Source organism: Urocitellus parryii, chromosome 8, assembly GCF_045843805.1.
Source record: "Urocitellus parryii isolate mUroPar1 chromosome 8, mUroPar1.hap1, whole genome shotgun sequence".
NCBI classification, from domain to species: domain Eukaryota; kingdom Metazoa; phylum Chordata; class Mammalia; order Rodentia; family Sciuridae; genus Urocitellus; species Urocitellus parryii.
In genome coordinates, this window is record NC_135538.1 from 32,489,551 (window position 1) to 32,759,284 (window position 269,734).

At 37.0% G+C, this 269,734-nt stretch overlaps 1 protein-coding gene and 1 pseudogene across 3 annotated transcripts; one reads left to right on the top strand and one right to left on the bottom strand.

Moving 5' to 3' along the window:
- Positions 1-107,948: 107,948 nt before the first annotated feature.
- Positions 107,949-243,353, bottom strand: Akap7 (A-kinase anchoring protein 7). 3 transcript variants are annotated; one of them, XM_026381154.2, is made up of 8 exons: positions 242,970-243,353; positions 235,772-235,903; positions 225,291-225,427; positions 211,011-211,147; positions 207,938-208,098; positions 183,995-184,107; positions 162,119-162,266; positions 107,949-109,037 (listed from the first exon to the last, which is right to left on the bottom strand). In XM_026381154.2, the coding sequence occupies exons 1-8, from the start codon at positions 243,211-243,213 to the stop codon at positions 108,832-108,834; spliced, it is 1,278 nt and encodes a 425-aa protein (XP_026236939.2). In that variant the 5' UTR covers positions 243,214-243,353; the 3' UTR covers positions 107,949-108,831. The 3 variants fall into 3 exon arrangements, with proteins under 3 accessions (XP_026236939.2, XP_026236948.2, XP_026236958.2); XM_026381163.2 differs by having other exon boundaries at positions 108,946-109,897; XM_026381173.2 differs by lacking the exons at positions 162,119-162,266; positions 183,995-184,107; positions 207,938-208,098; ... (2 more) ...; positions 235,772-235,903; positions 242,970-243,353 and adding an exon at positions 140,415-140,486 and having other exon boundaries at positions 108,946-109,897.
- LOC113176067 (ribosome biogenesis protein NSA2 homolog pseudogene) lies at positions 112,771-115,158 on the top strand (annotated as a pseudogene).
- Positions 243,354-269,734: the final 26,381 nt, after the last annotated feature.

Genomic DNA, 269,734 nt, shown 5'->3' on the forward strand with positions numbered 1-269,734 from the left:
CCCACCTCTACGTACAGAACGTGGAGATTACATGATCATACAGCCTGAGATGACTAATGCCCCTGTGACATCATCACCTGGTTCCCTCTCCCTGGGACATTTCTTACCTGCCTGCAACCTGATTTTATTAACCCTCCTTTATATTTAAGCACAGAATCACTTTTGGGAAGAATTCCCTGAACTTCCAAACTGCTTTGGGTATCCCCTTTCATTTCTACATACCCAGGTAGGGGCCTCTATTCCTGCTTCCTCTTGTTACATTATAATTACCAGTTTACCTGCTGGATTCCCCAGTAGATGAAGAGCTCCATAAAAATAGTAGCTGCATCCATTCCATTTGTGCTTTCCATTATGTGGCACATTGTTGGAAAATGAACAGATGAGAAAATAGAACCATGAGAATCTCTTATTCTATACCAGGCCCATGAGGAAGTTCTCCTAGGGGAAGAAAGACTTTTATTACCCTTCAGATAACACCACAAACCTAATTTCCAGTCTTTCCTACTAAACAGATAATGCAAAATCCAATTACCTTCTATCTTATCTCAATGGCAGAGGGTGGAAATGATAAGTTTCTACCTTGTGATGGACAGCTTCAGCAGGCATGAAAACAGAACCCCTCTCCAGCTTCTGAATTGTTCTGTGCTGTTCTTGTGAAATGCTGTTCTCATTCAGTAGAGAGGCTTCATTTCCAGAACCATCAGTGACAAAGGTCATCCCTAACCCAGTGGTCAGATTCGAGGCATAATTCACAGGAGAATGGCCTACCTCATGTCTACAAACTGGGAGGAGTCAGAGATTAAGTTAACACAGTTTTAATATTCAGGAGTCGAAAATAAATATCAGATAAAGCATTTATGTTTTAAATATTCTTAATAAATGTGCTAAAATATTCTATATTATAATATCTTGAAAAAGAAAAATAGTTCTGGGAAGATTGATTGGCCTTGTCCTATTACATACCTCATTTTTAAAAAATGTGTTCTTTTTAGTTATGCATGACAATAGAACATATTTTGACATATCATGCATATATGGAGTATAACTTCCCATTATTGTGCTTGAACATGATATGGAGTTACACTGGTAATGTATTTATATAATGAACATAGGAAAGTTATGTCCAATTCATTCTACTGTCTTTTCCATTCCCATCCCCCATCCCTTCCTCCTATTCCCCACTATCCAATCTGGTGATCTTCCACTCTTCCCCCCACACCCTCACTCTCCCACACACCCCCATCTATTGAGAGTCAGTATCCACATATCAGAGAGAACATTCAGCTTTTGGTTCTCTGAGCTTGGCTTATTTCACTAAGTATGATAGCCTCCAGTTCCATCCATTTACCAGCAAATACCATAATTTCATTCTTCTTTATGGCTGAGTAATATTTCATTGTGTATCTGTACCACATTTTCTTCACCCATTCATCTACTGAAGGGCATTTAGGTTGGTTCCATAGCTTAGCTATTGTGAACTGAGCTGCTCTGAACATCAATATGGCTGTGTCACTGATTTTAAGTCTTTTAGGTCTATGCCAAGGAGTGAGAAAGCCGGGTCAAATGGTGGTTCCATTCCAAGTTTTCTGAGGAATCTCCATACTGCTTTCCATAGTAGTTTCACCAATTTGCAGTCCCACCAGCAATGTGTAAGTGTGGCCTTTCCCCCACATCCTTGCCCACATTTATTGCTATTTGTATTCTTGATAATTGCCAATCTGACTGGAGTGAGATGGAATCTCCATGTAGTTTTAATTTGCATTCCTCTAATTTCTTGTAATGTTGAGCATTTTTTCATACATTTGTTGACCATTCATATTTCTTTTTCTGTGAAGGGTCTGTTTACTTCCTTTACCAATTTATTGATTTTGTTATTTGTTGTTGTTTTTTGTTTTGTTTTGTTTTGTTTTGATGTTAAGTTTTTTGAGTTCTTTATATATCCTGGAGATTAATGCTCTATCTGAAGTGCATGTGGCAAACATATTCGCCCAATCCTTAGGCTCTCTGTTAATGTCCTTAATTGTTTTCTTTGTGTGAAGAAGATTTTTAGTTTGATACCATACCATTTATTGATTCTTGATTTTACTTCTTGTGCTTCTGGAGTCTTGTTGAGGAATTCAGTTCCTAAGCAGACATGATAGAGATTTGGACCTATTTTTTCTACTGGTAGGTGCAGGGTCTCTGGTCTAATTCCTAGGTCCTTGATCCACTTTGAGTTTTGTGCATGGTGAGAGATAGTGTCTAATTTCATTTTATTACATATGGATTTCCAGTTTTCCCAGCACCATTTATTGAAGAGGCTATCTTCTCTAATGTATGTTTATGGCACCTTTGTCTAGTAGGAAATAACTGTACTTATGTGGTTTGCTTTAGTGTCTTCTATTCTGTTCCATTGGTCTTTGTGTCTGTTTTTATGCCAATACCATGCCATTTTTGTTACTAGGGCTCCGTAGTATAATTTAAGGTCTGGTATTGTGATATCTCCTGCTTCACTTTTTTTGCTGAGGATTGCTTTGACTACTCTGGGCTTCTTATTTTTTCAAATGAATTTCATGATTGCTTTTTCTATTTCTATGAAAACATTATTGGAAACTTAATATGAATTGCATTAAATATGTATAGTGCTTTTGGTAGTATGACCATTTTGCCAATATCAATTCTTCCTATCCAAGAACAGATCTTTCTATCTTCTAAGGTCTTCTTCAACTTCTTTGTTTAGTGTTCTGTAGTTTTCATTGTAGAGGTTTTTCACCTCTTTTGTTAGATTGATTCCCAAATATTTTATTTATTTGAGACTATTGTGAATGGGATAGTTTTCCTAATTTCTCTTTCAGTGGATTTTTCACTAATATATTCCAGGAATACAATTGATTTATGGGTGTTCATTTTATATCCCACTACTTTACTGAATTCTTTAATGAATTCTAAAAGTTTTCTGGTGGAAGTTTTTGAGTCTTCTAAATATAGGATCATGTCATCAGCAAATAGGGATAGTTTGAGTTCTCCTTTTACTATTTGTATCTTTTTGGTTTCTTTCTTCTAATTGCTCTGGCCAGAGTTTCCAGGAAGATATCGAATAGAAGTGGTGAAAGAGGGCTTCTGTGTCTTGTTCCAGTTTTTTGAGGGAATGCTTTCTCTACTTAGCATGATGTCGGCCTTGGGTTTAGCATATATAGTTTACAGTGTTGTACAATGTTGTATCTTATTTCTGATGCTCATAGAAATGGACTTTATTATTCTACATAAGGTGTCCCAAACAATGAACTCTGAATTGTTTTTTGAGGGTCAGCATGGTATGCTGATGTGTTTAAACTTTTTAAAGTTGTGAAATGTAACACAAAAATCATTTAAGTGCATCAAACATGAGCATATAGTTTAATAAACAATTATAAGTTAAACACCTCCAAAACCATTTCCTAGGTCAAGAAATTGGACATTAGCATTTGTTAGGAACTTAACTGTGCCCTCCCAACATTCTTATGTTAAAGGCCTGACCCCTAGGACTTCAGAATGTGACTGTAGCTGGAAATAGGACCTTTAAAGAGGTAGAATTAAATGAAGCCATTAGGGAGATCCTAACCCCATAGGCCTGGTTTTCTTAATGAGAAAAGGAAATTGGACACACAAAGGAACATCAGACCTGTGTGCAGAGGAAAGACCACATGAGGACACAGAGCATGTGAGAAAGCAACCATCTGAAGCCCAGGAGAGAGACCTCAGAAAAACCAAACCCATCGACACCTTGATCTTGGACTTCTAGACTAAGGAACACTGAGAAAATTAATTTATGTTGGTTAAGCCACCCAAAATATAATATTTGGTTATGGCAGCCCAAAAGGGCCCTTGTGCCCCTTCCTAATGAAAAAGCTCTCCTCTTCCTACCTCTGACAGAGTCACTCATTTGACTTATACTGATGAACATGATGTTTCATGTCACCGCAGTTTTTCATATACTTGAGAAAAACATATTCAAAATATAAATTATAATGTGTACAACTGAAATTTTAGAGTGATGAGAGAGATTTCTGCTTTCATAAAACAAAAAATAGATGTCATAAGACAAGAAAAGGTAAGAATGAACAAGAACTAGCTAGAGTTAATAAGCATTAAAAAGTAATTTTGAAATACATAGTAATACCAATATTTTGATGGAGTTGAAGACAAAATAGATATTTTGTTACTGCTTTAAAAATAATCAAATTGTTTTTAATGAAGAATGTTTTCTTTAAATTAAATTTTAAACTGATAGATCAAATCATAAAAGTTGTACATGTTGGAGTACCATGTGATATGCAGTTTTTTTAATTGACAAGTAAAAAAAATGCCTTTCATATCACAGCAGTTTTACCATCTGTGCTTGCATCCAAAAAATTATGGCTTAGTTTTTGCTAGTTTTGCACTTTTTTTTCATTAATTTGAATTTAAATGGCTTTAGGCAAAGCATTCACTCTAATTCACCATAGTCAGTATATCTATTGCCTTCACCTGGCCAGTGCTTAGGTGGGCAGTGTGTTTGCAGCTCCTTGGCCTCTTGCCCAGCATCCTGAAATCTACCTCCTTTAGTGGCCAATTATCAACTCAAGAATGACAGAGCCAATGATTCTAACACTCACACTCCTTCAATTATTCCCACTGGTTACAGGTGCTAAATGTCAAATTTTTGTTTTTGAATTACAGTGAAAACTATTTGGAGAATTTTGTGACACTTATCGAAATGGTGTCATTCAGAACTGTCAAATCACAAGAGAGAACATTGCAAGTTTTTTCAGGGTGAGTTTTATTTGAAGAAGTAGTAACACCCAAAATCCTTTCTTGCCTGTGTCTTGTAAGGTCCCAGTGGAAAGCAGATGGACAGCCAAGTTGAATTCAGAAATACTTTATTGACATCAGAATTCCTTGCAAAAGTAGGAGAATGGTGCTAGTTGCAAAGAGAGATACCAGCATGATGATGGAGAGTGTTCTGGAAGAGGGTCCTTGGGAGCATCCTTTTGGGGAGAGTTTCAGGCAGCCTGAAGCAACTGCAGAAGGGAGCCAAAGGGGAAAAGTCACTTCTCACTTTTCTCACCTATTATCTATCCTAAGTTCCCCATTGACCAAACCTAACCAGAAGCCAGAAAGCAAGAAGACCTGTGGAAGGATACAGGCAGTATCTCTCAGAGGAGGAGGAAATGGGAGAGTCTGGCCCTGTACCTTGGGAATAAAAGCATAAGGGAATGTGGATGGTGGTTTTTCCTGGAAAATCCATGTTTGAAATGTGATAATTCTTCAAAGAGGACAGCATAACAAATATGAAGCTTTGCCAGTAACCCATCTGGAAGTTCTCAAAACCAGGATGATCAGATAATGATAACCAAGAAAATGAAGAGCAGGATTCATGTAAGGCATGCTTTTGAGACATCTTGCTGCCAGTTAAACTGCATGACATTTGAGTTTACTAATTTTAACACTTGAGACACGCCACTGCCAAATGATAAGAACAATTAGGAGTAAAATACAGAACTACCATCTGAAAGGATGAGCATGATTTTTAGGAAAGTGGGTGTGGCCTGTGCTCACATTTAGAAGCAAAATTAGCTAACTTTAAGCCTAAATCTCTTCTGAAAACTTTGTCTTGCATGGAAATAGGAAAATTTTTTCAGATTTCTTTTTTGTCCAAGATAATGGCAGAAGAGTATTTTATCACACATAGCCCCAAAATGTCAGTTGTTTCTAGGTGATTTCCATTATAATAGAACTCACTATAACCCTATTTATAAATTTGGAATCAGGCAAAAAGAAGAGCCATGCTGAAATCCAGCCAAAAGATCTTAGCTATGGAAATACTAGAGTCATTATACAAAGAGTAGTGCACAAGGATAGATACCAAGGACAGTGATTAATCTTTCCCCAGAGATTTTTGTCATTTGCATTTCAATGGAAGAAACAGGAAAAAAAATGTTGCATCAAAAAATGAAACATACCATTCAGAATTGTTGTTACATAGTAAATCAAGTCCTTAGGCAACCTCAGATTAGAACTAGGTCCCAAAGTCTCCATCATCTTGAAATCAGAACTCTTACATGTTGCTGGCGGAACATCAAAGGCTACCATCACTGTGGAAAACAATTTTGACAGTTCCTGAAAAAGATAAACATAGAATTAATACACGATCCACAATTACATTCCCAGGCATATATTCAAAAGAATTGAAAATAGGACTCAGCTACTTATATGCCAATGTCCATAAATCACTATTCACAATAACCAAAAGGTGGAAATAACCCAAGTCCATCAACAGAGGAATGAACAATTAAAATGTAGTATGTACGTAAAAATGAAATATAATCCAGCTACCAAAAAAAAAAAACGTAATTCTGGATACATACTACAACATGAGTGTATTAACTTTCTGTTGCTATACCAAAATACCTGAGAGATAACTAAATTGTAAAGAGAAAACATTTAGTTTGGGCTCAGAGTTTTGGAGATTCTGGTCCAACACTGGGCAGACCAATTGCTGCGGGCCTTGGATGGGCATAGTAATGGCAATGATGGGGAGCTATGTGCATTACGGCAATCTGCTTACCTAATAGCCAGAAACCAAAAGAGAATAAGAAAGTGTCCAGGCTTCCACATTTCCCTTCCAGGGCATGCCTCTGGTCACTGACCTGAAGACCTCCTATAAGACCCCACTCCTAAAGATCCACAGCATTTTCCAATAGCACCAATAGCTTCCGATAGCTGGGGACCAAGCCTTTAACACAGGGACCCTTAGGAGCCATTCAACATCTAAACTATGGTCATGAAAACATGCTAAGTGAAATAAGCCAAGACATAAAAAGACAAATATTGTGTGATTCCTCTGATATGAAATATCTAGAAGGAGCAAATTCATAGAGACAGCAAGTAAGTCAAAAAGTATAGGGGCAAAAGGACGGAAGGGGGAATGAGGAGTTATTGGTTAATGGGTACAGTGTTTAGGGTGATAAAAAAAAGTTTTGGAAAAAGGCACTACTGATGGTTGAAAATCTTTGTGAATGTAATTAATGCCTCTGTATTATACATTTAATGATATTAAACTGAAAAAATCATGTTTTACATGTATGACCACAATGTTTAATAAAATTTCTCAGTCCTTTCCTCCTTTCCTTAAAATGACATTTCATTTTAACTGAGGATATTAAATGAGCCGCAGAAACACAGCATAATGCTATAAAATGAACTTGAATTAAACCAAATGAATAAGTAAGAGGGACACTAAAACCAAAATGTTAATTTCTGGCTTCAGTTCGAAGCCACAAGGGTAACCTGAGGCTTTAGTTATCAACCAGGTGATTTTATTAATTAAATCGTTGAAGAAGGGTTGAAGAATAAATGATATAACAGGACTCTTAAAGGCTTCCAGCCTTTTCTTGCTAAAACCCTAAAATAAACTGTTTTTCCCAAAGACATACACAGAACCATAATGTCCAAGGTTCTGGCTCATTAGAGCTCAAATGGGAAAGACGACAGAGGCCAAGCAGCTTGCCAAAGGTGACGGAAAGTGATACCACCATTTGGTTTGAAAAGCCCCCACTTCCTTCTTCCTCTTCTGGCCAGATTTTGTCCTTTCAGAACTCGTCCTTTCAGATGGCCACGTTTCAGTTTACTTACCAAGAAGCATAGCTTGCATTTTAATAAACAGAAGTGCCATAAGATTTTTAAATAGTAACTATGGGTTTACCTCTAGTTTTCACAATAGTACATTTTTAAACTAGATACTTTAGAAAGGAAAAACAAGCTCAAGAAAGAAAAAGCAAGTCACTTATAATGTTACCACCCCGATATAATTACAGGAAGTATTATGATGTATGTGTGCACTCATTAATTTTAATCAAAATGATAATGTCTAACTTTTTTTCCAGGATTATTTATTTTTATGCCACTCAACCTTGAGAGTAGAACAGTAGTTTTATAATTTAATCCTTGAGATATAAAATGGGCATGTAAAATAAATTAGAAAGTACAACTGAACTGTGACAATTTAGGTTTTCATTGAAAAATATTTGGAAAAATGAAAGATACATAGAAGGACAATTCCATCACACGAAGAGAGTCATCACAACCATTTCTATCAGCCAAAGGCCACTGGGACAAAACGGCAGTCTGAAAAATTCCACTTACTGATTTTTTGCAATGAGGGAGACCACACACCACAGGAACCAGGGGTTGTCCTACCAAAGAAGGGAAGAAATGGACTGTTTCCCGGATTTGAGAGAAGCAGGGCTTTGTTAGGCACTAGCAAAACAGGGATGTGGGTAAAAGAATTGACATGAGGTCTGAGCTGCCAAGTAGACGGGGCAGAGTGGGGGGCTTTTTTCCTTGAAAACCACAAAGTTAAGATAGAAAAAACACCGTGACCAGAAACCCCTTATCTGTGGTGCCACACAAGGGTTGGGGATCAAGGTCACATCTCTGTGACAAAGTGATCAAAATCCTCCCAGCAAGAAAAGTCGTTCTTATTTCTATGACTTCAAAGAGCAAATTTCCTGACAGTTTATGATTTCAGAAAACAAGATTTTTTAGGAAGACAGTAATGGTCTTCGGAAGAAAAGTACCATCTGACACTTTATAGCTGCAGCATGACCTTGGGAGAAATGCTCTTTTCTGCTTATTAGCAGCTGGCTTGTTCGTGATCTGGCCTGTTACCACAGCCTGGTAAATGGCAAGGCAAACCTTTTTCTCTTCTCAGTCCCAGTTCATTTTTATTTTTTTTTTCATTTTTATGTCTAAATTTTTGCTTCTTTTGATCTAAATTATTGCAACATTATATATCTGTGGATCAGTTGTTTAATATTATTTATTATAATTTTTATGTAATTACCTGCCCTTTCATACATATCATCTAAGTGGTTAAATAAAAGAGCATCTTGTAAGTATAAGAAATTGCTTAACAAATCCAAATTGGTTATTATCAATTCTTAATTATCATAAATCCCTAATCTTTTCTACAGTAAGTTCTATTTTGATAAACAGCTTCATGGATGTGGCTTTATGAAAACTAATTACCAGGCTTAAGTTTATGAGTATTTTTGAGTCTCTAATACATTTATCTGCCAAATTGCTATCCCAAAGGTCTTCTCTGGTTCAAATAATCTATGAAAATGGTTGTTTTGTGGCACCCACCCAAGCCCAGGGAATAATTTTCTTTTAACTTTTTAAAATTGTTAATTCTAAGGCCTTTAAAGTAATATCTCCTTGGTGTTTTCATTTGCATTTTAATAAACAGAATTGCCAAAAGATTTTAAAGATTTTTTTTTGCATTTTAAAATTATTAGTGAAGTTTTCCCCATATCATTTTACTAATTCTTGTTCATTTTTATCACTTACCAAAATTTGTTCCTCAATTATGTATTAGGAAGCTTCAGATGTTTCTCATCAAAACATTGTGGCTCTTTATATTATAAAAATATTATGTATTAAAATACTGATTCTCTATCATGTTAGCAGCTTGTAGTCTAGAATGAGTCTTTGTGAGATTGTTCTCTTAATGTTTTGAATTCCTCGATGAACTTCATAACCTGAAGTTGGCAAACAGAAATCTAAATCATTGCATTTCCTACTGATGGAAATAGGTTTGTCATGATTTGTTGTGATGTCTGATACTAATAATGTGTAATTAATTGTAAAATGTCAGCTTTAATTTCTAGAAAATTTAAAGTCATCTTATAATACCGTTATATATCTCCCAGAATTCACTCTTTAAAGCAATGAGCACAGTTACAGCTAGCATGCTGGGGATTCAGTACGTCTGAACTGTCTCACAGTTACCACACTGTAGCATTTTTCCATGTAAGATTCATGTTTTCTATGTATCTTAAACAAATAATGGAAAAATTGCTGAGTTTAATTGTGATGTACACCAAGATTGGATCATAAGGGACTTGAAGAAGGGATGTTTAATGCAAAAACCATTTGTGCAGTTTAGAATTTCCATTCTCATCTTTTTCATCTTCTGGTTTTTTGAATGTCTGGTATAATTTATTTCCCATAATGCTCCTTGAGCCTTGGTTAACTTGGATAGTTACCTTAGTGATTTCTATGAAGGCTAGGAGTCTGGGTCATTGTGTCTGTCACAACAGTTAGCAATTTCAATTTCCTCCCATTTTTCCAATCCCTCATTCCTATCACTGGTAACTGAAAGAAGAAAGTTCAAGAACTTGAACTCTCAAAATAGCTTCCTTTTTAATGCCCTTCCTTGGATACATTTAATCAGTGATGGGGAACAAGACATCCTTGGCTGAAAATTCACTTCAGAAAACCACATGGCCTAAAAAAGGTGATGACTGACTTGTGAAAGGACCATTTTTCTTTAGCACTTGGGCTTAGTATTTCTCATATTTAATGTCAAATTTCAGAGCTACGCTCTTCAAATACTGCTGATATTCTGATTGTACAATGGACGACAACTTTGCAAACTAGGGATTACTGAAAGCATAATAAGAAAATAACCAAGAGGCTTGGGGAGCTGGTGCAGGCAGTTGGGCAGTGGTTTTCTCCATCTGTATCCAGGGATGTGTGGGATGCCCTGGGAAAGCTGGGGTCACTCTCCCAATCCAGTATCTTAACATCAATGGGACCAGCTTAAAATGGACATGAGTGGGGGGTGGCGTTTAACAGAGAAAGGGGGAAGAAGGAAACAAAATAAGCAGTCTTCATTCTGCAAGAGATGCATTGGGGAAGGTCTGTCTTGTCCCTTTTCCCCCCAGCTTTATGATATAGATAAGCAAAACATCATGTATGTTCAAAATGTTCAATGTGATGGGTTGATGTACTTAAACATTACAATCAAATCAATTAACATATCCTTCACCACACAGTGATATGTGTGTGTCTTGTGAATACAGAAAATCCACTCTCTTATAGATAAGAATGAACAACCATAGTCATCATACTGTACAGTAGATCCCCCAAACTTAATTCATCTCATAACTTAAAGTCTGTACTTTGGTAACCCCCCACTTCCCCCACAGCAGACTATCTTTTAGTTGACATAATGGGATACCACCAGAAATGCACCCTTTCCCTACACCTCCCTCTGTATCTGCATCCTGAGAATCTGACCACAGTGCCCATGGAATTGAATATAAGTAGCTCTTACAGAGCAAGGGAATGCACTTGAATTGTTTTTCTTAATTTCATAAATCTGTTTGAAGAGTAATGGTGACAAGTGTGAGTCAAAGATAATGATGTTTAAGTAAATTTCCAAGTTCAAGAGTGCCCTTGTTCTTGAATAGGAAGAATTAATATTGGAAACATTACCAAAAGCACTATACATATTTAATGCAATTCCAATCAAAATGCTAATCACATTCCTCATAGAAATAGAAAAAGCAGTCGTGAAATTCATCTGGAAAAATAAGAGACGCAGAAAAGACAAAACAATCCTTAGCAAGAAGAGTGAAGCAGGTGGCATCACTATTCCAGACTTTAAGTTATACTACAAAGAAATTGTAACAAAAACAGCATGATACTGGCACCAAAACAGACTTGTAGACCAATGGTACAGAACAGAGGACACAGAGACAAACCCACATATATACAGTTATCTCATACTAAACAAAGGTACCAAAAATATATATTGGAGAAAAGATAGCCTCTTCAACAAATGGTGCTGGGAAAACTGAAAATCCATGTGTAGTGAAATAAAATTAAACCCTTGTCTCTCACCATGCACAAAACTCAACTTACAGTGGATCAAGGACCTAGGAATTAGACCAGAGACCCTGCTCCTAACAGAAGAAAAAGTAGTCCCAAATCTTCATCACATCAGATTAGGCCCCAGCTTCCTTAACAAGACTCCTAAATCACAAGAAATAACATCAAGAATCAATAAATGGGATGGTTTTAAACTGAAAAGCTTCAACTCAGCAAAAGAAACAATCAGTGAGGTGAATAGAGAGTTTACAGAATCGGAGCAAATTTTTACCACACACACATCATATAGAGCACTAATCTCCAGAATATATAAAGAACTCAAAAAACTTAATGCTGAAAAAACAAATAACCCAATCAATAAATGAGCTAAGGAACTGAACAGACACTTCTCAGAAGATATCCAATCGATCAACAAATATATGAAAAAATGTTCAACATCTCTACTAATTAGAGAAATGCAAATCAAAACTACTCAAAGGTTTCAACTCAGAATGACAGTTATTAAGAATACAAGCAACAATAAGTGTTGGGGAGGATGTGAGGGGAAAGGCACACTGTCTTACATTGCTGGTGGGAATGAAAATTGGTGCAACCAATCTGGAAAGCAATATGGAGAGTCCTTAGAAAACTTGAAATGGAACCACCATTTGACCCAGGTATCCCACTCCTCCATCTATACCCAAAGGACTAAAACCCAGGATACTACAGTGATACAGCCACAACCATGTTTATAGCAGCACAATTCACAATAGCTAAATTGTGGAACCAACCTAGATGTACTTCAGTAGATGAATGGATAAAGAAACTGTGATATATATATATATATATATATATATATATATATACACACACAATGAAATATTACTCAGCATTAAAGGAGAATAAAATCCTGGCATTTGCAGGCAAATGGATGGAGTTGGAGAATATCAAGCCAATACCAAAAAAAAAAAAAAAATCAAAGGCTGAATGTTTTCTCTGATAAGTGGATGCTGATCCTTAATGGGGTAGGGGGCATGGGAGAAATGTAGAAACTTTGCATAGGGTAAAGGGGAGCAAGGGAAAGGGAGGAGCCATGGGGGTAGGGAAGATAGTGGAATGAGATGGACATTATTATCCTAGATACATGTATGAAGACACAAATGGTGTGTCTCTACTTGTGTACAACCAGAGAAATGAAAAATTGTGCTCCATTTGTATACTATGAACTGAAATGCATTCTGCTGTCATGTATAACAAATTAGAATAAATAAATAATTTTTTAAAAATATAACCAAGTACAGAATTATGAATGGTTAACATTTTCTCACACTTGCTATTCTTTTTGTCAAAAAGATAAAACATTTGCATGGAAATGGAAGGTGATCCTCAGGGTTATACAAAATTACATATAAGAGGAAAGGAGGGGTAAGACAAGATAAAACAAGTGGAAGAAATGATTTACAGTAGAAGGGGTAGAGAGAGAAAAGGGGAGGGGAGGGGAGGGGAAGGGAGGGGAGGGGGGATAGTAGAGAATAGGACAGACAGCAGAATACATCAGACACTAGAAAGGCAATATGTAAATCAATGGAAGGGTAACTGATGTGATACAGCAATCTGTATATGGGGTAAAATTGGGAGTTCATAACCCACTTGAATCAAACTGTGAAATATGATGTATTAAGAACTATGTAATGTTTTGAACGACCAACAATAAAAAATTAAAAAAAAAAAGATAAAACATCACAGCAGTTAAAGTCTCCTTTACTCTCACTTCTAGCCTCATTTCTCCCTCCATAAAAGCAACTATTATTACTTCATTTATTTATACATGAACAGACTATTTCTGGCAAAACATTTAGGTTTTTAAAATGTATCCATAACAAAATGCATTATTTTATTTATATATGTTATCTATATAATACATTTATTCTTGTTTATTCCCTTTAACTGTTGTGCAATATTCAGTTGTATGAATATCACATAAATCTATCCTTTTTTGATAAAAATTTTTAGTTTCAAGTTTTCATTATGAAAAGTGTTCAATTAAGCATCCTATGCAGGTTTCCTTGTGCTCATATGCAAAAGATATTTCTAGAGAACTCAGGAAGAAATGATATCATTAGGTTGTAAATTTTCAAATTTACTATTTTATCAATGACCCTCTGTCAAGCAGTGATCATAGGGTCCTGTTTCTCCCATATTTTGGTCAACATTCAATATTATCATACTTCAAATTTTGCAAATCTGAGCATAATCTGTTGTTTTAATAGGCATTTGTTTAATTATTAGTAATAGCTGGTTATCTTTGCATTTGTTTATTTATCATCAGGTTTGTCTTCTGAAAATTGTCTCTTCACTTCCAATGATCCTCCTAGGAAGAACAGGTTTTCTGTTTGTACTGAGCTGGAAATTGAGGCTCAGAGGGGCCAAATGACTTGCCCAAGACCACAGGACTAATAAGAATCCCAGGTTCCCAGGTGCAGTGTCCCAGTTCAAACCATCCCAACACTTAATCTCCTAGAGTACTGGTTGATACACTTTAACCCTTCTCATCTACTGCCCTGACCTCCTGATCTGGAAAGGGTGCCTCTCAGGAAGAAAAGGAAATGGAGGATTGCTACCAGGTCCAGAAGCCCTGCCCCAAACAGTTGCCCAATTACAACCTCCTGGGAATTTGAAGGCTTTTCTGCTCTGATCAAACCCTCTCAGCAACACTTGAGAGAATGCCCTACTATTAGCTTTGTTTTACCGCAGGGTTAAACAACCCACTTAATATGATCAGACAAGGAAGAGCAAGAAAAGGGCTGAAAGTTCTTCTAAGTCAGAGGAAGATCAATGAGACGCATTAAAAAAAAAAAATGTGGAGCAGATGAAAATGAGTGTTGAAAGAGTATTTCTTCCTTCCCTACTTTCTCCTAGATTCAGCTTTTGTAGAATTACAGGGCAGTGTAGCTAAAAGGGATCATTCTGAACATTTTGACTTTCTTCAGTGAAGTAATTGAGGTTATTATCCAATTTACAAGAGTCAAATAATTTCAAGAATCTACTAGCAGAAACCCTCGCCAGGACTGGCATCTTCAGCAGAATAAGTGCACATTTCAAAGCACGGAAAAGCTTCACCTTATAGTCTTTTTGGTTGAACTTCCTGAAACAAGGAATCTCAGCTAAGGAGCAACACAGCGGTATTTCAAATCTAAGTAAAAGCAGAGAGAGTGGTCTAAAGAGTCTTTGAGTAGTGTGTGTTTGTGTGTGTGTGTGTGTGTGTGTGTGCGTGTATGTGTGTGTGTTTACAGACTTAGGATACTCTTCTGTATACAATTGTATACCTGCTATCTTAGTCTTTTGGTTTCCCATCAAGAAAAATTCACTTCATTCTGATGTATATCTTCCAATCCTGAGACTTCCCTGTATCAAGAGACTTATCACTTCTCCATCCCAACTCATCATCTGTTATGGCTCCAGGGAATGGAAGGTCAAGAATGACCCATTGGAAGGAGAAGCATATGATATAGGAGGATGTTAAGAAAGAAGAAGAGGCCAGGCACGGTGGCACAGCAAGTCAGGAGGCTGAGGCAGGAGGATCACAATTGCAAAGCCAGTCTGAGTAACTTAGCAAGGCCCTGAGCAACTTAGCAAGACCTGTCTCAAAACAAATTTTTTAAAAGGGCTGGGGAAGTGACCCAGTGGTTAAGTGCCCCTGGGTTCAATCCCTGGTACAAAAAAAAAAAAAAAAAAAAAAAGAAGAGGAGAAAACACATTTCATCTATTTCAAGTAACAGGTGAGAAGACAAAGAAAGGAAAAGCAGAGCAAATTCATGGTGAGACACCATCCTGTGCCCTCCTCTCTGTCCAAAGTCATAGACGGAGGAGGTGGGAAAGGGGACACAGGAGCAGAGGCCATTGCCCATTTTGCATTTGGAAGCATAGTCATCTCACAAGTGATCCCCAATACCTATGAGATAGGGAGACAGTGGGCCGGGTTGGCTCTCCCCTTCCATTCTCAGTTTCCTCTTGGAATGGAAGAGTTCCTAGAATCTGCTGAATGAATGCCCTCAAAGGGTATTCTGAAATGAGTGGGTATTTGGCTAGATACCCACTGGAGGGGATCAACATTCTTAGAACAAAGAGACTCTGGAGTTGAGGAATATCTCACTACAATAGGAGACACAGCCAAATTTCAGGAACCCAATGGGATGCATGTGTAAAAGGCTGAGGAAGGGATGAATCCATAGGCTGAACTAATGAGACCTGCTAAACCACAGTTGGTCTCAAGCTGTGCTAGCTACATGTTTCAGCAATGGGTGGTGGAATGACACTGAAAAGATAAAAAGCCCTCTAAATTCCTAGACACCATTTTGGGGAAAAGCAGAAAGAGGGAAGCTAATCTAAAACATTAAATGATCCACAGTGCATGAATCATCTGCACACTCTTCAAATCATTAAATTGTACTGCATTTACTGGGCATGTCCAAAATACAGTTTTCACCTTATCCAAATGAGCTTATAAGGAAAATCAGGTCTATTTTCAAGATAAAAAGTACCTCTTTTCTTTGCTTACCTGTTTGTAATGTAATAATTTTTCATTGCAACAATGTCAGATTAAGTGAACTGAAGTGATACCAATAAACACAGACATAGCGCTTGAAGCTACCAAAAAACCAGGCATCTGATATTCTTTATCTCTCTATCTCCCCCACCCCTTCCTCTCCCTCTCTCTTCTCCCCCACCCCAAACTCTCTCCAGTTCCATGTGCTCATAGCATATGTGTGGCCAGTGGAGAAGAGTGTTTTCAATCTCAGTCTCAATCCTAAATTCAGAAAAGGAATATGGCTGCTGGTGGGGAATGAAGATTACTATTGTGGTTTCTGCTAGCCTTTTTCTTTTTAACTTAACATTTCCTGTATCACTAATGGTTTCATGAAAACCTTTTTATGTATGCATAAGAGTCCATTCTTCTCTTATTGGTTATTTAGTCCCCCCCCCCATGTTTTTATAGTATTACATAAATAGTATCATGTTGAGCATGCTTATACTTAAATTTTGTGCCTGTATTTTATTATTACCTTAAGAAGTTTTAAAGAAGTAGGATTACTGATTCCTAAGGATCTGGAATGTCTGCATCTACTAGTGAAAATTTCTAAATTCATCCTGTTTATAGAATATCACCAATAAATATAATAATCCATGAATCAAAAATAATCAGAATATTCATTCTCTTGTGCACAACATGAAATTACTACCTAGATAGGATCTGTAATTTCGTGCAAATTGATGCAACTTTCTGTTTTAAATTTTATAATATTTTGCATTTGTGGTTGTATTTTGGTCATATAGAGTTCTTCTAATATTGTAAGCACAAAAATATCAAGCTGTTAGCTCATGTATATTTTAAAATCTTGAGGTAATTTATTTTTGTTTCTAGACATTGTTATAAATATCTGCTAATGCAGTAGACACATTTTTCAAGTCTGTGAAGATACTTAGCTATGGGGAACACATTACCTTGCTTAAACATGGAGTAATTTATAGGGCTAGGGGAATACAAAATGATTTACACACTTAAAAACACGGATCTGTCACAGGGCATACACAAGCCCAAAGGAGCACTGTTTTAGTCATCTTTTTCATCACTGTGACCAAAAGGCCCAACAAGAACAATGTAGAGGAGTAAAGTTTATTTTGGAGCTCAAAGTTTCAGAGTTCTCAGCCTATAGATGGCCAGCTCTATTACTTTGGGCCCAAGGTGAGTTAGAACATCATGGTGGAAGGGTGTTGCAGAGGGAAGCAGCTCAGGATATGGCAATCAGAAAGCAGAGAGAGAGCCCTGCTCACCAGGAACAAAATATATACCCCAAAGTCACATCACCAGTGACCTACCTCTTCTAACCACACCTTACTTGCCTACAGGTACCACCCACTTAATTCCTATCAAGGGATTAATACAATGATTAGGTCAACATTCTCATAATCCAATCATTTCACCTCTAAACTTTCTTGCATTGTCTCTCACATGAACTTTTGGGCAACACCTCATATCTAAACCATAACAAGCACAAGACATGTTCAGGGAGGAGAGAGCACTGTTCTCTCAGTAGACTCTATTCCAATGTGTCTGAAAATATTGTAATTGCTTGTTTACGCCTCTTATCCCACTAGACAGGCATCTTGCCTTGTGCATCTTGCTCAACTTTTTAACTGGACTGGGGAATTCAACGACCATTTGTTAAATCAATTGGTAGTGATATAAAGTTCTATAAAAGAATGGCGGTCATTAATGAGGGCCTAGATAATACTTCACTGGGTGGCCACTGAATTGCTTAAGTTCAAACATAGAGGAAAAAAATTCAAAAAAATAGAATTCATTTTTTTTCTAAGTGAGTGAATACCAAATCTGCCAAATATCATGGAATCATCTATGTTATTGGACAGGTAGAAACTAAATCCCTCCACATCTTCTTTATAACTGTCATCTTGCACAGATTCATGATTTGTATTTGTTGTTTTATAGCAATGGAGAGGAGGCCAGGCCCAGGTTTCAGCAGAATAATCTTTTAACTCCAAGACTCCAAAACGTCATCTGTATGATGGGAAAAATAATAGCACTGACTCCTAGTGATCTAAGGATTGGAGGAGAGAATCATGAAGGACCCATCCCAGTTCCAGATCCACAGAGAGCCATTAGCAAGCACCAGTCTGCATCCCAGAAAAAATATGGCTGTACTCCACTTTTTATGTATTCAGACCTTATAAAATAGTTTTGGCTTTTATCAGGTTAAAATCTCATGTTTAATGAAATGATCGAAAATGGAAATGTCATTTGATGAATGTGTTTATTGTCTACAATTCATGAAATACTGAAAGGCATTTTTAAAAATCCAAAACTTATTTCTGAATAGATTCAGAAATTCTACTAACAATAGGATGAAAACCTCAAGAAAAAATAAAATATTCAAGGATATTTCCTGTCTCTAGTTCTTTTCAGAAACAATACCATTCTTCCACTTTGTTTACCCATATAATTTATTACATATATTTGTTTGGAAACATACAATCTCTCCTGTTTTTATAAAGGTAAGCCTCTACTGTTACCATATTAACCAATAACTTATTGAATATTCCATGTAAAGTCTGTATCAGTTTCCTTCTTAATAAATCATAAATTTGGGTTTCTTGGGCTAGCGGTGTTGGCTATTCTCCCGTTAGTAGCACCTGATGGGAAAATTCGCTAAGGGCAAGGTCAGAAATGGAACAAGGTTGTTCACAGCTTTGCTGATCCTCACTCAGCCTTTCATGCTATGGGCTAGTGTGGAGCTAAGCTCTTTGAATTCACAACATGCCCAGCTATTGATTTCAATAGGGAACTAGCTCCTTATCAGTACAAGTGTCAGGTTCTGTGGGAACATTCTGGACATGGGTCTGATAACAGTGTTTACTGGGACTGAAAGGGGTGTACCCTGATCACCGGACACTAAGAATTTCAGATCACTTTCAGATGAACTGAATACATAAGGAATAAAACAATAAGCATTCCTCCATATGCTGGCAACATGATTCATTGTCACACAACAGTAATTATCTTAACAGAGCCTGGTCCTGCTGTCTATTTATAGTCTTAATAGGAATAAAAACTAAAGCTCAATGTTTTCAAAGCAAAAGCTATAATTTTTAGAAAATGACTTTTAACATTTTGAGAATATAACTTTCTGTTAACTAAGGGTATATTTTATAAGTACAAAAAGCATCTGATAAGAAGTTATATTAATTACATTTTAGCATTCAGAGAATACTTTATCAGAAATTTTTTTCTTATGGCAAAAGAGACATTGTTAACACTGATTTTAAGCTTTTTTAAAGATAAAAATCAGTCATTCTCTACACGGTGCTTCTCAATCTGGGATTAATGTATAGACCCCCCTTTTTTAAAACATTTAAATTACATTTAGTATATAAAAACAAATCTAAGTAAAACCTTATAAGTAAAGTATGAAATATGCATATATATACATTTTTAACAAGTCCACCACCTTCAAACTTAAGAAAAAGGACATGGCCATACACTGTGAAACCTACTTGTGTGCTTCCTCTACCCTCAGAACCCTGAAGAATCCACTAGCCAGCGCTGAGCTTAGCTTTCCTTCAGTTTTTCAAACACAATTTTATCGTCTATGAATCCATCCCTAAACAGTATACTATTCATATTTGCTTTATAAGAATTGTTCTATAGGCCATGTTATAAGTCACTTGCTTTATTAATGCAATTTTGTCACTATGACTCATCATTTTTTTTTCCTTAGGGTTACAATTCATTTGTAATATTCCATTGTGTGAATATACCTCAATATATTGAACTGTTCTTCTGTCTATAGATATCTTTTTCCTCCAATTTTTGTTTTTTGTTTCTTTGCTATCACAGTGCTGCTGTGACCATTCTTTAGCAATACAAGATTTTTTTTTCCTGAAATGGTATCATCAATGTTTTGAATGTTAGCCATTCTCAGAGGTGTACAGCAGTTTTGTAATTCCCAATTGACACGTGAGGTTGAGCAAATTTCCATAATACTTTTTCATTCACTTATTTGCCATCTGAATATTTTACTTTGACTCATTTTTAAATTGGATTATTTGTTTCCTTATTGTTGAATATAAGACTTTTTTTTACATTTTGAATACAAGTCCTTTATTAAAGATGTGTTTTGCAAAGATTTTTCTCCCAGTCTGTAGCTTATATTTTCATTCTTTTATCAGTATCTTTTTCAGAACAGAAGTCTTTAACTTTAATAACATCAAAATCATCAAGGTTTTTCTTTCATTGATTGTGGTTTTGGTGGCATAATGAAAAGCTCATTGCCAAACCCCAGACCACTCAGACTATCTCCATGTTACCTCCCAGAGCTTTTGTAGTTTTGCATTTTACATTAGGTCTAATATCCACTTTTTTCTTTCAATTTATTTTTAACATAAATATAAAACATAAAGACTATACATATTTGTGGGGGAGCCATTATAATCCATTAAGAGTTAATTTTTGTGAAAGATATATGTAGCTAGATTCATTTCCCTATATGTGAATATCCAGTTGTTTAGCAACACTTACTGAAAATAAACTATCCACTGTTTAAAATTTGAAAATACCTTTTTTAAAAACAAAGCAAAAAAAGATCATCTCCTTTTCCCATTGAATTACCAATTCTCCTTTAGCTAAGATCTGTTGACTGTACTTGTATGGGACTGTTTGGGGACTATCTATTCTATTCCATTGATCTATTTTTTCATTCATTTGCCAATACCTCACTGTCTTGGTTACTATAATTTTATAAGTCTTGAAATCAGGTATTGCCAGTTTTCTAAGTTTATTCTATTTCCTCAATACTGTGTTTTCTATTCTGAAACTTTTCCTTTTCCACGTAAATGTTAGAATCATTTTTTCAATATACACACATTAAATTGCTGGAATTTTTACTTGAATTTTATTGAGCTTATAAGTCAAATTGGGAAGAACTGACATCTTAATAATATTGAAACTTCCTACCCATGGAAATGGAACAGCTCTCCATTTATTTACTTCATCTTTGATTTCTTTTATCAGTGTTATAATGGTTAACATTTTACTTACAAATTGAGTTTCATTAGTATCTATACAGCTATTCAGTTTATGTATGTCTGGACTGATTTTCAATAGTTTGTCATTCATGGAAATTACTCATTTCATAGAAGTGCTTAAACTGACACAAAGTTGATTATAATATTTCCTTATGATCCTTTTCATATGTAGAATGTGCAGATGATGTTAGAGATTTGTGTTCTCTCTCTTCCTGCATCTCCTGATTAATCTATCTAGAAATATATGTTGATTTTATTAATCCCCTCCATGTATTAAATTCATTTTCTTTATTGTTTATCTGTCTTCTATTTAACTGATCTCTGTTCTGATTGGTATTCATTCTTTTCTTCTTCTTACTTTGTGTTCAACTTGCTGTCATTTCCCCAGTTTCTGAAGGTGAAAGTTGAGATCATGGTTTTGAATCTTCTCTTCTAATATAGACATACAGTGCTATAAAGGTTTCTTCTAACTATTGCTTTAGCAATAATTTATTTAAGCAATCCCTGGACGATTTCATCCATTGCCTTGAATTTAAGTATCAGTCACATGCTAAAAATTCCCAGCCCTTTGTTCTTTCCTAGAACTCACAGATAAGTAAATCTCTGCTGGATAGCTCCATTATGACGCCCCCTAGTCACATTAGATACATTATGCTCAAAATAACCCTCAGCTCTTTCCAGTGTATCTGTTCTTTGACCAGGTTTCCCTCCAGAAAAGGAGAGAACTATCTATCTCAATCCAAATGCCAGAGAATCTGGGAACATCTTTGACTCTTCCCTTTTTCCCAGCCCCTATATCCACCTTAGCCTTTTTTTTTTTTTTTTTTTTTCAGTGTTGGGAATCAGAACCAGGGCCTCATACATACTGTTCTTCTTCTTTTTTTTTCTTGCATCACCAAATAATGATTTATATACTAAAGAAAGTTAAAAGGAGATGAAAACTATGACCCTGATCCTTCTTCTACCCCCAACAAATCCTACACAATGCTAAAATAGTCTTTTTCTGTCTTTTCTTCTTCAGTCTTTTGGAAAGTCTTCAGTGCTATGGGCAGTGCCCAGCTACTGATGTCCCAGAAATTCAAGCAGTTCCCAGCTTCTGTGAGCACACCTAGGAAAGTATGGCTCTTCTTCCTCTGTGGCAGGGCTTCCAGCCTTTGGTTGCCCACCAGGTCCTCCAGTTCCATTGGGCCTGCATACTAGCCAGCACATCTAAGCCTTTGTGGCCTCCTCTGTGAAATGAGGAGTGGCTTCCCTTGGCATTGGAGAGACCTTGGCTAATACGACAGTGCCTCGCACAAGAAAGGGGCCACAAGTGATCTCTACAACCTACTGGGAGGCTGCCCTGCCAGAGCAGAGTCCTGGGTAGCTTTTTCTGAAGTAGTTTCTTTCCAACCAGCCAGGAGCTGTGTACCCACGGGAGGGAATCCAGTCTTCTTCTCACCTCACTGTGAGACCACAACCAAGAACTTATATTTCTTTCCCCATTACAACATTGCACTGAACAGAGGTAGACACCAGAGTTGCTGTAACCAGTCACCTTCCAGAGAGGAGCATTAAGTTGTTTGGAATTTTCCAAGTCAGCAGTGCTGCAATGAACAATTCCTATGTAGCTATTTATCTTTGTTGTATCTTTATTGTGCAGCTATTCCTTAGGCTAGACTCCTACAAGTGGATTTTTTTGCTTAAAGGATGCACACATCTTTAAATCTGATACTAATTAAGAAACTTCGCACAGCAATTCATCTTTCAGTATTCTTGATTTTGTGTTCTATTTAGCTGTGAAATTCATCTCCATCTCCCTACCTCCATAGTCCCTGTCTCAGTCTAAGTGAACAACAGCTCTCAACTGGAGCCTGCAAAAACAACTTAACTGATCTTCAATCTATACTGCCTGGTGTCCAGAGATTCTTTCAAATTCAAACCAGTGTTTCTCCCATTTAAAACCCTTCCCTGACTCTCCATTACAATTAAATAAGTATTGTAAGACCCTCCTTGATCTTGATCTTCCTTACCTCTGGGTCTTCTTCTTCTTCTTTTAATATTTTTTAGTTGTTGATGGACCTTTATTTTATTTATTTGTATGTGGTGCTGAGAATCGAACCCAGTGCATCACACATGCTAGGCAAGTGCACTACCATTGAGCCACCACCCCAGCCCCTGGATCTTCTTCTTGAGCCTCTCTATGTGTCTCTCTGTATCCTCAGCCTTCACCAGGAAAAAATCCTCTCAGACCCTGAGAAACAATCCTTTTAGAACAGGGTTCTGTTCCAGACCAGACTCCTACATAGCCAGCTATGCAGGATTCTGGGACCTCAGCTGCTGCTGTGAAACCAGAGGCAGAGTGGAACTGGGCAACACCAGTTTCATCCCTAAAGGACGTATATAGACCTGTTATTCACCCAGACTCATTACCATCTCATTGTAATATACAGCCCTGATTAAACTCCTGCCTCTCAGCACTTTCTTGGTCTGGTCTGATATTGACCCAGATTGAAACCAGCTCTAAGACACCAAAGAAAGTGGACCTCTCTTCTGGGCCAAACCCAACCTCTACCCCCACAATAAGTCATGAATAATGCCCCTACTCCTTAGCTAAAATTCTACCTCTTTCTCCCCTTACGCTTAAAAGGATCCTTGTCCTTGTTTGGGGAGAAGCAGATCTGAGAATTATTTTTTCCCATCTTCTCTATACTCTGGCTAAAGAGTAAACTTTCCTTCACTGTAAAATTGACTCTCAGCTTTGTTATTGGTTCCACCATTTTGAGAGGGAGAAAGTACCCAGTTTGGGTCAGAAATTGTTAACATCACCACCTTGCTTCAGTTCCTAGAACACGCTGTGCACCTTATGACAGACACTGTAAATTGTCCCACTGTCCATTTTCTTCTTTTTAGTAATACAGCCCACCCTGCTCTCATTTAGATTTAGGAGGGCCCTTGACTTCCAGCTGGGCACTGCTTCTTCAAGCTTCCCAAGATGCTGGGTGTGACTGTGGGTCTGGGTTCTCATAAATGGAATGTGAGAAGGAGAAATCCATGCAACCTTAAGTTCATATCCTTGAAAGGAAATTGATCATCCTTTGTTTTCCTCTTACTCTTTCCCTAGGACTGGAATGTGGCTATTAAACTAGAGAACAATCTCTAATAATGCGAATGGGGAAATGCAGTAGGGGGATGGGAAGTCTATAAAATGGAAGGAACATGGGACCTCGAAGGACCACGTGGCAGATGGTAAACTCGAGTTCTTTGTAATAACCATTTAGACTGTTCATCATTTAGAATACTCTGGGTGAGCCTGTGTTCCCCAAAAGGAATAAGCTCTATTCTGCTCACATATTTGTAGGATATTTTTCTTTGTTTCAAAATTTTATTTCAAAAATCACATAAGACTTTAATTTCTTATTAATGCTTCTTGTAATCATTACCCTTGGGTCTCTAGAATAATTATCTCCTTTACCTAATGACTCCCAAATATTTACATAAACTTCTGAACTTTCCCCAAAGATCCAACACTAGATATCCAGCTGCTCACTGCATTTCAAACTTGACAAGCTAAGAAAAAAAAAATGGAACCTATTACTTCCATTCCCCACTTAAATGCAACTCTTCTACTGAGTTCATAATCAGTTTTTAATCTCTTTATCCCCAGTCCCCAGAATAGTAGCTGGCATTTGAAGGTACACTAGATGTTTATTGAATGAATGGATGAATCAATGAATAAATGCTGTGGAGATGTGACAATGGCTGTCTAACCTGGGCCCTTTCCTCTCTCCTTCCAGTCTACATTGTGTCATCTGCCACAGCCTATTGAGGCTGCCTGTAAACTCTTGCATGTGGCCCTTCCCTTTCATCTGCCATGCTATTTAGGTTCTCATTATCTATTAAGTAGGTTATTGTAACAGTTTTTTTTAGAGTTAGCTCCTCTATCAGTTTGTCTATTCTGTCATTCATTTTATACAGCATCTTCACATTAATTTCTTTGAAACGTCTGACTACTCATTTTGCCACTGTTCCACAATCTATAAGGAGCATCTATCATAGCTGAGCACTGTGCAACATTCTGAAAAAAAAAAAAAAAAACAAAAAAACACCCATAATGTAATTCTCTGTGCTTGGGCAGCTCATAACCCAGTGACACACAGATGTGTCTAGAGATATGCAGCAAAGAAAAGAGTGCCAAGATACAGGGATATAGAACTGGGGTGACATAAGTAACAGATGCTAAGTCAGCCAAGTTTACCCCCACATCTTAACAGTCAATTAGACATTTTCCAGGATCCCCAATAGATGGAAACAGGAACTTTTGAGTCAGGAGAAAGAAGGAAAGACTAAGCACTGACTTGGTTGGTTTAGAAGTGGGGGCTGGATAAGGAAATTGGTGGCGATTAGATCTGAGAACTTTAGTATTCTCTGAGACACAAAGGCAAGTTCATTCCCAAGAAGGATGAGTCACAGTGCTGTGGAGTTTGCTCTAAGACCTGGACAAGCTTTGGCTGGTGGGAATGGCTTCCAGTGGCCTTTATTTACCTACTGGAAACTTCAGCCATGTTCATAACATGCAATTTAGCCCTATTCACTGGTCCTGACACACTGGGGGAAGCGTTTGACTACTTTCCGAAGTTGCTGTTCCTGTTCTTCCTTTGTACCTAGTCTCCATTGAAGCCAGAGTTTGGTTTTCACTACAACACTTAGAAACACACTGGTCTCTGAGGGAGGGATGCTGGAGTCAAATGAATTGCTGTGTGGATTTTGTAAATTCACAGCAACCCAGTTTCTTGGAAGCCACAGCACTTTTTATTTTCATAAGCCAGGCTTTTTTTTTTTTTTTTGAGAGAGACAAAATAGAAGGATTCTTTGTGAGGGGGTATGATTTTTGGAATTCCAAGAGCTTAACTTTGAATAGAAAGCCAACGCCTGGAAAATTGAAAGCAGAGATTTTGCAAATGAACCACAGAAAAGGGAAAGATGGCAAAGTGGTTTCTACCACATGGCTCCATCCTTTGCCACCCCCAACCCCAACCCCACCCTCACCACACACATACGGTAAGCAGGAGTGTAGTCTGACCAGCAGGCAGGGTGATGAAGAGTTTTGTAATTTACTTTAAATGACTCTTGAGCAAGACTTTGGAGAATATTTTTTAAAAAATTCCTTTTCAGAAAAGGATCATATATCTGGTGAGGATGGTGGATAGACACATGAGGAATGCCATTTGTCTTCAAACTTACTGAGGCTTTCCTTTTTCTGGCCTCCAGGGAAGCCTACAGGATCTTCTTCTCACAGGATCTTCTAGAAAGTTCCATAGACCCTTTCCTGATGAATTTCTAGGAAGATCAGATTCATTACTTTATAGAATAAGATGTTGAGGTTTTTCTAAATAAGCTTGTCAAACACCAGCAGAAAGGGTTTGGATTAATAATTCTCCCATCATCTGATAAATATAAAGAAAAGGAAACTGGTGGTCTGTAAAGAGAAACCCAAGTCCTTCATGATTCTCCAAGGCACATGCTAGAAAAGACTTTAAAGCTAATAATAATTATTAGGTATATTAATTGAATTACCTTTACATTAGGAAGCATATTACTCTATACTAAGAACTACAAAGGAATTCTTTGAAAATCGCCTTATAATAGGTCTAAAATATTTTTACAGTAAAGAATATCAGAAAGGCAGAAGGTTTTCTTTTTCATTTTCTTTTTTTGTAGGAAGATTTGTGAGAAAAAAATGAAAGCCATGAAACTAGCTTTTGCTTTTCAAAAGATAACTTCTCTTTTTCTCTGACTTTTATTTTTCAATACAGAACTTTAGCTTTGCTCAAAATGATGTGGACATGTCAGGTGTCCTTTGAAAAAATCCTTTTGACAGAAAGAAAGAATAATAATCTAGATCGACGAAAGGACATGGCAATTCCGTTAATCCTTAATAATTACTGAAACTGAGAAAAGAGTTTAGAGTATTGTTAAAGTTCTCCCAAGGAAATGTCCAGCTCTCACAAGGGAAGGCTTTTTTAAAACCAATACTTAGGACTCCCAGAGAAGGAGGACTCAGGAATTTCATTAAAAAAAATTCAGGTTACTTGAAATTTTGTTAAATAGAGCCAACTCTGACAAAGGAAGTGGGGTGGGCCCAGCCAGTTCCCCTTCCCCAGATGGCCTTCATGTCACTGAAGTTGCTAGAGTGTTGGTCCATGAGGGTTCCCGCCAGCCCGTTTCCCTAGACCAGTGCTCCCATCTGGACTCCTTGTCTGGAAGGTTCTGCCTTGCCTAGGATGTAGTCGGAAAGCCCCCACCCAGGCCAGCTAGTTGGTGACACAAAAGGCTGACCTCACCTCAGGGTGAGACAAACTGGGACATCCAGAGCCCAGAGTCCCCCAGTGGGGCAGCCCCTGGTGGAGCGTGGCTCTGCTTAGCTTCCTTCCTCTGAAAGGTCTGGCTTCACTGATTCCCTTCCTCTCCAGAGCATTCCCTCAGCAAACCTCTTCCACGGGAATTCCTTCTCAGACTCTGCTTCTAACCCAAGTTAGAGTCCAAGGCGCCCTTGGAGCTTCTTCCACTCTCAGGAAGGCGTGGAGGGGGTGGGAAAGCAGGAGCCTGATGTCTCCCCGCTGGCTCTGCATCTATCTCATGGCCTCGTTCTCTCTTAGGAATCTTGCCAGATTAGACCTGCCAGCTCAGCATTTCCAAAAGGGTCCCGTGTTGGAGAACCTTTGGGAAACATCTCTATTTTATACCTGTTTGGGAGGAGTCACAATGCCATTAATACATTAAATCTAAGAAATACCAAAGCATCTTATTAACTTTTTAAACCCAGATTTTTCTAAACTTACCTAGACTCCAGTTTTGAATTCTTATAAAATCTGAGTTTTTGTGGATGATAGTTTAGGAAACACAGATCTGGTCCAACATTCTCATTTTAACACATGAGAAGTTGAGGCCCACAGAGATTAGCTTCCCTGGTTTGCCAACTCCCCGAGTGACAAGCAATGCCAGCTCCACTGTGATTGCAGCATCCTGGTGACAGTCTGTTCACCATCATTGTGTCTCCTGCTTTTGCCCATTGACACTGGCCAGCTACGCACCCCACCCTCTGGGGTGACTTTTCAGAGTTAACTATCCAAAATTTAGGAAGCAAACTTCAGATCTCCTGTCGCATCCGTATAAATAGACAAAATTTTCCCAGACCCAATATGACTAAACAAGGGACTGATTTATTTTTATTGAGAGTGTTTCTGTGGGGCTGGATTCATGCTCTTGGGGGCCCAGCTTGTGGAATTTCACCTGTCTGAGTTCACAGTCATTCTCTGTTCCAGCAGATCTCTATAATGGTAATGATTTCTTGTCTCCTCTTCTGCCAGTGATATTTTTTAAAAGCAATTCATATTTTTGAACACTTAGTCATTCAACATACGTTTCTCTGCCGATTGAGAGGATCCGCAATCACTATTTAATATCAGCTTGGATTTTTGATCAATGAAATCAAATTGAAAGGTGACTTCCAGGAAAAAACAAAAAAACACAAAGTGTTTATATCATCAAAATAACTGAGGCTTGTCTTTCAATCCTGGCATGAAAAAAGGACTCATGTTTCTCTAGAGATGTGTTGTAATGTCTGTATGTTTATAAATAAATTAGAGCTGTGGGGTGTGTGTACGTATTTAGAAATAAACCCTCGGGCTTCATGCTCCCTTTCCAGCTCAGCTGCAGCAAAAAAGCCATTAGGGCTAGAAAGAAAATCAGCCATTTTATCCTCCATTTAGTAAGCAGCCTTTCTTTATCTGAGTCTAAACACGTTTATAAAGAAACCATCAGGACAGCTTGCTTTCTCAAATTGCTCCAGCAGCCTGAGTGGCTATGCAATAGAGACTGCCAACCAGGTCAGTCTGCTGCAGCCCTCTTCCTCTGTCCACTAACAAAAGCCCCCTCCTAACCTCTCAAGTTCAAGGAGGGCAGCCAAGCTTGCAGTTCTGTATCTGTTTCAGTATCAGTAAGCTGCAAATCTGTGTGGGGAATTAGTCCTTCTCTCCCCTTCCAATACGGTATCACACACGAGATTGTCCCCTCGTTTCCTAACCTGCCACCTTCCTCCATCCTTTTCCCTACCTACTGAGTGAGGAAAGGAACAAAACATGGCTAATCTTCCCCCAAAATATGTGTAGAAATAATACTTTCAAGCAAAAAAGGGCTTATCAGTTCATTTTGTGTTGCTATGCTACGTGACACTAGGTCATGTATAAAGAAATGAGATTTATTTAACTCACAGTTCTGGGTGTCCAAGAGCGTGGCATTGGCATCAGGGCTCCAAGGCAGACTGTATCACATAGTGAGAGCTCAAGAGGGTGGGAACACCGGGCAAGAGAGGAAGCAAGAGTGGGGAGGACCAGGCTCACTCCAGTCCCACAAGAGTAAGAACTCACGGTTACAAATAAAAAAATAAAAATAAGTCATTAATCCTTCCTAAAGGTCTTACCTCCTAATACTACTATATTAGTAACCAAATTTCTAGCACATGAGCCTTTGGGGGAAAAAAAACTGTATCCAAATCATTACAGGGTCATAAACATTGTCTCATTTCTATGCTTTGCTTTTCACTCAGGGAAAATCTGCTTTTCCGGAAAGGCAAGCCATGATCATTTCTCTCACTTGTTCCTGGAGTTGGTGCGTTATGTGTCCATTTCCAATCCAGCCTCTCCCTTTGTATAATTCAGTAGTGATTTAACACATGCACAAACTCATGAATAAACTGGGAATAGAATTGTATGACATGGAAGAGTGAATAAAGGACAATTTTGAGTCATGTCCAGACTGTTCTGGAAGCACCAGGCTTCGGTGTTGGAGATGCCACTGGCCACAGCTAAGGCACCACAGGTTTCACAAACTCCTGCAAGAGCAGGGGACAGCACCTCTCCCCCATGTGCTCCTAAATTTTCTTCCTGCTCCAACATACACACACCAACACCCCCCACTTATAGTTACACAACCAGAGGAACAGATGTTGTAGCCCCAAAAGGAAGTATTCATTTTGGTAAAATAAATTTGTGTGTCTGTGTGGCCAGAGCTAATTCTCAGCAGATTTTGGTCTTGGCTCCTCCAGGAAATTGTTTGTTTCCTGTGTTGAATTGCAGCTTGTTGCTGGGGAGACTAAGTTGTTGGCCTCTGTGAGTTTGCTAAGACGGCCAGAGCAAAGTGCCACCAACAGAGTGGCTTAAACAACAGAAAATTTTTTTTTTTTGTCTCACAATTCTGGAGGATAGAAGCCCAAGATCAAGGCATTTGCAGCATTGGTTTCTTCTAAGTCCTTTCTCCTTGGTTTGCATCTTCTCCCTGTGTCTTCACATAGTCTTCTCTCTGTGTGGTCTGTGTTCTAATTTTCCCTTCTTATAAGGATACCAGTGATATTGGACTAGGATACACTCAACTTCATTTTAACATAATGATCTCTTTAAAGACCAAATATAGTCACACATCAATGTACTGGGAGTTAAAGCTTCAAGACATAAAGTGGTGGGTGGGGCAATTTGGCCCATACATTGCCAGATGAGTAGATAAATGGATGAACAGATGGACAGATATGTGGATGGATGGATGAATGGATGCATAGATAGATGATAGACCTCTCTATAAAAATGCAATGGAAAATAATCATCCACCATGTCTCTTTCCTTCCAAAAGGAAATAAGAAAGAGAAGTAAGCTTAAGATTTCTGTATCCTTGAAAGTGATTATTTCATACCCATTAATGAGCAAGCTAACATATTTTTCCTACTTAAAATCACTCCATACCATTCTTAATTACTTTTGTTTCTTCACAATTCTTCATTTTCTAATAGCTGCAATTATTTAAATAATCTTTAAAGAGATCATTATGTTAAACTGGGCATGGTGGCACATGCCTGTAATCCCAGTGGCTCAGAAGGCTGAGACAGGAGGATCATGAGTTCAAAGCCAGCCTCAGCAACAGTGAGGCATTAAAGAATTCAGTAAGACCCTGTCTCTAAATAAAATACAAAAAAGGGGGGGCTGGGGATGTGGCTTAGTGGTCGAGAGCCCCTTGATTCAATCCCTGGTACTCCTCCACCCCCCAAAAAGAGATTATTATGTTAAAATGAGGTTGAGCTAGATCCTTTTTTTGCATTTTGTAAGAGATAAGAATTAGATAATGATAATACATGCAAGAATTGAAGCAAAACTACAAAATAAATTGGACAAGATTCATAGTATTCAATCTTGACAATGAGAAGAATTCAGATTCCCATCCCATAAATAATAATGGTGTTCATGTTCCAAATGTACTATTGTTGGACCATTGTATTCAGTAATAGTTTTTCAGTTGGGGGACATCCAGTAAGGCTGCTTTGCTATGGAAAAAGGAAGGGATTCACCTGAAGGGACTGGACATTCTCATGGTCAGTTATCTGAAAAGGTTATTTCTAGAACAGGAAATGAAAATTCAGAGAAGCAAACCATAAACTAAGAGATCCTTATGAGAAACCAATCTGAAGTCCATGACAGAGACACAGATTTGCCACCTGCCCAGGCTGGGATGAGTTGGGCCCTGACACATGGCTAAAGCCCTGTAGCATTGGTGATGGCAAAGCCACCGGTAGAAGGAGCCTATCAGCAGTTACAATTAACCAGTGGAATTAACAGCCACTACTATTCTAATTTTGGTTCTAGGAATTTGACGAGGGAACTCTTACAATTGGAATCTTACACTATTTATCCTTTTGTGACTGGCTTATTTCACTTAGTATAATCTCCTTAATCTATTTTGTAGCATGTGCCAGAATTTTCTCCCAGGGTAATATTCCATTCTGTGTATATACCACATTTCATTTATCCCTTCACCCATCAATGAGCATTTGGGTTAATCCCACCTCTTGGCCATTGTGAATAGTGCTGCTATAAACAAACTTAGGAAGTATTTCTTTATGACCCTGCTTTTGATTTCTTTGTATATTTTCCCCTGAATGTAATTGCTGGATCATAAGTGGGTGGGAGCAGAGAGAGAGACAGAGAAAGAGATCATGAAGAACTGGTTCATATGCTCATGGAGACACAAGTCCCACCATCATCCGTGATGAATTTTAGTCCTATTTTGAAGGCCTGAGCACTATGTAAGATGATGGTATAAATCATAGTCCATGGGCAAAAGAAGCCTGGTGTCATAGTGCAAGCCAGCAGGCAAGCAGAAAAAAGAAGCAAATACCTCCTTCTCAGACCTACTTTACTGAGTCCATGGATCCAAATACCAGTATCATATGGAAACACCCTCACAGATACACCCAGAAAAAGCATTTAATCTGGGCGCCTCTGCTGCAAATTGACACACACACACAATTAACCATCACAATATTGTAATTCTATTTAAAATTTGGGTGGTGTATTTATTTATTTTTAAACCAGATAATTCATATGATTGATTCAAAATTCAAAATGATATGAAATGCTTTACTCCAAGACTTTTCCATCGGTATCCCTTTCCTCATCTTCAGTGACAACTATGGCCAATGAAGTCTATATTTTCTTTTGTATCATTCATGTACTCCTCCTGCACAGACACACATTTCCTAAGGCCAGAGGCAGCTTTGGCGATCAGGATTTTGTCCCTTATGATCTTCACCCTCTGAATTCATGACTGGGATTATGTTGCATTGTGTTACATGGCAAAATAGACATGGTGGAGGGAATTAAGGTTATGGCTCCTATGAGAAGGAGATCATCCTGGATAACAGGAGTGTAGGCAAGCTAATCACTTAAGCAGCAGAAGAAGCTGGGAGAGATAAGGCAGAAGTTGAAGTTAAAGATTCAAAGCACAGGAAAGCTCAACCTTCCACATATGGCTTTGAAGATGGAGAAAGAGGTGTAGGATCCAGAGAAGTCAGGAGCCTCTAGAAGCTGGAAACAGTACCCACACCCTACTGAGAGCCAACAAGGAAACAGGGACCTCAGTTCTAGAACTGCATGGAACCAAATACAATCAACAACCCAAATGAACCTGGAAGTGGGCTCTCCCCCAGAGCCTCCAGATAAGAGCCTGTTTGTCCAACACTTGGATTAGGACATTGTGAGACCTGTGGCCAGGTGAGTCTACAAGACTTCTGACTTTTAGAACTAACTCTAAGTAGTGCAGCCTAGAAATAATTTTTCCCCAATGTATTTCACGGGCAGACACACACACGAAATTTTTAAAAGTTTCACTATATAGGATTTCCAGATAAAAATATAAGGCCTACAGCTAAATTTGAATTTCATATTAAAAAAATAAATAATTTTCAGTGTTACTATATGCCAAATATTCCATGAGATATCCTTATACAAACCCACCATTCGTTATTTATTAGATATTTGAATTTAATTGTGCATCCTGCATCTTTGTTTGCTAACTCACTCATTATTCTTGTGTGACTCAAATTGTCTACTCTTGGGAGTATGCATTATGATTGAGAATCATGACCAGTATCATTCAATAAAAATGTCTAGACTTCCAACTTCTGTGCTAGCAAGAGAGCATAACAGTCCTGTTGTTGTTAATCTTATAATGTTTGCATTCTGATGGAGAGTTTGGGGACACAGAGACAATCAATAAAGAAGTAAATATACAGTGTGTTACAAAGAAAAACAAAGTAAAGTGTGGAAGTATCAGGTGGTCAAGAAGAGGAGTGTTATTTCACACAGAGTGGCATTTGAGCTTACACCCAAAGGAAGGATAATTGGACATTGGAGGAAGTTACAATTTATCCTCAAGTTATGCTCCAATTCATTCATTAATGATTCATTAAATTCCCACTCTGTACCCAGAACCCCAAGCTAAGTTGCAACAATACAGAAAAGAATGTGACATAAATCGTGATCTTAGGTTTCCTCTGCCTTTATGATTATGTAGGCTAGAAGGGAAAGAGTGACAAACAATTATGTAAAGAGTTCCACGTGCTTTGGGCAGAGGCCCATTAAAGGGAGAGAAGAGAGGATACATATGATCATTGCTCTAAAAAGTCTTCAGGGAAAGTGTCTGGAGTTACAGCAAAGGAAGAATAATCGCTTACCAGAAGCTGAGAAAGGGCATTCAGGGGTCCAGGGAAGCTGGAGGTCACTTAGCATGAATGGGGCAGGAGTTCCAGAGGGAGGGGACTGACTGGTCCCCATGTGAGAAACCCTGTGTGTCAAACTAAGATCACCCCATGCTCTGCAGCCAATGGGTAATTTCCATGAGATTTAAATGGAACAATAACCTAGTAAAACCTTCTCAGGCAACAAGAATGGAGGCTGGATCAGGAAGAGTCAGAAAGCAGATCTCAAGGAGAAATGTACCTTAGCTTGGTTAGCTCCAGATTACTAATATGAACAAAACCAAACTTGAGCAATATTGAGAAATTTCTATGTAGGAAAAATGTATTAAAATGCAGGATCACAACTTCTCTTCTTTTGCTGCACAAATTTGAATAATGCATTGAAATTTACAACTACCTAACATTTCACATCATTGCCAGTTACTATGTTATTACAATTAACAAATCAGAGTTCTTGTGCCTGTAATCCTCAGGTTATACTCAAATTGGGCCTCTTCTATAAGAGAGGAAAGCTAAGCTAAATGGCAGCTGTAGAAAGCCATTTGTCAGTGCTTTTTTTTTTTTCTATTGCAAATGTGTCCTTTTGGGAGCAATTTGCTTTGTGTCTATAAAAAGTATTAACACTAATGCATTTCACACTTAATAATTGGTTTCCTTTGGGCCTGACCTTTAATCTGCTACTTAGCAGAATATCTACACTTTCGATTGAATGGTGATGGTAGGGACACATTCTCTCAGGGATGGCTGTTATGATCCTTTTCACACTACTCAACACAACAAAACTTTATGACAGACTCTTACAGGCAGCTATGATTTGCTTTATTTATCTTATTTTTCCCCCTCAACATGATATCCTTAAAAACAACAACAACAACACACAGCTGACCAAGCAAGCTGAGAAATCTGTAATGTGTAATACATTTGGGTAAGTATTATTGATGCTTCCTACCTCCTCCTGTTTTTCTAAATATTCAGTAGATAGTTGAACATGTTGACCCTAATGAAGCTACTTCCCGGGGGGCCCCTTCCAAGACCCTGTACTTAATTTTGCATGTGTAATTTCCAATCCTTGATAAGGACCTCTCAACTTGTCTAATATCCAGGCTTCATAAAACCTAGATTCACAGTTGATTCTAAGTGAATCAGACCTCACCATCCTGGGAGTAAGGTCAGAGACAAAGAGTATTTTTCTAATTCCAAAGCAACTTATTCTGCAGTCACTTCCATCTCCAAATATTTCCAGAAATTTCCAGAAATATTCCACCTATGATTCCCAAGGCAGTTCCCTTAGTAGTAGTGGTAGTTGCCATTTTCTTCCTGCCTGTTCCACTTCTCAGCAGACATGAATCTTGTTGCTGCTGAAAGGAAAATTGGCAGTTCCTCTGTTGATGCCAGTTCTACAGCTGACAATCACTATTATAGTTTGGATATTGAATGTCCCCTAAAGACTCATGTATTGAAGGATTGGTCTCCAAAGTGGCACTATTGGGAAGTGGAGGAACCTTTAAGAACCAGAGACTAGTGGGAGGCCTTTGGGTCACTGGAGGCACATCCTTGAAAAGGAGAGTGGGGCCTGGCCTCTTCCTCTCTCACACACACTTTTGTTTCCTAGCCATGAGGTGAACAGTTTTGTTTCACCATGCACTTCTGCCATTGTGTGCTACCTTCAATAGGCCCAAAGCCCGGGTGCCAACTGATCATGGTCTGGAATCTCCAGAATTGTGAGCCAAAACAAACACTTTCTTTTTGTAAGTTAATTGTCTCTGGTATTTTGTTATAGTGATGAAAAGCAGACTAATATATCTACCATGCCTAAACTGAAACAACCAGCAAGGAAGACTCCTACTGAAGTGTGTCTTCTCCCTAACCTTCCATTTCTATCCTCTCTGATTGAGAGGGATGCAACTACTTTCCCTTTTTATTTTTATATGGAATAAATTGCAGGCAGCTCACTTTATGTCTCAGGCATGGTGCTTAGGGGCCAATCTGGAAGACAGTCTCAGAGATAGACAACAGTAGTCCTCTAACCAACTCAACTCATTCTTTCCCTACTGTGTGTTTTTTCTCAAGAGAATGTTTGGTCTTGCAGATAAAATACACTCCTAGAGACTCTCCTCCAACAAGATTATATAGGTAGTCCCCAGACATGAACTCACAGGAGCAAAGGAAAACCACCAAACATTTGCTTGGCCTTCCAGAGCAGGCATAGGTGGGGCAGCATGCAGTGGCTAGGAGCACAGGATCTCATGCTGGACTGACTTCTGGCCCTGATACTGCCCCTTCGTAGCTCTACAACCTTCAGTAAGTTATTCAATCTTTCTGTGCCTCCGTTGTTTCTTCTTCTATAAAATGGGTGGGTTGCTATAAGGATTGAATGAGTAAATGCATATAAAATGCTTGGGAAATGCTACTGTGTGGAAACCTTTCATGCATTTGGGTCACCTTGCTGAAGCATGGAATAAATATCTGCATTTAAATTGTATATCTGCTATTTGCTTGGTATTCATTTGCATTTTTGGAGTAATTGCAATGCATATGCACATGTACTAAAAAAATATTTAGAAAAACATACTGAGTAAAGAAAACCTTCTTTTCACCCCAATCTCCAGCCAGTTCTATCCCACCCCCACAACAGCAAACCTGCCAGTTTCTCCTCTATTCTTCCAGGGATGTGCAATGTGATTACAAACATCTATCTAGATTTAACTTGTTAGCTGGCTTACTATAGGTCCACAAAGGTGACTGGGAGGACAGTGACCAGCTCTCCTCCCTCTTGCCCTTAGGGAGTTGACCATCTGGAGGAAGAACCAATTAGTAATAAAACAGGACAGAAAGGACACAAAGCCAGGAAAAAAAAAAATCAAGTGGGAGAAAGCAGAAATAATTCTGACGGAGTGGAGGAGTTTGTGAAGAATGTTCTTGAGCCTAAACAAGTGACTTGACTCCAAAGTGTGTGTCTGTGCTTAGTTTGTCGTCTTATCTCAAAAGTAGACTGGTCACAAGGTGACTACATTGCCAGTGTGATTTTGCTCTACAGCTGTGAGGAATGTTCAAATCACATTGGGTTCAATGTCTAATTTAATTTTTAAAAATAAAAAAATTGTCACTTGCATATATTTTACATTGTAGAGCAGAGTCATACTCATCTTCAGGCTGCCATGGCCCCTTGGGGATGCTCTGTCCATTTACAAGCAGCAGCCTGGTTCCTTCCAGGCTTTGGATTTTGTTCAAATCCACAGTATCAGCAATGAGGGTTCAGGAATAGGCTTCATCATCTGGAGTTCTTTCTGCATTCAAAAACTGAGTCCCCTGATTTGAAAACACACTAAAACCCCAGACCCCCTTCCAGGGCAGAGTTTTGTCTTAAGCCTTGGCTCCTTCCAACCTGCTTTCCCTGTTTCAGCCAGACCTTATTTTTGTATGTTCAATTGCTCTTTAGTAAGATTTATATCACTGGCTTTCAGAAAGACATTTGTGTTGTTGGTAAATATAATGCAATTCATGTTACTTTGTCCTCTGCAGTTTGAACCAAGAGTTGTCCAGAATTTAGATTTAAAATACACAAAATAGGATAGGGTTAATTTTTTTTATATCTGTTACAACTGTGTAGAATCCTCTCTCAGATGCTGTTGAAGCAGGCAAAGAAACATGAGAAATTTACTTTTTCTTTACTTTGAAAAGTAAAACATGTAAAATCTTCACAATTGACACAATTAAGCCATTTTGTAATTTTCAGTGCTAGTTTTTAAATTTCCAATAATTATTGTGCAGTCATGTGAGTGGGAGCCTCTGTGCATCCATGTATTAGTTTCCTACAGCTTGCTCTGCACCTTATGCCAACTCCCCTTCTTTTATAGTTCTACAGGCCAGAAGTCCAAAATCCAGGTGTCAGCAGGGCTCCCCCCAGAGGTGCTAGGAGAAAAATCTTTCCTTGCCTATTTAGCTTCTGGTACCTTCTGGTATTCCTTGGCTTGTGGCAGCACATCTCTAATCTCTGTTTGTCTTCAAATGGACACTTCTGTATTCAAAGCTTCCTCTCCTCGTTTAGAAACACTAGTGTGGATTTAAGGTTACCCTAAATCCAGAATAAATCACCTCAAGATTAACTAATGACACCTACAAAGACCCAATTTCCAAATAAAGTCACATTCTGAGGTTTAAGGTAGACATGAATTTTGGAGGGGCACTCACCAACCCAGGACAACCCATGAGTGAATTTCATTAGCTCTCCGCATCTAAATAATATCATGTATAGATTAGTAAACCTACACTAAGATTCAAGGAATTTCCTGAGTGAGTTGACACATTTGGTTCATTTTATCTACTGAGGACAAGAAGAGTACTCAGCACATTGATTATCAGTAACTTTTATTTTTATTTTTAAAGAGACATTTTATCTTACTTTCTCCAAGTCCAGAACAAGTCAGTAATTACAGTTTTACCAAGTGTATGGGAAGGATACACTTTACCTCTAACCATCTTAGCTCTTATTTGGGATGGAACCCTGTAACAAAAGCCAGAGGACAAGAGGAAAACAAGTTTATTAATGAATGTCACTCACATCACACAGAAGACCCCTCAGTGGAAAGTAATCTAAAATGGTGTCTTAAAACTCCAAGTATACAGCATCTTCAACAAAGAATAACACATTTGTACAGAAATGACAGGACAAAGAAAAATAGTTGTAGGCTTCTGAGGGGGGAGACTGGGAGGGCAAATATGTGGGTGTCAACTAGTAGAATAAGGTTTGGGTGGCAAAGGGTAGTAGAGACAACTGCTTTCCTCTCTGCTTTGCTGCTTCTTAATGGACTTTGGTTCAAAGATAACATTTACTTCAAAGAGGAGTTGGGGGGGGCATATTCTGATTGCTTTCACAGAGACAACTTCTTTCAAACATGCATTGACTCACTTGCTGGAGGGTCACAGAGCCCAGGTTTCAGTTCATTAAGCACAATGACTGAAGGGTGGCAGAAGGCCATTGTGTTAGTCATCTTTTACATCATTGTGACCAAAAAAGACAGACAAGGACAACATGGAGGAGGAAAATCTTATTTTGGCTCATGGTTTCGGAGGTTCAGCTCATGGTCAGCCAACTCCATTAGTCCAGGTCCAAGGTGAGGCAGCACATCATGGTGGAAGGGCACTGTGGAGGAGCCTTGCTCCACTCTTGGTGATCAGGAAGCAAGGAAAGAAAGGGGAAGGGGGCCACAGGGAAAATGTATCCTCCCAGGACACACCCCTAGGGACCTACCTCTCCAGTCACACCTCACCTACCAACAGTTACCACATGGTCCGTTCAAACCTGATTAGGTTACAGCTCTCAAAATCCAGCCATTTTACCTCTGAATATTCCTGCATTTATACAGGAGCTTTTGGAGGAGACTTCATATACAAGCCGTAAGAGCCATCGAGATGCCACATTGGCATGAAGATTATTTTAAGATAAAGATTAAAAAATAAAAAAAGCAAGTCAAAAACAAAAACCAACAAAAATACCCCACAAGTACAAAAAGTCACTCCCCTTTTTCTTCCTGAAAACAGAAGGTAAATCCCCCCCCCCCCAGGGAAGGATTTCTTCCCTGTATTAAAAGGAAAGCAACATTCTTTTCAAGGATGGGAAAATGATGCTAAGGGAATTCTGGAAAGCAGACTGTTTAAATCTTTTTTTTTAACCTCCCATATAGCCTAGTTCTCCACCCCACCAATTGTCTCTGTTCGACCTAGTATTGAAGCACCCAGATTTGCCTCTTCTTTGGATTTTAATTCCCTTGTGAAGGACTTCCTTGTTACATAAATTTTTTATTAAATCAGTGTGTGTGCCTTTCTTCTGTTTACCCATCTTATGCTTACTGGCCCATCCAAATTCCCTAAGAATTTACAATTTTAAATTTTGCCTCTCCTACCTGATCTAAAATAAATCTCTTTCTACTACATCCCTGATAAAAACCTATTGAGAATATGTGCTCACTGTGTGTAGGGCAAAGACCTACATTAAATGTGGGCCCACAGAGTCCAGCCCTGGGTCTAGCCCTGGTCTCATTTTTCATCACATCTTCACTGGCTCTCTGTGCCCCAGCCACACGTACCTCATTTCTCCAATGGAGAGCACTGACTTAGTGTTCCATAGGAGAACACTAATTTTTCTCTGTCCAAAAAAAAAAAAAAAAAAAAAAAAACCGCTACCCTCAATTTCTGTTCCCCTTTCCTACCCTGTAACTGTTAACTCAGTCCTCGCTCCTTGGGAGGTCTGCCTGTGTCTCCTGTCTAGGACAAACCCCTCCCAAAGGCACCCAGTTTCTTACATCCCTCCTTGGCCCTTCTCACAGTTGTGTTTTGATGTCTATTTGAGTGATTATCTGATTAATGTCATTGAGCCTAGGGAGAGTCGACACCCAGTCTATTTTTATTTTCCACAATGTCTCCGGCATCCAACACAGAGTCTGGGGCATAACTGATATTCATTATACACCTTCTTTAACAAATGAAATTATTACTTTGCTTATCTGCACTTTCTCATCTCACTTGGTTTTGCCGTATCCATAGATACAGCCATGGACATACGTAAATTGGATTCAGGGCAAGAATCCTTTAGTAATCCAAGCAGCTTTGTTCTCACTGAGAAAATGATAAACCTGAACAAAAGCTGAGGTTGGAGAAACAGGGACAAACACTGCTTTTGTAGTCAACAGAGATTTTCACAGCATGCTATCACTTTTTCTCCCCTTTGGAAAATTAGCTCTCTGCCATTGCCCAAGTAGGAGTTACGCAATGGAGAGAAACAACCAAGAAGAGGTGCTGGGTAGGGGGTCCTGGGGAGGCACAGGGTATGATGTCAGTTAATAACTTGTGAGCCATGTCCTCAGAGTCCCCCTGCTAGGCTGTGTTTGAATTGGTCACATCTACTCCGAAAGCAGGCGTCCCCCTTCTGTGCACAAGCTGACAGCCCAGAGCTTTGCAAAACTCCTGCCAACTCCCGAGGAAGGCTTTGTTGGCACAAGCACCAGGAAGTCTTGGTTTCTTAAAGGCAAGCAACCCGCTGTTTAAATTTATATTGGCCTTCAACTGCCACAAAGGCAATCTGCTAAAAAGTTTATTTCAAGTTGAAATGAAAAGGAAATATCTTAAATGAATCCAGCTGTTTGTTTCGATTCTCCTTTTTTAACTAGTTGAGCCACATACATTGATTTTCAAAAAATATAATGAAATGAGCTGCAGACCTCTATAGCATGATGCTGGGGGGTGGGGTGGAATTCAGAAAAGTAACTAAAATGCCATTGCTGGTAAGAGTTTCCATCTTTTTGGATTTTAATGGGAAAGTAATGAAGCCTTCCAGCCAAATTGAGAAGGGAATAAGAAGTGATTTTGCTGCTTTTTATGAACCAGAGGTCTATTACAAACTGGATATACAGAAGCCCTGGAGAGGAGCTCTCTGCTCATTACGCTCTTGAATTTTCCAGTTTGGGTCTCTGGACCACACAAAATAAAGAAAATTATAACTCAGTGGTTACACTGAGATTCAGAATCCCAGATCTCCTATCACAAGATTTATATATAAGGTGTCCAGACTGAAAGCCAGGAACCTGAATTTTAAATAAATATGTTTCCCCCTGAGTGCCAAGGAAGTCCTTCTAAATAGCTATCAAAATGCTTCCTAGACTTCTTTATGTCCTGGCACATACTCAAAATGATAGTCTTTGCTGGTGGGATAGGATGGGGGGTTGGGGAATGTTGGTCAAAGGATATAGAATTTCAGTTAGACAGGAGGAATAATTTCAATAATTTCGTGGTGATCATGTTAATAACAATGTAGTGTATACTTCACAGTGGCTAAGAGAATAGGTGTTCTCATCACGTGTACACAAAATACCTACTAAAGATAATGGATATGCTAATTTTTTGGTGTATCCTTTTTACAATGTATACATTTAGATAAATTTAACTTTTCAATTAAAAAAATATAATTATAGTCTTTGCACCACACACTGAAAATAAAAACAGACGGAATAGTTTTTTAAAAGGTAACTGAGTTAAAAACAAAAAGTCCTTGATTATCATGATAATTATACTGGTAATCAACTGAATTCTGCAGAGACTGAAGCACATATGGACTTTGTCAAAGCTAGGACTTTACCCTGGTCCCCACCCATTCCCTCCTAGGCATTTACAACCTTAACTACCCACTAGCCAACCTCCCCTGAGTTAACCGACTGAACCTGGACCAGAGCTAAGGCTGAGTCAAGAGCTGGTGGAACTGAGCAGTCCCCAGTCCTGGAGAGATAACAGCCAATTAAGTTTATATATATAAAGATAGGCTTCAATAACTGTTTTATTACCACGTTAAGTCACATAGTTACAAAGTAGTTAAAATTTTCTTAAAGAGTAATATTGTTTTAAAAATCTTTGTTTTATAACTATTATCTAGCACTTCAGTGTCTGGCCAAAGAGACCATATTTTGTTAAGATGAAATCCAGAAAGAAATGAAATATTTAAATTTAAAATATTTTCTATGAGCCTTTGTTTACATTGTGTTACATTGTATTGCGTATTTAATGCCGCTGTTAACTCTGTAGATCTCTGAATGGTGACTGTAACAGTCTCATTGCAGACCATTCCCACAAGGATTTGAGGACCTTATTAGTTCTTTAGGTACAACACAGAGCCAGGTGAACAAGCAGTAGTATTGCAATTCTCTTTTTTGGAAACAGCAACATTTTGCCTTTTGCAGGAAACAAGCACTAAAGTTGGCTAGAAAGAACCTTTCTTCTTTACACTGCTTTGTAACCTAGTGTGTATCATATGCTAGGTAATGCTTCTGAAGGACATTATGGAGTCATTTGCTTTGAGAGTGAAGTGATAAGGGCAACAAATCTATAAAGGAGATCTCAGCTGCTAAATTCATTAATAAAAACAGAAATTCATTGTCAGAGTGAAGAGCAAAAGCAGTCAGACTTACAACTTTTAAATCTAAATTTCCAATTCTGATCCCTCGTATCCAAGTCCTTGGGTCCACCTGAAACCTTCAGTTACAGAGATACTAGCAAATGACGTGGACTCACCTTGCCCTGGTCAATCAAGAGGATTTGGGGAGGAAAAACTCTCTCTCTCTCTCTCTCTCTCTCTCTCTCTCTCTCTCTCTCTCTCTCTCTCCTTAATTACACTGTGCATCGAGGTTTTTGTGATGTGGCCACTCAGCACAGGACCAGACCAGTCTATAGTGGGCTCAGTGGGATGGGTGGATTTCCTTAGATAGTCTGAACATAAATAGAAGCAGAAAATCTTTTATTTTGGGGCTCTCTTACCCTTGAATCGATGCCTAAGAAAGTGCAAAGAGAAAACTAGAACTTCCCTTATGCCCTTTCCCTCCACTTCCACTTCCTGTTTTTACCCTCCAGGCCAGAACCTGCAGGCTGGGCTTCTCCTACCTTTTTCTGGATTTCTCTACCAGGTCCATGCCACCAGGATGGTTTTGTCCTTCCTCTTTTTCCTTGCTCCATCCTGAAGGCTAAGCTTAATGACACACTGAATGAAAGAGAGGGAACTATAAGACGACCTACACTGAGGCCCTTTGTAATATTATGCTCATTATCTCACATATAATTATCATGCTTTTACCTCTAGGAAGCGAGAATCAAAAAGACTTAAGTAGGGAGCAAGAATGTGGTGGAGGCAGGAATCAAACCCAGTTCTTTCTCACTTCTCAACATGTGCTCTGTGGAAAAACATGAGTGGGAGAATTAGAGCCCGCCTCTCATTGTCTGTGTGACCTCTCTGGGTCTCAGTTTTATCACCTATAAAATGTAGATGACTATTATGCTGCCTGGGGATCATATGAGTCAATATATGGTAATGTGAGAGAATGGTACAAATGTCAGGAGGAATTACTGTGGTGATAAATTCTGTACCTACCACATTGCCAATGACAGAGCTCACTCTCACATACAGGTGGTGCTGGGGTTTTGTAGGGTTTTCTTTTTTCCCTCCTTTGTTTGCAGAAATTATACTGCCAAATTAAAATTCCCATTAACTATGTGTGAATGATTAGCCTCCATAGTCATTATCTAAAGAGATATTGTTATTACAACTTTGCCTTTTAATCTTCAGTCTGTTTGTTCAAAAAAAGGAGTATTTTATTCCAAATAACTACAAGTTACACTGGTCTAGTCACTGCAATTATCACTAAAAGCAAATGTCATAAAAGAAAAATTAGTCTCTGTAAGTAGAGTGTGAGTTTTCTAAAGAGGAGACTTACTTTATAATTAGGCTTTATTTAGTCTATTATTAACAGAATTTTATATTACCCTAGCATGTGTCATCACCCTCCTTCACTGGAAAACTGTGATAGCAGTTCCTTTATTAGGCCTTTCACTCCTTTTGTATTTATTTTCTCAGTTGCATGGTTAATACTTAGGTCATTGGCACTACCTCCCAGAGACAACTTCCCTTCCCCAGCACTCCTTCTGTTAACAAGACACCTCCCCTTAAGAAGAGGAATCCTTAACATTTGGTTAGGAAGGGGCTGAAGCCCAAAGAATCAGATCCCCTTTCCAATGGTACAGAAATGTGACACAGCCTGGGAAATAAGGGTCTTGCCAGAAAAACATATTCAGTGAGCTTCCAGGCCATGAGCCTCTACTTTATGGCAACCACCTTGACAAGTACCCAGAGAACACTTGCCCAATAAATAAAGAGAAGCAGAGTCGAGTGAGAGAGAAAGACTGAGCCAGAGCTCTGACATCAACATCAGAGCTCCTCCAACCTGCCATTCTGGTTGGCCCAACCCCCCCCCCCCCAGTTATGTATTAATAAATTCCTCTCCTACTTTTAATTTGTTCATTTTGTTGTGGTTGGAGTTGGCTATCTGTCATTTGCAATTGAAAGCATTCTAATTCACAGCCCAGGTGAAATTTAGACTTTTGGCTCTGTAAAAGTGATGTAGGTGGGCAAATCCTGTGTCCAACTGGCGTTGGTCAGTGGCATGGCATCCAGGAGAATGGCCCCATGGTGGCAGGGCTCCACAGGCTCACTACTCATCCCTTCTTCCTTGTACTCCTTCATGGAGGCTGATCTTGGTTTCTTTTTGGATTTTGTATATTATCCTCCATTTTTGTAGCTCCCTGGAATCAGGAGTTCCAGATCCTTATTTCTATTTATTTGTGTGATATTAAAAGAAACACTTATTCTCGTTTGACTTCATTTTTATATCTATCAAACAAAAATTATAGACCAGTCTTAGAAAATCACTGTTAAGTTTATGAAACTGCTCTGAGTCTTAGGTCCTAACTGTTCCCTGCATTTGTCTCATCTTCCCACACAAATCTTAAACTCTTCTTGTGCAAAAATGACACTTCAGATTTCTTTTGTGTTCTCAGCACACTTGGCTTTACATTTTTCTGAATATTTTGGTTGGCCAGATTAAATTATTTTTTTAAATAAAATTATGTTTATTAAATTCAAAAAAGCAATTGACACTAGAGTGTTAAGGAGACAAAACAGTTCATCATTTCTCTCAGAAAAAGAGGGTTGAGGATCTCAACCATTATTAGACGAAAATTTCCCAGACTGGCACTAATAGCTGAAGCAGAGACCCCACTGAAAGTAGAAAAGCTTAAACCAAAGAAGGATTATCAGGGATAATAACTTCTTAGCACAAGATTACTTAACACAATTCTTTTTAAAAATCACTCATTTTTTCCTGAGTATGAAATGCATAACATTAATTTTCCAGGTTTGGACATTTTTACAAAGAAAAAAATCTTGTTTAATAATTTTATGCAGAAAAATTAAGTTAAAAGTTGATTTAATTTTTTTCTCTTTTTTAGGGGGGAACTATTTTGATTCCCAAATTGAGAGCAAATGGTATGCCCAATTTTTTTCATTTACTACTATGAGCAGTCTTCCAACTCTTTGAAATCATGATTATTAAGAGTTGCAAAATATTCCATGTGAACAAACCATAATTTAGTTAATAGAACTGCCATCAAGAGACATTTAGGTCATTTCTGATTTTTCCTTACTAAATATAACACTCCAATGAATATATTAGTATATATTAATATATAAATCTTTGTGGGCATCCTCTCTTATTTCCTTAGTTAGAATTAATTATAAGTAATTACTCTTATGGGAAAAAGTCAACATAGTACTTAAAAAGGGTTTCATGGTGAATGCAGAAATCTCTGAAGTGTGGAACATTTGTGTGCAATTTAAGACATTTGTGAGAGGGGCATCAACGATGTATTTATTCTTTGACATGTACTTTGAAAATCTGGTAGAAGTATCTTCACCATTAAATCTCAAACTGCTATGGATGCTCAGAAGTATACTGTTTCCCAGACATTCATTCTCACAAAAGCTTCACCATCTGACTTTATTATCAAACACATTAATAAACATTTCACATATGCATTTTGCTGTATAATTTACTAGCCACTTCCAAATAACTATGTGAAACAAACAAATGTCGTAGCAGGAATATCTTACTCCTAAGTATCAGGATCAGCATTATCTTTCAGAAAAATAAATATGATTATGTCAAAGTTTATCCTCTCTGTTTGAAAGGTTCTGTAATGGAACCCTGCATTATATGTATCTTTACCTTTGTGGTAAAATGCTGCATGATAAGTGCACTCTTCAGCATATATAGCTATACTTGTTCCAGGCTGGCCTCAAGCCCCGTATCCACCCTCTTATCCAACCTCAACTTCTTCCTGTTTCCTGAACCAGCCAGGTTCTGAGCACCTCCCTTCCCCAGAGATCTCTCCTCCCCTTGCCTGACAAATTATTGCCCATCCTGTTCCCCTGTTTCAAAAGATGTATCTGCAAGACACTCATTAAACATATGAAGGACAGTTCTTTCATTTAACATTTAGAGCCCACAGGGAGGGCATGCAGCATCTCTTTGCTGCTGGGTTGAGGTGGAGGTCTAGGCTCTTCCCGGGCTCTTCACTGTCACCACGGAGTGGAGGGTTTTATTATCACACAGTAGGAATGAGAGCCTTGTTTTCTACTCAACGTTCACCAACACCATCTTGGTGGAGGGATTAGTGCTTTATAGCTCCATTAGGGTGAAAGTCAGCGTGATCCCTTCAACCTTTGCTGGCATAGGTGGAGGTGGGGCCACATTTTTTTTTCCGATGTGTTTGGCTGGAGCAGAGTGGTTATTATCTAAACTTCTTCTATCTTGCTAGTGCTACAGTTTGAATTGTGTCTCTCCAAGTTCATGTGTTAGAACCTTAATCTCAAACACAATAGTCTGGAAAGCTAAGAACTTTAAGAGGTGACTAGATCATGAGGTCTTTGCCCTCCTGGATGGATGAATGCCATTATCTCAGAAGTAGGTTGGTTATCATGGAAGTGGACACCTAATGAAAAGATGAGTTCTTCCCCTCTCCATCTCTGGCATGTGAACTCCCTAGACATGCGATGTCTTCTGCCTTCTTCACAGCAAGAAGGCCCTCAGGAGATGCAGCATCTCAGTCTTGAACTTTCCTATCTCTAAAACAAAAGCAAATGGACTTCTACTGCTTATAAATTACCTAGTCAGTAATAGTTTAACATACTAAGTCATTGTATCAGACTAAGACATTGTATACATGCATCAAAATGTCACACTGCATCCCATACATACATACCATTATTCTCTCAATCTATTTTAAAAATCACTTTGGGGAAAGAAAAAAGAAAAGAAGAAAAGAAAAGAAAACAGACCAAGACAGGCTACTTTTTTCTTGGTTTCTTGTCTTATATTTGTTTTATATATAATGTTTGAGGCTTTTAGTTGTCCTCAGCAGGAGGAATAGAGAAAAATATGCATATCTTTATGAAAGCAAAAGATTTGGTCCATTGTTGGACACCAGAAAAGCCAATTTATCAAAACAATGTTGCAAATAACAGTAAGTAGAAGAGTAGTCACTACAGGTATTAAGATGATTTTCCAACCCATACTGGTGGGCATCTGGTCTACTCCCAGTCTGCCAGTGTCTTTTCAGATTTCCCACTTCCTTTCCCTTTTCATTTTACTGGCTTTCCATTACATGCTAAGGAAAAAAAATTATTCTCCCTAGACCGAAATCTTAGTGAAGTTTGTCAAATATCTGCCATTTTGCCTATCTCAGCAGCATATGTCTACCTAAAATTTTCCTTTACCTCTGTACTGAGGAAAAGCTGCTGGGGAGGGGGGAAACCCACTATCCTGCTGTTCATTAAGTGGATTTAACTAGTTTCTAAATTAATAATAATTTGGAAACAGATAATGAGTATTTTAGATTTATTTCACATGATATCCTAAAATATTTCCATTTTAGAAGAAGCCACTGCATATTCTATCAACACAAAATCATCTTTAGAAAAGAAGCAACATAATGAGATAAAATGGCTTCAGATTTGTTCTCAGTGCCTTCTTAAATGATATAATTAAAGCAATGGATTAACTTTGATATCTTCAGAATATATATTGATACTGAAAATAATGACTGTTAGTACCTTTCTAACTCTTTTGAATGTATTTAATATATTTTTCCTTTGAAATAAGTAGAGAATCTAACCATCAAGAAGGAGAAATATGAAGTCTCATTTTGGGGCCTTTATGAGAAGTGTATAATCTAGTAAAGAAATTATGATATTCCAGACAAGCACACAACTGAGAACAGCTGCCTTAAAATGGATACGAGGAACTATTTCATTTTACCAGGTTAGCCCATCCCCCACAGCACAGATACAGCCCCAGTACACAACTTCTCACTTACAGGAGGGAAAAGAGAGTACAGCACATCCATTCCTATCTTTTGAGTGAACTGCCTCAGGGGCCAGTTTCTATTCCACCTCACATAGAGCACTAGTGGAACTGACACTTTGGATGCCTGGGTGCAGTTAAGAATGAAGTAAAAGAGGAGAATGCTTCCCGAGCTCAATATGCCTCTGTGAGATTGAACAGAGGGGCAGAACTCATCTGTCCTTTCTCTATAAGAAACAGAGAGGAAGAGAGCATGCCTCTAACATCCCAGCTCACAGTGCAGAAATCAGATGAAAGAGGAAGAAATTACAGAGTCATAAGGTTAAAAAGAAAGGAAAGAAAAGGAAAGGAAAAGAAAGAAAAGAAAAGAAACCAGTAAGCCCATCTATTTAGAAACCTACAATCATAATTCCAGAGAAGAAACAACCATACAAAAGTTCTACAGTCTTCAAAGAGTCTGTCCAACTAATTGGTGAAAATCTTCCCCTGGTGAAGCGAGTCCACAAAGGTGGGGGAGGTGAATATCACTTTAAATGTGCAGACACTAATAAAAATCTACGAGGTCCACAAATCAGGGAAACATGACATAATCAAGGGATCAAAATAAATATCCCTAAAGAAATACAGATATGCCACTTTTCTGATAAATAATTTAAATAGTAATCTTAAATAACTTCAGTGGAATACAAGAGAACACAGAAAAATGAAATCAAGAACACAGGGAGCAAAATGAAAATATTAACGGCAATAGAGACTATTAAAAAGAATCAAATGGAAGTTTTGGAGCTAAAGAATACAATAAATGAACTGAAAATATAGCAGAGGGCTTTAATAGACTTCATCAAGCAAAAGAATCAGTAATTCAAAACCAGGTCAATATGAATCCTACAGAGGAGCCAAAAAGGAAAACAAACAAACAAACAAACAAACAAACAAAAACTAAGAAGGCTTAAAGGACTTATGGAACACCATGAAGTGAACAAGTATACACCTGATGTAATCTCAGAAGGAGATAAAGAAAAAGGGAGAAAGTTTATTTAAAGAAATAATGACCAAAAACTTCCCAAATCTAGGGAGGGAAATGAACTTCCAGATTCATGAATTCTAAAGAACCCCCAAAAAAGTATACATGGAGGACAGAATAATCAAATTGTCAAAAGTCAAAAACAGAGAGAATTTGTAAAGCAAAAGGATCAATGCAACTTGTTGTGTACAAGGGAGATCACATAAGACTTTTAGTGAATCTCTCAGTAGAAACTTTACAGGCCATAGGAAGTGGAAGAATGCATTCAAAATACTAAAAAGAAAAACTGCCAATCAAAAATACTATAGTGAGCAAAACTTTCCTTTGAAAATGAAGAGAGATAAATACTTTCCCAAACAAAAGTGGAGGGGATAATCACCACCACACTTGTCTTACAAAAAAATGCTAAAAGCAATTCTTTGAATTAAATTTTTTAATTGTTAAACAGTAGCACAAAAGAATAGAAAAGTATGAAACTCACTGGAAATCTAATTACACATAGAGAATACTGTAATAATACAATAGTGGTATATATAAATCACTTTTTTTTTGGTACCAGGAATTAAATTTGGGACACTCAACCACTAAGCCACATCTCCAGCCCTTTTTTTGTGTTTTATTTATAGACAGGGTCTCACGGAGTTGCTTAGTGCCTTGCAGTTGCTGAGACTGGCTTTGAACCTGTGATCCACCTGCCTCAGCCTCCAGAGCTGCTAGGATTGCAGACGCTGTAAATCACTTTTGATTCTAGTATGTAAGTTAAAAAAAAACTAAATATAATATAGCTTCAAAAACTTGTTAATGAGATAAACAATATAAAAGATGCAAATTCTGACTACATAAAATGTTGGGTGAAGGAGAAAAAAAGTATACAATTGGTATATAAAATTAAATTGTTATCAGCCTAAAATAGACTTTCATCATTATAATGTATTTTATATTAATCTCATGATAACTACAAAGAAAATACTCCTAGAAAGGGCGTGTGTGTGTGTGTGTGTGTGTGAGAGAGAGAGAGAGAGAGAGAGAGAGAGAGAGAGAGAGAAAAATCAAAGCATATCACTTTGAAAAAATTGACAAATTACAAAAGAATACAGCAATTGAAGAGAATAGGTAAAAAAGGATTACAAGACAGATAGAAAACAATTAATGAAGGGACAATAATAAGTCCTTATTTATCAATAATGACTTTAAATACAAATGGACTAAATTCCTCAATCAAAAGACATTTGGGGGGCTTAATGGATAATTTCAAAAGACGAAATTATACGATACATACAACAGACTCACTTTAGATTTAAAGGCAAGCATAGGCTGAAAATGAAGTGCTTGAATGCCTGTGTCCCCAAAATCGCATGTTGGAACACGACCTCCTAATATGATGTATTAAGAGGTTGGATCTTTGGGTGCATATTTAGGATTAGCCAAAGTCCTAAGAGGGGAACCCTCCTGAGTGGAATTTTCATCCTTACAAGAGTCCCAAGCATTCTTGTTTCCTCCCTTTCTCCATATGAGAAATAGCAAGAAGTTGGTGGTCTCCAACAAACAAGAGAGCCCACACCAAAACTCTACCATGCTGATCATAGACTCCTAGCCTCCAGAACTGTAAGAAATATATTACTGCTGTTTATAAGCTACCATGTTTGTAGCAATTTGTTTTAATAGCCTGAACTGATTAGGATAGCTGGAAAAGGACATTCCATATAAATAATAACAAAAGATTACAGGGGTGGCTATATTTATATCAGGAAAAATAGAATTTCAGTTAAAAAAAACCTGATACAGTAGATAAAGAAGATCATTGTATAATGATAAAAGAGTCAATTCAACAAGAAGATAAAAAAATTATATATGCACTTATCATCAGAGGACCTAAATATAGATACTTCTTTGACTTATTTATAGTGGTTATGCAATCCAATATACCAATTATAAGTTGACAATATCAAAGTTGAAAATGCAATTAATATACCTAGTCTACCAAACATCATAGTTCAGGCTAGTCTACTTTAAACATGCTCAGATCACTTACATTAGCTTGTAGTTGGCCAAAAATCATCTAACATGAAGCCCATTTGTAATAAGGCATTGAATAGCATTTGATTCGTTGAATACTGTACAGAAACTGGAAAACAGAATAGTTGTATGGTACTTTTGAAAAATCATAAAGTGGAAAAGTCATAAATTGATCCATTGTAAGCTGGGCACCATCTTTATATAAAGCAAATATTGATAAATCTGAAGGGAGAAGTACTCAATAATATAGGAGACTTCAATTCTCTGCTTTCAACAATGGATAGAACATTGAAACAGAAAAGGAAAAGAAAAAAGTGAATTTAAACAATTCTATACAGCAAATAAATCTAACACACATGCAAAACAGCCCATTCAAAAGCAACAGGATACACATTCCTCTTAAGCATGCACAGAACATTCTCTTGGATAGATCACATGTTTTATGTTAGATCATAAAATCCATCTTTTTTAAATTTAAGAAGATTGAAATCATGCCAAATATCTTTTCCAACCACAATTGAATGAAACTAGAAATCTGTAACAAAAAGAAAACTGGAAAATTCACAAGTTAAATGACACACTCTTGAAGGACTAATGAGTCATACAAGAAACCAAAAGGGAAATTAGAAAATATCTCAAGAAAAACAGAAACAAAAACACCAGAAACCAAAACTTGTGGGATGCAGCAAAAGTAGAAATCAGAAGGAAGTTTTTAGAGTAAACACCTATATTTAAAAAGAAATAAGATCTCAAACAGTCTAATTTTGCATCTCAAAGAATTAAACTATGCCCAAAATTACCAGACAGAAAGAAATAATAAATAAATAAAATAAAGATTAAAATGACTGAAAAATCAGTGAAACTAAGAGCCATTTTTAGACAATAAAAAAATTAGCAAACTCATAGCCAAACTAAAAAAAAATTCAATAAATGAAAAGTGAAATGGAAGAGTAGACATTACTAGGGATGCCACAGAAATAAGAATTATTATAAGAGATGACTATGAACAATGATACATCAACAAACCAGACAACCTAGGAGAAATGGATAAATTCCTTAAAAAAATATGACCTATCAAAAAAATTGAATAATGAAGAAACAACTGACTTCAACAGACCCATAACAAATAAGGTAATTGAATCAATAATCAATCTTCCCAATGAATAAATAAAAGTCCAGGATCAGATGGCCTCACTGGTGTATTCTACAGAACATTTAAAGAATTTAGCATTAATCCTTCTTAAACTTGTCAAAAGAAATCTGAGAAGAGAGAACACTTCTGTTTTAGTCAGCTTTTTCTCTGTTATGACTGAAAGACTGGACAAGCACAATTGTAGAGGAGAAAAAGTTTATTTGAGGGCACATAGTTTCTTTCAGAGGTCTTAGTTCATAGAAGGCTGGCTTCATTCCTCTGGGCTTAAGTTGAAGCAAAACATCAGAGCAGAAGAGTGTGGCACAGGGAAGCAACTCACATGATGATCAGAAGGAGAGAGAGAGAGAGAGAGAGACTTCATGCTCCAAATATAAAATATAACCCCATAGCCACGCCCCCAGTGAGCCACTTCCTCCAGCCACACCCCACCTGCCTCCAGTTACCACTCAGTTATTCCCATCAGGGATTACTTCACTGTATTTCTCTTCCAAACCTTCTTGCATTGTCTCACACCTGCGCTTTGTGGGAGACACCTCACATCCAAACCATAACAACTTCCAAAGTCATTTTATGAGACCAAAATTGCCTCGATACCAAAACTACAGACATTACAAAGAAAACTGTAAACCAATATACCTGAAGAGAGATTTTAAAATCCCAAAATATTAGCAAACTAAATTCAACAGCACATTAAAAGGATCATACACAATGACAAGTGGGATTAATTCCTGGGATGAAAGAATGATTCAACATGCACAAATCAGCTAATGTAACACATTAATAGAATAAAGGACCAAAAAATAACAGATGATGATCTCAATAGATATAGAAAAAACATTTGACAAAATTTAACATCCTATCCTAATTTTTTTTAAAAAAACACTAGACATTATGTATAGAAGGAATATATCTCAATATAATAAAGACTATACAATGAGCCCACAGCTAACATCATATGCAACAATGAAAATTGAAAGCTTTCCCTCTAACATTAGAAATAACAGAAATATCCACTCTCACTGCTTCTATTTAAGATAGAACTAAGAGTTCTACCCAGAGAATAGGCAAGAAAAAGAAATAAATGGCATCCAAATCAGAAAAGAAATAAAATCCTTTATATGTACATGACTTGATCATATAGATCTATATATATACATATATATCTATATTATTATAGATATATATGATAAAAAAACTAAAGAATCTAAGGGGGAACTGTTAGAACTAATAAATTCAGTAAAGTTACAGGATACAACATCAACATAAAAAAGTTAGTTGTGTTTCTACAAACTAACAAGAAACTATTCTAAATGGAATTTAGCAATGATTCCAAAGAGATGCAGCAAACAAAAGCAATAGTTAACAAGTGGGAATACATCAAACTAAAAAGCTTCTGCACAGCAAAAGAAACAATAAAAGAGGTAACATATGGAATGAGAAAAAATATTCGCCAACTATTCTTCTGACAGTCAATATCCAGAATACACAAGGAACTCAAAAGACTTACAAAATACAATCCAATTTTATAAATAGGCAAATGATTTAAATAGGCATTTCTCAAAAGAAGACATACAAATGTCCAGCAAATATATGAAAAAACACTCAATAGCATAAACCATCAGGTAAATGCAAATCAAAACTATTCGATACCGTCTCACCCCAGTTAGAAAAACCATTATTAAAAATAATAATAATCAATAAATACTGGCCAGGATGCAAAGAAAAAGGGACATTTTGGGGGGTGTGGCATGGCAGTGCTGGTGTTCAAACCCAGTGCCTCATGCATGCTAAGCAAGCATTTTACCACTGAGCCACATCTCCAGCCCAAAAAAAGAACTCTTATACATGGTTGGTGTGAATGCAAATTAGTAGTGTAAAGGGCCATTTTGGAGAACAATGTGGAGGTTCCTGAAAAAACTAAAAATAGTTCTACCATATGCTCCAGTTATCCCACTTCTGAGTGTATATCCAAAAGAAATGAAATTAGCATACCCAAGAGATACTGCCACGCCCATGTTTATTGTGGCACTATTCATAACAGCGAAGATATCAGATCAACCTAGAAACCCATCAACAAATGAATATGTGAGATATATATACACAAACACACACACACACACACACACACACAATGGAATATTATTTAGTCATAAGGAAAAATGAGATTCTGTTGTTTGCAACAAGTGGATGGAACTAGAGGGTGTTATATTAAGCGAAATAAGCCAGTTACAGTAATACAAGTACTACATGTTCTACTTCATGTTATACTAAGCTAAAATAAGCCTACCTGAATGTAGAATAGTGATTATAGGGGTTAGGAAGGGTGGTGGATAAAGGGAGGTTGGATTTGATCAGTGCATGTTGTATGCAAGAGCAGAAATATCACATCAACCCATGAATGTGTACAACTAATGCATCTAATCAAAAATAAAAATAATAAAAGGCAATTGTAAAAATAACAAAAATAACAACAAAGTTGACTTTAGGAAAGCAATCACACTTACAACAGCATCAAAAAGAATAAAATACTTAGGAATAAATACTTGAACCATTGGTGAAAGAAATTAAAGAAGGTACAAATAAAGTGTCTGTTTTTGTGTGGTGGGAGTCAAACCCAAGTCCTTAAGTATGCTAGACAAGTGCTCTACTATAAGCTATACTCCCAGCCAAGAAGACAAATAAATGGAATGGCATCCTGTTTTCATGAATTGGAAGACTTGAATGTTGTTAAAATGTCCATACTACACAAAGTGATTTACAGATTCAATGCAATCTCATCTGAATTACATGACATCTGTTTTAGTCAGCTTTTTTGCTGCTGTGACTAAAAGACCTGACAAGAATAGTATACTAGAGGATGAAAAGTTTATTTGCAGGCTCGCGGTTTCAGAGGTCTCAGTCCACAGTAGCCGGCTCCATTCTTCAAGGCTCGAGGTGAGGCTGAATATCATAGCAGAAGAGTGTGGTGAAGGTACATGGCTAACGTGATGACCAGGAAGCAGAGACTCCACTCACCAAATTAAAAATATATAACCCAACAGCACACACCCACTGCCCACCTCCTCTAGCCACACCCTACCTGCCTTCAGTTACCACTCAGTTAATCTCCATCAAGGGATTAATTCACTGATTGTATTAAGGCTCTCATAGCCCAGTAATTTTTCCTTTAAACCTTCTTGAATTGTCTCACACATGAGATTTTGGGGAACACCTCACATCCAAGCCATAACAACATTTTTTGCAGAATGGAAAAAATTCCTAAAATTCATATGAAAGCACAAAGGACCCCAAATAGTCAAAGCAATCTTGAGCAAGAACAAAACCAGAGGCATCAAACTTCCTGACTTCAAAACACATTACAAACCTGTAGTAATAAAACCAGTATGAGGGCTGGAGTTGTGGCTCCAGAGGTAGAGTGCTCGCTTAGCATGAGTGAGGCACTGGGTTCGATTCTCAGCACCACATAAAGTAAAATAAAGACATTATGTCCACCTATAACTAAAAAATAAATATTTAAAAACCCCAGTATGGTACTGGCATAAAAACAATCAACAAATATATGAAAAAAATGTTCAACATCTCTAGCAATAAGGAAATGCAAATCAAAACTAAGATTTTCATCTCACTCCAGTCTGAATGGCAATCATAAATGTTGGCAAAGATGTGGGGGAAAAGATACACTCACACATTGCTGATGAGACTGTAAATTGATGCAACCACTGTGGAAAGCAGTATGGTGATTCCTCAGAAAACTTGGAATGGAATCACCATTTGACCCAGCTATCCCACTCCTTGATCTATATCCCAAGAACTTAAAATCAGCATACTGCAATGACGCAGGCACATCAATGTTTATAGCAGTTCAATTCACAACAGCTAAACTATGGAACTAAACTAGGTGTCCTTCAATACATGAATGGATAAAGAAAATGTAATGTTATATATTCAATGGAATATTACTTGGCTTTAAAGAATAAAATTATGGCATTTGGTGGTAAACGGATAGATTTGGAGATTATCATGCTAAGTGAAACAAGCTGATTCCCCCAAAAACCAAAGGCTGAATGTTTCTCTGATATGTGGATGGGAGGGTGGGCACTAGGGAAGAATAGAGTTACCTTAGATTAGGTAGAGGGAAGTGAAGGGAAGGGAGGGGGGGATATGGGGATAGGAAGGATAGTAGAGTGAAATGGCCATTATTACTACCTTATGTATATATATATGACCAATCACCAATGTGATTCTACAATATGTACAATCAGAAAAAAGAACTTATACCCCATGTATGTATAATATATCAAAGTGCATAAATGCAATTCTACTATCATGTATGACTAATCAAAACAAATAAAAACTTAATTAAAAAAAATGGAACAATGGAACAGAAGAGAACCTAGCATTAAACTCATGTATACATAGTCAAGTGATATTACATAGAGTGCCAAGAATACACATGGAGAAAGCACAAACTCTTCAACAAATGGGGTTGGGAGAAGTAGATATGCACATACAAAAGAATAAAATTGAAACCTTATCTTACCATAAAAGTTCAATTCAAAATGGACTAAAGACTTAAATGTAAGACCTGAAACTATAAAACTCCTAGAAGAAAACATATGGGAAAATATTTATGACATTGGCCTAAGCAATGATTTCTTAGCTATAACATCAAAAGCAAAATTAAGAAATGCAAAAAATGGACAAACTACATCAAAATAAAAAACTTATGCACAGCAAAAGAAATAATCACTACAGTGGAAAAGCAACCTATGAAATGGGAGCAAATATGTGTAAGCCACATACTGATAAAGGTTTAATACCATATATATAAAGAGAGAGAGAGAGAGAGAGAGAGAGAGAGAGAGAGAGAGAGGGAGCGCCACAACTCAGTATTCAAAATTTTTTAAAAGCCCCAATTAAAAAAAAAAACAAACATTAGAATATACATTTCTCTAAAGAAATCATACAAACAGTAAAAGTTATTTAAATTCTTAATCCTGAGGGAAATTATGAAGCCAAACCCTTATAAGATATCACCACATACCTGTTAAGAAGGCTGTTATCAAAAATGAACGTGGAGAAATAGAAACTCCTGTACTCTATTGGTGAGAATAGAAAATGGAGCAGCTGCCGTGGAAAACCGTATAGCAATTCCTCAAAACAGTAGAAACAGAACTACCATTTGATTCAGCAACCCCACTACTGAGTATATGTTATAGTTTAGATGCTAGGTGTCACCCAAAAGCTCATGTGTGAGATAATACAAGAAAGTCGACAGGTGAGATGATTGGTTTATAAGAGACTTAACCTAGTCAGTACATGGATCTACTTGAACAGATTAACTAGGTGGTACCTCAAGGCAGGTGGTGTGTGGCTAGAGGAGATAGGTCACTGGGGGCATGCCTCTAGGGTTATATTTTGTCCCTGGAAGGGAGAGCTCTCTCTTTGCTTCCTGGCTGCCATATCCTGAACTACTTTCCTGTCACACTGTTCTGTTTTACTCAGGCGCAGAGTTACAGAGTTGGCCCTCTGTGACTGAGACCTATGGTACTTAGAGCCAAAATAAACTTTCCTCCTCTAATTGCTCTTGCCAGGAATTTTAGTCACAGTGACAAAAAGCTGATGAAAACAGTACATATCCAAAAGAATTGGAGAGGTGAAAATATAAGACATTACAATTAAATTTCCCATAAAGATGTATCAATTTTTAAAGTCAGCGGGAACCCAATCAGAATGGAAATATGCTTACAGAAATTTTGGATGTTATACAATATGTTTAAAATTTTCATTCCAACAAATGCAAACAAATACCCATGGGCCACCTACTCATTAGCAGCAGTCTCACACGCTGGGAAATTCCCGGTAAGAAGTCAGACACATTTCCAGTTTTGCATAGAAATGGGGAAGGAATGTAAACATAGGTAAGACAACTTCTGAGGGGGCTAAACACTACAGAGAAAATAAAGGAGAACAATGTTTTGGAGGAAACTAAGAGCAGTGGAGAAGCTCCTTGCAGGGGTTGGGTGGCCAGGGAAAGTCTCTTAGAGGAGGCAGCTCCCAAAGGAGGACTTAAAAGCTATGACAACATCTCCCAGGCAGAAGCAGGAGCACATGTGAGAACCTCAGGAGGTAACAAATGTAGTAAGTTTGGGAACCTGAAAGACACCAGTGTCCAGCCAAGGAGAAAGGTAGGATGGCAAGTGATGGTTCCAGAGTGATGAGCAGTGAGACCACTGTGACTCTTCAGAGAGGACTTTGGAATCTGCATTGCATACAGTGGAAATCCACTGAGAAGAACATGGAGAGAAACAGGTGGAAGAGGCCCGAGTTGTGGTGTCCCCTGTTGAGTCTGAACTGTTGGTAAGCATTCAGATGGACAGTCTGTCGGCAAGTTGGGCGCATGACTCTGCAGCTCAGGCAAGAGGGCTGTCTGGGGACCTCCATGTATAGTTGCTATTTGTCTCAGTTTGGGTTCTCCCAGATATAGACACTGAGAGAAGGATTTGGAAGCAGATAGATTATTTGAGAAACATGGGAAACATTAGTAGGGAAAGGGGAAAGTGTTTCAAGCAAGGAAGGCATCCTCTTAAAAGGGCATGATTAAGCCATTTACCAAAGTGGGTAATAACCAGGGAATTCAGAGGAAAAGAACAAAACACAATGCCCAGCTTTACCCCACCTGAAGGATGTCTAATGCTAACTTTCTAAGGTCATTGGTCAAGGATATTTTCAGGGCCTGCTGCACATTAAAGCAGAATAGGCTTCCTTGGTAAAAAGCTGAGCGCCAAAGATAACAGGCGATTTGGAGTTGGCCAAGGTTCACGGAAAGCCCAAGGAGTGTAGGAAGGTTGCTGGCAAGTCTGAGCATCCTTGAAGACATGAAAGCTGGACCATGTGCTCTCGAATCAGCTCTCCCATGCACTTCCTAGCTATGTGACCTCCCTGAGCTTCCTCGTCTCTCTCCTCGGGGCTTTGATAGATTGTTACTTAATACTGATAGAGTACTTAAGACAGAACCTAATACTCAAGGCAGAACATAGCACATAGTGCTAGAAAAGTATTTGCTATCATTATTATCATTACTACTATGACTATTATATTTCATTATTTGAGGTTGTCATTATCCCTCATTCAAGAATGTCAACAAAGGAAAGATGAAAGAAAGCTCAGGGCTGAGAGTGCTTCACATTTAGAAGAGAAAAAGTTATCAAAAGAGAATGAGAAGGAGGGATGAATGAGGTCGGAGGAAGACCTGGTAAATACAGTAATAGAAGTCACCAATAAAAGTGTTTCAAGAATGAGAGAATTACCACGTGCTGAATGAGGCTGAGCCACAAGAGGATGAAGGCTTGAACACTGGCAAGCACTTGCACAATTGGAGCAGTGGGGTTTCACCCTGCTTGCCTCTCAAGACCTTTACAAAAAAAAAAAAAAAAAGAACTATGTTAGCTTCTGAGGTCTCTACACAGGCACTTGCTGGCTTTGACACCCAGCACCTCTTCTTTCTTTTGGTAGTGGCATCCTGCTGTTCCCTTGAGATCCACATCAAACAATATATGGGACTAATAAATCTGTCCTTTAATCTACATTTTTCCACCTCAGACATGGTCTAGTTCATCAGAACCCTCCCAGTACTCCTGTGTACTTTGTTGTTAAGCTGGTGGGATAGTAGTCTGGAGTTACAGAGACAACCATTTTCCTGACCAATGGAGAGACCCACTATGGAAGGCAATGACACAGCCTTGAATATACCGTTGGATCTCCTCGCTTTAGCCTTGCCTGAAGAAAGAACTTTCCTTAGGATTTCTAGGATTTTTAAATCAGCATGATCTGAATTTCAGTCATTATCAATCAAAAGATTGACTTTGTCATAAATATTTTCAAAGTGATTATAACTAAAACAATGAGATTACTTTTCGACATATCTAAAATTTATGAAAAGTAACTTCATAGATTTGGGGCTGGATACATCACTCAGTGATAGAATACTTGTCTAGCATGTGTGAGGCCCTGGATTTGATCCCTGGAACCACCAAGTGAATAAATAAATAATTTTGAAAGTAAACATCAAAGGAAGGGAGAAGCTGTAGAATTCAATTGGTGCATGTGAATTATTTACAAGACCAAGTTCTCCACATCCATTAAATGATGAGCTCTGAACTTTGAATTCCTTGATATTCTTCGTCTCTACAGTCATGTCTGCAGCAGCCACTTGATGCATTGGTGTGATGGAGCAGGAAACATGGGGAAATCAGGACATCCATTGTCTGGTGGTAGGTAGGAGGCCTGGCTGAGTATGGGGGTGGGGGTGGAATCTCAAGGCCAAACTGTTACTTCCTGAGAAGCAAGAATGAAAAGGAAGGCTTTTGAGAATAAGGCAAGGGTTATTCTTAGGAGCAATTGGGGAATAATGTCATAGCCTGATGGAAACAAAAAGAAGTCCTGTTAGCAGTCAAATCAGGTTAAGTTCATGTTTACAAGCAATAGAATCTAAGTATTACTAATTTAAGCAGAAAGTGAACTTCAGACTTTCAAAGTAGGCCAGAGAGTCAGGCTTGGGAGACACCCATTCAGGGTCACATGTCAAATCACACCGCAAATCTAGTGACAATGCCAAACGTGGCTTGCCCTTAGACATTACTCACTCCGAATAGCAGGTATAGCTGCCACCCTCACCAACATGTATTGTGCGTGACCTTTGCTTCTTTATGTCATTAGGCTTCCAAAGCAAAGTGTTGTATGAGGCAGGGAACTGGGCAGGCTGGGGGCAGGAGGAGCATGACCAGGGAAAACAAGCTATGTGCCCATATCCAAGCTATAAAGGAGCCCCAAAAAGCGAATGTATGTGGGGAAACTCTCACCTTCCATCATGACCTGTGAATTCAGGGAGGTAATGTGGAATATTCTCAAACCTAAGAAAGACATTCAAATGAAGAGTAGCTAAAAATAAGGGCAAATACAGCAACACTTGAAAGCTCCTGGGGCAGTGGCTCAGAGTGTGGGCTAATACTTCCCTACTCTTTAATTTCTCTATGCCTCTTTTTGCTCATCTAAAAATTGGAGATAAGAGCAGAACCTTTCCCATAACGTGGAGGCAGGGATTAGGGAGGTGATATGCTGTGGAGAGGCAAGTTAGTACCCTGAGGGTGTCCACTTTTCCTTCTCTCTCGAACTGCTAAAGAAAATTCTGGTATCAGCTATTCAATTTAATTTGCTCCCTTGCCCTCCAAAGAAGCCTTCAATATTGCCAAAGCTATTCTTTAGGGCTTAGAAAAACTGGTGACACAAGAAAGTAGATAGGAGAAGAAAGAAGCTTTTAAGAAAATTTCCCTGAAAGAGTGCGTAAAAAAACATCATTTTCATGGTACTGAGAAATGCTAACAATGAATATAGTCATTTAAAATTTTTCTGAATATTTCTTTTAAAAAAATACATTTCTTTTAGATAACACTACCTTAAAGCTGGACCCAGTGGATCATAGAATCATTAAGGAGGAAATAAAAATATAAGTAAAACCCTTAGCACGGTACCTGGCACATAGTAAGTGTTCCATACGTGTTAGTTACTGCTATTTTCTAAGTGGCTCAAAAAGCCAGAGAAACTCTTATAGCAAAAGGGGAATGATGTGAGTAATCACTTGAGCTATTGAACTAGAACTCTGTAAATGTCTCTCAGCATCTGGATTGATGCCAAACCCTGGGGCAAGGCTGAGGCTGAATCAAATATCCCAGTCCTGCTGGCAGTGGTTCCTTTGCCCATCTCTTCCACCTCCTAAGGAGAAAGCAACACCCCCTACTATGGGCTAAATTGTGTCCCCACACCATTAGAACAGGTTAGAGGTTCTAACTCCCCAGTACCTTAGAATGCGACTGTATTGGAAGAAAAGATTTTTAAAGAGGAGATTAACAGAAAATGAGGTGATATGATTCATAAGTGTGTCCTAATCCAATATGACTGGGTCCTTTCAAGAGAAGGAGATTGGGAGACACAAACAGGGAAAACCAAGAAGACCCCGGGGGAGGGGGGAGGGACAAGAAAAGGTTTTCAAAGGAAACCAACTCTGGGAGCCTTTATCTTCAACTTCTCGCCCCTAGACTGTGAGGAAAATACATTTCTGATGTTTAAGCCACCCCATTTGTGGTACTTTATTATGCAGCCTTAGTGTTATGGTTTAGATATGAGGTATCTCCCAAAAGCTCATGTGTACGACAGAGCAAGAAAGTTTAGAGGTGAAATGATTGGATTATGAGAGCCTTGACCTAATCAGTGTGTTAATCCACTGATCAGGATTAACTGAGTGGGAATTATAGGCAAGGAAGGTATGGCTGGAGGAGATGGGTCATGGGGGCTGTGCCCTTGGGGTTTATATTCTATCCCTGGTGAAGAAAGTCTCTCTCTGATTCCTGGTGCCATATCCTGAGTCGATTTCCTCTTCCACACCCTTCCACCGTGACGTTCTGCCTCATCTCAGGCTCAGAGGGATGGAGTTGGCAGTCTATGGACTAAAACCTACCTCTGAGACTATGAGCCTCAAAATAAACTTTCCACCCTCTAACTGTTCTTGTCAGGTCTTTTGGTCACAGTGGGGGGTGGGGGAGGAAACAGCTGACTAAAACACTTAACAAACTAAAATACCTCCAAATAGCATCGTCAAAGTTTACAGCCTCACATGCTGAGACTGTATCTGGCCTCTAAATATATGAGGCAGAGGGGAGGAGTTCAGGAAACCCAGGAGGTATTAGTCATCTATATTGGTGCATGTCAACTCAAAGAAATTTAATCTTTCATAATGGTTAAGTGGTAGAAATGAATTTGGCAATGCTCCCCTCTCTGATAATCATAAATACCAAATAGGACTAAAAAATCCTTAAGCAAAAATTCATAAGCATGCCTGTGGGTATAGCTCAGTAGTAGAGAGCAGACTTAGTCCACATGAGGTCCTGGGTTCAATCCCCAGCACCACCAGAAAAAAAGTAGTAATAATACCAACATCCTTAACATGATAGACACTGTTACTTTGCTGTATTAACTCATTTAGTGTGCATGAAAATCCTACGGATATTATAGGTTTTTGTGACTGTGAGTATGATTAGTATGCCAATTATACATAAAACCTCTTGCACAGATGAACAGGTGAGATGGAGAAAAGCAATTTTCTCAAGGTCACACAGGCAATATCTGTCAGTCAAGTCTGAAAACTGATACCTTCCTCCAGCTTCTGCATTCTTACCACATCTCTATTGACTAATCATACAAAGTGTGTATTCCAAAACTGAAAGAACAAAGAGAATAAAGATTACCAAAAAAGCTTCTGAGAGAGAAAGAGAGAGAGAGAGAGAGAGAGAGAGAGAGAGAGAGAGAGAGAGAGTGTGTGTGTGTGAGAGAGAGAGAGAGAGAGAGAGAGAGAGAGAGAGAGAGAGAGAGAGAGAGATTAATATATTGGATAATAAACCTCCCACACTCTGCCATTCAAATCGTTAACCTATCATAAGTAGGAATTAACAATCTTTTGTCCTAAAAGATATCATTGTAACTTTTTTAACCAACAAGAGACTGATGTGACTTGCTTTTAAGAATGGTCAGTTGCTAGCAAGAAAGTTATTTGCTGCATTTCAGTGGTACTGGGTGTGACCCAGTTCCTTTGTCATCCTTTCCTCTATAATAAAATTCTCATTTTTAATGTGAATATGATTGGCATTCTAATTATGTACTTACATAAGGATTCTGTTTTTGTTTTTGTTTTTGTTTTTCCCCCTCCATTCACAGTTTTCAGTATTTGGCAATCTGGGTACTGGGGGTCAGGGTTTGAAGCTGCTCTGGGCTCCCCACTGGTTTTATTTACAAGCTCATATAGTTCCCACATAGCTACAGATGGGTCCTCGGGCTTTTGTCTATTACACACTTCTTTCTGGAATGTGTGAGAAGTGACCCAGATTTTTAAATGCCTACAATCTCCTTTGAAATGGGAGCTACTTCAAAGGAAGGATCTGTTATGGAGAATACAAACAAAATATTCCAGCTGGAAGCCACCCGGAGATTTTACAATTTGCCATTTAATAGGATTGTTTGCATTGCAGAGAAGGCTTCCTGCCACAGTGAACCATTTCACTGGATCAGAGTCCAGCATCACATGGCCAAGAAAGCGAAAATAATCTTACCATCCGTCTAACTAAGTAGATCTGTCAGAATGCTTTATAAATACAACCCAGGGGACTTAACAGGCTGTGATAGAAAGTGGACCTCTGTCAGCTACCGCAAAAGCTGCTGTTTTTTGTGACCCCTCTGGTCAAATCCTATTGGTCCTAGAACAAAAGCCTCATCTCCCTCATCTCTTTTTCTTCTGGAAATGTGATATATGTATATATATGATCTTGTTGAAAATTCTTTGCCATACTCAGAGTTTCTGGGACACTTTCTTACTTCCAACAGCATCATATCCCCTTAAGACAGATCAAATTTATGAACTATGTCTTTTTAATCTTTATCAGCACAACTATGCTGGGAATAGTACCTCAGATTCATTATGTTTTTTTTCAAATTAAATTTAAATTGACCCATTTCTCATGCATGCTGCACAAAATAATCAACTCCATGATACTTGTTTGTTAAATAGTTGCACCATGCTTACTTGAAGTCACAAAAAACAAGAACTTGTTGTTCTTGACTGGTATTTAAACAAAAAAAAAAAAAAAGACTTTTTAAAGAAAATTTAAAAATTAAAGAGACCAAATGGGAAAAAAAATTTTCCCTCATTTGGATCTCAAGCCTACTGTTCAGATACAAACTATAACAGAATCAAAATTGGACCCATGTTTTAGTACAGGTTCTTTAAATTGAATCTAGTATTTTACCTAAGTTGTAATACTATAATAGTTTCCTTATGGGAGAAAATAATCTGCATTTTACTCTGTGCTTTTTCCAGCTCTCTCCTTGGTTTGGTATCACCCTGTCCTCTCTGCTGGCTTGGTTTAGGCTCAGCCTGGTAGACCCTTCAGCCCTCTTCAGGTGTGATGTTCAGGCAACCACTCCACCCTACCTTGATCTTAGTCCCTATGTCAGTCAGTTCCCTTTTTTTACCTTAAAGCAAGCTGCACACAGGGCTCTGGCATTCACTGTCCTCAGCCATTATCTTCATGCCATGGACCTACCATTGAGAAGCTGATAATACTGAGAACACCAGGAATCCTTGGCATACACATTTTCTCTTGAGCATCAACGGCAGATTGTTATTCACACTCCTCAGTTCATGGCACATAATCATCAACGACCTACACAAGATCTCCTTCTTGTATTGTTTTTAAAAATTTGATTATTACCTAGATGCAATGGCCCATACCTGTAATCCCAGAGGCTCAGGGGGCTGAGGTGGTAGGATCATGAGTTCAAAGCCAGCCTCAGCAACTTAGTGAGGTCCTAAGCAACTTACTGAGACCCTGTCTCTAAATAAAATATAAAAAGGGACTAAGGATGTGACTCAGTGGCTAAGCACCCCTGAATTTCAATCCCCAGTACCAAAAAAGAAAAAAAAACTTTTTAAAAAATAATTTACTGATTTATTATTTTCTTATTCCCATAGCCATTTCACTTTACTCTACTTTTTTATAGAAAACCATTCTGATGTGTTTACATGTATTTTTTTTTTTTTGGTTAAATGTTGTTGCTACAAAATACTCATCAGGGTGTGTGTGTGTGTGTGTGTGTGTGTGTGTGTGTGTGTATGATGGATCTCCTTTTCTTTCTTTCTCAGTCAGAATTATTTTTAAGATTCATTATGAATAACCCAATCCACTACTTTTAACTACTGTGCAGTATTCCTTATCCATATTCCCCATTGATTTTCCCCACCCTCTAGTGATGCTCACTCAGCCCGACTAGAACTTCTGCCATCAAAAATAATGCTACAAAGAACATCCTAATGCATTTCCCATAGGGAACATTGTGACATTTCTTTAGGTTTACACCAGGAATGGAATTCCTAGGCCATCCTGGGTGGCGACTGTGCTGCACCCACCTACCTTTGGCTTCCTCGTGGTGCAGCCTCTCACTGCCAGCTGTCAGCATCTGTACCTTTTGCTTGAGTTGGCTGGTTGCCTTGACCAATGCATGGTGATAATCATGTATAAAAACCCCCAGCTCTTTCACCTCTTGGATGGGAAAACTGTGAGGCTCTTGTTCTACACCAGCTCCTGAAAGTCCCCAGTTAAGTTCCAGTAATACACAGTGGTAACTTGCTTAAAAATGCACCTTTTATTGAGTGCCTTTCTTTCCTACCTGTGTCTCCCAGCATCACTTTCTAAACACTCCATTCCTTGTCTCCAGGTCTATTTCTGGAGAACCCACACTAAGGCAGTGTGTTTACTCCCCTTGACAAAGTGATACCAGTTGTGTACAGATCATACTCTTGACAGCAATAGTGAGGGTATTTAGTACCCAAGGCCCATACCCTCCCAACAGTGGCAATAAACAACTTTCCCGTTGGGTCCATCTAATTGGTTTAAAGTGACGTCCCACTATTGTTTCATTTACATTTCTCAGATTTCAAGTCCCTTTGAGCTTTTCTTTGGTGTCTTCCATCTTGACCTCTCTGTGAAATCTTTCTGCAATAGAAACTGATCCCAACAGCTGCCATCATATCATCCTTGCAATACTCAGGTCATACTCCAAGATATTAACTCAGTAACTCATGAAGGCAATACTGACTACTATTCTTTTCACCATCTACGCTTTGAAGATAAACCAGGGCATAGAGATGTTAAGTGGCTTGCCCAAAGTCACTCAGCTACTTGGCAATAGAGTCTGGGTTTCAGTTCTGACTCAGACCTAAAGTCCGGTCTCCTAACCTCCACTACCTTCCCCTAGTGCACATTTCAAGAGCCTATTCTTCTTCCATTCTGCAATCTCCTCCAAACCTGATTCTACTTCCATGTAAATCAATAATGTAGGGACTGACTCCCGTAATTGGGTGAGCTTCAATATTTGAGGAACTATACACTGAACCTCTGAAACTGTATAATATAAAGTGCTCTTGCTCAGCACAATCACTACAGAAAAATAATCTGCTTAACTAAATACTCTGAGAGTTTATATGACTACCATATTGAAATGTAAAACAATATAATCTGTATTCCATTTCCATTGCTACTATAATAATTACTGCAAATTTAGTCATTTAAAGCACTAAAAATGTATTATCCCACCATTTCTTAGGCAAGAAATTCATATGAGCTTAGCTGATTGCTCTGTTCCAGGTCTCAGAAGATTGAAATTAAGATGTCAGCTGTCCCAGTCTCACCTAAAGGCTCTGAGGGAGAATGTCTACAAGCTGGCTCAGGTTGTTGACAGACTTAGGGTCCTCACAGCCTCAGGCTGCGTTCCCATCTCCTCATGGCCATCAGCCAGGAGCCCCAGCTTCTTAAGACCCCTGCACCTCCCTCCTGCTGCACCTTTGTCTTCAAACCAGCAGTGCATCTAGTCCTTCTCCTGCTTCTACTCTCCCTAACTTTCCTTTCTGCACATTATTTCTGCCTCTGGTCTAAGAGAGTTCTCTGTTTTTCAGGACTGATGTGATTAGAATGGGCCCATCACCAAAATCCAAAATAAACTCCTATTTTATGGTCTGTAAGCTTAATTACATCTACAGAGTGTCTTTATCCTGGAATTTAACCGGTTTCAAGGATTAGGAGATAGACATCGTTAGTGGGCCATCAGCCACCAAGAAGAGGTAACCATTCCAGTTTTCAATAGGGGTAATAAAAACACCTAACTTTTTGAGCTCTAAATGAGTTGATGTTTGTTAGGTACTTAGAACATTGTCTGGAAAATGCTACATAGGTGCTTATTGAATGAATGAACAAAGTTCCGACCATACTTGGTACAGACAATTAAGCTGAATCTTTTTTGTTGTTTATCGACAAGACTGAGAAGTAGGGGTTCTAAAAATTTAATAGCACCATGTAAGGTTTTCATTGCTGTGACAAGAACAACTTAGAGGAGGAAAGGTTTATTTGGGATATTTGCTTCAGAGGGTTAAGTCCATGGTCAACTGGCTCCATTGCTCCAGGCCTGAGGTGGGCAGAGCATCATGGCAGAAAGGCATGGCAGAGAAAAATCTGCTCAGTTCATGACAGTTGAGAAGCAGAAAGAGAGACAAAGGAATGGACCACGAACAAGATAGATGCCCACAGGTATGCCCCCTGAGACCTACTTTCTCTGACCATGCCCTGAATGCCTTTAGTTACCACCTAGTGGAGCATACAAATTATTAATCCATCAAAAGACTAATCCACTTATGAGGTTACAGCCATCCTGATCCAATCATTTCCTATAAGCCCTACCTCTGAACATTGCTGCATTGTCTCTAACACATGAGCTTTTGGGGGACTTTTAAAATCCAGACCATGACAGCACTTTTGTTTAGTTATCATTTATAATAGGAAATGGTACTCGTAACTTAGGACATTCTGGTTATTTGTGATATTACTGAAAAGGTGAATATGTGCATATGGTTGCTCTAAGATCTAACTTACCTTAGGGCCCAGTTAATCAATAAATCTCTGTTCCTCTGTGGGCATTGGGGAGAGGATCCCTGTGTTAGGTTGTGCACTCGGGTGTTGTTTTACAGCCCCTAGTGCCCTTGCCTGGGTACCTAGAAACACAGACATCCTGGGTGTTGAGAAGTAAACGCAGGCTGTTTTCCACACTCGGTCTTAATCCCCGTTTCCATGATGCAGTCCCTTTGCTGTACTCAGGATAGAAGTAATGAACAGAGAGACCATAAACACTTGGGCACTTTACAGTTTCAGAGTGCTTTCATCTCCTGAAGAGGCAGCATAAAATAGTGGATTTGAATCCTACCCCTGCCATTTACTGGCTATTTGGTGTTGGAAAACTTCCACCTCCAAGATGTAAATGGGGGGTTAGTAATAACTGCCTCCATCTGCTGTTAAAGTTTTGACCAAAGTAACTGAAGTACCTAGTGGTGCCTGGCACATGAAATAAACACTCAGAAAGTGGCCAGTAGTATCACACATTATTTCTAAGGATATCAGATAAAATATAGAACATTAGTAAGATTCCAATTTCAGATAAACAACAGATGTTTTAGTATGAGTATATCCCACATAGTGGATAAAATATAATTTATAATAAAACATTATTTTTATTTGCTAAATCTGGAAACCATAATTACTTCATTTGATCCTATGACACCATTGAAGTAGATATTGTTCCCATTTTGCAGGTGAGTATGCTTATAAAAAGTAAGTGATATGAAATCATCACTAGCACGTTAGGTTATATAGAGCCTGATTTTTAAATTTTTTATTTGTTTTAATTAGTTATGCATGACAGTAGAATGCATTTATGCACTTTGATATATCATTTATTCATACATGGGGTATAATTTCTCATTTTTCTGATTTTACATGTTGTGGAATCACATCCTTCCTACAGTCATATATGTACACAAGATAATAATGTCTGTTTCATTCTACTATCCTTCCTATCCCCATATCCCTTCGTCTTCCCTCCCTCACTCCCCTCTACCTAATCTAAGGTAACTCTATTCTTCCCTAGTGCCCCCCTTATTAGGTATTAGCATCCACATATCAGAGAAAACATTTGGCCTTTGGTTTGGGGGTATTGGCTTATTAGAGTTTGTTTTATATTGTTTTATTCTCCCCTGCCCCCCAATAATCTCTATTACTACCTTTCTCTCTTTACCTTCATCTCAGCAACAAAGCACTTACTGAAGCCACCTAAACATAGGTGTTTCATACAGAGACTGTTGGCATGAGTAGAAAAAGGGTTGGCATGGAACTGCTATAGCTATGAGGGACCCTCCTCACTGCAAACAAGAGAGCCAACTTTACACACATGGATTGAGACAAGGTGAATCTAAAAGAAAGATGGATATGCATTCTGTTAGTATGTAATACTCAAAGAGTATGTGTTATTTTTCAGGCAATATTAATGAGCATTTACTGTGCATACCCAGTAAGTTTTCCTGGTGGTGAGTGAAGTGGGAGGACAGGGAAGCACCTTAGGGTAGAGCAATTTAAAACCTGAGGTCAGGAACCAGAACATTCTCTTGTTTTCTAGCTCATTCTTGTTCCACATAGCTCATTAACCCACTCATCATAGAGAGAAGGGAGGAGATAAAATTCAACCCAAGGATTGCCTATTAATACATCACTACCAGTGAGTTTCAGGTTGTCTGCAAGATTTCACTAAGCCAGGTCAACGTTAAAATACCCATTGAAAATGTGACCTTACCAATAAGAAACCAAGAAGGAAGTGGAAAAAGAATTTGAGAATCAGCTTTGAGTTACCTTCTTGTGGGAATAAGTCATCTAAGAAGACCATGCCATGGATCTGGAGTTCAAGAAGGATAAGTGACTACAATTCCTGGAGCAGGCAAACCTCAGGAAAAGCATGATCTCCAAATGTTATCTGGTTGTGGATCCTTTTATAGTCTCTTCAGAAGAAATAGTATTTCTTATTTCTACAAGTATGTCCCTCAATTGTTTTTTCTATTCTAAGAAAAAAAAAATGAACACATTAGTGCTTAGGGTTTATGTAAGGGTAACTAGCATAACTAAAACAAGAACTGTCCCTTAAAGATAAAGGAGTCCTGGGGGTCTTCAGGTTACCCCTTTGCCCAGAAGGTTACCCCTAATGGTTTCCACTTCCTTTCTTCATCATTGTAATGGTGCAATTTTATGCCTATTTTAGATTTTATTTTCATTGATTTTCTTGGTTTGATGAAGCAAATTAATTTGATGGCACTATTATTAATCCTCATGAAAAATTATCCCCTTTGACCCCATCCATATTTATTACAATATGAATTAACATCATCTCCCTGAGGAGGAACTCTCTACAGAGAGTGGAAAATATTTGCAACAGCACAAGGAGGGACAGACCAACTAGACCAAAGAAACTTCTCGCACATAGCACCTGTATCTCAGCACATTTCTATACACATGAACTAGGAAAATCTGCTATGAAATTTCAATTGTTTACTAAGAAATCAGCAAATCGCTCAACTCAGCAGTCCAATTTCCTTAAAGCAGCATTTCACAGTGGGCTACCTACATCAGATTCACTTGGGGTTCTTATAGAACCCTCTGTATCCCAATCCAGACCTATTGCTGTACTACAATTTGTAATTTTAAAAAAATGAGTTTTTAAAACCTTGCCTTGGAGAATGTATCACTTTTTTAAAAAAAATTAACTTTGTATTTTGAGATAATTATAGAGTCACATAATTTAAAGATATCCTATATACCCATAACCACAATTCTCAAATAATAATTTATATCTTATAAATTAACAGTACCATGTCAACAGCAGAATATTAACAATATACTGTCAAGATGCAGCACACCTCCCTCACCACCTCCATCAGCACAGACCTCTCATGTTGCTCTTTTATAGCCACACCCACTTATCTCCTGTTCCCCTGTCTCAAAACCCTGAAAACCACTACCTAATTTGCTCTAAATCACTATAATTTTGTCATTTTAAGAGTAATCTTTTGGAATTGGCTTTTCCACTCAACATAATTCTCTAGAGATTCATCAGGGTCATATGTACCATTTTGATTTTTTTATTGGTAAATAGTATCAGGACAATGTATTTTAAGTGTCATTCTAATTGAAATTTCTAACTCAGTTCCTTAATTGATCAGGTAGTATGGTCTAGGTAACAGTCAAATTTAAAAACATCACTTTGCTATATTCTCTTCCCCATTATATCAACTTTGAAAGAAAAGGGGACAGTAAAACACCATGCCCCTGAAGCATCCCTCTCATTCCCAAGAACCAATTCAAGGGAACAATGAGATGGCCCCAAACGCCAGTTTCAAATAAGTATTATCTTAAAGGCTACTTACTGACTTTCTCTCTTGCCCATTGGAAACAAGGATATGCCAGTGTCCTTTCTCTTACATGTGTGCCAAGGCAACCGTTCCCTTGAAATACTGGCCATGAAATAACGTCACTACTTATGTAGCCTAAGCTATAAACCCCTCTCCCTGCAGTAACTGGCATGGAACAGAGTCTTGTGAAGAAGATAAGTGCTCATGCAGCTGTCCATCACAGGACAAGCATCACAAGGGCCAGAGGTGCTACTTTTTGGCAAAGCATCAAAGCATGCTATATAGATAGACATAGATAGATAGATAGATAGATAGATAGATAGATAGATAGATCTCCAAATATTGGTGTATTGAAACAACAAGTTGAATATCCTGTGGATTTTACTATTAACTTTCAATCTACCCTCAATGGGAATTAGTAAAATCATTGGTCAGATACAGTTGGAGACATTATCTTTTCCTGGACCTGCTCTTGATTTTCTTTTTCCTGCATTGGCATTGTGCCCTGCTCCTCTCTAGTTTAGATTCATCTCTGTGGGAACAGTCATTTTCTCATTCAGTGACACTTAATACTAGCATACCACATTCCCAGGCTCCTCTGATTATTCAAAGTCTAGATCTTACACACTAAGATTGCATCACATGGGTCTCTGTGCTCTATCTCACTACCTAATGACACAGAATTAAAGGAGTTCCCACAGAGTCCCAATCTTTCTGAAAATGTCTGTCCCCAGAGAAAATATATGCAGCACTCAATCAGACCCTTGGCTCCTGTTACTGTCACAAGAGGTCAGCATGCTCATTTTAGTAAGTGAGAAGATGTCAAGGTTGAGACCTTTTCCCTTGGAAAACTTTCCTACCAACAAAAACCCTCGCATTTTACTGTATTTCCAATTATCAAATACTTTTGGTCTGGGAGTATAGCTCAGTAGTAGAGCTTGCCTAGTACGCACAAGGCCCTGGGCTCAATCCCCAGTGTGAAAAAAACAAAAATCCAACCCCCAAAATCTCTGAAATTCACCTAGGGTCTTCTTGATTGTGTCATGTAACAACACTCTGATCTGCATGACCCTTCCAACCTGTCAGCAGGAGAATAAGGTGAATTCTCCCTTCTTGAAGGGGCCTGTCTTTCTGCAGTGCATCCAGATAATGACAGGTTCATGGAAATTTGGAAAAGCCTAGGTTCACAGAAACTTCTTTTTCTAGTGGGTATTCTGTCTTCGCACAGCAGAACAGGAGGTAAGACAGAGGTTTATACATGTGGTTCATGTTAGATGTAGAGATATTCTTATATTAAACACAGAGATGCAGCTGCTTCTATCTGATGCATGAAGGATAATGAACTCAGAATCCAGGGACATTCAGAATAGGAGTTTTGGTGCATGAGGACATCAGTAAACTTGAAGAGGACTCTTCTATCCTTCTCCCTTGGGTACAAGCATAGTTAGTGCCCAGTCAGGTTTAAAGATAATAATGTGGGTGGGGAAGAACTAGTATTTTCATCAAACATTGAGCTATAGTTGAAATCAAATGATGAAAATAACAGAATGAATAGAAATATAGACTCTTTAGTGCTTTGGAGGTATTGATGGATTTATAATGAAGTCCTCTATAATAGGAGTTGAATTTTAAACTGTTCTTGGATTTTGTTCAAATTCAATTTTCAAAAGAATGAGGTGCTACAGGTTTTTTTAATCACTCCAGAAAATTAGTCTTTCTTAAAATTGACTGTTCCTTAAGGAAAACATTCTATAATGAAAGGCAATAAAGATCTATAATTGCATGAAATGAGAATTTTCTAGTCAATTTGGTCAGGGAAGCGAATCAAGTTGGAAAACCTGTACTGCAAATCTTTGGTCCTTCAGCTGAATAAATTCAGTAGAGCTCCCTACATTCAATTTTGTTGGTTTTAACTGGAGTTGTTTTGACAATAAATGCTATGTAGGACTGATTCTCAAAGTAGAAACACAACTTACTAAACAACCTTCCTCAAAGTTATTATCCCTATGGTTTTTTAATAGATTTAACTAAAGAAGCCCAGGTTCCCTGCATACAGGAAACAGAGATGTACATCAGTGTAACAATGGGTCTGAGATAGTCATCTATTCATCCATGTTTGTACCAAAAACTGGGCTAGCCAACACATGTCATGGCCATTTCTTTTCTTTAGTATTTTGAATCAAATACTAATAATACATGTTGCAAAACATTTCCAAAGATAAAAATGTTTATGAAGTAAAATTAAGTTTACCCACCAATCTGACCCCAAGTGGATGCCAATTTCAAATGATTCTGTTTTCTTTTTTTACTTAAATAATCATACACGTTTTTCCTTTCTTTTTATTATATAAGTGCAAAATACAGAATTTACATACATATTATCTTGTAATGTTTTACTTCATTATATACTGACATATGTCTAAGACAACATAGATGCCTCATTATTTTACTTGCTACATAATATTTAACTTAACCATTTTACTTATATAGTCTAAAATCCCAAAATGTTAGAAAAAATCAATCATTAAATTATTGAGAAAATTTCTCATTTTTCATGTTTATAATTTGTCTGCACATTTGCTGGAAACAATCCTTTGTTATGTGTATTACACACATTTTCTCTCAGTCTATTTCATTGTTCATCTTCTGATTTTTTAATGTTTTCTTTTGTCGTGCTAAAGTTTTTAGCCACTGGATTTAAAAATATTTCTATTATTATTTATGGTATTTTTATATCTTACTTAAGAAGTTTAGCTTTCTGCCCCAAAGATGTCTGAATTTCAAAGCCTTTATAACTTTGGAGTCCTATATCTTTTTTGCAGGATGGGGATTATAACTGGGGATTGAACTCAGGAGCCACATCCCCAGCCCTTTTTTGTATTTTTTTTTTTTTTTTTTTTAGAGACAGGGTCTCACAGAGTTGCTTATCACCTCACTTTTGCTGAGGCTGGCTTTGAACTCATGATCCTCCTGCCTCAGCCTCCCAAGCCCCTGGGGTTACAGGCATGCACCAACACACCTGGCTCCTATGATATCTTTTAGAACCAGTCTTCACCTATTTTTTTTTTCCAGAATCTTTCCTGCATACTGTCTTCCTCTGCACCATCCTCTGGTGACCTTATATTTTATAGGGGAGTGCCATTTGTTATTATTCTTTTTACAGACTTGATTTGTTCTGTTCAAGAAGAAAATAATATGGGAATTTTTAGCAGGAAGCACCTTCATTTTTTTAAAGGTGGAAGGAGAAGAAAGTATATAATGCAGGGAAGGCTGACCCATGGCACGAGAGCGCTATCACTCACCACCTCCTGGACTTCCCACGCCCACTTTATACCATGGCCATGGACTTTAAATGCTCTCAATATAAAACCTGTCACAGATTGCACTCCTTAAATATATCCATAGCCATAGCTCCATTTCATATTTACTCTAGAACTTTCCAGTTCCTTCAGTAAGAGTGGAGTCTAATCCGTCGCTGAGCCTAGGCAGATTTGTGGCTCACTTGTGACCAAATGGATGCAGCATTCCACTGGCCTCCCAATGTTAGATTTTAGAACATGAGGCAGCTTTCTCTACCTTATTCACTAAAATACTTACTTATAAAGCTAAAATACACACCATTGGAGACTTTAGCTGCCAGGTAAGCATTTCAATTACTCTAAGGTCATCAAACTGTAAGGAGGCTAAACTATCCCTCCAGAGCTACATATACACACATGTATATGTGTGGCTACAATGTGTATACATGTACTTCTTATATGTGTGTACATGAGTATCCATAAATATACAATTGTATGTGTGTATATATCTATTTGGTAATGTGTCTGTGTGTGTCAAGGCTGAGAGAGCAAGAGTTCCTGTCGGGCCCCAGCTGCTCCAGACCCCACTGCTCTCAACCACTCTCTGTACTATATAAGAGACCTTGCCCAGCTAAGGCCCTCCTAAATTCCTAACTGTAGAAACCAAGAGTGACAATAAAATTTTTATTGTTGCTTTAAATTACTAAGTTTTGGGATGGTTTAGACAGTAAAAATGATTAAAATGGGGGCTGGGGTTGTGGCTCAGTGGCAGAGAGCTTGCCTAGCATGTGTGAGGCACTAGGTTCGATTCTCTGCACCATGTATCAATAAAATAAAGGTCCATTGACAACTAAAAAATATTTTTAAAATGATTATAATGCATATTAGATAGTAACAACCAGTAGAATGTGTTGCCCATGAGTGGAAAGCTATTTACCTTTCCTTGCTCAGTTACAGATGAAATTTTAAGCACCTATAAATAAGATGCTTTTTAAGCATCTTTTATAGATTCCTCAAATCACTCAATGATTTTTTTAAACATTTAGATATAACACTGGCTTTGATACCTTTCCAGAAAATTATTATTTGCATAACTACCACTCTCCTTGCATGTTCTTCCTTCCCCCCAAAAAACATAGGGAAACTGTGAGGAAAGATCTAGAACTGAGTACCAGAACAGTATGGAACAACCATTTTGGTCCATTGGACCTGCCTTTAGATCCATTTCAGCCCTTCACTTGACATGTCCAGCAAGTAGTCATGGACCATCAAGCCCATGGGAATTTTAGGGAGTCCCAAAGGTCATCAGTGCTAAGTGAGCCCCTCAGAATTCTAAAGGGGGAATTCGTGCCTTTACAACTTTTTATAATCTTGGAGACACCTGTAATGGTGATCACAGAGATGCTTCATCTTTTTTTTTTTTTTATTTTGTGATATCCCACTTGCCCTCTCCTGTCTTCCCACAAAATCCATGTGTTAATGTTTTTAATTAAACTTGTTCATCGCACAAGCTGTATTAACTACCATAAGATGGATATTGAGACACAGCCCCCCATGCCTCCTTCTCTTCCTCCCCACTTTTCCTCTGTGCAATCCCCACCTCATCTTCCTCTACAGGGCTTACATCAACTTGGATCATCTGAAGCACCTACATTGCTAGTTATGTTTTTGTGTCTCTATCCCTCATTCCTTCCTTTCATCAGGTTCTTCTTAGCAACTTTTATTATTATCCTTTTGACTTCTCTTCCAGGAATGCAGGCACAGAACATGTGACAGGCTGGATGACTGGGTATGACTCCAGAGAAGGCTGGTTGGCAAAGGCCATTGTCCTTTCTCACTTAGGAAACAGACAGTCCCTCACCGGAAGGGCTCACTGACCTCTCCCTTTACTAATTGCTTTGCTATTGTTTCCACATCAGCTAGGCTACACATTCCAGGAGGCAAGTTAAGGGGGGGGGGGGGGGTGGAAGCACTGTTTTTCAGCTACTATTGTCCTATCATCACCATGGAGACAGATGTTGTATGAAATCAGCAACTTTATTGTGAAAACAATGTAAGTTGAAAACTGGCCTTGAGGAAGTTACAAAGAACAAGAAACTCAGTTCTTACAGACTCCCCTGTGGGTTTTCTTTGCTTTATGAGTTTTTCTTTTAAATAGGTTTCATTGCAAGACCATAATATAAAATAAAATAAAAGTGAACGGGTCAGCTTTTGAAAGTCTTCAGTGATTACTTGATCCCATTGTAGGAGAAAAGGCCTTGGTAGGAGATGTGAAAACGAAATCAAAGTTGTACAAATTCACAGGACATCAAAGCAGCAAAAGAAACAACAATGGTGATTGTGTTGTGCATTGAACACTGGCTGGGGTGACTTTTTTCTTCAGAATATAAATGTGAAGTTCTATTTCTAGGCTAAAATTAGGAATAAAAATATGTACATCCAGAATCGGGTACTTTCTCATTAACTAATTAGAGCCCTAACCCATCATAAATGAAATTATTCAGAATCCAAATGCTTGCTGATAAATTAAATAATTGCACAACTAACTTTTCAATATCAAAAAAGATACATAGAAGGTTAGGATTGTGGCTCAGGGGTAGAGCACTTGCCTAGCATGTGTGAGGCACTGGGTTCGATTCTCAGCACCTCATATAAGTAAATAAAGGTCCATCAACAATGGAAAAAAAAAAGATACATAGACACCCAGGATTGAACAATAAAATGAGACTAAAATAAATGAATATGAACTTCATGTTATTATCAACAGTGTGCCAACAGTAACTCTAGGGGACATGTTACCCAGAGGGTTTGTTTCCTCCAGTGGTTAGGAAGTATCATTCAGGGACTAAATCATCAAGGTCAAGGGTACTTAGACCTAGATTGATTTAAAAGACAAGGATGTTCCTGATTCTTTGTATGAGATTACCTAGGAAGAAGCCTAGTATAACACAAGAAGGGCACACCATCCAGAAGCACTAGAAATTTACAATAAAATAATCCAATAGCATACAGACATAAGTGCAATCATGTTTTCATAACTACGAATTAGAATTTAAATGTATTACAAAGACAAGTTTATGGACTTCTTTAAGAAGTTATGGATATCACTTTTGAGTAAATTATGGATATCAATATGAAGTTGCTAAACTCCATAAGATGTGGTAATTCATATAGACAAATTTAAATTAACAAATCAGAAAATTTCAAAAACAAGTGAGATTTAATGGATGTGAAGGAAAAATATGAATGTATTTATATATTTATTATTATAAATAGGGCTAAGACAATTTTCTGGATATATAAGGCATTTTATATCAGAAACCTGGGTTCAAACCTCAGATCTGCCTTTTGCAAGCTGTACAATTTAGATACATTTTAAACCTCAGAATCTGAGTCCTCATTGGTGAGGTCCATCTCACAGTGTGGTGAAAGGATTCAATAAAATGCACACAAAGAGCTTATTTCAACTCTTGACACAGAACTATTATTATTGTTAGTATTATTCAGTGGTAAAAATCTACCAATTAAAAAAAAATTAGTTGTAGATGGACACAATACCTTTATTTTGTTTGCTTTTTTAAATTTAAATGTGGTGCTGAGGATCGAACCCAGTGCCTCACAGATACTAGGTGAGCACTCTACCATTGAGCCACAACCCCAGCCCACAATCTACCAATTTTAACAGCTATTTTTCATGCCTTACAAGTTTAAGTTAATAATACACACTTTTTAACACTAATTTTATTAGTGTCTGATATCTGGTCTTTGCATTCATGCCTAAAATCTACATATTTCATCATATAATTATTTCTGACCAGAATTAAAAATTATCATAGAAGACACTTAAATTTGTGAAGAGTTTTCCTAGACGATCCAATAATCTGAGAGCTATAACAGTAAAAGAGCCTAAGAAGCAATGAGAAGAAAGGAAATTGAAAATTAAGTAAGTGCTTAAAATACTTACTCCCACAGTAAATATTTGCTTTACATTTGCAATATCACATTAAAAGATTATAAATGTCAGTTTCTTTGGAAACTAAGTTGCCTAGGATTTAGATCAACCAGTTAATGCCATGAGTAAACATGCTCCATCAGCAATCTGAGGCATGAGCAGGAGAATAATTGGAAAATAGTGAAGAATTATACAATTATATTCCATTTGTTAAGTCTAGCGAATGTGACAGATAACTGTTTACCTCTGAAATTGGTTTCTGAGAAATGAAAAGAACACAGGGAACATGGAGAAAAATCAAATTAGATTTGGTTATGAGCTTTTCAAAAGGCAGGGAACGTCTATTCAGAAAGCCAGGCCTATCCTGTGCCTTGTTATTTCAGAACCACAACTTGCAATATCTGAAATAACATAATTTGGAAACAATGGGTCTTGGACCTTTATAATATTACAATATTCTCAAAAACACCCTAACTGTCTTCTGATTCAAATCTTCCACTCCTAAGAACCCATCTTGGGCATTTTCTTCCGGTTTTTCATCACATCTTAAAAGCAGAAGAAAAAGGCCTAGACACCATGTTCTGCCTCCCACTTGTATTACCCATGATCCTTCACTGCCTTCCCAGGGTGCTAATAGGGGGGCTCCTTGTCCTCACTGACCTACCAGGGACTTTCCTGTGACTCCTAGCCACAGTCCTCTACTACACCATTGCAATCTGAAAGATACCAATTAACTTCCGTTTTCCATCCTTCACATTTATTTTCTATTTGACTGGAAAGACAGTATAGTGTAAGGCAATCAGGAGATTAAGCAACTATCTACCTATCTAAAACTAAAGTTGAATCTGATGTCAGCCTGGAAGAAAACATAGAAACATGTGAGATAAGTTATCTAAACTTTTGTCACCTCTCTTGGAGAGGCCAATCCCACTCTGACCTAATCCTAAAACAAATGACTATATTTCAAAACCTCCAGGGAACTAACTATTTCTATTTTAATCCCATTCAGAAAAAGAATTCAGGAGTCTGGGTTAGCCCAGCATCTTCCCTCATTCTTCTTGGGACTATCTACAATTGCGCTTCAGGCAAGCCCTGCCACGGTAACACCCAGGCCACCCGACACTGCGAGCTGCAGGAGTCATCTAGACTCTACTAGAAAATAGAGAAAGCTCAACCCCTCAAAGTCACTTTGCCATTTAAATCTTGCTCTGGACTCAATTTTTAGTTTCTGACTTCTTAAGACTTTTGTCTTAAAATATTTCCATTAGAAATAAATCTGTAATGTCTCGCCGTTGCCTGAAGTCTGACACTTTTGCCGAGGAAGATATTCTTGAACTCATTTCCAATAAAGCTTCTTTAAGGACACTCTGAGCCAAAGTGGAATAACTTTCTGGTAAACATCCCCCTAACATCTGGATATCTGAGCACCGAGGTTAATGAGTCTGGCAGCCCTTTGGTTGTTGTTCACCTTAATAGCTATGAAGACCTGGAACATGTTTAAGGACTAGAAAGAACTAAGTACTTTTAGCAGATACTAGGTAAATTCACAAAAGAAGAACAAACCGTTCCAGGGATGGCATTATGAGAGTGAGTCTTTGCAAACCCAGGTCTGGAGCTGCATTAGGGATTGGTAAACTGTGAGGACGCTCCCTGGATTCTTCTGCCACTACCTGCTTATGCCTTTCTTCTTTTCTGCCTGTTTCTCACTTTTATCAGGAATCCCAGAGATGGACCAGTGATGCCCAATTTACCATTAGAATCTTTCATTCCTCTGAATATGTTTGTTCATATTTGGGCTTGAAATATTAATGTTAACCTGCTAACATACATGTATTTCCCTCCTTTCCCTTGAGATCACTCTGGGTCTAAATGGGAAGTTGTGAGGTGCTCCAGACAAGTTTTCTATGCTTTCCACCACCTTAGAAATTCTTCCATTTATTTGCATTATGTATATAGGGTAAAAATGGGAGTTCATAATCCGCTTGAATCAAATGTATGAAATATGATATGTCAAGAACTTTGTAATGTTTTGAACAACTAATAAAAAAATAAAATTTAAAAAAAAAGAAATTCTTCCAAAGTGAGAAGAAAACACACCTAACTTGTTTGGGAAGCAGTAGATCCTCTTCCTGCAACTGCCCCGTCCCCTCCCTAGTCAGACTCTTCCTTGTAGTTTCCAGTTACTTCCTGACACCTCTAATCAAATATTTAAGAAATACTCATAAAGTACTGAAAATGTGTAAAATCAATAGTAGTAACAGAACATTATGGGGATTCTTTTCAGTTAACTTAAAGAAATTACAAATTTAAAGAATTTCGATTTTCAATGCCTTGGGAAAAAAATTAAGGTCTAATAGATGAGATAAATTGTCATGTTGTGGTTTCCCAAACACAAAGTTACTAAAAATCTTTCAAAATTCACTCAGAGCTTTTGTTTTCCCTTTAACTTTGGGAAATAAATTTTAACTTTTGTAATAAAAATAGATTATAGATAGGTCTGGGGTTGTGGCTCAGCGGTAGAGCACTCACCTAGCACGTGCAAGGCCCTAGGTTCAATCCTCAGCACCACATAAAAATAAACAAATAAATAAAATAAAGGTATTGTGTCTGACTACAACTAAAAAATAAATATTTTTAAAATAGATTATAGATATAGAAAGAAAGCAATATTACTTAAAATTAGATGTCCTCTGCATCATTTGTGCAAGGTCCTAGTTAGGTGTTCAGAATAAATATTATGAATAGTTTCCAAATTGAAATTAGTGTTGTCATATGTTATAACAAAAATTTGCAGCTTTAACCACCCATTTATGTTTTGGAGAGCTCTAGTTTGTGTGTGTGTGTGTGTGTGTGTGTGTGTGTGTGTGTTGGGGAGTACCAAGGATTGAACTCAGGGGCGCTTTACCACTGAGCCACATCCCCAGCCCTATTTTGTTTTTTATTTAGAGACAGAGTTGCTTACTGCCTTATTTTTGCTGAGACTGGCTTTCAACATGCATCTTCCTGCCACATCAAACACACACACATACAATCTAACCCTCCCACAATAACAGAAATTATCTTCATCTTGATGTATCTCTGAATTAACCTGCATATCTAGAGCTGTAAAATAGTCCAGGCAATGAAAAATATCCGAGTTCAAAGCTACAACCCCAGCCAGTTGCCTCTCTTACTTCTCTTACTAATTTCTAAGTGTCTGATAATTTTTCTGATGCTACCTCTTGGTAATAATGCATGCATCGCATGTGTTAAAACATACAAAGCACATGGAAAAGTACCTAGCACGGAGTAATTATTAGCCTCCATCACTGCCACCACACCATCATCATCATCATCATCATCATCATCACATAGCTGTATTTTTAGATTTTTGTTTATTAATTAAAAACTGGGTACTTACAAAAGGAAACAAAGTGAATAACAGGGGAAGTTAAAAGTTTCCAGATGCAGCCATATAAAATATTAGAAAAAAAATCATTACAAGCCTGAGACTTTTCTAACAGAGGGTTTTGAAGCATTTTTGTTATTTCATTCTATTTGTCTTAGAACATCGTGGGCTTGGGAGGTAGAAATCAACAAGTGACAAAATTTAAAAGGTCTTGAACATTTGAGCCAAGACTGACACAAACCAGGCAGCAGCGGGGAGGCAGGGAGGTGGAGAGCTTTTTAGAATGCTTAGTAACAGCAACAAAGCAAATGAATTTGAAAGGAGCTCAATAGGGGATGATGAATAAGTTTCTCCAGAGTTAGAAATGGAAAATGGAAACTAATTGTATAAGGCTCATAATTACTCTTCTATGATTGATGTCACTTTCACTTGCTTTATTTAATGTATTGCCCCAATTATGTTATTTTAATAAATTTATAGCACATTAAAACAGTCTTCTCCCCCCTGCCCACACAACACCACGTAACCCTCCCACCCAATAGAAATTATCTGCATCTTGTCATACCTTTAAGTTAACCCCTGCATCTAGAGTTGCAAAATAGTCCAGGCCATGGAAAATTCAAATTCAAATCTGTAACCCTAGCATCTTCAGTCCTCCAAACTCTCTTCTCTCATAGGTTTTAAAGTCTCTAGTTCTTTTACTACAATAATTTCAAGAACCCTCGTGGTTGGTACTTTATAAGAGATTATAGGCTTAAAAATCTCTATTTCTCAGTTTCCATTGTAAACATTAGTTACAAGAAATAATCCTCAGAGAAGATTGGCCAAAGGTTAAGCAGAGTATTTATTCCAGTTGTTCTTAACATTTTAGCAAAAGAGACTGCTAAGAATCTGATTAGCGTTTTGGACCTCCTCTTTAGAAGAAAAATGCACATATGCTTATTCAGCCAGGAGGATTATTGGGCCACTGAAATCCCCCTAGGAGTTGGTAGAACCAGAACTGCTGTTTTGGTCTTGTTTGCTTAGCCTTTTATTATGGAGAATTTCAAACACACACACAAGAATAGACAGAATAGTATAATGAGCTTCCAGGTGCAAATCACCCAACCTCCACAGCCATGGTCCCATGCCAATTCCATGTCCTTTTTATCTTATTAAGTCTGTCCTTAAATCAAGCTGTATCATTAAATTACCATATATCTGAGGGATATTTATTAGACTACTAAACAGACAGCTTTCACCAAATTATACTCAGGCTTATTATAAGTTTCAGATGTCTTGATAAATATTCAAAGTAACCCCAAGGAAAAAAATTGCATTTGTACTTCTTAAACATTCATGTTAAGGATGTTAAAAACTCTGTCCTGCCCTACCCTTCCCAGGGCTCATCACTACTGAACTCCTTCTTTAGAGGAATCTAATGAATACTTTGAGTCTCATTATGGATCCTTTTTCCATGAAGTTTTTGGTGGGCAATTTAAGCAAGTATTATAATTGTGAGGGCCACCATTACTTTCATCATATTTAAATTCATTCTGGCACATAGGTTGAGTTTTGTTGTGGTTATCATGTATCCTATCATTTCTTATCTTTGAAGAAATTACTGGTAGCTTTCTCAATTTGTTCCAATTTCATGTTTGTGCAAATTTTTTAAGAAAAATTTAAAAATTGTTTTACTTAATGCTTTTGTTAAAATGTAAAAACTTTTACTACGTCCTTAAAATGGGTGAACGTTACAATATACACATTAAATTTCAATTTAAAAAGTAAATCTTGGGGAGAAGAGATAGAAGGTAAAATCAGAATTCTTTTAGATTTCTTAATACTGAGAGATATTTTAAGACTTTTCATTTAAATGTGTTCTGATAGTGTTTATAGATATTTCACTTACCCTCTCTGATCATAAGAAAAATCAGTTGGGAAGATTACTATCTAAAGTGATTGCATTGATTTTTTTGCTATAAAAAGCCAATACTGTTTTGCACTGTGCTTGTGAAAACAGCACAGTACCTGGGATATACAGAGGCCAGACTTTCTGACTTGATAATTACTGAAGCATGGAAGAAATTCTAAATTTGCGCCAAGTCATAGTGCTAGTTCTTTTGAGTTTGTGCTAAGGTATATTATGTTAAAATATCTGGTATATGTTCACAGATTGTTAATTTTATTTATTTATTCACATAATTTTGAGTGCCCTATTGAGGAATCTCTTGTCAAAATATTCAGAAGGTTGTCAAAGGAAATGGGAGAAAATGATGCTTTCATTGGTACACATGCTGTGATTCACTCAGAGAAGAGAAACGTTTAAACTTGTTATTTCCTTTGTTGATACCAAATCATGAAAAAGAGAACTGATAAACAGATTGGACAGATATCAGGATTCTAAATAAAAGAAATTATATCAATTGTGCGCCTGGTGCTGGATTTCATTTGCAGTCTCTGCTTGATCGAATGGAATCCAGGCCTCACCATGATTGAAGGAGTCAAAAATGAGCATTAGGAGCATTAAGACCCTTCTACCATCTTTACCCCATCACAGGATACAGACCTGTAAACTCCAAACTGGAGGACCCTGATACAAGTTACCTGAGATTTGACAGTCACAATTGTTTGAACCTAGATAATTAGTAACTGCATCTTACCAGGGAGCCAACTGCAGTCTCTGTTCAGTGTGTTAGTCTCTAGACTAAAAGAGACTACTTACCAGCAAAACATGTTCTGCAGAAGATAAATCATGTTCACAATGCTTCCAGATTCTCAGAATATCACATGGATATTTCTTAATATTTCTTGAAGTATTAATATTCAGAGGCATATTCTCAAAGTTCTTGGTTGGTCTATGAGTCATGCAGACTATACACGTAGTACATTGTGTTTGCATCTAGGTAATCCATTTCTTCAGTAACACACTAGGAAAACCTTAGAATCTCACCCTAGCCCCCATAATCTTGTCTGAGAAGACCATGCCCCTTCATATAAGACCAATTTTTTTTTGCCTCTTCCATATCCCACAATTCAACAATTGCAAATTTCTTCTTTCTTCACTCTTACATCTTTAATTTCTCCATTTTTGTCTTTTCCTATTAAAGAAAAAAAAATAAAGAAAAGAAAATAATCCTTTGCATTTCTGCCTTATCTCTGGCTGCTATACAAGATACCATTAACTGGTCAGCTTAAAAAATAAACCTTTATTTCTTATACTTTTGGAGATTGAAAGTCCAATATTAGGGTGCCAGCAGGTTTGAGGTCTGGATGAGGACCCTCTTTGTGGTTTATAGACAGTCGTCTGCTTGCTGTGTCCTGTCATGGCAGAAAAGAGAATGAGAGTGCTATGGGATCCTTGCAAGAATGGACTATTCCTATTACAGGCTCCACCCTCAGGACCTAATTACCTCCTGAAAGCCCCACCTCCTAATTCTATCACAGTGGGAGTTGGGACTGCAGCACATAAACTTTAGAGGGACTCAAACATTCAGTCCATAACACTCCCCATCTATTCTCCACTCTCCTTTCTCTTATCATAACCACTCTCCCAACATGGCGACTGTTCTCACCATATCTGTGGCCTCATCTCCTGGATGGATGATCTTCCATCTATTCTATTGTGGCTATCACCCTTCACCACTCCTCCAAAGAAACATCAGTAATGTTGCTAAACTTTTCAGGCTGCTCCTTACTTGTCCTCTTGGCTATAAGGTCTGAGCCACATCCTACACACCCTCCCTGCCACTCCCCATACTCCAATCATCCTGGCTTCTTTCAGTTTTCCCAGTACTAGATTTTTGACTTACTATTTTTCCTTGAACTAAGTCCCCTACTAAGGAGCTTACTACTAATTACAATCATTTTTATGCATAACTATTTTATTTATCCTCTACCTACAAGGTTGGCACACCAGTTCATTTAATATGTTGAATAAATATTTTAAGCTATAGCAGTTTTAGCAGCAATCATTATTCTGCAGTTATTTTTTGAGCATCCTCCTGGTTCACAACTCTTCTATCTTTATATATCCACTACCATAACTGCACATAAAATCTGAAAAAAAAATGGCCTTTGAGCAATTGAAAAGAGAATGGTGTTTACACATGGTAACATAAGATTATAACCTAAGATTATATATATCTTGAATCTAAGAATTCCCTAGAAGCTATCTAACACATCTCACATCCCAAACATTATTGGTCAGCTGTAGAGAATACTTGAGTCTGGAAATGTTAACTGAATTTTGCATGATTTAGGTAACAAATAAAGTTAGAGCCCAGCTGCCCATGCAGGGCTAGTCCGATATGTTCATACCTAATCACTGGACAGTAGAACTCCAGGGTTGAGCACTGCACAAACACTGAATTCACTGCCACTGCCTCCCTTTGGCTGCTTCAATCTAACTTCAGTTCTTGATGCAAGTGAAATTCCAAACATAAAGTCAGCCAGGTCTCATCTACAAAACAAGAGTCAAACAAGAGGTCTAAATGTGGTTCTTTTTTTTTTTTTTTTTGAGAGAGAGAGAGAGAGAGGGAGAGAGAGAGAATTTTAATATTTATTTTTTAGTATTTGGCAGACACAACATCTTTGTTTGTATGTGGTGCTGAGGATTGAACCCGGGCCACTCGCATGCCAGCAAGCGTGCTACCGCTTGAGCCACATCCCCAGCCTGAAATGTGGTTCTTTAGTACTATTTGTTGGAAATTTCATCTCAAGATTTTGCAATTAAGTTGAGCAGCATTAGTTTGTCTTCAGGTCTGCAACCAAGAGCCTTTGTTCTGCTTTTTCTTCACTCCAGTCTTTCTGTGAAGTTAAGTGTATTAACACAGTTTTCATTCACTCACTTATTCTTTCATTCATTTGCTCACCTAACAGTCTTCTTTTGAGCACTTTGCATGTGCAGAACATTGTGTCGTGTGTTATGGAGGATACAATAATGTGTGAGATGTTGTCTAGTCCTCAACATACCTATAAAACAAATGATAGAGGAAAAGGCAATTAGATGTAAATCAGTTTATAACCCAAAGGTCTGCAGGAAAACAGTGGAATGCAGAAGAGACGAAATCCTAAGAAGGAAAAACTACTCTCAAACTTATTCTTCTGAATGAGCAGCCCTTCACAAGGAGGGATAGGATCATATTGGTGATGTGCCCTAACAGTAATCCTTTATTGATGGTACAATGGAAAAAGCCTGATATTGAGTTTCAGGGTTGCTGCTTACTTCATATGCATCCTTTGTGCCAGTCACTTAACCTTTCACATCTTCTGTTGCTACTTCTGTAAAACATGGATAGTAGTAAACTACTGTGTTTTATAGAATTGCTCTAATGTTTATGGAACAGTCTTTAAATTCTAAAGTGCACATCCATGTGCTATTTCACACCATACTCTGCCTTCTCAAAGGATATTGTTAGGGCCAGCTTCCAAAGAACCTGTTGACTATAATTCAGGGATTGCTCTTATAATATTATATCCCTTGAGTTTCAGGAAAAGTATTCATTAGCTTTTTAATTTACTATCTAAGAAGCTGTATAAAGCACCAGTCTCTGAGCCTTGTTTCTTCTTCTATAAACTAAGGGTAATAATACATATGCCCCCCAAAATCACAGGTTTGACATAGAGTCAGGAAAAGTCATATATTCAAGATGCCTTAAAAGGGTCAAAAAATGTAATTTATTAAGGAATAGAAAGAGATTTGTAGATCCGTCTCTTCTAATGAGAAATGTTTCTGTACACAGCTACTCATATTCCCACTGGAATCTCACCACCATGAGAGAGCATCATTAATATTTTTGATGGACATCGTTTTATGAATCAATGCCTGTAAAGCTCTTCACACACACCCTCCACAGGCAACTGTATTATTTCACACGAATGGACTTTAGCAATATATGGGGTTTTAAGAAACATAGTCACCTTTTTATACTTGACCCCTTCCCCAATGCAGCTTTTTTTTTTTTTAAGAGAGAGAGAGAGAGAAGAGAGAGAGAGAAAGAAATTTTTTAATATTTATTTTTCAGTTTTCGGTGGATACAACATCTTTATTTATTTATTTATTTTATGTGGTGCTGAGGATCGAACCCAGTGCCCTGCACATGCCAGGAGAGCGCATTACCGCTTGAGCCACATCCCCAGGCCCCCAATGCAGCTTTTGATAGTCTCCTCAAGCTGTATCTCCCCTATGAAGGTGCCTCTGTCATGGAACCCAATTCTTTAGAGCACGGTCTTCCTTCCTCTTCATCGAAGTGGGATTGCTTGGAGAGCCAGGCCTACCTAAGAAACTCGGCTGCTCTCAGGTCCCACCTGGAATGCTAAATTTGTTACCAAAAGCTCAGTCTTTATTCCTGATGCCAATTTAATAACAAGGACATGGTTTTGAGAAAAGGAAAATAGAAATTTTATTGCTTTGCTATCAAAAGAGAAATACAGGGGACTCCTGTCCCAGAAGCTATGATTTTTTCACTTTTCTTCCTTTCTGTTACCTTTCCAAAATCAGGGACCAAGTTTTATCCCTACTTCATGTCTCTGACATTTAATACTGCACCTAATATATGCATCGTAGGTACTTAATAAAGTATAAATGTGTAAGTAAATGGATGAATGAATGAGGGAGGAAGGGAATTTAAGATGCACACAAAACATTTTTAAGTGGTTCTTTACTAAATTAGAAACCATGTCATAACATTATTTTTATTATCTACATCCCAATTATATGTGCAGACAGACCTCATTAGAGCACATATAATTTTACAATTTCACAAGCCTTTCATTTTGTATTTGATGTTAAATCCAAAATGTAAAGTTTGCAAAATCTCAATAATATAATAATAATTGGGAATAATTCTTTTGCTTCTAAATCTTGTCTGAGGAAAATAGTGAATCAAACTTAATGGTGATTTCATGTGTTAAGTTTGAGAAGAAAAATTGTCATACCGAGATCGTAATACTTACTGGTGATATTCCTGCTATTGCATTCTTCTCCAGAACAAAGTCAGACAGCCCAGATTAGCTGATGGCTTTGTAAAGGAAAATTAACATGTAGCACTTCTAAAATGTTAATTACCATGGGAATACAGCAGACTACAGATCCTGATTGAATTAGTCTGGGGTAGGGAATGATGTTCTGCATTTCAAATAGTTGTCCTAGGTTGTCCATTTTTCTGGCTCAAGGACAATCCTCTGAAAAGTAAGGCAATAAATAATAAGATAATTGTTATAAATTTAATTTCCAATAAAAATATCCAGTCTTAGATTACCATAAATTCAACCACTGACAACTGAGACCCCAATTATCAGATCTGCTTTACGACAAGGAAGAATAAATGTATGTTTTGGCAATTAGTAATAGCAATGCCAAATGAACTTGAAAGAGCTGTTCCCAAATGCTTACTACTAGTTCACTCAACCTTTTTATATCTTGAGTGGTTTTAACGGAGAATTAATTTGAAGGCAGAAAATCTTATAAAATTTAATTTTGAAAGATCACCTTTACTATCAAACAGTTCATCTATAGAAGCCTGCTTCCAAAATATTAAATTTCACTGGAGAACTAGTAAAAAATATATCATGTTCTACATGCAGCATAACTCCAGAGAGTACAAACTCAATGCTGGCATTTCAGTTTAGCAGAATGGAAGGATGATCCATCTGAAGGGAAAACCATCCCTGCCTGAAGTGAGCACAGACTCCACCTTAAAGGAAGCATTGGACCCAGAAGTTAATTGGGGAATATCAATACCTGAACAATATTGATTCTTCTAATCCATAAGCTTGTGTATCTCTCCATTTCATTAGGTCTCCTTTCTTTTCTAAGTAATGTTTTATAATGTTCATTCTACAAATCTTGTATATATATATTTTCTATTTTAAAATCTACTGTAAATAATTTTTAATTTTAATATTCAGTTGTCATTGCTAACACATTAAAAATACAATTGAATTTTTACACCGACCTTGCTAAGCTTTTTAATAATCTATAGGAATTTCTATGACTATGATCATATTGTCTGTTCACAAAACCCAATTTAACTATTTCATTCCCATATGAGTTTTTTTTTTTTTTAATTCCTTTTCCTTTTCTTTGACTGGCTGAAACTCGTAGTACAATGTTGGATAGAAGCCGTGACAGTAGGCATCCTTATCTTCTTTCTGATCCTATGGGAAAGCATTTACCATTAAGTACGTTGTTAGTGATGGATTTTTAATAAATGACCTTTATCAGAAAATCTTCTTGTCCTAGTTTATTGAGAAATCATTTTTATATTTCGCAAAAGAGTGTTCAATGTTCTCAAGTGCTTACTTTGCATCTCTTGACATGATCATGTGGTTTTCTCCTTTATTTTATTATTGTGGTAAATGTGGTATATTTCCAAATATTAGATCAACCTTTCAACTTAATGTAAACTATATTTGCTCATACTTTGCATAAACATATACACACACTGCTAGATTTTATTAGCTAAGTTTTCATTATTTATTTTTGTTATGTATTTATAGGAGACACATTATCCATTGAAACAGATTATCTTTAGTTTTTTCTGTCCTTTGCCTTGTCTTTGTTTTTGGTATCAATGTTATGCTAGCTTCATGAAATTAGTTGGAAAAAAATCTTCTATTTTGTTATCTGAAAGAACTTGTGAAAATTAGTATGACTTCTTTCTTAAAAATTTGCTTGAAAGCTAGGGATGTGGCTCGGTGGTAGAGTGTTTACCTGGCATGTCTGATGCCATAGGTTTGATCCCTAGCATTAAAAATAAAAGTTTTAATTCAATAGTGAAGCAATCTGAGCCTATGGGAAGATTTTTAACTATGAATTGAATTCATTAACAGGTATAGCATTGTTATTAAGTTTTCTTAAGACAGTGGCCATACTATTTATCTTTCAAGGAATTTATCCATTTTATTTAGGTTTTTATATTTTTTCATTTGTTCTTTTTAGTTACACATGACACTAGAATCTATTTTGACATATTTGTACAAACATGGAGTATATCTTATTTTAATTAGGATCCCAGTCTTGTGGATATACAGGGTATTGAGATTCACTGTAGTATATTCATATATGTATATTTAGGTTTTTAAGTATATTTGCACTATTTTTTTACAACATCACCACTTTTTTCTTTCTTTCTTTCTTTCTTTCTTTTTTTTTTTTCTTTTTTTGAGACAGGATCTCCCTATGTTGTCTACACTGGGCTTAAACCAAGATCCTCCAGTCTCAGCCTTCCAAATAGCTGGAATTACAGGCATGTACCACCACATCTAGCTTCAGTTTCCCTTCTTAATCTTTTAAATATCTGTCAAATCTATAGAAATCTTTCCTTATACATTACCAGTATTGCTAATTTTGCATTTTCTTTTTCTTATCTCAATGATTCTAGCAAGTGCCTTATCAGTTTAATTGATTTTTTTCATAGACTATTTGTTGTTGTTGTTTTACTTTCTCTATTGTGTGTCCTTTTAAAATTTCATTTATTTATGCTCTTACCTTTATTTCTTTCTTCTGTTCAGTGTGGGTTTAATTTCTTCCTCTTTTTCTAATTTTTTAAGCATAAATCATTGATTCAGGTTTTTTTTTTACTGTAACTTTTAAAACTATAAGTTTTCCTTTAGTCATAGCTAGCAGTATCCACAAATTTTCAATGTGTTTAATTTTTACTTTTTTTTTGGGGGGGTGGTACCAGGGATTGAACTCAGGGTCACTCAACCACTGACCCACATCTCCTGCCCTATTTTATTTAAAGACAGGGTCTCAGTGAGTTACTTAGTGCCTCACTTTTGCTGAGGTTGGCTTTGAACTCAAGATCCTCCTGTCTCAGCTGTGGTTCACCCCCACAGCTGCTGGGATTACAGGTGTGGACCACCACACCCAGCTAATTTTTATTTTCATTCAGTTCTTAATAATTTATAATTGCTCTGTGGTTTCTTTTTAGCATATGAATTATTTGTAAGTTTAGTGTTTAATTTCCAAATATTTAGGCACTTTCTAGTACCTTTCTCTTTTTTCTTTCTAACTTAATTCTTCTATGATTAGAGAATGTAATCCACAGTATTTCAAATTTAAATTTATCATTTCTTGTTTTATGGCCCAGATTATGGTTAATTTTGTTCACACTTTCATGCCTACTTGAAAAGGAAGTTTATTGTATTGTTCTTGGGTGGAATGTTCTATAAACATCAATTCTATCAAACTGATAGTGTTATTCAACTCTGTCAGTTTTGGTTCATGTATTTTGAAGCAGTGCTATTGGGTACATTCATATAAATATTGTTTTATCTTCTGGATGAAGTTTTCCTGTATCATTATGAAAGGATCCATTTCCCTGACAATCTTCCCTCTGAAGTCCACTTGGTCTGTTATTAGGGTAGCCATTCTAGCTTCCTTATATGTTGTATCCCCATGGTCTATATTTCCATCCTTTTATTTTTAATATATGTCTTTAAATTAAAGTGGGCTTCTTGTAGACAGCATATAATTGAGTCATTTTTTTTGTAAATAATACTCACCTTTAATTAGAGAATATAACTGTTGTTTTCCCATGGATTTACTATTTCATATCTTTCCTTCCTTCTGTGGGCCTGAGTTTGTGTTTGATTTCATATAATTTTCCTTCCACCTGAAGAATTTTTTTCAACTTTTCTTGAAATGCAGGTTTGTACAGCAGGCAACTGATCTTCTCAGCTTTTCTTTCTGGGTGGAAAAAGGGGTTTTATTTGTTGTTTTCTTAATTTTTGAAGAATATTTTTTTTGCCGGCCATAGAATTCTGTATTGATGTATTTTTCTTTTAGTGCTGTAAGATGGTTTGTATAGTTTCTGGTCAGAATCTGCATTTATTATTATTATCTTGTAGTAGTTTTTAAAATTTTGATTATGCCTTGCTATGGACCTGAATGTGTGAAATGTGCAGGTATGTGGATGTTTATTTTTGAGGAGGTTTGTTGAGCTTCTTGAATTTGGAGAGGGGGAGATTTTAGAGTTTTCATAAAATTTGCAAAAATTATTTCTTCAATTATCTTTCTGGCCCTCTCCCAACTATAGTATTCTCCTTTGGCTCCATATGTTAGACTCTTTGATATTGTTCCATAAGTCATTAAGGCTGTGCTTTTAACTTTTCCCAATTGTTTTCTCTAACTACTTTTGGACATATTCTATTTTCATATCTTTGATTTCACTAATTTTTTCTTTCACCATATCTAATCTTCTATTAAATCCCTTCAGCAATTTTATTTCAAATATTAGGGTTTTTTAAAAAAATTCTGGAAGTTACTCTTCCCTCCTTACTAAATTTCTATTTTTCCCTTAAAATTTTAGTTATAATTCCTTTTCTAATAATTTTATTATCTCTGTTATCTTACAGTCTATTTATCTTAGAATTATTTGGCCTTGGAATGCATCACATTTCCTGCTTCTTGTTAAGCCAAGTAAATTGTTATCAAATGCTGAATTTTGTCATTATTAGGTTGTTGAATATCTAGAATTTCTTGCCTTCCTTTAAAGAGAAGATCCTTATTTTAGAAAGCATTGGAGCTTTGTTTTCATAACTTTCCAGAATGATTCTGGTATTGCATTTAGCTCAGGTCTACTACTAAGGCATTACCACACTGAGATCTCCACTGAATGCCTTGGGTGATCACTAAGGAATCTCCAATTTTCCTAGCCAGAGTTCAAACATTGCTTTTTCCTGTGTGAATTCTGGAAATTGTTCTTACAACACCCCAGGTATCTTTACCTTGTGGGGCTTCACTCTACACAAGTGTGGCATAGGACTGAGCAAAGATCCCTATGCAGCTTCCCTCTTATGTGTGGATCCTCCTTTTTAGAAATCTGTCCCAAACTTCCAGAAATCTTAGCTTTCCTGAGCTTTGATCTTCTTCAACTCAGTGTATGCCTCTCCCAGTGTGGAATTTGCCTTTTGGATAAAACCTAAGATTTTAGGGCTTGTTTTTTTTCCCTTAAGGATCATCAACTTATGCTTCCTGTTGTCCAATGTCTGAAAATAGTTGTGCTACATATTTTGTCCAGTTTCCTAGTGATTATAGGGAAAATTTTTGTCTAGTCATTTCTGTTTCATCATGACTATACGTGGAAATTTGGAATAGTTTTCCATGAATGACATTGTGAGTTGAGACAGTGTATAAAGAGGTCCAGATGACAAAGCACAGCATATCATTGAGGGGAGGGCAGTGCTCTTCATTTCTGAGAAATGATTGTGGCTCTACCTACTGAGGACTGTCGGGAAGGAAGTATGTTTTCTCACTTCAATGGTTTTCCACCTTCAGGATGGAGCCATAACACCATCCTGCTCAGGGCCGCATTCTTCCAGTGGGAACCAGGGAAGGCATATTAGGGAATATTAAACTCTCAGAAGTGAATATTTGGGCAATTGAGTGCACTCATTGTATGGTTATAAGAGTATATTCAGGGTGTAATGAGTGCACAAGGAGGAAACACTGCTGTTGGAATGGCAGACAAACCTACAGCATTCAAAACAGATCTTCCATTATAGTATTTCCATCTTCAAACATGGGTTACCCAGCCAGAAAAGATACAGTTCATTTTATTTACCCAATGAGGTACAGACAGTGGTCTACTAAAATGGCTTTTTGTTGTTGGTGCTGTTGTTATTTTTTATCTTTAATATAGCATATTATCATTTTCCAGTGTGAAAGACCACCCAGTGAAGAGTTTTCCAATGTGCTCAGCAGAATGATGCGGATACAGATACATTTCAATGCTCTGTCTGGTTACTGGACTCCTCTGCTTCTTGAATACAAATTTCTCATAATTCCAAATGTGAAGTTTTATAAGCAAATAGAGAAATGCAGTACAAAATTAAAGAAAATGCAATACAAAGTTAAAACAGGAAAGAAATCCATGAGCAGTTGTAACACATTTTAAAGAAAACCCTAGAAAATACAGAATAGAACCCAGTGGCAAACTTGAATAATTCAAATGGTCCGATATTGGTCATTTGAATAAATCAAACAGGTTTCCACACAGCTATCATCTAGGTTCAGTGGCCCATCTTCTATATCTCATGACACATCTGCTTCTTTATGGAAGCATACTATTAGAAAACACAAATAAAAAAAAATTTGCAGTGTAGATTATTCCCTATCTATCCTATGTCAAATTACAAAATACCTCTCCCCAACCTCTAGACAATAAATGTGAGTGTTAGTGTGTGTGTGCATGTGTGTGTGGACATCTGGAGCGGAGGTTGCTGCTTTGATTTACTCAGCAGGTATTGATCTCTCTATCTGCTAAATGTGTTAACCTCAATGGGAATTCAAAGTACAATATTAATTCCCTCCCTAAATAATGGTTTCCAGCATATGAAAAAGCAGAACTCAGCAGCAAAGAGGATGTATTACTTATAATGCGAGCTGGAAATATCCCTCCGGCAGTAAGATTCAAGCCATGCTTTTTCTCACCTCGAATGGATTTCCAACCCGATTTTGTCATGCACAGAATTGTGCTGTGCAGCACAGCCTGAAAACACTGATGACAGTTGAAAGATCAGCAGTTTTCCAGGGAACATGGGAATGTGCTACTACAGATGATCTCACGGGCAACAGAATCAGTTAAGTGCCCAACTAACAAAAAATTTTAATTAAAAACTGAATAATTATGTTTCCATATGCAGAGACTAAGGACAGCCCACAGGGAGGGTAGTTTTCTTCCATCATGCCTCTGGAGGACATATATTTGAACATGCCCAAAATAGAAAAGGCAAATTGGAATACATATGCTTTAAATAGAAGGAACTCTTGTAAAATATGAGGAGAAACAGCATTTCAGCAGGGCTTTATTGACTTCATTCCTTCCAGGATGTCAAGACTCCTTTCTGTGGAAGTTCTGCAGTCAGCAAGCCTTTCCTTCTCTCTCCCTTCATCTTGTATTCAGCGAAAAAAAAAAAATAAGAACATTATTTCTGTATTATGCTAAGTATAAGAACCCAGCTTCAAATGAATACCTTGTATATTTCCATTGATTGTGACATTTAAGAAAAGGCAAAAATATAGGAACAGAGGACCATTAAGCAGTTGCCTAGGGTTGGAGGGAGGGGAGTCTGAACACACAGGGGCAGTTTGAAGGTATTATGTGGGATGTTAAAATTGTTCTTTTTCTTATCTGCAGGACTTGTTACAAGAATCTATGCATGCATACACAGTCATAGAAGTGTACATACTCCCCAAATAGAATTTTACTGTATTGAAAGAACTGACTTAAAAATTACTTGAGTGACTATTTTGTACCAATACACCAGTAAGATTCTACTTGTTATAAAGATGCTGGTATCCAGCATCTCATCTACAGTCATCACCAGCACCATTTTGACATCCATCATCAGAGCATTATTATTTCCAGTGTCATGACAACATTGTTACTTCCGGGCCACCTAGGCTCTCTAAGCTGCTTACCTAAATAATACAGCTCAAACTGCAGCAATTCATGGCTGCTGTAGAGCATCCACTCTTCCCATGTCCTTGATTGTCATCTCCTTTCTCTAGCGTTAGGGGCCACTATTTTAAAATCCATAATTAGAAAGATACATAAATAGTAAGATATTTTTTTCTCTTACATCAAAAAGGTATGACTCATCATCAGTTATTTTCCCTTCATTATTCTTTCCTTAAAATAATAATGAGAAATGGTAAGGAAGTTTCATTATTTGCTCATTTTTGAAACAAGGTTTGCCTCATTGCTGGATATCAATGATGCCATGACGTAAAGGAGTCTAAAGTTAACTGACACAGATTGCTCCTTCCTTTGTTCTCTCTGGTTTCCTTCCCTTTTGCCATTTTCAAGTTGTTAATAAAGGCTGGGGGTGGCATTTTATTTTTGAGTGTGCACTGTTGAAACATAGACTGTTGTCTGCAACTCATTGTCAACATCAGAGAGAAAAGACTTCCCACTTGAGGTTACTGGGGATCCAGACATCCATCCACAGGCCTCTCTAATGCTCTCCTCGAAACCCCTTCCTGAAGCAAGCCATTTCTTTTTGCCTGTGTTTCTAGGAATGGGAGGGTCCATGCCATTTCTTCCTTGATACTTGTAAGTCCTGTGTTAGTAGCAAATACCTAAGGAAAACAACAGGGAAAGAATCATCCTCTCATGAAGTGTCTTGGGATCTCTCACCAAGGATCTCTGGGCATTTGCCATTCTGGCTCTTAGTGCTAAATATTTGCATCTCTACCCTTGAGAACAGTAAGCTCCTACCTCTTCTTACCTGTGTTCTATCCCCTGTTATCTTACCCTTCTGTGACTCCATTTATCCCCCTCTATCAAAGACAGTTTCTCTTATCAAAGACAGTTTCTGACCTCTATTTTCCAGTTTCCCAGTCTCAGACATTGACTGAGCCGCTGTAAGATTTCTCTTTGCTTACATTTCCCATCTTGCATTGGTGGAAAGTGAACCTCATTTTTCTTCCAGATCCTCAGTCATACTTTCCAAAGGAAGTATCTTCGATGATTTCTTGGATATCCTTCCAGAGTTTTCCCTGTATATGCCTGCTCTATACACACAGGTAAATCCCACTTAGGAATAGAAACATATTCTCCATATTGTCCTATGCCTTGAATTTCCCTTAACATACTTACTGATCTTAATATTTCAAAATAACAATCTTTTTTAATAGCAGCATAATTGGCACATACCATAACTTACTAATCAGATATTTATTTACTGAATTTAAGTTGTTTGCTTTTTAATGATGTTGTTATCATACACTATGCTGCAGTGAACATTTTTGCACTTGTATTTTTGCAGACTGATGCAAATATAATAGTTGAAAAAAATTGAAGTGGAATTAACTGCTGGGTTAACACTTTTTCTTGGTTCTTCATCACAGATTTCATTAAATTGCCTTCCCAAAATGTGGTATCAATTTATATTCCTAGCAGAGGATGTGAAAGCTCCTGATTCAAATACTGCATCAAGCCCATGTCTTATCAAACTGTTAATTCTTCACTTCTCTGTTTTTTTTTTAAGTCTGTAAATGGTAAATTTCATTACTTATTTAACTTGTTTCATTTAGGTATTAGTAATAGTAATGATCCCAAGGTTTCAGTTACCCCCAGCCAAACCTGCTTTCCAACTTTCAGTTACCAATGATAACTAGAAATATTAAATACTGGGAATATTAAATGTAAAATTCTAGAAATGGACAATTTATAAATTTTAAATAAATCATATAATTGTTCTATTTTATTCGTTACTGTTTGTCTCTTGTACCTAATTCAAAATTAAACTTTCCCCATAGTTATGTATGTACAGGAAAAAATAAGGTGTATATTGGGTTCTGTTCTATCCACTGTTTCAAGTATTCACTGGGAGTTTTGGAACATATCCGCTTTAGATCATGTGGACTACTAGGTAAGTGAGATACACATCCTTAGGTATGATTTTGGTGATTTCTTTTTCTGGGAACCATATTTTTGCCCATTCTAGGATTGAGATTTTGACACTGGATCTTTAGAAAACTGATCAAGTGGTCGGGGTGTGAGCTCTTCTCTGCCTCCTCAAGCCCTAAAATAACCCACCACCATTTCTGCTCTTGTAACCGATTTCCAGGACAGAAGCAAGGGTCACTTTCAGGTAAAGCTAGACACTTCTCCACTTCCATCAGAAATGTGGCAAAGGATCTCCCTACTATCCAATTCCCCGGGCTTAAGGAGGGAAACTGTCCTTGCCATCACTCCCAACCAACTACCCAGAGCAAGTCAGGGGAGGCCCTCCCTTCTCCACTGCATCTAGCTCTCATGTCCTCTCCCTACTTCTTCTCCTCCCCCTCCCACAGGATGAGCCTTCATTTGGCCTGGCAGAGGCAATGGAAATCTAATTCAGTTGATTCAATTTGCAGCGACCAGTTTGTTGAACCAACAGGACTTGTGACGTTATCTAAACACAGATTTGCTTTTATTTCCTCCATCTCTTCAAACTTTATTCTGCGTTGGTGATCTCCACCAGGATAAGCATTCTGGAAGGGCTTTGTGTTTCAGGGTTTCTCTTTTGTAATTAACCCGCAGTCACTTTCGGTCATACATGCCATCATTTTGTGATAGTTAAAACCCCACCTGACTCAGACCTCATTCTCCTCCCTGCCCCCAGTTGCTTCAGTAGAGAAGGTGGAGCAGTATGGGGTCCTGCAGCCCTGCCCTCCCCTCTTGCCTCCTCCATGGCTCCTCACGCTCTTCACCCATAAGAGCATATGCTCTGGCAGGAAGAAGATGCCAGGGGCACCTCGGCTGGGCAGTTTCACACTCTCAGGAGCTGACACTTGTTTCCAACTGGCCTTCCAAGATTTCCTCCTTCTGAGGCTCTTCCACAATACCCCTAAACCCCTTCCTTGCCTCCAGAGGATGCAACTCTGCTCCAGGTGGTCTCCGATCACCTTCCCCAGGTCTTGTACCTTCTCACCCTGTGCCACCCACGGCAAGCCCTGCCTAGCTGCCCTCCCTGGGGGAACAGTTGTGCACCATGGCAGCAGGTGGGTCCGCCTGCAGCAGCCCCAACCCAGAAGGAGCCCCTGTGTTCTCTCCTTTAAAATCTCCCAGGGGGGAGTGTGGCAACCACCGTGTTCTGCTTTGGTTGTCTCTGAGGTCTTGGGCACTGTGTCTCCAACGACCCCAAACAGAATCCAGAAATCCCTATCCAGCCAAGCTTGGGGAGAGAGGACAGTGTCAAATATAAATAAACATGGGCTCTAGTTAAAATGGGATAAACAGGTATGGGGCTCAGGGCATGCTACGCCAAAATATGGCACCCAGCATTTGAGCAGAAGCAGGAAGGACTCTCGGGCCTCCTCCTACTTTTCCCCCTGGAATACTCTGATCTTCCTCCCATGATCAGACCCTCATTGGAAAGATGCCTTCCTACAGCAGAGGAAAGAAACATCTTAACCTCTAAAGAATTATGGATAGCGGGAAGAATCTGAACAAAGAGGCTGGGCCAGTTTCCCTCAGTTTATCATCCTCAGAAAATACTCCCCTCTGCTCATACTTGACACCTATCAACTTCTTCATATTTAGCATAAACACACACAATTTCTCTATTTCTCTGGGCCTCCATTTCCACAGGTCTCAGTTGAAACCAAGCCCTTGCTCAGTTGGCCACAACTTTCTGCTAGGAATTTTCTAAAAGATTTACAATTATAATATATATCTCTTTGCATCTCAGAAGCATCACTCAAGGACCAAAGAGCCATTCCCAAGAGTATAATTGTCAAAAGAATGAACGAGCCCAGGTACCTGTCAACAGATGAATGGATTGAAAAAAAATGTGGCATAGATGCACAATGGAAGTTTTATACATCTATAAAGAAGAATAAAATTGGGTCATTTGCAGGAAAATGGATGGAATTGGAAAATATCATGCTAAGTGAATAAGCCAGACTCAGACAGACAAGGGTAGTGTGTTCATTCTCATATATGGAAGCTAGAGAGAAAAGGCGGGGGGATTTCGTGAAAGTATAGAAGGGAGATAAGTAGAGTAGAGGATGGGGCGGCAGAAGGAAGATGGGGAGGGGAAGGGAAGGGAAGGAACTGGGGACTAAAACTGGCCAAATTATGTTATTGCATGTACAGATATATCACAATGAATCCTGCCATTTGTATAATTATAATGCATTAAAAAAGAGAGAGAGAGACCTCTGTGTCCCAGACTTCACAGGACAGAATCCTAACTTTGATAACTGCCAGTCAACAAACAGATGCCATAACCTCATGTGCATTGCACTTTTTACTTCTGACTCTACTGAGTCCCTGTATACCCACTCCCACTAAAACACCCAAATCAGAATGGAGTTAAGCTCTTTTCCCTACTGGTAAGCATTTTAAAATAATTTCTTCATTCCCAATTATCATATATGATCTTTTACAGGACACTTCCTGGAGGCACCTTAAATTTTTATGCAAGGATGACCCTAAGCTAATGAACCTAAAAATCTAAGACCAGTAGTGGAACATTAGATTCAAGACTAGGAGCTTCATAGACTAGAATCAAAAGTGAAGGGTGCTGACCATGAAATTACAATATAGTACTAAAAGAGTAAAAACCTTGAAATACGCCAACCGTGTCCAATCAAGACCTGAGACATTATCAAACTCATTAACTTCAAAAACCCTTAAAACCCCTCTTCACTGGGCAATCTGGGAGACAGATTTGAGCTTGCTTCCTGTTTTCTTGTCAGGTAACCTTCAATAAAGCTCTTTCTGCAAAATCTGGCATTAAGAGTGTCAGCTTCCATGTGTGTCAGGCAACCAGCCCTTGCTCAGTATAACTGTGACATATAAAATTTACATTAAATGAATTTACATGTTTTTTCTTATTAATATGTCTTTGTTATAGGTGTCTCAGCCCTGATCCTAGTGATGCTGCTGGGAGAGCACTATTTAAAAATAAATCCCTCAACTGTCCATTCACAAAGGATTGGGGAAAAGTGGGAGGCAGATGTAGTTGCTAAGAAAACTGGAGCCTGCTGCTGGCATTCAGTACCTGGGGGTCAGAAATGGGGACTTCCTACAGAATCATCCCACACTACCAAGAAGTATCTAATCCAAAATGCCAATTGTGCCATGTATTGAATTCTGATTTAGTGAAATGCATTAATCCTGTATTAGGATTTATAGTTGTAAGCAACAGAGCCAACTTTATCAAGTTTAAGTGGAAAGGGAACTGATTAAAAGGCACGGTGGTGGCGCATGCCTGTAATCCCAGTGACTTGGGAGGCTGAGACAGGGGGACCTTGAGTTCAAAGCCAGCCTCAGCAAAAGGTGAGGTGCTAAGCAACTCAGCGAGACCCTGTCTCTAAATAAAACACAAAAAAGGGCTGGGGATGTGGCTCAGTGGTCGAGTGCCCCTGAGTTCAATCCCCAGTACCCCCATCCCACCAAAGAAAAGGATATTCGGTAGCTCTTGGAATTCTCAGAAGGTCAAGAGAATCGGGATGAGTGGGCCAGCGGCAGAAGCAAGGCCCCATTACACTGCCCAGAGGGACCCTGCTGCCACTGCCTACGAAGGGCATGTTTATTCCAAAAGGACCTTGCCACTATTGCTCCTGAGAGGTAGATCTCTCTCCACCAGCCTCACCAGAACAGAGACTCCATGCAGGGTTTCCTGTTCTTGTTAGAACCCAGGTCCCACATCTGAGCTTCAGTGACCTAGAAGGCTGAAACGGTGAGTTCCAGGCTGCCACACTGGGGTTTCTATCCTGGGGAAGTAGGGCTCACATGGTAGGTAGCTGCATAAACAAAGGAAATGTGCTCAAAGAGATGCTGGGCAGTCACCAAGTGTGACAAATGTACATTAAACCTTCAAAAGTCCTTGTCATATGCCTCTCCCTAAAGACACTCTCCAAGCATGGACCTGATAAAAACAGCTTCCAAATTTGTCTTCCAGAATCTTAAAAAGATATGCCGAGTCTCTCCCTACTGTTGCATATTCGTGCTATTTCTCTACCTCAATTATCATATTAGATATTCTTTGGACTGAAGTATATGTATCATTTCCTGGCCACTATAGTTTCTGTCCAACTGTAAAGATTCTTAATTTCTTTGTGTTCTTGCCTCCTACAACTTTATATATCCCACATGAGTGTATTCAAAAATATTTTTTTTTAATTATGGAGAAGATAAAATATATGTAGTTGAAAAAAAATCAATGAAGAAATTACAGTGCCTTTTGGTTCAAAGATAACATAGAGATATTGTGCCCCGGTGGTTTGGGATAGGAACTGTGGGGAGTAATTGAGTGTGCTGTACTACTTAGTAATACGATTACTAAAGAACAAAAGCTGCATACACTATATCTGCTTAAGTTGGTAGGACAACAAGCAAAACTGTCAGTTTCCTAAAATGAGTCCAAAAATGTAACATAAATATATAGTACAGTGTCATATAGTAGCTTTTCAGGAATAATTTGAATCATTATAGGAAAAGCAACATTGGTTTTCTGGAAACAATGAATTGATTTCTCAGTTTTATTGTTTCTACCTTTTATAACAGAATGTCTTGGCCTTCCAATAAGTGACTAATGATAGGATATGTAGAGAAATAAATATTGCAGTTTTCATTTTGAAATCATCCCAATTACCTGAATCTATCAGTTACATTTAATGGGTACCAGTAAGTGGCTCTGTGCACATAACACTGCAGACGATAATAGTGCCTGCCTTCAGAAGCTCTCAAATTACCTTATAAATGAGCCTTATTATCCCCAAAACAGTTATCCAAGAAAGAAGGGCTGTAGCTTGTATCACAATTTTAAATTCACTGACTCTGAGTGAATTGCTGTAATATTCATTTTTACTGTGAATGAAATAATCTTGAGGTTTGTTTTGTTAGCGTGTGTCCTGCTATCAAATTCACGTAGGGACATGGAAAGTATTTTGTTTTTTAAGTGTGCTGGGTTTATTTCTTTTTTAGATGAATTCTATCAAACTGCAAAACTATGTATTCAAGAATGCACCTATGCTTTTTTTCAAGAGAAAATTATTATAGGTGATATTTGAAAGTGCTGAAAACAAAGAGTGACAGAGGGTTATCCATTTTTCGATATGTATTTGGAGACACTATAAGTTTGTTTTCTTTGATTATATAAAAAATAAATTATTGTTATATAACATGGTAGCTGGTTTATGCATCCATAATTGAGTGTACAGAGGGGCAAACCCATCTTATTGATCAGAGTTCTGAAATGACGCTTAGAACATAAAGTCAAGTTGCTTTCATTACCTCTTCCCTGAAACATGGGGTGACTGGGAGGTGACACACTTGGGAGTTTGAAGTAAATAATTTGAATCTTAAGTATGCTTCAGATATAACTCTAGTACAGGTTGAATATTGCTAACCCCAAACTTTAAAATCTTAAATATTCCAAAATCCAATATTGGGGGCGGGGTCTGGCATGACACCATTAAGTGGAAAATTCCATATCTGACCTCATGTGATAAGTTGTAGTTAAAATGTGGGCACACTAAAAAATGCATAATTACCTTCAAACTATATAAATAAGGTCTGTATGAAACAAATGGATTTCATGGGTCCTCTACCTTGCTCTTTAGGTCATACAGCCAGAGCATGTTGTCCTCAAATGATCCTGTATATGATACAATCTTTTCTTTTGACAGGGAGGCTGCATGGCTGGTGACAGTGCTGACCAGGGACAGGAGGTGGGGACTGTAGCTTCCACCACCTCAAATATTCCAAAATCTAAAAAATTTCAAAATCTTAAATACTTCTTATCCCAAGCATTTCAGATAACAGATACAAACCTGTATATCTAAAGGGCCTCCAGTTAGTCTATGCTGAGGACTGATACAATCTAAGATTGTACAAATGGGCCCAAGTTAAAAGCCATCAAAATCTTGTTCTGCTATTGAAAATACTACTTTTTATAACCCTTATTCACGTACAATCTGCTATTTTTCTAGTGACTGATCCCCCAGAATGTTGGAATCTGGCTATAAATGTGAATAGGTGCCACTGGGCTTTCTCTGTATAAATTGACAACCAAACAAGTGAAACAGAATGTAAAGTCTTCTGGAAGTTTAAGCCTCTATTTCCAGTAGATGGGAGAGTGTGGCCCAATCTAGGTGGCTGCACACAATGTAGCATGAGTGGTACCGTGGCATAGTCACAAAGAATGCTAATCTAGGATTGCTAAAATCACCTGGTCAACCTTCTCCAAAGTATAGATTGGGAAGTGAGGCTCAGGAACATGAACTGGTTTGCTCTAGATCATAGCCAGTGGTGGACTCAGTGGTGGAAGCTACAGTCTCCACCTCCTGTCCCTGGTCAGCACTGTCACCAGCCATGCAGCCTCCATGTCAAAAGAAAAGACTGTATCATATACAGGATCATTTGAGGACAACATACTCTGGCTGTATGACCTAAAGAGCAATTATTCTATCCTTATTATTCATGGGAATAATATCACCTTGAACATGTCAGATCCCATACTTAGATTTTGCATTAATGTCATATTAGGTTTTAAAAATGAAAAATGAAGAAATTTTATTTTATACCTTCCATTGTTTTTATAAGCCTGCTTAAATGGATACTTCATTGATAAGGATTAGAATCCTTTATCCTCAAATCACATCAGCTGAACACTCTCATAGTGTTCACAGAAACTCAGATCTGTGTGGGAGCTTGTTTAGTCAAAAGAAAGTGACTTTCCCTTTGTTACACATTCTTAATTTGTGATATATATGGTACTTGGTGAAGAGGGAAGTGATATGTTGTAGAAAGTGTCAGCTTTGAAGTAGAATAGATTCAAAATTAAATTTAGCCATACTTTTTATTAGCTTTATGATGATGGGCCATCGAACCATGTAGAGCCTCCATTTCCTAATATGAAAAAAGCATTAATTACTTCCTAATAGGATCAGTGAGGATTCAGCCATGTGCCCAAATCACCTGACACACAATCTTAGCCTTAGTGGATATTTAACAAGTGGAAAATATGATTCTCAGCTAAAGTCACAGTAAGACATGGAATCCAGATTAAAAGTGAATACCCTTTCTTAGCCCTTAAGCTTTTCAGATGGACTGGAATAAGATGTTTAAAGATGGATGCTAAGAAGAGCTCTCTCTCCTGAAATACTGTTCACCAGGTTATGAGAGGATGAAAGCAGCACTGGGACATCTGGATTATCGTTTGTGTCCAGATCCCTAACAGCATGGCCTTGGATAAGAACCTCAACTTCTTCCAGTGTGCTTTCTCATTTGAAACACAATGCAAGCTAAAAATATCTTTGCTTTCTACCTAAGGGCTACTTAAGAAGGCCAAGAAGGGCCTCAATCACTGAAAAAAGGTCCATGGCACACAGCTCAGCTCCCGGGCTTCTGCCCTGGGTGGGTCTAGTCCTTTTGTCTTTGCTATTGATGTCACTTCAGTGATACATGGTTAATTGTGCATAGGACACTATTTAGATTTTATTTGAATTTAATGCTCTGTTGTTAATTCTCTGTGAAGCTGACTTACTTGAAATGGTTTAAAAGTCTAGAGTTGATGGTGCTTTGACAACTGTGCTCTTTTAGCATGAAGGAAAGAACATACAGTGAACAAACACTGAAACTATCAGAGCTCCTATTCCTGATTTCAGTGAACCAGCACAGAACCAACAACTTCCAAGAGTAAGAAAAAGAAAGGAAAGGCAACAAGGGAAAACAATACATTTATTAAGAGGCATGAAAATGCATAAACTCACTTATAAATAAATGTAATATAATTTATCCAGTGAAAAAATAGCTAAAATCCATGAGCAAACTGGATTTTATATTTGAATGATTACATATTTGATCTCCAATCATTTCTCCTTCCATCATGATCTATGAGTAGCAGCAATTTTACAATGACTATAGAAAAAAAGCTGTTATCAATAATCATATGGGGAGAAATTTTTCAAGAATGCTCTTTAAAATTGAACCAGTGCAAACAAATTCAAATTATAAGGGATATGATAAGACCTGGGGCTTATCTTCAAAAAAGTAGAAAATAAAATCTGAAACATTCATTCATTAAGAAATGACAAAGCAAATTACATTTTGATCAGTGAAAAATAATACATATGGATATTATAAAACATTTTTAACCAGTGATTACAATTACTATATTTATAAATGTTCATTCAAGTACTATTAATGTTCAATAAACATTCAAATTTTCATTAAAAGTAACACTAAATGTAGACAGCTGGACAATACTTCTTTTGATTTAATATCATGTCAACAGGAAGCAAGTGACCCTTAAAATACTGTTGTTGGTTTTGTTTTTTCTGTAAATGATTTTTTCACAGTCTGTATTTTTTTGTCTGCAAAGACCCAAGAAACATCTCACAACAGCTAATTAGGAAGTCATTTCTATAAAATGACTCAATATTACAGAAACAATTATTCTAAAACACAAGTTTAGCTCAAAAAATAACAGGGCAAAATTGGTTTTCTTTGGCAAGAAATTCCTTACCAAATGTTGGTTCACTGTTGTATAGAACCTATCAGAATACTTTGGTATTTACCAAAGAGATATTTAAGAAGCTGAAAAGATTTCATAACTATGTTATCATGATAACAACAAAAAGCTTATGTCAAAGTCGCGCTGAATTCAACATGATTTGCTTGATTACTATTGTCAATAAGTCTTCCTTCAAAAAGCTCCCTCCTAATTTTGGCCTGAGTCTCAGGCTTTAATAAAAGTTCCTTTATCTGTTGCACCTTGGCCTTGAGACCCATCCTTTCTCGATGTAAAGCTTCATTAATTAAGTCTTGAATTCCAACAGGTTTCTTGCCTAAGGGAAAAAATTATATAATACATTTAAAGTACAAATGTCAATGAAATACATTAAATATGGCATATTGACTTATCAAAATAAGGTTAAAAACCCTTTGAAATGTTGCCATTTTATAGAAAAGGTTTCATTTGCAGAAAATATATCATTTACATGAAACATAATTTACTGTAAAGAAAGATCACTACCCAATGACAGCACACTGAGAACAACATAAAACATTATGGATTAACTACACAGATGATAATCTCAACAGTGATGAATTTAAATTTAGCACTTGATAGCTGTGTGTGAGTTTTGGCCTCAGATAAATTAGTCAAATGTCCTACACAATATAAATGGCAGTGTTCCATTTATGGCAAGACCTCTCCTGTAGCTTTTAAGTCCAGGAGGCGTGATCCAAAGTCCCCCCTCCCTTGTGCCTGGCTGAGGGCAAGTGAAACTTGGGCCATCTTTCTTCCAGAAATTAATTTCCCCTGCTAGTCCCGGCATTCCATTTCTCTTCTGTTGTTTCAGAAATGCAAAGGCATCTATCATGAAAGCGTTGGGCAACCTCCATGGATTGGATAAGAGATGCTTAAAAAGCACATTGCAAGTCAGTCCCGAGCCTTGGCAGAGCGGAGCAGGATGCTTTTAACAGAGCAGCAGGAATCTGCTGGGGTCTCATTTCCTGTTGTTATCACTGTCACTGCCATTCCGCTCAGCCTCTTCAATTTTCACAGAGCTCCCTTCCCCGAGCTGCTTTTTGTTCTGTGTCTCTTCCAGATACTGCTGCACAGCCTTGAGCACCGCGTTCTCCACCAGCCTCTTACTGAGCCTTACCAGTTCAGCATCATCTGGCTCCCCTCCGTCCTTTTCACCTACATTCCACAACAGAGAAGAGAGGTCACTGAGCTCATATTACCATAGCAACTCAGCCATGCAGGGGCCAGCTAGTTCAGCTAGTTAAAAAGAGCAAGTGTCCCTCAATCTGGTAAATTAGGTCTATAAATCCAAGAACAGTGGGTTGTCTTTTCATATGGTATTTGCAGAAGTAGGAACCTGACTATTCCTGAAGATTTCAGGGTAAAAAGCAATTCATTAGCTCCAGTCTAGAAACGCCAACTAGCAATGCTGCTAGTTTCCCATTTCTAGGCAGAATGTTTGTTCTCTCCTCCAAAGCTAACTCCTACTACTGAAGTGCATCTGCCCACCACCTAGAGCCTCAGACATGTGAATTTACCTCCTTCTCTCTCTCCAATGCTAGCTCTGAGATCATCAAGACTTCCCTATCATTTCATTGCTTGTGATCACTAATTTTAAAATGCTTATCCTGTAGATTGGTTGTTAAACTCTCAGCACTCCCATAAAGACAAAAGCAGTTATTACCACTAGAAACTGATTGAAATATAAGCAAATATAACTAATAATTTTCTTTTAAATCTCAGTGCTATTACTGCAATTTAAGAAACAAAAAGTTCTTCAAATAAGAGTTAGGAGTATGAGGGCAAATTACTAGATGCTACTATCTTATGGTTATTTTAATTCCCTACTAGTGATAATCCAGGTTTAAGAATTCTACCCTTCATCTTACTATAAAAGAACTAGTTCCTTTCTATTCTCATGCTACCCACTGCCCAGTCACTCTCTTCCCCGTTTGCTTTTACTGAGGAACAAAGGGCTCTTTCCCCATGTCCATTTAGCACCCTATCTTCTTCCACTAAGGTGTGAGCCCAGGAAGGCAGATGGCTAGAAGCAAAGAAGTTACCAGAATGTTCACCCATTAAGCTCAGCTCAATTTTTGGAAAGTCTCATGAGCTGCAGAAGGCAAAACCTGTGTTGCTCTTACATATTCAGGTTGAAAACAGGCAGATAACACAAAGGATCTGAGCTGGAAGGTGGGCATTATTTTCTATCTTCAGTGTAACAGAAATTGAAGAACAAAAACAGACATGCAAAAGATAAGATTGGGCCCCATCACTCCTTTGGAGCCCTATCATTTTTCTGTAATGTACATTCAAGACCAATTCTGCTTATAACTGCCCCCATCCTTCCTGGAGTCATCCCAAGCAGAAGAGTAGATGGGTTAAGACCCTTTATCTAGAGACACTAACAGAAGGAAGCCTTAAAGACTGATTTCCCTTTAAATGTGAAAATATGACATCTAAGACCTATGATCAAAGGTCTAAGACAAAATATTTTCAGTGCAAAATAAGTTTAGAATTGAGTAAGCTTCAACTTGGTGATAACTGCATAGAATCTACTAAACATAAATATGCCAGGATATTTGAAATGAAAGATAAACAAATTCACTACTAGTATGACTTTTGGTTACAAGTTTAAGTTCAGATTGTTTTTACCAGTAAGAATGAATGAGTACACTGAAAAATAAAAGATTTTATCTCAATCTTAAACACAGTGTTTTTACTACATAGACGGTATCTCCTAGTACCTTACCTGCAATTATTGGTATAATGGCTCTTCAATTCTAAAATGAAAGTCAGGCTGCAAAGGAATACTACTTAAATAACCTTCAAAACACTATAAATGACTCTACACTTGCCACCCTATTTGAGCTCTGTGCCTAGGTCAGAGCTTATGTGTTTGAGGGCTATTCCAGAACCTACTCAGCTTTCTCATTGGTAATTTGAGTCTAATGAGTAAGTCAATCTCCAAGATCCCTCTCAGGTCTCATTTCTTTCAGTCCACGCTAAAAGATTTGAAATACAAAAATCTACCCACAAAATGCTAACTTTCTAACTGTCCTATTTTTGTTTATGCTTTTACTATTACCCAAGTCAATCAAATTCAAAACACTTTTCTTTCCCTCATCAACTCAATTAATTACTGAGCCTTGTCAATATGTGCTTCATGATTTCTCCTTTTTCAATGTATCTAATATAATACCTCTAGATATAATATAATTCTTCTAAAATATCAGTTTTACTCTCCATTCAACAGGGAAACAAGCTTGCCTCCCAGGACTTTCCAAACTTAACAGCTCACTACTGCTGCACTTCTACGGTCAGCCTCCAACTTATCTGTGGGTGCCTCTACAACATTCCCTATTTCTAGAAAGCCCTCCCTTTCTCTCACATATCCATGATCCTTTCTTGAATGGCCCAGCTGGAAGTGATGCTCCTCCCCTGGATTCCAACAACTCTATCCACAAGCATACTACATGTCCATTTGGTCATTCAATCAACCAGTGTGTGTCAGAGACCTGTAATATGCCTAGAATTCTTCCAGCCTACAAAGATAGATCAGGGACAAAACAACACTCCACTGGCTTTCTTTCTTTGATTCCTTTACATATTATGAATATTATTTATTGATGTATTTATTAAAAAACTATTGATTCAGCATCTGCTCTGGTAAAGACATAGCCTTGAGTATAGAAACCATGTCTCAGGTGTCACACTTATTTTCCCTTCTGCTAAAATATGGCAGTTTATTAATTGCAATACAAGCTCAAAAATATTTGTCAAGGGAATTGACTGAAATCCTTAAAAGCTGCAGCAACATTTTAAAATGTTACCATTTTCCTAAAAAAAAGCATACTAGCCAGAAATTTAAATTTAATATTAAGTTTAAAACAAGAGAAGAGAATTCCAGAATGAGTCATATACCCATATGAAAAATCTGCATCTACTTTGCTTGGTGAACCTGGTAAATAAGACAAAAATTTTGACCTATGGGTCAAATATTCATTACCTACAATAAGTACTAATTAAAAAATAAAACAAATATACAAATGAATCATCCAGATCCGTCCTGGACTCCAGTCCTCCTTACAGTATCTGCAATCCATCCTCAGGCTGTTAACGTTGGTGCACAAGAGAACCCACAGCAAGGCTCATCGCAGAGCCCTGCAAGAACACAGTGCATCTTCATTCCTGTAAGAATGCATGTGTTCTCACTCTTAGCAGACTTAATTCAACTTAATTTAAGAAATGAATTTTTAAAAATAGACCTCATGAAAATAGAAGGGAGACCAGTAGGAGCTGAAGAAGGGGATCAGACAAGGGAGGTGAGGAGGGAAAAGGGGAGCTCACTGGGGAATGAAATTGATCAAATGATATTTTGTGCATATCACAATGAATCCCGCAGTCACATATAATCATAATGTATATCAATTTTAAAAAGAGGCATTTTAAGATAAAATTCTGCTGTGTTTTTCTTCTTTACTACTTGAATAAGGGTATCTGCCTCTCACAGTGACCTCTAAGATGAATGACTACGTTCATTTTAACTGAAGCCTAGTTAGTAATGGCAACTCAACATGCTGCTGCAACGCACGAACTATCTTTTTTTTTTTTTTTTTGGTACCAGGGATTGAATCCAGGGCACTCTATCACTGAACCACATCCCCAGCCACCTCTCCTTTTAAAAAATTTTATTTAGAGATGGGGTCTCGCTTATGTTGCTTTGTGCCTAAGTTGCTATGACTGGCTTTGAACTTGTGATCCTCCTGCTTCAGCCTCCAGAGCCACTGGGATCACAGGTATGTGCCACATGCCTGGCTTCACACAAACTATCTTTAGATATTCCAACAAATATTCCCAAAGCATCAGACTCTTGATTAAAAATATCCTTTCTAGGCCTATTTGATTTACTTAATATTATATCTACCTAAAATAGCAGACTAACCTTTGTCTTTGACATGTTATTTTAGAAATCTCCTGAAAATATCCTTGATCAATTTTAGGAGAATACAAAAAATATAAAAGAAAAGCAATAAAAAATAAATCTTTAAAGCCCACCAAGTACAGTACTGTACTGGAAGGAACATACTTAAGAAACTTTTCAGCAAACTTCAAGGAAGCAAGTAAGTAACTCTCCATAGAGTTGTGGCAACATTAACCCTCGATTTGGACCTATGATTCTGCTTTTGTTTATATTACCTGAGATTTCTAATACCAATCCATGCAAGGATACAGTTTATTTTTGTGGTCATAAAAATAAAATAAGTGAACTCCTTAGTGGTAACAAGAATATTTTATACCTACTAGAATAATTTAAGATCAACATTAATGTGACTCAGTTAGTCTTATGTGTGAGTTGACCCAACAGTAGCTGATGTCAACATGAAGAGGCCCAGAAACCTTTACCATCCCCTACTCATCGCCGGTATCTAGGTGTCTATTTGTCCTAACTGAATAAGTCATGCTCATTTGTTTTTTAAAAGGGATCAAAGAAAATATTCTTTAGAATATAATGTAAGACATGGAGGGTACAATCACATTAAAATGAGAGCATTCAAATATTAAAACATTAAATGTTGTCACTTGAACACATTCCAACTATTAAAAACCTTATTTGGGGAAAATGAGAACTTCTTCATGCCCCAGAGGCTGCATCCAGTGCATCTATGGTTTCACCCCACCACAAAATGAATATGCCATAAATGCTATGAGTATTGTTTGGATTGCCATGATAAAATAAGGAAGAAGGAAAGCCAAGAGGCACATAAATATTCAAAAGAGGCAAAAACAAACAAACAAATAAAAAAAGACTGGTCTGAAGGCTAAGCTCTACCAAAAGCAGCTCCATGATGAGAAAATGCAAATGAAAAAGAGCAAGATGCCTGAAGAAAGAAAGAGCAAGCAAAAGAATGCGAAAAGACCCCACCCACAGCAGTACCTGGCTATCTGCTGGACACAGAGTCCCAAGCTAAGGCACTCTCCAAGATGGTTAAACAAAACAAAAACTGAAGGCAGAAAAATGGAAAGTCCTTCTGCCCATTGCTCTTGCCCAGGGGGAAACAGAGGTATTAAAAGTTATTGAGACAGAAAAGAAAAAAAGATGGCATGGACCAGGATGGTTAAAAAGTCCTCTATGTTGGAGATAAAACCACCTAAATATGAAAGATTTATTAGGCCAATGAGCTTATGTTTCAGTAAGGCCATCCTGAACTGAATGCCACCTCTAGCCTGCCAATACATCCCCACCATTTACAATTGTGGGTATTATTACCAAAGGCACTGTCATTGAGGTGAACATGAGTATTAGGCTTCTGACACAAGGAGGCAGGATTACTTGGGGAAAATATGTCCAGGTTACCAACAATCCTGAAAATAATGGATGCATAAATGTATCCTTACTGACTCCGTTACAGGATAAGAGCCTGCCACAGAGCTGAGGCAGCCAAGGCAGTCCTTTCTTACTGCTTCTTGCATCACACCAGAAATATTTCAGATATGTTGCACAGAGTAGCAGGCATGAGTTTATTAGAGCATGAGTTTATTAGAAGGCACAGGGGAAAGGAAACAGGACACTCTCAAGGGAGAAGAGTGTTTCCACTCAGAGAGGAAGACAGCACACCCCTCCTGTCCTTCAATTTTATTGGAGGGTTCCAGGGAAGTTTCCAAAGAGTTCCACCCAGGTTCACCTCTTGACTTTTGACTGACAGTGGGATTATATCAAAATTCCAAGTCTCCACTGCACATGGTAAAGGCTCAGGGCAACTCTAGCTCACTTTGGCCTATGCTGATCAGTTTTAATTGGAACCTGTTCTTACAGATTTTATTCTTAAGAGAAATTATCTTTATCTTTGTGAGTTCTGAAACTTGGTCTGTGTAAGGGTTACAAAAGTGTCCCCCCTCCAGCAACCCACATAACTTGTATTTTTATCAGCATTTGGGGCCTGCATTTCTCCTGTAGACAACAAATTATTTGCTGAGAAATGTATACATCCTATTGACTTAAGTCAGGCAAGGCTGCAGGTAAATTGTTTTCTTAAAAGAAATCTTGTGGGAGTCAACACAATGCACCCAGTGTATAGAATTATTCCCTTAACCTCATGTTCCCACCACTCATCTCTGTTATCTATAAGTTTGACAACAGTTTCATACAAATGACTCCAAAATCATGGACAACTATAAAATAATCAGGAAAACCACCATTACTATAACACTTTTAAATACTACCAAATAGCCTTACATATCTACAATCCTCAAGAGAACTATTTATTAAGTTGTAAAATATGTTAATGGTAAGATAAAATCAAAACCTTACTTGGTATCTGGATGAAGGCTTCCTCTGTATCTTCCCCTCACTAGCACAACTTTGTATTTCCTGTTCTAGAAACATGAGTATGTCTTCCTTGAAAGAGGAATTTTCTTTTAAAAATGTGATCATCTTTTCAATCATCTATCTGATATATCTTGAAAATACAGAATATACCCAATATCTGCTAAATAATTCATCTTTCATTTAGTCAAGAAATAGATTCATAGGTACCTAAACTATCTACCACTACTAAGTATTTAACAAAATGAGTTATGTTTAGTCTCTGACTGCATAAAAGGATGACCAATAAATCATGATTGCAAAACATCAGGTTAAGTGCTATAATAAAATATGTTCAAGGTTCAATGGGGTAACAAGGTAGGTTTCACAGAGCAGATATTTCAGTTCAGCGAGTAAGAATTTTCAGCCATGAAACAGGAATAAGGAGGAATGAAGAGATTTTCAAAGCATAAAAAGAAAAAAAAAAGTGTTATAGTTTGGATCCTAAATGTCACTCAAAGACCATTTGTTAAATTAGTACTGGTTCCCAGTCCATGCAACATTGAGAGGCTGTGCAACTTTTAAGATTTGGATCCTCATGAAAGCAAATTAGGTCAATGGTGGTGTGCTTACAAAAAGGGTACTGGAAATCAGCCCCTTTCTTTCTTTTCTTCCCAGCTGCCAAGAGGTGAGCAGCCTCTTCCACCATGTGCTTCTGCAGTGATGTACTGTGTTGTCACAAGCTCAAGCAACATGACCAAGCACCATGGACTAAAACCTCTGGAACTGTGAACAAAAATAAACATTTTCTCCTTCAAGCTGTTTGTCTTAGGTATTCTCTCACAGTGACAGAAACCTGACTGATTCAGAGAGGGATAAAGGGCCCTGTGTATCATGCCATGAAGCTGGATTTCATTATGTAGGTGATATGCAAATAGAGACAAAGATTGATCACTCCAACAAAGAGACAAGAGAGCAAATACAGGCAACCACTGATCATAGCAACAAAGAGATAAGGGAAAAAATACAGGTAGCAAGAGTACTTCAAAAAAGATAGATATTCTAAAAAAAATCAGAAATCCCTGAAATGAAGAAAATAATTAACAAAATTAAAAAGTAAATAGAAAACATTACCAACAGATTAGATCACTTGGAATACAGAACATCAGATAATGAAGACAAATATACAATCTTGAAAATACAGTTGACCACACAGTGAAGATGATAAGAAACCATAAACAGAACATCCAAGAATTATGGGACAGTATCAAAGGACCAAATCTAAGATTTATTGAGATAGAAATAGACACAGAGATTCAAACCAAAGGAATGCACAATCTCTTCAATGAAATAATATCAGAAAATTTCCCAAACATAAAGAATGAATTGGAAAATCAAATACAAGAGAATTGCAGGACACCAAATGTACAAAATTACAACAGATCTACGCTAAGACACATTATAATGAAAATGCCTAGCATAACAAATAAGGATACAATTTTAAAAGCCACAAGAGAAAGGAATCAGATTATATATAGGGGAAAACCAATTAGGATCTCTGCAGATTTTCAATCCAGACCCTGAAAGCTAGAAGATCCTAGAACAACATATACCAAGCTCTGAAAGAAAATGGATGCCAACCAAGAATCTTATATCCAGAAAAATTAAGCTTTAGATTTGATGATGAAATAAAAACCTTCCATGATAAACAAAAGTTAAAAGAATTTACAACTAGAAAGCCTCCACTAAAGAACATCCTCAGCAAAATATTCCACAAGAAGGAAATGAAAAACAACAATGAAAATCAGCAAAGGGAGGTATTACACTAAAGGAAAAAAATAATCAGAGGAGAAACCAAATCACATTAAATACCAAAAATAAACAAAAATGGCTGTGAATACTAATCATGTCTCAATAATAACCTTGAATGTTAATGGCCTAAACTCATCCATCAAAAGACATAGACTGGAAGATCGGATTAAAAAAAAAAAAGATCCAACAATATGCTGCTTTCAAGAGGCACATCTCATAGAAAAAGACATTCACAGACAAGGTGAAATATTGGGAAAAATCATACCACTCACATGTACTGTGGAAACAAGCAGGGGTTTCTATCCTCATATCAAATAAAGTTGACTTCAAGTTACAGTTAATCAAAATGGATAAAGAAGGACATTTCATATTGCTTAACAGAACCATACATCAACAAGGCATAACAATTATAAATATATATGCCCCAAATAATGGAGCATCTATATTCATCTAACAAACTCTTCTCAAGTTCAAGAGTCAAATAATTCTGGGTGACTTTATCACACCTCTTTCACCACTGGATAGATCTTTCAAACAAAAACTAAACAAAGACACTACAATAAATAACTTAGACTTAACTGATGTATACAGAGTATATTATCCATCAACGAGTGAATATACTTTCTTCTCAGTAGCACATGGATCCTCTCTAAAATAGACCATATATTATGCCACAAAGGAACTCCTGGCAAATACAAAAAAAGTAGAGATAATACCCTGCATTCTATCAGATCATAATGGAATAAAATTAGAAATCAATGAAAAATAAAAAATAAAAGCTACCCCAACACTTGGAGACTAAATAATATGTTATTTAATGAACAATGGGTTGGAGAAGACATCAAGGAGAAGATTAAAAAATTCTTTGAAGTAAATGAGAACACTGATACAACATATCAAAATCTCTGGGACATGAAGGCAGTACTAAGGGGAAAGTTCATTGCATGGAATTCATTCCTTAAAAGAAAAGTCAACAAATAAATGACTTAAAATTACATCTCAAAGTTCTAGAAAAAAGAAGAACAAACCAACACCCAAAAGCAGTAGAAGATAGGAAATCATTAAAATTAGAGCTGAAACCAATGAACTTGAAACATAATAAACAATTGAAAAGAGTTGACATACAAGAAATTGGTTCTTTGAAAAAATAAATAAAATTGATAAACCCTTAGTCATGCTAACAAAGACAAGGACAGAGAAAACTCAAACTACTAACATCCATGATGACAGACACTACAGAAATACAGAAGATAATTAGAATTTATTTTGAAAATTTGTACTCCAATAAAATAGAAAATATCAAAGGTATCAACAAATTTCTAGAGTCAGGTGATTTGCCCAAACTCAATCAGGATGATATATACAAGTTAAACAGATCAATTTCAATCAATGAAATAGAAGATGCCATCAGAAGCCTACCAACCAAGAAAAGCCCAGGACCAGATATATACACAGCTGAGTTCTACAAGACCTTCAAAGAAGAACTAATACCAGGACTTCATAAATTATTTCATAAAATAGAAAAAGAGGGGACACTTCCAAACTCATTCGATGAGACCAATATCACCCTGATTCCAAAACCAGACAAAGACATGTGAAAGAAAGAAAACTTCAGACCAATATCTCTAATGAACATAGATGCAAAAATTCTCAATAAAATTCTAGTAAATTTAATGCAAAAACATATTAAAAAGATAGTGCACCATGATCAAGTGGGGTTCATCCCAGGGATGCAAGGTTGGTTCAACATACAGAAATCAATAAGCGTAATTCATCACATCAACAGACTTAAAGATAAGAATCATATGATCATCTCACTAGACACAGAAAAAGCATTTGACAAAATACAGTACCCCTTTATGTTCAAAACACTAGGAAAACTAGGAATAACAGGAACATATCTCAACATCATAAAGGCTATCTATGCTAAGCCTCAGGCCAACATCATTCTAAATGGAGAAAAATTAAAGGCATTCCCTCTAAAAACTGGAACAAGACAGGGATGCCCTCTTTCACCACTTCTATTCAACATAGTTCTTGAAACAATGGCCAGAGCAATTAGACAGATGAAAGAAATCAAAGGAATATGTAGAGGAAAAGAAGAACTTAAATTAGCACTATTTGCTGACGATATGTTTCTATACCTAGAAGACCCAAAAATCACCACCAGAAAACTTCTAGAATTAATAAATGAATTCAGCAAAGTAGCAGGGTATAAAATCAATATTCATAAATCAATTGAATTTCTATACATCAGTGATGAATCCTCTGAAACAGACATTAGGAAAATTACCCCCTTCACAACAGCTTCAAAAACAAACAAACAAACAACAAAAAAAACTTAGGAATCAACAAAAGATGTGAAAGACCTATACAATGAAAACTACAGAACGCTAAAGAAAGAAACTGAAGAAGACCTTAGAAGATGGAAGATATCCCATGCTCTTGAATAGGCAAAAATCAATACTGTCAAAATGACCATACTACCAAAAGAACTATACAGATTCAATGCAATCCCAATCAAAATCTCAATAACATTCCTCATAGAAATAGAAAATGCAATCATAAAATTCATCTGGAAAAATAAGAGACCCAGAGTAGCAAAAACAATTCTTAGCAAGAAGAGTGAAGCAGGAGGCATCACAATACCAGACCTTAAAGTAAACTACAGAGCAACAGTAACAAAAACAGCATGGTATTGGCATCAAAATAGATTTGTAGATCAGTGGTACAGAATAGAAGACACAGAGACAAACCCACATAAATACAGTTATCTCATACTAGACGAAGGCACCAAAAACATATATTGGAGAAAAGATAGCCTCTTTAACAAATGGTGCTGGGAAAACTGGAAATCTATATGCAGCAAAATGAAATTAAGCTCCTATCTCTCACCATGCACAAAACTCAACTCAAAGTGGATCAAGGACCTAGGAATTAAATCAGAGACCCTGCACCTAATAGAAGAAAAAGTAGGCCCAAATCTTCATCATGTCAGATTAGGCCACAACTTCCTTAGTAAAACTACTATAGTGCAAGAAATAAAATCAAGAATCAATAAATGGGATGGATTCAAACTGAAAAGCTTCTTTTCAGCAAAAGAAATGATCAGTGAGGTAAAAAGAGAGCCTACAGAATGGGAGCAAATTTTTACCACATGTGCATCCAATGGAGCCTGATCTCCAGGATATGTAAAGAACTCAAAAACTTCACACACACACACACACACACACCAATCAGTAAATGGGTCAAGGAACTGAACAGAAATTTCTCAGAAGATGATATACAATCAATCAACAAATATATGAAAAAATGTTCAACATCTCTAGCAATTAGAGAAATGCAAATCAAAACTACTCAAAAATTTCATATCACTTCAGCCAGAATGGCAGTTATTAAAAATACAAACAACAATAAGTGTTGACGAAGATGTGGGGAAAAAGGCACACTTACACATTGTTGGTTGGATTGCATATTGGTGCAACCAATCTGGAAAGCAGTATGGAGATTCCTCAGAACTTGGAATAGAGCCACCATTTGACCCCGCTATCCCACTCCTTGGTTTACACCAAAAGGACTTAAAAACAGCATACTGCAGTGACACAGCCACATCAATGTTTATAGCCAGCATAGTTCACAACAGCTCAATTGTGGAACCAACCTAGGTGCCCTTCAGTAGATGAATAGATATAAGAAACTGTGGTATATATACACAATGGGATATTACCCAGCATTAAAAGAAAATAAAATCATGGCATTTTCAGGTAAATGGATGAAGCTGGAGAATATTATGCTAAGTAAATTAAGTCAATTCCAAAAAACCAAAGGCTGAATGTTTTCTCTGATATGTGGATGCTGATCCATAATGGGGATTGGGGTGGGGCACATGGAAGGAATGGAGGAACTTTAGATAGGGTAAAGGGGAGGGAGGAGAAGGGAAGGGGAATGGGGGTACAAAGATGGTGTAATAAGATGGATATCATTATCCTAGGTACATGTATGAAGACACGAATGGTGGGACTCTACTTTGTGAACAGATACATGAAAAATTGTGCTCTAAATGTGTATCATGAATTGAAATGCATTCTACCATCATGAACAACAAATTAGAATAACCAAATAAATTTAAAATTTTTAAAAAAGACACCAGAGGGGCAAAATTGAAGTAGGTTGTTGAAAAAACAAAAAATAAAAATAATGTGGGCCTAAAACATGATAAACACAATAGGAAAGTAGGGACAAATAACAGAGAGAATTAAGAAACAGGAATACTGAGCCATGGAGCCAATATAATTTGAGAAAAATGTTAAAGAAAGAGGAGGGGGATGCAGGAAAAAATACGAAGGAACAACCACTAAAAATGCTTTAATTAGAAACTATAAAGCCTTGAATCAAGAAGCTTGAAGAATCACAGGTACAAGAAATGTGAATAAAATCAAACCAAAGAAAAAAGGCAGCCAAAAGAAAATGGTTGTATTCTGCATATGTATTCTACACACAGAGGAACAAAGAGAAAAATGACCACAGACATGCCCATCAGATATGCCCATCAGGAACAATGCAAAACAAAAACAATACCACAACATTTTAATGTTTTAAGTAAAAAAAAGAAAAGGCAACATAGAATTCTTGACCCAGAAATTTTATCTTTCAAAAATGGGAATGAGGTGTTGTGGCTCAGCGGTAGAGCACTTGCCTAGCCTGTGTGAGGCACTAAGCTCAATTTTCAGCACCGCATATAAATAAATAAAATAAAGGTCCATTGACAACTAAAATATGTATTTTTAAGAATGAGAATGAGCTGGGCAGGGTGGCACAGGCCTAAAATCCCAGTGATTCCAGAGGCTTAGGCAGGAAGATTATGAGTTCAAAACCAGCCTCAGCAACTTAGTAAGTCCCTAAGCAACTCAATGAGGCTCTGTCTCTAAAAAAAGATATTAAAAAGGTCTGGGGATATGGTTCAGTGGTTAAGCACTCCTGGGTTCAATCCCTGGTAACCAAAAGAGAGAGAGAGAGAGAGAAAGAGAGAGAAAGAGAGAGAGAGAGAGAGAGAGAGAGAGAGAGAGAGAATTTTTAAAAAAGACTTTTCCAGATATCAAAGGTTAAGTGAATCCATTTATAGCTGACCAGAAATAGAAGAAACGTTAAGTAAGAAATTTCAGGCAGAAAGAAAATTTTACCAGATGGAAATTTACATCTACTCAAAAACAAGAAGATAACTAAGAACACACATGTATAGGCAAAAAAAAAAAGACCTTGTCTCATTCTTATTTCTTTAAAAGGAAAAAAATAACTGTCTAAATAGGGTTTATAAAAATATATTAAAATAAAGCATATAGTAACACAAAGATTTTTGCCTAAAATCAGGAAGAAGAGAAAGATATCTGACGTCATGACTACTACATAATATTGTGCTATAAGCATTAGCCAATGCAATTAGGCAAGAAAAAGAATTAAAACCCTCCTGATTGAAAAAGAAGAAAAATTGTTTCACAGAAGAGATTCACAGAAGAGATCATCATCTACCTAGAAATCCTAAAGATTCTACTAAAATGTATTTAAAAGATCACAAGATACAATTTCTATATTTAAAAAATCAATTGTACTAGCCACAAACAACTGAAAACTTAAAAATTTTAAAAATATTACCTTTGTTTTTTTCTTTTATTCAACAGTACCTCTTCTTTCCCATCCCTCCCCCCCCCACCCCCTTCTTCTATTCTACTGGTCTCCCTTCTTTTTTTTTTAATTTGTTCTAATTGGTTATACATGACAGTAGAATGCACTTTTTGACACACTGTGCACAAATGGAGTGCAACTTCTCAATACTCTGGCTGTACATGGTGTAGAGTCACACCAGTAGTGTAATCATACATGTGTATTTAAGGGTATTAATGTCTGTCTCATTCTATGGTCCTTCCATCCCCACAGCCCCACCGTTCCCCTCACTCCCTGCTGAAAATTTTACCTTTAACATCATAAAATATTATATAGGGTAAACAATAAAATGTGTGCAAGACAACTATAAAACTTTCTGAGAGAAATTATGATTAAACAAATGAAGAGAGAAACTTTATTCATGGATCAAAAGACTGGATTTTATTAAGATCTCAGTATCAATCAAAAACTCAACAATGTTTTTTTTTTGCAGAAATTCTTAAATTTATTTTAAAACTTACATGAAAATGTAAAATACTAGACCAGTCAAAACATTTTTTTAAAAGAAAAAAGCTAGAAGATATGTTACTGGATTTCAAGAGTTACTTTGAAGCTATAGGAATGGGGTCAGCTTGGTATTGTTATAAAAACACACAAAGATCAATGAAACAAAACAAAATTCAAAAAATAGACTCAAACATATATGGCCAACTGATTTTCAACAAAGGTCCTGAGACAATTCAAAAGAGAAAGAGCAATCTTCTCAAGAAATGGTACTAAATTAGACATCCATATGAAAAAAAAAAACTCAATCCATATCACACATTATCTACATATAAAAATCAACTCAAAATGGAGCAGACTGAATATAAGGTCTGAAAGTATAAAGTGTTTAGAATAAAATATCCAAGAACTTCTCAGTGACCTTAATTTCTTAAATAGAACATCAATAGCCCAAACTATAAAAAAAAATTATTGGACTTCATTGAAGTATAAAACTTTTGGTATCCACAAGATACTGTTAAGAAAATAGAAGGCAAACCACAGACTGGGAGAAAATATTTGCAAAACATGTCCATTAAAGAATTTCAAACCAGAATATGAAAAGAATTCTTACAACTGAATAAAAAAATAAAAAAAATATATAAAAATGGCCAAAAGATGGGATAGGATTATAGCTCAGTGGTAGAGCACTTGCCTAGCATGTGTGAGGCACTGAGTTCGATTCTCAGCACCACATATAAATAAATAAATAAAATAAAAGTCTATCAACAACTAAAAACAATATTTAAAAAAAATGGCCAGAAGAATTGAAGAATTACTTTACAAAAGGTACCTGGATAGCCGACACTTCTGTTGCTGATGGTGATGCAAAAATGGTATAGCTATTGCAAAAAAAAAAAACAATTTGGATATTTCTTATAAATGTTTACCATATTCTTGCCATACAACCCAGCAATCTCATTTCTAGCTAGATTTGAAAATAGGTGAAATGAAATTATATACTTAGAAAATTGCCTAGGATGAATGTCTATATAGCTTTATCCATAAATATCCCCAATTAGAAACCATTCAAATGCCCTTCAACTGGTGAATTAATCTAGAAACTATGGTGCAGGGCTGGGGTTGTGGTTCAGTGGTATAGCAGAGGCTTTGCACATGTGAGTCACTGGGTTCCATCCTCAGCACCACATAAAAATAAATAAACAAAATAAAAGTATTGTGTCCATTTACAACTAAAAACAATGTTAAAAAAAAAAAGAAAAAGGTATGGTGAATCTATGCAATGGTAACGAAACACTGCTACAAGGTAAGGAAATACTGATACATACAATGGCCCAGATGAATCTAAAACATAACATGCCATGTGAAAGAAGACAGATTCAAAGGCTACAAACCATATGATTTTATATATGACATTTCAGAAAAGGTAAAATTGACTGCAAACAGACCAATGGTTCCCAGGGGTTGATGGCATGAGAGAATTTTAGAAGGTGATGGAACTGTTTATCTTATTTGTGGTGGTGGTTACAGATTCGGTGTGTTGATTAAAACTCACAGAACTAAACACAAGAATTTTAGTGTATGTAAATTGTACCTCAATTTTAAAAAATACCAATAAGAACCATTTCTTCCCAGTGATTAGGGACAAATTTAGTCTTTACTGGGGTCAACAACACTAAATGAACTCATGCCTTGTCACTCTGCAATTAGCAGGTGGCTGGCTATTAGGATGACTTCTTAGCTTCCTCGGTTCTAAGACCATTTTCAACTCTAACAGCTATAATATCTCACAGAGGCAGGCCTCGGATTTTCGGTTGCTTTCCTTCTGAATCATATTTTTCTCTTGTGCTCAATATCAAATATTTCCATAAAATACAGGGGGGTGGCTTCTGAGCATGAAAGTGACCCAATTATTGTTTTACTTCTGCCCCTCCAGTGTATCAGGCATACTGTCTGCTCCAATGTACTCAGTACAAACCAAATTGGCACCCAGTACCCTGATTGACAAACGATCACTGTCACTCTGTTGCTGAAATCTCTCTCAGAGGGACACTGTGCTCACTGCAGCTTGTTTTGCTTACTTGTTTTGCCTGGCATTGTTTGCAGGCTCCCACCTGCTGTTGTGTACCATAAATTGCTCTCTATTATATAGAAACTATAGTGGTTTCATCCCTGGATTTTAGTTCCTATTTTGTTCAGGTTGGAATGTGGGGACTTCTCAAGATCCCTGACAATTGCTCAAGGCCTCTGGGAGTCATTTTGTACAAAATCAATTTAAAGAAATGATTCTAAGTGGTGATAAAAGAGGCAGACATTCTGAACATAAGTCCAGGTCACAGGAGTATCAACAGAGGCACAGCTATCAGTGAAAATATATACATATGACAAAGAAGAAATAGAGCTTTAAATATGTCACAAGCATAAATTTTCAAATAATCATACTCTTGACTGGCAGAAAAACAAGTAGACTGGAAAATGAAGCACTGCTTAGAGTCTTAAAACTGCTGCATACATGTAATTGTTATCATCTGTTTCAAGAGAGTTTTACACAAAACTTAAAAGCATGAGTAGCTGGCATGATTTTCACTTATTTGGCCAACACACCTGCTCATGTAATATACATTTTTCTTTCTCAGCTAAAACTCTACACTAGGAGTTGATTCAAGCAGAAATAAAGGTTACTTTCCATTCTGAAGGCATTGCTCACTAAGACAGGTCAGCAGAATAAATGCTGCCACCCATCTAATCAAGTAAAATAAATCATAAATTGTGGATGCCATTTTCCCTCTTTTTAAACAATAAGACCACACTCAGGTCAAGCAGAACCATGGGCTGAGAAAATTCCCTGGATACCCAGTCACTAACACCAATAACAGGATTGATTCCTTCCATTTGTGTAGATAACACTTCACACCTGTCAGAGGGCTTTTCCAAACATTATCTCACTTCATTCTCACTGAAACCTCATAGGTAAAATAAGTGTTATTTATTACAAGTCAGAACAGTGAGATACAAGAGGTTGCTTAAATTGCCTGATTGCACAACAGTAGTGATGGGAATCAGTAGTCCTGTCACTAGAATCAGGAATCTCAGTTCATCCAGGACACCCACCCCAGAATACTTCAGATACTCTACAGTAATCTCAACCTGGGGAAAAGAAGACACAGCTATGAGAATAATAATCTAGAGCTTATTTATTATATTAATTAATACTAATATCAATTAATTTGTACTATATTGTTATTTTATAATCTAACTATATTCTTATAATTGCATTATATATTGTATTACATACTACTAAGTCTTTATAAATGTTTCACACTGGGACAATGGAACAAAATGGTTTAAGCTTAGGGAGAGGGACTAAAATATAAGCATAATTACAAGGTTACAAGAATATCATAAATATTTTTAAATTCACAGGATGAAAAAATATTTAAACAATTTTTAAATAACATTGTGTGTGTGTGTGTGTGTGTGTGTGTGTGTGTGTGTGTGTGTGAGAGAGAGAGAGAGAGAGAGAGAGAGAGAGAGAGAGAGAGAGAGAGAGAGTGTGTGTGTGTGTGTTGCTGGGAATTAAACCCAGGAACTCATGTGTGCTAGGCACACTCTACTACTGAGCCACATCTCTATCCCTTAAATAATCTTTTAAAAAGTTATTCAAAATTACCTCTCTTCAACTCAGCTGTCTAAATTCTAAAACAACTCCTGTCTGGACACATGTAGACAGGGTGTTTTGCATTACAAATTTTTCTAATTATTCAGTAGCATACACAAAAAATAGATTAAACTGCCACAGTTTGCTTTTGATGGTTTCTAGAACCACTTGTTAAAATCTAAACATGAAAATCCACGTAACAAAAAAATTTGGTCAGGATATTTGCTTGTGAATATTGATCAAGTAGTGGGCAAGTCCATTTGCCATTAAAAAACAATACTAATAGATTAAATAGGGACCATGAATACTAAAGAGAGATTAAGATGGTTAATCAGTAAAACAAAATCAAGACCAAAAATCATCCTTGGCCATCTTCTGTGCATTATAATAAAAATATATAAAGAAACACGGTACACTTTCTAAAAACCCAAAGCCTGGTGACCTCATAAATTTAATGCTTTACTTTCAGGAGAACTGACTGAAGAAGTTATTTAGAATCTATTTTTCTTCAACTTACTACATACTTCAAAGAACATTTAGCAAAAATCAAATAGATTTAAAGGTATATTTGTGTGTGTGTGTGTGTGTGTGTGTGTGTGTGTGTGTGATGTCTTCTGTTCATTAGAGTTCTCTGAATCTTATTGTAGAAAATTGAACTGGCATTTAAATCTGGTGACTAATATACTGGTGGTATATAAATGTAAATTCATTTGGTTCATCAGTTGGTATTTGCTTCTCAAACTCTTGATATCGAAGAATTACTAAAGCCAAGAGACTAGCCCAAGTCTACACAACAAAAAACTGTCAAAGTTGGAACTCAAACACAGATCAATGTGGCTCCAAAGCATCCCACTTTTGTCTTTATACTACAATGCTGCTCTGTATCCAACAGTGGAAAATATATTATATTCTATATTTTCACTTCTATATTTTTCACTCTAAAATAAGACCTTTAGCCAGAAAACATTTACAATGCTTCCTCTTGAGTTACAGGGTCGGAATTCTAACTTCCCCACTTACCACATCTGTGTCCCTATGAATGTTGCTCGGCCCTTCAATGGTTCACTTTCTTTATTTGCCAACCAGGGATTTACAAATATGGTATTTCTATACCACAGGAATTCCATAAAAACTAAATAAGATAATACTAAGCACCTAGCATAGTGCCTAGCTTTCTTGAAACAATGTTGGAATAGTTGCAAACAAGAATTTTATGCATTGTTCTATATTACTAACATTTACATTCTTTTGCAACTAACTGATGTCCCATCACAGGTAAGAAGAACAGCTACTGATAATTAATCATACAAAAGGTTTCTAGCAGACCTACGAAAAGACTGCAGCTCAAAGAGCCAATGAGATACAGATAGCTTTAGGTTTCTAGATGCAACAAATGGAAATGTGTAGTATTGAAAAAAATAATCATATCAAGTTCAGTTTATAAGAACATATCTCATTCTGAAGTTTTAAGAATGAGTGTCAGGCACATGTGGTAATGTCACAATCATTCACAGTCTCAGCTGTGCTCTCAGTGTATAATGCCGCCCAGCAAGCATTATACACTTTCAATCACAGGGCTTCTTTCTAGTCATTCACTCTTTTTTGGGGGGAGGTCATATCTCCAAAAGATTTGAAACGATTTTTTTTAAAATCAGAAATACAGAAAGGGTATACTATCAATAAAAGTAAAAATTAGGAGCAACATAAAACAAACTGTGACAGAAAGTAAAGAACAGAGGGAAGACCATACTACAGAGGGAAAGATCCTAAGAGCCATGAACTGGGCTCTGAACTTCCCAATACTTAAGAGTGAAAGAGGAAGCTAGGTAATTCTCAGCTTGGAGAGTCCAAAGAGCACATCATGGATCTCTCTGGATCAAAGTGTCTGCTCCATAGCTGCACAGAGCTTCAGGCCACATCTACCCTCAAACCCCTTCTTTCCTCCCACCCTTTTTCTAAGTAAGCAAGATTGTCCACTCCACTTCTCCACTTCAGGTTGCTGCTCCTCCCAATTCTACACGCCATGGGGGAGCTGTGGGCCCAGAGCTAGACTGGCCCATATAATGCCCAGGGGTGAATTTCTAAGTTTTAAAAAGTTGCTCCTTCCTTAAGACACTTCATTTCCATCTTTTGAAAATTTTTCATAGCATACTGCTTTTGTTAGTATAGAATGGCACTTTACACTATAATATGTAATTGTAATATCTTTGATATATATAGTATAGTGACCTTGCAGGTTGTATAGTTCATAGTCTGTACCTTTTTTAAAATTTTTATATGGAAAGTAGGAGAAAGAAACTCATTCTACTTGAACATGGAACAGTAAGAATGTTCCCCAGAGCTGTTAGAAGTCTGATTCCCATTACCAAGTGAGGCCAGATAGGATGAGAACACAGAATCTACTGGAAACCACCTGTCCCCATCATCAATTAAAGGCTAACAAGGTGAGACAGAGTGGAAAGAAGAGGTGGAGAGGTAGAGGGTTGAGGATGTCTGCAAGTCAGGTTCAAAGCCAACTTCCAAACCTGTCTTATTTTGCACATGTGTGCCTATACATTTTCCCTTTTAATTAAAAAAAAATCAGGGCTGGGGTTGTAGACCAGTGGTAGAGCGCTTGCCTCGCACATGTGAGGTACTGGGTTGGATCCTCAGCATCTCACACAAAATAAATAAATAAAATAAGGGTATTGTGTCTATCTACAACTAAAAATTTTTTTAAAAATCAATTTGCCTCGAGGTTTGTGACCTCCTGGCATCTCTCCTGCCACTGCATTGACTCTTTCTACTGTCCTTTTCTAGTTCTGCTTTGGTTCCCAGATGCCTCTTGAATTCCTGAGACTTTCAGAGTACTCCAGCCACTGCCTATGCTCCTTTGGTTCCCTTTTATCCTGAAGACAGGAAAGGACAGTACATCATTCTCTGGTGCTGACTTCCACCCGGCTGTCAGTTTAACTCCCCAGCATCCACTGACCTGTCCCAATGTCAGAACCTGACAGTGAGTATCTTTAACATGGAAGGAAAGAATTGGTTTGAAGAAACATTCACTCCTATCCACAAAACACAGTGAGGATTATAGAATATGTGCTCCAAAACTTAAAAAGAATAAATTATTTTTAAAATGTTCATAAGCTATTGATAAATTAGCTTTAAAATAATTTGTCCTTTTTAAGTTTGTTAAGTTGTTTTGAGTGAAGGTTTTCCTTTGAACCATCTTATTAATTAATTTGAATTACCATATTACGTCTATTTTTTTTAAATTTGTATCTCCTTTGAAATAGTTATATTTTTATGTACTTTTTTAAAATGTGGGAAATTTTGTCATAAAAAACACCATTTTAGAATATGATTATTATTTTTGTCCCCAAAGAATAAGAACCACAAATTGGCATAAACTAAATGCTTGACTTGGAGCAATGGAAAAAAGTATATTTTTAAAACAGCCAACAACCACATGCCAGTTATCGAAGTATTCTTTCAGCTCCAAACCCACCCTTCCTTACTCAGATTTACAATTCCAGGGCTAGGACTAAGCAAATTTACTTCTTTGCCAGCTCCATTTGTTAAGTTCTGCCAAGAGGGGCCACTAGAAGGAAACTGGACATCCCATTGACCCAACTATGGCCACTGTCTCTGCAGCAACTGGTTCCAGTAGAAGTTGATTCCAGTTTTCATTTCATTTTCACCTCACTCCTGGAATCAACCTCATTACATGTCCTCACGAAGAATAGCAAAAGTTGGTTAGTGTGCCATCCTCGGAGGCCAGAGGACCAGGTTTGAGGTTTCTTTTCTGTGTCACTAGGGCACCTCCTTGGACACAGCAACCCCTCCTCAAAAGTGTGAATCTTCACTATGTGGAACCTTTCCTTCTAGAGGTTAACCCAGGCATAACTGGTCTTCCTCAGTTATGCCTTTCCATTCATTATTTCTCCAAAACTGATTTAAGTAATTCCTTATTAAATGCTCTCTGTTAAAATAACTGATGTATTTCCTATTTCCTTGGCTGGGCTTTTACCAATACAAACTGTTTCTTTATCCCCCTCCACAATGTTGTAATTATGGAGGATTCAGACATAAACATGAAAACAAATTTACAAAGTTAAGAGCAGCTATAAGAGTGAAACTCTTTTCAAAAACCTGTATATTTGATAAACTATTCCTCCATAAAACAATTTTAATTATGCCTTTTAATTTAATAATTAAATTTCATACAGTTTTACATATATAAATTTTAGGTTCTACACAAACTAAAATTTTATAAATTTAATTTTCATTGGAAGGTAAATAGGCCAAGTATATAGAGTAATGAGAATACAATGGATATTTCAATGATTCTTTTAATCTTAAATTTACCATCATCATATTAGAGAACATTAATTTAAAATAAGTCTAAATTTGGACAAGAGGGTTTATAAAATTTTCACTTATGAAGATAAACACACAGTAGGCAACACACCTTATCTTGTTATCTTGAGGACTAGTTGATCATTAATTGCCAGGTGTTCCTACCATGAGTTTAATAACCAACATGTTATGTTGTGCATAAGTTGTACTTAGACAAGAACCCATACTTACATATTATGCCTCTATTTTAAAGCAAGTTTGTTGATCTTAAAGGCACTAGTTAAAAATAATAACTTAATAGTTATTATAAATTAAGGAGAAATTTAAAAGCATATTTTTTTCATTTAGAGTTTGGTGGCTTAAAATAGTTTAAACATTTTGCTGAGCACAGTGGCATATGTTTGGAATTCCAGCTGTTCAGGAGGCTGAGGCAGGAGAACTGCAAGTTTGAGGCCAGCCTCAGCAACTTAGTCAGACTCTATCAGTGGTAAAGTGTTAACCTAGCATGCATGAAGACCTGGATTCACTCCCTAGCACTGCAGGGAAGAAAAGTTTGAAAATTCTGGCTTAAAAATTCTCTTTCAGAACTGGGAGTGATGGCACACCCTTTAATCCCAGCTACTTGGGAGGGTGAGACAGAAAAATTGTAAATTCAAGCCCAGCCTGGGTAACTTAGTGTTTCAAAAATTTTTTAATTCAATAAATAAAATTGGCTAGGGATATGGCTCAGCTGTGGGGGGAGGGCTCTATGTTCAATTCCCAGTATCACATAAATGGACAATCAAAACCAAAAAAATTCTCACCACTATTATTAGTAATTATTAATTCAGGCATCCATGAATTATTAATGCAAATTTTTACTTGGATAACTTCTCTGTTTTAAGATTCCATTTCAATATTCTCATTGTTTAAAAGAAGATTTATTGCAAACATAACAAGAATACTACTGATTTAATGTATATACCATCTGAGTTCTCAGGCCACCACAAAAAAATAATGTGTGAAGGCTAATATCCAGTGTCTTGAAGCCGTCACCCTGGAGCCCTGTTAACAACTCTTTTCCTTTCCACATTAAAGAGCCCTCTAAATTAAAACAACTGATTCTTCTGCCTTTGCTCACCCTAGCCAAGCAGCCAGTCCTTCAGCCCCTTCTTGTGATGTGGTTTCCAGGCCACACCATCCTGGTCTCCCTTAGGATACATTCCAGGTTGTGAGATCTCTAAATAATGTTTGACTACAATAAATCTAGATGGAAAGCTTAGGTTAACAAATTATCTGCTTGCCAATTTATGAGCTATCATACACATCACTCAAATCCCTGAAAAGGTTGACTTTACAGCTAACTTTAGCTGAACATTTAAAATGCTTAGAAAGTGTGAATTTTATTTTTGCTCTCCAATGGTCGGAGGTGAGGCATCAAATTGAAGCCTGATGTAATTCCCATGACAAATGCCAACAACAACTATATGACCACAAAAAAGGGGCAGTGGGGTCTGAGACAGGTGATGAAAAATGCATCACCCCTTCCACCAGATTCTTTCTTCCATCTCCCATCAGCATCACCAACATGTGAGCTCTACCTCTCAAGAGGATATGACACCTTCTCTCCCTCCACTCCAAGCATCTTGTTTGTACATCACTTTTTCCTTAGTACTATAATTTTTCTGTACATAAATCTTATGTTTATAAATGTCCATGACTAAATTTGTAAGTTTTGGGGGGAGTATGCAATAATAGGAAATTGTAAGCCTAAATGTCTTTGGGGTATAATAAAATTAACAACATTTATGTCCAAGTTAGCATAGCATTTAAGTTCAAGCTCCAGTTATTCTTTATATTTACACCATACAGTTCAGGCTTTGTCTGACTATTTGCTAAGAGCAAAGAACTTTACTATGCAAGTGAAAGGTTTACTAGTCCCAAAGTCTGTTAACTTGTAACCTTACCATTACAAATGCCTGTCATAATACATTTAATTTTCTAAAATGTATGCTGTAGAAACTGTTTGTTGATGTCAAGTTGTAAATCCTGTCTTTGTTACGAGCTCAAGGTAATTTCCAAGACTGGTGGTAATTAACTTGCTTTCATGGCCTTCATTGATTTAGCTATGTAACTTCCTGTCATGTAAAGGGTGTGGCTTCACTTGTTAGACTGAAAGCATCAAGATGCTTCACCTTGATTTTTTCCTTTTGGAGCATACTAAACTTTGGGATCCAACACATTTATTTTTTAAAAGTCATGAAAATTGAAAAGAAAAAATAAAAACTCCTCCTCATTGTTTCTTCTGAAACACCTGCTCAGAGCTTTGCAGACATTACAGGCCAAACAACCTTCACTGAAGTACACTGAAATATTCTTCACAGTACCTTCACGTAAGGCTAAATTTCACTACAACTAATATGGAACATGAAGACTCAGAAGAAATCAGAAAGCTTTCGTTTTTCTCTGTTTGGTATATTTGTTCTAGAATATATGCTGAAGAATGGCATATAATAAACTCAGTAAATATAATTTCTCTGTAGCAATAACAGTGCATTGATTGTATAGCTACAGTGATCTTAGAAGTCAGCTTGGCAGAGCTAAGGTTTTATTTCTACTTATATGCACTGAGAATCTCCTAGAATAACATCTAAAGCCTCCTTTTGCATGTGATAAAGGTTTAACCCAACCAAGTTTAAGCAAAGAAGAAGGGGAAGAGCTTCGTGTAGGGAAGAAGGTCCCAGGCATGGCTGAACTCAGAAGGTCAAACATTACCACCAGAGTGTCTCTCTTCTTTATTAGACTTCTTTCTTTGGCACTGACTTCATTCTTAGAATGACCCTCTGTCAAATCTTAAGGAAGACTGGTGACTTTTCTTGGACCACATGTCTGTCCTAGGACAGGAGGCAAGGCATCATGATAGACAGGACCTCAAGAAGAAGGGGAGGGAGTCCCCCCAAAGGAAGGATGCTATGCAGACAAATGCCATGAGTCTACTCAACAATTCATGGTCTGAAGTTCTATGTCCCTTATTTCCCATTCTGGGAAAGTGAAAATAATACCACCTTTTGGGTATAGTTATACAATTAACATATTCTTTATCTGTTGCAGAGAAATTATATTTATAATATAATATACTATACGCCAAGCATAATGTCAGGCATTTTATAACCATTAGCTATTTAATTTTCACAATAGGTAGATATTACTTCAGGTGAGGGTACAGAAGCTTAGACAAGTGAAATAGTAAATGTCAGAACCAAAAATACAAACTGAGTCAGTCTGTCTCCAAACCTCTGCTTTTCTACCAGACTTCGAGTTTTGAGGCTCTCACTGAAGAGTAAGTTCATGTATGAAAGCTCAAAGACCTATGTATTAAGCAAGGCCAAAATTAAGCAGATCTATAGGAAGTGATTTATCACATGTCCTCATCAGGTTTTCTAGCTTTAGCCTAATGCCTAGAATTCTTCCATAAGACATTATTTTGGGTGAAGTCATTATCAGTGCTTAAACTATTTTATTATTTTACTACAAATACCTCCCAAGAGTTCTTAGGATTTTAGTCTTGTTAAAGTGCAAGTGCCCAAGGAAGAAGTAACAAAAATGAAGATTTCTTTTATTAGCCCAGACCTTTATGTCCATCAGAAATCCTGCTCCTTTTTCACATGGCCCCAGGAAAGAAGACACAAGAACAGGTCAAATCACACTGTTGGAGGATAGGGCATCTATGTGTAACTCACAGCAGCCATAGCTACACCATGGGCTGGGAATGATCCTACAATCTAGGTAATCCCATTGAAAATTATTCAACATTTTATGGAAAAATCCAGGCAAATTCCCAGAACACCCGAGAACAACAACAAAAGAAAATACAATTAATACATAGCCTCTGAATTAACAGAGGGAATCAGGGAGATAAAATAAGAATATTAGCATTTGTTCTAATGTTCCTATACTGAATTTTAGAAACATTATTTTATAAAGTGAAAATCTAATCTTTACTGACTGTGGCTAAATAGTTTACATTTACACAACATTACTGCTGCCACTATGCAAGTGTTGGCAGTATTACCAGCATAGATCTTATGCAAAATGTAGTCTCGGGTTATCAGCACCACTGGCTTCACTGCTTCAGGAGGACAACAGATACTGACTGAGCAACCTGGGATCCAGGCCTTCTGCCAGCCTTGGGCCCCATCGTACCCCTGGAGGACTGGAACTGAGAAATTAGCCAATTCTCTGGCTTCTAGCAATTTCTCCTCTGAAATGGGACATTTGGAGAGCATATATTTTCTAACAGTTGCATTTCATAAGCATATCTGAAAATAATCCTGCCATAGTATCTGGCACACAGTAATCATTCAATAAATTAAGAAGAGAAGGAAGGGGAGGGAAGAGAAGGGAAGTAGAGACTGAGGAGGAAGGGAAGAAAAGAATGTCATCATGTCTACAGCACCACCACCACCCCCCTTTTTTTAAAAAATTCTCCAGATTCTTTGCTTAAAGGACAAAGGGGGAAAATGGATAAACTTTCAAAATTTTAGGAGTTCATGACCAAAGTCATTCAAAATTCTGTCCTCTGGTACATACTGATATTGTCTCACTGGCAGCGTAACAGGCAATGTGTATCATTCTCTTCAATGACAAACATTCAGAACATGCCTCCTCTGGGTGAGACACTGTGGGGTCTGGTACAACTAAAGGGACATCAGTATTTGTCCTGAATGTGGGGTGCTAGAAATTCGTGTGATAAGAGAGAACAGCTATGTGAAAGATAATCACAAAGTCATTGTGTCTTAAATGTGAAGAGAAGAGCAAAGTATAAGACTAAGATTTCTGGAAGCTTTCTGGAGAACTGGAAAAATCTAAATACAGACTCCCTGAGTGTAACTGAATAATTACCACCATGGTAATTAAAGTTCAAAAATAAAAGTACTCACCAGAGATCAAATCCACAATGTACACCTCAATGTATATATTAACGTAACACCAGCAAATTCCAAACCATCAAAAACTATCTGGAGATCTGACTCATACTTATGAAAAAAATACCATAAATGGCCCTGGTAAGAAGTCCCACAAAGAAGACTATATTAAAATATATTTCATGATACAATTAAATTGTGTGTCTTGTTAAAATACACATTTATCTTAATATTTGTTTTCAGCATCACAGAATACCAGAATTAGACATAAAGTAAGCCGTCAACGTCATCAGCTGGTCCATTCCCCTGTCCACACCCCCAGGAGCGAGTTGTTTCCCCATCCTGTGCTTCAGTATTTCCAGCCACCGGAGCCTGCCTGTCTCATGAGGCAGTCTGTCTCATCTCTGAACGTTCACTTATTTGATTTCTACATAACAGCAAAGTACTTCAAAATGGAAAAAAAAATGTGCAGTAAGATAAGAGCAAGTAAAATGTTTTCTGATTGGTTATTGTCTATTTAGTTACCAAGTTTTTGTTTGAGGTAGATAAACCGCAGTGGTCAGCATGCCTGTGTAATGACATTTCTTTTGAGGGACATTCCTTTCAGACAGCTCACTATGAGAAATTAGGTAATTTGAAGAAAGAAGCCCTATGAAAGAATTCATCAAAAACTACATTGGAGAATATCTACAGTATTTGTTAATCCTACAAGATCTGCATTAATTTTTAATGTCAAGTATATTCCTATATAGCTTTATAAAGAGTCTAGTCTTCCAAGAAACATGCATATTATTTTCAGTATATGCTACTTACGATGGTCCAAAACAAACAAAAAGTATACAGTTTGGGAAAACGTTCAACCACTGGACTTAAACAAGAAGGTCCATGCTGCTCTGTGCTGCAAGAACAGACATGTAAACCATGGCAAGCTCTGCTGTTCACCCCATAGTCAAGATTTCTGGCTATGCAGATAGTTCCCACATGAACTTAGGCCCCTGCAAAACAGGTTGACTCAAGAATCATTTTGTTATCAGCAGATTAAAGCAGTAACACTAATAAATCAATTAAATTAGTTCTATCTACCACCACCACCACCAAAAGGCCAAAGCAGGATAAAATAGCAGGAGAAGGGAGGATCACTTGACGCTTACCACTTGGCCAGGTGGATATATCCTCGCTGTATTTCTGTAGGACTGCAGAGGATGAGCTTTCCAACTCACCTGTGTTTTAAGAATGACACCCACAAGTTTAAACTCTCCCCCAAAACCCATTGAATTCTGTATAATCTGAGCTAACACCCAGAGGAACATTCCAACACTACTGCTGCCCTTTATGACAGGATCAGAAAAATGTGGGTGTTTGCATGGTAAATGCTTCCAGAGTAGGGGACTCAGAGAGGCTAACAAGACTACTATGTAGTTGGGTCATGAAGATGAATAAATCCCAGAAGGGGAAGTTACTATATGATCCCGTAACAAAATCAAAATAATGCTGGGCCCTCCCAAGTGTCTCCTGTGGATTCATTTACAAGTTATCACACAACTTATGGACAGGTTACCTCTAATTTGTGCTATTTATAGGTTTCTTAAGGTACCTGGGCAATGCATTCTCCACTCCTTTTTTTCAACACTCCTTTCATAGCTACTACCAGACATGTACTGCTGGCAGGATAGCAGAGACTGTTTAAAGATTTTCTTCAGACCATCGTATAGCAGAAAAATTATTAAGAGGAAAAAGATATAGTGAAGTAACGATAACATCAAAGACAGAAAAAAGAATGATGAGGAGAAACTGTGGAAGACCAGGGGACAGCAGGGTAAGGGAGTGGAGGTAGAGGGATCGTTCCAGCTCCTATCAACATTTGCACTTCTGAGCTTGAATTTCACTTCAGATGTGGTGTCCTCTCTTCACTTTCTTTGTGAAAGTTTGGAATTCAAGGAGGAGAACCAAAAAAAACATACACAGCCCTTCCTGTCAATCAACATTAGGAAACACACTGCATGTAAAACAGAAGACTGTGTCCTTCAACAGTCCCAGATAAGGAAGACAGAAAAGAGCAAATTCCTCATGCATTGAGACTTTACTTCTTTTGATAGGGCCAATAAGATTGCTTACAGACAGGGGCAGAAGAGAAATAGAACAGAAGGAGAGCAGGTGCTCTAAGTGAGAACCTGAAGCAATGGAACAGGAAATAAAGATTGGTGAGGAAAGAATTCACTATCCTTGCCTCTGTCCAAACCAAGGATTTTCAGATAGTCATGTCCTCTCAAAAAAAGGAAGAAAAAAAAGAAGAATCAATCAACTAAAATATTTAAGAACTATAAATAAATCATTTTGACAAATACCTGTGCTAAATGAATTACAGTGGTCATTGTTAGAAAGTAAATGACTTTGTTATAGGATCATCTTAGGTTATAAGATCAGGACTGTCACATGCTGGACAATATCATTTTCATGAGTAAAATACAGAGCACTCTTGTTAATAATAAAATCTCAAACTCTCCCAACATTTATTCCAAAGCATTCCCAAAGATTTCTTATGAAAACTGACTTATTTCTTGTGTGAATTGGTGTAGAATGTGTATTAATTTCTTAAAACCTGTCCCTGACCAGTTTCCTAAGGAAAAAGCAGCAGGAAATTGAAACCAAATGTGGATCTTTGAGCATTGAACTAAATATCATGAAATTCTGTGGACCTATTTAAATCAGAGTTAAGCACTGATGTGGTAGTTACATGGCTGCAAAATTAGCAAGTATGACTGGAAACATTTTATTGACAAGGAAGTAAAGATTCCATATTTCAGGGCAGCCAGTGTAAGTCAAACTCTATTCAGCATACTAAAATGCCAGGATTCTATTTAATAAAGCTAAAATGTAAGTATATACACATAAATCAGTGAGGAAAAACTCCAATGCAAATGGTCACCACTTTAAGTTCTGTTTTCTGGGCCACAAGCGGCTGTGGAAACTGCCTGATATGTGTTTTAAAATATTCACTCAGGTTTTTGCTGGAGGCAAAGCGGCATTACTTGTTAGGAGTGGTCTTACAGTTACACCTGAATCCCTTCCCTGAAGAACAAAGCAGAGGACACATGAAAATACCTGCAAATGGACACAATACGTCATTTTGGAATCAGCTTTACCTCTACATAGGTAGAGCACTGCCCTGAAAATGTGCCAGTTTTAGGTAAGAGAAATGAAGTCTGGCTTCTACAATGTATCAAATTGAATGCAGTGATTTAAAGAAACTCAAAACTAAACTCTGACTCTAGATAGTGTGATAAAATGGGGCTGTAGGAATACCAGCAGAAGAAAATCAGAAAGACTATTAACATAGCCTATTGAGTTATGGTACTTAATTTATAACTACACACCTGTCATTAAAAATGCATATTTAAAAACCACAGCTGATTATTCTATCTTTCCCATAAGAAAAATCAAAAGTACCCCAGAAAGCAAACACAAAATAGTCAGGCACCAAGGATTCTGCACAGTACAAATTGCACTTACAGATTTTCCCCTCGTCTCTTGAGAAAGGAAAGCAGCAAAGCTGGCCCATGGCACTGGCTTTCTTTCCTGGTGTTCCTTTCCGTGGGCACCCCAAATAGAAACTGCAGCTACACCACGGTCTGCGAGCACACCCTGCCTATTCCACACTGAGGAGCGGCTTGGAGCTGGAAGAACCAATACACACAGCCCAGAGAAAGAAGGGGACTCGCTGCAGTGAGCAAAAGAGGCTCCTCCTCCCGCTTCTCCAGCTGAAGCAATTGCTCTGGGACTGGCATTCAGCAAAAGAAGTGGCCATATGCTCACCTAATTCTCACAAAACTGTAAGCCCCGGCCGTAGATAAGTGCCACGTGCACTGTTTGGCAATCTGCATGTGTCTTTAAGAAGGTAACAGAAAAATCTGGATTCCTTTCTCCTACAGACAAATTTAGTAATTACACATGGAAATACAAATCCAAGGGAAAAAGCCCCACATTTTCTGTCTGCTATTTAAAGAGGAAGAGCTTTCTTTTATGCCTAGGAGATTTTTGTTTGCTTTATGCATAGGAAATCCAACACAGCAGAACACAGGAAATTCAAGTTGTAAGAAGTGCCATTAACTGCCTAACAAACTACATGAACAATAGAAATATCAGGGAAGTAGGGGGTGGGATACCAACTATTACCTACACTTTACAGCATATATTTTAAAGTTAAATACCTGCTTTCTCAATCTGCCTTATTACTCTATTAAAGCATTAAGCAATGCTATGAATTTTGAAATCACAGCATCAAATATGTTAATAGCTGAGAAAATTTTCCAAATCTAGATGCACCACTGAGAAGATCAGGGATAAAGGCATCTTTTTGAATGAAGTCACAACTGAGTGAGCAAATTTAGGGGTAGCAAGCAATCCAAGACAGGACATATTTATGAAGTGAGAAAATGGATTTCATGTCATTGAGTTTAGTCTGCTATCTCATATGGAGAGCAGCCTTACTTTATGACACTGCAGGAGTGAAAGACTGCTCAAAGTACCAAGAATGTCATCCAAATTCTTCCTTTATTCCTCGGCTTCCTTAGCTGGGAACATATAGATAGCTATTTTCCAGGAGTTGGAAGGAGAGGAAAATGGGTGATATGAAAACTTCAAGTGTTTCTGGAGACAGCATGTCTGCCTTCGTACCCCCCACCCCAATAAAGACAGTGTGCATTTTGGAAAAACAAAAATCATTCATTTTACAAATTCTACATATTTCACTTTAAGAAGAAAAAGAAAGAAACAGTTAAGAAGCTGACAAATACTAAATTATACTTTTGGTGGATATTTTCAGAGAGATAAAATGTTAATAATTACAGTTTGATAAACAAGTCAAAGAGCATTTTATTATAATTAATTCTGTAGTTCACAGTTAGATTAATATGTACTTCAATATTCCAAGATTAGAAAATTGTGAATATGTATGTAATAAAAATAAAATATTTAATTGATTAAATGAAACTGGAAATCTATCCACATAATTCAAACATTGAAAATGTTATGTACCTTTAAATGGCTTTCACTTTTTCAGATTATTATTTTTTTTACTTTTTCAGATTATTTAAAATGTAAATATTTTACTTATTTTGTCTTAATTTAAAGATAGAGTCTATTCCTTATATAATAAGTACTGTAATTTTTATGTTGAATTCTAGTCATAGCTAGTTTTGTTTTTTTATAGCTTTTCACCCTATAAATTAATAGCAATTTTAAGCTCTTCTAATATTCCTTCACAAATTTGCCAACACATGAGTGAATATAGGTATACATTTTAGAATATAAAATAAGATTTTGTATATAAATGTAAAATTGCATTAAAGGCAAGAAAACAATGTGTATCTTATTAATATTTGGGCTAGAGGGCAAATAAATGGCCTATAGCCCTAAAAAGGTAAAATCATTACCTAGAGTATACTCTGAACACGGGAGAAGTAACACAGAATGGATGTCCTTCCTGGCTCCAACACTGCCACTACCAGCTGGGAAATACTGAATAAGCTTTCAGTCCTGCCTGAACCTCAGCTCCTTTATCCACAATCAGGCAGCTGAAATTTTAAGATACTCACTCTTCAGTATTAACACAATATGATTTTGAGATCAAAATCACAAAGGAGATAGCAATCTAAAAGCCAGCAAACAGTTATCTCTTTTAATGTACTTTGTACATTAAAAGAAATAATTGCAGTGAACACTCCTCCTTGAGGAAAATGTGTAAATCCTGGCACTTCCCAATTACCAACACTGGGATAGGATAAAATATTCAGAATCAGAAAATTATGGGTTTGAATCCCAGATTTATCAGGCGTTGCAGTTATGAAAACATAACCTCTTTGTGAGTTTTGGCATCTTCATCTGTAAATCAGGCACGTTCATTATGAAGCTTTTCATTGTTGCAAAGGAGGAGAGAAAGAAGAGAATGGATTGCCTGGTGGCTGTATATAAATGCACCTCATACTTTTTAGTATTAGCTAGTACCCTTGCCTCTTTCTCTACCAATTTTCTGTCCTGCTAGCTGTCAGCTTAAGTTAATGTTTATCTATCTGGCCTCTAAACAAAAGGCCCCTAACTCAAATGGAAGAGTTTAGGGAGATAGCACTTCTATGATGAACTCTACTAATGTGACTTTATTAATTATCCCCAGTTGACACTGTTTTTGAAAATACACAATTAAGACTGAAATACAGAAATATCTCACTAATAAAGAATAAATCTTGCTATAAGATTATGCCTTTGAGGATGTAAAATAAATACCCATAAATCAAGTGCATTTCTATATATCAGTGATGAATCTACTGCAAGAGAAATTAGGAAAACTACCCCATTCACAATAGCCTCAAAAAAATAAACAAATAAAATCAACCTAACAAAAGAGGTAAAAGACCTCTACAATTTAAACTACAGAACATGAACGAAAGAAATTAAAGAAGACCTTAAAAGACAGAAAGATCTTCAAAGCTCTTGGATAAGCAGAATTAATGTCAAAATTGCCATACTACCAAAAGCATTACATAGACTTAATGCAATTCCTATTAAAATCCCAAGGAGATGCTTCATAGAACTAGGAAAAGCAATCACAAAATTCATTTGAAAAATAAGAGACCCAGAATAGCCAAAGCAATCCTTAGCAAGAAGAATAAAGCAGATGGCATCACAATACCAAATCTTAAACTATACTACAGAGCAAAAGTAACAAAAATGGCATGGTATTGGCACCAAAATAGACATATAACCAATGGTATAGAATATAAGACACAGAGAAAAACACACACAAATATAGTTATCTCACACTAGAAAAAGTGCCAAAAACATATATTGGAGAAAAGACAGCCTATTAAGCAAATGTGCTGGGAAAACTGGAAGTCCATATAGCAAAATGAAATTAAACCTTTCTTTCTCACCCTACAAACTCAAAGTGGATCAAGACTTAGGCACTAGAACAGAGTAACAGAAGAAAAAGTAGGCCCCAATCTCCACCATGTTGGTTTAAGAACTGACTTCCTTAACAGGACTCCTAAAGCACAAGAAGTAAAATCAAGAATAAACAAATGGGATGGATTCAAACTAAAAAGTTTCTTCTCAGCAAAGGAAACAGTCAATAATGTGAAAAGAGAACCTACAGAATGGGAGAAAATCTTTACTACACACACCTCAGAGCACTAATATTCAAGATATATCAAGAACTCAAAAACTTAACACCAAAAAAACAAATAACCCAATCAATAAATGGGCTAAGGAACTGAACAGACACTTCCTAGAAGAAGAACTACAACCAATCAACAAACATATGAAAAAATGTTTATCATCTCTAGCGATTACAGAAATGCAAATCAAAACTACTCTAAGATTTCACCTAATTCCAGTCATAATGGCAATTATCAAGAATACAAGCAACAATTAGTGTTGGTGAGGATGTGGGGGAAAAGATACATTGATACATTGCTGGTGGGACTTCAAATTGGTGAAACCACTATAGAAAACAGTGTGGGGATACCTCAGAAAACTTGGAATGGAACCACCATTTGACCCTGTTATCCCACTCATAGGTTTAGACCCAAAGGACTTAAAATCAGCATACTACAGTGACACAGCCACATCAATGCTTATAGCAGCTCAATTCATAATAGCTAAACTATGGGAACCAACCCAGATGTCCTTCAACAGATGAATGGATAAAGAAAATGTGGTACACAATGGAGTATTACTCAGTCTTAAGGAAGAATGAAATTATGGCATTTTTAGGTAAATGGATGCAGCTGGAGAATATCATGCTAAGCAAAATGAGCCAAACTCCAAAAAAGCAAAGGCTGAATGTTTTCTCTGGTAAGTAGATGCTGATCCATAATGGGGGTAGGTAGGGAAGAATGAAGGAACTTCGGATTGTGCAGAGGGGAGTGAGGGAAGGGAAGTGGGTGTAGGGATGGGAAGGACAATGGAATGAGAGGGACATTATTACTCTATATACATGTGTGATTACACTACCAGTGTGACTCTGCACCATGTTCAGCCAGATGAAGGAGAAGTTACGCTCCATTTGTATACAATGTATCAAAATACATTCTACTGTCATGTATAACTAATTTGAACAAATTACAAAATGAAAGAAAAACAAGATTCTGCCTCTGAAAAACTGAATAGATTACCAATTCTGTGATAGCACCTTTCATTAAAGGAAATAAGCTTGACTCCTCGTAGAAACCCATCAGAAAGAAAAGAAAATGTACCTTTATTCAAAAGAGTGGAGGAGAAAGAGGACATTACATTATGCTGCATCAAGAGGGAAGACCTGCCTTATTCCTCCAAATTCTGGAACTAAGCCTTAGAGAACACATGCCTTTAACTACAAGAGACCCTTTGGGAAGGTTTCATTATACAGCAGGCAGTGCACTTAAGGAAACTATTACACTAAGAAATGAGGCAGTTTCAACCTAAGTTCATGAAGTCTTGATAATGTTCGGAAACATAACTCATGGAAACTTGGATGCCAAAAGATGAATAATTATTCCAGGCCTGAAGGGGTTTGGAGTACATATCCAATACTGTATTTTGTTTCTGTATGTTCTTGTTAAAAACAAATCAACTCTCCATGATGACTCCACAATCAGCATATGTATACCACCCCCACCCAAAAGATACCTCTCCATTGTTTGGTCACTGCTGTGTCTTTGTAGTCATTTTGGAACCCAAGGTAAAGGTTCTGAAACTAAATTATCCAATACAGATGTTTGAAAGCTGTTCTTATGAAGGTCTCTGTCAATCTAGGAAAGAGACTGGGAACAACAACTAAATAAACCTCAGGAATTATCTATAAATCCCACTGGTAAAGTCCTGTTTTAAGTACCTGGGGAAAGAATCTCAGTCTGACTGTAAAATGTGGGAGTTAATTTTTTTTTTTTACCATTACTCCTACAATAGTCATATTTCCAACAAATCTTTTACTTCTCTCTGCAGTGGTTTTGTTCTTCCCTAAAAGTTGCACTTATTTGTAATTGCTATACACTATACAATTTTAGCATGTAATTGGAAAGAGATTTTTTCTATAAAACACAAGAAAGAGAAAATAGCATATCATATACAGCACATATGCATTTAGGAAAGGGGAAGAAATAAGTAAATAACTAGAGCTACAAAAGAAGTCCTCATTTTTTACCAACTCATAGCAGCCATTCCCAAGTCTCTAGTGAAGAACTTCTGTTGTGCCAATTTTCAAGTGGCTCCTCCATGGTTACTGTTCAGTCAGTGCTTTTCCATGTGTGTCACCCTACTTGAAGTAATGTAGGTAGTCAAAGCCTTTTCCTTAGTTGAGAAATAAATTAGGGAGGAGAATTTATTTCTCACTCAGATGACAGAACACTTGAGGTAAGGTGACTGGAAGAAGGCTGATAAGATGCAAACAAATCAACTCTATGTATATGTGGACACATTTTACTAATTCAATTCCAGCCAGTATTTATTGAACACTATGTGCTAATATGATGATCATATAAGCTTTGACTCTTGAATCCAGAAGTATAGCCACAGTAGACAAGGAAGCCAGGGCCAAAGGATAGTAGGAGCCATAGCCTTAAGGAAGCAAGAGAGAACCCAGCATTCCCAAGAAATAAATCCTGGTTGGCAGTGTTGTTAAGGCAATGCAGTGCTGGGAGAACAAAAACCAGGAACAGTCATTTATTCTAGATAGCTTCTGTTCAACTCTGCTTTCTACAGTCTGTCCTTTTCAGGTACTGACAATGAAATCACAAAAGCTGACATGAATTACTTATTCAAGGACAAGTTAAATGTTTAGATGTTAAAACCTTATTTGAAAAAAAAAAAGAAAAATTATACAGTATAAGCACAAAGTATACTAAATTGGCTGGTTAGCACTTATATAATCAGACATGGATACTTTCTTATTCAAGAGCCTTTAATCTCTTAATGCCCCCAACCTTTATGAGGAGAAAGCAACATCCTTCATAGGGAGAAAGAAATGTATCTTAGAAATGCCAATAGGACCCAACAAGTAGATTTTATTTGTAACTCAACAACATAAAATTTGGTTCTATACTTTCTAGTATATTGGCAGTTTTCACAGGTCCTAATTATTCTTCATGCAGAATACTCTCAATCTATATTTAGCTCTGAAAGTGGTTCACTGTTTGACCTTGGGCAAGACAACCATCAGTCACATTTCCTGCCAAGCCTCAAATAAAAGGTGCTCTAATTCAATACATTATTATTAAAGTTTTTTTCTTATACACATAAAGGGATAACAAAGAATGAAAGTAAATCCCCAAGAAAATGAAAAGAAAATTCATTTTACTAGATGAAATGCCATTAAATCAGGCTGTTTTTGGCAGTTTCTCACCATCTGTCATGAGTCCTCCACGGCCCAGGCTGAAATTCATCTGATACACTATGTCAGTATGTATTCATTCTGATTAGTCTGTTTATGGACGCTTCTAACAACATGTGGTAACTGTCAGAACTGTTGATTTTGTTCTGATTTGTCAGAACAAAAATGCTGAATCTATTTTCTGTTAATAAAGTTTCTTAATTCACAACTGAAATATTTATCAGTATGCATTTGAAACAAACTCCTGATTTAACAAGAAATGTCATTATCTCCTATAATCTGTGGGGTTATAATTCTAGGATTGGTTAATTTAATGGCTTAACAAGATCATCAAGACTCATCTTTCTAAGATCCCATATGTGCTCACGGTTAGAACAAAATCCAGGCATCACATGTATGCCCAAAGATTTCCAGTTTAAAAAAAAATGGCACTCCCTCCAAACCTCTTTTTATCATCCCCCTAAGAATTATTCTCAGAGGTTCTGTGCTGTTCTTCTTTTCATCACTGTAACCAAAATTCCCAACAAGAACAAACTGAGGAGAAAAAGTTATTTGGGGCTCACAGTTTCAGAGGCTCAGTTCTTGGTCAGCTGACTCCATAATTCTGGGCCCAAGATAAAGCAGAACATCATGGCAAGGGGCATGGCAGAAGAAAGCTGCTCAGTCATGATGGCCAGGATGCAAAAATAAAGAGAGAGGGAGTAGGGGGAGGCACAAGGCACAAGGGACAAAATATAAACTCCAAAGGCATACTCCCAGTGACCTACTTCCTCCAGTCATGCACCACCTGCCTACAATTACCGTCTTGTTAGTCAATACAAATTATCAATCCATAAAATGAATTAATCCACTGATTATGGTACAGCTCTAACACTCTAATCATCTCACCTCTGAAAATTAACACAGGAACATTTGGGAGACAAATCATATATCTAAACCATAATAGGTTTAGATACCTACTCCTGGCCCCCCAAATCTCATGTCCATCTCACAATTCAAACTGCATTTAGTCCATTTATAAGAGCTTCCATAGTCTTAACAGTCTGGCATTGCCCAAAAGCCCAAGTCCAAAGTTTCCTCTGAGACTTAAGGCAAAAGCAATAACATAATCCAATATACAGTGATACAGAGTAATCATTCCCATTCCAAAAGGAAGAAAGAGAAGCCTAGAAAGAAGGAATAGGACCCAAACAAGATTAATCCCAGCCAGATAAACATTAGATCCTGTAACTTCGCAACCAGAATCAAGGGAACACATTGGTAAAATGTGAACTCCAAAGGACTTTGGCAGTCCCACCACATGGCTTTCCTGGTTGCATTGCTCATGACCTCTCTCTTAGGCTGGTTTTGTTGGCAGCCAGTAACTTTCCTTAGCAGACATTTCAGGTTACTGGCATCTCCTAATCCAGGGGGTTTCCACTGAATCTTTGGCTTTCTTCTCACAACTTCACACATGGCCCCCAGGGATTTTTAACTCTGAAACACTTTGCTTGGCTTCCCACATCTTCCTTTGAAATCTTAGTGAAAGCCTCCATGACCCCCTAACTCTATATACTGCATTTCTACAGAGTCAGCATCATATTAATGATGCCAGGGTCTGCCACCAGCTCCAACAGTAGCTGGGCCATTTTCGACCAAGGCTGCAGTGGCCTTTAAGTGCCTTGGAGGCTGAGCATGATGAATCAAATCCTGGAGAAACAACTTCTAAGGTACCCCTGTGTGAGCAGAGTGTCCCATAGGAGTTTTCCCTTTTACAACCTTGAGCATTTGATGAGTGTGGTCTCACTGATTCTTGGGATGCCCTCTCCTATTGTCTGTGCAAAGTGTTTGGCTTCTCTTTTTAGTGGCAGTCATCTCTTCAACAACCACATCTTCCTTGGCCCCAAATTTACACACAGTTTTCTGGACAAACTGCAAGTTTTAAAATCTTTCTTGTCTACTTTTTTACTCCTGACTCTTATAGTAAAACTGACTATTCACTCCCAGCAATATTCATGCCACTGCCTTAATGCTGTATTGCCTTGAAATTTCTTCTGCCAGATTAATTAGTCCATCACCTTTAAATAGAGCCTCACAGGAAGCCTTGGCAAAATGTATACAATTTCTTTGCCAAAATGTAACATGAATGATCTCTAGTAAAATTCCTAATAGAGTCCTCATTCTTCTCTGAAATCTCATGACTCAGTCTTTACTGTCCATATTCCTATTAGTATTCTAGTCCTGAGATTCTACAGAATTGCCCATTAAGCCCTGCTTACAACATTCTATGGCTTCTCTAGTCTGCATCTCCAAACTTTTCCAAACTCCTCCCACAAATCATTTCCAAAGGCTTCAGAATCACCTGATCAGATTCGTCACAGCAATGACCCCATTTCTTGATACCAATTTCTGGTTTAGTCCATTTATCATCACAGTGAGCAAAATATCTGACAAGGACAACTTAGAGGAGGAAATTTTTATTTTGGGTTCACAGTGTAAGGTTAGCCAGCTCCATCACTCTGGAGTCAAGATAAGGCAGAACATTGTGGCAGAAGAGCATAGTAGAAGAAAGCTATTCAGCTTTTGATATCCAGGAAACAGAAAGAGAGATTTACACACATAGACTATGTATTATGTTTAGGCATACCCCCAGTGACCTACTCCTACTTCACCAAGTCACATCCCACCTGCCTATAGTCACCACCCAGTTAGTCCATTCAAATCATTAACCCATTAAATAAATGAATCCATGAATTAGGTCATCTCTCTCATAACCTAATCATTTACCTTTGCATTAACACCGGCGCTTTGGGGGTACACCTCATAGCCAAATGTTAACAGGCTCCAAGTAGACTTCCCCTCACATATCACAAGTGGGACACATGCCATCTCCTAAACTAATCACTAGCAAGATAAATGGAAACAACAGTCTGCAGGATTAAAACCAGGCCCATGTACCCTAAAGTCACTGTATCACATTGAAGGGAAAGACGAAGAAAACAATGGACTTGGAATAGGCAAACCACTGATGTATGTGAGAGTTTTGCATTTACCTTTTAATAACAATGCAGTCTCCTTTCTTTGTCCAATTAAACTTAAGAAAGTGAATGTAAGGGTCTGCTATGGCTTGGATGTGGTATGCCTTTGGGAGGGATTAATGCTGGTCTCCCAGTGGGAGTGAGTTTCTGAGAGAGTGAGTTGTTATAAAAAAGAACAAACCTAAACCTTATCCCTCTGGCTTCCTCTCTCACCATGTGATTTCTTCTGCACATACTCCCACCATCATGCTATCCACCATGTTTATGGCATAGCCAAGGAAGCCCTTACTGAATTACCTGATTTTGGAACTTCAGCCTCCAGAACTGTGATTTGAGGCCCATGTTATTTATAAAGTAGTCAGCTTTTGGTATTTCATTACAGCAAGAAATTAGACTAAAACAAGTCTATGAGTAATTTCATGTAGCAAAAAAGAAAAGAAAAAGCCCCAAAGCAAATCACTGACTATCACTCTAATAAAAATAAAAATAAAAACTATCTAGCAGGTACTGTGGCATGTGTAATCCCAACTACTTGGGAGGTTGAGGTAGGAGGATCCAAGTTCAAGGACAACCCAGGCAATACAGTGAGACCATGTCTCAAAATAAAATATAAAAGGGGTGGGCATAACTCTGGTAGAGAACCCCTGGGTTCAATCCCCAGGACTAAAGAAAAAGAGGAAGGAAGGAAGGAACGAACGAACGAACAAACAAACGAAGGAACGAACGAACTATCATGTATGGGTAAATGTATGTCACAAGCTAAAATACATGGTTGAAAACAAGAAGCCAAACTATAAACTGCCTTTCTCTAAACCTTACTATGCTAAGACTGACTGCTTAAATAAACCTTTTGCTTTGATCAAAGCTGTTAGCAATGAAAATATATCTGACAGCTATGGTTCTCTGGAATGGAATACAAATCCTATGATGGTCGAATGCAGTTTTCTTTACTCATAGCCAGAATCAAGACAAAGTACTCACCTGAATTATTACCACAGTTGACAGAAGATCAAATAGAATCACAATTTGTGCATTGACAAACTGTTGTTATTTCAGTTAGCTAGTTAGTTCTTTAGGCATTTTTATGTAAAACATACTAAAGCTCAGATAAAATATCAAAGGATCTTCATAGGTTAATAGAAAAATATGGGGAGTTTAAACTTCAAAAAAAGGAAATAGTCTTTTCTGTGTTTCATTAACCCTCAGGCCCACCTGCTAGTTTCTACCAGCAGAAGTGTCTTTGTAGAAGACAGACACTTAAATAGTACGTCTTTTTTTCACTCTTTCTGTTCAAAAGACAAAACAATAAAAAGATTTACCATATTTGCCTAATAATTTCTATAACCTTTTATTTCTATCCTAGTCCTTTGTTTCCATCCTTCCTCTATAATTTTTATCACAGGTAGCTATTGCAAAGCAAGTCTGAAGTTACAGATTTCCCGATAACCCTCAGCTATTTCATTCATATACATAGTTTGAACTACTAATCTAAGGCCACTGGATTCAAGTATGTCATCTCTCTCCTAGCCCCCTCTCCTCAATATGCCACTGACTGGGCCACAGGTTCTTTTCATAAGCCCAAAATTGAACTCAATTCTTGTCACAAAACTCTGTTTTCTTTTACTCTCTATATTGATGTAGGGCACTATTGTCTACCAACCTGTCTAAATGCCAAATCTAGAAACCATCCTAGGCTTCTCCTTGCCTCCCACAACTCACCCCAAATCTAAAAATATCAAAAAATATGGATTTTTCCCTCCTACCTAAGATCTGTTTCTTTCTTTATCCCCACTGCAAATGTTAAGTGTGGGCAATTATCATGACCTGCTTCAACCAACACTATCTATCACCTTCTTACTAGTCTTGTGATTCAGTATCCTTTTTCTCCTCAACCATTCTGCTTTTATGTGACTGAAAGAATGACATTTCTGAAGCACTCATTTGATAATGCCATTTCTAGCTCCAAAATTGTCTATGGTTTTTTCCCCCTACAAATAAGACCTAAACTCCTTAAGGACAAGTAGCTCATGTACAGAGAGAATTACTTGCATGTCTCTACATAGACTCCTTCAGGTGGCTTTTTATGCTGCTTTCTCAGCCTGGAAAACACCTCCTTTTTCTTGCCTCCCTCCAAACATTCTCATTTTCAGTTCAAACCTTTCCTCTTCTGAACAGCCTTTCCAATAATCCTAAGCAGAATGAGAAGTACACTCACTTTTCTCATTAACTTCATTACAGTCATTATCACCGTATAATTGTTAGTTTGCATGACTTCTCACAAACTCCTTGAAAGTATGGTTCATGTTTGCCCATCTTTGTTCTTCACTACACAGCATAATGCTTGGCACTTGGTAAGTTCAAAAAATAACCACTAAATAAATTGTCCAAATAAATTATATTAACAAAAACCAGACTGAAGATGTTTTAAAGTGAAGGAGGGGTCTCTGTGTGAACAATGGTTAGTAATGCTTCAAATTCCTGGAGGGACCTATAAATGAACTGGTACTGCAGGCAGCATCAATGAATTCTAAACGCATTCTGCCAGCATGACAACCAAGAGCCATTTGCCCACTACAATCATACTTCTCTCCCTATCCCCATTTCTATTTTAAGAATAATATTATAACCAAAGAAAAACACAGTGGAATTGGATTTTCAGATAGAGCTAGAGAATGAGAATTTTATTACTCCTCTTGCAATTAATCAGAGATACAATAATAAAGTCTAGCTTTTGGAAAAACTACAACAATTTAATATAAACAGAAAACCTTTAGATTCTAATGATGAAGAAACTTCATGAGGTAATCCAAACCTCCAGATCAGACTATCGAATAAATGGTATTCTCTCTTCCATCTTAATAGATGGTCAGGAAAGACATTTTTGCAAATCCCTTAATACCTATTCCAAGATCTTAACGTTCCTTTAGAACCCACAGTCTTTCCTAGTGTCTGGATTGTTGTACTTCTAGCAAAGATGAAGAAGAAATTGACATTTTCTTTCTTATACTAAACCTTCCTTAAGCCATTCCTCAGTCTCTTCTGTCCTGCACTTAAGAATTCTACACAAAATTTGTCATGAAAATAGCAATGACAGCATCAGTGAGTGAGTCCTGAGTGTGAGTCGAGCATGAGGCCAATAGCTTCTCCTGTGTGATCTCATTGAGTCATCACGGCAGTCACTACAGTAACTATTATTAGTCCCATTTTATAGATGAGGTAATTGGTGTGAGAGATGTTAAGTAACAGGCACAAAGTTGTCCAACTGAGAAGTGTCAATGTGATTAGAACAATTCTGTCTGATTCTAGAAACTCCTGGTCACCATACTTTCCACTCTGCAGTTTACTTGCTCATAGGCTCCCTTTCTCTTTACTATTTTGCATCCTCTCCAAGTCCTCCATGATTTACTTCAAAGAAAAAGAAATTTATGAGATTTATAAGTTTGTCTCTTATGGATTTCATCTCTTTATCAAAAAAATGGGGGAGGGATGCTGATACTGAGGATTAAACCAAGGTTTCTTATATGACAGACAGATGCTCTATCATTGAGCTACATCTCCAAGCCCTCAAATTACTTAATAAGAATATATTGTATAAGATTTGCCAAATTTTTTTTCTCATAGCTAAAAATATAATTGAACCAAGTTTTTATCTTTACCTATGTATTTATATACATAAACATATAAACTTAAAATTTCAAGTAACTATGTATATGCAATGTGAAACCACATTCATAGAATCATTATACACACACACATACACATTTTTACTATTGAAATGCAGTGTTAATTACATGCCAATTTAAGGAAGCATTCAGAGTAATGCAAATATTTAATAACATGAAATGGGTGTTCTGATAGGAAAGTAAGAATATTATTACAATAAGTATTCCAATAGGAGTAGTATTGCTATTAATAACTATGTCAGACACTGTGCTAAGCCTTTTAAAAACATTAATAAATACTATTCAGTGTGGTGAAAATCTCACTAAAAGGCAATGGCATTGGGCAATGTCAGGGGCTAGTTAGCAATAACTGCTGGCAATTAGAAGTGTATCCTAATACTAATTTCCCAAATCTTAATGGCTTTGTTTGAAAACAGACTTTGAACTCCAGAAATTTCATTCATATAGTTTAATTTTTTTACTTATAATTCAATATTTACTTATTATTCATATTTTCAAAAATGGCTTTAAATTGGAGGTTCTAAATATAACTAGCAAGATAACTTATTACTGCATCATTCTAGTCCTGACAGTTAAAATTAACACTTATCACTGCCCCTCAATATGTAGGGTTCCTAAGATAACTAATAAGTCAGAAGGCTTAAAACCAGGCTAATGGATGGATTTCAAAATAGCTTGAGCCACAGCTGCCACTTCGTGTTAGCATCCAGATTAACAGCAGATATACCAGTTAAAATACAGTGAGCTATCACTAAGATTAATTTATCAGTTACTTATCCAGAAGGTTCTTCTAACTCAAACAAATATAAAGAAACAACCCAAGAGTTTCAATTACCAGCTGATTTATATGGCCACCAAATTTCTGTGTTATCAAGGAAATAATGAAATATCCTGTTCTCAATCCTTATTAAACTACTTGATAATTCTGTATGTTTAGTTTAGAGAAAACTTCCAACTACTAAAAAATTTTAGTAGTAAAAATGGTATACAGTTCCTTTATATAATACAATGTTTTTCCCTGTGCCCTCTTCTAATATGCTCGAAATAGCTTCATCTTAATCAGTCTATAAGTAGAGATGAAATTTTCTTAATCATCTCCCTGTCAGCCTGTGCAAAAGAAAACAAGACAAAATTTTTTATCTTGTTAACCATAGTGGAGACATTCCTATATTATAGAAAATCGGTTTCCCAGAAAAATTATTTTTTACATATAGATATGCTCTTTCTCAGTCTGAAATATTTTTATGCTTAACATTTTTACCACAGAATTCTCAAATGGAAATTAATGGGGAAAGAGAAAAAAGTAATGAGAGGACTCAAACCCATTTGTATTATATAAAAAGACAGTTAAGGAACCATCAAAATTAATTTCCAGTAAATTTTACTGTAAGAATATTTTTGAAATATTTATCAAAATTGAGTGAAGATAGTTGTCTGAAAATTACGTTTTTCATAGTTTACTTGGACCCATGAAATAAGGAAGAAGTTGTTTTTTTTTAAAGAGAGAGAGAGAGAGAAAGAATTTTAATATTTATTTTTTAGTTTTCGGTGGACACATCTTTATTTGTATGTGGTGCTGAGGATCGAACCCGGACCGCACGCATGCCAGGCGAGCGAGCTACTGCTTGAGCCACATCCCCAGCCCAAGGAAGAAGTTTTTAAATATTTTGGCCTCAGGTCTTTTTACTCTCTTAAAAATTATAAATAGTCCTTTCCTAATAAAGAACTTTCATTTATATGGGTTTATATATTTATATAAATTTATATAAATACATAAATTTATATATTTATATTATATTTATATATTTATATGAGATATATAAATTTATATATTTATATAAGTATTTATAAATACTTATTAAATTCATAAAATTATGGATATTCTTTGATACAAAATTTGACAAGTCTCTTCAAGCTTAATTGCAATGTAGAATATTAAAACTTATCAATTAAGCTTCATACTCTACGTTTAAATCTTTTTAGTAGTCTAGAACTTTTGATGTACCTTTTTCTTCATGTGTAACTTTTCTAACATGATTGGTCATTTTAAAAATATTGATCCACTGAGTTATGGAGATCTTCCATCTCTTGACACAATTTCATTATACAAACCAAAAAGCACATTCATTTGTATCATCCTCACCTCATTAGAAAAGTCTATAAATATGGATTGGCAAAGGACACCAGTAAACTTTGGGAGTGAAGTAAATGTTCAGTATCTCGATCATTATGGTGCTTCCACAGATGTATTTATATGTAAAAACTCATCACATTTTATACTTTAATCTGTATGGGGTTTGTATATGGGTTACACCTCAATAAAAATGACTGTTTACGTTTTACTACAAGAGAGTGTGATAGATAAAAATAAACTGGGAAAATGGAACACACTCTGTACAAAAGTTGTTAAAGTAAAAAGTGGGGAAAAGTATTTAGTTTAGTTTAAGTCAAGTTCATGGCAATAGATGAGAGTCTTCCAAATTTCTTATTTTTGCTTGAAAGCCTGGGTTTCATCATGAATAGTAAATAATGTTAGTTGTAGCTGATGTGACAGTTCACTTATTTTAAGAAAATATCTGTTAATACTCAAGTTTGAAAACCATAGTTTGCCTGTCAGTTGTTCTTCAAATAAAAGTGCTGTTGCAAGAAAGAAAGTGTCCACTTCAGCTCGAAGCTTTAACAGTTGCTTGAGTGCTTTTGTAAAGTTAACCTCTTATCTTACTTCAGTGTGCTTTAGAAATGCTTTGTGAGTACTTGCCATCTTCATTTCTCAAAGGTCAAAATGAAACACAATTAATCATTTTTACTACTCAGCAAGAACATTCTTATGTGAAACTGCTTTTTTTAAAAAATGAGTTTTAGCCAGCACGATGGTGCACACCTGTAATCCTAGCTATTCCAGAGTCTGCAACAAGAAGATGACAAGTTTGAGGTCAGCATGTGCAACTAACTCAGTGAGGCCCTGTCTCAAAATTTAAAAACTTTTAAAAGGGGTTGAAGATGTAGCTCAGTGGTACAGTACCTCTGGGTTCAATCCCCAGGACAGGGGGAAAAATGATATTTTAATTGCAACCAACTTGATTCATATTGACCAAACATAGTTCTATCCATTTTTTTGCATGCTTAGTATAATTGATAACCCTAGTGGAAAAGGCAAATAAGTCTTGTATTATTATAAAAATAGTTTTGTCCTCCTAAACTTTGTAAAGTGTCTAAGGGACCACTAGGGATGCATAGACCGAATTTTAAGAACTGGTAAACCTAAAGTTTTATATATTTTATATATTTTAAAAGAATTTAAAACTTACCCAAAAAAAAAGATCCCCACACCCACATACTGAAACCATGCAAGATCCAGAAGGGGTAGCTCAAAGGCTTTGGAGCTTTGCCCTGACCCCCAAGGTATAGAGCACTGAAGAGCAGGATTCCAAAGTGAGAGCTGAGGTCCTCAGTTAGAAGGGCCTCCAACAAATCACAAGGGTAACAATTGACAATCTACAGAGTTTTATAATACCAGTATGTTTGGGATACATGTATTCAATAAATTAAATGAGATATTAAAAATTTTATTACAAAATTGACTTCATGTTAGATGATTTTGCCCCAGTGTAGGCTAATGTGCATGTTGAAGGTAAGCTGGGCTAATCTATGGTGTTCAGTAAGTTAGGTGTATTAACTGCATTTTATCCTAAGCCTAGGAACATCAAAAACAATGGTGAGTCTGACTTACTTGACTAACCCTTTTCCTGTTCTATCACCAGGTCTGTACAGACCCATTTGCATCTATCTGAGCCTATGGTTGGCCGAAACCTTACCTCCTCCATACCACTGTGCTACAGTCTAAAATTAAGTGAATATCTCTCTTTTAGGATTCATTCCTGTATTCTTATGTTGAGTATTAAACTCTCTATATTACATGTTAACTACTCAGTTCCCTTCAGTACATATTCACTGCCTCAGTATGTGTAAATCTGTTCATCTGCTCACCAACTGCTCGTACTCACAAACCTAGCAACCTCCCACTCTAGCTTCCTCAGCTAACGAAATTGTAGGTTCAATTAAGGTACTCCTTATCACTATTATTGCCTCCACCCTGCCTCCAACCCACTGCTCCCCTCCCACTATAAATCATGCTTATTGCTTTAGAAAGTCTCTTTTCTCTGCTCTTCATCTCTCTGCTCTTCAGTCTCATCACATTCAGCTGAATTTCCCTAATCCTCATCCCCACACTTGCCCAGAAGCTAAAATTATAAGTTTCTTCCACTGTGAACCACCAAACCCCTACTTTTATAAACAAATCCTATTACTCTAGTCCTCCTCCCTCTCCATTTCTCATATGTAGTCTTGGATGTCAATTATCACCCTTAAGGACTATGTCTTATACTTCTCTATATCTTATAATGCCCAAAAACATAGTATGAACATTGCACCTACTTATTAATATTCACTAAGTTAAGGTTGAGCAATTATTATTAAGCCAAAAAATACTGCTGTTCCCAGAAAATCATTGTTTCTACCTCTCCTTTCAGAATTTATTTAAAAAAAATCCCTAGCCTACAAAATAAACTCTTCTAAACCTTTCCAAATTCCCCACTATAAGTCAGGTCTGACAGATAAAAGTATACCAGTCTCTAGGGCTGGGGTTGTGGCTCAGTGACAGAGCACTTATCTTGCATATGTGAGGCACTAGGTTCTATCCTCAGCACAAAATACCTCAGGGTTTGAACTCTGTTCTACTCTATTAATACATAAAATAAATAAACCACATAAAAATAAATAAACAAAAAAGATACTGTGCCATGCATAACCAAAAACAAATTTTAATTAAAAAAAGTATACCAATCTTTGCAAGCACTGAATTGTTTATGACTATTATTTATCAATTGTTTATCAATCTTACAAAGGATGTCATTTAGTCAATTACTTTCCCTAAGGAAATAAAAATGCAATGTAGTTGCCTGAGAAAAATTCATTCACCCAACTCAAGTAAGAAGTTCACAGAGAACAGCTTTCCTAACCCTAGGATATTCCAATCAGACCATATTTCACTACCAGTTTTCACCAGAAACAATCAGGTTTTTTACTTTTTTCTGGATTTTAACTTTAGCTGATTAGCTCAGTTAGGTTTGGGAAGGAGTTGCAGCCCATGATAAATAGGCATGACATCAACCAGGACTAAGAAAACTGCAAAACCCACATGAGGTTTTCAGGGGGAAATATACACAATAAGATGAGCCTTAGGCTGGTGGAGGGACGACAACAACTTAAAAAAGCACAAGAGAAGAGAATATGTGTCACAAAAGACCAAACAAACACAAGAATTCATACTCATGGAACTATAGATTTTTACAATGTAAAAAGAAATTTAAAATTAATTATATTGAGGGCTGGGGTTGTGGCTCAGTGGTAGAACCCTTCCCTAACTTGCATGAGGCACTGGGTTTGATCCCCAGAACCACAAAAAATAAAAAAATAAAGGTATTGTGTCCATCTACAACTAAAAAAAACAGTTTTTTTTTAAATCAACTATATTGAAGTATTCAAAGACATGAATAAAAGTAATAAGGAAGCCAAGTATAGAACAGGGAAGTAGGAAAAAGAGTCAACTAGAAATCTTAAAAATGAATCATATAGTCATTCATATTAATGAAATGTCCTAGGGTTGGAAGTGTAGCTCAAGGTACATCACTTGCCTAGCATGTATAAAACCCTGGGTTCAACTCTGGCACTGCAAAAAAAAAAAAAAAAAAAAAGCCAAAAAGAATATCAGTGATTTGGAATCTAGCACTTTCTAAGAATGCCATTATTAACAAATTAAAAGATAGGAAATATTCAAATGTGATGAAAGCTCAACTCTCTCACTCTAAAAATTAACATATATTTCTATACACAACGTTTTATAAACAATTTCAGGAAGCTGCCAAGTCTCAAAAGCTTAACTTCTACACAGAATTCTCAAGACAAAATACCTTAGGTCTGAACTCTGTTCTACTCTATTAATACATACAATAAAATAGGAAAACATGTTTGGAGAAGGTCAATCTAGTGCTTTAGAGCAAAGTAGGGTGACTGTCCTTTACAATAATTTATTATAGATTTTAAAAGAGATAAGAAGAATTTTTAATATTCCCAACAGAAGGAGATGATAAACGTTTTAGATGATGGCTATGTTAATTACTCTGATTTGGTCATTACACATTGCATATCTGCATTATAATAACACACTGTATTCCATAAGTACATATAATTATTATGTGTCAATTTTTTAAAATATTGGTTCAAGGCTCAGGAAATAGACATTAAATTTGAGTGAGGATCAAAAATCAAAGAGAACCCAAACAAATGTAAGCCAACTGAATCTAACCCAGAAATGAAATTCACAAAGAAAGTATCCCAAATCCTGATAAATATTCTGTTATAAAACTTGGGTATGATTGGAAAAATCAATAATTATACATAAGCAAATAAACTCTAGTATACATTAAACTTGGTTAATTCTAACATAAGTTATTTTAGATACAAATATCATTTTTAAAGCTCCTACTAGAATCACCAAATGTGATAGAAAAAAAAGAGTATTTGTAAGAAGCCAAAACAAATATTTTTAAATAATGTTCAATGATTGGTATGAGAAAGATAGATTGGTGGAGTTTGAAAAAAACAAAATCACTCTGAATTATAAAAAGGTAAGAGAAACATAGAAGCCTAGAGAAATTAGCGACACTAAGGAGAAAATAGAAAGTTAGAAAATAGAAATGAAAGAGGGAATCTACAAGGCTGGAACATCAGGATGAGGGTTGAACAGAGCAGACACTCCTAGTGTCAATTTAGGTGGTATGCGCTATGAGCTGTCCAATACCAATCCCACAGTATCTTCAGCAAAATCCTCATATTTTTTGTTTTCTTAACTATGAGTGGAAAAAGTGATGAACCCTTTCCAGGTTGACCTAAACTAATCACAGAGAAAAAGGGAAAGCTAGCCAAAACCTGTACTACACAAGAAGGATGTAAAAATTTAGATACTTTGCAATGAACCTAAATGGAAATGTTCAGTCCTCCTCAAAATTTGGATGGAAGACAGCTCCAAAAGCATGAAAAATCCTCCTTAAAATAGACCTGAAATGTTTCAGAATATAAAACTCAAACGACATACGGAATATCTTCTGTTTAAGATAGCTAAAATCTTTGGAACGTAAAATGATGACTTCTCTGGAGATCTGTCATGAGGATCTAGAAATAAATTGTGTCTCTTGAACATTTTTAAATGCTTTAATAAACTTCAGTATTAAGATTCTTTCAGGATGTACATATATCCATAGATTTTCTTCAAGCTGAAGTGGAAGGAAAATATCTTGGCTGAGACCTTGAGACATTCAATACATATATTTTTCTTCTTTGAGTTATTTTCATGTTACTTTAAAAGCATATAAATCAGGTTGTCTTCAAGTTCACAATTTTACAAGAATAGTGTCTTATTTGAAATAGTACATTTGACATACAATAGAGCAGGCTCCCGTGAAATACATTCAATCTGCAAAAGGTGGGGAATAGTCTGGCCTTCTTTGGGCTAAAGGGTCTTCATTTAGTGCACCTGGAAACACAATTGCGTAGGAGTCTGTTTCATCACTTGCCACCTGACAGAAGCATTTATGTATGAAGATAGAAGCATGTATACATAAATCTCAGGGCTTCTCCGAACATGTTTTCCTTATTGAAGAAACTGAAGTCTTCAAATTTTTCAGGCCACCCTCACTTTCTCTTCTCTGAGTGAAACTTTCTTACCTGAATCATTCTATTCCTAATTAAAAGTAGCAAACATGAAAATGCCTGGTGAGAAATGGTGTGGTTATGTAGGCCTTAGTGGAGAAAATGCTGTCTTCATGTTCATGAAATAAAATTCAACTGAAATGAATTTTGAATCAACATTTTAAGACTTCATTAAATTTAAAGCACAGAAGTATAAAAACTATAGGTAGTAAATTTTGACTGATATAAATATGAAAAATGGTCCACAAAATTTTATTTGTGTTATTACCAAACATACTTAGAAAAATACGTCATTAAGAACAACATTATGACTAATCCTAAATATCTATCAAAATAAAGTGATGCTAAAGTCAAAAATAAAGACAATAATTTTTAAGTGACACTCACCAATCACAATTGAAGACTCACAATGATAATAACCATCACTTTGTTTCTTCTTAAGCATGGAGCAAAGATCTATGCGAGAGCATAATTCTTCTCCAAACTTTTGGCTGATAAATTTTTCATACAATTCAGGATCTATCTTTTTCACACCCTTGAAATGACAAAACAAAATCATATCAATCAATTATTTCATCCCAGCAGGCAGTTCATATTTATATCATTTTCTTAGAACCTGATATTACATTTTGGGACATAATACTGCCTACTGGCACTTGAAAATAAATACTACAAAACTGTTGTAAAGTTGTTAAAGTCTCTCCACATAGAATGAATTGTAGTTTTAAAACCATCAATTAAAGAATTCTGATTTAAATTTAGCAGCATTCATAATTTCATATACTCTAAGTCTCAGAACTAATCAAGAATATGTTGAAATTTGAGATACCAAGGACAGAGTATTCATTCACAACAACAATGGGGGAAAAAAGTGATGTGGACCTTAACATTTTATACTGCAAAAATGTTCTAAAAAGATGAATGCAATTTTGAAGTCCTCATATAAAAATCACCTAAAATTAAGCTACTTTAAATTGGAATGAGGGATAAGTGGACCTTCTAAGGTTTTTTTCTCTCTTTCTCCTTATATTCAGTGTCCTTTCATAGCAAGAACAGGTAATTGTTGAAAAATTACAAAGTGATATTCCTTATACCAAACCATAGGAAATAATGTTTCCATCTCCCTTACACTAGAATGGCCCTGAATCACAGCCTCAGAGTCCCAAAATGCAGTCTGTGAAATGAAGGTAATTAGAACACATATTTTTCCTTTTTACTGTTTAAAACATATTACAGAAAAAAATTTAAATAGGAATTCAAAAGCATGGCTTTAGTTCTGCATTTCATTTTTCCTATGTAAATAACAAGTACATTTTTTTTCCTTTTTATAGGGATATGGTTGTGTCCTGAGTAATACCTGATAATCAGCTTTTATTTTTTTTCATTAAATAGTCCAGGTGAATATTTAATATAAATATGCAAAATATTTTTATCTCATAGTATTCTATCATATGCAAGTATCATAATTTATTCATATAATTCTATGCTGCTGGACATTTCAGCCATTCTTAATTTCCAATATTATATTATGCATGTTTTTTTTTCCATATTCAAAACTGAGCTCCTGGTCTTGATTGCTCCACTCACAGGCTTTCCCAAGCTTGGGGTCCTTCTTGGTTCCCCCTGTCTCTAAACCCCACATCCAAACTGTGTTGGTTCTTCCTTTAAAAATACATTGAATCCTCACCACTCCATTCCACCTTGGGAAGGGCCATTTTGTCTTTCACCTGGATGTTCACAATGGCCCCTTCCACTGCCTGCCAACAGCCAGAGTGATCCTATAAAAACATGCTAGATCCGTTCACTTCTCTGCTCAAAACTTTTAAAGGATTTCCATCTCTCTCAAAGGAAGAGCCCAAGTCCCCATATCTGCCTAGAGTGCTGTTCTGCCTGCTCCTGCACTTTCTGGACCTAGTCTCCCACCACTGTCTACCCTCTGCCTCCCTGACCTCCCTGCTACTCCTTGAACACACCAGGCACAAGCCCACCTCAAAGTCTCTGTACTGCCTGCAGCCTGCTGCAGCCTGTTCCTCCCCAATATCCTTACAATTCATCCTGCCTCTCCCTTAATTCTTTGGTCAAGTATTATTTTCTTAATAGAGCCTCTCCTGGCTGCCCAATTTATTTTACATTCCCATCCCAAAAGGTATTCTTAAATCTTTTCTGTTCTTCTCTCTTTATGTAGTTGGCAAAATTTTCTACTATCTGCATCTTCTAACATACTATGTAGTTTACTTATTATATATATTTTTCATTGTCTGCCATTATCTGTGTCTGCCCATAAGAATGCAAGCTCCACACAGCGAAAAACTTTTGTCTGAGGTTTATTCACTAAAATACGACTCCCTGTGCCTGGAAGAGTGTGTAACATGAAGTAATGCTCAATTAATTGTCACAAGTGCGATGGATGATAAAGTCTGGTGAAGAGGACAGCTGACAACATCAAATACTGCTTATTTGAGTCTAAGAAGAATAAAATCAATTTCTTTGATTTGGTGAGTAGGATGCCTCAAGACAGGCAGCAGAGCATTATGCCAAGGAGCAGTGAGAATATGAGTTCAAATCCTAGCTCTGCTACTGTCCAGCAGTATCTGTCAGATTTTCATCACTGGGACAAAACACCTGAGATAAATCAAATTTAAAAAGGAAAGGATTGGTCTAGAGATATAGCTCAGTTGGTAGAGTGCTTGCCTTGCATGCACAAGGCCCTGAGTTTAATCCCAGCACCCAAAAAAAAAAAAAACCCACACACACAGGAAAGGATTAATCTTGGCTCATGGTTTTAGATGTTTCAGTTCACAGTTGGTTGGCCTTGTGGCTTTAGGTCTATGACAAAGTAATAAATTATGGTGGCAACATGTGAAGAAGGAAATGTGCTCACGCTTGGCAGCTTTTAAGCACAAAAGAGAGAGGAAGATGCTGGAGTCCCAGCATCCCCCTTCAGGGCACACCCCTAAGGACCTAACTTCCTTCCACTGAGCCCCACCTCCTAAAGGTTCCACCACCTCCCAACAGTGCCACACACAGGCTGATGATCAAGCCTTTCAGCATATGGGCCTTTGGGGGACATTTAAGATCCAAACCATAATATCAATTATTCAGCTTTGCTTTAGTTTCCTCATCTGTAAAATGAAGTTAACAATAATACTTATCACAAAGTACTATGTGAACTAAATCAATTTGTGAAAGTGCTTAAAATGGTGAAATATAATTTTAAAAAACCTATATACACACATGGAGGAGCCATTATTATCACTAGTGAACTTTAGGGATTTGTAGTATAAAGTATAGTTGATTTGTAATGTATCACTATACTCTCCATTTCAGTCAAAGTGAGATTTCAGGAATGAAAAAAGTTCTCAGTAAATGAAAACTGACTATTCCTTACTTCTTCTCATTTAAATGCTTTTTCTTTTTTGTTGGGGTAGGGGGCAATGATTCCTTTATATCAAACAGAAGACTAATGATAGCTTAAATAAAGGCATTGGTTTTCAAGATACTGATGCCTGCTTTGACTAGCCACTATACTCTCCATTTAAGTTTTGGAAATGGCCTTTCTATAAAAAAGAAGAAATAAGAGAAACAAGAAAGTTCCTTTAATCTGCCAGGCTAATTAATTTTAGCAAAAGGTAAGTACCAACTATTTTGCAGAATTCTTCATGGATGACTTCCAACATGAGTCTTATGGAGTTAGCTTTCATAAGCAAGTGAAATTGAATTAATTCCATAACTCATAATACAAAAAGCAGTGGTTCAAAAGAGCATGAGGCCTCAAGGACACTAAAGTTATATTCCTGGATCAGAAAACATCTTTAATAATAAAGAATCCAGCAATCGGGCTGGGGATGTGGCTCAAGCAGTAGCGTGCTCGCCTGGCATGCATGTGGCCCGGGTTCGATCCTCAGCACCACATACAAACAAAAATGTTGTGTTCGCTGAAAACTAAATATATATATATATATATATATATATATATATATATATATATATATATATAAATTCTCTCTCTCTCTCTCTCTCTCTTTCTCAAAAAAGAATCCAGCAATCAATAGAAATCTACTTTATCTGACATATATTATAACACTAGCATAATCTTTGTTCTCTGAAGAATGTTTTGCTGGGCAATATGCTCCTTTCTAATAAAATCTATCTGAATCAGTCTTACCATCCAGCTATTACGGGAGGTGCTTTCTTTCATAATAAAAGGAGTATCATTCTGAGAAGATAAGTGAGTGTATCAGAATCAGATATCATTTAGGGTAAAGCTAAGAAGGATCTTATTTTCTTAAGGAATCTACTGGATTGCTATAATTGTCTCAGGGACATTATTCCTTCAAACGGATAAAACATTAAAGTTAAAAAAGTCGGACAGTGACATTATATGCAGGCTTAGGACCCCCAAATTATCCTCTTCTTGCTAGAAAGGCCAGACCCTTTCCAAGGCTCCCTATCATTTAAAGATAGATGGAGATATTAACATGTTAGGAGAACTCAAGGAAAGTCACAAAAATGATTAAAGCCATGGAAAATCTGCCCTGTAAAAGTCAAAACAGTTAAGATCATTTCAAGTATAGAGAAACAATACATGTGGTATCTTCAATACCAAAATGCTAAGAGTTTACAAGCCTGGAATTTTTAATATCCTGGACAATAGTATAGTACTTTGTTTGAAGATTATTTTTTCCTGAAAACCAACAGGGACAAGGCATAGTTTTAAGGGCTCCACATTTATAACTGTACTCAATATAAGTGACATAACAATTATGCAACATAAAACTGAAAGAAAAAATAGTAAGTTAAATATGGGATACCAGACTTTAAATAAAAAATTAGTGGGAGAAACATCAAACAGAAAGTTTTCAAGACTGTCTTCATTAATTGTTAGAAATGGCTCAAGTTTTACTTCCCTTAGGCTAGTTTTAGTCACAGTTCAGGGAGAATTATCAGCAATATTCAAAGCCACTTGATAACCTTTGATAAAATATACCATGAAATTCTAAGAATTTCATCTCTTTTTTAACCTTTTAATTTAATTTTTATTAGTCCATTAAAATTATACATAACAGTGGGATTCATTGTGACATATTCATACATGCACCTAATAAAATTGGTCAATTTCATTCCACAATACCCACCTTCCCTCCCCTCCTACCTCTCATGGTTCCCTTCCTCTATTCTATTGATCTCTCTTTTAAAAAAATTTCATTCTTGGGCTGAGGTTGTAGCTCAGTTGTAGTGCACTTGCCTAGCATATGGGAGGCACTGGGTTTGATCCTGAGAACCACATTAAAATAAATTGTTATCTTCATCTACTGCTAAAAATATTTTTTTTTAAATTTCATTCTTGATTGTAACTTGGCACCCAAGCAAGCAACTTCTAAAAAAAAGAAAATGCTATTGAGAGCTTGATAAGTATTTTTAGAATCATCTGATGGCTGAATCTGATAAATAATGGAAATTATTTACTCAGGAAGCACTCACAACATCATTTACATTTAGCTAAATGATGCACATAATTTAATATGAACCAAAGAGGGTTCAGACTTATATTACCATGCAACCAGCTCTATTTTTAACACAGAAAAAAACATGAAATATAAAAATTCACATTAGCAAACAATCTGAAAGTGAAAATCTTTTATTTAAGGCTCTGAAGGATAAAATGCATATTACAGGATATATATCCTCTGAAGGATAAAATGCATATTATTCATCTTTAATTTGTATAAAATGCTAATTTTATTAAGAAGTTTTAGATTTTTGTAATAGATAATAACTTCTTTTGTTACTTACTATCTTGTAATAATCACAACTTATATAACTAGGCTGTATATCAAATAAAGAAATCATCTGTCTACTAATAATAAGCTTGGCATTCCTGGATTTCTAGTGTATTTTCCAATAGTTTATTCCTGTCATGCAAGTAACTGTAAAAGAAGCATGCATTTCCTATGATAATGACTGGAAACCCAAATTATGGACATATTATGGACATAAATTAAGAGCCAAACCAAATGGCTTGCCCTTTGGGCATTAGCTGGTTAATGAGGAGTGATCATCATATATACTTATTTTCATAAGTGGAAAAGGCTGCATTTCTTTAGTAGTATGTTGGCTAAAACATTAAAATAATTTTTAGTGATAACTATTCCTAGTAAAGATTTATATATTAGTACTCAAAGTCATTAAAACATTGCCTGTTGACATGGAGCTAAAGGCAAATCTTTAAAATTCTTCAGAACCCCATAACCTCTTTGCATAACTACATCTTTTGCTGTGACTTGCACTATTCCGCCCACCTTCCCCTTGACAAGCCATCCTTGATTACCTGCAGGTCAGCTGCAGCCTTCCCCAGCTCCTCTCAGTTGGGATAACTGAGGCCCCTCCCACACAGAGTCAGTTCTACCCAAGCTTGCTCTTGACAGGAATAGAAAGAGATGAATCCTCACGGCACCAGGCATGTGGTGATCTTGGATCCAGAGACCAGCGCCCTAGGTGGAACTGCTGTAACCTTTTCTTCCTGTCATTCTGGGCCAGTCCATGTGGCTAGTCCCCCCACTGAGTACTCCCATTTCCTACCTGGCTGAGGCCCCTGTCAGTAAATTTACAGATGGAAAACAAGGGAGGAATGAAAAACAGAAGAGACAATAGTATCTTATTATTTTGGACCAATCTAAAAAAATGATGCCTTCCATTTTCTAATAAAACATTTACTAAGTAAATGTTTTAATTAATTCATTTAATAATCCAAATAACCCTGTGGGATTGGTACTATTCTTAAAAGGAAACTAAAATCACAGAGAATTAGGTCACTTACCCAAAGAATACAGCTAGTAAGAGATAGAACTTGGACTCAAATTCAGGATAAGTGGAGAACTCAGATAAATTAGATGCCCTTCAATAGATGAATGGATAAAAAAATGTGGCAGTTATACACAATGGAGTATTACTCTGCATTAAAAAATGACAAAATCATAGAATTTGGAGGGAAATGGATGGCATTAGAGCAGATTATGCTAAGTGAAGCTAGCCAATCCTTAAAAAACAAATGCCAAATGACTTCTTTGATATAAGGGGAGTAACTAAGGACAGAGTAGGGACGAAGAGCATGAGAAGAAGATTAACATTAAATAGGGATGAGAGGTGGGAGGGAAAGGAAGAGAGAAGGGAAATTGCATGGAAATGGAAGGTGATCCTCAGGGTTATACAAAATTACATACAAGAGGAAGTAAGGGGTAAGGGAAGAATAATACAAGTGGAAGAAATGTTTTACAGTAGAGGGGGTAGAGAGAGAAGAGGGGAGGGAAGGGGAGGGGAGGGGGGATAGTAGAGGATAGGATAGACAGCAGAATACATCAGACACTAGAATGGCAATATGTAAATCAATGGAAGGGTAACTGATGTGATTCAGCAATCTGTATATGGGGTAAAAATGGGAGTTCATAATCCTCTTGAATCAAACTGTGAAATATGATATATCAAGAAATATGTAATGTTTTGAACGACCAACAATTAAAAAAAGAAAAAAAAACTTCTAAAAAAAAGAACAGAATGAAAGTCTTTGAGCTCTTCACTATTTATTTTAAAATATTAAAATTCTATGAAAATTAACTATTCTTAAGATATAAATCACAGACTATCATATTTCTAAAACAAATGTGAAGCCAGGTGCAGTGTTGCACACCTGTAATCCCAGTGACTTGGGAGGCTGAGACAAGAGAATTGCAAGTTCAAGGCCAGCCTCAGCAACTCAGTGAGACCCTCAGTGACTTAGTGAGACCCTCTCTCAAAATAAAAATAAATAAACAGGGCTGGAGATGTGGCTAAGTGGTAAAGCACCCCTGAGTTAAATACCCAGTACAAAAAAATAAAAAGTAAAAATAAAACCAATGTTAAAATTACTTTTGAAACCTCTAGCATTCCAAAATACTTGCCTTTAATAGTCTGCATTGATACTGATAAATCAAGTGATAGTTATGTACATTGTAAATGAATCTTCTATTCACTACAAAATGAAAGGTAAGATGAGAAAAAATTCATAGATGCCACTTAAACATAGAAAAATTATCCAACTAACCCAGTCTGTAAAAAGAACACCTTCACACTATTATCCAAATAATCAAAGACTCCTTAGTTTTCTAGACTGTTTATTTGGGTATATATTTCTCAATCATTCATTTTATTTTGCTAGAGCATCTCTACAGCTCACCACAGGGATTGTTAGGCAACTTCTTTATTATAAACTTGCTTTTAACTAACTTCTTTATTTATAAACTTGCTTTTCACTTTCCTGCCTTGTTTAATCTGGAGCCTACAGGGAAAGCAAAAGCAGACCCTCTTACCCTGGCATTTTACCTATCATTTACAGTATTACACCTTGCAGTAAGTAGAAACACAACTGCTAGAGCTATAGATTTTTAATCTACTGTTTATACCTCCTTCTACCTAAGCTAACACTTTGAGAGGAACTGATGCTCCTTGGTGGCATCAAGTGGCAAAGAAAGCAGTGACAGAGGGAAGGTTACACAGCTCCTAGTAGCATAAGCCACTTCACAAAAGCCACTAAGAGAAAAGGCAGTATGGCTTGCTGGTCCCAGAGTTTCTTCCCATGTAGTGCTGGCATCAAACAAAACAGAGGTCCTTGGTCTTCAGTCCACAAGTGTTTGGCTCATTTATTCCAATTAGGGCCATGTTAACCAGAGAGACAACAAGTCACTGATATCCAAGAAGCCCTCAAGGTTGCAGGCTCAATACAATAAATTCTGGAAAACTGCAATGCTTTCTCTTCTCATATGTGCTCACTCTTGGTCCACTCAGCCAACCTCAATTTCTTCTTTCTCAATGCCTCTCAGATGTAGTATGACAGGCCACATAACTATGTATTTGTGGCTTTTCTAATTATTATACAACACAGAAGAGGCCCTGTAACTAAGACATCCTATACAGCTCAATCTCAGCTGGACTCTCTACTTCCCTGGGTCAAACTCCAAACTCTGCCTGCTTTCTTGGTTCAGAACAGTCTTGTGGTCATTCAAATGTAAACAAGCTACAGCCTCCTCTAACCTTCCACATCTGTTTTCCTAATGTTTTGCTCTTCAGTGTATGTTCTCCTGAATTAACCAACTTAACCATTTATTTCTCTATACTAAAGATAAAATATCCCCATCCTCAAAATTTCTCCCCATGTATGGTATATAAATGTAGAACCACATCTAATGTTTTCATCTTTCAATTCAACAGCTTTTCCTGCAAATCAATACTTTCCAACATTAAATCATTAATGCCAGAAAGTCACTGGTTTAAAAAATTCATGAAACCTGAACAAAAGTATAGAATTACTGTATAGAAGATCATCCAGAAATAAAATCATAGGAAATTCCTAACAAGCAATTTTAACTTATTCTATAACACTACATTGTGACATACTTTTACTTTAGTGAAATGCATTCCATGTTTATAACTTAGAGGTCCAAGCCATGGAACCATTCACCTAGAATATCTATAGACAGAATTTCATATCTAACTGAAGCTTTAGATACAATCCATATTAGATACGTATCTAGTGTAGAAGGCACTGTACATAGCAAAATAATTTAAATACATTCATAGGCATCATTCATTATAACCTTATAACTTTAAACAAAAAGATCTAGATAAATTTTTGCAACCCATCCTGCTCCTTATTGCTTTCTTCTTTCCCATTTTCTTATGAACTAATCATTCCCCAGAGTCACTCCCAATCACCATTCTTCCTTCTTCTACCCCTCCCTTTCATTCCCTTTACCAATGTCATCATCAACAGAACACCTTACTTCACATAACTTCATCCTTTCCTAACTGCCCAGGAGATTTGCCCACATACTACTTATTGCAGAAGCCCCAACCTATCAGAGGAAGGGTCACAACAACTGAATGTTGCAAGAACTGGGTGAAGGAGCAGATGAGATTGAGATGTACACTGATTGTCCTTCAGGTTAGAAAATGGAACAAGTAATTAAAGGTGCTTAATAACACAAACTTTTTCCTCTTTGGGGCTGGAATCACTCCATGGATATCATATTAAATAAAAGGGGGTAGGAAAAGGGGTAGGAAAAAACAATAGTTGGATATAGAACATCATTGAAAATATGACCAAGGAATCATGGAGCCCTTAAAATCAATTTAAAAATGAATGTCTTTCTCCAGATAGAGCAAGAAATATATCCAAAGACTCTTTTTAACCTAACACATATTGCTACAAAAAATAATTTTATTTATAACAAGCATTTGGAAACTGTAAAATTTCTACCTTGTTTACTCTTGAGATATAGAATTAAAGGGATTACGGTAGTTTCTCTAATGCACTGAAATTCAACCTATATCTATGAATATTAGATTACATATAGCTTTTGGAAGTCTAAGTGCACAAATTACTGTTTGCCATTTCCTGATTGTCAGAGCAAGACCTCGAAGGTGAGAAGCAAGATAGAATCCAAGGGCATCAAGTGGAATGGATATGAATAGGGAGGGGCTGCTGGAAAAGGTACAAGCCCTCTAGGGGGAATCACACAAAACATTCTCCTAGGCATTGGCTGATTCCAATCCCATGCCAATGCCAGTGTCCAAAGTTGAATTGCTCTAACTGAAGTTATGTAACAAATTATTATAATCAAATTCAGTTGGTGTAAAGGCAGTAGTCAAGGAAGGAGAAGTAGTTTCATACTCTGGCCATCAGCTCAAGCATAGTATAAAGATACAATTGTACTTAGGCCTTAAAATGTCACAAACTTTGCCAACAATTAAAAATATTATCAATTGGTTGGTTTTAGAGCCTGAAGCTCTCCTTCAGGGTCCAAACCAGAATTCCTCTAGCCATGAGTGGCTAGCCTTTACAATGATATGAACAAGTTTTGTTTAGGTCTTCAACTATAGATAATGTGAAGTTTAGCCTATGCAAACGAGCCAATAAAGAACACCTGGCCAGGAATTGACCCAGTGGTACCAGTCTCCTTTCACAGTCCAGAAAGGGGCCTAACACACCCTCCTATTATTCACAAGCACACATCATATTCCCAAGGTCATACATTCAGCCCTCAAGCTGCTCTGAAGGTCAGCTGACTATTATATGAACTTCCATCAGGGTGCATGCTCTCAATTTTAACAGAATGAAGGCATATGACTTCCCCCAAATGGGCAGCAGCCATAGGAAGCATTGGTCGCAAAGAGGTGTGGCCAAGGTTCACATTATAATTTCCCACTCCTATACTAACAAAAGCAAAAAGCTTAATCATTTCTGACATTTGGGTACCTCCAGGGTGTTAACTCCCTTTCTTTTGTCTTTCTCTTACCTTACAATAAATCTGCTGTTATGATTTAGATATGAGGTGTCCTCCAAAGTGTTTGAGACAATGCAAGAAACTTTAGAGGTAAAATAATTGGGTTATGAGAGCTTTAACCTAATCAGTGCATTAATTAAGAGATTAACTTGGTAGTAAGTATAGGAATATAGGGTATGGCTGGAGAAGATGGGTCCCTGGGGGCATGCCTTTGGGGTGTACATTTTGTCTTTGTTGAGAGCAGAACGTGAGCATGTGCGCTCGGCGCTCGGGCTCGTTTTCTCTCTCTCTCTCATATATATATATATCATATATATATATATATGATATATATATATATATGATATATATATATATATATCAATGGAATTGACTATCTATGGACTGATACCTCTGTGAACCCAAAAATAAATTTTTCCTCTCTAAAATTGTTCTTGTCAGGTGTTTTGGTCACAGAAGCAAAAAAAAAAAAAAAAAAAAAACTGACTAAAATGGCTGCCTTAAATGCTCTATTTCTCTGCCTCACTGTATACCTGAGTGTCTGCACCCAACTAATTGTCTAATCTTAGACAAATTATACCCAAGGACCAAGGAAAAAATCACAGTGTTCCAGTCAATTCTCAACTTCAAATAACAGAACTGAGCAAGTTTATAATTCAAAGAATTAGAAATATGCATCTTAAGGTATCTCTCCTTGAAAGAATGAGATTCTAATGAACAATCAAAATAAACTAGCTCATATTCAGGAATGAAACTATAACTCCAATGTAAACTAGTTATAGTTTTGGATACTAAACTTTATTTTCCCTCAAGTCTAAGTAAGGCTTTCAAAAAAATAAAATTTGGCCTTCTTTCATTGTGCAGCTAATTATAATTAACAAAAGCTAGTTGGCCAAGGAGCTTGGCAAATCGTTCCAGGGATAAAGAAACTTTTATTGCCATCCAAATTATTTTTGCTGGTTGCTTTTATGAGACTATTCAATTGCATCATAAATTAACTCCTGTAATTTATTTAAACAAACTAAAAAATTCTGTATCAATATAATTTTGAAATAAAATTTAAGTTCTCTTGGCCATATAGTCTATTCTGTCTTTACCCAATCAATCCACTGTGGGGACTTGTCAGTTTCCTATAAGATCTTAATACTCTGTTCTTTCCTTGAATAGAAAATGAAATTAATTACCAGGTGAAAGAGGTTCAAAAAATGTCTGAAAATGACTTGTTGAGAATAAAAAGTTTCCCATCAATAATGGCAGTGGTTGGGACAAAATGTTTATATTCAATGTAGCTAAAGCAAACACATGTAATTTTAATTAACATGAATCTTTAAATATAAGTTTTAAAACTCTGTTTCTTAAATTATGCTTAAATCAGAATTTTGTGATTGGAATCTGTGAATTCCAATACTGATAAATAAGTAAAAATGTCCACAGAATCTAGATACTTAACACAAAAATATCATTTAAGCCTTAACTATCAAGATCAGTATCTTCTAAGCCATCATCTATTAAACATCAAAGCTACAAGATGGTAAGTGAAAAAAAGGAACAATTGGCCCAGTGCATTTGGGAAACAATTCTGAGGAAGACTATAGAATCATTCAAAATATCCCCTGTTCCTCCTGTGGTGTCCATCTGCAAGCAGATTGTACATAGTGCTCTGTTGAACTCAGAAGAGACTATGAAACTTGCTATACTCAATAATATAATGAGAAATAATATTTGTCACTTCTCAGCAAAACTTTTTAAGAATCACCTACTATTCACCTAATATTATGATTCACCTACTATTTTCTTTCTGCAGAAGATCACCAATGTCCAGATGGAGGCTGTTCACTCAAGATCCAGAATAAAGACAACATGGAGCACTTGCACATGATCCATGAACAGGAGCAGAAAAATAAATCTTTGTTGTTTAAGCTCTTGAGATTCAGAACAAACAGTTGCATCCCAGAGATCCTAAGAATCAGATTAACTTCATGTAGCCCATCATTGCTGGTATCTGTTTGATCATAGAATAGCTGAAACCTTGATGATGTTCTAAGAAAAAAAATTTCAGAAAATACTAATAAAGATACTTGCTTCAAATCTCTATTCCACTCTGAAGACTTAATATTAGGCTGACTGTATCATTTCTTTTAGGGGTTTTCAAAATGTCTAAGAGAACAGGGCCCAACCAGGAATCATTGTAATCCTGATATGAATTAGTCAGTTCCTAGAATTGATTAATTAATTCCTCCCTTAAGATAAATTAGTTTTCTGTTTCCTGTTTCCTGTGTGTTTCTCAATTTTTAAAGATATATGAAGCATTGAGAGGTTCCAAATAGATATTCAGGCAGACTTACCTTTTCAGATATTATTTTCAGTTGTTAAACAATTATAAAATTACTTATTTAGGTTTTTTCCAATATATATTGAATTGGGTAATATAACAGCACAATGTTTAAAAATTCATTATAAACCTAAGTGAGGTTACTTGTTATATATAGTGCTCTTCGACACATAACAGATGATAGAGTTGACTAATGACACCAAGAGCTTTTCAAAAGAAATTATGATTCCACCTTGCATCAGATTTCACTGAATTTTTTAGCTTTAAAAAGAAATTAAAACAGAGAGATCTGTTGTTAAATGCACTTGGTGCTATAAAAAAAACAAGACTCCAAAACAACTAAAAACTGTAAGTAATTAAGCCATTTGACTTTGGGAGACTCAGGAATAGAATACTGAAACAGTGTGCTTTATCTTGTACCAAGGATATTTTTAAAACAAGCTTTTTCCTAGAATGATAAAATCATCTGAGGTGTCTTCTTTCAAAAAGAAGGTGGAGAAAGTGGCAGGGCAGTCTCCAAACTTTTCTGCCACATCATACCCAGATGGGGAATTCTTTCATATACAGGGTCCCTGTGAAAGCTTGCACACTCTGCAGAAGGGGTTCTACTAGCAGCCTGCGTTTCTCCCTTGTAGCTGGAGAGTCCTCCCTTCCTGAATAAAGACAACATGGAGCAGATGTCCTGAGACACATCTTCTCCTAGGCCCCTTTTCACGCTTTTCCATGCCTTCACACTTTATATTTTGTCTTGGTAAACAGAGCTCCCTCTGTGCTTCCTAGCTGTTATGTCTTGAGCTACTTTCCTCTGATGACATCTAGAATCTGCTACCAACAGGACTGTTCCTTCCTCTATAGTCTTCCAAACCCTGAGATAGCTTCCCATGTAAGCCCTGGTCCCAGTTACTTCTGGCCATACCTGTACTTCATTTGGTATCTACAGGATTCCTTTGGCTCTTAGTTTCCCTTAAAATGTAGTTTATGACATTTTCCCCATTTTTCTCATTGTTCTGTATGGTTTCCAGAAGGATAGGGACAAAGATTCATTTCTAAATTGCTACCATCTCCCTATCAGAGTTTTAAGATCTTTGCCCTCTGTTATTCTCCTTCTATGCATATAATAAAACCAACCTGAGATTTTTTGTTTGTTTGTTTTATCTTTCTATAAAGCCAAATGAGCCTATTTGGTCAAAATGCTTACCTTATAGACATTTCAGAACAGCACAGGAGTAAAGAGTCATTAAGACCATGCTCCTCCTTTCACTATAAGTAAAACAGTTAAGAGAGGTTGCATGATCTGGGGCTAAGTGACAGAGCTAAAACAATATAATGCATACACCTTCAAATTTATTTCAGAGATTTCCTCAAGAAGGAATAGTCTTCATGTTGTCCTTTATCATGCAGACCCCAAAAAGTGAGTGGTAGTCAAATTACACCAAGCCAGTTAACAAAAGCTTGAGAAACTGTGCTAGTAGATAGGCAGACAGAATGGACAGGAGTAAATAAGTAGTAGGTGAGTGTTGTGGTTTAGATGTGAGGTGCCTCCAAAGCACATGTGTGAGATAAGGCAAGAATTTTCAGAGATGAAATGATTAGCCTAATCAGCGGCTTAATCCACTGATATGGATTAACTGGACAGTTAATGTAGGCAGGTAGAGTGTGGCTAAGTCACTGGGGGTGTGCCTTTGCAGTTTATATTTTGTCTTGGTAAACAGAGCTCCCTCTGTGCTTCCTAGCTGTTATGTCCTGAGCTACTTTCCTCTACCACACCCTTCTGCCATGATGTTCTGCCTCACCTTGAGCCTAGAGCTATGGAATTGGCTGACCATGGACTGAACCTCTGAAATCATAAGCCAAATAAATTTTTCCTTCTCTATGATGTTATTCTCAGGTCTTTTGGTCATAGCAATTAAAAAGCTAACCAAAACAATAAGGAGTTAATGTAAATGGGTGAGGAGAGATGACACCTGGGGTTTGTAGTTGGTAAAGGGTAGAGAAGAAGGCTGGAATTTGGCCAGCCGAACATAAAAAAAAAAAATTGACTACAATGTTGTTTCTATATAGTCAATCACCAAATAATTCAGAGACTGGGGTTTCCCCTTAATTGTACCATCAGAATAGAATTTTCATCCATATGCTCCCTTTTTTTTCTTTCCATGGCCACTCCTACTTGTGACTCTACATCCTCTTCCCTACTTCTGCTCACCATCACATCACATGGGCCTCAGTCCATGCTGTGCATTTATAAATTTCTATACTCAAAAAAACGAGTCTAAGTAAAAATAGTAACCAACAGTTTTCAAAAAAGGTCTTTTTTTTAATTCTGAAGCCTGATAATACCTGACTGTGAAAAGCTGCTACTAATAAATCACATCTTTGTTAGTTCAAGTGCTGTATTATTAATCAATTAGAATAGGCATAAATGAGGAAAGATATCTAAGAAACCCAGAAAATAACTTATGTTTAAAACAACTGATCTATTCTATCATAACAGATCACATTTATTTCTTGAAGAATCCAATCTCTATTACGATGCTTGTTTGATTTAAAACTGGTCTTCTTCTGCCACCAAGTGTTAGCACACACTTCTAACTCAGCAGGTTTTTAAATCACAGAAAACTAAGGTGATTTAATGAGAAAAATAACGTCAAAAGGACTCACTACAAAGAATATGTAGCTGAAGAAGTACCAGACTAACCAAGCCAAACAACTATATTCTAAGAAAACTGTACAATTAACTTGAATTTTAATTACCATTCTGGAAACATAGTAATTTTATGAGATTTTTCTGAGACTTCATTCATTTGATTAAAAAAATTACAAAACACATTGATCATCAAAATAGCTATAATATTTATAACTCCTTTCAATATTATCTCATGCAATATACCCACTAGAATTTCATGAAAGAATATTCAAAATTGATACATGCTTTAACTAAATGTCTCCTGGTATTAGAAAAACATATAACCAGAATACTATTCTGTGGCAGAGGAAGTCCTACATCAAAAAATGAAAAGCAGTGTTTCTATATTTTCAAAATTCTGAACATAATACATAGAACTTTCAGTTATCCCATTAGGTCTTTGGTTACTTCTACTACATGTTATTATCCGCAAACAGATTCTCTAACAGAAAAAAGGACTCCAGAAGCCTTGGGACTTCTGAAAACCACCCTGAACATTCTGGCAATCTTCATACCAGCTCTTTTTGACCACTCCTGGGGGAGGACAGTACATGGCCTGCACCAGACCTCTATCCATATTTTTGAGGTTAACAAGATGTTTTACCTTAAACAGACTAATTATGGCTACAACCTTGAGTCTGTCTTTTTAAAAATAGCTTTTCAGATCATTAAAAAATAAAAATTACTAGATAATGGGGGGAAAAATCTTCAGTTTAGGTACTAATAGTGATACCTCATTACACCTCCTACAGACAATAAGGACGGACTATCTACCTTGCTGTCTAGCAACCTGCCTACACTAATCCACAGCACTCTTTCCCTAGCACACTGTTTTTAAACCAATAATTAGATCATGTCTGTCCCCACAACAGTACCACCAGCATCTCAGGAATATTCCAGTATTGTACCAAAAGTATTTTCAGATGTCCTCATGAAAAATCAAATACAAAGAACAGAGCAACTGGCACCAATCTTCACAAGGGAGAATTTTAAAGGGAGAGCTTATTCAGCTCTTTTACAGACATTCCCACTATGTACCACCCCTGTATACCAGAAGCTAAAGGAACTAGGGGGTGAGGAGTCAGCTCAGTGGTACTACACCCTGGGTTCAATCTCCAGTACCACACAAACACACACACACAAAATTTAAACTTCAATTACATATTCTATATTTTATTTACCTTTTTAAAAACTGTTGCAATCCTTAACAGCTGGTTAAGTCATTGATATGTTTATCATAAATGACATAAACATTCTTACTGTTACACTGTTACAGAAGTTATTTCTAATTTTTCTGTATTATTGATAAGCCTTCAATAAACCTCATTATGCATAAAGAACTTCCTCTTCAAAATTATTTCTTTAGAATAATATCAGCAACAATGACATCTTAGTAAAAGAATATACAATTTTTACTGTTTTTCAATGTCAGAGCATAATTCACAGTTCAAAAGGCCATTAAAATTCTGTAAGTCACTAGTCATAATCTTTGATAGTTCTACTACAAATTTATCCTAACAAAGGTTACTCTCATACATTACAGTTGGGAGCATATACTGGCATCATTATTTTAAAAGGCAATTTGTGATGTTTTAGAAGTTATAATAAAAAATACCCTCAACTTTCATAATCTCACTTCAAGGAATTGGTTCTTTGAACAAGTGGCATATCTACCCAAAGAAAGGTAGACAAGGATGTTCAGGGACAGGGCTATAACTCAGTAGTAAAGTGCTTGCTAGCATTCAAAAAGCCCTGGGTTCAATCCCCAGCACCACAGAAATCATTGTTTGTGGTATCCGAGAAACAGAAACCAACATAATTATTCATTAAGGGGAAAATGTTTAAATTATGATAAACATAATTATGATGCAGTTTTATTATTTTCACTTTAATGAGTTGTATTATTTGAATTTTCTATAGTGGGCATATATTCAGATAATACCTTTATAATTAAAATATCTTTTAAAATAAAAAAATAAAGTACTCAAGTTAAATTCAATTTATAAATGGGGGGAAAACAATTACTTCACCTCCTCCACCTCTTATTTTATTATCAATCTAAATAACACTGAAAGAAGCTAGTAATACATTCTATGATGGCTAATTTTAGGCTCAATTTGATTGGATTAAAGAAAAATCTAGAACCTGGTAAAGCATTATGTGGGGGAGGGTCAGAGTGTGAGAGTGTTTCCAGAGGTAATTTGCTAATTTGCATCTGAGTCTGAGTAAACGGGGGGGGGGGGGGGGGGGGGGGGGGAAATCAACCCTCCATGTAAGTGGGAAACCATCCAAACAACCAGGGCCCCAGAAAGAACAGAAACAGAAAAGGCAAATGTGTTGATCTATCTCCTGACCTCGGATATACTCTCCCTCTCCTGCCCATAGCCATAGAACTCCAGGCACTCTAGCCTTTGGATTCCATACCTGGGCTAGGAATTTAACTCAGTGGTAGAGCACCTGCTTAGCATGCTCATGGCCCTGGGTTCCATCTCCCGCGCTAAAAGAAAAAAAATCTACTGACATAGACTCCAGGACTTACATCAGCAGCCCCCTGTGTGAGTGTTTCTCACTCCTGAAACCTCAGACTGGGCATCACACCATCAACTTTCCTGGTTCTGAGGCTTTCCAACTTGGATTGAGTCACACAATCAGCATCCCAGAGTCTCCAACTTACAGATGACCTATCATGAGATTTCTCAGCCTCCATAATTACATAAACCAATTCCCCTAATAAATCCCCCCCTCATTTCTATTTCTCTGGAGAACCCTGAGTAATGCAAATTCCATTACTATCTTAATTAATGGCACTCATTTGAAGTGAATGGACCCAAAATAAAAACCTGAAAGAAAATTAGTATAGAGAGGAAACAGTTGAAAATATGCAAAGGTTAAGAAGAAAGAGACTAAAGAGCAATGTATTTTCAAGCAATCTACATTCCTGATCTGCAAATGATAATAAAATCTATGTATGTATGCTACCTTCACTACCTTTACTTATTGGTTCTAACTTTCATAATGGTTCTGCTACATAAAAAAATTCTGGGAGCTAGGGATGTAGCTCAGTGGTAAAGTGTTTGCCTAGCGTACACAAGGTCCTGGGTTCAATGCTCAACATTGCAAAAACAAAAACATTGCTAGATATATATATATATATATATTTCAGTCTGGTTTCAAAGTACACTTAGGGTATAGTATTCTGCAAACCATCTGGATCAGAATCACATGTGTCACCTATTGAACACGATTCACCTCCATACCTAAGAGTAAAGAATAGAATTTGCAGCTTCCACAAGCACTCCAGATGACTTATAAATCCCAAAATTCAAGATCTATTCCCTTCAGAACACAGAATATATTAATAGTGATTGAAATAGTCATTCCATATGTTAAAAGAAAAAAATTCTAATTTGGTTTTCTAAAAAATGATAAAATCATACAGCAGTCCCCCTTTATCTGCTGTTTCAGTTACATATGGTGAATCATGGTTTAAAGATATTAAATGATAAATTACTGAAACAGATAGTTTCTAAGTATTAACTTGTACACTGTTTTAAGTAGTGTGATGAACTCCTGTGCTGTCCCTCCCTATCCCATCCAAGACGCACATCATCCCTTTCCCCAGCACATCCATTCCGTACACACTACCACCCTACTACCACTCATTACCCATCTCAGTAACCAGATCAAACACCACAGTACTGTGGTGCTTGTATTCAAGTGACCCTTATTTTATGTAATGATGGCCCAGAAGCATAAGAGTAGTGATTCTGGCAACTTCCTGCAAGTGAGAAGGTGAAAGTTTATCATAGGTATGTATATATAAGACAAAACATAGCATATGTAGGAAACTATATGTAGTTTCAGGCAGCCACTGGGGGTCTTGGATTGCATCTTCCATGAATAAGGAGAGACCACTGTAATTTATTTTCTATAGATTATACATTCTAATCTAAATAAAATTTTAGATTTTGATTTTTATATAGCACTCAAGCAGGGACTGCTTCCATTTTGAAAACCACTCAGTGTCTAGCACCTGGAAGCTGGTACATGGTAGACACTCAATAAATATTTGCTGAATTACTATGACTTGGACCAAGGGGCTCTGCTTATTAGAATAAATCGGGATGAACTGAAGTTGGCCAGGGGAAAGGAAGAACATATAACAGAGCATGAGATAGATGAATTCTTTTTTTAATATTTATTTTTTAGTTTTAGGTAGACACAATATCTTTATTTTTTTTTATGTGGTGTTGAGGATCGAACGCAGCGCCCCGCACATGCCAGGCGAGCGCGTTACTGCTTGAGCCACATCCCCAGCCCAAGATAGATGAATTCTTAAATGCATAAACAAGACTCTGTAATAAGAATGTAAACTTATTTAAGACAATTAACCTTTATAAGTCATATCCATTCTCGATAGAGCAAGGGAGTTAACTCTGTGAAACTGAGTAAGTATAAGTCTGAAATATGGATTTAAGTATAGTCTGAAATATGGATTCTGGAGTAAACATTCCTTTGACAAATGTCCTTGAATGTTCTCATTTCAAAGTTAATATTGTACAGACAAAGAAAAATTTTGAAATGGGGATATTACCTTCACCACTGATTTGTCATTCTGTGATTAATTGTGAAACCACTTGGAAGAGGACAATCCATTTGAAAGCAAAATGAGAAAGATAACGAGTAAAGAGGTAAACTTTTAGTCTACAAGTTTTGTAAGCTGTTATTCCAGATTTCAAAATATATAATTTACACATATTATTTTTACCTAACATATTCTGGAATAGTATATAATAAAGATATTATTGAATTGGTAGCACAATTATAAATAACATGCAAGATATCTTTTAAGAACATCTTTAACAAATAGTTTGTAAAAAACCTATAATTGCAGGATAGTGAATCACCCAAACTCATGATTTAAAAGATCAAAAAACTTTCCAAGGACAGACATTAAATACAAAATGTGCTAAATTTAGAGAGAAAAAAAAGTTCTACTTACAAATAAGTATGACCTTCATTTACAGAGCTGCAAATGAATCTTAAGTGCAGCAAGGGTCATGGTGAGCAGAGGGATATTAATCTGCATTGCCATCCCCAAGACTCTGACATATCAGTGCAGGACATCAGATGTCTGAATCTGCATAAGGAACCCTTTAGGCTGAAATGGGAAAAATAAGGGCAGGCTCCCTTAGGATTCTAGGAGAAACACCCATGAATCCAGAAGAAAGTCAAAAACTGTTCCAACCTCTGAAAAAAGAGGGCACAGCATGGAAAGGCAGAAAATTATCCAGCTAGAGGAAGTCAAAAGACATGTGCCTTAGCATGTCACTGCTGCCGTCCTTAGGGAGAAATACTTATAGATACCTCAAGGAGGGAGAGTCCCTTGGTTATTGAATTGCCCAGCCTCTGATACTCTTGCTCCAGACCCTTAATGGAGGCATCTTCTCCAGAGCAAGGTGGTTTTTTTGTAAACCTTGAGAGGCCTACACAAGGAGGATAAAAAAAAGATTCCCTGTCTTGAAGAACCCAGTTGCAATGAACAGCACAGTATATGTAGGCCAGCAAGGAAGCCCTGAGAGCAGTAGAATGCAAAAAAAAAAAAAAAAAAAAAACACAAGCAAGAAACAGCCCAGCTCAAAACTCCTCCAGGGATGAACCACTTGTGGCAACAAAAGCAGCAGCAGAAAATGATGGTCAGAGTATGAACTGAACAGCCATCAAGGCAAATGAGGGCACAGCTGTAACAGCCTCCATGGAGGACCGCGTGCATCCTCAGCATCCTTGGAAACAGAACTAAAACAACCTGGAATCCCAAGCACTAGTGGTAGGGCGTCAAAAAAAAACCACTACAAATGTCACCCATGCCCCAGCCATGACAAGGGCTCATGTGGCCTGGTAAAACAAGACTCATAATAAACATGTGTACTCACATTCTTACGAAGCCATGGTGCTTTTGACAATTTCATAAAAGTTAGATGAGGTTTAAAGCTTCTGCTTTCTCCTGCCAGGATGCCTTTTTCTTGAAATGTCTTTTTTGCAGTCTCTGAAGAAAATAAGAAGAAACACAAAAAATGATACTGTAATTCATAGTTCTCTTTATATAAAATCCAATTCAAAATATAACTGTTTTATAATGAAGATTATTTTAAAAAGACAGAAAAATAATGTGTGTGATAACAAATGTTATATGACAGTTATGTCCAATGATTAACATTAAATCCAATTATTTCAAATTTGGGATAAAGTACACAAAAATGCTAATTTGAAAAGGGACTATTTAATAAATAAAATAACTGTTTGCCTCACATCATGATGATTTTCACCAAACATCTCAGTAGTTTTCACATATACACAAAGGGACTAGCTGTTCTGTAACCTTTCATATCTAAAACTGCTCCTTCTGACCAAGACAGAATAACAGGAACTCTCCTTGATAAATGAGAAACAAACAGGATGAGCCCTTCAACTTCTCCAGCTTACATCCTTGAGTGTACAGGCTCTTTTGTGAGTAGGAGAAAACCAAAAGGAGCCCAGCCTGTCCCTGAGCAGAGAAAAGAGCTAAGAGAGGAGACCAAGGCTGCTAGAGCTCAGAGGACAAAGTATTTGAGACATGTGACATGCATAGAGAGAAAACTCTAGAGGTCTATAAAAGGGTCCTGTAGAATATTCCAGACTAGTAGTGATTTGTGCATTTGTGTAAGGTTGAGGAAAAATACAATCAAAAAAAATTAGAGGGAACAGTGCCCAGCACTTACACAGGGTCAGAAATACTGTCTGTTCCATTAGTCAAAGACAGTCAAAGCCCAAGATTCATGGGACACTGGGAAAACGGAAGGATCTTGCCGCAGGAGTGGGAAAAAAATAGCTCTTTATTGGTAGTTGCTCTAGTACTACCTAACAAATCTAAAAAGCAAGACCCCCAAAAAACTATCTCCAAGTAATTAATTGTGTCCCAGAGCAAAGCCAAAAAGTATTTATAGGAATATAAAACTGTCTAGCACCCAACTGACATAATGGGTAAATATCCCAAGGGTAACATCTAATCAAAAATTATCAGTCATGCAAATAAACATGACAATATGATCCATAATGAGGAGATAAAACAACTATTCAAAAGAGACCCAGAGTAGATGTTAAAATTAGCAGAGAGGGCATCAAAATCATTATTGTGATTGTACTCCCAACATTCAAAAAGTCAAGCAGAATGTATTTTTTATATTCAAACTATAAAAAGCTTGCAAACAAATCAAGCTTACAGAAATGAAGGTTGCAATGTCTGAGAAAAATGAATGGCTGGAATAAAACAGTTTAGACACTGCTAAACCAAAAATCAGTAAACTGGAAGACACAGCAACAGAAACTACCCAAAATAAAATACAGATAGAAAAGGGAAGTAAGAAAGAAAAAAAGAACAGAACATCAAAGAGCTGTGAGACAATTTCATAGTTGCCTAATATATAAGTGAAATTCTCAAAAAGGAAGTAAGCGAGAGGGAATCAGAGAAAAATATTAAAGGAATAATGGCTGTGGGGAAGTGAAGGTGCCACAACCCAAAGGAAAGGAATCTGGAAAGTACTTGAGAAAAGTTCACAAGCATTTTGAACTAGCAATTCCAATTCTAGAGAAATACAAAAAAAAAAAAAGTACTAGTACATAAAATTTTATGTAGAGAATAAAAGCATTATCCCAAATTAGCAAAAATTAGAAATAACTTTCATCAATAAAGAAATGGTTAGATTCTAGAAAGATGACATGGTTAAAAGAAGGCTGCATCCCAAACTGCACCATGGTATAAAACCAAAGCAGTGAGTGTACAGCTTCTCAGCAAGGTGGGTGAAAGAGGGACTTTACTAAATTATAATATTGGATACTCAAAGCAGCTTAGGGACTCAGAAATTGGTACAATAAACAAAGAAGAAAGAATACACTGGAGCCTACCACACAACCACCAGTGCAGATTCACCACAGACAAAGGGAGGGGGATCAAATTCTTGGTATGGAGAAACCCGAGATCAAAAATGCTGCCTAGGGGCTGCGCTTATAGCTCAGTGGTGTGCAATTGCCTTGCATGTGGGAGGCACTGGGTTCAATCCTCAGCACCACACAAAAACAAATAAATAAAACGTACTGTGCCCATTTACAACTAAAAAGTTTGCATATGAGAAAAATTATTATGAAAAGAAATACTGCCTAACCTTAACTGATCCAGAGGCTGCACAGTGCACTAGTGCTTGGAAAGTGTGCTCTGTATCTCAACAGGCCACTGAAAGCTGAGGCAGGAGCCATCTTGAGGCAAGTGTGCCACCAGAAACTGTAGGTTCTTGGTATGAAAGAAAAAGAGTTAATTGTCTTTAATGCTTTAGACTTTGACATGCACCTCATCCCCCCACAAAAAGAAGAAGAAGGAGGAGGAGGAGGAGGAGGAGGAGGAGGAGGAGGAGGAGGAGGAAGAAAAAGAGTAATAATATAGCCAGAGGGTTTTTGTGTGATTTGACAATTCATTTTCCTTGGCTCTTGAAGAAAAGGATTGGAAGGAGTTTTCCAAAGCACTGAACTGGTGAGAAAATGCTTCCTCCATCTCCACAATGAACATTTCCTATACTTCCGTCCCCTGCTGGAAAGCGTGCTCATGAGAGCCTTGCCCATTTACCTCATTGCATCCTCTTCCAGAAGATCAGGGGGAAAATAATACACATAGCCATAATACCCCTACCCTGGCAGGCACCTAACAAGAGACTCAGGCTGGGTCTGAAGGAAAGAGAGAAATAGGAGTAGAGAAGACTGTACCTAGGGGCATTTGATGGGAAAGGCAAAGGGGAACCTGATGCACTTCTTTGTGTTTGGAGGTTCATGTAACCAGCTAAAATGGGCTGAGGGTCTATGGGGGTGAGGTTGAATACACTCAGGACTAAGCCCAGAAACAGTGAGAGGAAGAAACACACACACACACACACACACCATGATTGTATTTCTTGTGAGGCTCTTCAGAACTTTAGATCTTTAGATTCACTAAAGAATTCAGTTACTGGGAGGGGCAAGCAGAAAAAATCAAAGTGATAGAGTGCCAGGGATCCCAGCAGCCTGCAGCAGGGCCCGGAGAGCCAGGCCAACTGATTCGCGTGGCCTGCCCTGCGGCTACAGAAGGCGTGGCGCCTCAGTGAAGCCATTAATTGGCAAGCAGGGAGGTTAGGGAAGGCCATTAGGTGGAATCCCACCAGCCAAGCCCACACGGACCCTTGGGCCGAGCACGGGTTCTCAGAAGGGGAAGGAAGCGGTACAGTCCCATCCCCCACAGCGGACACTCCGCCGAGGCAGTCAGCGGCCACCATCCGGGAAAGCTGAAGGATACACCGCCACTCTCCTTCAGAGTGCGACATCAAAACAGGTCGGTGTCATTCAGCTCACCCCCCAGACAGCGGGAATTCGCATAAAATCTCTCCTAGGCTTGCCGGGAGAGGGAGTATCAAGCTGAGCCTCCATACAGGCTAGGGGGAAACCAGAGACACCTGACCTCCAACCCCTCCTCCCAGTAGCAGCCAAAAGGAAACCTGGCTAGCCAGCGCTGGGGGAGGGGCAAGCAGAAAAAATCAAAGTGATAGAGTGCCAGGGATCCCAGCAGCCTGCAGCAGGGCCCGGAGAGCCAGGCCAACTGATTTGCGTGGCCTGCCCTGCGGCTACAGAAGGCGTGGCGCCTCAGTGAAGCCATTAATTGGCAAGCAGGGAGGTTAGGGAAGGCCATTAGGTGGAATCCCACCAGCCAAGCCCACACGGACCCTTGGGCCGAGCACGGGTTCTCAGAAGGGGAAGGAAGCGGTACAGTCCCATCCCCCACAGCGGACACTCCGCCGAGGCAGTCAGCGGCCACCATCCGGGAAAGCTGAAGAATACACCGCCACTCTCCTTCAGAGTGCAACATCAAAACAGCGGACACACCATCCAGGCAGTCAGTGGCCACCTTCCAGGAAAGCTGAAGAATACACCACCACTCTCCAACAGCTTGCAACATCAAAACAGCCAGCAGCAGGACCCCGGAGATCCAGGCCAACTGATTCGCGCGGCCTGCCCCGCAGCTACAGAAGGCGTGGCGCCTCAGAGAAGCCATTAATTAGCAAGCAGGGAGGTTAGGGACTGCCATTAGGTGGAATCCCGCCAGCCAAGCCCACCGCCCACGCCCGGAACAGGCCCAGCGATCTGCCAGCATTGTAGTCACGACACCCCAATTGGAATAGGGACAGAGCAGAGCCGCCTTCCACTCCCGGAACAGGCCCAGAGAGCCGCCAGCGTGGTAGACACGTCACCCCAATTGGCGTAGGGGCACAGCCGCCGCCCGCACCTGCAAGGGAGACTTTTCAAGTATACAAGAGCAACATAAATAAATAGGGGGTAAATTTCAAAACACAACAGTTGCACCAAGCAGAAAGAAACGCGGGCAGTATGAAAAGACAAGGAAAGAAAGGACCACAAGCAATGCAGGTCAACTCAACTTTAGAAGAGGTAATAGCTGCAACAGATGGAATATCAGATAAAGAGTTCAGGATATATATGCTTCAGATGATCTGGAGTCTCAAGGAAGACATGAGACAGCAAAATCAGACAATGAAAGATCACATTGACAAACAAATCCAGGAAGTAAAAGATCAATTTCACAGGGAGATAGAGGTAATAAAAAACAAACAAATTGAAATTCTAGAAATGCAGGAAACAATAAACCAACTTAAAAACTCAATTGAGAATACTACCAGCAGAGTAGATCACTTAGAAGAGAGAACATCAGACAATGAAGACAAAGTATTTCAACTGGAAAAGAACATAGACAGCTCAGCAAGTCTGCTAAGAAACCATGAGCAGAACATCCAAGAATTATGGGACAATATCAAAGGACCAAATTTAAGAGTCATTGGGATACAGGAAGGCACAGAGCTCCATTCCAAAGGAATAAATAGTCTATTCAGTGAAATAATACGAGAAAACTTCCCAGAATTGAAGATTGAGACAGAATCCCAAATCCTAGAAGCCTACAGGACGCCGAATGTGCAAAATCATAAGAGATCCACACCTAGACACATTATAATGAAGATGTCCAACATACAGAATAAGGAGAGAATTTTAAAAGCTGCAAGAGAAAGAAAGCAGATTACATTTAGGGGTAAACCAATCAGGATAACAGCTGATCTCTCAACACAGACTCTGAAAGCTAGAAGATCCTGGAATAACATATTTCAAACACTGAAAGACAATGGGCTCCAACCAAGAATCGTGTATCCGGCGAAATTAAGCTTCAGGTTAGAAGATGAAATTAAAACCTTCCATAATAAACAAAAGTTAAAAGAATTCGCAGCTAGAAAACCATCTCTTCAAAAAATCCTTGGCAAAACATTACAGGAAGAGGAAATGGAAAACAACATTGAAAACCAACAATGAGAGGTAGGACAGTAAAGGGGGGAAAGTAGTCAAAGAGGATAACAAATCAGGTTTAGTAACATCAATAAACAAATATGGATAGAAGAACAAACCATATCTCAATAATAACCCTAAATGTTAATGGCTTAAACTCACCAATTAAGAGACACAGGCTAGTAGAATGGATCAAAAAACAAGACCCAACAATATGCTGTCTACAGGAGACGCATTTGATAGGAAAAGATATACATAGACTGAAGGTGAAAGGTTGGGAAAAATCATATCACTCATATGGACCGCGGAAACAAGCAGGAGTGTCCATACTCATATCTAATAAAATAGATTTCAAGCCAAAGCTAATCAAAAGGGATATAGAAGGACACTTCATACTGCTCAAGGGAACCATACACCAACAAGACATAACAATCATAAATATATATGCCCCAAATAATGGTGCAGCTGTATTTATCAAGCAAACTCTTCTCAAGTTCAAGAGTCTAATAGACCAACATACAATAATCATGGGAGACTTCAACACACCTCTCTCACCACTGGACAGATCTTCCAAACAAAAGTTAAATAAGGAAACTATAGAACTCAATAACACAATTAACAACCTAGACTTAATTGACATATATAGACTATACCACCCAACATCAAGTAGCTACACTTTTTTCTCAGCAGCACATGGAACCTTCTCAAAAATAGACCATATACTATGTCACAGGGCAACTCTTAGACAATACAAAGGGGTAGAGATAATACCATGCATCTTATCTGATCATAATGGAATGAAACTGAAAATCAATGATAAAAGAAGAAAGGAAAAAGCAAGCATCACCTGGAGAATGAACAATAGGTTGCTGAGTGATCAATGGGTTTTAGAAGACATCAAGGAGGAAATTAAAAAATTCCTAGAGTTAAATGAAAACACAGACACAACATATCGGAATCTATGGGACACATTGAAAGCAGTTCTAAGAGGAAAATTCATTGCTTGGAGTTCATTCCTCAAAAAAAGAAAAAACCAACAAATAAATTATCTCATACTTCATCTCAAAATCCTAGAAAAAGAAGAGCAAAACAACAGCAAAAGAAGTAGAAGGCAAGAAATAATTAAAATCAGAGCTGAAATTAATGAAATTGAAACAAAAGAAACAATTGAAAAAATTGACAAAACTAAAAGCTGGTTCTTTGAAAAAATAAATAAAATTGACAGACCCTTAGCCATGCTAACGAAGAGAAGAAGAGAGAGAACCCAAATTACTAGCATACGGGATGAAAAAGGCAATATCACAACAGACACTTCAGAAATACAGAAGATAATCAGAAATTACTTTGAATCCTTATACTCCAATAAAATAGAAGATAGTGAAGGCATAGATAAATTCCTTGAGTCCTATGATCTGCCCAGATTGAGCCAGGAGGATATAGACAACCTAAACAGACCAATAACAATAGAGGAAATAGAAGAAACCATCAAAAGACTACCAACTAAGAAAAGCCCAGGACCGGATGGGTATACAGCAGAGTTTTACAAAACCTTTAAAGAGGAACTAACACCAATACTTCTCAAGCTATTTCAGGAAATAGAAAAAGAGGGAGAACTTCCAAATTCATTCTAAGAGGCCAACATCACCCTGATTCCGAAACCAGACAAAGACACATCAAAGAAGGAAAACTACAGACCAATATCTCTAATGAACCTTGACGCAAAAATCCTCAATAAAATTCTGGCGAATCGGATTCAAATACATATCAAAAAAATTATACATCATGATCAAGTAGGATTCATCCCTGGGATGCAAGGCTGGTTTAATATACGGAAATCAATAAATGTTATTCACCACATCAATAGACTTAAAAATAAGAACCATATGATCATCTCAATAGATGCAGAAAAAGCATTCGACAAAGTACAGCATCCCTTTATGTTCAAAACGCTAGAAAAATTAGGGATAACAGGATCATACCTCAACATTGTAAAAGCAATCTATGATAAGCCACAGGCCAGCATCATTCTGAATGGAGAAAAATTGAAGGCATTCCCTCTAAGATCTGGTACAAGACAGGGATGCCCTCTCTCACCACTTCTGTTCAACATAGTCCTCGAAACACTGGCCAGAGCAATTACACAGTCAAAAGAAATTAAAGGCATAAAAATAGGAAAAGAAGAACTTAAATTATCACTATTTGCAGATGATATGATTCTATACCTAGCAGACCCAAAAGGGTCTACAAAGAAGCTATTAGAGCTAATAAATGAATTCAGCAAAGTGGCAGGATATAAGATCAACACGCATAAATCAAAGGCGTTCCTGTATATGAGCGACAAATCCTCTGAAACGGAAATGAGGACAACTACTCCATTCACAATATCCCCCCAAAAAATAAAATACTTGGGAATCAACCTAACAAAAGAGGTGAAAGATTTATACAATGAAAATTACAGAACCCTAAAGAAAGACATAGAAGAAGACCTTAGAAGATGGAAAAACATACCCTGCTCATGGATAGGCAGAACTAACATCATCAAAATGGCGATATTACCAAAAGTTCTCTATAAGTTCAATGCAATGCCAATCAAAATCCCAACAGCATATCTTGTAGAAATAGATAAAAGAATCATGAAATTCATATGGAATAATAAAAGACCCAGAATAGCAAAAACAATACTAAGCAGGAAGTGTGAATCAGGCGGTATAGCGATACCAGACTTCAAGCTATACTACAGAGCAATAGTAACAAAAACAGCATGGTACTGGTACCAAAACAGGCGGGTGGACCAATGGTACAGAATAGAGGACACAGTAACCAATCCACAAAACTACAACTATCTTATTTTTGATAAAGGGGCTAAAAGCATGCAATGGAGGAAGGATAGCATCTTCAACAAATGGTGCTGGGAAAACTGGAAATCCATTTGCACCAAAATGAATCTGAATCCCTATCTCTCGCCGTGCACAAAAGTTAACTCAAAATGGATCAAGGAGCTTGATATTAAATCAGAGACACGGCATCTGATAGAAGAAAAAGTTGGTTATGATCTACATGCTGTGGGATCGGGCTCCAAATTCCTCAATAGGACACCCATAGCGCTAGAGTTAACAAATAGAATCAACAAATGGGACTTACTCAAACTAAAAAGTTTTTTCTCAGCAAAAGAAACAATAAGAGAGATAAATAGGGAGCCTACATCCTGGGAACAAATCTTTACTCCACACACTTCAGATAGAGCCCTAATAACCAGAATATACAAAGAATTCAAAAAATTAGACAATAAGATAACAAATAACCCAATCAATAAATGGGCCAAGGACCTGAACAGACACTTCTCAGAGGAGGACATACAATCAATCAACAAGTACATGAAAAAATGCTCACCATCGCTAGCAGTCAGAGAAATGCAAATCAAAACTACCCTAAGATACCATCTCACTCCAGTAAGACTGGCAGCCATTAGGAAGTCAAACAACAATAAGTGCTGGAGAGGATGCGGGGAAAAGGGCACTCTTGTTCATTGCTGGTGGGACTGCAAATTGGTGCAGCCAATTTGGAAAGCAGTATGGAGATTTCTCGGAAAGCTGGGAATGGAACCCCCATTTGACCCAGCTATTCCCCTTCTCGGTCTATTCCCTAAAGCCCTAACAAGAGCATGCTACAGGGACACTGCTACATCGATGTTCATAGCAGCTCAATTCACGATAGCAAGACTGTGGAACCAGCCTAGATGCCCTTCAATAGATGAATGGATAAAAAAAATGTGGCATTTATACACTATGGAGTATTATTCTGCATTAAAAAATGACAAAATTATAGAATTTGGAGGGAAATGGATGGCATTAGAGCAGATTATGCTAAGTGAAGCTAGTCAATCTTTAAAAAACAAATACCAAATGACTCCTTTGATATAAGGGGTGTAAACAAGGACAGGGTAGGGACGAAGAGCTTGAGAAGAATATTTACAGTAAACAGGGATGAGAGGTGGGAGGGAAAGGGAGTGAGAAGGGAAATTGCATGGAAATGGAAGGCGATCCTCAGGGTTATACAAAATGTCATATAAGAGGTAAGGAGGGGTAAGTCAAGAGAATACAAATGGAAGACATGATTTACAGTAGAAGGGGTAGAGAGAGAAAAGGGGAGGGGAGGGGAGGGGAGGGGGGATAGTAGACAATAGGACAGACAGCAGAATACATCAGACACTAGAAAGGCAATATGTCAATCAATGGAAGGGTAACTGATGTGATACAGCAATTTGTATACGGGGTAAAAGCGGGAGTTCATAATCCACTTGAATCAAACCGTGTAATATGATGTATTAAGAACTATGTAATGTTATGAACGACCAATAAAAAAAAAAAAAAAAAGAATTCAGTTACTGCCTAGTCCTAGGGGCAGGTCAATCTAGTCTCTCCAAAGATGGTTCTACCAAACAAAGCTCCTGAGGCCTGATTAGACCTCAGCACCATCTGCTGGAACTCTCTCAAAGAACAATGCAGAAGCTGTACCATAGAAGTGCACCAAATTGGTCCAAATGGACAAAATGCCAATTGACAGTACATCCCACCCCATATTGGTGAGAAGAAAAGCTGAGTCTTATAGCAAACAGCTTTGATCTTAGGCTGCTTCAACTGGCAGCTCAGAGAGCAGCACAAAAACAGGAAGAGGTTAACAACCCCCACCCCTTGCTCTATCAGTACAGAACTCAAGAAGAATTAGAAAGAAAGACTGTTATACATAGACAGTGACTACTCAATCTGGTCACTATTTTGACCACCTCGGTGGAGAGGTTCCTTCATTCTACGCTAAGATTTTAGATTCAAAAAATTATTTTTATTTTTTTATTTTATGGGAGGCAGTGAGAAAGCATGTGAATTCTTGCTGTGCTGACTGGTTAAGGAACATATTCACATAACACTTCTTTCTTTTTTTCTCTCATTTTCAGCATTTTTTAATATAATTATTTTTCCCTACCATTGTCTTGTGAGGGTTTGAGTTTGTAGGATTGTATACTTTGGGTTGGTTTTATACTATTTTCATTTGTTTGTTTTTCTCTCCCTCTTATCTTCTCCTACTAATGGCCACATGCTATTGTTCCCTCTCCCTGTTTCTCAATACCTTGCTTCTTCTATTTTTTTCCTTCCTTCCATATAAACATGACGTGCTACAACTCTCTGTTCACTTTTTGCAATTGTAAAGTCTATTCTAACTTCCTAACAAATTTCCTTTTCTCCTAAATAAGGGTATTTTTACCATCTTTCAGAATTAATTGGTCTATGTAATTCCTGTCCCCACCATTAATGCTAATTCAATCATTACCGTTATGGATGCTATAGTTGTCACCTGCTGTTTGCTTTGAAGTCAGGTCTAGTTCATGGTTATTGTTCTTAGAGCTCACAAATACTGACCCCAAAATTCCTCTTTATTTGTTGTTTACAAAAATTATTACTATTGTTTATTTCACCCCATTCTGTGAGGCTCTGGGAACTATAGGGACACTAAAAGTTCATAGGTTAAAGACTCTACTATTGAACTAAACATTCCCTGACAATACTCCAACTCAAAGAAGTAAAGAGACAAAAGCCCCAAACCAAAAACAGGATCCAAGAGAAGGAACTCAGGTCCCATCCCTTAACATCTACACATACATCAACAACAGAGAAGAGTCCCAGAACAAATAAGATAATTACACATGAAAGAGGAAGGGCAGTCTATACCCAAAGGACTTAAAATCAGCATACTATAGTAATGCAGCCACATCAATGTTTACAGGAGTTCAATTCATAATAGCTAAACTATGGAAGCAACCTAGATGCCCTTCAATATATGAATGGATAAAGAAACTATGGTATATATACACAATGGAATATTACTCAGCATTAAAAGAGAATAAAATTATGGCATTTGCAGGTAAATGGATGGAGTTGGAGAATATCATGCTAAGTGAATTAAGCCAATACAAAAAAAAAAAAGGCCAAATGTTCTCTCTGATAAGTGGATGCTGATCCATAATGGGGGGGGGAAGATGGGAAAAAATGGAGTAACTTTGATGGGGCAAAGGGGAGGTTGGGATGGGGAGGTGACATGGGAGCTGGAATGAGATGGACATAATTACCCTAGGTACATGTATGACTTCACATATGGTGTGTCACTACATCATGTACAACCAGAGAAGTGTAAAGTTGTGCTGCAATTGTGAAAAATGAAATGCATTCTTCTGTCATATATACCTAATTAAAATAAATAAACAAACAAAGCAACAGATAAGGACCCAAAGATACCAGTGACTTAACATATTCTCCACCAGGAATAGAAAAACAGTTTTCTCCACCTATAGAGGAAAATGACAATCCAAACTAAGAGAAAGCATAATGTTCAAATGAACATCCTAAAAACCTTTCATTTTTACTTTTATAAGATAAATGTACTTGGAATCTTTTATCATGCTAACCAAGGACACTTTTCTCATTTTGAAACAAGATTCACAAAACCATTATAATTTCAGCAGGCTAAATTTTTGGCAATATCTCAATCTAATAACCTTCTTAACAAAATTGCATTTAGCTAAAAAGATGAATAAAATCACATATCCATTATATGCAAAAAGCTTTTCAGGGCAATTTCATCATTATAAAATGTGGAGAAATGCCATGTAAATGCCTAAATTTTCTATACCTCTTAATCCTAAAAATTAAGGTAATGCTAGGAAAGGAAAAGATGCTGTTTTATTCTGAAAAACAAGATCACTCAGGGTCACAGTAGGAAGCTGAGACACAGAACCTCTGTCAACTAGCTGACCTCTTCCCTCAACCAGCTGCCACCATAAACCCACACGTACATATGGAGCAAAGATGGGGGCTTGGATCTCTTTGAGATGAAATAGGATAAAATAAATTTTAAAATACATATTAAGAAGACATAAAGGAAAGACAAGAAAATATAATTTTAATCGAGGTTCCGCATATTTTTCCAAGCCTGTCACTACCAAATTTCTGGGAAATCTATAAATCTTAAAGTTACCATAAAATACCATACTTAGGATAATTACCTTAGGCATTGTTAATTAGCCCCCAATAAACAGATTAGGCAAAGAGAGATACAATATTATGAGAAGCCTATAATTTGGGAAACTTTTCAGCATTATCTATTGATCCTTAGGTCCTCATCAGCCTAAGGATCCTAAGAATCCTAAGAATTGTCAGACCACCATAAATCATCTTAAGATTATCAGACTGATATCTGCCGCAGTCTGGCTGGGCACAAAATCACAAGCCACTCAAGCAGGAACAAACTTTATTTTTGAAACTGCCGCCAATGCCCCGTGCGCGCCCGGGAAGATTGCCGATCCACACACGCATTCTCCTGGAAACCCAGAGGAAGTTCCTCCCCCGGAATTCCCTCCTATTGCACTTCCCCAACCAATGGGAACTCTCCAGGAGTCCCATAGCAGGCTGAGGTGAACAGCAGGAGTCCAATATCCATATGAATGCAAATCTTTTTTTTTTATTATTGGTTGTTCAAAACATTACATAGTTCTTGATATATCATATTTCACACTTTGATTCAAGTGGGTTATGAACTCCCATTTTTACCCCATATACAGATTGCAGAATCACATCAGTAACACTTCCACTGTTTTACATATTGCCATACTCGTGTCTGTTGTATTCTGCTGCCTTTCCTATCCTCTACTATCCCCCCTCCCCTCCCCTCCCCTCTTCTCTCTCTACCCCCTCTACTGTAATTCATTTCTCCCCCTTGTATTACTTTTTCCCTTTCCCCTCACTTCCTCTTGTATGTAATTTTGTATAACCCTGAGGGTCTCCTTCCATTTCCATGCAATTTCCCTTCTCTCTCCCTTTCCCTCCCACCTCTCATCCCTGTTTAATGTTAATCTTCTTCTCATGCTCTTCATCCCTACTCTGTTCTTAGTTACTCTCCTTATATCAAAGAAGACATTTGGCATTTGTTTTTTAGGGATTGGCTAGCTTCACTTAGCATAATCTGCTCTAATGCCATCCATTTCCCTCCAAATTCTATGATTTTGTCATTTTTTAATGCAGAGTAATACTCCATTGTGTATAAATGCCACATTTTTTTTATCCATTCGTCTATTGAAGGGCATCTAGGTTGGTTCCACAGTCTTGCTATTGTGAATTGTGCTGCTATGAACATCGATGTAGCAGTGTCCCTGTAGCATGCTCTTGTTAGGGCTTTAGGGAATAGACCAAGAAGGGGAATAGCTGGGTCAAATGGTGGTTCCATTCCCAGCTTTCCAAGAAATCTCCATACTGCTTTCCAAATTGGCTGCACCAATTTGCAATCCTACCAACAATGTACAAGTGTACACTTTTCCCCACATCCTCGCCAGCACTTGTTGTTGTTTGACTTCATAATGGCTGCCAATCTTACTGGAGTGAGATGGTATCTTAGGGTGGTTTTGATTTGCATTTCTCTGACTGATAGAGATGGTGAGCATTTTTTCATGTACTTGTTGATTGATTGTATGTCCTCCTCTGAGAAGTGTCTGTTCAGGTCCTTGGCCCATTTGTTGATTGGGTTATTTGTTATCTTATTGTCTAATTTTTTGAGTTCTTTGTATACTCTGGATATTAGGGCTCTATCTGAAGTGTGTGGAGTAAAGATTTGTTCCCAGGATGTAGGCTCCCTATTTACCTCTCTTATTGTTTCTTTTGCTGAGAAAAAACTTTTAGTTTGAGTAAGTCCCATTTGTTGATTCTAGTTATTAACTCTTGTGCTATGGGTGTCCTATTGAGGAATTTGGAGCCCGACCCCACAGTATGTAGGTCGTAGCCAACTTTTTCTTCTATCAGATGCCGTGTCTCTGATTTGATATCAAGCTCCTTGATCCATTTTGAGTTAACTTTTGTGCATGGCAAGAGAAAGGGATTCAGTTTCATTTTGTTGCATATGGATTTCCAGTTTTCCCAGCACCATTTGTTGAAGATGCTATCCTTCCTCCATTGCATGCTTTTAGCCCCTTTATCAAATATAAGAAAGTTGTAGTTTTATGGATTGGTTTCTGTGTCCTCTATTCTGTACCATTGGTCCACCCACCTGTTTTGGTACCAGTACCATGCTGTTTTTGTTACTATTGCTCTGTAGTATAGTTTGAAGTCTGGTATCGCTATACCGCCTGATTCACACTTCCTGCTTAGTATTGTTTTTGCTATTCTGGGTCTTTTATTTTTCTATATGAATTTCATGATTGCTTTCTCTATTTCTACAAGAAATGCCGTTGGGATTTTGATTGGCATTGCATTAAACCTATAGAGAACTTTTGGTAATATCGCCATTTTGATGATGTTAGTTCTGCCTATCCATGAACAGGGTATATTTTTCCATCTTCTGAGATCTTCTTCTATTTCTCTCTTTAGGGTTCTGTAGTTTTCATTGTACAAGTCTTTCACCTCTTTTGTTAGGTTGATTCCCAAGTATTTTTTTTTTTTTGAGGATATTGTGAATGGAGTGGTTGTCCTCATTTCCATTTCAGAGGATTTGTCACTGATATACAGGAATGCCTTTGATTTATGCGTGTTGATTTTATATCCTGCCACTTTGCTGAATTCATTTATTAGCTCTAATAGTTTCTTTGTAGACCTTTTTGGGTCTGCTAGATATAGAATCATGTCATCTGCAAATAGTGATAATTTAAGTTCTTCTTTTCCTATTTTTATGCCTTTAATTTCTTTCGTCTGTCTAATTGCTCTGGCCAGTGTTTCGAGAACTATGTTGAACAGAAGTGGTGAGAGAGGGCATCCCTGTCTTGTTCCAGATTTTAGAGGGAATGCCTTCAATTTTTCTCCATTCAGAATGATGCTAGCCTGTGACTGGAGGGGCAGAGCAGAGCCGCCACCCACACCTACAAGGTAGGCAGACCTGCGACCGAATGCAAATCTTAACATAATCATATCATCTCAATGGCTAGCTGGCATTACCTTTCAACCTAAAATGCCATACATCATATTACTTGGCTGTGGCTCTTAGCAGATATCATACCTACATACCTTCGCATACCTACCCCTCACCAAGTTTCCTTTAAAAGAAGAACAGGGAACCATGAAAACACACCTCACTCTTTGAGATGGCCTGTATTCTCCATTTACTGTGCATTCTGTACTTTCCTAAATAATCTCTGTCCCTCTAATGACACATGAAGAAATTCTCTTCCATCTCATACATCAAGGACCCCACTTGTCCTGAGTCAAATTCTTCCCTTCTCTGGTAATTTTGAGCATCCTACCCAGAGATATCTCTCCTTTGTTGAAATTCCTATGTAGGCATATACATATACACACGTACACATGTAGCTTATATTTTAAAGTTTTTAGAAGTATAGTGCTCTTGTCATTGAAATATACTCTTCTAAAAGTTATGGCACAAGAGTTCTGAGGAGTTCCCAAAGAGAGGGACCTTAACTCAGGACAAGGGGGCTGCCTGTCATGTGTGAGGGAAAAGAATTTCAGCACACACCAGGCAGAGACAAAGACAATGGTATATTTAGAAAAAAAAAAAAAAGAGATACATTCAAGGGAAAAAGTGGGCTATCTTGAGAGGAAGAAGCTTTTGGGATAAAGAAAGGAATACACATTCAAGAGAAAATGTGGGCTATCTCCAGAGAGAAGGAGAGTACACCCTCTTGGCAAGGGGTGTCAAAATTTGTAGAGGGATGGTTGCTAAATAAGGGCTGGACTAGAAGTGGAGCCAGGGTGGCATTATATACCATATTTAATTGCATAATCAAAGCAGATTGATGCCAAATTTTTTTGCAAAAATATAACATTATGTGAAGCTTTAAAAGACTATGCTGTGGCTTCAAAATAAACATGAAAAACAATAAAACAGAACAGAAGACACAAAGACAAACCTACATACTTATATTCATCTGATACTTGAAAAGGTGCCAAAAATATATGTGAGAAAAAATATAGACTTTTTAACAAATGGTGCTGGGAAAATTAGATATATATTTATAGAAGAAGGAAACTAGATCCCTATCTTTCACCTTGCAAAATATCAAATCCAGGCAGATAAAAAACTCTGCAACTACTATTAAAAAAAATAGGGTCAATACTCTATTGTATTGGTGCAGTCAACAACTTTCTTAACAAGACCCCTAAAAATCAAGAAGTAAAACCAACAATCAGTAAGTGGGATGCCATCAAACTAAAAAACTTCTGTACAAAAAAAAGGGAATGATTAAGAGTATGAAGATTCTATAGAATGGCAGAAAATTTTTGCCAGGTACTCCACTGACAGGGGATTAATATGCAGAATCTATAAAGAACTCAAAATACTTAAAACCAAAAAAAATAAATAAATAACCCAATAAATAAATTAGAAAAAGAACTAAACAGATAATTTCTCAAAAGAAGAAATACAAGTAGCCAACAAATACAAGAACAAATGTTCAATATGTCTAGCAATTAGGGCAATTCAAATCAAAACTACATGAAGATTTTATTTCATTCCACTCAGAATAGCAATTATCAAGTATACAAATAATAATAAGTGCTGGTGAGGATATGGAGAAAAAGATACACTTGTACATTGTTGGTGAGATTGCAAATTAGTACAACCACTCTGAAAAGCAGTGTGGAGATTCCTCAAACTAGGAATGAACGTTATTTATTCATTTAAAATTAATTTTAACTGATATTATGAAACATAAAATGTATACTTATTAATGTCATTCCATATGATATTTTGACACATGTATAAATTGTGTAATATTTAAACTAGATTAAATGTAACTATTCAAATACACACACACACACACACACACACACATATATATATATATATATATATATATTAGGAATGAACCATCACATGACCCAGTTGTTCCACTCCTTGGTTTTATCCAAAAGAACTAAAATCAACATACTAATTGCTACAACTACATCAATGTTTACAGCAGCACAATTCACAAAGCCAAATTATGAAACCAACCCAGATGCTCATCAATAGATGAATGGATTAAGAAAATATAGTATATATACACAGTGGAGTTCTACTCAGCCATAAAGAAGAATGAAATTATGACATTATGCAGGTAAACGGATGTAACTGGAGAAAATTATGCTAAGTTAAATAAACCAGACTTAGAAAATCAAGGGTCAAATGTTTTTTCTCATATGTAGAAGCCAGAGCAAAACCAGGGGTGTAGGGGTGGGGATTGAGATATCATAAAAACATAGGGAATCAGATCAGTTGAAGAGAGGAAACAGAAAGAGAGGGAGCGAGGATGGACTGGAAAGGGAAAGAAAAGCAGAATGACTTCAACAAAATCACTGTATGTGCATATTTAAATATACCTAAATTAATTCCATCTTTATGCATATATATGAAGCACCAATCAAAAATAAAGCATCTGGGTTTATATAAATAAATGAGTAAAAGGATGCTAGTAGAATAGAAGAAAAAGAACAGAGGGAAAGGGGTAGGCCCTGAGAACTGAAATGGACTAAATCAAATTCCATGTATGTATTATTATGTAAAAACTTAACCCATATAGGTGACTTTATGACCAATGTGATTCTGCAATCTGTACAATCAGAAAAATGAGAAATTATACCCCAATTGATTCAAATGTATGAATTGCCAAGATTATTATAATGGCATGTGTAGCTAATTAAAAAAAAAAAACTTAACCCAGCTATTGGGGCTGGAGTTATGGCTCAGTGGTAGAGTGCTCACCTGTCACGCATGGTAGCAATAGGTTCAATCCTCAGCACCACATAAATATAAAATAAAGATATTGTGTCCACCTCAAACTAAAACATAAATTTTAAAAAAATTAACCTAGCTATTATGTATAACTATAATGCTCTAATAAAAAAACAAAACTACACTGGTGTAATTTAAAAATCATTTGTTACTATCAGGCCTGGTGATTTACACCTGTAATCCCAGCAACTTGAGAAGTTGAGAAAAGAGAATCACAAGTTTGAGGTCAGTCTCAGCAACTTAGCAAGTCCCTGTTTCAAAATAAAAAATGTTTTAAAAGGGCTGGGGATATAGTTCAGTGGTAAAGCACCCCAGGGTTCATCCACAGTGCCAAAAATAAATAAACAAATCACTTATTACTAATCCATATTTGGTGCAAGATTAGGAAGCACAGAATACTATGCATATATGTTAAAATTGAGTAGTACAAATCTATGCCAATCATTTCGTCATGACAGTTTAGCAAACATTTTTCTGACTTGGGGGAAAAAAGTTAGCACATAGGTTATTATTGATTTGTGTATTATAGTTGGAATATTATACTTGAGAAAATTTACTACAGTGCTGTGAAGTATGGACTTACAAAATTTAATCTGTCTGAAGATTCTGTGTCACTATCATTGGCTTTATTATCTCACATATCATCCTCAGTGCCACTCATATAAAATATGTTTACCATTACCACTATAGCACTCTAACAAACCACACAAATCAGTTTGGGAGATAATATTGACAATGTCCATGCACAGAGAATTCTAGGCTGCAGTTCACAGTGTGCAAGGAGATAAATGTGCACCCATGTTGCCAATGGTGAATACATGGCTGCTTTGTTTACCTTATAAGAGGCTTGAAGAATAGAATTATACCATGGGACAATAACATGACAAAAGCCAATTTGGGGACTCAAAAAACAGGGTGAAATGATTATGCAGGGGCAACAAATCAATTAAGTGGTAAGATACAATTCTATGACAGTTTTCCCTGGAATCAATCCAGATACCCACCAATAGACAAATGGATTAAGAAATTGTGGTGTATATATACAATGAAGTTCTACTCAACCATAAAAGAAGAATGAAATTATGGCATTTACTGCTACATGGATGAAAATGGAGAATATCCTGCTAAGTGAAATAAGTCAAACTCAGAAACTCAAAGGTCAAATGTCATATGTGAAAACTAGTGTAAAACAAAGGAAAGGGGGGATAGAATAATATAAAGAACTGATCAAATATAAATTAACAGATGAGAGAAATAAGTCAAGTAAAGGAAGGACAATGGGAGATGGGAGGGAGGATGGAAGGGAAAAGGGGGACCATAAACTAAAATCCATTTCTACGTACATGTGAGTTTGTCGGGATGATGTCAACTACTATGCATAACTATAAAGCTCCAATAAAAAATTTAGATTTCTTATAAATGTGCATAAAAACAATAACCAAAAGCAAAAGTACAGTATCCACATAAGAGATGAAAAGCAAGTATAACAAACAATGACTGCATAAGAGGAATGGAATTCTGTTTTCCATTTTTTATAACATTTTCTTGAATTTTTTAGAAAAACATACATATACTTAAGCAACAGCACTTAATATCTTTGGAATTAAAAAAAGAATTACAGAGGCAGTGGCCTTTGCTAAAATTACAAACTAATTTTCTTGGGTTCACATTTGTATGGAAAGCTGGTGAGACTTCACATTCCTCAGTACACAATGGATCTTTCATCAATATTGGAAAACGGTTTTGTGAGAATATTTGCAAAGAATGGATGGAATTCTCAATGTTGCAAGCACCCATTGAATTATTTAAAAGAACAATGTATGAATGACTAATTAGAAGTGTTTCTTGAGTACAGTGGTATTTATATTGCAAAAGAAAAGATTTAAGTCTAGCATTTTCTCCAGAGTAATCAGGAAAAACAGATTAAGGATGTTAACTGTAGGCATCAGTTCCTAAATGACTTGCCATTAAAACTCTATGAGCCTTCTCCTCAGCCAATTAATGATTTTAAGTCCTACTTGACTAGTAAACATTGCTTATTTTCTTGTTTGTTTACACACACTTTGTTCTGCCCTACCCAAAAATAGGATTTAAGATGACTTCAAAGAAATATACACTATAAGATAAATACATTCAAAATAAGAAAAAAGAAACAAAGGGAGACTAAAACTGGAAAGACAAGATGAAGTTAGGTACAAGGAAAGTGCACAGAAAGAAGGACATTGTATCCTATATTTTAAAGTGAATCATAAACCAGATTCTAAGATTTCAGGCAATAATTCTAACTCCCCAAAACAAGTTAAATATTCAACATTCATTAGATTTAAAAAAAATCTTTTTCAAGGGCAACAGACCTGATACTAGATTAAAAATAAATAAATATTTTACTGGGCACAGTAGTACACACCTATAATCCCAGCTACTTGGAAGGCTGAGGCAGGAAGATGGCAAGTTTGAGGTCAACCTGGGCAACTTAGCAAGATCCTGTCTCAACATTTTAAAACAATTTTTAAAAAGGTCTGTGGAGGGTGGAGAGAGGGCATGGGGGCAGGAAAAATGGTGGAATGAAATGGACATCATTACCCTAGGTACATGTATGACTGCACATATGAAAACTTGTGCTGCAATTGTATACAATGAATCAAAGTGTATTCTGCTGTCATATACACCTAATTAAAATAAATTAATTAATAAGAAAAGAAAGGTCTGTGAATATAGCTCTGTGGTAAAGTGACCCTGGTACTAAGTAAATAAAACAATATTCTAATAAAATTTCACATTATTTAAATAATCAACATTTATATTTTAAAGTAACACCTTAAATTGAACACAGAAAATTTCCACAAACTTTTTCCCTATAAAATCATTAGTATAAGCCAAAATTATGGTAAAGCCAATTCTGCAATATTAATTCTGCAAAGACTGACATAATTTTGTCTACATATATATGTAATTTTCTTACTGTCTTGTAACAGGGGTCTAATACATGCTTTGGACATAACCCTTGTGGTTTATTTTAAAACTGAAAGGCACTGACTTCCTTTCTCTTCTCCCTCTCTCCTTTTTTAACCAAGGTGGGGACTGGTAAGAAAGAATACTCTTCTTCCCATCTTAGGCCAACTTATCTGTCCTCAAGAAACTCACCTCATAGGGATGAAGCAATTCAGATTTCAGGGATGATACCAGAAGATCTAAGAAATGACTCTCTCTCAAGGCCACACATGAATTACTCCCCTGACATGGCACATCTGAAATGTAGCCTTTGAATCATCTCTTTAAAAGCCCTCTGTTCCCCATAATGGTCAGAATCAGAGCCTCTGGGACAGAAATCCCTTGTGTTTATCCTTTGCTACCAAAGCAATAAAACTTCTTTTTCCTTTTTTCTCAAAACTGTGTCCTCACTATTAGATTGGCACTGGGGACAAGGACCAAGCTTTCAGTAACAGTCTAGCTTGGTGTAGAAATGTAGTTCTTAAGAAGAGAGATGCTCTAGCAACAAAAGAAAAAGGAAAGGAGAAAATGAAAAAAGTTTTGTAACTAATGTACCTAATAAAGATACAAAAGCCAAAATATTTTTTCTTGCATAATAATAAGCCAAAATAAAATTCTTGCATAATCTTTGGTAAATTTATTCCTACACATTATAACTGTTTCTGCCAATATTGTAAATAATGTCACTTAGAAAATTAGATATTGTAATTATTTACCATTTTTGTATATTGATCTTGTATCTAACAACCTTGCTGAACTCTATAAATGAGTTTCAATAATTTTTCTGCCTTATATTTAAAACTTCTTCATGTCATTTCTTTTTCTTTGTGGAGTTAAAGAAAAAATGTTTCCCCTATTAACCAGAAATTTCTTAAATTCTTAAAATCCAATATACTGCTCTCTGGTCCAAATTTGTAATCCTTCTAACTCTCTCACTCCTACTCTTCTACTAATACTAACCTTCAGTCCTATTGCTCCATTCTTCTTCCAAGAATGAATCCCATCTAGACTTCATTGCATTCTGAATATATACATTAAACATTCAACCACTCTCCTGGATCTTTGATCCCTTGTCATTTTAACACATCTACCATGCAAAGGCTCAAGTATGAGGTAATTTGGTTTCCCCTTTTCACTCCCACACCTAAATATTAGAATACTACCTGAGAAAAAAACAAATTATAAATTTTTGGAATCTCATCCAAAACACATATTTCACATTGCTCTGCAATCCCACTACACATTGCTTAATAATTTTCACCTTCTATTTCTCTTGCTCACTATTCCAAACTTTCTCCACTTCCCCTCAAGCCCTTATTTCACTTTCATTTTTCCCTTCACATATGGATCTCATTTTACTGATACCCCTAGATTTGTAATTTATACTCCAGTAAAACTAAACTACTTGTGAGTCCCTAAATGTACTTCGAATTTCTTTGCACATGCTCTTCCCTCTGCCTGGATATCTTCTTCCAATATGCTCAACCAAAGAGACTTTACTTATCTTCAAACCTCAGCTCAATGTTACATGACCTATGAAACCTTCCTCAATACAGACCCTTTTTCCTGCTTGCCCAAAAAACTCTGCACCTACCTCTATGTACAGGCAGTGTTGCACTATAATTGCTTACTTATTTATTTCTGCACAATACTGCTAGCTCCTTAGAGGACAGGAACACTTTTTTTCTATTCCATCCATTTCATTGGTGTTAGTTAATTGCCATATTGAAGGAATGCATTATTCCTACTAAAGTGTAATTCCTGGAACCCAACATTATGTAGAAGAAATTAATTTAGAGGGAATAAATTTATAAAAACCTTAGTAAAATGAAAATAAATGTTTCGCCAGTAATCAATAGTGAATATTGCATTCACAATCCAAATGAAATGCTCTTGTGTAACAACACTTCGAGGAAATAACAAAAATCTTCTATTAAAAAGATAACTAAATAACTCTATATTTGATATACCTGAATGGATAATGAACTTAGAAAACTTAAACCACATACTGAACAGTACAACTGATCATTACTTTCAACTAGAATGAATGATGATCGTGGTCTATAAATAAACACTGACATTCATAAAACATCCATCACATATATCTTAAGAGCACAAAAGAAAACTTGCCAACAATGAAAACTAATCTTTATTCCAAGCTTTCCTCAATTAAAGGTGTGCTTTTTAATGAGCAATTATTAAACTGCATAGAAGCAACATAGTATCAAGTGGAAAGGTGGTGTATGCCTATAATCTCAGCTACTTAGGAGGCTGAAACAGGAAGATCTCAAGTTTAAGTCTGGCCTCAGAAATTTATGGAGACCCTGCCTCAAAATTTTTAAATTTTGTAAAGGTCTATATATTGATGATTCTTAATTCACTCATTCAATACTTATAAAGTGCCAATTATATGTCAAACGTCATGATAAGCACTGGGATCCTTCAACCTTATGAAGAGAAAAAGTAAGCCCCAGAATTAACATATTCTTCAGGCCCAAGAATCAAGATAACTTTTCAGACCCTTTATTTAACCATGTACGTACATAAGCAAATATCAAAACAGCTCACTTACAAAATGAGGTTTTACTTGTACATACACAAGCAAATATCAAAACAGCTCACTTACAAAATGAGGTTTTACTGCCTCCCCAAAATTAAAAGATGTCACATTTCTATCACAAAAATGAAAAAAAAAATGTCTTCTTCAACAGATGAGTGTGTTTTTGTTTTACCTGCTATCTCCAGAAGTGGGATTATGTGGTCTCCTTCTGCCAGCTTCACAAAGCCAACCTGATTTCCGAAAGTGTCAATCCCTTGAAAGGGCAAAGTCAAATGTTTGCCTTGGAGGATTTCTTCTATGAACGGCTTTAATTCCAAAAGTGCATCAATACCACTGGTAAGAAACAATTTCTTTTTCAGTAACGTGTTAAGTAGTAAAATACACAAAACCAATTAAACAACAAAGTAATTCATTTCAGAAAGATAAATTATTTTTATATTTGTACTAATTATTTTAAAACAAAAAATATCTTCTAGATTTAACCTATATGATTAAAACTAACATCAACTATTTCTTTTTTTCTTTTCTTTTCTTTTTTTTTTTTTGTTACCAGAGATTAAACCAGTGGTACTTTGCAGTCCCCGAATTCTTTTTATTTTTTAATTTAGAGATAGGATGTCGCTAAATTGCTGAGATCTTGTTAGATTACCTAGGCTGGCCTCAAACTTGGAATCCTCCTGCCTCAACCTCCCAAGTTGCTGGGTTTACAGGTGTGTGCCACTGCACCCAGCACAAAACTAATATTAATTTTTAAAATATTTTTTAGACATTGATGGACCTTTATTTTATTCATTTATTTATATGTGGTGCTAAGAATAGAATCTGCCTAGCATGTGTGAGGCACTGGGTTTGATTCTCGGAACTGCATGTAAATAAACAAAAATAAATACATGTCTATCAACTGGAATTGAACCCAGTGCCTCACACATCCTAGGCAAGCACTCTACCACTGAGCCACAACCCTAGCCCCAAAACTAATATTAATTTTAAACAAAAACTACATAAACAAATTAAATCTTTATGTAATTATAATTGCTATTAAAAAATGAAAGTAAATACCATTTTATAGTCCATCAAGAACTTTTAACTAAGGAAATAGTTCATACACAACTCAAAAAGATTACTAATAATATATCCAAAGGGGAAAAAACCAAAGTACCTATAATAACCTATATTAGATTATTTGAAAAGTTCTAGAATTCTTATAAAAGTATTAATATCTACTAATACATACTATTTGCAAGGCACTCTATTAAAATTTAATATACATTATTCTTAAAATATAATAATCTCTATAACAATATAATTTATGGTATTTGGATTCAAATAAATTGTCTAATTATATTTCCCAATTGTAGCTATATACTTGATATAGTTGTTTAGTCTATTTTATTTAAAGTTACTCTGTTTCAAATCTACTTTACTCATAAATATAAATATTTATTATATTGTTGAATTAGGCATCAGATTTTGAATATTTTGAAAATTAGAATATATTATTTCTATATTGAACAGAATTTTGGTACAGTACTTTATTATGAGAAAAAAATTAAGACCTCACTAGAGGGCAGCAATTACTTAAAAAAGAAATAAGCATGCTCTTACTATACAAAAACATCCTTTGGATAAACCATCATTAAATTATCTTAATCAATGATTTGTTCACCAAATGCGTGAAAAAATATGATATTTATGTATTTTATAGATCTTTCATATTTCTAAATTAGCCTTCGTTGGAACATTTTTAACTGATTTTCTCTCATGACTTTCATACTCAGTCTCATTTCTCTGTCATAACATCATGACAATATAACACTTCTTAGAACAGCTTTGTAAATGTATGGTACCTCCAAATATACATCCTAAATCCAATCTTACCTTATTGTATTTATGGTCATTCAAAAGGACACAGTGCACATACTTCTAATTCAATATTGTGCTTTGCTGTGTGCTGTGAGTTAAGGCATGTGGAAACAGAAGAGCCACTTCCAGCTCATCTATCACAAACTGGAGGAATTCAACACATTCATTTTAAATAAAACTATATGCCAAAGCGGGCCCTGAGAAAGGTTAAAACTTTCCAGAAACAGCAAATTTCATACTTTTTTTTTTAAAAGAAACCTAGAAGACCTGACACAAAGAGGGCACTACTTCCCTCAGCCATTTGCTTTTTTGTGCTATACTTTTTGGCTTCTCCAAGAGCATCACAGCAAAGTGATCATCCAAATTGAGTCACATAAAAATCTCTGTCCTCTCTGCCCTGCAAAGTATTCAAGGCTGCTGTTGGGTACAGATCAGCTTATGACAGATTAGAAGACTGATCTCTAAAAACATGAGATTCTATTGTGTAAAGGATATTACTCCAAGATTCAAACTGTTTCTGGATATTTTTAATTTATTTCGTTTTCTCTCATTTACTTAATTTTTTCCTGACTCCCTTCCTAATTCAAGCCTTGTTCCTCATTCCCTTAGGAGATATTTATTTATTTATTTATATTTCAAGCTAGAAAGCAGGAGTAACCTGCAAATCCATCTGGCTTTGACTTCCCAAAGAGCATAAGCTTGAGCTTAATATAATGAGAAACAGTTAATAAGAAAAGGGAGAATCATCAGCACAGAGTGTCCCACAGAACTGGGAAAGAGTAAGGTTTCTCCACCCAGATTGGAAAGTAGTAACCAATGACATATATCTGATCTTTATGGAATGATCCTGAATTGGGTATGGATGGAGTACAGGGACTCTAAAAATGACTGAGGTCAAACTGAAATAGTTCACACACATAAAAATGACAGCTCTAATGGTCACCAATTATCTAGTGCCTTGTATATGCCCCTTTGTGTATTGGTACTATGGTTTTCTCCATCTATCAAGAAATTAAATGATTTGCCAAAAGTCAGGCAGCTAACAAAAGGCAGCTGTGTCATAGTTCCAGAATCCTTACTTAGAATCTCAACCTAGTAGATTCCAGAATCAACTCCAGACTGCTTATATAATTAACATGGGCAAATCTCCCACATAACCAAGAACCACCATTTGATAACAGCAACAAAAGGTGAAAAGTCTAATTTAAGAAAAATATTTATTTAGTTAATTCTGTACATGGATTATTATAACAATATAATTTGGGGGATAGATTACAACAAAGAATACTTCTTTAGAATTTCAATACCTCTTTGGGTTCTGCTATGTTTACCCATTAAGGTAATAATTTAGAAAATAATAGTCAAGAAAATACATTACTCACATGTTTACTTCATCTTCATTTAATAACTGCATCACTAGCAGGGTAATATGAAAGGAACCATCACTGACCATTGCTTTGGCCAGTCGCTTATCTTGTTGTATTATTGCATTTTGCAGGACCTTAATTCCTCCTATAATCTAATCACACATGGAAAACAAAAACAAAAAAATAGGTAAGCAAAACTTTTGTATGACAAATTGTAAATCAAGAGGAAAATAAGCAACCACCCAAATTAGAACAATGTCAAAATTCAGCAACCAAACAAATGCTTAATGATTTACTTGGTCACGTATGCTAGATAGTTGACTTGGATGGTTGAATAGGATGTATTAGTTTAGAAAGTCACAAAATGCTTAATCATCTTAAGAACATTGAGCCCAACATACTTATTTTTCAGCTGGATCACTGGTTAAATGGAAAAAAACTCAATGGTCAAGTATCTTTTTAGAAATTTGTCCCTGTGATACAGGGTATGACTCACTAATTATGATCTTTTCTAAGAAGAAAGCTTTATTCTTGTCACAGAAAGGTCAAACCAGCAGACAACATTCTTTCTGTTAGAAGTAATATTTATCTGTCTCCAAGTGATTATGTCTGACAACCTATTCCTCATAGCCTTTAAAATTTTTTAGGATAGACATAATTTTAACAAGAATGACTGCTGTCATTTTTCCTGACATTTGAGGAGTGGCATAACCATGGAAATAGAGTTAAAAGAAGTTCAAATACAAATGTTAGGAGAAGTGTAACAGTCTGCATTCAGGTGAAACCCCCAGAGACCAGGACCTTCATCTGCTCCCACTCTTAGAACCTACTTCTCCTCCACTTCAGGCTAGATTCAGTTCTAGTCAAAGTCCAAATGTAAACAATCTAGAGAGTAGTCTGAATATAAAAAAGCAGACCCAGAAAAAAGGGAGTACACAAAAGCCCTGAAACAGCAGAATTACTAAGAAAGAAACGGAAAAGAAAGGACTGGCAATGGGAACAGAGCAGAAAAGCAGAGATAAGTCAGAACTGAATCATGAGCACAGCAGGCTGTTCTGATATGAGAGTAGCTGCTTTATCCTAAACAATGTTCCCATTATTTGTGGAATGTGACTGGGCAAATCATGAGATGCTGTCCTGGGATCTGACTTCCCATTGACAAAGACTCTCTCCTGTAACTAAACTTTAGTCAGGCTCCTCTGAGTTGGCTGCTTGAGTAGGCCCAATCTTGGGCTTCTCTTTTTGTCCTTGGAGAACCAATTTTAACAAAAACCTCATGAAGTCACTTTAGAAAAAATCCCCCACCCTTAGTATCTGACTACCCACAATACCTTAGATATCTTCTCACCATGGCATGCATACAATAACCATTCTGTCAAATGGGTTTAGCCAGAAACACCTTATCCTTGGTTTTTCCTCTTAGTAATCTTCTATCCAGTGACCCCAATCCTAGCTCTTTGGTTGTAAATCCCGCCTTCTTTTTTCGTTCTAGAGTCAGAGTTGAGCCCAATTTCTCTCCCCAACACAAGACTCTGTTGCAATGGCCTCTGTATCTATCTCCATGGCTCCTTTGAATAAAGTCTCCCCTGCCATCTTTAACAGGTGGCATGAAAAGTTTTTTTCTGTAACACCGTGTATCTTTACAAAAATCCATATCATCTAAAATAACCTCAGCCATCTCTATTCCTTATAATCTGAAAGACTAACAAAGAAAATGGTGTTTTCATGATAGGAAGTATTAAAGTAAAATTCAAATGGAAACCAAGTCTGAAAAATTCCTAAGCAAACAACACTAGTGAGTCCTTCATTCTGCTTATGTTAAACAGAAACAAATTGACTTCAGACAATCATAACAGCCAACCAATACATGATTATGTGACATGCCAAGGATGTTCTGGAATTTAAACCAAAAAAGGTAATTTTGTAACTGCACCCAATCAAATAATTTCATTATTTTGCTTCCATATTTTTCCTATAAATATTTACCTCTAACACTATGAAACAGAAACACTAAATCTCTCTTAGTCTGGCACTCCCAATTCATGAATTGTTTCTTTCTCAAACTTGTTAAAATTTTATTGTGTCCCAGATTTTCCTCTTATAGTTTGGTGGCAGTGGTGATATTCAAAAGAGACCCCTGGTGACTGCTAGGAGCTTCAGGGAATCCAGAAAAGGTGCCCACTGAGCCTACTGTGCTCACTACTTTCAGGCAGGATAGGATAAACCTGAGAAATGTATCCACAGCCCTTCAAGAGCTACTTCTTGGAATGGCCCAAAAGATGCCAGAAAAACAGCTGAAAAACTTTCAAAAACTATCCCCATTGTCTTCTCATAAAAGACAGAATGGTCTATTATTCAATCATGTAAACAGAAAAAAAAAGATGAGTCAGTCTGATTACCGGGCTGGGTTAGAAATGTCATTTGTTAAGCATTCTGGTCTTCTGGTCTTAAAAGAAGGAAATATTTCTTTTTTTAAAAAAAAAACTCTTTTTTGTTTTGGACACAATATATTTTTTTTCTTTTTGTGGGATGCTAAGGATCAAACCCAGTGCCTCACGTACCACTGAGCCCCAGCCCCAGCCCCAGGAAATAGTTCTTACTAGAACTGAGGTGGCTCTTACAGTCTTACTCACTAATGGGCCCTGGACCAGTACTGGTGACCTGATAAGAAAACACTGCTATGGCTGAATCAGTCACAGTATCAGAACATTTTTGAGAAAAATTCTATAAACAAGAAAGTTTAAATACTAAAAGAGTCCAAAGGTTCTTTACAGCTACACAGCCATGAAGACAAGAAACCAAGAGAACCTCCTGGTGCATATCAAAATCAAAAGTAGGTCCTAAAAGAAGAAGCCCTGTACCTTGAAATGGCTGTTACCACTATAAAGAATCACACCACTGGAGAAGATGGTCCACTCTCACATCTGTCTTATGAAAAACCTCACCTTTTGGCATAGACTGTTCCCCAGTAGAGGAAACTTCTGAAGGCTCGACTATTAAGATTGAAATCAATATTGATGGGGCTCCAAGGGATTCTCTGATAACTTATCTTGAGTAATACCCTTAAATAAACACAGGGAAACTAAATCAAAGTCAGTAGGGAATCATGTACTATTGGTGGACAAGGAATCCTTCAAATCCTGTCCTCAAAAACAAAAAAACCTCTTGGTGAATGTTACACAGCTCTTTGTTGCTGTGACCAAAATACCTGATAAGAACAACTTAAAGGAGAAAAAATTTACTTGGGGCTCACAGTTTCAGAAGTTTAGTCCATGGAAAACCTTCAGTTCTCTAAAGAAAAGGTCCATTGTTTGTGTTAATATCTGACTGCAGAGGAATTTTCCTTTGACCCAAAAGAATAAAGACAATCCAGGTTTCCCTAAACATGCAACTAAAATATGAGGCTTCTGTGGAACTGGGCACTGTAGCACATGCCTATAATTCCAGCAACTCAGGAGACTGAGGCAGGAAGATCCCAATCTTTAGGCCAGAGCCAGCCTCAGTAATTTAGAGAGACACTGAGCAACTTAGTGAGACCCTGTCTCAAAAAAATATATAAAGCCTGGGTATATGGTAAAGCCCCTGTATGTTTAATCCCTGGTACCAAAAAAAAAAAAAAAAAAAAAAAAAAAAAGCTTCTGTGGATTTGACAGCTACTACAGATCTTAACCAAAGTTTCTCTTTGCTGGTTTCTCCTTTATATGAACTCTTGTCCCAGAGCCTTTGCTAAGGGAAGATAATCATGAACAGGAATTCAATCAATTAAAATTGGCCTTATACAACCTCTGATACAACCTCTGGCTTTAGGGCTCCAGTTTATCCAAAACCTTTTAACTAGTTGTTCACAATCACAATAATTGGGAGTCCTGCCTCAGGAACATGGCAGAAGATAATCCTGAATTAACATATTCTGTTGATGGATCTTACACCAAAAATATAGAAGGAAACTACTCAAAATGAACTAACAGAAAAGGGAATTCTTCCATAATTTAAGTATTACAACCTGTAGAATTATATGCTTTTACAACAGCTTGTTATAAGCCTTACACAAATCAATCTCCTATCAGCCCATAAATATGCTTCAGAGTGGTCCATGACTTTGGAAAGCTTAGAAAACAAAGAGGTTTTATAAATGCTAGTAGTATCCCCATCAAAAGTGGGGTCAGAGTGGATGAGTTTCTTTCACCTATTCTGTTGCCCTCATAGGTTGCTATTATTAAAATTGAAGCTCATACTCATAAAAATGAACCTGAATATCAAGGAAACACATTAGCAGACTTTCCGGCCCAGTCTTCCAGTTCTGAAAATATTAAATTGGAACTTGAAAGAACTCCATAAAGTTGATCCAAATCAAATTACTTATGATAATTTGTTGAATACACAAGGATGTGTACCTAAGTTGGAACAATAAAAATGGTATCAAAAAGGATACAAATTTAATGCAAAACAAGGACTCACTGAGTGCCTAGACAGTCACAGGTCTTCCCCTAAAGTTGCCATGTTAAAGGGTGTGCACACCAAAAAAAAAAAAATGTAGAAAAATGATCCAAACTATGAAAAAATCTAATGGAGTGATTATTCTAAACCAGGAAACATGGTTATAACTAGTGTTTTTCCTGGCAAACTCATAATCCCAGAAAAACCATTAAGGATTCAAGTGGGTATATTTCTACCATGTGTTGGGCCACTTAAAAATGTACAGATGGATTTCATTCCATTACCACCAACAATTGGACATCAGTATGTTCTTGTGACAAACGCCTAGTCTCAGGATGAAATGAAGCTTTCCTTTGTGGAAAGGCTGATGCCACAACAGTAGAACAACTATTATTAGAAATTGTGTTTCCTTTGTGAGGAATCCCTGGAGAGATCTCCTACAACAGGGGAATCCATTTACTGAACAGGTTGCCAAACAATTAAATGAGATTTTACATTTATCCAAAAGCACTATCATTCCCCTTTTCATTCTTAGATCCTCTGGAAAGGCTGGACAGAAAAACAATATCTTGAAACTGAAATTAAGTAAACCAACAAGTCCACTGGATTATCTTGGTCAAAAGTTTTACCACTGCTCTCAAAGGCAATTAGATCAACTCGTATGAGAAAACAAACTGATCCTTATTAATATTTACTATAAGGCCTATGCTTTGATAGGAGAACCTTGTATGTCCCCTGCACTTGTTAGCTTTTATATGACTCAATATTGCAAGGCCTTGGTGCATTGTGCCACAATATATTCCTACCAGGTAAAGGAAGTTTTCTATGAACTGTCTACTAATAATGATCAGCCTTTCCCTGACCTAGAACCTGAAGACAGGGTCTTTGGAAATGACATCAGAGTAAAAACTTTTCTCAAGCCTCATTGAAAGGAACCATACCAGGTTCTAACTATTCACACTAAAGCAAAATTTTAAGGTCTTGACCCTTGCATTCTTATCTATCAACTAACAAGCTCCCCTAGGCTTTGGGTCTGCAACCTACAAATGACTTAAAATTAGGCCTTCCCTAGAAGAAGATAACATCAAAAAGTAGAAAGCTTTCCCAAAATAATGAAATAAGACTCCATTTTCCCTCCCATCTCTGTCCACTAAGACTTCATTTGGTTTGGCATTAACACAAAATGTTCAAGCTTAAACTTTAATTTTTATGAGGAACTTTTGCTATTTTAAAGGAACATTTACTGTTCAAAGTTTAGCTACTCTCACTAAACAAAGCAATTGCAGGCTACATAATCATCTAGAAGAATGAAAAGAATCATAACGAATAATAGAACTTGCTCCCATATGCACTTGGGTGAGGAATTCAGGAAGCTGGATTTATGAAAAGTTTGGTATCATGTTCTTGGCAAGTCAGTTGATATTAATAATCAACTGATTTGGCACTGGGAAAAAAAAAACAAGAGAGTCAAAGGACACTCTATAACTCCTTTGATTTTATTACTGGCAATTTATACCTGTGCATAGAAAACCTTAGTGGAAATCGGCCTAATCTAGGCAGTACTCCTGATTCCCTCTGTGGTTTGACACAGATTGTGGAGACTGGAATCCTATATACAATGACATAGATATTAAATCAGAACGTGACCATGATACCCTCAATCACATCATCAAAGAACTCACTAAAACTAGACATTATTTCAATGGAAACTTTAAAGATAATGAAATGCTTCTATAGTTTCACTATACAAAATAAACAACAGTTTTATTTATTGGATAGATCAATGCACAGGACATATTTGGAAACCAATCATACTATATTGGTAAGGGCATGCATGGGTTATTTTATCAAATACATAAAATGTTTATTATTCCTACTAATTTAAACCATAACCAGTCAGCCAATGTGCAGGTGCAGATATGAGAAATAATAACCAATTTAAGAAATCTCGTCAAGACCATACACACCAGAAAAGCAGAAGAGCTTCAGAGAAGGATAAACACAATACATGAAGAAAGCACCTAGAAGAAAAGATCCAGGAGAGAGCAGCAAGTAAAGGAAAAGGTCAACAGCATGATAAAGACTTCCTCCCTCCCTCTCTTCCTTTCTTCCTTCTTTCCTTCTCCTTTGTTTTTGAAAGGATCAAGGGAAAAGGCAGAGATATGAGTACTAACTTAAAAAATAAAACATCAAGAGAAAAGAAACATTTAAAGTGGATTTTTTAAAAGTCTCACTGAACACTATGTGCTATAGTTTGAATGCATTCCCCAAAGTTCATGTGTTGGCAGTTTGATCCCCAAAGAGGTGATGCTGGAAGGTGGGGCCTGACAGGAAGTATGTAGGCCATGGGGCACTACCCTCATAAATGGATTAATGTCATTACTAGGGGAGCGGGTTCTTTATAAAAGGGTAAGTTTGGCTCTTTCCTGCTTGCTTGCTTCCTTCCTCCCACCCACTTTCTCCCCCTCTCCTTCTAGTTTCCATCAAGGGATGACACAGCAAGAGACTCTTACAGACACCCACTCTTCAACCTTGGATTTCTAGCCTCTGGCAGTGTTAAGAAATTTCTGTTCTTAAAATTATCCAGTCTCAGGTACTCATTGTAGCAGCACAAAATCAACTAAGACACTATGAAATGAAACACATTAGCTCTCTCTTAAAAATGTCTTTAGCCTAAGTCCACATCATTACTCTGCAATGAGTTTAAATTTGAATTTTTAGTTTCTTCCAGATGCAACAAAGTGCAGAGACTGGTTTAAGGGAATAACAGAGCTGCTCAAGTGGACCCAGCTACATATGAAAAGGACCTATCCCAGTATCAAGTACATCATAGGTGCTCGGAAAGTCAAGCCTCACAATAATATAATCACGTCTTAAGATCTTAGCTGGTACTACATTTATCATGAAAAAAATGGGTTTGAGTAAGAACTTTGTTATATAATACAGAGTAATGTAAATTAAAGGTCCTGGACTCAAGTCAGGTGTCCTAGACTTAACCCCAGACCCCCAGGTCTGCCAAAGGTATAATCCCATACAAGTTACCTAGTCTTACTGAGTTTGGTCTCTTCAACTGTAAAACAGGAATAATAAAATCTGCATTGCTGTATTTACAAGACTGTATTAAAGATCATATAAAAAAAAAGATCTCTGAAAAAACTGTAAGCACTGCATTCTTTACCTAACATATGGCATAAAACACTGCCGATATTATCAAAATCTAGTTCTCTACCATAGCAAGCTTCTCTCGAAGAGGGCATTTGGCAATACCTGGATATATTTTCGGTTGCCACAATAAGGGGTAAGGGTTCTACTTCCATCTAGTGGGTAGAACATTCATATGCTCATAATAACTTATCCTTCATTCTAAACTCAAAAAATATATATATATAAATTCAAGACAATGTTCCCAATCCCATGCATTTGTATATTCACATTATAGTAAAATGTCTTACATGGTAAAATAGTTTTAGACCATTAATATCTTCAAATTATCCAGTAGCTTATAAAATTGCAAATAAAAAGCTATAAAATACTTTGGAGACTTATTTCTCTGAAGTCATGTAGTACTTATAGTGCAGAATTAACCTCAAACCTATGAAAACTTTTTAGTAAATCTAATTAAGCAATATATTTCTAAACTATGCTTCGATGCTTTAGATTAATTTATATAGTCCTTGATATCATTTTAAGATTTTCTTTTTTTAATATTTATTTTTTAGTTGTAATTGAACACAATACCTTTATTTTATTTATTTATTTTTATGTGGTGCTAAGGTTCGAATTCAGGGCCTTACACATGCTAGGCGAACGTTCTACCACTGAGCCACAATCCCAGCCCCAAAATTTTCTTAAAATGCTTTTTATTCCTAATTACATTCTTAAAAAAGTCAAAGAAAAAAAATACTTCAGAGTCTTATCTACAAGTCATTTTTTTAAAACACTAATGTCATCAAGGTCCAAAGGAAACTAATTTTTAGTCACTATTTAAAATTCTACAAAAAAAATTAAAGCTTATCTGTCACTATAATCCCCAGTCATTGGCAGTAGGGCACAAACTACATTGCTAAAAATTAATACTATAAAGTTAAATTTAAATATGACATTGAAAGATATGTAAAAATTTTAAAATTTCATTAAAATCTTACATATTTCATTTGTTGAGTAATTTAAGTTATCAAAAGACTCCCAGGTGCTAAACAGCATCACTAAGCCATATTCCACATGCCTAAAAATACTGCAATTAGAAAATTCATTTTTCATCTTTTAAGCTTTGTAATTGACTTGAAGCATATATGAGCTCATAGAAAAATGACATAAAGTTAATGTGATTTTCTGCCTGACAGAGATGAGTTACATTTCTAGTATAAAGCAGTAGAATGTTTTTGCCCTCATCTTTTGATATCATTCTTGGAATTTTTCCAAGCTGTTACATATATTGCTTCTAAATTTGTTGCTCCATTAAAAGTTACCAGAATTATCATATCAGTGTACTATCTAAGGGGCAGGGGCTCAGTGGTGGTGTACTTATTTGCCTACCATGACTCAGTTCCTGGGTTCTATACCCATTACCAGAAAAAGAATATATATGCTGCCTAACTTTTCTTCAAAGCTGAATACTCTGATTTTTCTTGTCTGTCTACAATCATGAAAAGAATCTGAAAAACTAATGATATAGCAATAATTGAAGTAAAAGGAAAAGGGAAAAAGCCTGAAATAGGATATTCTCTGTCTAAAAAGCAATTAAAATAAATATGATGCTATAACATGTTTTTAATATTACATTTTAAAAAGGGAACTGAATTCGGGCTGGGGATGTGGCTCAAGCGGTAGCGCGCTCGCCTGGCATGCGTGCGGCCCGGGTTCGATCCTCAGCACCACATACCAACAAAGATGTTGTGTCCGCCGAGAACTAAAAAATAAATATTAAAAAAAATTCTCTCTCTCTCTCTCTCTCTCTCTCTCTCTCTCTCTCTCTCCTCTCTCACTCTCTCTTAAAAAAAAAAAAAAAAGGAACTGAATTCCCTAATTTACTTCAATATTTTCATAAAACCAGAAACTTTCACATTATAAAATGATGAAACACAGAATTAAATGCTTTTTAAACTCCTGAAAAAAATCACCTTTTTCAATTAACATGTAAAAAATTTACAAAAAAAAAAAACTTTTAATTTCATCAGCTGATTATTCCTTTCATTTTTCAATGTTGATTTACCTCATATTACCTGTTATTACCTGTTACAGTACCCCAAAGGCCCATGGGTTAAAGGCCTGTGCCTTTGGATGTCAGTACTGGGAGGCGGTGGAACCTTTAAGAGGTGGGGCCTAGTGAGAGGTCTTTCGGTCACTGGGGGAGTACATGTGAAGGGGATTGTGGGAGCCCAGTCCCTTCCTCTTTCTCTTTTGCTTCCTGGCTATAACATAGCTCTACTATTGTGCTTCCACCACGATGTGCTCCTTTCCACAGCCCCAAAAGTAACAAAGCCATTCAATCATGGACTGGAATCTCAAAACCAAAATTTTGGAGCCAAAATGGAACTTTTCTCTTTATCAGTTAATTATCTCAGATTATTTTTTACAATGACAGAAAGCTGTCGAACATATTACCTCTCATAACAAAGCATATAAAACCAACATACGTTTAACAGCTAGGTTACTAATTATACAATTCTAGCCAATTAAGAAACATTTCAGATTTATTATAACCCCATCAAAATTTTTTCTCCTTTTACTTTTAATGTGTAAGTACAGGTTAATGAAGAAAACATTTTATATACTCCCAATTAAGATATATGTGTACAGTCATTCTAATTCATTTTCTATTTCTTGAAATACGAAATCAAGATTTTCCATTAAAAAATGAATTCCAAACTTCTAAGAATGTGTTTAAAATCAAAGGCCTGTCTTATTCTGAATGCTTTTTTCTTTAAAACTAGATGCCAAAAAGTAGAGGCCAAAAGTAGAGCAACTCATTGTGAATGTACCAGCTTCCAAAAGCTTGTTTGCAGGTCACTTAATTGGAACTTGGAATACAGTCTTCCATTGAAACAATGTTATAAATGGTACTTCTTTCCCAGGCCTTCCCACAAAAGCTCATAAGCAGTTTAAAAAGAAAATTAACATTAGATACTTAAAAACAAACAAAAAAATGTGCTCGTTCAAGATATAAAATGTATCTCCTAATCCAATCCCTATATCTCTTTCTTTATTTGTATATAAGCTTTCTGTTACCTCAGAATAAGTCTCTTGAGAGAGAAGTATAAACCTGCATTTCCCACTACTATATGCCACCCAAACTCCTTCAAAACAATTATCTGCAATTCATCTTAAATTATGAAACCAGCATTTGTAACACTGTATTTATTCTTTTTAAGAGTTCTTGTGCTTAGAGTGATAAAGTGCCTGCTTAGGATATGGGAGGACCTGGGTTCTGTCCCTAGCACTACAGATACAAAGAAATCTGGCTATAACTTTTATCCCTCAAAGGACAGCATTGTGTGTGTGTGTGTGTGTGTGTGTGTGTGTCTCTGTGTGTGTATACACAAATGTGTACATGTGTGTCTACATGTCCCAACTCTTAGAAAAGCACTAATCTGGGCCCTGAGAATGAATTAATACACCTGTGAGGGAGACAAGTAACAAAGGATGCAAGGATGACAAATGACAGAAAAACCTTTAACTGGGGAGAATGGGGTAAGGGGACTGGGGAGAGATAACCTGGTCAGTGTGGTCACAATGGAGACTTCTGAACTGAGATATTGCCACTAAGATGAACAATAGGAGAGAAGAAAAACTCCCTGCTTGAGACAGTTTTTCCTGGGGCAGAGGGAACCTGGCAAGACCAAGGAAGAACAGAGGAGCTCAATAGAAAGAGAAGAGCTGGGATGGAAAGGCAAGAACAGGCAAAACATTCCAGAACACACTCTGGAAGACTGTCTTTATCCTGTACCCACGGGGAAATCCTGAAGAATATAAGCAGGTAAATGATGTGTTCCAATCAGGGTTTAGAAACAACATTAATTTAGGTCAATATTATCACCCGAAGACACTGAAACTCAAAGACATGAGTTCCCACAGTGGAGTTTGTGAGGCACCTGCCAGTCTAACAAGGCCTGTGGGACCCCAAAGCCCATGTCCTTTCCACCATTTTTTTAAGTTGTAGTTGGACAGATACCTTTATTTTATTTTACTTTTATATGGTGCTGAGGATCTAACCCAGTGCCTCTCATGTGCTATATGAGTGCTCTACCACTGAGCAACAACCCCATCCCTGCTTTCCACTACTTACACACCTCACGGAAGCTGACAAATGTAAGTTAGGCCACAGCAGCTAACAGGGGAAACAGCTGCAGGCAACTCTCTCCATCCCTTCCTCTAATCACCCATGGGACTAAGTGGCTGACAGAAGAATTTCTCTATCCCCTTTATTCATGGCCTCTTTCCCCCACCTGCCCTGTCTTATCATATCACCCCACCAATTCTCACTGGAAGCAGACTATCAAAAGGGGATAGGTGGAGAGGGTATGCAGAGTTGCTGCTGTCTACACTGAGAGCAAAGAAACAGGTGTGAAGGGTGATCTATAAATGAATGGCCTACTTAAACCAACACCTAGAAGTGCTTATCAAACACTTCAAAATTACAGTAGAACAATTTCTAAACAACAAATCAAAACAAAGAGCCTGAATTCTCTTCAAATCATACATCCTCAGGGAAGCTGTTCCAAATATCTTCCATTCAGCTTCCTTAGAACCTGTCCTTGACTAGCTGTCCAGTAAAGAAGCTCTGACTTCCTGCCCTCTCCTAATTCCCATATGTATATACAATCCTAAATTTGAAGAAAACCTATCCAAACAACTTACAGATATATTTTAATAAATAATAGCTGATTACACTAAATTTCTTACAATGTAAACACTTTTAAAGACAATTTCACTGTTCACCCACCAAAGAAATCAAATATGTATCAGTTAAACCAAAATTTGATTCTTTACTACATCAAATCTAAAATCTTGTATGGTAAATATTCTTGTATTTTATGTATCTTTTCACTCAGCTAAACTGTATTTCACAAGATTCAATATTTCCTAGAATGACCCAATAAACCATTTCCATATTTATTTGATTTCAATTTTGTTTGATTTTTAGAAATTCGTTAGCAAGCCTTAAAAGGCAGACATGGGTAAAAGTTACCTGAAAATGTTCCTGAGCAAACAGATTATGACCCAAAATAAAACTCACTCAAATCTGGCTCAAAAACTGGGTCAAGATATAAAACTATGTGTTCCATGTGAGATATTCTTTCCTGAGGCAGTTTAATTACTACCTCATGGTTTTGGTAATTTCAGTTAGATACACCAGTTTTCCCTCTTAATAGTTTCCCAGTATGAGTTAATGGGAAGTATGAGTTAATCTTCCCATTTTCTATTATTCATACCACATTGATTTTTCAGATTTTTAAATAGATTTCTACCATAAATCTATATGTAATATTAAATTTCTACAGGTTGAACATATCTAACCAAAAAACCTGAAATCCAAACATCTAAAATCTGAAATGTTCCAAATCCAAAACTTTTCAAGGGCCAATAAGAAGCCACAAATGAAAAACTTCACACCATACCTCACATGATCAGTCACAGCTAAGATGCAGGTGCACAAAAAATGGTGTGTAAAATGACCTTCAGTCTCTGTGTATAATGTGTATATAAAACATAAATGTATTTCTTTTTTTTTAATCCCTGTTTTCGCAGTGCTAGGAATTGAACCCGGGCCTGACGCATGCTAGCCAAGTGCACTATCTCTAAGACACACATCAGTCCTGTAAATGAATTTCATGTTTAGACTTGGGTCCCGTCCCCAAAACATCTTATTATATGTATGCATTCCAAAGTACAAAAAATCCAAAATGAATCTGGTCCCAAGCATTTTGGATAAGTGATACTCAACCTACTTTAACAATGAGTAATTTTTAAAGAAACTTCATAGCAATAATCAGTATCAGCCAATCCCTATAAACAAATGCCGAATGTCTTCTCTGATATAAGGGGGGTGACTCAAAATGGGATAGGGAAGAAGAGCATGAGAAGAAGACTACCACTAAATAGGGAAGAGAGGTGGGAGGGAAAAAGAGGGAGAAGGAGAGTTGCACGGAAGATGGAAGGAGAACCTCATTATTATACAGAATATATATATGATGTTGTAATGAGAAAAAGAAAAAAAATGTGTTACATTAGATTGGATAGAGAGAAAGGATGGGAGAGGAGGGGAGGAGTAAGAGGATAGGAAGGGCAGCAGAATAGAATTGACAATATGATTGATGTATGTACATTCCATGTATGTATTATATGTCAAAATTCATTCTGACTAAAAATAAAATAAAGAAAGAAAGAATTTTTTAAAAAGACACGAATTGGTGTCGACATACTTTATATACAACCAAAGATAAAAAAATAATAATAATAATCAGTATCACAAAAAGCACTAAGTAGCAAGAAACTTCAGTCTACTTTCTTCCCAGAGATTTGAGAATCCTCTTTTCCTATCCTGGTCATTGCTTTCTGCTTTTGAAGGGTTCCTCCAATGTAGTGAAAAAAGTCTTGAAAAGGAACTTGACATGCTCCTTTTCAAGTGAACTTTGCAAAATTACTGTTTAAATAGGATGGTTTAAATAACATTTTTCAAAACTATTGTTTAAATATATACCTGCTATTTAACTAGGAATTTTCCCTGCATGGTCCTACTAACAACCACCAAAGGTTCTTACGTGCTGAGAACAACTAGGTTAGCAAGCATATAGTGTACTTCAAATAAATTTAATAAATAAAACTTCATAGTAAAAGTAGTTTTTAAAAAAAGAGTACCTCTTTGTTGGTAATTGGAATGGACAGGAAATAGTTGGGTTGATAGTCTTTTTGCCTTTTTTTCTTCTTTATTTGATCATTCTTGATTTGTTCATTTTCTATATTCCTCTTCAATTTTATTTGAGGTACATCAGTGACTAAGGAAAAAAGTCAAAGAACAATGTGTTTAATACATTTATATAAGATATATGGTCAGAAAAAGAAGAAAACAAGCAACATAAGTAGCAATCATAATTTTCACACCTAAAGCAGTTGGCAAACACTTGTATAAAATACATAATGGTAAATATCTCAGGCTTTGCAAGTCATAGTCTCTGTAGTGACTACCCAACTCTGACAAAACATAAATGTTTCCCCATAAAACTTTATTTATAAAGCAGGCAGTATGCCAGATTTGACCTATGGGCCATAGTGTACTAACCCCAGACCTAAGACACAGCTAACCATTCTCTCCACATGCCAGTTTTTATAATACTAGGAAATATCATTTTTCCACCCATCCCCAGTTACCTAACTCCATTAAAACCAAGCCCCACCTCCTAAAGGTTCCACCACTTCCCAATAATGCCACGGACTGAGGACCAAGCCTTCTACACATGTGCCTTTGTGCAGCATTCAAAATCCAAGCTATAGCACATGGAATCATGCCAGAAAGTCTCTAGAGTCAATTTGGAAATCTTTTCACTAGCCAAAGATGAGATAATTAGAGCATCAAACTGAATAATAATTTCAATGGTGTAAAGCACATCAAATACGACTAACTCCATCACTTCATAATGATACTAAAAAGAAAAATGAAAATGAAAAACTAACTCACTGGTTAGTTTGGAGGATTCCAGAGAACCATTATTTTTAAAAACTGATGATAAAGTGAAAAAAATAAAGCATTTACACCTTTCCTTATAACCAACAGAAAATAAAACAGCAAACCAAGGTAAGGTTATTCTCTATATAAATGCCCACCTAATAAATATAGAAGGATGCCAGTTTACTAGAAATACAAGGGACAGAGAAATATGTTAAATTACCAGGATAAGGGAACTTCCACACAACCTGATTTCTTCGACAACATTAAACACAGACGTAACAAGAGACAATACAAAAGGAACAAAGTTAACATAGTATTTAAAAATCCACTGGCACTTTTAGCATTTTAAATTGTTTTACATCTTATCTGTTATACATGCAACTGTCTTCCTGTTTGTAGCAACTGATTTTTGCTCATTTCAAGCATTTCACAAATCCATTTTGTAGATATCCAGAAAAGGAAAATCATATTCTCTCAAAGAATGGTTTTATTAGATTCAGAACTCCTAACAATTTTAGTATCAAGAGAATGATAGTGTAAAACCTCAAATCAGAATATAATTTCTTGGTAAAAATACAGAAGTACAGGGTTTATGTAAGTTTCTTTAGCTTCCCATAATCCTATAAGTAACTATTTAATTTTCCTTTCAACTGGATGACCTACCATTTTCTTTCGTTAGTTATGATAGACAGTACCAAGTTTAAAATTATGTGATGAGATCTGGAGGGGAAGGAAAAGAATCTAAAGAATATTGTTTATATGGTACAGTTTTATCAAATCTTGTAATACACTTTTTTTTAAATTCAGTGAGTCTATTGATTTAAGGTCAACCTGCTACACACTAAGTCCAATATCTTTTTTTTCTCATTTGCATATAGTCTTTAATTTATAAAATTTATTTGTATGGCCAAAGTATAAAAGCCTTCAGCTTTTTTTAATTGAACTTCCTTTTATTGCTAACTTTGAAATCATAATCTAGGTTCTAAAAAACAATTTGCTAGTATTCGTTTTACTTACCTTTGCATGAAAATATAAACAGCAAAATATTCATTCATTCATTCAAAATATTCTAACTTACTGATAAAAATATTAAAAAGCAGTGATATAGAAACAAAAGGTAGAAAGCTTTGGCTGTGTGCCCTGGATCTTTCACTGGATTATTTAGAGTAACTTTATTGGTTAGTAAAACAGTCATCCGTGGAAGTATAGCATGTAAACTCATAAATTTAATTTACTCCACTTGTTAATTTTCATAATGATTTCAGTCACCATTTTAATGTGCTCTAATGAATTTAGTCTTGTTGACAAAGGTTGTAACTCTCTAATCCATGAATTTGTTTTTTTAAATAAAACACTCATGTCATTTTTTATGTAAATTATCTCATTTCTCCTCAGGTTCTATTTATTCCCTCAAAAACTATAAAGGAGGGCTGGGGACACAGCTCAGTTGTTAGAGTACTTACCTCACATGCACAAGGCTCTGGGTTCAATCCCCAGCACTCCAGCACCCCACCACCACACACACACACACACACACAAAAAAAAAAAAACCTACAAAGGAATAATTTATGGGAGAAATTAATTTAATTTAATTAAGTAGTCCATGTGTTATTATGGGTTGGTATTTTTTTACATTTGCTTTTAATTAAAAGGCTGAGAATTAATTAAATTTTGTTTTCATGTTGTCTTTTTTTTTTCTTGTTAAGATATTAAAATCTTTAAAGTAATCATTCCTTAAAAACTCCTTAGTTGTATTACTCAGAATATCATCTTCTATATTTCGTAGAATCATTCCCCCTTACTACTGGCAAATTACTAAAAACTTTATAAAAAAAATTATTTCCCTCATTGCATTTCTGTGGAAATTAAGTAAGAAAACAGTGTTTTATAATGTGTTAATAGTACTCAATATAAAATACTGCCTTTAAGAGGCAAAGTTTTACAGAGGTCGTTTGTTGTTGTTGTTATTATAGTTGTAGATGGACAGCATGCCTTTATTTATTTATTTTTAATATGGTGCTGAGGATCTAACCCAGTGCCTCTCACACGCTCTGCCATAGAGCTCAGCCCCAGCCCACAGATATTTAATTTAACAAATATGTTTAGGAAAAAATTTGGTGAAATTAATGAAAAAAAATTACTGAGGCTAGCTATATGCTACAAACTTAATGACTTAACAGGCACTGAGGAATTATATCTGCCCAACAAACCTATGAGTTAGCTACCATTATTATACCAGGATTACAGATAATGAAACTCAGCCTGGAAAAAGTACAAAATTTAAAAATGCAGGAGTAAATTTTAAACCCTGACAATCTGATGCCAAGTATTCACATTCACCTACTACTGCATAACAGAGTAGATGTCCCCTAATGAACAGTAGCAAAAAAGAAGAAGAATGAGTTTATCTACACCTGTGTTTACTGAATAAATGGAGCCTCTTTTCTTTTTTTTAATGGTACATTATAACTATATGAAATAATGGGATTCATTGTTACATATTCATACATGCACACAACATAACAAAATACTAACTCTTTAAACTGGGTGCAGTAGTGCACTTCTATAATCCCAGCAGCTTCAGAGCCTGAGGTAAGAGGATCCCAAGTGCAAAGACAGCTACAGCAAAAGCAAGATGCAGTGAGACCTTGTACCTAAATAATAAAATACAAAATATGGCTGGGGATGTGGCTCAGTGGTTGAGTGCCCACAGTTCAATCCCCAGTATCAAAAAAAAAAAAAAAGACTAACTCTTTTTTAAAAAAAGGTTTTAGCCACATTTAAAATTTTTAATTTCATTTTTCCATAAAAGGAATAAAGACTATTCACAAAATTTGAGGATTACAGAAAAGAACAAAAAAAAATGCTAATAAACCTATTTCCTTAATACAATCACTATGAATTTTTGTGATAGATCACATAAAGTATTTACACAATTGTAAAAAATTAACATATAATTTTGGCCCTACTATTTTTCATTTTGCATCATATATTTTCATATATACATATATGTATATATGAGAGAAAGAAAATTCCCTATAACATTTTTTCAGAAATATTACTTATTTATAACTAAAAATAATTATATAATAATATGTAACCTTAGAAACACTAATACAGCTTCATCAAATATTTCCTAAATCTGGATATTTGCATTTTTTAATAGTACTTTTAGTTTTTACTTCATCACATCAATAGACTTAAAGGTAAGAGTCATATGATTATAACAATTTATGCACAGAAAGCATTTGACAAAATACAGCACTCTTTCATGTTCAAAACACTAGAAAAACTAGGGATAGTAGGAACATACCTCAACATTGTAAAAGCTACCTATGCTAAACCCAAGGCCAACATCATTCTAAATGGACAAAAATTGGAAGTATTCCCTCTAAAAACTGGAACAAGACAGTGTTCACCACTTCTATTCAATATAGTCCTTGAAACTCTACCTAAACAGAGCAATTAGATGAAAGAAATTAAAGGGAAACAAATAGGAAAAGAACTCAAACTATCATTATTTGCTGACAACATGATTCTATAGTTAGAGGATCAAAAAAATTCCATCAGAAAACTTACAGAATTAATAAATGAATTCACAGCAAAGTAGCAGGATATAAAATCAATACCCATAAATCAAATGAATTTCTATACATCAGTAGTGAATGCTCTGGAAAAGAAATTAGGAAAACTACCCCCTTCACAATAGCCTCAAAAAAAAAAAATACTTGGGAATCAACAAAAGACATGAAAGACCCATCCAATGAAAACTACAGAACACTAAAGAAAGAAATTGAAGAAGACCTTAGAAGATGAAAAGATCTCTGATGCTCTTGGGTAGGCGAAATCAATATTGTCAAAATGGCCATACTACCAAAAGCACTATACGGATTCAATGAGATTCCAATTAAAATCTCATCATCATCCCTTATAGAAATAAAAAAAGGAATCATAAAATTCATTTGGAAAAATAAGAGACACAGAATAGCCAAAACAATCCTTAGAAAGAAGAGTGAAGCAGGAGGGATCACCATATCAGACCTTAAACTATACTACAAAGCTATAGCAACAAAAATGGCATGATATTGGCACGAAAATAGACATGTAGACAAATGGTACAGAATAGAAGACACAGAGATAAACAAACACAAAAATAGTTATCTAATACTAGTATTAGAAACATACATTGGAGAAAAGATAGTCTCTTCAACAAATGGTGCTGGGAGAACTAGAAATCCATATGCAGCAAAATGAAACTAAACCCTTATTTCTCACCATGCACAAAACTCAACTCAAAGTGGACCAAAGACCTAGGAATTAGACTAGAGACCCTGTGTCTAACAGAGGAAAAAGTAGGCCCAAATCTTCATCACATCCGATTAGGCTCCAACTTCCTTAATAAGACTCCTAAAGTTCAAGAAGTAAAATCAAGAATTAATAAATGGGATGGACTCGGACCTGGGGTGGTAGCTCAGCAGTACAGCACTCGCCTAGCACATGTGAGGTGCTGGGTTCAGTCTTCAGCACCACATAAAAATAAATAAATAAAATAAAGGTATTGTGTCCAACTACAACTTAAAAAAATAAAAATAAATAAATAAATGGGATAGACTCAAATGAAAAAGCTTGTCAGCAAAAGAAACAAACAATGAGGTAAACAGAAAGCCTACATTTTGGGAACAAATTTTTGCCACACATGCATCAGATAGAGCACTAGTCTCCAGGATATATAAAAAACTCAAAAAACTTAACACAAAATAAACAGACAATCCAATCAATAAATGGGCTAAGGACCTGAACAGACACTTCTAAGAAGAAGGTATACATTCAATCAACAAATATATGAAAAAATATTCAACATCTCTAGTAATTAGTTTTTTTCTAGTAATTAGAGAAATAAAAATCAAAACTACTCTAAGATTTTATCTCACTTCAGTCAGAATGGCAGTTATCCCACTCCACCATCTATACTCAAAGGATTTAAAATCAGCATACTATAGTAATGCAGCCACATCAATGTTTATAGCAGCTCAATTCACAATAGCTAAACTGTGGAAGCAACCTAGATGCCCTTCAATAGATGAATGGATAAAGAAACTGTAATACACACACACACACACACACACACACACACACACACACGATGGAATATTACTCAGCATTAAAAAAGAATAAAACTATGGCATTTGCAGCTAAATGGATGGAGTTGGAAAATATCATGCTAAGCGAAGTAAACCAATCTCAAAAACTTATCTCTCTGATAAGTGAATGATGATCCATAATGGGAGGTGGGGGGTAGAATGGAGGAACTTTGGGCAAAGAGGAGGGAGGGGTGAGGAGGGGGCATGGGGGGCAGGAAAGATGGTGAAATGAGATGGACATTATTACCCTAGATACATGTATGATCGCACATATGGTGTGATGCTACATGTGTACATCCACAGAAAAGTTGTGCTGTAATTGTGTACAATGAATCAAAATGCATTCTGCTGTCACATATACCTAATTATAATTAATTAATTAATTAATTAAAAAGTAAAAAAAGAAGATACTGAGAAAAAAAGGGAAAAAAGACTCTGAAACTGACACATATATTTGTGATTAAAACTTTTTAAAATTTTAAACTCAAGGGCTGGGGTTGTGGCTCAGTGGTAGAGTGCTTGCCTAGCATGCATGAGGCACTCGGTTCAATCCTCAGCATCACATAAAAATAAAATAAATATATTGTGTCCACCTAAAACTAAAAATTAATATTTAAAAAAAATTAAACTCAATTATAAGGTTTAAAACTCAGTAAGTATATTATGAATTAATGTATCTACTGACTTTTATTCAGCTCTTGGTTGCTTTTGTGGGGATTTTGATATTGTTCTTCTGGCTTTTGTAGTACTGGGAATTGAACCAAGGACCTTGAGCATACTAGGCATGTACTCTACCACTAAGCTACATCCTCAGCCCCTTTTATTTTGAGACAGGGTTTCACTAAGTTGCTGAAGCTGGCCTTGAACTTGCAATCCTCTTGCCTCAGCCTCCCAAATAGCTGGGGTTACAGGCATACTACTGAGCCCAGCTAGTCTTTTCGTTGGTCTTTTTGTTTGTTTAACAAGGGAAGAAAAAGGATAGCAACTATTTGTATTATTTGAGACAAATACTTTTGTCTCAAGTCTTTCATAATAAAATCTGGAATTGTCATGAGCTGAGTAATGAGACTTTGCTCAATGATGGACTACATATATGATAGTGGTCTCACAAGATTATTTTGTCCAGTGACACCACAGCCATGTTAGTTTGTGTATATATATTCCATGATGCTCACCCAAGCACAAAATTGCCTACTGAGGCATCTTTAAGGACTTATCTGTTGTTAAGTAATGTATGATTGTATGTGATATATGCATCCCCTGTTAATTATGGAAAGACACTGAACACAATTTATCTTTTTAAAACTGACTCAGAATAATCATTTATTATATGAGGTGCATACCAAGATTCAGTGTTTGATACAGCACTTCTCTATAAAAATTTCAATAAAGTTTCAATTGATATCTTTGAATATTTGAAGTATTTTTAAAGACAACTTAATAGTATTAGCTAGTAAATAAGTAACAAAACAGTAATTTCCCATAACTGAAGAATCTCTAGTAATTATAAGATTAAAATTCTATGGAATTAGGGTTGTAGCTCAGTGGTAGAGTGTTTGCCCAGCATGTGTGAAGCACTGGGTTTGATCCTCAGCACCATATAAAAATTAATAAATAAAATAAAAGTATTGTGTCCATTACAACTAAAAAAATTTTTGAAAAAAAATTATGGGCAAAGTAAAATAAGAATCAATCACTTCAACAAAAGAAGAACTGAATTCCACATTTAGGAAAGATGCAACTAAAAACCAACTCTCAAGTATTTTCCTTCGAATCTTGATTTAAATGTGGCTTGATAGTTAAGAACTGTGATTCTCTTAAGAGACTAGAGGTAATTAAATTAAAGCTCTCCAAGGTTCACACCGTGAAAAGCATACTAAACCATCCCATCTGCAGAATAGTGGCTCTAAACTGCAGACCTTGTCCATTCAACTTTCAGAGGAGGAGAAACAGCACCAGCAAACATTTTCCCATGGTTTACTGAGTTTCTAACCAATTCACCCAGACTGCCTCCCTGAGAGACAAGAGAGCTGTATAGGCCCAGGTCAGCCCCTCACTGATGCTGGATCTTCCCCTGGAACCCATCCAACCTGGGGCCAAACACATGGCAGAGCTGCACTGCTCCTCACCATACTCAAAGATTTTCTTTTGCTCACACATATGGACAGTTTATTTCTAATATAGTTCTATAGTCTAATATATGATCCTAATGTATCTTATGTTCTAATATTTAGAACATTCTAATATATTCACAATTCTAATATATATTTCTAGTAAAATAATGTCTTCATAAGTAAAATGCAACAAAAAAATACAAAGGCCTGTTTGGCCAAACAGATCAAATGTCACCTGATAGCAACACTGCACCTACACTAAAGATGACACTGTCGACACTGAGATACTAATCATTTCAGGAGTTTTTCACTGTCAAGGATTCACCTTCCCATAATGTTCTCCAGTACTACTTTTCTCACTGCTCTGCCAAAGTTTCTATCAGAAAAAAATTTCCTGGCAGTTAACTCACAATTCCCACAGGCCAAAGAAAACCAAAGCAACCACAGGCAACAACCAGCAACCTGAGAATTTTAAGGTTGTTATCTACTACAGAAGACTGACTCAATTACCACTGTGCTAAACATAAGAAGAACCCAGGTTAAGTCCCACTCAAGCCACATACTAATTATCCTGTGTTTTGGGCACAAAAGCTATTACTATATTTATTGTAAGGTTTAAATGATGACAACAACCTCCTAGTTCTTGTACATTTCTATAAAAATCTTACTTCACAAAAATTAGTTAGAGGGCTGAAGATGTAGCTCAGTGGTAAAGCATTTGCCTAATATGTGCAAATCCTTGGGTTCAAATATCTAGTGCTGTAAAAAAAAAATTTTAAAAAAACACCTAGTTACTAGTTTCTGGTTTGCAATAAATTTTACTATTTGTTCCTCAGTGTTATTTTAAAAAACTATTATAAAAATCAGAGAATAAGTTGTCTCCAAATAAGGGATATGTTTCAAAGGTTTTGTAAAACAACATTTGTACATTGTTTTATGTTTTTAACTGCTTTCTTTCACACATTTCTTCTTTTGATATGTATAGCAAACCCTATGAGATAAGCAAAAGGGTATTTACATCTACGTTTTAGTTAAAGAAGCAATGTCAAAGTCATGCAAATAGAAAATCTAATAACAATTCACGATATCCACTCAATAGATGAATGAATATAAAAACTGTGATATATACACATACACTCTGGAGTATTATTCATACATAAAGAAGAATGAAATTATGGTATTTATGGCATTTTCTAGTAAATAGATGGAAATGGAGACCATCATGCTAAGTGAAATAAACTAGACTCAGAAAATAAAATAAAATAAATAAATTAAAGAAACTTTAATAATCAAAACTTAAAACACAAGTTTTCTGTATTTCCCACTATCCAACATTGCCTACATGTAAGTTGGAACTTGAGATTTGAAAATTCATCTTTCTAAAAAGTAATCTTATACATGGTGATTTGGAATCTAAACTAGCCCACAAAAACATTTAGCTCATAAAGCCAAAGCTATCAAAAAGTGGTATAGCACTATATAGTTAAAAATGGTGGAGCTGGAGTTGCTGCTCAGTGGTAGAGGACTTGCCTAGCATGTGTGAGGCATTGGGTTCAATTCTCAGTACCACATATAAATAAATGAATAAAATAAAGGTTCATCAACAACTGAAAACATATATATAAATAAATGAATAAAATAAAGGTTCATCAACAACTGAAAACATATATAAAAATAGTTGTTTTTTTTTTTAATCGTGTTTAGTGAACTGACCTGAGCCCCTAATATACATGAATAACATTCATCACTTATTTGGTAAGAAATATACTAAATCCTGTAGAAAAAAATATCCTGCTTGCATGAAGGACTGGTGGCTCTTCCCTATGTTTACTTGCAGAAGCAGCTGTCCTTTTAAAAGTAGGAATGCAGGCCACAATCACATCTCCTTTGTTCTTTGTGGTCCCAATGGCCATTGGTCTCCTTATCATTAGAGATACAAGAATGTGGTATCTATAGAATACCACTTTCTCTGTCAATAAGTACATATTTAATTAAAGGTTTAACTATTTTCAACACTAACCTGGTAAGCTCCATGAGGGCAGGAATAATGCCTATCTTCTTGTTCACCAATGGGCCCTCCCAATGCATAGCAAAGTGCCTGACCAATATCAACAGCCAGTAAACATTTTTGTTAGATGAATGAATACTGCTGAAATTGGTAGTGGCTCCAGAAGAATTGAAGGAAGTTATTACAAACCATGAAATGACCTGGTCCATTATTTTCAAAAGTTAATAAAAAACTATAGAAAGGCTAAAATGATACATGTCTTTCTGTGACAGTTTTGACAACACATTACCAAATTAAAAACCCAAATTCAAAAACACAACAAATAATCAAAGTGTCATAATTTAATGGAAAAGAAGCTATATTTACTATTCACTGCTTCTAAATACATGTTTATTTAATAAAGTACTTACTTTCATAATCATCTTTAATATTTATAGTAGCAAATGGCATGTTTATCAGAGAATCCACAGTACTGGCTTCAAATTCTTCTGACATTTCCTTTTTTCTTGACACATTTTCATTCTCACTGGAATTTATTCCTCCTTTAACACAACACAAGAAGAAAAATACATTATTTAACTTACTTTTAAAACTCATATCCTAAACCAAACCAACTCACCTAGATGAATTAAATATAAATTAACATCTGTGTTTTAGTCAACTTTTTCACTACTGTACTAAAAAACTTGACAAGAACAATTTTAGAGGAGGAAGAGTTTATCTGGGGGCTCACAGTTTCAGATAGCAGGCTCCATTCCTTAGGGCACAAGGTGATGCAAGACATCATGGCGGAAGGGTGTGTCTGAGAAAGGGGCCCAGGACATCACATCAGAAGCGGAGAGAGCCTCCACTCACCAGATACAAAATATATGACACAAAGGCACACCCTCAATGCCCACCTCTTCCAGCCATACCCTATCTGCCTTCAATTACCACTCAGTTAATCTCCATCAGATTAACACACTGATTGGGTTAAGGTTCTCAAAATCCAATCACTTCATCTCTGAATGTTATTGCATTTTCTCACACATGAGCTTTTGGGAGACACCTAATATCTAAACCATAACAATCTGTTAAGAGAAGTACTATTTGTATTCAAATATATTGTAAAACTATTTACATAAACATTATTTACACCAGATTCTATATTTTTATAAGTGTAATTTTACATTAAACAACAACCTTCTAAATCTTTAATCATTTTGTAAAGCACAGTATTCAACTCAGGGCTAGATGAAGACAGTCAATAATTTTCAAGAGCTTTCATAGTTATACTTCCTTATTTCTTTTTTAAATGTTTTTAATAGTGCATTATAGTTATATGTAATAATGGGATTCATTTTGACATAATCATACATGCATGGAATATAATTTGCTCCATTTCAGTCTCCAGTGCTTCTACTTTCCTTCCCCTCCTCCCGTCCCCTATTCTTCTACTCTATTCCTCCCCCTTCTTCGACTCTGCTGGTCTTCAATATTTCTAAAGTTACATGTTTTACATATCTTTGATAAACAAGCCAACAATATTTAGTAACTCTTTTCACAATTATTTTTAATAATGTCACTTATGTGTTTGGATTCTTTTTACCTTCCATAAAGATTTTTAAGTTGTTTCTCACCATTATTACACTTAACATTGGAAATCCAGCTAAAAATATGTAGCCCTAAATATGCAGTTTTGGAAACTCAATTGTGATAAGCAAGTGATCTGACAGTTTCCCAAACAGCTCTCCCATGGTCATGCACTAATATTAAAGTCACATTTCACATTTGGTTTTCATTTTCTTGTTAAGGATGGAATACTCACATATTTTAGGTGGAGACTAAGGGGGAAAAGGCATCTGTTTAAATTTATAAAATTAATTGCTAATTTTATCAGTTGGTGGTCTCCCCAGTACCACTATTCTCCACACCTTTATTGACACACAAATGTTATCTAGAATAGATTGAACAGAATCCTGGGATATTTCATGTATTTATTAAAGGTTGATTTACCATTTGAAATGTTAAATTTATTTATTTCATTTCTTTCATTCTTTGCAAACTTTTGTTTTCAAATACAATACCTGCAAGACACTTTCCATTAAGGATATGGTTTACAATATATAACATGTTGACTATGGTAATAGATTATAGTTAATATGTCTACCAAAATTATAAACTTTTATTGCAATTAAAGTCATTCTCATTGTTCTCTCTCTCTCTCTCTCTCTCACACACACACACACACACACACACACACACACACTTACCAACATACCTGTTTGCTGTTTGTTGTTTAAAAAAAGCAATCCAAAAGAACTTTTTAAAAAAGTTCAATGTCATAAAATAGTAGGAGCACTTTTTTTTTTTTTGTATTAGGGATGGAACTGAGGAGTACCCTACTACTGAGATACATTCTCACTCCCTTTTTTATTTTTTATTTTTAGACAAGATCTTGCAAAATTGGCGAGGCAATCCTCCTATATCATCCTTTGAGTTGCTGAGATTATAGGCATGCAGTACTATTCCCAGCAGTAGTACATTCTTAAAATGTTATTTACACAGTTCAAATATTAGGAAGTATGAAAGGCTGGCACATTGTTTGACAATCTTTAGTCTACTATAAGTCTTCTCATACACTCACAAATATTTTTAAAATATGAGAACAACTTTGTATTCTAAGCTTGCATTTTAAAAACATAAATTCAGTTTAAACTTAAAAGTTTAAATAGACCAATACAAATCTTGAAACTCTGGGCAGAGGCAGCTACACATAAAGGATCATCACTGCCCATGTACCTTCACTTGAAAAGTCTGCAACAAAAAAAGTACTTGTAACAGGGCATGGTGGTGCACATCTGCAATCCCAGCTATTCAGGAAGCTGAGGCAGGAGGATCACAAGTTCAAGACGAGCTTGGGCAACACAGTGAGACTCTATCACAACATAAAAATAAAAAGGGCTATGTATTATAAAGCATCATATGGAGCCAAAGCAACCACAGGGTTCTGCAGCATTCAGTCCCTGTGATCCCACAGGAAGGATTTCACAGGCTGAAAGTAAGGCACACAGCACAGGACTGGAGTGGACTGTCTCCTGAGAGAGTAAGAGAGCTCCTAAGAGAGCTCTTACAGTCTGGGATTTTAAGGAGATTGGGCCTCTTTCTTCTTGCCTTATTTTCTCACAGCCCCCTTTTGATTAATAAGTGGTTTATTACCATTTTTTAAATTTTGTATATATATAGCTATAAAGGACTGGGGATGTAGCTAGGAGTTAGAGCATCCCTGGGTTCAGAACTGCAAAGATAAATAAATAACATGAAAATAAAAATAAACAATGCTGAATGAAAATCACAACCAAAAGCAGTAAATTCAACTGTTGTTTTCCTTATTTATTCTCAATCTGAACATGTCTAAAGACATGAAATTGGCCCATCTAACACTGGTATTTCAATACTAGTTCCCAAGTCCATCTGCCACTTAGAAATAGACATTCCCTGATTGGGTGGTAGATTTATATTATTTTTCAAAATTCTGCAAAAAGCAATATGCATTCAGTTGAAACCATACTTCAAATTTTGAATTCTGAACTCTTAGGGGTATAGTGCTCGCTCCTGATGCCAGGCAATGACCATAAGCCTTAGTTCACAGCCAGCCCAGTCTTGTGAGGAAACAGGAGCTCTCTATAGTGCACCTGCTTCCAGGGTTAGGCGTATTAAATACATTTTCCACTTACAATGGTTGCAACACCTGATGGGTTGTTGAGGATAACCCCATCATAAATTCAGGAGCAGCTATATAAGATGCTTGGCAATATGTGAGATAAATAATAAAACTGACTTCTGGGTTTTAATAACATATTTTGAAGGCAAGAAGATTTAATACAATGATAAATTAAATTAAGACTTTTTGAATTAAACATTCTTGAAATGGTTTAATTTTTAGTTTATCTTGAATTGTCAACAGTAAGAAAGCAAGTGCCCACTGGATCACTGTCTATATCAAGGAGAGAATCACATGGTGACATTGATGACAACCATTCCATTTGAATGATTCAAGGAAGAACTGGAACTGTAATTCGGTTCAATTTCTAGTACTACCAGAATCACCTACGGATTTTTTTTTAATATTTATTTTTTAGTTGTAGTTGGACTCAATATCTTTATTTTATTTATTTATACATAGTGCTGAGGATCGAACCCAGGGCCTCCCACATGCTAGGTGAGCACTTTACCACTGAGCCACAACCCCAGCCCTCACCTAAGGATTTTTTAAAAATCATCCCAGACCAATTAAAGCAGAATATCTGCAGATCAGCCCAGCAGCTGGCATTTTTTAAAAGTCCCACAACACATTATACATGGACATTTGTCCATTTTCTCTACTAGATTCTAAGCTACAGTGACCATATAATTTATCACTGAAAACAGGGGACTTTGGAAAGTGAAAGGGGGAAATTTCATAAATTCCACCCCATCAGTAAGTGTGGTCCCCTACTGTGAGCTCCCAGGTGCCCTATTTTACTCTCCTTTGATTCCTCCACTCCTGGCAGAGTTTAGCTCATGGTAGGTGCTCTATAAATTTTTACTGAATGTACATGCACACTGCATATACATGTGTATATACAATATATATACACATGTATTAAAATTAATGATATAATTTATATATATTTATTTATATATGTATATGTGTGTGTATGAGATATATATATATATATATCAACTACACATTTGGAACTGGTTAATAAAGCACTTGGGCTCCACTGCAATGCAGTTATCTCAATGCCCATGAAAACTAATTCCTAGTATTTCACAGTAGTCTCAGCACATCACAGCTTCTCTCATTTTCACAGGATGGATGGAGGAAAGGTACTACTATTCCATTAGACATAAAAGCAAAAACTAACAAAAGAAGAAAAACCAAGAGAAAAAAAAAGCATAATATGACTTGCTCAACATCTTTCACCGTCTTATTAAATAAAGCACATTAAATTCAAATACAATATTGTATCAAAATTAAGAGGAGTCAAGGACTTCAAATACAAACTCTCTTTTATTGTTAAAGAATTAAAACAATTTTTGTAAATATCATTTATTAACTGAAAAAATGCCATTTACATGTAAAAGTCTTTAAAAAAAAAAAAAAACTACTGATCACTCTATTGAACAATGATTCTCAAACCGAATATCCGGAACCTTCCTCCAGTTCCCTAAGCTCTAGGGTTTGAGTAATGGTTGACAGATATAAATTAAATATATTTTTCCTTTCTACACCTTCTTTTACAGAAGGTATAAATCTTTTGCTTTTGAGAATTACCTTTTAAAAAACCTACTCTCAAATAAAACATTTAAAAATATAAATTCATTGCTTTGACAGTTTTTAAGTCTCCTAAAACTTAACCTATCTATAATTAAAATAATTTTTTGTACAAATCCAAATAAAAGTTACATAAAATGTATTAATAACATAAAGATGAGGTGAAGCTGGTAAACTAATACTACCACACCAACCAACAAACATAGACTTCAGGCCAGGCAGGGCTGGAGAATAACTTTAGAGAGTAAATAATTTAATTTTCACTACTATGCTACTATGATAGCTAATTAAGTAACTTGCCCAGTGGTAAACTTATCAGAATCAGGGGCTGGTATCTGAATCCAGTCACTGAGGCAGAAAGATGGCAAGTTGGAAGCCAGCCTGGGAAACTTAGGGAGACTTGTCTCAAAATAAAAAATAAAAAGGACCGGGGATGTACTAGTGATAGAGCACATCTGAGTTCAATCTCCAGTACTGTTAAAAAAAAAAGAAAGAAAGAAAGAAAGAAAAGAAAAGAAAATGTGGAACAACTTAAATGCCTAATGAATGGTATTGGCCAAATTATATTGCTATCTTGTGTGCATGCACAAACATGTAACAATGAATCCTACCATTATGTACAACTATAATGCACCAATTTTAAAAAATAGGAAAACCATTTACAACAAATATTGACTCTAAAAAGTGGATATAAGGACTGGGGTTGTAGCTCAGAGGTACTAGCACTTGCCTAGTAATGCACAAGGCCCTAAAATCAATCCCCACCACTGCTAAATAAATAAATAGTGGATATAAAACTACAAAACTGAATATGCTCTTAAGACTTACCCTTATTTGGGAAAAGGCAAAAGGAATGACTTAATCAAAGACCAACAGAGGAAAAAAAGGACATACGATAGCTTATCCACTGTCATACAAACCTGTTTCCTATTTGAGCGATAAACTACAACTGCATTAGGCAGGCGGACTCCAATCAATGTACTAAACACTATCTATGTTCCCCATCGCCAACAGAAAGGGGTAATGCCATCCATTCTAGCCTTGGCTTAGCTACTAAACATAATATTATCTTACGTCTTGATAAACATTGAAAGCTGTGTGAGTCAACAAAAAGCCTGACCATTCCCATCATAAAAAGGGAACAAAACGAATCTAAATTACTAGGGAAAACCAAAATACTACTATCTAAAAAGAGAATGCAAGAAAACAGTAACCTCCACAAACATCTTTAAGTTTTTAATATGACTAAGGAAGCCAGGCACTGTAGCACAGGCCTGCAACCCCAGCAATTTGGGAAGCTGAGGGAGGAGATTGCAAATTGGAGGACAGCCTCAACAATTTAGACCCTGTCTCAGAAGAAAAAATAAAAAGAACTGTGGGTGTAGCTTAGTGATAAAGTATCCTTTGGCTATACACACACACACAAACATATACACAGAGAGAAACATACACACACATACACACACACACACAGAAAAGACATATATGCTATCAGCATTAAGCAAGGAAGTGAGTGAGTCCTATCTAAACAAACTCCTTCCTTTCTCTCATGCATATACCCCTCATCCTATAAATGCATCTATAAAACTGCATAACTTGGGCTCTAACCACAAGGTGCGAATCACTCCATCTGCAAGACAACTGTAAACATACACTAGTTAATGCCTATTTAATAACAAATTTTAATGTTTATATTTTTATACATGTATAATATAAAAATCTTGCAAAAGAGCCCTTTTCTCTAATTGCTTTTGGTTCTTTCAACTAGTTCAGTTCCTATAAAACGCTGACCCAAATTGGAAATTCATTCTGGGAGCTAAGGCAGACTTGGCGCCAGTTTTAAAAAGGTCATTTCCGAACCTGGAATAAAATCCCAAATGAAACAGTAAGGTGGTTCAGGTGTTTAATAGCCATCACAGAAAATAAAATGATATTACTGGGTTTTGTTTAGCACAAGAGCACGGTAGGATGGGATGTGCTGGGGAGAACTTTGTGCTAAGGGTCAAAAGATCAGAAAGGGGGAAACAAAAGCGAAACTTCGGGATGGGTTCACCCCCACTCTTTCCTGCATTGGTGCCTACAAGGGGTGCCCTGAAACGCTCCGCTACGAGCAGCGCTGCCCACCCGGTTGCACGGGGTTCCCGGTGCTACGGGGGTCTCCTAGAGGGAGGGAGAGGGTACTCGGAGCTGGCGGGCCCCTGGACGCGCTCTCCCCGAGGCAGGACCGCCTAGGCTGAGCGCGGCGCGGGCGCGCGCGTACGCGCTCGCGGCTCCGGCAGACCCTGGCCCGCTGGGCAGCCCGCTCTCACCCGCTCCGGGGCGCTCCATGGTCGAGGGGCGAGAGGGTGGCGCGTCAGGGCCCGCAGCGGCGGGCTTACGCAGCGGCCGGGAACAGGGAGGCTGGCGGAGGCGGAGGCCGGGGCGGGGCCCGGGGACTGCCGGAGGCGCGCGGGGGCGGACGGCGGGAGCGCGGACCGCAGCGGCCAGGCTTACGGAGGCGCGGAGCCCCCTGAGCCGCAGCCCCCGCGGCAGCAGCACCTGCAGACGCTGCATGCCAGCCCGGGCGCCGCGACGAGCCGGAAGGGGCCGGCCCGGTTCTCCGGTGGTACCCGGATTGGGGCGAGCGACGCGGGCCGCGCTTGCGGAGGGCGGGGGAGCCGGGGGCCGCGACCCCGGGGCCACCCCAAGCTCCGGGCCTGCTCTGCTGCCAGGATGGTCGCGGCCAGCCTTCCCGAGACCGGTGGCCGCTGGCAGCCGCTGGCAAACCTCAGTTATTTCCTGTGGCGCGGCCTTTCCTGTCCCACGCTTTGAGGGGCAAGATTGGGACTTGGCTGGGAGCATTCCTGACCCGCTGTCTCCTGAGAACCCCTGTGTTTAGTTTTGCAAAGAGCTATGAAAACAGTACTGATTGCAAAATATTTGGGAAAAGCGAGATGTACCAGAACGAGACCTTACACATCTGTATGTCGGAGATCTTTTATAGGTTTTGTTTTTTAAAAAAAAAAAGTCAAATTGGGACAAAGACTGAAATTTTTAATAACGGTTCTTTACCTAGAAATTAAATGGAAATGCACTGGTTTTTGCAGAATAAGATACTGATGTGAGTAAAATGGGAGAAAAGGAAATTTACTTAGTGTAAAATAATGATAATAATATTAATAATCACCCCCTTGCAACAGAATGCTACTAACGTTACTGGATTTTTTGCTTTGTTTGCTTTTGGTATCAGGGATTAACCTCAGAGGCACTTTACTACTGAGCTACATCCCCAGTCCTTTATTTTTTATTTTGAGATAGGATATCCCTAAATTGCTGAGGCTGGCTTTGAATGTCATTCTCCTGCCTCAGCCTTCTGAGTAGCTAGGATTACGGGCCTGTAGCCTAGTCCGAAGAGTGAGGCCTACTGGGTTTCTTTTTGGTGTTGGGGTTTTTTTGTTTGTTTTTTTGTTTTGTGGGTTTTTGTTTGTTTGTTTTTGTTTTGTTTGGTACCAGGGATTGAACTCAGGGAGAGCCACATCCCCATACATTTTTTTATATTTTATTTAGAGAGGGTCTGGCTGAGTTGTCAAGGCTGTCTTTGAACTCGGGATCCTCCTGCCTCAGCCTCCCCAGCTGCTTGGATTTTAGGCATGTGCCACCCCACCGGGCTTCTTTTTGTTTTTAATGTAAAGAAACCCATCCTGGAACAAGAAAAATTAATTAGGGTAGCCCTTTACCAACAATAATGCCCCCCTTTGTCCCCTTGATCCTCATTCTGGGGTTTGAATCTAGGGGCACTCTACTACTGAGCTGCAACCCCTAGCCTTTTTATTCTTTATTTTGAGACTGGGTCTCACTAAATGGCTCCGGCTGCCCTCTTACTGGTATCCTCCTGCTTGAGCCTGCAGAATTGCTGAGATTTCAGGCCTTGGCTGCCATCATGCAGGGAACAATATTCACTAGTCCTGAGTGCACCCTACAATGGGGATGGAAACAAAAACCCCTGTGCAACCACATAGTTGGCCCAAAGACCACATACTAGCCAGACTTGTAGGCTCATACCTTTAATCCCAGTGACCGTCTGGGATTTATTAAGGCAGGAGGGATTATTAAGAAACTTCAGGTGCCCATGTAGCCCAGTAGAAGAACTTATCTAGCATGCTGTGGGCCCTGGGTTCCATTCCCAACACCTGAAAAAAATTAAAATAAAAAATAATTATACAGGGGCAAATTTCTGCCCTCCCCTTTTCTGCCTAAAAGTAGAACATAAATTTCCCTTTGTAAAGGTTCCTTAATTCATAAATTTCCATTTTTAAAAGCATACAGCCCTCCTATGCCAGGAAGTAGAAAACACCTTACCTACAAAAGAAACCCTACTAAACCAACTTTCATTTACCATACATTTCCCACTCACCTTCCCACAATTTACCCCCCCTCCCATCCCCAACCCCTTTTCCCTTTGTCTAGTCCCTTTACTTTCTCACCCTAAGGCTCTAGATCTAACTGTCTTTTGGAATTTTTTACATCTTTCCTATGCATCACCTATGTGTATTTATAAATAATCCTTTTCTCCTGTTCTTATGTCCATTTAATCTGCATGTCCCAGCCACTGAACCGAGAGGGCAGGGGAAAGGGTGTTTTCCTCTCCTACAAGATATACCAAGAGAAATATGAGAATTTCATTCTCTACCTAAGCAGAAACATCAACCTGAGTGCTACCCATTGTCCACCACCAGTTTTATGAATATAGAGTCTTAGCCGATACCTCTCATGTGGAGGAAAATTTGAATTACTCAAATCCTGAAAAAGAGGTTTTTAACAGAGCTTCTTTGAAAAAGGACTGGGGCAGGGACAGTAAAAGGTGAGACCTGAACATCTTATTGTGCCAAAAAGCAGACAAATGGAGACTATCAAAACCACAGGAAAGAGCTTGAAACAGCTTTCTATGAGTGAATGGGAGACCATCTGACTCAAAAGAAGAGCAAAGCCAGGGGTATGGTGATGCATGCCTATAATCCCAGTGATTTAGGAGGCTGGGGCAGGAGGATTTCAAGTTCAAAACCAGTGCCAGCAACTTAGTGAGGCCCTAAGCAGCTTAGGGAGACCTTATCTCAAAATTAAGAAAAAAAAAAAAAAAAGGACTGGGAATGAGGCCCTTATAGCAAACAGCCCAGGTTCAATCTCTAGTATGAAAAAAAATAATTAATTAAAACTAATTATTATGATGCATTCAATATATAAGACCTATGAACCCATACTTGTATCTTTCGTTTTTCTTTTTTCTTTTTTTCTTTTCCTTCTTGTACCAGGGATTGGACACTCGACCATTGAGCTACATCCCCAATCCTATTTTGTATTTTATTTAGAGACAAGGTCTCTCTGAGTTGCTTAGGGCCTCACTAAGTTGCTGAGGCTGGCTTAGAACTCATTATCCTCCTGCCTCAGCCTACTGAGCCACTGGGATTACAGGCATGTGCCACCATTCCCAGCCTTGTATCATTTTTAATACTCATATGAGGAAATGAACAAGCATTGGACATGACTATTACACCAACTCCTTAGTCACATTACTTTGAGAATTGATAACTAAAGGGAAAGAATTAAGCATTTACCTGGCTTTTTAGGAAAAATGGTAGTAAGGGAAAGCTGGTTTTAACAGAAGACTGTCCAATAATAAATATCAAGTTCTGTGTAAAAAATAAAAATCTTACAAGGATTATTAAATTTCTGTATTAGTGCTGATTTCCTCTAACCTTAACATAGCCTCCGCACCACTTAGCAGTAATAAAATGTGGTTTGTTCACCACATCAGTACACTGAAGTGGCTTACTGATGTTATAGGAGACCAGGGCTGTGGTCACGACCTGCTGGAATTGTCAGTGACATCTGGGGAACAGTGCCTGGCCTTACCCTGTGCCTGAGTTAGGCGCCCCACCTGTGGGCTTCTATACACCTGTGCCCATCCTGACTATCCCTACCACATTTTTCTGCTCCCCACATTATACATTATGTCCCTTGAAGGCAGAAACTATATTTTAAACTCTTTGTATTCCTAAGTGAATAGAAGTTGTTCAATGACTAATTTAATGAATAAATAAAACATTTATAAGCACCATATCTGTTTATTTAGTGCTCAGAATTATCAAAAAAGAAAGCAACATACCAAAGTAAATTTCAAGGAAGGAAAGAAGTAAGTGGGGAAGAGAGGAAATTATTAATAACACCTTAAAGCTTATAGCTCTAGTGCAAAGCTAAAAATTAGCTGACATTAACATCTAAATACTGATATTTGATACCTAACCACGCCAAGATTTCAAGCTGCCACCCATTACCAGTCCCTGCCTCACTGAACTCTGCTGGTCCATTTTGGCGTCAGAAAGCCCTCTGTCTTCACCAGAGATCATCTGCCTGCTGATTCACCAGACCACAGTAGAGTCTAGGATAATCTCTTGAAAATGGGGGGAAAAAATCCTCCTTATACCTTACAGTCTGTTAGCAGCAGGGCTGGGTGGGAGATAACACAGGACATTATTTGGATCTCTAAGAATTCATTGACATAGTAAGTTCCTTTACATACACAGCCCTTTTCTCCCCAGAGCATGATGTACACTGGACCTGAAGGGTTCAGCGTTGAGCTACCACATTGTTCCTGTACCATGACCCATCTCTGACCTTCAGGGCTTGTTGCTAAATTGACTCATTCCTCCTGACAGATTACTTTCTGTATGGCAAACTCTCTGTTCAGGTTCTTCTCTTTTTTGATCTAGTCCTGATCCCATGAATTTCTACCAAAACAGTTGGCCTTGTTTTAATTCTTATCCTAGGAGGAGATTCCTTGGTACCTCATTTAAACTAGAGCTGCACATGGTTTCAAAAGAGGGTGAAGTCATGCAGTTTTATAAGATATTGTCAAATATCAGTACAAAGCCATCTAGGATCCTTGGTAATTCAGGGTGACTCTAGATGACATTTCATTTTATTGGAGGCAGAGCATTAAAACATGTATAGTTTTCAACTAGTATTTTAATATAACATTTTTATACTCAAGGATTTTATTTTATTTTTTTTAAAGAGAGAGTGAGAGAGAGAGAGAGAGGGAGAGAGAGAGAATTTTTAATATTTATTTTTTAGTTCTCGGCAGATACAACATCTTTGTTTGTATGTGGTGCTGAGGATCGAGCCCGGGCCGCACGCATGCCAGGCGAGCGCGCTACCGCTTGAGCCACATCCCCAGCCCAAGGATTTTATTATCAGAGCCAAAGACACTATATCCCTTTGTCATAGCATCTATGGTGAGTAACATTCTTAAGAAACCATTACCCTTTTGTGTCTGTGTGCACCTAGATACTGAGGGTTAAATTCAGGATCTCATGCTTCGTAAGCATCTGTTCTGCAACTGATATACCCCTGGCCTCTATTCCTATTTAGAAATAGATTTATTTCAATAGCCAGACACAGTATAATGATTTAATAATATTAAGGGGTTTTTTTAGTACCAGGGACTAAATCCAGGAGTGCTCTACAACTGACCTACATCTCTAGTCCTTATTTATTTATTTATTGTGACAGAGTCTCCCTAAATTAATGAGGCTAGCTTTGAACATGCAATCCTCCTGCTTAGACTCCTGAGTCCCTGGAATTGCAGTCTTATACCACCAATGCCCAGCTAGGATTCAATATTTTAAGTTATTTTAAATAGTTTTTATTGCAAATATAAAATTCTATTTTTTAAGTAACTTGTGTTGTTTTATAAAATTTTTAAATTCAGAAAACCTCATGGAATAAAATTAAAAGTTATCTATGAGCTGGGTGTGGTGGCGTATGCCTGTAATCCCAGTGTCTTAGGAGGCTGAGGCAGGAGGATCATGAGTTTAAAGCCAAGCCTCAGCAATAAGCACTAAGCAACTTAGTGAGACCCTGTCTCTAAATAAAATATAAAATAAGGCTGGAGATGTGGCTCAGTGGTCGAGTGCCACCAAGTTCAATTCATGAAAGGGAGTGTAGTTCAGTGATAGAGCATTTGTCTCGCATGTGCAAGGCCCCGGGTTTGATCCCTGCCTAACTCCCCCCCACACACAATTTATAATATATCAACTAGAAGAAACTAGAAATATATCTCACTAGATACATATGAATATATATATATATATATATATATATATGTACTCCTATAGCGTATATTTTATTAAAATAGAGTTGTGTTTGTATTAGTTAGGGTTCTCTAGAGCAACAGAATCAAAAGGAAGTATAATTATAAAAAGGGGATTTATTAGGTTGACTTACATGAACAGAAGCTTGATAGTCCACAATGCCCAGTTGCAGGCTAGAGAGCTGAAGGAACCAGTAGCTGCCCAGTCCAAGAGACTGAAGCCCCAGTAAAAGAGGGCTCAGTGGTACTACCCTAGTCTGAGACCAAAGGCTTCTGGAAACTCGCTGGGGAATCACTGGCAGAGTCCACTTTGGAAGAGTGAAGAAGCGAGAGTCTGATATCCTTAGATAATAGTAGCAGCAATCAAGAACCGGTTCACGAAGAATCCAGCTTGCAACTGCTACTGCTTCCTAGTTCTTTTAATTTTTATATCATCCAAGCCATCATCTTATTGGATGGTGCTGCCCGCTTAGAGAGTGCCACCATTTCAGTTGGCTCTCCCACATGCCAATCATTCATAGTCACACCCTCATTGACACACCCAGAAACTTCAGGATCACTGGTATCTCTTAATCCAATCAAGTTGACAATTCAAATTAACCATTACAATGTTGCATATGACATTGTAATCTTTTTTCTCTCATCAACAAGTTTCTAATCTCATTAAGCATTTTTCTACATCATTATCTCAATCCTGCATATCAAATTTTCACATAAATGTACTAATCAACTATCTAGTGATTACAGTTGTAAATTTAAATCTTATTTAAATTTGTCTGCTTGTCTTTTCTCTTTTTTTTTTTTAAATTTGATACTGAAGATTGAACCCATGGGTACTTTACTACTGAGCTACATCTGCAGCCCTTTTTATTTTTTGTTTTTGCGACAGGATCTCACTAAATTGCTTAGGGCCTCACTAATTTGCTGAGGCTGGCCTCAAATTTATGATTCTCCTGTCCCAGTCTCCTGAGTCACTGGAATTTCATGTGAGCACCATCTTGCCTGACTGTTTGTTTTTTCATTATTAAAAATAACTCTATGATTAATATTCATTCTGTAACTCTTTGAAAATATTTTATTATTTCCTTAAAATCAAATTCCCAGAAAGAGGCTTGATAAGTAAAAAATTATGAATCATTGTAAGGTTTTTGAAACATTGCCAAATTATCCACCAGAAATTTATGCAAAGTTACATACTTATTGGCAATTTTTGAAAGATTTTGAAAATTTACCATTTATGAACTCTTCCCTCATAAAAATGGTTATTTTAGCTCATATTTATTTGGCTATTAATGAATCTGAACATTGACTTGTTAGGTCTCAGAAAAATGATACCCAAAAAATATGCTACCTTAAACTTCAAAACAAGAACACATGGGAGCAACAAATGTAGAAGAGGATTTTCTTTGAAGTTCCCTTATCCAAAGACCAGATCCACCACGTGCTCTCCACTGTAATGCTCTGCCTCACTACAGGCCCCGAAGCATGGAATGAAACTCCTGAAACAGTTACTGGACAGGGGTCTGAGGAGGCCCTCCAAGAGGGCAGGGGAATCTTGACTTGGTTCAGATGGGCTCTTGATTTATGCTGTTGAAAAGAATCTTAGGGACTGGGGGTATAACTCAGTTGGTAGAGTGCTTACCTCTCATACACATGACCCCAGGTTCAATTGCTAGCACCCTCCCCCCAAAAAATAGGAGGGAGGATTTTAGGACATTTTGAAAGTAAGAAACAAGCAAAGATTTGTCAAAGACATCACAAAACCAAGGTGCATGAGTAGTGATGCATCTAGGGTTGACTCCCTCACTAAATATCGAGTTTTCCTGGGAAGGAAAGTGCAGATTCCCAGGCAAGCTTTTGTGAGAACTGAATCCCATGTCAATCATTCGATATTTGGGATTCCATATTTCTTCTTGCTTAAGCAATCTAGCCATAAATCCATTTTGCACACATTGAATCTCATGGCATTTAAATCGATTATGCGTTTCATTTATGCTTTTGTTTTAATTGATCTGATACAAGTATATGCTGGAGGTTTTGTTCATCTAGCTAAACAGACAAGCATGGCTAGTCATGCTCATAAATCTGGGTCTCTATCTAGTAATGATCTATTTTCTCTCTCTCTCTCTCTCTCTCTCTCTCTCTCTCTCTCTCTCTCTCTCTCTCCCCATCTATCTCAAAACCATGAGTCAAAAATAAATCTTTCCTCTTTTAATTTGATTACCTCAGGTATTTTGCCACAGCAAGGGAATGCTAACTAACACACCTGGCCACAAGTCCTTATATATTTGTAAAGTCTCATGATTATTAGGTATTTCTTTGTCCTTACATCCTCTTAATATACACCTATATTCAATATGTCCATGCTTTATTTATTCCTTATCAGTACATTACACATCTTAGTTCATTTGTCCTAATCAATTATTTATTTATTTATTTATTTATTTATTTATTTATTTATTTATTGGTACTGGGAATTGAACTCAGGGGTACTCAACCACTGAGCCACATCCCAGACCTATTTTGTATTTTATTTAGAGACAGGGTCTAACTGAGTTGCTTAGTGCCTTGGTGTTGCTGAGAATGGCTTTGAACTCACGATTCTCCTGTCTCAGCCTCCCAAACTGCTGGGATTATAGGTGTGTACGACCACGCCCAGCTGTCCTAATCTTTTCTTCAATAACAGATGTGGACATTCTGTAACAATATAGCTAGTGAACATTATAGATCTCTAATGCAATTCTGTATTTAATCTGCTGCTATTTCACCAACCTTTGTAACTCATTTTGAATTTCAACTTGGCATCAGAACACCTCCAGGAAATTCAGCCTTAACTTCTGGGTTTAATTTATTCCTCCTAGGGGTGAATAGCTCTGATTCTGTTTCCAAGGTAACAATAAAAGTGAAAGGTTGTTTACCTGCCTGTCTAGATTTTCTTCTTAGTCCTAAGATCTGTACTTTTACCACCTACTTAGATCCTTATTAAGACTCCTTTGCTTAGAATATGTATTTTTATTCCTTATCACTCTTCTTAATTCCTTAAAAAAAAAAAAGAAGAAGAAGATGACAAAGAATAAGAAGAAGGGGGAAAAAAACTGAAGCAAACGGCCAAAGGATTTTTTTTTTTTTTTTTTTTTTTTTGTCTATGTACTTACTTGAAGGTCTCAGCACCAAGTCCATTATTCAGGTCCAATGAATGTTCTCACTCTTCTCTCCCTGGAGTTTCTTGTGGCCACTCTGCCATCTCAACTTCCCCAACAAATATCCACAAGAAAGCACTGCTTTCCTTTCCTATCTTTGAGACCCTTGCCATAGATGTAACAGGTAGAGTGACAAACTGTCCCAGTTTGTCCTGGACCTTTCAGTTTTAGCACTATGTCTCAAGAAACCCTTCAATTCCATATAAACAGAGGCAGTTATCAACCAATTACAGATCAAGAGAAATAAAATAATAGGCCCAAAGGGTAAAGATTTCAATAGGCTGAGAGCCAGGAAAGGCTTGGAAAAGGAAGTAATATTTGAGACCGGTTTGACAATAAGTGGATTAAGAGCACTGAAGCATCAGGGACAAATACATTCCAGAGTTGCGGAGGCAGGACTGTGCAAGTAGGTGCAAAAGAGAGTGGGCCTACCAGTTCAGCTGTGTCAGGTGGCAAATGGCTGGGAGATAAGACTGGAAATTTAGGTTGGAACCAAAGTATAGAAGAGCTTAAATGCCAGGCTAAGCAACTGGGACTTTATTACCTAAGAACTGGAAATGTCAGCTAGGCACTGTGGCACATACTTGTAATCCCAGGGCCCGGAGGCTGAGGCAGAAGGATCCTAAATTTAAGGCCAACCTGGTCAACTTAGCTGGGCCCTGTCTCAAAAATAAAAAAAGGGCTAAAAATATAATTCAGTGGTAGAGCACTGTAGGTTCAATACTTCGTACAGAAGAAGGAGAAGAAAAGAAAGAGAAGGGGGAGGAGAACTGAGATAGTTGGAGAACTCTGACCTTGGAACTGCCATAGTGAAGGATGAATCTGAAAGACACATATTTTAAGTCTGTGCAGGATTTATTGTCGAGGGTAGAGAATCGATGCCCCAAGTCCAGCTAGTTCACTGTGATACTGCAGTGAGGGACAGAAATTTGAATAAAGGTCTACATATAAAATAAAAGTGATAGATTTAAAAGATTACAAGACAATAGTGAGTACTCAACAATTGATAATGTGGAGAGAGAGAAAATAGGTTGTTTGTTACCAGTGCATTAAAACTTGGGCTAAACTGAGTGCACCTGGAGCAGCCCAGAAAAACAGAATGAGAAATGGGAGAAAGAAAGGAGCGAGTTCAGTGAGTAAGATAGCAGAGAGTGCTGACCAGTGGGGTCCTTCCCTGACTTCTCAGACATTTTCAGTAAAGGCAATAATTAAATTTACCAATCTTGGTGCTATTTTGGAAAAGGAGAGGGCTGAGGAACAGAAACATCAAAGGACTGCTGTGCCTGAGGGTTTGGAGGTTCCTATGATTGTAAAAAATTCAAAGAAATCTTAAGGAGATGGTTGGACAGGAAGACACTAAGGCAAATTGAAATTTATAAGTGTACACACAATCACTGAAACTATGGGTGCAAATGAAGCCACCCAGGGAGGTGGTATACAGAATTAGAATATTAGGGGGCTCTGTAGATGGAATGCTTTCAACCATCTTTGTGATAACAATCTGAATCCTTCTTTAATATACTTCATCAACTAATTTATTACATACTAATTTACTATATACTTGTTACATCTCTTCTTTACTGGATAAAAATAAGAAATATCCACTGGTAGAATATTGGCATCAAGAACATTGTTTTTTTTTTTTCTTTACCTTCAGCCAATGTATAAGGGACCGTTTACTTATTATGAGATACATGCTAGTTTGTATTGCTACTAAGACAATGATGTCTTATATTGCTGATTTTGAGACAATTGCTGTTTTTACACACCGGAGAAGTTAATGTTCATGACCACATTTTGAGCAAATGCCAAGTTGGCAGATTAGTCTTAACAACTCTAATTAGGTTTCTTGAAATTGCTTAGTGCTAGGGATTCGTTTCTCATTAGGTTATCTTGCAATATTTCTTTCTATTTTTGCATCATGTAAACCATCATCTTACTTTCCAATAGACCATTCCCTTCATGATTTGTTCTTGTTGTTATTCTCTAGTACGCTTGTATAATACTAAAATAAAAGTGTTAAAAACTATATCGAATCCCATTTTTTTAAAGTCATCCAGGTGATATATTCTTCTTTGTTGGTTTCATTGTCATGCCAGAAAGTAGCAATGCAGTTGGTTTACACTTCCCACTGTTGGGGCTGAATGTGTGTGTAGCTCAGTGGCTCTTGCGTAGTATGTGCAAGACCCTGGGTTCAATCCCCAGCACAACAAAAATAGTAAATAAACAAAAATAAATAAGTAAATGAACTTGTCATTCTCCATTTTAATGTGTGTTCTCACTAATTTCTTAGGGCCTTGCTAAATTGCTGAGGCTGGCCTTGAACTTGTAATCCTCCTGCCTCAGCTTCCAAATTGCTGGGATTACAGGTATGCACCACCATGTCTGGCTTCCTCAAAGTTTAATGTTCCTCATCAGTAAATGTGTCTGTTTCAGAGTCATTAGTATCATTTGACTTTGTTTTAATGCTCTGCAAAAACTGATAAGAGTGTGAATTTTGAGCTCAATATAATGACTTGGGGCCACTATGTATATTTCTCTGGGGTTAGATTATAAAACCCTGTACCCTGATCTCTTCAGGAATTTCACAGAACATAGGTCACTCTAATATTGTCATTACCACCACTTCAACTTTTCTTCTGGGTTCTAGGAATCTTTTTCTTACTGGTGTGTCTTAATAGCAGTTTCTAGAACCACACCTGAGACTCCTCATGGGATTAGGCTCAGATTTGTTTGGGAAGACAAATGTCAGAGTGGAGATAGACTCCCCTGGGTGATTCTGCCTCCATGAGTGAGAGAGTAGTTCTTTCTCCTCCCTTGAAGTCCCAGTGAGTTTTAGCTCCGTAAAGAAACAGGCACTGTACACCTTTATTATTAGTGGTGTGCTGGAGCTGCCTCAAGCCAGATTGTTGGTGCCAACTTTCAGTAATTTTGAGAACTGATTATTAACACTGGCTATTACTAACAAATAAATTATGTAAACTTATAATTAAATTATATTTAAAACTCTTGGGGCTGGAGTTGTGGCTCAGTGGTAGAGCTCTCACCTAGCACGGGCGAGGCACTGGGTTGGATCCTCAGCACCACATGAAAATAAATAAATAAAATAAAGGTATTGTGTCCATCTACAACTTAAAAAAATTAAAACTCTAGTAATTTTAAAGCTCTTAGAAGAAAACATTTGAATCAATCTTTATACACGTGTTAGGTAATAATTTCTTAACTGTGACAACAAATATGTAAATAACCAAAGAAAGGGCTGCGGACATAGCTCAGTGGAAGAGCACTTATGTAGCAGGAGAGTAGCCCTGGGTTCAATCCCCTACACTACAGACAAAGGAATGAAGGAGAGAATGAAGTAAGAAAGGAGGAAGGAAGAAAAGATAACTACATTGGACTTACTCAAAATCAAAATTTCATGCTTCCATGGATACTGAAACCAGATTTTCAGCCTCGCTGCTGTAGTGTTGCAGCAGAACCCAGCCACCTGCCACTTCTTTCTGTTTTTTTTTTTTTTCAAAATGTTTGTTTTTTAGTTGTAGTTGGACACAATGCCTTTATTTTATTTATTTATTTTTATGTGGTGTGAGGCTTAAACCCAGGACCCCATACACGCTAGGCTAGTGCTCTACCACTGAGCCACAACCCCAGCCCTTCTTTCTGGGTTCTTGTCTCGCCAAATTGAAGAATGAAATCCATGGATGAAGAAGACTGAGCATAAAAGAGCTGGATTTATTCAAGTGAGAAGAAAAGAGAAAACTCCTGCAAGACAAGAGGGGACCCAAGAGGGGATCCCACTTAAGTGTACTAAGGGGCTTCTATAGCTACTGGGTAGGAACATATCAATATCTATGCTAATCAGGTGTTTGAAAAGGGCCGAGGCTAACAGGTATTGGAAAAGTGTTAAGGTTATTGGTTTAGCCTGCAGCATTCTGATTGGTTATTCCTCTGAGTCTATGGCCTTTACTTAGATCTTTCCTGCCTCCCTTTTCCCACTGCCCCAGGACAAAGGAGTTGCCTGGAATGTTTGGAATATTCCCAATATATCTACAGATTATTTTCAAGGAGTAGTCTGTTCAGAGAAGCCTCTTTTGGGGGAGGGGGCATTTCCTTAACTGTTTGCCAGTTTGGCTATCTGTCCTAGCTTGTTCAATATCATCAAGAAAATGAGGGGCTGGGGGAGTACCTCAGTGGTAGAGAATTTGCCTAGCATGCACAGGACGCTGGATTTGATATCCAGCACACACACGTGAGCATACACACACACACACACACACACACACACACAGAAAATGAAAATACAACCCACATATTGGGAGAAAATATTAGCAAATCATATATCTGATAAACTTATATTTAGAATATATTTTTAAACTCTTATAAGCCAACCATAAAAAGATCCAAATAATCTAATTTAAAAAGCAAATAAAGGATTTGAGTAGACATTGCACCAAAGCAGATATACAAATGACTGATGAGCACATGAAAAAAATGCTCAACATCCTTAATTTTTCCAGAAAAATAAAAATCGAAACCACAGAAATACCACTTTGCACACATGAGGATGCCTATAATAAAAATGAACACTAATGTGTTGACAAGGACATGGAGAAATCAGAAAGTACAAAATAGGCAAATCTGTAGACACAAAAAGTGAACAGCCAACTGCCTGAGTCTGGGAGAGGTGCATAGCTGTGTGTGGTTACAGGGGCTTTCGGTATGATGGAGGAGTTTTCTAAAATTATATCAGGGCGAGGCATGGTGGTGCATGCCTATAATCCCAGCTGCTCGGGAGGCTGAGGTAGGAGGAACACAAGTTCAAGCCTGGGCGACAAAGTGAGTTACCCTCCTTGGGTCTTATACTGCCTGCTTATCTTTGAGGACAGGATGCCTGAAGCCCAGAAGTTGCTCTTCAGGTGGGCTGGCTGAAACTGGTTGAACCTAAGACAACTCCAACTTCATTATAATAAGACATGAATATTTCTCCCCTTTATTAGCCACCCACCTTCCCCTTATTTCTTTTGCTCTCTGTGTATAACCTTCTAATCCCCAATAAATGGGAAGTTGATTGATGAGTTTATCTCCCATTTCTCCTATTCTTGACCAAGAACAAAAGTCTCCTTCACTGCTTAATCAGTAGTTGTTTTTTTTAATTTTTATTTTTTAATACTGGAGATTGAACTCAGGAGCACATAACCACTGAGCCACAGCCTCAACTTCTTTTTATTTTATTTAGAGACAGGGTCTCACTGAATTGCTGAGATTGGCTTTGAACTCAAGATTCTCCCGTTTCAGCCTGCCACTGAGTTTACAGGTATGTACCACCATGCCTGGCCAACAGTGCTTGGTCTTGTTATTGACTTCACAATTATGAGAGAGTGGGGGAAAGGACCCATTTAGGGTCAAAAATTGACAACAGATTTGGTGACCCAGAGGGGAAGTGCTCTGATCAGCCAGGCTTCCCATCAGAGAATTATTTCTTGTGAATAGAAAGCTGTCAATCCGAAATGAAGGAATGTTCATGTCTCTTATGAAGTTGTAGGTTGTCTGGCAGTCACTCTAGCAGCTGTCTTAGGTCCAACCAGTTTCAGCCAGCCCACTTGAAGAGGAACTTCTGGTTTTCAGCCATCTTGTCCTGAAAGACAAGAAGATTAGGGTGCAATAAAAAGTCAACTAGGCCACCCAGATGTAAAAGATCTGGGTGGGGTACTGAGATCCCATCTCAAAAGTAAAGGAAAAAAATAAAATTAGATAATGGCATAGCTGCACAACTATATAAATATACTAAAAATTATGCTGGGCATGGTGGCACATGCCTGTATTCCCAGCAGTTTGGAAGGCTGAGGCAGGAGGATCACAAGCTTGAGGCCAGCCTCTGCAACTTAGTGAGACCCTAAGCAACTCAATGAGATTGTGTCTCCATATAAAAAATAAAAAGGGGGCTGAGGCTATGGCTCAGCAATAACACACTTGCCTGGCATGTGTGAGGCACTAGGTCCAATTCTTAGCACCACATATAAATAAATAAAATAAAGATCTATCAACAAAAAATAAATAAAAAGGGCTGGAGATGTGGCTCAGGGTGAAGCACCCCTCAGTTAAATCCCCAGTACCAAAAAATTAAAATTAAAATTAAAACTCAAGAGTAGACCTCTACTCTTGAGTTGCACATGAACTGTAGGGAGGCATTTTATGGTATGTTAATTATATTTCCATAAGCTAATAATTTTTAAAATGATGATTATTCAAAACATGCCACTTTCTAATTAAACTTTTGCATTTTATTATTACCTATGCTCTTGAAGTTCTAAGAGATGATGCCCGAATGGCCAGGAACACAGAATCAAATTGTTTAAGATATTAAAAAAACAAGGATTGTTTATCTCCACTAATATTTTATTTATATCTTTATAACAGACAACCAGATGGTGGTGAGTGATAATACTCTGTACTAATCCTTTAGGAAGACTAGTTCACTCGAGGTTTAGATACAAACATAACAATCTGCACTGCTACAAGAAATATAATAACATGTATCAAAATATGACATGGTGCCCCATAGATATGTACAATTTTTACACCTCAGTTTTCAAATTAAGAAAATATAAATGAAACATTATGGGATCATGAAATGCTTCATGACAAATAAAGAGACTGTAATGCAATATGAGACAAAGTCATTACCCTGCTGTGCTCCAGCAACAAGTATCTGTTGGTTATGATAGAAAGAGGCAAAAGTGAATTAGATCCCATTCCTGAGTGTCATTAAGTTTAAGCCAAGAAAATAGAGATCAATTTAAAAAATTTTAAGATAAAGTCATCTGATATACAGAGATTAAGTATTTATAACTTTTTTTTTTCAATACTGGGGACTGAACCTAAAGGTGCTCCACACTGAGCTACCTCCTCAGCCCTTTCTTATATTTATTTTGAGGATCTACACTAAGTTGCTGAAGTTGGCCTCCAACTTACCATCTTCCTGCTTCAGCCTCCCTAGTTACTCAGATTACAGACATGCCCCACCATGCCCAGTAGTACTCTTAAAATTTTTTGAAAATACTTTAAAAGTCTGAGCTAGACATAGTGGTACACAACTGTAATCCCTGCTACTTTGGAGGCTGAGGCTGGAGGATCACAAGTATGAGGCAAACCTGGGCAATTTAGAGAAAACCTGTCTCAAAACAAAATAGTATGAATTAAACCTCCAGTACAAAAAAAAAAAAAAATAGACTCAGGGCAGCTGTCGCTGTCCACATAGGGTTTCTAGGAGGTCTCCAGGAACAGCAAAAACTCTACTCTCAACTTCCAGGTTCTTGGTCCTGTCACAGAAAAGAATTTAAGTACACCTCAGAGCAAGAGATTTATTTGGTATTATAAAGGGAAAGTACGCATTTGAGTTTGGAAGTACAGATAATCTCAGAGAGAGAGCATGTCACATTTCCTTGGCTGGGGTTTTCACATTTACAGTGGTACTATAGCTAGGAATCTGAACTAGAAATGGAGTCAGGGTTAGGTAATGCAATTTTGCACCAATTTTCATTGTGTTTTCTCATTGCCCTGGAATGTTCTAATCATGCTACCTCCTAGGATGTGAGTTTCATTAACATCTTAAATCTCCACCCAGGGATATGTGGCTTACTATTTTAAGGAGGCTAGGATCATTTCTTGGTCACCAAAATCACTAATGTACATGCTCCCTTACAGAATATTTCCTCCAAATGCCTTGCAGTGATCTTGGATTTTGTTGCTTTGCATCAGCTGATGCAAAGCCAATGGCTAGCTGTGAGTAAAAACACAGGGACACAGACATGGGTTGAATTGCTCACAAGTTGTTCTGGGTGCCAGTGGTTTGAAAGTTGGTGTTCTCTCTGCATCCACAAATTTTTATCTCACAACCATTTTTTATACTTATATTAGCCCAATGAGTCTGAATCTTCTTGCTTTTGGATAGAAGTCAGAAAGATGTAACAGACCAAAATCAATAATCATAGTCTCCTTGAAGCCTTAGGTTGAAAGAGGCAGGGGACTAGACATATCACTGGGAAAATTCTCATCCTAAGTTCACCACCACAGCTGGAAAAAGAGAAATGACTTCTATCTTCTGCCTCTTAATTCAAATACATGTATATTTCATGGGCAGAATCTAAACTGTATTTAGAAACCTTCTGGTGAGGGACTAAAAGTGTAGTTCTCATTCATCCAGCATTTGACATGAAGGTGGGAGCAACTGGAAATGGTGTTGAGTGCCAACAAATAATGTGTGACTCATTACTCACGGGAGTGATCAGGTAATTTTCTGATATTGTTTGTATTATGAGTTTGGGATTGTTTCTTATGGTTAGGGAGGCAAGTTGCAGAAATAGGTTTTTCCTCAGATAACTTCTCAGCATGTCTTAAGCCACCAGACTCCTAGGCACCTTACCAAATTAGCAGACTCTGAAGTTTGTTGGGAGATTATTTCCCACCCTATATGATATGTATTCAGAAATATGAATAGTACTTGTGCATTGCTCTCAGTTATTCCAGTCATCATGATGTCAATAGTGGGCCAGAGTGAAGTCCGATGCAATGCAAGATTATCCAAACCCCTGAGGTCTAGGGTTCTGGTATAGCTCTGAGACAGCACTATTGTGTACTGCTTACACTTTGCAAGAAAGTAAAGGTCTTTATTTTTTCATAGAGACAGCGAGTCAGAAAACTAGAGCTATTGGGTTACCATTTGTTTTGCAAATAAAGGTTTGTTGGAACACAGCCAGATCCATTCACAGATGTTTGTGGCTGCTTTCACCATATAAAATAGAGTGAATGGTTTCAACAAGGATCTTTAAGGACCAGCCAAAATATTGCCCACTAATTAAAGATAAACAGAAATAAACAAAGGCTTAAATTAATTTACTTCAAAATTGTAGCCTCTCTACAAAAATAATCCCTACTGGTAAAACCAAGTACTTTTCCCCAGAGATTTGAAATAATCATACCAATGATTTTTTTCGCTTAAGTCTTACATTCTAGTATAAAACAGCCAGCTCAGAACTGTTCTCTTAACTGCTGATCAAATATACCTGTTTAGAAAAATCTATGGGAATTCCTTATATCATTGGGCAAAGTAATTTCTAATAGTGATTGACTTAATAAATCATTAACTTTTCTTTCTTTCTTTTCTTTTCTTTCTTTTTTTTTTTTTTAAAAAAAAACTCAGGGTGTTCTATCACTGACCTACAACCCCAGCCCTTTTTATTATTTTTTTTAAGACAGGGTTCTCTAAGTTGCCCAGGCTGCCCTCGAATTTACCATTCTCCTGAACTATAGTCATGCACCATGGTGTTCAGCTATAAATTTTTACTTCTAATAAGGCGTATTATTTTATTTTTATTTCTTTGAAGTACTAGGATTTGAACCTAGGGTTGCTTTACTACTGAACTACAACCACAGCCCCTTATATTTTTATCTTGAGACAAGTTCTCACTAAATTGCTGAAACTGGACTCAAATTTATGATCTTCCTTCCTGAGTCTCTTGAGTTGCTGGAATTACAGGCATATGCCACCATGCCTGATTGGAGCATGTTGTTTGAAGAAGTCTTTGCCCATTCTTAAGAGGTTCCAGCACAAGTTTCAGCACAGTCGGGATCCTCATTGGGAATTCCTTGGGTGTTATTACTGAAGAGCCATATTGACCTGACTAAAGAGTCTGGCCTGCAGTATAGACATAGAGTATTGTGTTTGCCAAGTGAGGAGTAAACATTCTCTTTCTCTTCAATCCAGTAATGGATGAGAAGAAGACATAGCAAATGTTGATTCTCTGATCTTTTAATTTGGGTTGCTACTTGCAGATATTTTTCCTGTTTTTGAATTCTCATTTTCTTATAATGTTTGGTAGTTATATAATACTTCATAAGTTTACTGAGTATTTTCAGAAGCATATCACTTAATATCCATATAAACTGAGAAAGTATTTTCTCCTCACGTTTATATATGAGGAAACTAAAGCTCAGAAAGAGCTAGTGAATCATGGAGTTTTACAGAGAAAAGGAAGAAAAGGGAACAAATATTCACTAAGCAGTCACTATATTGTGGACATCATCTTGATGGAGCCAGAATCAAACCTTCATTTTTAGATTCCCAGTCTACTCTGGCCTGAATGTTTGTGTCCCTCTGTCCCAAACTCATATGTTGACTCCTGTTCCCCAATTTGATAGTGGGATCTCTGGGAGGAGATTAGGTACCATCTATGAAAAAGAGATCCCCACCAGACGCCACCAAATCTGCCAGAGCCTTGAATTTCCCAGCTTCTAAAATAGCAAGGAAAAAAAATTCTCTTCTTTATAATACCCAGGTATATACCCAGATGTAAACTAGATAAGTCTATGCTATTTTCTCATAGCAGCCAAATGGACAAGGACAAAAATCCAATGATCTTACTAACATACCTTATTAATTCCCACCACTGTGAATATTAGGGATGGTAGAGGTGGTGGTAGATATTAAGTACATGGAAATTTACAAAAAAACTGCTGCCAAAGTGAGAATAGGATAACTAGTGGGGAGGAGTCTCAGCTATCAAACTTTAGGTCAAATACTCTTATTGAATGAATGGAGTTAAAAATATTCTGATATTACCGCATGAAGAATTAAGCTGCATATCAGGAATATTCTATTTGATATTCTAACGTGACCACAGAAAGTTATAAAGTGACTTTGGGTGCTTATTATTATTATTAAAAAGGGAATGATTAAAAGAGATTCCTGCTTAACTTCAATAGCTGTACAAAATGTTTCCCTTCTACTTGTTTTATTCTATGAAGATACTGTATATGAGTGCATGTCCTCCCCACACACTTTAACATCCTGGAAACTCACTGTGAAAGAGTTTATAAAATTGAGATATGGACATGCTGCTTGAAGTATGTGTCATTAAGTTCCATGAAAATATGAGGCAGGAACAAGTGTGCTTTGCCTGGGCTCCTTGCTGAGATTATATACTGCAGACTCACCAGAGCCATTCACTCAATAATTTATCTAATAAACATTTATAATACATACACTATGTACAAGATTTGTGAAGAAATAAAATAACTTTAGTAAAACCATTCCTATCTAACAGATTGAGTACCTCGCCAAAATCCATGCTACTGACCATATGAATTCTTATCTTTATTAGAAATCAGTTTAAGGTAGATGTCTAAGGCTAGAGAATACACAATAGAAACCCAACAAGTATCCTTTTGTTATCTAGGATCAAGGTCAGCAAACTTTTCTGTAAAGGGCCTAGACTGAATATTTTAGGCTTTGAAGGGAATATGATCCTTATTGTAGCTATTTAATATCAGCCATAGGTAATATGTAAATGAATGAGTGTGGCTATGTTTCAATAAAACGTTATTTATGCACACAAACTAGAGTTTCATTTAATTGTCATGTGACACAAAATATTATTATTTTGACTTTATAGAAACCTCTTAAAATGTGAAAACTATTCTTATCCAGCAAGCCACACAACACGAAGCAGTAAGCCATAAATTGCTGATCCCTCATCTAAGTGATTATCATCTATGAAAGATAATTTCACTGTAGATGAATATAAAGGATATACAGGCAACACAATAAAATGTCAAGGTAAATATAAAAGTACATGATAGCCAGGTGTGGTGACCAACACCTGTAATCCCAGTGGCTGAGGCAGGAGGATCCAAGTTTGAGGCCAACTTCAGCAATTAAGCAAGGTTCTCAGCAACTTAGCAAGGCCCTGAATTAAAATAAAAGATTAAATGTGCCAGGCACCGGGGTACAGTGGCACACACCTGTATTCCTAGCAGCTGGGGAGGCTGAGATAGGGGGATCGTGAGTTCAAAGCCAGCCTCGGCAAAAGACGAGGTGCTAAACAACTCAGAGACCCTGTCTCTAAATAAAATACAAAAAAATAGGGCTGAGTTCAATCCCCAGTACCCAAAGAGAAAAAAAAGGGGGGGGGGCTGAGGATGTGGCTTACTGTTTAAGCACACATGGATTCAATCCCTAGTACTAAAATAAAGTCTGAAAGATGGTCCAGTGTTCTGTAGGATCTATATCTGGATGAAGCTGACCTAACTCTCCTTAGATGAACAACTTCAGTCATTGGCAAAGAAGGATCCAAATAACTGCAGTCTGAAAGATGAAAATCAAGGCTTGTCTTAAATTTGTCAAATTTCTTAGTCTTATGCTATCTGGAAGTTGAATTGCTTTCCATGCCTCTCTCTGTATTTGGCTACTATTGGGGGTTTAAAAATTTTTTTTAATTTATTTAAAAATTTTTTGTAGTGTAGATGGGCAGAATGCCTTTATCTTATTTGTTTATTTTTATGTGATGCTAAGGATCGAACCCAGCGCCTCACACATGCTAGGCAAGCGCTCTGCCACTGAGCTACAGCCCCAGTCCTTGTTTTGTTTTGTTTTTAATAATTGACCTTTTATTTCCAAAATGATGTATCCTTTGGGGACAGTATGAGAGATAAGAGATGAATAATGTATTGTGAGAAAACATATCAGCTTTCTTAACAAAACCAAGCTCTAACCTCCAAGGTTTGGAATGGAAGAAGAATCTCTAAATAAAGACTGTGAATGGAGCTAGGAGTGGGGACTGGAACTCACAGGCCTGACTAGTCTCACAGATTTCCTGCACTGAACATCTGCACCCTGACTCATTTCCTCTTACCATCTTTGACTCCAGTCGTGGCTGTAGCAAACAGCTTCATAAAGTTACCACCTCAGGGCACCCTGCCTCAGTTCTCAGTTGTACCGTTCCCCACAGCCCCCTCCTCCCCCGGCCTCTCCCTCTCCCTCTCTCTTTCTGTCTCTTATCCTGATGCAGAGTGGGGTGTCTGCAAGGACCTACCTGGCATTCAAGCAAGTGCCCGTGGGAAGTGTGAGGTAATTCATGGCCCTTGGGGCAGCCCTTGGCTATCTGGAACAGGAGCCGGTGGGTCAAATTCTTCTTCTCTCTTCCTTTCCTTATTGGACAATCAAGGCTCCTCAAAAATTCCTAGCAAGATGGCATCCTTTTATCAACTTGCACTCCTTTCTTATTTTTCTTAGGCTCTGCTTTGAGGATTAGTGGGATACTTTGAAATATTTTTACCCCAAATACTTGGATACCAAATGTGTGTGGTTTTTCTCCATACTGGCAACCAGTTCTCCTCCCCAGACACAAACTGGGTGCCTACAACTCAATTCAATTCCTCAAAAAACTACCTGGAGTTATGTCAGATAGCACAGGTTAAAGGGCTCAATCTCACCAAACTGTCCTCCTTTCAGATGCTTGTCATAAGTAACCTATTTCCACCAGCACTTTTCAACCAACTGGCTATTAATCAGAGTTCCCTTGACTCCTTCCCATGATTTGATAATTTGCTAGAATGGCTCACGGAACTCAGGGAACACTTTCCTTACTTTGATTCCTTTGTTATAAAGGATACAAATGAACAGCCAGATAAAGAGACACAGAGAGGTCTGGATGTGTCCAGAGCACAGGAACTCCTGCTCCTGTGGAGTTGGGGTGTGCCACCCTCCCTGTAAGTGAATGCATTTACCAACCTGGACACTCCTTGATATCTAGGGATTTTATAGCACTTCCATTATACAGGCATGAATGATTAAATCATTGGCCACTGAGGACTGAACTCAATCTCCAGCTCCTCTGCTTTCCCCAGAGGTCCAGGGGTGGGGCTGAAAGTTCTAACCCTCTGATGACATTGTTGATTCCTCTGGCAACAAGCCCTATCCCAAAGCTCTCCAGGGGTTCGACAAGTGCCACCTTAAAACAAGTCAGGAAATTCCAAGGGTTTTAGAAACTCTGTGTCAGAAATGGGGACAAAGACCACATATCTATTTGTTGGTCCGTCATAGGTAGACAGTGTCTTAGTTTGCACAGTCAGCTACCACATATTGAGTAGGATTTCACAACAGAAATTTAAATTCTCACATTAATGAAGACCAAAAATCTCATATCCAGGTCTGGCAGGGTCAATTTCTTCTAAGAACTCTCTTCCTGACTTGTAGTCAGCTGCCTCCTCTCTACGCCCTCACATGGCCTTTTCTTGGTATGTATAAGACAAGGACAGAGCTCTCCGGCATCTCTTCTTATAAGGCACTAGTCCCATTAGACCCAGGCCCTGACCTCAGGACCTCATCTAACTCTAATTAATCTACTGTATTAGTCAGCTTTCTGCCACTATTACAAACTGTGAGATAATAAAGAGAAAAAGGTTATTTTGGCTCCCAGTTTTGGAGGTTCCAGTCCATTATCAGTTAGACCAGTTGCTTTGAGGCAGCACTGCGAGGTAGAAGGGTGTGGCACAGAAAAGCCACTCACCTATATGGCCAGGAAGCAAAGGGAAAAGAGGAAGGGGTCAGGGCTCACAACCCCTTCAAGGACACAACCTCAATAACCCGATACTTCCCGCTAGACCTACCTCTTAAAGCTTCTATCACCTCCCAGCAGTGCTACCCTAAATATAAAGCCTTTAATACACGGGGCCTTTAGCAGACATTCAAGATGCAAACTATAGCACCTCCCTAAGGACCATCTTCAAATACCATCACATTGGGGGTCAGGGATTCTACATGGGCCAGACATAAATATTAAGCCTATGCAATAGGATAAGACATCCAGTTGTCCCTTGGGAAATCATTCTCTTGTTATTTTATTTGTTTTTGGTACAAGGAACTGAACCTGGGGAGGGGGTTAACCACTGAGCCACATCCCAGCCCTTTTTATTTTTCATTTTGAGACAGGATTTTCCTAAGTTGCTTAAGGCCTTGCTAAGTTGCTGAGGCTGGCTTTGAACTTGTGATCCTCCTGCTTCCAGCTTCCAATTTGCTGGGATTATAGGCATGTGCCACCAACCCCAGCTCTCTCGTTTTTATTGCCACCACTATTCTAGTCTTACAGACTAGAATAGTGCCCTTAGCCAAGGCTGGTGTTGATAGCCATAATTAGTGAAATGAAACTCTTAAGTGACAACTTAGGAAGATCTAAATTATATTACTGTGGCTAGTTGTAGATGAACCACAATATTATTATTATTGTAGCACATTAGAAATAAATCACCAGGTCAGTCTTGAAGTAGGACATAGGACTTTATTCATCGGTGGACCAACGGGCAGCAAGCAATGCTTCAATGATGGGGATTATTTTCATATTTTTCTGGTTTATGTTTTAGTCTGCCAGGAAGAACAGTATAAAATTTGCTTAGACCCATGAAAATCACATAATTCTTTTTTTTTTTTAGTTTGTTTTTGGTTATACAAGACAGTAAAATGTATTTTGACACATCATACATACATGGAATATAACTTCCCATTCTTGTGGTTGTATATGATATGGATTACACTGGTGATGTATTCACAGATAAATATAGGAAAGTGATGTCTCATTCTACTGTTTTTCCCATTCCCATCCTCCTCCCTTCCCCTCATTTCTCCCACCACCCCCATCCCAGTCCCATGAACCTCAACTCCTCCTTCCCTCCTGGCTAATTTTGCTTAGCATGATAGTCTCCAGTTCCATCCATTTACTGGCGGATGCCTTAATTTCATTCTTCTTTATGGCTGAGTAATATTCCATACTCCATTGTGTATGCATACCACATTTTCTTTATCAATTTATCTACTGAAGGGCACCTAGATTGGTTCCATAGCTTAGCTATTGTGAATTGAACTGCTATAACTACTGATGTGGCCACATCAATATAGTATGCTGATTTTAAGTCTTTTGGATTACTGGGTCAAATGGTGGTTCCATTCTAAGTGTTCTGAGGAATATCCATACTGCTTTCCAGAGTGGTTGCACCGATTTGCAGTTCTACTAGCAATGTATAGTGTACCTTTCCCCCCACATCCTCGACAACATTTATTATTACTTGTATTCTTGATAATTGCCATTCTGACTAGAGTGAGATAAAATATCATTGTAGGTTTTTTGTTTGTTTTTGTTTTTATTTTGGTGTGTGTGGGGCTGGGTACCAGGGATTGAACTCAGGGCACTCAACCACTGAGCCACATCCCCAGCTCTATTTTGTATTGTATTTAGAGACAAGGTCTCACTGAGTTGCTTAGTGCCTCATGTTTGCTTTGAACTCATGATCCTCCTGTCTCAGCCTCCCCAGCCGCTGGGATTACAGGCATGCACCACTGAACCCAGTGTAGTTTTAATGTGCATTTCTCTAATTGCTAGTGATGTTGAACATTTTTTTCATGTATTTGTTGACCATTTGTGTTTCTTTTCTGTAAAGTGTTCAGTTCCTTTGTGCATTTATTTGTTGGGTTATTTGTTTTGTTTTGGTTTTTTTTTTTTTTGGTGAAGTTTTTTTGAGATTAATGCTCTGAGTTGCAGATGACAAAGATTTTTCTCCCATTCTGTAGGCTCTCTGTTCACATATTTGATTTTCTTTGCTGTGAAAAAGCTTTTTAGTTTGATACAATCCCATGTATTGATTTTTTATTTTACTTCTTTCATTTTAGGAGTCTTGTTGAGGAATTCATTTCCTAAGCTGACATTATGAAGATTTGGCCTACATTTTCTTCTAGCGGGTGCAGGGTCTCTGGTCTAATGCCTAGGTCCTTGATCCACTTTGAGTTTTGTGCAGGGTGTGAGATAGGGGTCTAATTTCATTTTGTTACATATGGATTTCCAGTTTCCTCAGCACTATTTGTTGAAGAGGCTATCTTTTCTCTGATGTATGTTTTTGGTAACTTTGTCTAGTATGAGATAAATGTATTTATGTGGGTTTTTTTTTTTTTTTTGTCTCTGTGTCTTCTATTCTATTCCATTGGTCTTCATGTCTTTTTTGGTGCCAATACCATGCTGTTTTTGTTAACTATAACACGATAGTATAATTTAAGGTCTGGTATTGTGATCCCTCTTGCTTCACTTTTCTTGCTAAGGATTGCTTTGGCTATTCTGAATCTCTTCTTTTTCCAAATGAATTTCATGATTGCTTTATCTATTTCTGTGAAGATCATCATCATAACTTTAATAGGAATTGCATTAAATCTGTGTAGTGCTTTTGGTAGTATGGCCATTTTGACAATATTAATTCTGCCTATCCAAGAGCATGGGAGATCTTTCCATCTTCTAAGGTCTTCTTCAGTTTTTTTTCTTTAGTGTTCTGTGGTTTCATTATAGAGGTCTTTCACCTCTTTTGTTAGATAGATTCCCAAGTTGGGTATTTTTTTTTTTGAGGCTATTGTAAATGGGATAGTTTTCCTAATTTCTTTTTCAGTTTTCAGTTGATTCATTACTGATGTATAGGAACACATAATTATGGGACATAATTAGTTCTTCTAGAGTCAGTAAGAAGTAACATGTTGTAAAAATAATTCTAAGTCAAAAAAAACCTTCCTGTAGATTAACTGTCACCAGCTTCTTAACTGCCTGACAGTCAATTTTCACTCATTTAACTGTAGATAATGCCTCTCTCTTTTCCCTTGCTGTTAACCTGGTTCATCTCTTTCATGTACTTCTGGTCTCTCCCTCCCATGAAGTCTTTCTGTGGTAACATATTCTCAGAAATTATGATGAATGGAATGAGAAATAGAGTAACTCATCATTTCAATGTTTCCTCTGCAAACAGCTTTTCAGTTCCAGACTTGTGGGATGAGGCTGTGAAGTCTATGTGAACACTTCTTATCCTTATCTCAGGAACACAGGGGAGCTCTCCTCCAGACCATCTACCAAACTCTCACAGCAAATGAGATTTGACATGATACAAA

Bases quoted from the DNA above. Each gene is read 5' to 3' on its own strand.
- Akap7 (XM_026381154.2), bottom strand. From the start codon at position 243,213: ATGCAGCGTCTGCAGGTGCTGCTGCCGCGGGGGCTGCGGCTCAGGGGG. The intron at 208,099-211,010 runs GTGAGTAATGTA...GTTTCTTACCAG, and splicing joins AATGAAGATGAAGTAAACAT to TGGTATTGATGCACTTTTGG. The intron at 162,267-183,994 runs GTGAGTACACAT...TGTCATTTCAAG, and splicing joins CACCATGGCTTCGTAAGAAT to GGTGTGAAAAAGATAGATCC.